Below are 245,991 nucleotides of genomic sequence, written 5' to 3' on the forward strand. Positions count from 1 at the left end.
GTTTTCTAACGATTCGTAATATCCGTTGACGAGTGTGCCGTCGAGTACGCGATATTCGCGGGTACGCCCTGCGTGAATAATGGGATGACCGAGCTCTCGCTCCATCCACACCAGCCAACGCAGTGCTTTGCGCGATTGCGTATTCGCGTGTCTGTACCCACCCGATGGAATTATACCAATCTCGCTTTCACGCAGAAAGTTTTTTCTAAAAACCCTCATACACGTGGAAGCGATTGTTGTACATTTCTCGAATGGGCACACTTTTCCGCGCCTCAGGAAAATTTTCCTAAAAGCCATGCACGCTCGTCTAAGAATATCAACGTCGTTGCGACAATAGCGCGATATCTCGAGTTGAAAATCAAAAATATAATTCGCCCGGGTTAACTCGTCGTGCCATGCTAAAAACTGTTCACGTTCTTTCGTATTCATAGTTTCCGGAGAGTAATACTCGACGCCCGGCAACGGTCCTACATAGAATTGATTATCGAGTGTGTTAAATAAATGCGGAAAGACGCCTTTATCCAAAGTATTCGCCAGCCCGAAAGCCTTTGGTAATTCGGATAACCGCATCGGCATATAATTAACACTGTCGATAAATTTTGTATTTCCTACCGTTAGTACTATGATTTTAGTACCGCTCAAAATTACACGAGGTTCTGTCAAAATACCGCTTTCTACTAAATATCGAAGGATAAATTGCGCGTCGAACGATTTTGCGTTATGAGCAATACAAATTATTTTTTTTAAATATGTCGTCGGACGCGTCGCAAAATTTACAAATTCTTTAACGGGATCGTGACGAAATGTAAATTCGCGGATACCGCACCAACGACACCGCACCGACATATCTTCTATTTCCGCGCACGATTCGCAAATTTGCTGCGCGACGCAGAGAGTAGGCACGTGAATTTTTACATTAGCGGTACCTCGAAGCGTTTCATCCTGTCGTGTTTCGAAATCGTAAAACACGAATGCGGAGCGGTTTTCTGTTTTCGACACGTGTTCATCCTCATTTTGATCTTCGAAATGCTCTTCCGAAGAGCGACCCGCGATGCTACTCGAAGCTCGATTGATCGGCATCATGCAGCAATAATGATTTAGCGGTTGGTGAGAACGACACGTGAAACAGAAAGCCGCGCCGCATTCGTGCTGTTTCTTTCGTTCGATTACACGACCGCACTCGCTGCAAAATCGTATAACGCTGCAAACGCTTTGAAGCGAATGTCCGTCGTACGATTTTTGCGCGCGATGACGCTCGAGGCATGCGCGATTAAAAAATTCGCGATTACATTCCGTGCAGCGTATTCGCTCATGTTCGAATCTCTCGCAAGTTGGAACCATGTTACAACGCGGGCATTTATTAGAGCATCGATGCCCTTTCGCATCACTGCGATAAGCTACGTTGCACGGAATGCAATACCCTCTACTTCCAGCAGCGGCTCTTAAATTTAAAATCACGCTATAATGACGCGATTCGGCGACAAATAAAATATTTAATCGAGATATAGGTTCTCGATGTAGAGAGGCTAGTACCGCTGTTCCGTCGAATAACGGTTTACCCCCGCGACCAAAAGTGTCGGAATTGTAAACTATTATCGCGACATTTTCCGCGGCTAAATATTGTTGGAAATGTTCGATTTCCCTAATTCCGCAGCCGACTTCCGGAATCGCGCTACCGACTTTTTTCGTCAACTCGCCGGCAAGTTCGCGTTGCAACGATGAATTTTGTGTTCTCACCGCGTTCCATCTCGCATGCAACTCGCCCGTACGCACATTTCCACGCTCGTTATAAATCTGTGCCGTCACGAGCGCGCGAGGAAAACACAGATTATCGCTGTTGTTTATTGTTAAAATCGAACGTTTACCAACAATATCTAGAGCGTTATATCCACATCCCGCGGGAGGAGTGATACAAAAAACGCGGATATTAAACTCTTGCGCTACGTTTAACCCCCCTGAACTTTGAGCTAATAAACTCATGAGATTCCAAATGTTCTCGGGAGTCAAATCGTTCGCCGGACGGAACGATATTCCAGCGGGGCCGTGAGAAAGAGCCGGAGAGTCGAAAGACAATCCAACATAATCTCCCGGTACGCATGAAAATATCGCGTAAGAGTGAATTTCGCGAAACGCGTTTTCCAATCGTGTGTAAACCTCCCCTCCTCCCTCGGGAAACGGAAGTATACGGAATCTAGCCTCTCTACCCTCTATCCCGAAATTTCTAAACCTACGCGTGTTTTCCGATACTAATTCTATATATTCTATATAATTAAAATTATCGCCGACCTGATTATTATTTCTTTCCGCCGCCGATGCTGCATCGATATCCTCCGCTCGCCTCGTTCCCTCCTCCGTTCTTTCCTCTTCCTGCGGCGCTCTTTCGAAGTCGTCGGTTTCGGCAGTCGATTCCACGCCCGACCGAGTTTCCTTCGGCTCTTCTTCTCTACCACCACCTGTTTGAACTGCAAAAGTCAAAATTAAAAAATTAGCAAATTAATTAAAAAATTTGATAAAATATTATATTTTATATCTTCATGCTCGAATTTTATTTGCAATAAAAATCGAAAAATTTGTAGTGTTAAATCAGCTCACCTCTAGATTTTCTTTTTTTTTATTTTACACCCTCGTTTGATAATTATAATCGGGAGAGTAAGAAATCACAGGGGGTCTGTATCCTGTGAAAATTTTAATGTTTAAAAAATAAAATTTGAGCATAAAAGCAACTGTAAAAATTTGCAATTTTTTTTACCTCTGTCACCCATTCCCCATCCGTCGTAGCTTTGTTCATCCCCTCCTTCATAATTCCTCTCCTGTAGTTCCTCTTCCTGCTCTTCCTCCTCCTGCTCTTCTTCGTCTTTCTGCTCTTCCTCCTTCTCTTCCTCCTCCTCTTCCTCCTGCTCTTCCTCCTGCTCTTCCTCTTTGTCGTCAGCCACGGGTAATATTACTCTCTGTTGACGGTCGTTATCTAAAAATTTACGTTATTAATTTTTCAAATTTTTTAGTTATTTTATGCTTCTGCTAAGATAACTTTTCTTATCACTTACTGTACAAAGGACTGAATATTTCCTCCTCATCAAACGAGCTCACTTTGCGAGGAGCCGGCTGACTCGTCGATTCGTTGCTCACAAGATCGACAAGCTCTGGCGTAAGAATAATTCGCGCGCGAGCTGAAACATTAAATTTTTTGAAAAATTTTCTAATATTAAATCAATACTGTTATTTTATTTCATATAAATAACGTATACAAAGACTTACACGAAAGTCCAGCCTCAGGCGAGGTATCGGCTCGCCGTCTTACCCCGCGGCGTTGAGTAGCTCGCTCTTCGACATAATTTTGACGCACGCTACGCGCCGCACCCTCCACCGCCATGACTTTTTTTGGCTCGTGACATTGTAGCGTTCCTAAAAAATAATGATTTTAATTTTTTTAAATTTTGTTTTAAATATTCATAATAAAAAATAGAAACTTACCATTTGTTAAAGCGTTCAATTAATCAATGCGCCCCGTTATCTACTTTAGTACACAGCGCGTTTCTTTTTTTGTTTTTGTATTCTGGCGCGTAATGTGTGCGGTAGCGTCATGCGCATGCATCCGGTTTCCTGTTCCGTTCTGACCCTCCTCTTGTGGGTTGGTCTGTCTGTGTGTCATGTGTAGCTCGCCGTGTCATCACGCTGTACAACCAGTGTGCGCTAAATAAACTTTATATCCTTTATACTGTGCATTCTCTGAATCCCGTACAACCTTAACACCATTTTTTACCGCACCACGATAGTAATTCAGCAGGCCGGCGATATAGCCTCCCGCATCCTCTTCTTCGTTGTCGTTAAACACACGCCTCATCTCGATTATTTCGCCGGCAATAATCAAAAGCTGGAGGTAAATCGAGAAATGCCCCAAACGGAATAAAACCGCGAGCACCGCGCTAAGGCACGCACCCGCAAACTTTGCGAATACAACATAATTATTATCGTCGGATAACGACGATAAATAATTATCGATGCAGAGCCCGTTTAAACTAACTTGCGTCAATCGCAAACACGATTCGATAATTTCCCGCAAACTAGACATTTTTAATTCAACGTGGTTTCGATACGCAGTGAAATCACAAGAAGACGGAAATACAGATCGCTATGATCCCGAATGCGCGAGAAAATGTGAAACTGTGCGATTTTTCAGTGTCTTCCCGTTTTATACTAGTTTTCCCCCCACCTTGAGAAAATTTAGGAAAAAAGCATCGTTTTCAAATATTTTTATTACACTTCCTTTGAAACTGGACAACGGTCCAGGTCCTTTCATCGTACAACGTTTCGGTCATTTCGTCGTACTTTTCACGATAATCCTATTATTCAACGAACGATACTTCAAGATAGGAGAGCAAGGTGCTTCGGAAAAAATAAAATATCAAGTTGATTGATTCAGGGTAAGAATAATCCTATAATATTGAACACGTAGTAAAAATTCCGACGATAAACTGTTAAGAAATTGTTAAGAAATACTACGCGACGGGTAGAAATTCTATTGATTGAATAAGAATAATCCTATATATCAATTGCGTAGTAAAAACCACAATAGGGTAGCAAAAATTTTTCCGTTATAAGATCATGAAAATTTATTCCGTAACATGTTGCGACACGAAAATTTATTCCGTAACATGTTGCGACACGAAAATCGAAACTTTCTTTATCTAGTAGAATTTTCGTGGGAATTCGGAAAAGTAATATTTGTTAATGCGTCGCCTTTGCGACCAATCATAGTGCTTAAAAGTTTATATGTGTTCAAATTTCCCCCATCATTTTCCGATTTTCTGTTACGTGGAAGATTGTAACATTTTTTTCTCATTCGTCTCCTAGCATTCGAACCTACAAGTTCAACAGCGAACAAGTTTCAGTTTTCGTATTTTTGTTTCGTGTCTGCGTATAAAAATCAGTGTCATGGATAAACGCCGGAAAATTGTGAAATACGAAAAGCCGACAAAGTGCAGCGACACTTCCGAAGCAAGATGCGACATCTTTGAAAAAATTGTGCAGAATTGCATGCTGTTATCTACAACATATGGATTGAATTTTTCTTATACAAAGAAAATTCATGTTGAGCTGCAAACTTCAATCAACGGCGACAAGTTTGATTTTCAACCTTTCGTTAAATTTTCATCCAAGGGAGCCGATGGTATTTCAACATGGCGAAATGGTAAAAATTTCAAGAAAATATGAAGCAAATGTCGGATTACTTAAATGGAAATAGTATTACGGCAAACTCGATTATTATCAACAAGATAATTATAAATTTCACCACTGTTTATGGAGCAAGAGCTTTGTTATTGACATATCGAGAAAACGGACAAGAAGTTCCACCTTTGGAAAATACCGCGACTAAAGAAGAAATTCATGCTCCGAAGAAACTCCGAAGAAACGACTTATTTGCTCGCTATAGCAATGCAGAGAGCTAGTTTTCTGGGGCTAGAAAATATACTCGAATGTGTAAACGCTAATTTGAATCGACTGAATATAATCACCACTAGTGCCAATGATTGCGCTAAATATCTTATTAATGAAATACAAATAAGACTACCTATCGTGGGCTATATCAAAAACAATATTATAAAACTCGCGTTCAAATCTAATTGTCACGAAATACAAACTAATGTACGTACGCAACTAAAAGATTTAACATTTCTCGACGATCAATTTGAAATTGTATTTTTAGAATTAATCGCTCTTTACTTTGATCAAATTGTACATATAATTAGATTTCAACAAAAATTGTAATTCATACATTAATGTATACTTTTATCATTTATAATTAAATTTGATTCTATTAAAAATCATAAAATGTATAAACTTTATTTTGTCAGTACAATTATGTATTCTTAAGAAAAATTTCAAATAAACGATTTTGTATTCCATTTTTCGTGTTTGTTTCCTTCCTCTTTTCGCATGTTCCTGCACTCCTCAATCCATACAGCGCGCTCAATCCGCCAAAACGGGTGGCTCACCCCGTTCACGCGATATCGCCACCTTAACCATCATGCCGAATATCAGACTAAAAGGCGTCCGATCATTCGTCGCTGCGTTCTTTTGTTCGCTATACCGGCGCACGCTCTATACCGTTTGCACAGGAACCTCCTTAGTCGTCATCTCGTCGAATATCGGTCTAGCAGAATCCACTGTTTGATTCCGTCGTTCTTTTGTTCTCCCATACTTGCCCGCTCACAGGTCTCTTGACCGTAGTTCTATCATCCCCCGCCCGACACCTTGGCGATGTTTGTTTACATTTCCCATACCTGCCAGAGAGTCCGGGGTACCTCATATAGACGCGGCCCCACCATAAAAACGCCCCTTCACGAGGCGACTGTGTGACGTCGTTTGTTTTGATGCCCCATACTTGCCAGGCCCCATACCTGCCAGGCCCCATAGCTATAAATACGATCCTACGACTTACTTCATTAGATCTATAGGTAGCCATGCGGACTAGGACCAGGACTAGAAACCCACTGATCCAGGTTCGAACCCGGTTTGGATTTTCTCAATTCGGAAAAAAATAAAAATTTGCGTCATCCCGCGTCTGCCATAAATACGACCCTACGACTTACTTTATTAGATCTATAGGTAGCCCAGCAGACTAGGACCAGGACTAGAAATCCAGCGATCCAGGTTCGAACCTCGTTTGGATTTTCCCAATTCGGAAAAATAAAAATTTCCGCCATCTTTTTACCCATCCCGTCAGAGAGGGGTGGGGGAATGTTTTGACGCCAGACCATAAGTAGGTTACTGGGTCAAATATGGGGTAGGTGATGGGGGTTTGTTGTGATGCCCCATACCTGCCAACATACTACTAATATAGTTTTTCAAATTTTTCGGAACATATAACAATTATAAGGATTAAATTCAAATTTTAATTCCAAGAAATACGGACTTATTTTTGCGCGTATCATATAAAGACAAAATCAGATAAGATTAAATAATTTTTAAAAAATTATACAAATTTTGTAATTAATTTACTGGCATCAGCAGCGTAACTGATACTTCGAGTAATCAAAAAATTATTAAAATCGAGTTGTATAATTCCAACATTTGTTGTTAACCCGAATGATATTTCATATGCATATTTATGAGAATCTAAGCCAATATTTTTGCAATAATTATAAATAACATAAAATTGTTTAGAGTTATCAATAGCAATGTACTTAATTATTCCAAACTGTGGTTCGCTATACTCATTTTCATTCAGGCAGAATACAAATTTTGGTTTGTATGTAAAACCATTAATTTATTTAATTTATTTAATTTTAACCCAAGAAATTATATAGCAACCATCATTTTTAATGAAATGCTTTAGAAAACGATATTCAGGCAACTTTGAAATGTTACAAATATATTTACCAAAGTTTATTTTTGAATAAAAACCTTTTTGACTTAAAATGCGATGTGCAAACTTCAGTTGTAAGTTAAGACTTAATGTAAATACAATTTCAAAAAAACCTGTCATATATATTATCAAGAGATATATTAAAACCTTTCAAAAAAAACTTGTATGTATTAAAATTTTCAAAAAAGCTATTATATATACTTTCTACAAAAAAATATGATATTAGGAAATGGCACCAAGTGGGACTAAAGAACTATGAAAAAAATTGTACACTATTTCTATAAAACTCTTGTATAAAATTCTATAAAATTAAAAAGTTTTTTAATATATTTAAAAAATAAAAATATTTAATTAAAAAATGAAAAAATATAAAAAATTTAATCAAAATAAAAAGATATTTATTAAAAAACGCAAAAAAACTTGGCGCTGCTACAGTAAACTACATGTTAATTTCATTGCTTTATAATACTTTGTGGTGTAGCAGCGCCAAGTTTTTTTGCGTTTTTTAATAAATATCTTTTTATTTTGATTAAGTTTTTTATATTTTTTTCATTTTTTAATTAAATATTTTTATTTTTTAAATATATTAAAAAATTTTTTAACTTTATAGAATTTTATACAAGAGTTTTATAGAAATAGTGTAAGGTTCTCAAATAAAGCCACACCGGTATCAGGATGAATAAAATTTAATGTTTAATAAAAGTTCAAAAATTAACAATAGTGAAAGAACAGGACATAATAACAATAAAATAATGAGCCAATAGCCGAAATGAAATTATCGATTAATTCCGCGATCTTCGCACAATGGCAACGTTCTCACCATAAGTCGAACAATGTTCTAAGTCCTTTTTCTTATCGAATATTTTTTCGCCAAGTCGTCTTATACACTGTCTTCTTTCCTTCTTTTTTACTTTCGGAGCTACTTGAGTACTTCTCCTCGCTTTAGCGTTTGCACCGACTTTTATATTCGCCGAGTAGCGACCTCCTTTATTATTGACATAATCATATACCCGAAATTTCTCTAAATACATGATAATGTTTTCCCTGCATTATCGACGGCAATTTTCTGATAATTCTTAGGAATCTTACAGCTTCGGCCTTCCTGACTATTAAGTTCGTCTCGAACTTGTCGCAAGGGCACATGTTGCCAAAGATTTTATTTAGACGCATGAATGTACAATAGTTTTTTTTTTTTTTTTTTTTTTCCATAACGCAGACTTATTCGCAATATATAACGCAACTTAACAACTAGACTAAAGAAACTAATTAAAATCTAATAAGCAAATTTTACGCATTTCAAACGAACGTACGCATACTTAAACTAATAGCTTGGTTAAGCATCTGATTCAGATTCTGACCCTGACATGGACACTGACTCGGTATTGGTATTGGTTGCCTGTGAGACACGTATCCACGGTTTAATTTTATCGGAGGATAGAATCGTATTTAAAGGCTTTTGTGCAATATTATAACCAGGTACGTCTGTTACAACATAACGATTTTTATTTAACACTTTCTTTATTTGATACGGTCCTTTAAACTTTGGTAACAACTTTTGGTTGATTCCCGGTTTATGCTGAGTAATTTTTATCATAATTAAATCTCCCTCTTTGTATTTACTCGAACGTTTATGACGCTTGTCGTATTGACCCTTATTATACTCTTTTAACGCTTTGTTGGCTATTACAGCAGCGTCTCGAGATTTCTCACGCTCCTCTTCTAAATTTGTATCAATTTCTTTTAATTTATCGAGCATATGACGAAATTGTTTATCAGATTTATTCGTTTGATCGTATCCTAACAACAATTTACTGGGCGTTGACTTAATTGACTTGTGCAAGGTATTGTTAAGTATATATTGAATCTTGCCCAAATTATCTTTCCAATCTCTGGGATTATTTATTGACTTAGTCAATGTGGATTTCAAGAATCTATTGACCCTTTCTACCTGCCCGTTTGCCCAGGGTGAAGCTACAGCGGTTTTAATATGTTTAATTGAATTTTGATCCATAAAATCCGCAAAATTTTTCGAAGTGAACGCGGTACCTCTGTCGCTAATTATTTGTTGTGGAGAACCAAATAAATTGATTAAAAAATCTAAATGCTTAATTACTTCCTCTGTGATGGTTGACTTACATGCAAACAACCATACGAATTTCGTAAAAGCATCTACAACCACAAATATATATTTACAACGGTCTTTGGTAATTTCCAACGGCCCAAAATGATCTATATTGATCGTATGCATAGGAGATACAATTTCTTCCGTAATGCTCATTTCGCCTTCCGACTTTCCGGATGCTATGGCGCATGTTAAACAAGTTATACAATTTTCTAAATACTGCCGAATTTTAAGCTTCATACATGGAAACCAATAATTTTGTATAATAGCATGCAGCGTTTTCTCGTAACCTATATGTCCTAACTCGTCATGATTTACTCTAATTACACTGTTTATCATACTTTCTGGTACCACAAATAGTGATTTGTCGTTAATTTTTCTGAAAAGTAAACTATTTATTAATTCGAAATATTTGTTTTCTTTTAATTCGAGTTCTTTCGCAATCGCTAATAGTTTTGGATCCGCAAGTTGTCTATACATTATTTCATCTTCTAATGACATATTATTAACGAACAATATATTTCTGCTCAAGCAGTCTACATGAATCATTTTGTCGGAAGAACGGTGTTTCAAAGTAAACTGATAGTTTTGCAACATTAAACTCCAACGTGCTATCTTCGGATTAATATTTATTTTCCGCATGGCTAAAACTAAGGAGTTACAATCAGTAATCACAGTAAACGAAATTCCTTGCAAATAAACATGAAATCGTTCTATCGCTTTAACAATAGCTAATGTTTCCAACTCGAAACTATGATATTTTTTTTGGTTTCGGAGGTTGACTTGCTGAAATAGGCTATTGGCCCGAACAAGCCTGATGCCTGTTTTTGCAAAAGGATAGCGCCGAATCCGTGACAGCTAGCATCGGTGTGCAATTCCGTCTCAGCTGTCGGATTATAAACACACAACACTGGTGGCGACATTAATTCTTGCTTAAGAGGGTTATCGCAATTTTGCAACAATTTAAGAATATTTTGAAAAAATTACCATGTGTAAATAACATTATTATGTACAACATGTCAAAATTTTAGAGGACTCAGCTTCACCGAAATCGAGATATAAATTCTCAAAGTTGTGAGTTTTAATATTGAATCTTATGGAGGGATCATTGTGAAAGGCATATTTTAAACAATAGCGTCGAAACAAAATTTAGGAAAATTTTTAAAAACTAATATGTTATTAAGGATTGTAGTCACTATACTATAGTTGAATTTCAGGAAGCTTAGCTTCACGGTTTCCAAAATATTGCGTTTCAAAGTTCAAAACACAGAAAATTAGACGTTACATGCTACCAAGACGTGGCAACGTTGCAACTGCTGGCCGACGACACGTGAGATTTCCGCGGCAGAAAACATGTAGGAATTTTAAATAATCACGCATGAAGACATTTATTTATTTAATATAGGCATAAGTGTAGAGTAGATCAGAAAAAAAATAAAAAAATATATTATAAAATAATATAAAAATCTTAAAAATGATTAAAATATTTTAAAATACATACATATACAGATATATATATATTGTGACGTGACTTTTTTTTTGACGTCCGTCACAAGGGCGAGAAAGCCCGATCGAGGAGGGAAATTTGAGGTCGGAGACCCCACCGCGGGGGGGCGACGACCTCTCCCTCTTAATTCCTTTTTTTGGAGATTTTAGATTTTGCGTTGTAGCGAATTAAGCGAGTCGTGGTGAGTGGCCAAACTCCCATATTGTGAATTACCGTGGAGCAGCCTTCGTGGGACCTGCGAGGGACTCAGCAGGCAGGACGACGGAGGCCCGGACGGCGTGCGGACGGATCCAGGATAAGGGCAAGTAAAAACACCTTGTCAATATCATCCGATTCCAGACACAGTCGCTACCGCAGTTACGATTTCAGATACGGAGCATATCGAGGCCGGTGAACGCACCGAGAGAGATGACGCCCGAGAGGGAAGCGCGCTCTCACACGCCGAAGACCCGGGGTGGAGTACCCGAACAAGGAGCTGTTGTAACGAGCCAGGAAAGAGGAATCCGGTCGGAACCTGGCCAGTTCACGACCGATTCAAAGAAGGCTCGGATCTGGAAACGGAGAAGGCCACGAAGGGCGTTAACGGCAGCTGCCAAAAGAGAGAGACCGGGGTCACCTCGGAAAAGCGTCACCGAGGGCCGAAAAATCGAGGAGCGACGCGAGGATCGAGATCGCTAGAGATATCGAAGGATCAAGTAGCGCTAATCGATAGCGCGGATCTACATGCGCAGGACGATGCGCGGAAGGTCACCGCTGTCCGGCGAGCCTCGCTGTCGTCACTGTTCGGCGAGTCGGCAACCTGGGCGAAACCTCGAGGACTACCACGGGCGTACCAGCGATTTGTAAGGCCACCACTTCGACTTCGCGGTAAGAGCGGTATCAGTAGGCGGCCCGAGCCTCGCGGAAATAAGAACCCGCCTGGTTTTCGTGAAAGTGTATTAAGAGTACCGAAATGTCTCGCGATATGTTGCGAGGTTAGATTTAGGCCGGGCCCCGCTGACTACCGCTTCTATAGAATAAGATTTCACCATGCTATCCCCCTCGGGGCTGCCGAGCCGACAGTCGTTTTGCGTTAATTAATGTCTCTCGTTCATGAATGATAATTTCGCGTCTATTGGTGTATTGTTGTACCGAGTGTTAGAATTTTTGGAGTTAGCCTATCGCGTATCTCTCGCCTCGGCCTTCGGTCGAGCGTTTACATTCAGAACCGTAAGAATAATACTGAGATAGAGTTCGTATTGTAGGCTAACCGTTATGAAGAAAGATTGAAGTAGAGCTAATTGTAACAACCGCACCGAATGAAAGTTACTGAATTTGTACGCCGAATATTATACCGCGTGAGACGGAAGTACGCGGATTTCCGCGAGTTGAACAGTGAAATCATAACGCCTCTCACTGAGATAAAACATGTCTCCACTCCGCGGGATTGTTAAGACGCCCGTCACCCGGCGTCAATCTCACTTAATCTAATTTATAATTAAATGTTATTTGTTACTGATTAGTGTGTTCTTAATAACCGTTTATTTTAGACTCCTCTCTCCAAACCGGGTTAGCATCTCTAAAGAACCTCGCCCCTCTGCCATTTGTAGAGTGGGCTAGTCGCGCTTATTGCCGTTGCTCTTTAAAAGCAAAAATTTGACTCTAACGTAATTTGTTCGTGTGGCGCGTTAATCCGCGCCTGGCGCCCAACTATAAGTTTCGCGATAATTACTAAGATCTATAAAATAGAGCAACGAGGTTTGACACGCTTACCGGCGGGTGTACTTCTGCCCGACGGAAAAGTCGTCGCAATATATATATATATATATATACATATTTTTTTTTTTTTTATTTTAATTATTTTTTTAAGATCTTTATATTATTTTATATTTTTTTTATTTATATATATATATATATATATATATATATATATATATATAATATATACGTACGTAAACAATTTAATTAAAAATAAATCATCTTAATACATAAATCTTTCTTTGAAACATTTTATTATAAATAACATATTTTATTATAAATATTTTAACTTATTTTATAAATTTTGCAAAAATAAAATAATTTTATTTAAAACTTTTTTATTTTTTGTAACTATTGGCTTATTAGTAACATCACATTTTTTTGATAATAATTTTATAATTTCTTGTTCTCCACCTCCATTTTTAAAAGTTTCGTTTAAATTTTTTAATGTGATATTTGCAATAGCAATCTTTCGCAATATATCTCTTGACACTATTTTTTTTAAATCGCCACATTCTGCGATTGCGCTATTAATTTTTTTATTATTTAAAGTATGCAATATTGCGTCTTTAAAAGTCGTTTTTATAGTAAATAATTTTTCTTTTTTACCTATAAAATTTACTATTTCCTGTAAAACAGTCACATCAAATAATGCTTCATGAAATTGAGCGTTTCTCTCTGTACCCAAAAGATCATGTGCTAAAGTTGATAATCTAAATGAACCTGGGCCTTTTCGATCTGGCAGTTCTTTTTTAAAAAACTGCAGAGTGTCAAAAAAACCAATAACTCCAGAAAATTTATCATTTAATTTGTTACTGGTAATCGCTTGGATAATTCGTGGGACGTCAAAGCGAGCATTATGCGCGACAAGTAAACATGATGTAGATACTACGTTTAAAAACTGCGAGAATGATAATAACGCATCGAATAAAGTTAATGCATCGACTTTTTTATTCTGAAAATATAATTCATCTGCAACATAATATAAACCATTAATTTTTGAAGCATTACACGAAATTGATTGAGTAGGAAGAATATAAACACTAAATTTATAGTTTTCTGAAACCGCAGCAATTTGCAGAATCTCGCTAGTCATTTCTAGGCCTGAAGTTTCAATATCAAAATAAATTATTTTATAATCATTCTGTGAAGTTATTTGACATTTGACATTATGATCAAAGTTTTGTTCTTTATTTATTGAATTTATTCCGCAATTGCTCTCATAGGTAATACCCTCTAATCTTTCTTTTTTTTTTTGCGCAAATTTTGTCTCATAGCAGTTAGCTGAAGCCTTTTTAATTTTTCTTTCCTAGTATTTTTTTTTATTGATTTGTTTTTTCTTAATTTATCAGCGTTATTACAATACGTAGTTGTATATTTTCCAGAAGTTAAACCAAGTTTTTCTTTAACAATTAATAATCCCCTATCACCTTCATTTTTTGATAGAACAGCGCTAGCGACTCTAAAATCAGCTGACTCGGTTCTGCTGTAGCATTTCGCTTTCGGAGCTCTACTGGCTATAACGCTATTCAAGCTCTCATTTGCTTGACTCGATGCTGCAATACTGAATTTTGAAGCATTATTAGAGTATTTAATAAAAATTTGTCGAAGGCTATCATACAACAATTCATCTTTTAATATTATTGCTTGTGATATGCTTTTATCATCACCTCGTGTGCACCAATTACCACAATTTTCGTGTCGGTTGTAAACGTGATCGGGGATGCTCTTTATTGCACTGGCGAGATCAAAGGTTTTCCCTTTGTTTTGAGAAATCACATAACAAAAACATTTTTTTAAATGGCTTATTACACCTGTTTTTTTCAATTCTTTAAATCTATTCGCTAAATCATATAATTCGCTACTAAAATGTTTAACAAGGTGATTTTTATCAGCTAACTTATAAATAACATTGTCATGTCCCTTTCTTACTGCAGAAATTGTGCTGCTGTCTTCATCACCGATTAAAACTCCAACATTCAACATGGCGTCTTGGAGAATTTTGCTCTTGTTCACTAATTGCGCTCCTGCATCAGCTTCCATTGCCTTCGCACTACCTTTAAAATTTTCTCGGCAGTCATGGTCATCCTTCGAATGTCCTCTATCACATTTTGCGCACTTACGATTTCGAGTAGTATAGTCCAAGACTTTATTACTCATAAATCCAATAATCGCTGCATATCCATTCAAACTATCATAACTGCGACCATTCCCACGCTTACTCCAACCCATATCATAAGAAACAATTATATTTATGACTGTTCCACAAGCTGCGTTAAATGCATTAATCGATTGTTCATTTGACAATACATTATTGAAGAGATCGGAAGTTTCAAGGATTTGAAGTTGAGGATAAAGGTTATTAACAATATCATAAGGCCTATTAGAGAGAAAGAGAAAAAAAAATTTCAAAATTTATCTTATTATAAATTATTTATGTTTATTTAAAAAAAAGTAAGATAAAATTATATTTTTTTAAAATAATAGCTTTCTAATACTTATAAATATATAAAAATTTTTAAGTATTATTACATTTTTATTTATACTAAATAAAGTCTCAGTTACAAATAATAATAATAATAATAATAATAATAATAATAATAATAGTAATAATAATAATTATAATAATAATAATAGTGTTTATAATTCTTTGATTGGAATCTTAATTTGTAAATATGTACAATTAATTATGAATATACAATTGAAAATTATGATATTCGAAGAAAAAATGATGTTAAAAAATTATGTATAATTTTTTAATTATTAATAATTTAAAAAAAAGCAATCTAAAAATATATAAAAAAATATTAAAAATATAATAAAACTTTTGTATCTTGAGTAAAATTACATTTATGTAAGGTATCACCACTTCTTTCTTATTCACTCTTAATTTTTTAAATTTACATATATGACTTACAATAAATTTTCATTATTAATACACAATAAGAATATTAATTATTTTAAAAGTTAATTAAACTGCATTTGTTATTTATTATCTTTATTACAAAAGATAAAAAATTGATGTTACCTTACTAAAAGTAAATTATCTGACTTTGCAACGTTAATCAGTCCATAACATATCATGTGCAACTGTAACTCTATTTGAATAAATAAAAAAGTAAGCTGTTAAAGATAAAATCAAATATAATCTTACAAATTTTTGCAAAGCTTTTTTAAATTTTGTATTACTAGCTGCCTTTCTTCTGTCACCGCTTTCTTGCAGCTTTCAATTGCAGCTTTCTCAATTGCTGGTCCCACCTCTCGTTCATACCGCTTGTACAAATCCATTGTAATTACTGGCATGTCCAAACAGGCAAAAATTTTGTTCAAACTAGTACAACCAATACCAGAATATACAGAACCTATAATCAATTAAAGTAAACATTATTGTAGAAAATTGATAAATTTTGCTTTAGCATATTTAGTAACCTTTTTAAAATAATAATAAATATATTTCATGTACTAGAGGTTTCAATATTATCCATCAGAAAGTAGATTTCACATTTTTAGTCATGAAATTACTTTCTACACATTATATATTTTCATGTCTTAATCTCGTAAAGTATTTTATTCATTTTATAAAAAATTATTTCTTATAAAAATCAAATCAGATACGACTATTGCTGTAACTTTAATGTATAATTTATTGATTCTTTAAATTTTTTTTTTAATTTAAGTTATTTTAAAAATAAGTAATAATTGAATTACTTTATTTTATAAAAAAAGAAAAGAAACTTACCAAGAACTGCTGTAAGATTAACGTCTGAAAAAGTGTGACCATTGGATTGAATTTTTTTTCCTGTAAAAACTGCATTTTTTGTTTCACATTTTGAGCAGTCTATTTTTAATATGGAGTGAAGCCCTTCTCGTGTTTCATCAGTTATTTTCTCCAAACTTAGAACTTCTTGGCATTTGCAACATTTTAAATTTTTTCCTAATTCTTGGAGGTTAACTATGCGATTTCCCTCACAAACATAACTTTTACTTTCACTCTCCTCTTTTTTCTTTCTTCTTGCTGCTAACATAGCAGCTGCAGCTTTTTTTCCTTTTTTCGATTACTTTCAACTTGGCTAATCTGCCATTCTTCATCCGAACTCTTCCTGTCATTTTGACATTGAACAACTAAAAGTGCGTTGTTGCCGGATCACTATTTTCTTACGCAATTGATAGTGTGTGTATACACAGACGAAACACTAGCGCTCTTGCACAGACAGTCAGTTACAAAGGGTGTGTTCCAAAATTGATTGTCAGCGCTGGCAGCACTGCAAATGCCGTTCCGTTTTTATACGCCTTATTAGAAAAAGCAAAAAGAAAGAAGCAAAAAGAAAATCGTATGGAAGTAAATCTAAAAAAAAGAGTTATATCAGAATCAGGTAAAATTATATTTATGTTTATTATTGATTTATTTATTTGTAACATTTATCCTAAATATTATTCTAAATATTACATTTATCCTAAATATTTTCCTAAATATTATAAAAAGTTTAATAAGAAATATTCCTCTGAATCTAAAAAAATATCAAATTAATATTTTATAGAAAATACAGACACGGACGTAGTTGCTAATGTAAACGACCCAAGCTGTAGTGAAAACGATTCAACTTTCGAGTTAAAAGGTAAATTAAAATATAGATTAAGATTTAATTAATTTTTAAGAAAGAACATTAAAATTGTTTTCTATTTGTCTAGATCAACATATATGGACCCGTCCAGAAACAATGCTGCTTATAAATATATATAAAGAACATATGGCAGATTTCAATAATCCTAAAATTTCAACAAAACGATGCTGGAGCATGTTATCCAAAAAAATGGAACATGCAGGATATCAAATATCTCCTACAAAATGCGCAACAAAATTTCAAAGTCTAAAAAGGTCATATAAGTCCGTTACAGATCACAATAAGAAATCTGGAAATAGTAGAAAGCAGTGGGAATATTATGAGGTATATTATTTATTAAAAATTTGGAAGTAAAAATTATTTATTATTAAGGATAATGTATTGTTTTGTAATAATAAATCATTACAAAATAGCAATTGTAATAATCAATTATATATATTACAAAATTATATACGAAGTTAAGTAATGTTATTACTTTTAGTAACTTTGAGTAAAGTGTATTATTATTTTGTAATAATTTATTATTATATCTTTTATAATTATTAATGAAATACATATTATAGAACGAAGAAAATCTTTTTTATGTTAGATCATGCACGAGATATTTGGTACAAAACCATGGATTGAACCACAAGCAATAGCTGGGTCTAATGTTGCTATTACAAAAACTGATATAGAAAATAATTCAGAAAGTCCAGAAGGTATCATAATTTATTATAAAATATAATAATAAAATTATTAAATACAATGATTAGATTATCAATGGTCATATTTTATAATACAGAATTATATTGAACAAGTGTAGGACTCATTTTAAATTACTTTTTAAAAGTGATTAGAATCGTAAAAAAAATTATATGAAATATATAAATAATATTAAAATTTTTTAAAAAAATATTTTGTTATTATTTTTATCTCAAATTATTACTTTTTTTGTTGCAGCGCCAAAGAAACGAAAAATTAATCACGTAGTAGAAAATTATTTTGAAAAATCTATACAATTTAAAGAAGAAAAAGAGAAAAATGCTCAGAAAAGACATGAAGAAAAAATGGCTTATCTAAGAAATATAGAAAACTTAATGACAAAGATGCTTGAAAAATAACATATGTGTTACCGTTATAAGTTATAATCTAAACTTATTTTCATTTTACTGTTATATTTTAAATATGTTAAATAATCCTATTATTGCTGCGTATTTTAGTTTATTATACATATTATACATTATTATATATATATTCTGCAGTATTACCAAATTTTTTTTATTTAATATATATATTTGTTTCATAAAATTTTATTTTATGTAATAAGATGTATGTAATTGTGATATTCTTTTTTAAGTTTTATTATTTCATATGTAATTTTATGTCATGAAATTGTGATAGTTTTTCTTTACGTTTATTATAAATAATAATAGGATTATCAATAAGTAATAATAAAGACTGATAAAAATACAAATATTATAAAAGAATTGATTTGCGTGTCAAAAAATTGTTCAAACATTGATTAATAAAAAATATATATCAAGAAATACAATCTACTTGGGCTTGAGATCCTCTCATCAATATATATATTATAAAAGAAGTTTGTAAAGAAAATGATAAGAAAAATAAATATGTTTAATGTATAAATATTGTTCTTATTATATTAATGTTTTACAATGTCTGTGTATTTATATAATAATAACATTATATCTATTGAATTCTATTAAACACTGAAAGTTTTGTATATTTCAAAGTAAAGAATAATAATGAAAAATATAGTATTTTTTCTATAACTTTATTTTCAAGATAACTTTATTACAAATTATAATTTTCATTTTGCAAATAATACATTATTGTATTGCGTTTTTCGACACCTTCCTCTCGCAGACCTTGTATTACATTTTGAGCAACATTTTGTAGACATTCATTTTGCACAATAACAGGCACATCTATGTAATCATCGTGATTTATACAAATATTGTGTAGAATGCAACATGCAACTATATATTTCGGTATTAAATCGGTTCTTCTCATAGGCAATGTATCCAAAAGACTCCTAAATCTTCCTTTCAATAAGCCTATAGCTCTTTCTATCATCATTCTTGCTTGAGATAACCTTGTGTTATATGTAATTTGTGCATTTGTTAAATGTCCGTTGTCTTTAAAAGGAACCATTATACATTTCTGAATGCTGTATGCTGCGTCGCCTAATAGATGACTATTTTCAGGAAAGTGTTGCTCTGTGCATAAGTTTTCAAATCCTGATAATCTGAAAACTCTCATGTCATGCACTGACCCTACCTGTCCTGCATAAACATGAGTAAATTTTAATTCATGATCACATATTACCTAAAAAAAAAATTATATTTTTTTAGAATAAAGAACTATCCAGATATGTCTCTAAAAATGTATAATCAATCAACTTGCAATATCTCGGACCGATTTCTAGTAGCATGGACATTAGTTTTAAAAAGACGTCTAAAAAATGACTAACAGATGTTTTTTAATCATTTTAAAAACGTTCTTTTAGTGATTTTTGTGCTGTTAGTATAATGTTAAAAAATATCTTTAACAATTTTAAATATACCTGTAATTGTATGGAGTGATAGCCCTTTCTATTTATGTAAACCTCTGGATGCAGTTTTGGTGTAGCAATTTTAATATGAGTGCCATCTATTGCTCCTATTACTTTGGGAAATTTGTATCTGTTTTTAATGCATGTCCAAATTTCTTCAGCTTTTTCTCTATTCGGCCATGTGATAAATTTGTCAAGATGTAAATACAAAGCATTTACAACTTTTCCTACACATCTCCAAGCAGTTCCTTTGCCAACATCAAATCGATCAGCAACACATCTATAATTAAAAGATTTAATGTCATTTATTTTAATATTGCATATTTTTTATAAGAAATCCTAACTATAATCAATTTAACTTACCTATAAGAATTAGGAGTTCCCATCATCCATATCGCTAATAACAAAGTTTTTTCTGGTGATATGGTATGTCTGCCACATCCTTCAAATTTGTTCGATAATTGTTCACTTAATAATTCCAATAAAATCCGAAATGTTGGTCGACTGAGGCTATGCAAATTACATTAACATATTATCATATTTATTGGATTTAAACTGTATATTGTATGTAAGTGTCTTTTAATTTTCCAAAATTATTTTTGCATATATATATATATATATATATAATATATATAAAATATAAAAATTTAATTAAATATAAATTTTATTTTCAATTTAAACCAATAATTTAATAAATAACTTACCGAAAATGACTTTTAAAATCAACATCGGTATATTGCCAAACAACATCTTCGATATAATTTTTACAACGAATTTTGGGTATTTTTGATTTTCGCTCGTAATAATCATATATTATTTCTGCTAAATCTGATTCTGAATCACTAGACTCTTCATCAGTAGACTCAAGTGTCACTTTTAACATTGTTTCGAAGAACAAAATTTTTTGCACGTTTCTTTGCATATTCACAGGTTAACTTTCACCGACAGCACTGAAAATATCGTTCCAATTCGAAATCCGTATTTACACTATTAGCATGCTTACCAAAATTGGAACGCTGTTGGTAGCATGCTTTTATGACGACATACTTGCAGCGCTGACAATCAATTTTGGAACACACCCAAAAACTAAGCTTCGAAAGAAGAGTGAGAAGTACGCAATGGGAACCAGGCGCGCGCAGCTCGCGGCACTGTATTTTTGAGACGTATTGTAGCACGATAACCCCCTTAATACGATTGAATGCGTCTTTACAATTATTATCAAAATTATATGTCACCTCTTTTTTCAGTAAGTTTTGCAAAAGCTCAGTTTTTATCGCATAGTGTTTTATAAAACGCCTAAAATAACTATTTAATCCTAAAAAACCACGTAATTCTCGCACATTATTAGGATAAGGATAATTAAGGATTGCTTGAATATGACGATCACTTAACGTCCCTTTTTCATTAATTAAATATCCTAAATATTCAATACTTTTTTTTATGAATAAACATTTAGCTAGATTCAGTTCTAAATTATACTGTTTCAACAAAATCATAACTTCTTTTAAAATTTTAAGATTTTCTTCCTCGGTTTCAGTAGCAATTAAAATATCATCTATATAAATCAAGATCTTATCTTGTTTGACCATTTCCTTAAAAATATCGAATATTCTTTTTTGAAACTCAGCCGGTGATTCCGAATAACCAAATGGAAGTTTAAGGAATTTGTATTGGCCACTGGGCGTTGCAAAAGAGAAGTATTTAGTTGACTCTGGATGAATCGCGATCTGATGAAAACCATCTTTCAAATCTAACTTTGTAAAAACTTTTCTTCCATGTAATTTATCAAGCAAATCTTGAATAACTGGGAAGGGATATTTTTGAGGATGAATTCTTTGATTTAATGGACGTAAATCAACACACATTCGTTTTTGTCCATTTCGTTTTTCCACGAGTATCACCCGAGAACAATAAAGAGAAACACTCGATTTTATTATTTTCCTTTCCAACAAATCGTCTATTATCGCATCCAACTCTTTTCTCTCCGCAAACGACATTCTACGGGGGGCGTATCGAAATAAAGATTCATCTTTTAGATAGACTCTTGCATAAAAGTCATTTTTTACCGGCTCGATTTCCATTGCGTCGACCGTTTCTACTAAATCCAAAAGTCTTCTGCGTTGTGCAAATGTTATATCCGACTCTAGATTATTTATAATTATATCGCTTTTGTTCGGATGTTCTATTACATTAATGTTAAAAATTGATTGTATTGCCTCCTCTGCTTGATTTACTTCTTCGTACGTATATTCGCCTCCAACTATTGATATTTTTAAACGCGGATTATTTATAAAAGATCTACCTGACAAAATATCTATCTCCATTGTTTCTTCCTTTACAACAAATAATTCTACTCGGAAAAAAGCCTTCGGTAATTTATTAATACTTAAATCCACAAAAATTTTCCCGTAAACCATTATCGCCGAATTATTTACACCATTAAATTCTCGCGTTGTATCCATTTCAAGCAGTTTATTATGTGAAAAATAATTTTTATAAATTGAATATCTTATGAAACTCACGGGGCTTCCAGTGTCTATGAGAACATGAAGCTTCAGGCCCGGTTGTTCTCTCGTACACACCTGAGTCCAAACTCCTTCTTCCCCTCTCTCTCTTCGACTGCCTACTTGTACCGTCGATACGGATACGGTTGAGTGTGATGTCTCGTTGTCCTTCTCTGACTCTCCTTGTTTCTTCACATGATGACTAGCCGTATCAGCTGTTTTGCTGTTTCCCTTTTTACAATAACGGCTAATATGTCCTTCCTCTCCGCAACTGAAACATTTTGGCTTTCCGTATCTACACTCTTGCGTAGTATTAGTCTTTTTACACGTCATGCACTTTTTTTCTCTGTTATTTAGCCTCGCACTCGCACTCTTACTCTCATTTAAATCAGCATTTCTTGGTCGAAATCTGTCTTTATAGTTTACTTTATGCTCCACTGCATCTTCTGTCACTTTTCTCACAAAATTTATGAAATCAGCAACGTTATTATGACTAGATCCAAATACAATTCTCCGTACCACGGGATCTCTCACTCCATCTGCCAATAATTCTATCTGTTCTCGCTCGGTCAACGATAGCATCTGCATTAAATTTAACTTGCTTTCTGCATATTCTGAGAAACGTATATAATTTTCCTTCCACACCCTTCTCTTAATTCTTGCTAGTCTCGAACTACAAGATTCTCTGCATTCAAAATGCCTTCTTATTTGAAATTTAAAATCTTCCCAGGCACTCACCGATTCCACGGGCTGCCGATTGTACCAATCTAACGCTCGTCCCTTGAGCTGAGAGATTGCTGCCAAAACTAAAATTTCTTCACCAAACTGATGTAGCCTTCCAATGCTGGCTATTCTCTCGATCCATCGTACCACATTTTCCTCGTCTTTCCCGGAGAAAAATGGAATTAATCTTGTAGCAAATTTAATTTGCTGCCATTTTTTATCACCATTCACACTTCCTTCTGAATTTACCGTACACGCTTCTCTCTGCGGCACATGAGACGCTTCGGACCTTCCGTTTCCCGCGCTCTGTCTCTCTTCTAATTCTTGCAGTGAGCGCATTAACCCCTGCATTACTTTCGACATTTCTTGAAGACTGTGCATTATCTGTGCGTTCGACGACGACGAGCTCCCTTCTTGCGCAATTTCAATTTCGTTAGTACCCATATTTGTTTCACTTGCAATTGATTCGACATCAAATTGCCTTGGCCATTCGTTACGATCGTAAAAATCAGCAATGCGATCTAACATATCTGAACGTGAACCCGTAGGAGTCACTCCTAATTTTGCTACCAACGTTCTCATTTGATTAATTTTCTCGTTTCTCATTTGATTAATTTTTAATGCTTCTAAATCTTCTCGATCCATTTTTTTTTTTCTGAATTTTTACTATTTCTCGACTCTCGTATATCGTCTTTTCTGATTATTTTTTTTCTTTTGAACTTGACGGACAAATCGTGTTTCGCGCTGATTGGCTGACACAAATCCCGCTCACTTCCTGCGACCGTCTCGTAACACAAGCTAACCACGTTATTATTTTATCGTTTTTAAATAATCAATTTTTTTTTTTTTTTTTAATTCTAGTCTTTAGCGTTCTTGTTCTTTATCCATATTCTCTATATCTTTGTTCAAAATGTCTTTGTTCACGAATCCCACTTCTGAGTTTATTAAACCTTAGCTGTAAGGTTCTCAAATAAAGCCACACCGGTATCAGAATGAATAAAATTTAATGTTTAATAAAAGTTCAAAAATTAACAATAGTGAAAGAACAGGACATAATAACAATAAAATAATGAGCCGATAGCCGAAATGAAATTATCGATTAATTCCGCGATCTTCGCACAATGGCAACGTTCTCACCATAAGTCAAACAATGTTCTGAGTCCTTTTTCTTATCGAGTATTTTTTCGCCAAGTCGTCTTATACACTGTCTTCTTTCCTTCTTTTTTACTTTTGGAGCTACTTGAGTACTTCTCCTCGCTTTAGCGTTTGCACCGACTTTTATATTCGCCGAGTAGCGACCTCCTTTATTATTGACATAATCATATACCCGAAACTTCTCTAAATACATGATAATGTTTTCCCTGCATTATCGACGGCAATTTTCTGATAATTCTTAGGAATCTTACAATAGTGTACAACTTCTTTCATAGTTTTTTAGTCCCACTTGGTGCCATTTCCTGATATCATATTTTTTTGTAAAAAGTATATATAATAGCTTTTTTGAAAATTTTAATACATACAAGTTTTTTTTGAAAGGTTTTAATATATCTCTTGATAATATATATGACAGGTTTTTTTGAAAGGTTTAATGTATACGACAATTTTTTTGAAAGATAAAACAATACGGTTTTGTTTTAGTTGTGACAAGAGCGTGTACTTGGCGCCTTTTTTTTACCTTTTTTTAAAAAAGATAATTTTTTGATAGATATCATTTCATTTTTTTGTAATATATACCATGTGCACAAAGTACACTTTCTGTTCTGTCTGTCCACTAATTACAGAATACTGAGAGTGTTGTCAGCATGTATTGCTACACTTCTGCACTTTAAGATTGAAAAAAATTTTTTTCATAAAGAATACTATTATTTTAATATACACTATCTTTTTTCGTCCTCACAACACATTGTATATATATATATATATATATATATATATATATATATATATATATACATTTTACGACCGATATTATATAAATGTTAATTAATATCATCAAAGCTGCGAGCTGACAGGTCTGTGCGCCGCCATATTAGAAATTAGAAAAGGAAAGACGTCTTTTAGAAAAAGAAATCTGAACGCATTAGTTGAGTGCGTTTTGATTGGTTGCGTGCTGACGACGCTGACCAATAAGACATGCGTGACATTCTAGTGTGACATTCTAGCGTGACATCCGAGAAAAATGATGATTTTTTAGATTTCTCGACTTTGGATGCATATATCTTAATTTATAAAGCACACAGAGCAAAAACAAGCATACTTTCCTTATATATCTTAGGTATGCGCTTTCGATTGAGCCTATTACCAACTCAATCGGCCCAGCCGTTATTGAGATCCGATAATCTTGGCTCATCTGAACCTTCCGTCTCGCGTAAAGATACACGGTCGGTCTTGCGCTACGCGTGAACTTGGCGCGAGACACTACCGTGTCTCTTGATATTTATACGAGAGCTTACTAAACGTGCATTAATTTTGGATAATTTATGGAAAGCTTCATCAAATCTAATAGATGATAAATAGCGCAATGGACCAAAATCTTTTATTTTTCTCGTATAGTGTAGCAAATTATGAAATTTAGGTTTTAGTCGCTCATGGAATAATTCCATATATAGTTTATGATGATCAGCAATTAATCTTTGCAAGAGATGTAGTTCCTCAATATTAATTTCAAAAGCTGTTACAATATGAATAATTTGTATTAGAAGTAGATACAAATGCCAGTATGGATCATCCTCCGGAACTTTATCACCAACTAAAATACCGAAATATGTTACAAGAGCTGACATTTCAGAAGAAGACATCATTAAAAATTTCAAAAGCTGTTACAATATGAATAATTTGTATTCGAAGTAGATACAAATGCCAGTATGGATCATCCTCCGGAACTTTATCACCAACTAAAATACCGAAATATGTTACAAGAGCTGACATTTCAGAAGAAGACATCACTAAAAAACCTTGCTTAAGATGATGTTCATTAATTGGTGGAATTGAGTTTCCAACATCTGTATTACATTTATGATTAAAATATTTGATTCTGCTATTTAATAATTTAAGAGAAAAATAGTTTTCTTTTATTATAGAATTTATAATTTTGCACATGTCATATCTACAAATTCTTCATACAAATTATGCATCACATCAAATGCAGCGTTTGTTATACAGTGAAAATTGGGTAATTCATTAAAAATACATTTTTCTTTGATACCATAACTAAAATTTTTATAATTATCTTCATAATTCAATATTGTTCTTAATAATTCCACATTTTCTTCAGACTGAGATGTCATTTCTAATTTAGAAGCTCGACATACACGGCAACAGAAATTAGCCGAAAATGATTTATTAAAATCAAGTAAATCGTTTAACCCTAAATTATCTCCTAATAGTGCAAGCAAAGAAAACAAAATTTGATACTTTTTATTATTTACGCATATAGTGATACCATAATTTTCTAAATAAATCAGTTCATTAATAATTGGTTTGAAAGACATTTTATTACCAAAGGTTTCACGATTCCCGCTATATACTAGTGCACCAAAAAAAATATTTTCTAAAGATGAAGCATAAACTTTTGATATACCTGCAATTGTATAATATAGACCTCCTAATTTATGTATAAATGCTGTTGAGCCCAAGGGATTTCCCGTTTCGAATATATCATAATATAATAACAAAGGCAGTATTATTTTATTATCAAATTTCGTAATTAAATTTTTCCATATATTTCCACAAAAAACACTAGATAAAGTTTTTTCTTCCGAAGATTCTGTTTCGATGTAACTTTTGATTGACATAAATATCTCAGGTAATTCTAAATATTGCTTTAGTGAATCCCGTAATGGAATAAATTGTCCTTCACACCTTTTTGATGTTACTGTTGTAAAATTGTTTTTATCTTGTAACGGTGCAGCCTGCAAGCTGCATCGTTACGGCTACGGACCGTCCATCGTCCGTAGCCCACCAAGGGCGCAAAGAGCGCCGATAAAACTTGTGTCAAAAACAACGGCGGTCAATTGCCGAAAAGACCCCCACACCCGACCGTTCCAAATTTCCGTTAGTGGGAGCCCGCCGCCGAAACCGCCGATGCTTGCCGATCCGAGTTCAGTCGGCTGCCAGCCGGGTATAAAAGAGGCCCGGCTGTACGTCTTCTGACCAGATCCCGTTCGCTGTTAGACAGCGAACATCACTCTACGAGCGTTCTCGTAGTCCGACCGAGCGTACTCGGATTCTATGCCTTTTCCAGCACATGAGTGTCCTCGTGTACCGCCGAGCGTCCTCGGTATTCTTGCTCCCGCATACAAGTATACTCGTACCCAGATAGCAAGTTGCCCGCAAGTTGCTATTAATTTGCTTGAAATTGCTTTATTAAAGTTGCCTTCAATATTGAGGAAAGCGGCTTCCGATTTTGTCTATTGGATTGTCGATTTTTATTGCTAGGAACAGTTACAAGCAACTTGATGGCAACAGTTGCCTTCTTACGAATCAGTCATATAATAGATTGTTGGAAATCATATGGCAACATGACGGAAATAGTTTCCACCTAAAATCTTAATTCCATTAGTTGCTAATAATCTGACGACAATTTGAAGGAAACCGTTGCCGTTAAAAAAAGACTCATCTGAGACATTGATTGTGTATCATGCAATATATATAGTGAAAATTACTAAAATGAGCAAATTTATTAATGTATCTGTGATTTGAGAGTCAATTCTGTATCATGAAATGTAGTGAAAATTACAGAAATAAAAAAAATTACTAAAAAGAAAATTTACTAAAAAGTATATAATCTTATTGTTTAATAAGTAATAAAATTGCTTACTTTTTGTAATTTTTACTACATTGCATGAATACAGAATACAAAATCGACTCCTAAATTACAGATGCATTCATTGCATACAGATGCATAAATTTGCTCATTTTTGTAATTTTTATTATGTTGCATGACACAATCAATATCCTGGTAAGATTTTGGTAGGCTATCAAGGTTATGCTTCACAATAATTAACCATAATTATATAATTGGATTCAAAAGTTTATTTAAAAAGTATCTTTTCAACATTCTTTTAGAATTTTCTTTATTAATGATTGCCCATATTCTGGGAAAATAAAATTTTTATAGCTATTATATATTTTATTGCTACCCAATTAAATAATAAGTGTCCTTACAAAATTGAATTAGACTTTCCAAACACTTTACAAAAAAAACAACACACTTATTGGCCAATCCAACACTATATAAATGAATATTTGTATCTACGCATTTTTTATATAAAATATATTTATGAAAATAAGAATGCACGTTAACAACATAAAAGAAACCGAAAATAAGAATGCACGTTAACAACATAAAAGAAACCGAAAAGATAACTTTAAGATAAAGATAACTTTATGAATCATTTGATGAGTGCTCATTTTCATCGCTGTCATTTTCTACGTCTGTAACGTTATGTTCATTTTCTGAATTTCTATTATCCCCGTCGTTATCATCATTTTCTGAATTTCTATTATCCCCGTTGTTATCATCATTATATAATGCATCTGCAGTTGCCTGCAAATTTGTCCGATTTCCTTGTACACCTGGATGTCTACCTCTGGCATTCCGGAATCGTTGTTTGGCAATTTTCAAGGATGCGACGATATTTTTTTGGAATTCTTCTCTGGTTGGTTTAGGATAATACCTATTTGACGCTACGGCTTCTGAAAAATAATCAATATTATAATCAATATTGTACACACAGTGGACTAACAAATATACACAAATATACATACGGTAAATCGCTTGACATAAAATTGTATTATAGAATGGGAATTTAATATCATTAATTCCCCACCATGTCATTTGTCCGGCTACTTGCATCGTTAAAGCTTCTTTTATACATTGATGCACGCTATCTTTTAATGTTATGCAGTTTAAAAATTTAAAGTACTGTACCTATAAACATACAAATTATTGCAATAAAAGTAAAAAAGGTTAATCAATAAAGAGATAAGTTAGTTACATGCTATTTAATATTCTGAATTATGTATATGTGTAAAAGAATAATTCCGCAAACGTTTCGATCTGTAATAAAGTTATTTTCGAATACGATGATAGAGTCATTTAGAAAATAAACATTAAAAATAAATAAATACAATATTAATTAAAACTGATTCTAACACGATTAACGATTCAAAACTGTCGAGGTATAAAACAAATTCTGAAGATATACAAATTATTACATAATATAAATTGAAATATACATCTATAAAGCAATTTCTTATGTGTATATTAAATATGAATTAATTTAATATTTACAACTTCTTCATAAACGGCGTTATCCTTTGTAAACATTTGTATTGCTTCTATTGTCGAAAATGGAAGAATTCGCGGCTTTGTAGGAATTATATTAATAACGTTGCAATCGATTTTTCGCTCTATTGTATTCAATCGTTCATTTGTTCTTCTGAAATTAATTGATTATAATTAGTAATATTAATAAACAATGTGTGTGAAGATACTAAGATAAATATTTAACGGTAATAGTCCATCTAATTGTTTTAATGATTAATATTTCATATTCATCAAAACTTTTAAATAGATTGAATGAAACAAGTATATGTTTTTCTGAGAACAAAAATCAAAAATATTATAGATTATGAGAAGTTTCAAATTAAAAAATGTTTAAAAAAAAATTATATATATAACGTAGTAAACATATTAATAAAGTATAATTAGAAGCATATATTCTGAAACCAATCAATGATATCAAAACGATAATAATGTTCAAAATATGTTAGTTATTCTTGCATTCCTTTATTTAGAATCATTCAGAATAAAAAAAGAATATTTCATTACTTATTTAGTCATATTTTTTCAAATATATTTTACAAATTTTTGCTCAGAAGCAAACTTGTAACGTTTAAAAATTTTTATGAACTATTTATTAAAAACTTTTAGAGAGAAAGTAAATATATATTATTCAAAACAGAGTTATTATCTATTTTCAATTTTAGTTTAAATAAGAAATTATATACGTACTGCATTTTATGCTGTAAGTCGTGAAGTATTTCAATTACTTGCGATATTTCATTTTTTTCTCTTGCTATTGGTGCATTATTTTCCAATTGTATTTGATGTGATGGTATAACTTTTTGAAGTGGTTCAATTGATACGGTATTTCCCAATTCTTGTATGTGATATGATTCTTGCACTAATGAATTTGCATTTTCAACATTTGATACAGGTTGACAACATGGTTGTAAATTGTGTAGCAACTGCATCTCATTCTCCAAAGGAATACTATGTGGATAAATGGGTGATGATGTAATATTTTCCGAAACTTCTTTATGTTGTATGTTATTCTTCATTAAATTTCTGTTTAATTCTTGAGTTATATGATGAAAACTGTTTCCATTAATGCCAGATTGTTGTGGTGATATACTTGTTGCATTATTCGCTTTAAATGATTGAAAGTTGTTAATAGTCTGTTGCTGTGCATTTTCTGTAAAATTGTCTGCTGCATTTTGTCCAGTATTATTAGAAACATTTTGTCCAGTAAGAGGTATTGGGTGATATGGTAATCGATGTTTTTGATTATACGTTAGTGTGTATGGAGTATTTTGATAGATCTTATCAGACATAATGCGTACCCTTGTACAGTTTGAATCCTTATTGAAATTAGAATTACACGGCACATTTTCATTATTCATAACATTATGGATATCTTGTAAAGTAGATGAAACTTTTTTCTTTGCTTTTTTTTCATTAATATACTTAGATTTTTTTTTAACCTTCACTCCTTTTTCGCTCGAAGTAGTTTCGAATCGATGTGGTTTTTTACATAATCTTTTTGGACGATGTATGGATCTAAAAACAAGACAAAAATTATCTAAACATTAATATTGTCAAGATAAACATAAAATAGTAATAATACTTTTTCTGTAACAGTAACTGTAATTGTAAAAAATTCCCACAATATTTTAATAAGCACAATATTTTGAGCGCAATATTCATCACGCTATATAAAGATTTGAACAAGCAACATGTATCAAATTCTTGCGAAATAAGTTTGTTAACGACGTGAAAATACATACATGAAAAGTATAAAATGTACATACATATACAATTACCTTTAAATATTTTAAAATGATCGATGTGATATGTGATGTGACAATTTTTTTATGCAAAAAATGTTTATAATCACTTTTGATAACAAAGTTTATTGTTATTTACATAAATACCATACTTTATAATTATATATATATAATTAATATATTATTATATATTATTATATATATTACTGATAATATATATTATTATTATATATATTATTATTATATATTATTGATAATCAATAAAAAAAGAAAATTTTTCTTTATTTTATAGCATTACTGCAACGATAAATTCGTCTTTTATTATATTATCTTGTATTACTTCATTATTAGAAAGACAACTAAAATAAGGCATTTTAAAACATTTAGCTTTGATATTTTTTAATGGAATAATATCATAATCATGAGCTAATCTAGAACACTTGTAAATACCGACGGAGGATGAGTTGATGCCAATATTGTTAAAATCTGTTACTCGTAGAAATTTTTTAATAACAATAAAAAAATTATTTTCACATTGTAAAATATTTTTTACGCAACATATATTTAAGTCTGATAAAATACAACAATCGTCTTGTTGACTAATACCAATTGTCATATCCAAAGTTTTTAAAAATTTGTACTGGTCATACATCCTAGAATTATTGTCAGCATAAGGTAATGGACCCTGCTCGTGTTTTTTCCACACTTTTATATAATCATTTTGTACAATAGACTTCCTTTTGCATTGTTCTTGCTCCGCACGCCTTGCAGCAATTTGTTGTAAGGAAAGATGTGGTTTTCTACACATTCTTTTGAAATTAATCATGCTGTTTTTATAAGGAAATGCTGAATAACTATCTAAAGGGCCAAATCGAAGTACATCTTCGATTAAATGTAGAATTCCATGTATATTGTATGATAAAAAAGTTGGGCCATAAATGTCTTCAGAAAGCAACACAAATTTCTTTATAGTTATTTCAGAAAAAACTAGATTTCTATTTGTATTATATACCGACGAAACAAGAATGCGCATGGAAATATGGAAAAGTAAAAAATGATTATATATACGTAATCTTTAATAACTCCTTTAAAACATACTATTCCAACATATAACATAATTTGACGCCACTGGGTAGCTTTAAATTGGTCACAGTCAACAAACGATTCAACGCGGCGTGCAAATTCTCGTGGACAATATTTCGATAGAACCTTCAACCGATTTGAAATAATTTCGATTTGAATTCCTGATAATTTAGTCCCGAGTAGAAATCTGTCATGGAATACCAGATGTCTGAATAGTATCTATTCAGAAAGTGTCGTGGCATTCCCTAATAAGTAATGTTAGCCGGGCTCTAAGGAGGACTCTAAGCAGTTTTCCTTTGTTCGAGATAGGGTTTTCCCTAAATGTATCAAGACTGGAAGTCTAGTCAGTGGTTGGTCGGAAAATGATCCAAAATGCCTTGACTAAAAATACTGATGGGAAACTGACAGGGCACTAGGCCCCTTTCAGTGTTTTCAGTCAAGGCATTTCGGGCCATTTTCCGACCAACCACTGACTAGATTTCCAGTCTTGATACACTTAGGGAAAACCCTATCTCGAACTAAATGACGCTAAGTGAATAAGATTATGCATATTGCGTAGCTATTCATACATTCATTACATTTTACACAATTACATATATTTTGTACGTATTATATTTTATACAATTATATTTTATGCATATTTTATAACATTAATTATATTTTATAGAACATTGATTATATATATATTTTTTTAATTTTCACAATTATTTTATATAATTTTTTATAAATGAAGAAGTGGCATAACGTATGATTTTTTTTCCCCCGTTACGCTGCTAACAAGGACATCCAAACGTACCATTTTTGATTTAATTTTATGTAATCCACACATTATTTTTTTGGATCTTTCTTCATTATCTACAATTTCCCATTGTTTTAATTTTTTAGAAGAAAAAGGATAAGCATACATGGAACTTTTGATCTTCATCAATCTTCCCACAATTATAATATCATTTATTTCTTTCATTGATGGAATGTACATATCTGTAATTTTAACTACTTTATCATTATGAAGCAATATTGTATTGTTAGGTTCTTTAGTAGAGAGGACAACATTTTTCCATTTTAACTTTTTTACTAAAACATCCCCAGATGACAAGATTCGTCCAAATTTTTCGATAGTAATAGTTGGTGGTGGATTTTTTTTAACCGAATCAATCGACCACAATTCACTGTACCTATGACACAGTTGTGCTAATGGATGTTTACCACTGCGAATTTTTTGTTTGATTTTTTTAATAGCATTTTCAAACGGAAATGCAGTGATCTCACTTAATGAGCAACTTAAATTTTTTGCATCGTCAGCCAAGTGAATGAGATTGTGCATATTCAAAATTTGTGAAGCTGATCCATAAAAATTACGAGCAGTTAATACAAAAATTCGCAAGTATGTTTTAGCTTTCGCATTATATTTTAAAGCCAATTCTTTACTGCAAAGAATTCTGCACGCAGCATGAAATAAAAGAAAATGCCGGTATAATAATTTAGGCAGAATACCTTTTAAAATAACAGGGCCACTATATAATAGAAAAAATCGAAATTCTGTTGCCTTCCATTTCAAAATATCCACTAGCGATCTTGTAGTTCGTTGAAATTCCACTGGTATTTGAGATTGAAGGGCAAGCAATCGCCGAGAAATTTCGAGTCTACCTTGCACGCCTAATTTTACGTTGGAATTACTTTGAATCCAATAATCTAATAATAATTTTTTCATTACACCCAAGCAACAAAGATGCATGAAATCTAGCACAAAATGAAAAATCATATCAATTGTTGGTATAGTAATTAAAGGTGTTTTACAAATGTGATGTTCCGGATTTTCTTCGAGTCGAAATGATAAATCTGTTCTTTCTGCACAGTCAATTTCCGGATAAATCATTGTCTTATTTGAACATTTCGTTTCATGAAGAGCAACTCGTTTTCCACGAACAACGCATCGTTCGCAAGCATAATATCCTCCATGTCCTTTTATGCCCTTAATAAACGAACGAGCTGGCCTGTCACAGACAAAACACATGACGTTGATTTTAAAAATTTGATTTTCTAAAACTATGTTATTCGTTTGTAATTCATTAATCTCTTCGATAAATTTTTGTAAATATAACTTCAAATCATTTGGTTTCTTATCACCTGCATAGATTGCTACAGGGAATGGCTCATATAAATCTGGCTCAAATTGAACTTTGCACATGATTGGCCATAACTGAAGAGCGCTTGATTTATATGGCGATGTTCCATCGATACCAAATATAAGATTTAACGTATTATTTGCATGAAGTTTTACATTAATACATTTACGAAGTCCTTCGGCTATACTAAAATAAACAAATTCTGCTGTAGTTTGGCCACGACTTAATGGGAATTGTTCTATGTTAAATCGGACAGAGTTTGTTCTCAGAAAAGTTTTAGCTGATATAGGCAGAGTAGGAAGCAAACGATTTCTTAATATTTTTAATAAAGCATCCAAAACGATATGCGGGATGTTATTTTGAATGGCCCATGCTCGTAATTCCATTATTTCCTTTACTTCTACGTCATCTTCGATTTCATCGTCACTTGTAGTTTCGTCGTTTATTTCGTCTTCTTTTTCCGATTCTAAATAAAATTCTTGTTCATTATGAACTTCTATTTCGACATTATTTTTTTCAATCATTTCGTCTTCTTCACGTTGTTGCTCTATTTCCATTTCGTCTTCATTACTTATGTCTGCGTCATCTTGTTGTTCTATTTCCATTTCTATTCTGTTTTCTTCTTCATCTTCTACTTCTTCTTGACAATCCGTATTTTGAATATTATCCTCTGTGAAAGATTAAAATAATAAAAAAAAGTATTAAAATGCTCTTTATTGACATTTATGGAGAGATTTAACATTTTTTCCACAATAAAAGATCGTATTTTTTTAATAATTTTTAATCACAGTTTTATCGAGATCCCTTTATATATATAACACTATAAATAATAAATATATTAACATCATTACTTACTTTCTTGAATTTTATATAAAGCACGTTTGCGTCTCATTCGCATTTTTGCCGTATACTTTATTCTATCCATTTTTATGATAGACTATGAAACAAAAAAGTAAAAAGTAATAAGTAGTAGATAGTACGTAGAAGTAAAAAAAAATAAATAACACGAACACAATTATAATATAATTAAACCTTGATGTTAATTTACTATTTTCTAGATTTGCAATGCAAAAGTTTCAGTCCTTTATAAACGACAAAAAATAATAATTTCAGATTACGTTCACGGATGTTAAATACAGTTTCACACTGCACTTGAAGTTAATCGTATCTCTTAATACACTCTGAATATGTATAAATATTTAGCGCCTTCAACATCCGTGAATGTAACCAAAAATTATTATTTTTTTTTATAAAGTGAATCAGTGAAAATGTTACTATAATGGAAACAATAAAATAGGATTTCACTAAGATTCACTGAGTATTTCACCAATATTCAGTAGAAACACTTATTTTTTGTTTTTTATCATAAAACTTACTGTGATTATGGTCAATGAAAATAAAATTTCGCTATAAAATCAGTACTTTATCTATTGGTAATGCTGATTTTGTATTTACTGCGATACCATATTGTATAAACGCCTCTATGTAGAGGGACAAATTAGGCAGAATGGTTATTGACTTTGATAGATGTTTTTAGAAAAGTTTAAATAAAGAGGATTGAAGATCACAGATTGAAGACGGCGCAATCGTTCGTTAGCTTTCGAAGTAAGTAGTGTACTGAGAACTAAATATTCCGGGTGCTGATCGAAGCGAGCGTGTTTTACCGAAGTGTGTCTAATACAAGGCGTGTGTCTAATACGAGGTAAGTAGTTTTAATATCAAACGATTATTTTTTTTCCTCTTGTACTACATAACATCCAGCAATTATTATAGTCATAATCGATTACCAATTTTACAACAGAAGACGATTAATAATCGATTGCAATTATTTTCTATTTTTTTTTGTATGCTGGTAATTGACTATGATAACGAAAGCATGTTAACCTTAAAATCAATTGACATATAAAATACATGTTTTATCTCATGTGTAAAAGTTTTCGTGAAGGTAAAAGAAATTTTGACTGAAAATAATGGCAACTCGAAAACATCACAGCCAACATCATCCATACGCTACACCCTCTAAACGTTCTAAAGTAAGTTGTGAAATTCTAATATAAATAATATTTAATATTCATTTCATTAAGTTTTGACTTAAATGTGTTATTAAAGCTGATGGATACTGAACGCCATTATCAAATTATCGAGTTCCACGAAGAAAATTGTCTCCAAAAAATTGTGGATGTTGTACCAACTAGTTGGATTACATACGACATAAAATCATGTAGGCTCGTTTCACCATTTCCGGAGAACTTGAAAATGAAAAAAGATCGTGATTTCTTACACCATCTTGTGCGAACAAAATCCAATCCTCTGCAGAGTTGGAGAAAATGGCCAATTATTATACGAGGCGATTCAAGTAAAAAACATTACACATTAACTAACAAAAAATTTTATAATTTATTTTTTTCAACATTTTAACAATAAAAAATTATTGATAATTATAATAATTAAAAAAAATAATACGTACAACAATTTAGGTAATAAGTGTTGCAAAATTATATTTTCAACATATGTTGCATAATAGGAAACATAATTAAAAAAAAATTAATAAAAAGTAAAAATAACTAAAATAATAAGTAAAATAATTTGCTATTATATTTTCAGATAACTACACTGATGCATTAGACAAAATTAAAAAATTAAAAACTAAAAAATACGCTTATACAACAGATTGCGAGAAACATGCTGAAGAAAAAGCATTAAAAACATTTAATGCAATAAAGAAAAAAAATTTTAAAGACAACGAAAAATTGGGAAAAAAACTATTGTCCCAAGTTCCCCAGCTGGACGATGAAGAGGACGATTTAGAGTTGAATGAAACTAACAGTTAGTTATAAGAAAAAAAATATTCGTCCACAAATTTTATGTTCTATAAATGTCCATTATTTTTGCAGGTTTAAAAGATTCAAGTAAAGATAGCAGCGAAAGCGATTCCGAAAATTTCCAAAGAACTACTACTTTTCCTGAGGCAGTAATAGAAAACAAAAAATCATCTACAAAATCAAAAGAAGATAATCTGTCATCATTATCAAAAAATGATGATATTTCTGACAATGAATTGTATATTGCTGAATCACCGAGTTGTAATTATAATGCAATTATTCTATTATTTTGTTACAATATTAATTTTTTTTATATTAATTTTAGTTATACTATTTTTATTTATAGTCCATCAATCAAAAACCCAAAAACCCACTGATAACTTATCTGCTCCAGATACTTCAAAAAAAATTTTGAATGGTACGTATAAAATGAAATATACTTGTAATTACTCTCTTGTAATCACTTTATTTAAATAATATTTATTTTTAAGGCATTAACGATATAATATCAATGCAAAGAAAATTAACTCTGCAAATCACATCGATGGCAAATGAAATAAGAGACGTAAAAGAGATATTACGCGTTAGAAATATCAATCAAGATGATGATTGTATAATAACCTTTACTGATTTCATGGAGAAATACGAGTTAAACATGCCTTTTAGTGCTTTAGAAGACTTTCAAGAATTTGATAATCGTCTCAAAATTGAAAAAAATTTTCAGTTGGAATTCGTGAGCATTAATATCATAAAAATTAAAGAAACTATTAGATAACTATTTTTTATTAACACAAATTTAGTCTTTGAGTGAAAATGTATTTTATTCATATTTCAGAAGCGATCCATCTATGTAACAATAGATAGGGATAATAGTGTGTCAAAAATGTTGACAAGTATTTTGAGAAAACTTGTCAAAAGAGTAGTTATGTGCCAGTATACGTGCCTTAAGCAACAGGGCACTAAACTAATATTTAAAGATACAGTGACTTGCCGTTGTATCATCGGTAATATAATTAATTTGTTCCGATTCTGACAAAAAATCTTTCTAAATTATTAATTGTAGACGACTGTGCTTAATAATTATTGTTATTAAATGCAATGTATTATTTCAGATATTGTATTTAAAACATATAACAAGGATCAAGAAAATCCAGTAGTGACAGAAAAATCTTTCTTTACTTGTCTAGGTAACGTAATCTCTAATGCGAAGGATTGGGAAGGCCAACGTACTGCAAGAAAGCAGAGTAAAGAATAAAAGAAAATGTTATTTTTATTTATTGTGTTAAAAATTAATTTTGAATTTATAAGTTTAATTTTAAGAATAAAAGATTTTATAAGTGTTACATTTAAGAAAACTTAAAAAATGAAATAAAACTCTAAATAAAATAAATATTTTAATATTTAAAAAAGTTGAAGTTGTTTTGTGTTTACTGTACCAAAATTTAAAGAAATGTTTCTATATATCCAAAAACCGATTTAAAAAAAACTGCCCAGAGCCAGTCCAGAACTGACCAGAACTGATTAGTAAAACTGCCCAGTTTTCGAAGAGGCCAGTCGTAACTTTTATGGCTGGAACCACGCCTGCTTTCCTTATCAGTGCCTGTCCAGACATCAGGAAAAACTATCAAAAATCCTACCAGTTCCTAATCATGATTTCTACTCGGGGTATTTTTCGTATAAGTCCCGCGTAACCATGTCAAAGTTAATTTTTTCATTACTCCTAGACAACACAGATGCATATATTCAAAGACAACATCTTTAACCATATTGAAAGATAAATAAGATAATGGACTTGAGCCTTTATGATGCTCCTGATCTATTTGTTGTTTGTATTCTTCATTTGTGCGTTGTGTATGCTCAACACCTCTAAGTACCATATATCTTCCAATACTAAACCCGTTAACTGTGCATTTTGAGCATGGACTGGAAGAACAGTGACCTTTATGTCCTAAAATAAATGCTCTAGCTGGCGCATCTGCGATAAAGCATCGTAATTTTATTAAGAATTTTTTATTTTTAAAGATAATTCCACCTTCATTAAAAATTTCATGTAAATCGGAGTTACAATACTGGAAAAACTCTTCTGCACTGTTAGGTTTTTTTGGACCTTTATATATGCCTACAGTTTCTGGAATAGATTTTGGAATATTACCAATTCTGCATTGAATTGGCCAAATATCATGTTTCCCACTTTTATATAATTTTGCACCATCCGTACTAATATCAATTTCGAGAATTTCGGGAATCAATGACAAATTTACATATTCAAGGGTTTGAGCCAGACATTTCTTTACCCCAATATGTAAATATTCTCCTGGCTCAATTTCATATAAAATTGAACGAATGTGTGGTGTGAAGAGCAATGTTCGGATATCTTTGGGTAAAAATGTTAAGCAACTATGACTTCTTAAAACTGTTAAAATACGGTTACCCAAAATGTGATTTGCATCAACTAGAACAACTGCTAAGTTTTTCTGAAAAATTACTTTATTATTTGTATTCATAACTTCAATCCTATCTACATTGTTTATACATGAATGAAGAGAATATTTATTTGCAGCAAGTTGTGCAATTGGAGCAAAAATTTCTTGTACAAAATAATTTTCGTTGCAGTCTTCAAAATTTTGAGGTTTTATAATATATTCTTTAACATTTTGAGATTCTATATTTTCAGCAAAGTTTTCAAGCGAAATATTTACAGGACTACTATCTATCAAAAGTGATTTTTTAACACTAATTGCTTTTTTTATCATTTGTTTCTGATGGGCTAATCTTAACCTTTGTTGCTTTTCTGATACGGCATGAAGAGACTTGTAGTAGCGCGAATTGTTAGTTTCCAATTGAATTTGCTTCATTTTTAAATTTGAATTAGATCCAGATTATTTACACTGCGAAAAAATTAAAATAAATAGGTACATGTAATTAACATACAACTTCTTGTTCAGTGAATGCATATAAATTGTTGTAAAACTTTAGGAACGAAATTTAAGCGCATAATCTTTTATATTGTAATATTTTCTATTATATAATGAAAGTTTTAAAATAGAAAAGTGCAAAAAAATTTCCAAGCATAGGACTAAACCACATAAAATAAAGTTTTTATTCAATAAAGTCATTGTATTACAATGTGACTTTATTACCAATGCTTTAATAAAAATGTTTGAATCTTTTATTCATACTACTGGACATTTAGATGTATCACTAAAAATCAAAATACAGTGAATCATATTGGAAACTCACTTCGCTGGTATTCTAGTAATCAAACAGCTACGATATATAAAGTTTATATAAAAAAAAATATCGAAGAACATGTATGTACATACATGCGTGCAGGAAGAAACAGAAGAATAATGGAAACAATTAAATAGTGCAAGATTAATTTGATAAATTATAAATAATTAAAATTTCTTTAAATGTATTTTTCTCATTAATTAAGTTTATGCAAATATGCACTACTTTAAAATGTTCCACATATGCATCAGTTTAAAATTAAAAAGTTTTTAAGATTATTGATTGAAAAATTGACATTGAGTATACTAACAGAACAGAATTTGTAATGTGTTATTTCCATTTTGTAATATAAATACATATACAAATAATTAAAAAATATTTAATTTTTTAAATAAAATAATTATCAAATAATTACCACTAAATTTACTTATATAAAGATTCTGTTCTATTAGATCTTTGTTAATCTTTAATCCAAATTTCATAAAAATCCATTGAAATTTGTCATATAAAATACATTCTCTTCCTAGAGTATATTTTTCATGCATTTAATCAATATAAAAATGTTTGTTTAGATACTTAAGTCTAAGTTTTTAAATTAAAATTACTTTTTATATGCAATATGATAAAAAATATTATAAATAAAATAAAATAGTATGATAAATATGATAAACATAAAATAGAAAATTTAAACATTTTTTAATTCCATGCAACTAAATTTTCACTTTAATGATACAGTCTTTTTAGAAACAAAGATTGATTATTTTAAAATATGACTCTTTCATTTGGCTCCATTTATAAAATATGTTGCTATAATAAAGTTTGAATAAATATTTCTTATTGTTATTTGTTTTACATTGTTCAAGTAACACATGTAACAAAAAATTTAATGAAACTGTTCGCGAGCAGCAGTGCGAACCTTCTAGAAGCATCAAGGCCTTGTCGAAGGACATAGTCAGCCGGTAATTGTTGATGCTGATGATCAAAACATTGGCCTACGTGACAAACAGCATTGTTTGCACAGCAACGACGTTCGCACTGCTGGTCGCTCCTGATAGGCCTAATTAGATCGCGAGATCTATTGACAATTGTCATTCGTGGATCCGTCTCCTTTTCGTTAGAAAAGGACCAACGTTCCGGAGCGCGCTCCGAACGAGAGACCATCCAGTCGAATGCGGGAAACGTGCGAGCGAGTATTAAGTCGGTCCTCTAAAAGTTAATAAGGAGGTGTGGGAGTCAGAACGGAGTCCGCGCGATTACGGGTCTTCGCGATCCGCGTAAAATGTACGTGGTAATTAAGTGACTTTGCTCATTAAAGGTCTTCACGTCAATTGTCGTTCAGTCTGATTTTACCGGCACCTATCAGTCACAAGCTGATTAGTGTTCCGAGCCGTCGGTGTGATAACGAACCAAGATTCGCTCCCCGAGCTATCGGAGGCGTACTCGTGAACAGAAACAGTCTAAATTTTTTAATAATCTGTATTTAATTTTAACACTATTATTACTTTAAGATTCAATGTTTCTTTTGAAATATTTATGAATATAATTTAGAAGATACAAAATCTTTAACAATAACATATTTTAACTAATAATGGGCTCTTTTTATAAAATAATTTTAATTACAGAGCAGTATATTAAGAGTTAAAAGCTAGAACTCAAATACATTAATGTTTTATTTTAATTTTTATTAATTAATTTATATTAATTAATTTGTATTTGCAAGTAATTTTTATTTTTATTAATTAATTTGTATTAATTTGTTAAATTGAGCACCAAGATCTAGCTTAGACTCTTAATACACTACTTCATAATTTAAATTACTAAACTTTTAATCAATATATATGTTACGTCCTGTACGGACCTTTCCCTTGCACAAGTTTCTCACGACCAGTCGGGAAAATTCAAAGAAACGTTCCGAAAATATTATTTTAATGATTTAAGATCCCGAATGTACCATAATAATCTTTTAGGCCTTCAATCAAAAATTTGTCGAGATAAGACACGCGACTGCGATAGTAGACTTTGAATTTTCGCCGACAGAAAAGCCGACGGAACGATATACATGTCATTCGAGCAATCCATTTATTAATCTTCAAACAACCTTTTTTATCTTATTTTTATTAACAACCCCTCGGAAGGAATGTCTCCCTTCCAGAACTCAAAATTTCGAGTATAAAAGGAAGACACCCACCCGTGAAAGCAGCAGTTTTTAGTTAGAGAGTCAGCCAGTTAGTAGAAAGAGGCTTTTAGTATTACCCGAACAGTTTAAATATTGGGACTTAGAAACAATTCGCAACATTTTTAAGTGACTGTAAGAGTTTGTAATAAAATAGATTCAGTAAAGTGTCTGTTAAAACTATTCGATCTCTTTTCTTGTGTACAACCTACACCCTACCTAACACCCAACCACCCAGTTATCTCTCTGAATCAGCACTCAGAACTATTTGCTCCGGTGCGGACCACCGCACGTTGTACTTGGTTTCTGTATCCCCGCTAATCGTGGTGCGGACCACCGCACGCTTTTAGCCTGGAATTTTCAGATTGACGACATTATCCTTCATGCCCAAATCTAAGACGCGACGTGGGGGAGTAAAATACCGTGCGCGCCAATTACTTCTCCAGTACACGAGACCGGTTACGGAAGACAATTCAGAATACATCGGTGTTCAAAGAAATTATTTTGACTACGAATGCGAGGATCTGTGCAACGCCTCCGATCAGTTTTCCCGGCGCGAAGGATATAACGCTCATCGGCCGTGACCCTTCACTCTCATCCCCCTCAGCTGCAATCAGACTCCGATCGACCCAGTGCGGATACCACTAACTGACCCCAGGAGGATCAAGTACACCTCAAGGCCGACTACACCTGGACTTTAGGATTGGAGATCTAAATACATTTCGAAGACATCCAAGTAGTAAGTCTAATTTTCACAATCATCTCTCTTTCTTTCACCTCTCTCTCTCTCTCAAACACCTCTCCTTTTGAAAATTGCACGAGGTTCCGCCCTTGGTAAAAGGAGTTAATTCTCTTGACCAGAAAAGGGAACCACGAACGATTGGTTGAGGCCTCTAACAAGGTAATATCGATCTTTACGATCGTTGACCTGTTCTCAGCCAAGGAAAATCGTTCGGCTCGCACGGTCGCCTCTCCTCATACCGACCAGCGAGCAAGCACCACAAATTTATACTTTTATTGTTGCGTCCGTCCGTATACCTGACCCGCCCCTTTCCCTCCGGGTTAGGACGTAACATATACACAAGTAAAAAGAGTAAGAGAATCAATCTTTCAAATATCTTTTCTAAAAATTACTCACTATTTTCGACTGAAGCAAAATTGAAATACAAATTTTTTTTGTTACTTTATTCATTTATTCTCCTCATTGTAATTTCAATTTTTTCATCGACAATAATTGAATGTTGTCTAATATTTTAAATATTTTCGTAGATTCTACCAATTACTTTTAATTTGTAATCAATTAATCCAAAAACATAATATAGAGCAAAATAAATAAAATATTTCAACTAAATATTATTTCATAACATTTAATGCAATTTAATATAATTTAATAAAAAGAATTAATAGTGCAAAAATACTGTCGTAGTGAGAGTTTATAGAAAATTTTTTTGAATGTGAATTATAATGTACAATATATTTATACTTACCGCATCGCAGTAAAACTTTTTTCGAGAAATGATATCAAAAAACGACAATGCTAAATTTATGGTTGCGTTCCGTTTTGCGCATAGCACGCATCGTTCGTATCGCTAATGCTTAGCGCATTGGCTGCGTTTTGTTTCATTATGCGCATGATACATGCTTTGAAACGGAACGATATTGAACGCATTAGAAGCGGAAAATCAAAATGGATTCCACAATAAATTGCGCTATCAATGTGACAATGTTTTTAATTGATGAAATGAGTGACAGTAATAGTAGTGAATCATCAATGACTCTTCCATTATGACTCTTCCTATTTTGACACTTTTTACAATATCGCTATCAATCGCCATATGCAATTACGCAATCGCATGGAACGCATAAGCTGCTGCAACTCAAACTTGAGGTAGCTGATGCGTGTATTATGCGCTACAGGTGGTGGGGATCTAGGGAATTCTAAGCGCTGTTCATGCGCGCATTGAGTGAAACGGAACGTTTTCTATGTAATTCGTGCGCATAATGTGCGAAACGGAACGCAACCTATATCTATTATATAGTATATTATACATATATAGTAGTAAATAAACCGTGATACACTGCCAATTTTAAATCTGAAATTATTTAAAATAAATGCACAATTAACATATAAAATATTATTTAATAATCAATCCTACGGAAAATATGTGACTTACTTACATTATTCGCACTGATTATTCTTATGGCCGGAGCACAGACTTTTGCATAAAGCATAACGCATAAGCATAAGGAAATTGATTGGTCCATTTCCTTATGCATTTGCTTATGCTTATATATAGACCAATCAATTTCCTTATGCTTATGCGTTATGCTTTATGTAAAAGCTTGTGCTCTCGGCTTTAGAGTTAGAGGTTATTGTGCGTCTTGCGACGTAGTAGTGTACTGCCGAGTCAGACTTTGTTATTCTTCTTTCTTCTAATGATATCTGCTCTCAAAATGAGAGTCCTCAACATTTCACGTATTAGATACGCATAGAAGACACAATTGTGCCGAAATTGTTAAAATGTTGTATAATAAAGAACAGCGAGAAACGGATTACGCACGTGCACGCACGCGAGACCGGAAGAAACAATGCTGCCAACGATCTGGGCTGCGGGCGGCAACGCGCACATCATGCCGCCCGCAGCCAATAACGCGCTCTTTTTAGTCCAAATGTAAAAATTAATATCTCGCTTATTATTGCTCAAATCGCAAAACTGTAAAGGATTTTTCTACTCGGTTTAACCTACTCTACCTGTATAAGAAAGGTGTTTTATCATGTCGGGGACACTCTGTATACAGGGTGATTCAAAATAACCTGATGTCCTCGCAATGCCATATTCTTGAGCGAATTCTGAGACGATTTTTCCTTTTACAAAATTTTGTCCGAAGTTTAGTTTTCGACTTATAATTGAAAATAGTTTACTACTTACGAGTCCGATACAACGGACAGACAGGGACGGGCAATGCGTCATGAGACGATAGTAAACACTTGACAGTCTCATTATACGTTGCGCGTCCCTGCCTGCCCGTTGTACCGAACTCGTAAATTGCTACCTATTTTCAATTATAACTCGAAAACTAAGCTTCGGACAAAATTTTGTAAAAGGAAAAATCGTCACAGAATTCGCTCAAGAATATGGCATTGCAAGGACATCTGGTTATTTTGAATCACCCTGTATATGTATAGATATTTTTTTTTATTATGTGTATATATATATATATATATATATATATATATATATATATATATATATATATATATATATTTAAATAAATATCCATTAAGGTCCGCGCGCTTATAATGCATTTACTACGGTACATGAAGGGCAGCTCGGCCCATTTAACAGCATTGAGAGAAGATGTAAATTACGTCTTGCGTTTCCGTGAGACACTAAGTTTCATCCATATATTCCCAGTATTACAATCACTGAGCGGCTAAGGCTGTGTCCGAAATTGACTGCCGGTATTGAAAATCTGTAATATACGTAACGTGAAATATAGATTTTTAGTACTGGCAGTAATTTTGGAATGCAGCCTAAATAGTATCGAATGTGATTAGTTTTTCAAATTATTATTAAATTTGAATTATTATTAAATTATTATTAAATTTAAAGATAAAAATATTAATTATTATTTATGGCAATACTCCTTAGTGAGAAATACAAATCGAAAAAATGTCTATTAAATATCTATTATGTCTATTAAACGTTTTTCCATTCACTCAACGGAAATGTGAAATAAATATTTTACAAAAACGATTTCCAACAGATTGTAATAATTTTTATGACAATAAATGTGCTACAGCATTTCCGCTTGTTTGCGCAGGCAATCGTTGTCTGCATAATGCCTTTAGTTTGACCTAAACAAAATTATTATTGTCTCGATAATAGCAATATGATGACAACTGAAGAGAAACTTGTGTCAAGCAATCATTTTCCTTTTTGTACCAAAGACGCTTTTGCTATCTGGGGTATACCCGCCGAGCGTACTTGGCTCCTCTAGGCACCGATCTTCGTATAGCGGGCATTCCCGTGCACCAAGCCAGATTGCCATTCTACTCTCGCCTTCGTACGAGCGTTCTCGTACTCCCGCCGAGCGTAATCGGCATCCTAATCCTTATATCGCGTTTATTCGCCGGGATTTCAAATCATAATCCGTCCGGCAGACAAAACCGCGTCGACCAATCCGCGCCGCCGAATAGTCCGCATCGATCTATTATCGAACAGACTCGCGATACTCGACGAACGCACTCACCGACCAGCGCTCCGTCGTGTGCCAACCGTTGCGACACGATCGCCCGCGCTTGCGCTCTCGCCGATCGCACTAGGACGCCTCACGTCAAACTATTATACTATTGCATAAATAATTATTCCGCCATTACATAAATAATTATTTCACCGTCGCCTTATAGTTGTTTCACCGTCGCCTTTACATTTATTTCACGCTGCTTGAATAATTATTTCGCCGTCGCTCTCAAATTATTTCACCGTCGCCTTTACATTTATTTCACGCTACTTGTATACTTATTTCACGCCGCTTCAATAATTATTTCGCCGTTGCTTAATAATTATTTCACCGTGATTATTCTACCGATCGCACCGATCCTTTGTTACTTATTTCACCGTTGCTTTATACTGATTTCACCGATACTTTTATATTTATTTCACGCTGCTTAAATAATTATTCAGCCGTTGCTTAATAATTATTTCACCGTTGCTTGTATATTCTTTTGCATCACAATCGTACAGCTCATTTATACAAATCTCGCTACCTACATCGCAATCATACATCGCATGTACACACACAGTCATCGAACATACTTAATTGAATAAATACGTCTTCTAATTTATTATTAACCAAACGCGTACATTCTTTGACACACCCCCAATCGACCAAATCTGGATTCCGGCGAGCTATACCGCGCCCGAAAAGCTCACACGGTTTCAATCTGTAGAATTATCAAACATTTCTCCTAGAAGAAATTTTTGCGGATGTACAAGCCATTTAGATTTTTTGAAAAATTGTAAACGTTTGTATTCTGTCGAATATTTCTCGAAAGGCCTTATATCAAAGACATTATCAAGCACTTTACAAATATTACTATCATTAGAAAAAGATGTTTCAGATTATAATTTACATTTAATGTACGATAGTAAATCTTGCACAAGTTGTGAACAATCATCAACTAAAGTTTGCACAATATTCCTTGTTCGCTATTCGACTCGGTCTCGACGGTTTCTGGGACTTGGAGTGCCTTCGCGATAGTTAGAACAGTTTGCCGCTGCTATCTCTCGGCCGTACAGAAAACGAATAAAAAATAACTCCCGTATGGTCGTTAACACAATTTTATTGATTCGGGCGTTGTGTAATAAATACAAGCCTTATAATTCGTACTCGTTAGACCGCAATAATTGTTAATTTAGGTGACTAACTACACGCGGGATAGTTCCCGTGTAACGTCCGTACCGCGCGTGCTAAACGGGTTAACGTTCGCAAATGGAAAATGAGCTCTCTTCTCGCCTCTCGCGAACAGGAGGTCTCCCTCCCGGCCCCGACCCTTGTCGCCCAGCTCCTCAATCCGCCGGAGCGCGAGTGTCGGTCCGGAAGAAGACGTCTCTCAAGCGCCTCGCGCAGATCCCGCAAAGCACTGGAAGGCCCACGGAAAGTTCCGGAAGCCCGGTGATGCGCAATACAGGCGCGAAGTGCAAACATTCCTAGTAATCGAGCTGTTACTATATAACCTTGCAATAAATTTCAATATTATATCATCGACTGTCTGTATATTTGTAACATTTCTATCATCGGCATTAGATTTGTTATTAATAATATTATTTGAATTAGTATTACTTGAAGACGCATCAGTAATATGAACAGTATTACTTGAAGATGATGAATCAGTATAAATAGTTGTAAATTGTTTAGTAAATGTAGGTAATGCATCACTATGACACAGTTCCTTATGTGAAGTATTAAAATGTTTCTTTAAAGATTCAATATTAATGTATTTCCTGAAACACGTAGGAAAACCACATTGAAAACTTTCTTTATAAGGACGAGTTGCCTTCATATGTTTTATTACATTTTTGATACTTTGAAATTGTCTATGACAAATAGTATAAAGCATTTTTAAAAGAAAAAAATTAATGCTCTTCATAAAATTATCAATAAACAAATAAAAAAATTTAATGTTTATAACTTACAATTAGTGTACACTTTAGAATACACTTGAGAATATGAAAACAAAAATTTAACATACTATACTAACATACTATATTAGAAATTGCAAAGTAAAATAACTATTTAGAAATTTTTTTAATCACATCACAAATCACAGGAATTTTGTTATCTCCATGTAATTCTATATCAAAAACACTTCTCTCAAATAAATACCAGATGTGTTCTGTCGCTGATGGATACTTCAAGTCCAAAATGATGAAAACCATAAAACAAATTTCTACGGCTTTCCACAGTGTTTTAACCTTATAAGAGACGTCGATTCTGACAAAAATTGTTTCAATCTCTGTTAGAGAAGGTCCAACGATAAGAATAAAAAGCTGCAAAATCAAATTAAATTTTTTAAGCCATTTCCTTTTTTTTTCTATTTCTTCTTCTATGTCACTAGGAATCTGAAATAATATTGTTGCGCCCAAATTTTTTCGTCGCTGATGCTGCATGCAGTCAGCTGAGAGACCGATCAATATTATCGATCATTCAACGGTTTGAGAAGCTGTTTCTTAGCAACTTTTTAATGTCGCGTTATAAATAATGTCTCCATAATATTGTTTATATTATATTGGTTTTATATATTAGGACCTTGAATAAGTTCTCGCTGTTTTTTTTGTTAAAAAAAACATTAATTTAAAATATAAGGCTTACAATAACTTTACTCAAAGTATTGTCCATCATTAGAGACCACTTTCTCCCATCTTTCTGGCAGTAATTGAATCCCCCGTCGAAAAAACGATTCATCTTTTGACGCAATCCATGAATCGACCCATTTTTCGGTTTCTTCGAAAGAATGGAAGCGCTGCTCGCTCAAACCATGCGCCATCGACCGAAACAAGTGGTAATCCGAGGGGGCTATGTCCGGTGAATACAGCGGGTGAGGTAGAACTTCCCATTGAAGCGTTTCCAGGTAAGTTTTGACTGGTTTTGCCACATGTGGCCGAGCATTGTCATGTAACAAAATGACTTTGTCGTGTCTCTGCCCGTATAGTGGCCGCTTTTCTTTTAGAGCTCGACTCAAACGCATCATCTGAAGTCGATAGCGAGCTCCCGTGATAGTTTCATTAGGTTTAAGCAGCTCATAATAAATTACGCCCTGCTGATCCCACCAAATGCAGAGCAGAAGTTTCGAACCATGGATATTCGGCTTTGCCGACGATGTTGATGCATGGCCGGGCTTACCCCACGATTTTCTACGCTTAGGATTATCGTAGTGTATCCACTTTTCATCTCCAGTGATGATACGGTGCAGAAAACCTTTTCTTTTATGCCGTTGAAGCAGCAATTCACACATGAGAAAACGTCGTTCAACGTCTCTCGGCTTCAACTCATACGGCACCCAATGTCCTTGCTTTTGGATCATTCCTAACGCTTTTAAACGTTTTGAAACTGTTGACGCATCTACTTGCAATGTTTTCCCGAGCTCTACTAGCGTCTGACATGGATCTAGATCAAGCAATGCCTCCAATTCTTCGTCTTCAAACTTTGTCGGTGCTCCAGAACGTTCTTTATCTTCAAGGTCAAAGTCATTATTTTTAAAGCGCCTAAACCAGTCTCTGCATGTCGTATTCGACAGAGCATTGTCACCATATGTTTCAACAAGAATTCTGTGTGCTTCAGCTGCAGATTTCTTTTGAATAAAGCAGTGCAATAAAATTCCCCGCAAAAACACTTTATTTGGCACAAAAGTAGACATTTTCGCAATAGGTAATTAAACACGTGGTTGACACTGTGGTAAACTGTATCTACTAGAATTTGAGGTTACATATAGTACTACTTAGCTGATGCGTTTCCGTACGAAATTCCATGCACAGAGTGCCGCTACGCCATCTTTTAAGAAACAGCGAGAACTTATTCAAGGACCTATATTATTACACAATATGCGATTTTCAGCTTCTTTATTATTTTGTAGGCATTGCCTAGACTATACTGCATGCGTACACCAAATTTCAAACAATTTTAACAAAAGTTGGTCAAATTACGACGATTTATATCTTAAAATCTTATTTAATTTGAGGATAAAAATCTTTCAGTTTTTTATTTTTATTAATAAAAATAAGCATCGAACAAAAAAAACTGCAAATAGAAAAAATTCCGTCTCGTCATTCTCTACAAGTCTATATTTAAAAAAAATGGGTGAAGTTCCGATTAGCGAAACCCTCCGATTTTTTTGAAACTCCACTATTTTATGTAGTTTGGTGCGCTGATTACAAATGTGATAATGAAAATCGCCGACTAGGTCATTTTCAAGGTCAAAACAAGGTCAGAAAAAGTGAAAAAATATAACTTTTTTGAGATTATTTCGAGAAATATTGATGTAACAAAAAAATGTTTCAAATAAAAGTTGTAGTTTTTGTAAAAATACATCTTATATGTCCTATGCATTTTTTGTGTAAACTGATAATTTTTGAGAAAATTGACGTTAAAGATTAAAAACTTTGGCAAACAGGTAGGACAAAAAACGGTGGGGTTCGGGGGGACAAAAAAAGGGGAATTCGGGGGGGCGAAGCCCCCCCGAAGTCCGGGGGAACAAAGGGCACAGGCGGGGAGGGGGGTGCAGGGGGGAGGGACAGAGCCCCTCCCATTACACTTCCATTTTGTATCTCTCATCGCGCATTTCTTTCAGCATAGATTCTATTTTATGTGCCATTTCTCGTTCTTCAGATGTTATCGGACTTGTTGATAGATTAAGGGCCGAAAAAGTTACGTATACTAACATTATTACGTTAAATGGATTTAATTGAACCATTCTGAAAAATATAACAATTAAATATTTCTCCTTATTTGTGTACAAAAAAATAATACTTTATAGTGAATTTGCTGTTCTTTTTTTGATGCTGTTTTATATATTGTTTTTTCGTAATCACTAACAAGCGCACAACTTTAAAGCGTAATATGCACTGACGGGATATGACAACGCGCTGCGCTATAAATGCACTCAAAATGCGACTATAAAAGTGTAAAATAGAGGGGATGTTTTGGCAACAACTTTAGTGAACTTTGTTCTTTGATCAGAACATTTTTCCGAATGTTTCATAACATACTAATCTTTATTTCTAATTTTATTTGTCTTATCAATTACACATGCACGACAAACATCGATTACACAAGCGGCACAAACGATGCGTTATGCATATATATGCATATATCGCAGCGCGACGCATATAGTGCGACATTGACAGTTCATTTCTGAAAGATGCAATTTTGAAATATAATAAAATCATATATGGTTGTATTCAGCGTAAAAAATGCTACAACTTTTGTCATAACAAAAATTTTGAAATTTGTAAAAATAATAAGAAGGGGTGAGGGTAAATTAAAAAATATAAAATTTTTTAAAAATCGAGCTACGCGGTTATAAAGCTCATAAAAGACCATGCAACTTTTATTCGAAACATTTTTTGATATCTCTTACAGTTTTGATGATATTCAGTCAAAACCAAAAAAACCGTTTTAGCTTGTAGGGGTTGTTTCAACCCTAAACGTGTGAGAAAGCACATAAAAAAAATACGTGTCTCTTATTTTGAGCTACTTTACAACATATTTAAAGCTCGTCAAAATTGGAAGGGGACACTTGGGTCCCTTTCCTTGTTAGAAAAAAATATTTTCCATTTTTATCCATGTTGCCAAATTCTTTTTAATGAACACAGTATAAATTGTAATTTTAAAAACCATATTTATATTCTTGATACGATCATAGATCAGTTTAACACGCGTTTCAACGATCTTTTTACGCTTTGAAACGATTTAATTTTATTTGAAAATTCTCTTACCGTACAGATTGAAGAACAAAGTTTGCAATATCAGGAGAAACTTTGTACTTTGCAAAATAATTTTTCTTTGAAATCGCGGCCAGAAAAAGGTATAGAATTTTTCAAAATTTTAGATAAATTAGTATATCCCAATTTACGAAACTTTGGTCTTCGTATTTTTTCTATGTTTGGATCCACATACCTATGCGAATGCTCATTTTCTAAAATGAAATATAGAAAAACAGATAAACGTTCTAGTTTAAATGATGCGACATTATCTTCATTGATGCGAACCAGTTCATCAAGTATCGATGTAGATATTGCATCAATTGTTCATTCTCATAAAAAGCCAAGAAAATTTAATTAAGAAAATCTTATATCTTTTTTTTTAATTAAAAATTTATTATTTTTATCTTTAGTGGAGTAGGCCTACTGGGGAAACTACTTGAAAAAAAAAAACGCGTCAGCAATAGTACCTCATGAGTGACGTGGAAATCTATTGAAATATTTTCACTTAATAAATTTAAAAATAAAAAATTTATTTTTAATTAATTTTTAAAAATTTTAATAAATAGGAAGAAGAACCCACTCATAATCGGATAGTGCCGCTCCTAACGCTCGGCGGCCCTAGCGGCTGCGTCGCGCGCGGTAAAGAGAGGAAAGGAGGCGTATACCACGGAAATCGGCTGAAATGTTCAGACTAATTCCGAGCACTGACCTAGGAGATGCAGTCGTTACTAATCACAAAGGAAGGGCCTACGTTGGAATAATCAACGCAACAGAAGAGGATTACAATATAGAAATCCCGACCGTAGAACTTAAAGAGATAGAACTATATACTACCACGTGCTCACTACAGATTGTAAGCAAACTCGACAAAGATCTTCCTAGTCTTGAGAATGACGAAATCAAGACTCGACACGTAATGTCAATTACTCACCAGAACTCCAACGTCGAAACTTGCGGTGAAACAATAAAAGGTTTACTGCGGTTAGACCACCTAAATCGAAAAGAGAACATTCATGTGAATAAATTAATCTACGATAACAGTAATCTTTTCTGGCTTCCCACGGATAAACTACACAGTACAAATGTCCTTACTCACAAAATCCCGACCATAAATGACCAACCGATAAACACCAAACAATACTGATTTTCTCCCATACACAAAAGAGATTAATAAACAAATTAAAACTCTACTAGAAAACGAAGTAATTGAACCATCCACTTCCCTTTATAACTCCCCTTTTTAGATTGTCCCAAAAAAGCCAGACTCAAAAGGAAATAAACAATGGAGGATGGTGATCGACTACCGTGTCCTAAATGAAAAGACCATAGGTGACACCTACCCGTTACCAAACATTACTGATATATTAGATCAGCTCGGCAGTGCGAAATATTTCAGCGTGTTTGATCTTGCCTCGGGTTTCTATCAGATCAAAATGGACAAAAATCATGCCCATAAGACGACTTTTTCCACGCCACATGGGCATTATGAATTTACACAAATGCCATTTGGCTTAAAAAACGCTCCTGCGACATTCCAGCGATTAATGGACCAAGTCCTGAGTGGGCTGCAAGGAACAGAACTATTCGTTTATCTTGACGATATAGTGCTCTATTCCAGTTCACTCAGAGAACACGAGATAAAATTTAAAACTCTCGCTGACCGCCTCAAACAAGCCGGACTCCGTCTCCAACCCGATAAATGCGAATTTCTCCGGAAAGAAGTGAATTACCTAGGCCACGTGATCAGCGAAACGGGAGTTAAACCAGACCTCCAAAAGATTAAAGCGGTTTAACAATTTCCTACCCCCAAAAATGCCAAAAATATCAAACAATTTTTGGGTTTAGCGGGATACTACCGGCGGTTCATACTCGATTTTTCAAAGATTTCTAAACCACTAACTAGCCTACTAAAAAAAGAAGTAACCTTTAATTGGACCGAATTGCAGAATTCTGCATTTAACCAACTGTGTTCAATGCTTTGCAAGAGCCCATACTACTGTAACGGTGCGTATTTTTACGCCTCACGGGCGGTGCGTAACGATACGGAATGCGGATTTTTACGATGCGAAATTACGACGATGCGTAGTTAGCAAAGCGGATTCTTACGACGCGGAATAACTCGTCGGTTTGCCAGAATTCGTTCGTGTGGTTTATCGAGAGACTCCAAATTAACAAAAATAACAAAAATAATTTAAAGAAAAATAAATATTTATTCAAGAGAGCACTTGGACTAATAATGTAATTATAAAAGAAAATATTAACAACGAGTACATGAGTATTTCTTTAACGGTTAAACTATCTAATATCTTAACGGTATAAATGAGTACAAATATCGGAAATAAACGGATAATGAATAGACTGCGTAATTTTTTAATCGTGTCGCGCGTTTGGCCGCAATTTAAATAACTATGAACATGATTAATCCTATTTAATTCTACATCGGTTGGTTCGTACGGTACGGAGTCAAAATATTAAAAAATAAGTGATACCGCGTATATCCGAGCCCTGCTGAGTTGTCGACGGTTGCCGGTGCGCTGTGTCCGAAGACAGAGAGAGACTTCTCTCGTGCGAGGGATATAGGAAGTCGAATACCGGGAACACCCGACCGAGGCAGAGAACGCCCTGCCCCTAGAACGACGGGAAGTCGGAAGTCAAACGCCGGGAATACCCGACCGAGGCAGAGAACGCCCTGCCCCTAGAACGACGGAAAGTCGGAAGTCGAACGCCGGAAACACCCGACCGAGGCAGAGAACGCCCTGCCCCTAGAACGACGAGGTATAGGAAGTCGAACGCCGGGAACACCCGACCGAAGCAGAGAACGCCTTGCTCCTAGAACGACTGTCGGGATGGGAGCGAGTACGACCGGAGCTTCAGAGTGCGCTCTGAGGCTTGTCCGAGTCGTACTCGGGGGAATGGTATCGGTCTGCTCCGCGAGCCGGCTTTTATACCGGTCGCGCTACCCCCACTTGGGGTGCTACCCTACCCGGCAGCTACCCCTTCTCGAGCTACTACCCTCGAGTTGGGGGATCGGAATGCGGCCCGCAATGGGGGGTGCACACGTGAAGCCCGTGTGGCGCTTAGTAACAGCGCGTGCTGTTACACTACAATACCCGGATTTTACCAAAATCTTTGTTGTCACTACCGACGCCTCGGGTTTTGCCATTGGAGGAGTCCTTAGCCAAGGACCCGTCGGCAAAAACTTGCCAATAAGCTACACCTCACGGCTACTTAATAATGCAGAACAAAATTATTCGACAATAGAAAAGGAACTGCTAGCAATAGTATATTGCGTAAACCATTTCCGCCCATACTTGTACGGTTGCAAGTTTACCTTAATCACAGACCACAAGCCACTCGTATGGCTCCATTCCGTAAAAGATCCAACTTCGCGACTTGTACGATGGCGTTTGAAATTGCAGGAATATGAATATGAAGTTACGTACAAAACTGGAAAAATCAACGCAAACGCTGACGCTCTATCCAGGAACCCTGTCCCACTCCTACCACTTTCAATAACTCCAAATCCCTCGAGCTCTGACAAAGAAACCTTTACAGCCAGACCTCCTAATAAAGCCTCGAATCCTAGCGTCGAACACCCAAATGTAGGAAGAACCAACTCGAATAACTCTGAGGAAGAGAAAGACCTCTCATCAGATTAAGAAAACGATAAAAACCAGACCGACTCACCGACAGACGATCCCGACAATAACAGCGATCCCGAAATCTTTGACGATCCCAACCCTCCTTACGTCTTCTCAAAACCGAAAATGACTTTCATTAAAGATAACTTCTCTACACGAAAAGACAATCTTGTCATCTTTGTAACTCAAAAGGGGGAACCCTGCGACGAAGAAGCACGGATCTTGCTAAAACAAAACGAAAACTTAGATTTAACAGGAGGCACGAGCGAAAACCGACAATCAGAGCAATCGCCGCGTGATCGCGCTTACAGTAAAAGAAAAGGAAAGATATTCAACTAAATTAAAAACAGTAAAAGAAGCTTTGCACTCTCTCTTAGATGTAGTAATCGAACTACAACTAAGCATAGTCTCAATTTGTCGAAGTAACATCGCGGAAATCGCCTGGATGGAGGTTTATAGTTATATGCGTAAACTATTTGTTAATAAGGACCTCACGATATTAATTTGCACCAACCAGATTGAAATCCCCGATATAAACAAACGAAAAGATATTATTAAAGAGAACCATGCCTCGGCAATTGGCGGTCACAAAGGGATTACCAAAACCTATTACAGAATCAAACAGCGATATTTCTGGCCGCATATGAAGCGAAAAATAGAATCTTACATTCAGGCCTGTCGAGACTGCCAGCTAAAGAAACTTGTCAGGGTTAAAACCAAACAACTCATGGTTTTCACAGACACCCCTGATTCCAGCTTCGATAAAATATCTATAGACATCATGGGGCCTTTATCTATTTCACCTAACGGTTATAGATATATATTAACGATCCAAGACTTACTCACTAAATATTCGCTAGCAATCCCTTTGCGGTCAGCCTCGGCTCTCGAAGTTGCCGTCGCCTTCGTTAAAGAATTTATCTGTGTATATAGCGCACCTAAAGCCCTCCTTACCGATCAAGGATCTCACTTCCTGAATAGCTTAATGAAAGCAATCGCGCATAAATTTCGAATTAGACATTTTAAGGCAACCGCTTACCGGCCACAAACGAGCGGCTCCATCGAAAGATCCCACCATGTGCTGGGAGTACCTGAAACAATTCACAAACAAAAACGATTGGGACACCCATTTAAAATTCGCATCTTTTTCTTACAACACTAGTTTTCATGAGAGTACAAAATTTACACCATATGAGCTCGTCTTTGGCCGGATAGCCCGAGTACCTTCCGGAGACGACACACTTGGAGACACTCAGAACGAAAGCTACGCTTCCTATTTAACCGACCTATTTAATAAAATCAGGAACGCCCAGGAAAACGCCAAACAAAATCTGATTGCCTCTAAAGAAAGAACAAAAACCTACTATAATAGGAAAATAAATCCACACAATTTTAAAGTAGGCGACCAAGTATTTCTACTAAAAGAACCTATTAAAGGCTGTCGTGTGTCGAAAGACCACAACGTAATAATTATAGGTTAATTAGGCAATAACAATAATAAACATTTAGAAGGCCATTAATCGAGGCCACTTCTCGAGAATCCTGTAACAAAAGTTATTTAATTATTAAACAATTAGGCGCTGACGCGAGCACTCGTTCTTAGAAGCCCGAGTGTCACTTGCGTCTAAAGTAGGTTAAACAGATCTGCATTTTGGTAACACAATGGATCGATATAGTTCAAGTCTCATTGTGTTCCGAATAATGATCCGTATAAATTAAGGCGGCACACAAGGCGCTGCGGGTTTTTTATCAGCAAAGTTCCGGACGAAGCACGACACGTCGCGTACACGCGTAACCACGGTAGTACGGTCGCCGAATAAGTGAGGTGACAAGTGTAATAAGAAAATACCAAATAAAAGTTATTCTATCTATTCAGAAGTGCTTAATTGTTCTAAACTCTCCGAGCCAAAGCCCCCTTGACCAGCACGGCGAATCCCGAATCTTTACGCAGCGCTTACCGCTACCAAAGTAGGCCAACAAGGCAAACTATCTGCCCAATACACGGGCCCTCATGAGATTCTCCAGGTACTTTCTAGAAATAACGTCAAACTAAATATAAGTCGTAATAGAACAAAAATAGTGCATGTAAATAAAATCAAATTAGCTAGAACATAAGCATTAGTGATAAGCCTAGTCCATAAGCCCACGATAGAAGGAGAAAAGCAGCCCCCACCACTCATCAACGGAAGGGATAAAAGGCGATCGCACACTGAGTACCGAGCCAGAAACCATCCTCCCACGATGACACACACTTTGCTGGGACCAATCGGGACATCATTCCTAGTCATTTTCTCGACTACCGTCAACCGAGCTATGGTTGGATATGACTGTGGAGGCGAGGGGTTAAATATCACCACACTCTCACTAGTAGACATTGGGAATTGTCAACTAGATAATTTAGAGCCACAGTCCGAAGAAACATATGTACAACTACTCCAGATAAGTGAGTTTGACCACAACGAAGCCATACAATGCAGGATCGAGATAGATCGCACTATTTATTATTGTGGAATGCACTCACACGCATCTGTAGTACATAACGGGAAACACGAATATATCCAAGAAGTCTCTGGCAATAAGTGCAAAATTCTGCACTCTAACGGCGCCATATTTCTGGGACACAATGCTCTTATAACCGGGATCAAACCAAACACCACGACGTCCCGCAGCATTACCCTTGCTGGAATAATTGAAGTAAACGGACGGTGTTCAGGCACAAAATTCAGTGACTCTTATGGGACCTGGGACAACGTCGTTATGCAGGCATCAATCAAAATAACAACGCGGAAATTGGAGCTAGCTATCAAATACTCCAACAACGAGGTCATCCTTCCAGCAGGAGTTCGCTGCCTCACAACAGACGGGGAGTGCACCGACGCTGACGGCATGGCCACCTTTTGGACCACCGTACCCAAAGACAATTGTCAGACTCAAAAATACGACGTCTTATATGAAGGGCTCGCGTACAAACTCACGCAAACTAATTCACCTACCATTTATACGGTGACCACCAAGGATACCACCTTCGCCTTGGCTGGGACTTCAGACATCAACATCTGTGGGTACAAAGTTATGCAAACGGAACATCCTAAACTACTCATCCTGGAGACCAAAAAGGGAAGAACCTTCAAAGCCGCGACCAAAATCTCTGTAGACAATATCGACATATTTTCATACGTAAATTCCAAATTCATATACGTCGAGAAGCACCAAAATACTCAGCTCACCCAGCTATACAGAGATATAATGAATCAGAAATGTGTTTTAGAAAGGCAAATTTTAGAAAATGCACTCTCCCTTTCGAGCATCTCGCCAGATGAGATGGCTTACTGATTAATACGGAAACCGGGGTATACAGCTTTAACCGCAGGAGAAGTCATCTATATTATTAAATGTGTCCCAATCAACTGTAAGATACGCCAAACTAAAAAATGCTACACTGAATTACCCGTGGCTCACGGCAACACATCATATTTCCTCTTACCACGATCCAGGGTGTTGACCAACAGCGGAACCACTAGAGAGTGCAACGAGATGCTCCCGAGTATGTATCAAATCGACGGGACTTGGTTCAAATTCTTACCCAAGGCCGCCGAAGCGATGCCTCCATCCATCATCCAACCACTGACCAAGCCAAGATGGAAGTACGTCAGTCCTGCAAACCTGGCCACCAATGGAATATACTCAACAAAGGATCTCGAGCGGTTACGAAATCACATCATGTTTCCTATCGAGAAACCCTCGATGTTGGACATTTTAGCTCAAGGTGCAATGGGAAGACCCATTCCCCGAGAAAGTGTCTCGTTATATAATCTGATGGACGAAGACTCTTTAAATAAAATCGCAGAAGACACCGGATTGAAGCTCTGGCAAGGATTCATAACCTTCGGCTCAGCGAGTGCAGGAGTCCTTGCCATTATTCTGTTGGTGAGATTGGCTAAGCTAGTAGTAGACTCAATAATACGAGACTACGCTCTACACTCTGTCTATGGATGGAGCCTCCATCTCTTAGGAGCAATTTGGAGCTCTATCACCCATCTGCTACTACAGATAGGAAAGAGGAAAATCCGAGGGCCAAACTGCAGCGCCAATGGAGACCAAATAACCGGGGAAATACCTTTAACATCACCCAAAGATATCGTCTCAGACTCAATCTAGTGAGTGAACCTTGCCGCTCTAATAAAACAGCGACGAGTGTCCTTCTACTATGTGAACTAAAAAGACATTCAAAAAACTTTCAGCGTTAGAATTAAGTTGGCGTTAGAATAAGTCCCATGTCAAAACAATTTCATAAAATAATTTTTAATGTTAAAATTAAGTTGGCGTTAAAATAAGTCTTATGTAAAAACAATTTCAGCGTTAAAATTAAGTTGGCGTTAGAATAAGTCCCATGTCAAAACAATTTTATAAAATAATTTTTAGCGTTAGAATTAAATTGGCGTTAAAATAAGTCCTATGTCAAACAATTTCATATAATAATTTTCAGCGTTAGAATAAAGTTTTATGTAAAAAACAATTTTATAAAATAATTTTCAGCGTCAGAATTAAGTCGGCGTTAGAATAATTAGAATAAGTTATAAGAAAATAGGGTCCGACATCTCGACTGTCCAAAACTGCGTCAGAAAATAAGTAAACGCTAGAAAATAAACAATAGAATAAGATAAAACAAATAAATAATTTGATCTCCTAACATTGCGACAGATAACTCAACTCCTTAAATCAAGCGTTAGAAATAAGAAACCGAACAACCAACACTAAAAATAACCAGCGTTAGAATTAGACCCATAATCCTCATAGAAAATGCTGGAACTAACGTTCATCATTTTCTTCCTGGGGAGGGAGGTGTAACGTCCTCCGACCGTTATAGTTAAATTTTTTCAAACGTTCTTTTTACAAGAATGTTCTCGAACCTTCCCGAACCTTCCAAAAAATTCCATTTCCAGAACGTTCTCGAACATTCTGGAAAATTCTCGAACGTACACTGTCTCGGAAGCACGTACGTGATCCACCATAAAACTCTCAAACGTGCTCGGTCCCCGAGGCACGTACGGACCCGCCATAAAACCATCCAACTTTTTCCAACCCTTTTTTTTTTAAACCTATCCGTAAGACCCTTCAAACCCAAAATTCCAAAACCCTGTTTTTGCGATAAAAGTAATAAAATCTTTGGGTATAAAAGAACCCACGCTAGCCAAGTAAGTTCAGTTCTACTCCGGTCTCGACACGACCAACATCTCTGAATCCGACTCTATCTCTATATCGAACTTAGAATCATTTAACATTTGTAAACGTAACTTAGTAAAAGTATTCGCAAGCGTAAGTTAATAAAAGTGTAACGTGTAGATTATTAACAGAATTTGTACTTTAGAATTTATAGTAAAGTGTTTGTTAAATTAACATCTCAGCTCAATTATCTTTGCGTCTTTAACCTACCTCTATATCCATCCTAGTGTCACTACGAATCAGCACTCAGATTTAATAACTCCGGTGCGGACCACCGCACGTTGTATTAATTTCTGTATCCTCGCGAATCATGGTGCGGCCCACCGCACGCTTTACGCCTGGAATTTTTGAATTGACACAATCTTCTTCTCATGCCAAAATCTAAGACGCGTCGCGGAGGAGTAAAATATCGCGCGCGCCAGTTGCTCCTTCAATACACCAGACCGGCTACTGCGGAACATTCTCAATATATCGGCGTGGAAAAATATTACGACTCCGAGTACGAAAGTGTGTGCAACGACTCTGACCAGTTCTCTCGACGTGAAGGATTCAACCCCCACCGGTCGTGGCCCTTTACGCTGATCCCGTTAGACAGCATTCCTTTCTCAATCAACCCGGCACGGATACCGTTAGGGGACCCGAGGAGGACCAATTACATCTCAAAAAACCAGAACGCCTGAATATTGGTAAGTACAAAATTAAATAATTAACAAAATCACGACGTCCGCGACCCCGCATCGACCCGCGAATTAGTGTTAGCATATATTAAATTACATCGAATATTCCCCTAATCGATACAGGCTTTTACTTTTCCGGTTTTTCCTAGACAACTGATTAGATTGTGCGTACCCAGGGTAGGGTCCCACAAGCCCGATTACCCGAAAGTAATCGTGTTCCCTAAGTTTAGTTTTTATAACAAAGACTTGCCGGGACGTAACAATATATGATTTGCATTTCTATGCTGATACATGGCGAGCGGTCGCGTCGCGCCGCGCCGTGAAGCGCTACGCGCGGCTTTAAACGCGATTTTCTCCACAAAATATGAATTTGAGCAAAAATGTGCAGATATTTCTTGAAGTACACAGTATAAATTATTTAATGACACAAAAAAAGTTTTGATTGGCCGCGGAACATTTTGAGACATTGAATCAGTGGAAGTCGACATCATAAAAAATATCAAAATACTCGACTTAAGCACCTTATTTTATAAAAATTTGAGCATATTTTTTAACTTTTTAAGTCTTCTGTTGTCTTAATGTTTCTATACAGACATAAAATAAAATTAAAAATGCTTATAAAAATATTTTAAACTGTTAACTAACACAAACAAAGTAAACGCTACTACTGGTATAGCATTCATATTTTTAAATTCGAACTTGCACCAACAAAACAATAATTGATCAATACGCATAAAATGGGCTCACATGTACATTAACATGACTCAATGATGATGGCATACACTTTTTCTTTCAATACTGTAAGTGACTTTTGGCCAGTTTTTCTGATCTCCTAGCCCACTGTGCATCGCCCGGTGCTTTCGATGCAAAACAAAGTCTATAATTACACAGTTTATTCGGTAAACTTCTTTTGTTAATAATTTTTAAGATATGATTAAAGACGAAAAAGTAGACAATTTTTCTTTATCAATCGATCTCATTGAAATAGCTTACGATAAACTTATATAGGCAATTTTATCAAACATATCAGGATAAATATTTATGAATCAAAAACATGATTTGATTATATCAATTATTTTTATTTACTTTTAACAGAGTCTTAAAACAGAGAAGATTTTGTGCACTTTTGTACACAGAATTATTATAGAAAAAAGCAAAAAAGCAACAAATCATTAGTAACGTTTTTAAGGTTAGGAAAACTCACGAAGCATATGTCCGATTGCAACCACGGTGTGTCCGTTTTCTATTGTGTCCAATTTTCAACGTATCCGATTGCAACTGTGTCCAATTGTCACTGTGTCCGCTTCCAAACACCGTATGTCCGTTTCTTATCATGTCCGATTGGACCTGTGTCCGATGCATTCAATCTACTGTGTCAAAATTATTCTGTGCGCAACTGGGACTTACTCGTGGTGTGTGATGATGATTATCGCTCAGACAACATGCAAGTCTTAAAAACATCTGAAAGACGTCCAAAAAACGTCAGAAAAAAATGACGTCTTTTGAAGATCTTCTTTCAGATGTCTTTAAAACTTGCGTATTGTTTAGGTATCTATGTTACTATAAAGGCCACTTCTCCCAATATCTGTTAACTCTAACCGACCAGTAACTTTTTAGAACAGCCAACTTCGAAACTTGTATATGTCGTCGATTCTAACCTAATCTTTTAGTATATTGATAAAAAGTGTATAAAAGTTAACAGTAAAAAAAGATATTTACAATACTAACATTATATTATATATATATGATATTTACGTTATGAAAGAAATTTTCTCTTTCCGTTGCAATGTTTCATTCTTCATATTGGCAATCTTCTAACCATTGGTTAGAGTTAACAGACATTGGAAAAAATAGCCCTAAGTCGTCTATATGTGAAAGAAGAGAATAATAGATAATACACTATTCAAGATGGCAACTATATTTTATTGTGCAATCTGGCACGTTAGCTGAATTTCGCGAAATAGGAAAAAAAAGAAGATGGCTTGTAAAAGCCATTATATTGCTAAGCAAGGGTGTGCATTTACAAAGAGTAAAAACATAACTATTTTTTAAAGATGATAAGTTTTATAATTGTAGACATCTACGGGTAAGGTTTCTGTCAAGCCGAGCAGTTCAGTGGCGGCGGCGGTGGTGTGCAAAGAAGCCGGATGATGAGACGCAGCCGTAGTCGCAGCCGCAGTGTTGGCCGCATGCGCAGCCGCGGTTGCAGCATTGTTTTGCGCAGTTTGAGCGGCGTTGGCAGCTTTTTGTGCCGCTGCTTGCGTTGTTTCGAAGTCCAAGCGTGCCGCTGCAAGTTGTTCTGCGATAGCCTCGGCACGTGCTTTTGCCTGACCAACCATCGTTGTCTGCGCTGCTAGTTCGGCCGCTGTCTCGGCTGCCGCTTGCGCAGCATGCTCGGCAGTTGCCTGCGCCGCGTTTAACGCCGTGGTGATCACTTGTACTTGGTGCATTGCCTGTTGAGCTGCATTTTTCGCGGCTACAGCTGCACGCTGAGCTTGTTGTAACTGCTGTTTTTCACCATCCACAGCAACATACGCGTCCCTCGACTGTTGTTCAAGACCCATCACGATAATTTGTTTGCCAGCCAAAGCTGCAGCGGCTGTCGCCGCAGATTGCGCCGCCGCTTGAGCCAATATATTCTTAGCTACATACGCCGCTTGTCCAGCGGCCGACGGTTGCTGATTCAATTGAGTGTGAGCCTGTTCAGCGGCTCCTAAAACAAATGCATAAATACATTCAGAGTGTAAAGTTCGTTTTTGTTTTATATATTCGCTAAGCTATAATGGTTACTGTTAGAGTCATATTATACACTTTGAGTTACGCTATTCATCTTTTTAACAGTAGTAAAAACTTCAAGTTTAGTATTTTAATTATAATATTTAAATTATCATATATTTGCAACTTGAGTAATTATAGTGCATTTAGGATGATTGCACCAAAGTATCGGAGTTTTTTTTGTGCATGCGCGTTAAGCGATTTTTAATCACGTTTATATCTCACTTTATTTTGATGTGTTTATTTGTTCTAAATTGATTTTATAAACTTTTATTTGGTAAACACTAATCACAATAAATATAAAAATTAAAATTATTATAAATAATCAATCAAATTTTGTTATAAAAGTATTTGTAATAATAAATTTGATGAATACAATTAAGTGATTAAAAAAGACAAACTTATAGGGTGTACCATTTTAAAAAATATGTTTAAATATATAAAAAAAACGACGCGTTTTAGAAAAAAAATGTTTTGAACAACAATTGTTTGGTTTTGAGGACGACATAAAATGATAAAATTAGTACGGCGGTGAATACGGCGTTCGAAATGCCGAACAGTACTTCTAAGTACTGTATTGGTAAAATGTCAGATTACATACCAAATGGAATTGTCGATATTATTCTTGTGCTTGGGGAATGTTGTGGTAATTACCGTCTGGCATTTTACCAATATCTCAAAAAAGAAAGTGCAAAATTGTTATAAAGTACAATCTATTCAATGTGCTTACTGATATCAACAAGAAAATGTACCAATAATCAATGTTGACAAATGTTAAATGTCAATTTTGATGTGTTTTGATGTGTACAATATTAATCTCATGTAAGTTGCGTAAAAAAAAGATATAATAAATACATAAGTAAACTTTGATATAAAATTGTAACGATTGACTCGCGTTATGATTCTACTAATAATTAAGAACCAAAATCTAATTAATCTTTTAAAAACACAAAACTATTTGAATTGAAGACGTAAAATCTGGATCAGCAATAAGAAATTGATGGGCTTCATTTTAAAAATCCACCTGTACTTTATTGGGCCTAACTAGGGACTTACAAGAGGATCATCAAACATAGAAATCACTGATTTTGCTGAATTTTTTATATAATGTAGTACTACCCTCCCACTAAATCGTGGTAAAGCGCTAAACGACGAAACTCTCAAAAATAAGCGAGAAAAATGCATTTAAAACAAACATATAAACATGTAGTCGTACAGGAAACTATACAAATATATGTATATGAAAAGGAAGGGAAGTAAAAGAAAACCAATAAAAAACTGTGAATCTTTTTTACGTTTATAACTTATAACATTTTTAGTCGAAACTCGTTACTCATACAAGAATAAAAATCGTGGCAAAAGTAAAAAATAATTTAAAATTTATTACTAATAAATTTTTACTAAATTGTTTATTGTTTAGACAATTAAACATTGCATAACTTAAAATTAAATTAATTATATTAACAACTTGTAATGCATATAAATGAAATAATTGTGAAAGATAATAAATAATATAATGAAAACATATATAAAACATATATAATCAAAATAAATTATTTGAGGAGATATATTAATTAAGAAATCTAAGACTTTATTATTATACAATATAATAGAAGAGCATTAAGAGCCGTCGCAGGATGTTAGTGCGAAATTTTTAATTTTTTTAAAAGAAATTAATTAATTAGTCTACATGAGACAGTTAAATTGTACACCGATCTCAGATCAAGATACATAAAGTGTACGAAAAGTTAAGTACATTGTTCTCACATATGGAGGATCATAATGTATTGATAGGAATTATTGGAAAAAAAGGAAGAGAGAGAAAAAATATTATGGCGCGAGTGGCTAATCAAAAAGCACAGTGCAGCGCATATTAAATGAAAATCGATTCCATGAATAAGGTAAATGTCCCAATTAGTGACAATATCCCAATTTGTAACAATCGTGTCTCTTTTTCTCAATAAATTAATTAATATTGATCAATGTTTTTTCTAAAAAATGTGTTGGTATTCAAAATTGTACATATTATCAATAAATTTTGAGTAAAATTAAACGCTTTTGTAGACGCTAAAATATTATGATTATAAGCATGCTGCCAATAGTAGCAAATCGAACAGTTGCTTACTGATATCTTATGAGGCAACGACTATATCGATGGTCCCTTCGTCGATTGATTCCAGCTATTATTAAGCTAAAAATAAATAAAAAATAAGCATCCAAAGTTAAGTAGATATTAAGAAACATTGTGAGTAAACTGAAAACGTCACAAAATACATATTTTTTTAGTTAATGCATGTGTCACTAATCGGTACTAAAAATATTTGTTTGTCTTTATTACTGACAATCGAAACAAATATGATATAAAACGATAAAAACGTTCTTATTTTTAAAGAAGTCATGTAATTTATAAAAATCAATCATTATTGAATTAAGGAATGGCATCAATATCGTAACTTATCCTTCCAGAATTTAGAAAATTAATACAAATACGAGTTCCTAATCTATAAATTGTCATGTTTAAGTCAATAATAGGGATACTCATGATTCTGTACCAATTTGTGATACTCAGTAAAGTTCCCAATCTATTAATTATCACGTGTGAGTATTAAAACACTCGTGATTCTTTATCTTAAATGATAAAAAGATAAACTGAAAGTAAAACTGCAAGTGATTAAAATAACAATAGATAGATATCAATGTAAATATTGTATAAATGTATGTATAAATGTATATAATAACGTTGTATTACTTTTTTCTTTTTATATTCAATAAAAATACTTAATGTCAAAATCGGTAATAAGTCAAAATTTTATGTCCATTTATGTTCATTATATATCAGTAAAGAGATGTACCTATTTCTACAACGTGTCAATAATAGGGACGTTCCTATTTCTACGACGTGTCAGTAATAAAGACGTTTGTATGCCTATCACCTATCGGTGATATAAACCAGCGCTCGGAATTAGTTGCACATTTCGGGCCGATTCTGGAGACGACGCCTTCTGTCCCCCCACTACCGCCCGGCCGCTGGCGGCCGAGCCGCCGATAGCTCTGGTTCAAGAGCGTTTTATATTAGAAATAGGCTGGATTGTTTAGGCATCTCTCAGGAAATCGTAACATTTTCTTCACTACATAAATAATGTTTATTTTCATTAATACATAATATATATATTTAATTATTAATGAAAATAAACATTATTTATGTAGCAAAAAAAATATTACTATTTTTTGAGAGGTGCCTCAACAACCGAGCCTATTTCTTATATAAAACGCTCCTGCGCCAGAGCTATCGGCGGCTCGACCGCCAGCGGCCGGGCGGTAGTGGGGGAACAGGAGGCGTCGTCTCTTGAATTGGCCCGAAATGTGCAACTAATTCCGAGCGCTGATATAAACTAAGCATGTGTCACAAATTGGGACAATTTCAAATTCATGTGTCACTAAATGGTACAGAAACAATATTTACAAAGATATAATAAATAAATTAAGAATTTTTAAAAAAGTAAGAAAATTTAATTTTATCAGAATCTTAAATGTCCAAATTTTCTAATAAAATTAATTTTATATACTTATTGTGACATATATATCGATAATTTATTAGTTTATTTTCACGACGAGGTAACTTTGTCACTAATTGGGACATTTACCTTACCATTATACTAAGGTGCAAAATTTATTGCCCCAAGATTATGAAGCAAGAGTGAGATTTTATACATGGCTACTAAATAAAGAAGAGAATCAACCCGGTTTTGTAAATAACATCTTATTTATTCATGAATCGTGCTTTACGCATTTTTTCAATACGGTATTTTCAATACGCACAATACACATATCTGGGTTAATGAGAATCCAAACGGATATCACATAAAAAATTACCAGCATCGGTTCAATATCAATTTATGAGCTGGCATATTAAATACCTCGATAGTAAATTTTACGATTTTGTACAAAAATGTGTAAGATTCTACGAATTTCATTTCTTATATGAGCCCCAATTTCAGATTGGTCCGTTTGAAATGCCCGCGAGACTCACTGGACATGTTTACAGCAATTTTTTGGAAACAGACTTGGTAGAATTAATGGAAAATGTGCCATTAAATTAAAAACAAGAAATGTTTTTCCAACACGACAAAGCGCTGCCTCATACATCTTTACGCGTGCGTCGCGTGTTGAATGCGAGCTATCAGGAAAGATGGATAGGCCGCGAAGGTATTGTTAATTGGCCAGCGAGATCTCCAGATTTGACGTCGTTGGATTTTTTTCTTTGGGACACAATAAAACAATACATTTACCGAGACCGCATTAATAATCGTGAGAAACTCAAAAAAAAAAATAATCGAAACATTTGCGATTATAACACCAGAAATGCTGCGTAACACGCAGCAAAATTTAATATACATCCAATGCGACGGTGAACGTTTCGAACATCTTTTATAAGTACGCAACATTAAATTTTTATTTCAACTTTTAATACAAATTAGCGCATTTTTTGCAGTTGGTATGTGTTGAATTATTTTGTACAATACAAGCGTAACGTTCAACGACAACATTAATTCGTCTGTTGGGCACTACAAATCCTGTTTCCCGCATCGACGCGCATCGCTTTAATATGACAAGTTAGAAACTATTCTCATTCCAAAATTCGCTAGTGTTGCAACGGTGTACAAAGAAATAAAATGAATAAAGTGAGCTAATAAGTAAAGTGTTATGCAAGGGCTCTTTCGAGCTGCTATGTCCATGAACGCGTGAAATTTTGACAAGCTGATTGGTGAACTTTAAACCTTTCTCATTCAAAAACTATAGCAGCCTCGACATTTTGGTATTAAGATTTTCGTCTCCAATGATCTCAAAAATCTGTCATTAACAGGTGTTACGGTAAGTCTGGGACACCCTGTATAATTATTTGCTATATCCCTCATAATTTTTCATTTTTGGAGTAGATTTTTGAATTTCTTTTAAAATTTTATATACTTTGTTCTGAGCTGTCAGAAGATAATTATGATAATAATATCAGAAGATAATGATGAAGATAATGAAAAATTCCAAATCAAAATAAAGTCTCTGTCCGCGTTTTGCTATAGTTAATTTACCATAGCTAGTTGATTAGTTGGTTACTACGCATGCACAAGTTGGCACCGATGCAATAATGCAGTCATCGCGAACGCACTATTACTTGCTCGGCATAGTCGTTTAATATTTATTCAAAAAAGTTTGCTTTTGAATCTACACTACGCGTCAAAATTAGGGGATAGAAAATTTCGGGTCGATTTTTGGGTGTTTTTTGAGCGGCTGTATCTCCGCAAAAAATGGACGAAAAAAATTTTTAAGAAAAGCGTTTTGAAGTTTGAATCTTCTAGTTTCCGAATCTTCGCAGAAAACTCTCGTATCATCATTTTTAACTGAGTTATCCTCCATTGAACGAACCAATCCGGAAATAAAAAAATTTCCCCAAATTGAGCAACGTGCATGGACCAGAAAATTTTTTTTTGTCAAAAACCGATTCCACGACGTTAAGGGGGGAGCCTCGTGTAACCGGTTAAAAAAATTGAAAAATTTTTTTTTGCTTTAATCAATAGTAATCCATGTAGAAAATATATTCCCAAAGTTACAGAACAAAATTCGAAGTTTTAAGGAGTCCACAGCCCATTTCCTGCGCGCAGATATACAAGCGCGCGGCGAGGCGCTTGGTCAACGGTAACATAAGATATAAGATTATAAAATTTGTAACTGTTTTTGGCGCGTTTTCGGAAGTACTTATTTGAGAGTGCAATTTGGAGAGTGCAAGCAAAGTGTGAAATTCGAAGAAGCAGGAAATCGGAGCCTCAGTTTTAAACTTGTTGTTACACTTTTCTTTTTTACTTTTCAATACCGAAAACTTTAAACGCGTTTTTCTCGAAACCAGTTTTTGGCAATTGGCGGGAAAGATTACTCGAAAACTATTCGATCAATCGAGTTGTCCCTGTGTATACATGTAGTTTAATAATATAAATTGTAGATGAACCTATAAAATTAGTAAAATAATTAATTTAAACAATTTTTATTGCATAAATAAGGTGACATTTTGTGGGTCAAAATTGCAATTTTTTTTTAAAGTGCTGCCATTTTTTTAATTTTCAACTTTTTACTTATTTTTTAGGTTTATCGACTAGATAATTTCATAGAAAAGAAAAACTTTTTTTTTGTTTCAAACGAGTGCAAAAGACGTTACAACTCCCGCCAATTCACAACTCCAGTGACGAGGCTGTGTCAACATTTGTTTATAGTGGCTCTATAATCAATTATTTTTAAACAAAAAAAATTTTTTTTTTACTTTTTAATATATGTTATAAAACACCAAAAAGTTTTAAAAAGATCCGTTGCATTGTTTTAAAAAAAAAAAATTCCTAAAAATTACTTTTGTTTTAGCGATTCATACGAGGCTCCCCCCTTAAAGCTCATACAATTCTCAACAATTTGCTTTTTTAGTGAATGCTGTGCGATTTTTTTTGACTGATTTTGAGTTATTGGCGGTTGAAGCAAAATTCGTACTTTCAATTTTCAACATCCGTAGCTCCGGAACAAATTGTTGTACGACATCCACCATGGGCTTTTTGGAAAGTTCAAAGTCTCCCCTACAAAACGCTTTTTTTAGAATTTTGATCCGACATTTTTTTTATTTCGACATATCGATTGTAAAAACGTGTTAAAAATCGCGTTTTTCTCTTTTTTCATTCACCTGGACTTTGCGAAAAATGATTGAAACCCCTGAGTGTCCACGTTTTTTTTTAGTTAAAGGTATGCCCAGTAACCACGCAAAATCCCGAGAGCGCTGGATTTTTCTTTCCTAGTGTTCTGAAGCTCGTAAGTTACGTTAACCCAGTAAGACCCAAACGGACGTTTTTTCGTGGCTTTTTTCAGCGGCTGTTTTTTCTACTAAACCGGTCCGGAAAAAATTCTAAAATAATTATTTTTGATGTAAAATTTATTGAACTTTCAGAATCTGTCTTCAGAATTTTTTCAAAATGCGATCCGAAAAAGTTATGGTTGTTTAAAAAAAAACCCGATTTTTTCAATCGATATTTTCGCATCGAAATTGGATGACGATATCTTTGGGAAGTAAAAATCTTGCGTCCATGAACTCTAAGCTTCAAAATGTATGGGTGAGTATTTTAAAATTAAAGATGGCGACGTCCAATATAGCAGTCCAAAGCCATTAAGAGGATGCTGGAGGATACCGGCCGGACATCATATTTTTTTGAACAGAAATATCTTTTTATTGGTTGCATAGAATTGTAAATCCTTTTGCAGGATTAAAGTGTACACAAAAACAAACTACTCGACTTCATTTGGAAAAAAAGAATTAATAACAAAATTTGTTTCTATTCATTAATTTCTATTCTGCTCTTAGGATAACATATTGTATAGGGCTATCTATTTTCATTTTTTATAAAAGTTTAACAGTTTTAAGACGCTGAATAAGAGCAGCCCGAATTATGGACTGCAGAATAGAATGTTATGGAACCATTAAAATTGGGCTGAAAAGTCTAATGTAAAAGATATTTCTGTCCGACTATTTTTACATACGTGTGTGACGATGCAGCATGCATCGTCATGGCTACGGACCGAACATCGTCCGTAGCCAAAAAGGGCGCATCGCGCGCCGATAAATTATTCATGTAAACACCGACGGTCAATCGCCGGACGGTCCCCCACACCCGACCGTTTCGAAATTTACCAGGTGGGGATCCGCCGGCTAAACCGCCGATGCTTGCCGATCCTTCGCCAGTCGGGCGACAGCCGGGTATAAAAGAGGCTCGGCTGTACGCTTTCTTACCAGATCCTGTTCACTGCTCGCCAGTGAACATCCTATTGCGAGAGCACTCGTAATCCTTCGAGAATACTCGAAGTCTATGACCAGTAGCCCCACGAGCACAAGTATACTCGTGCACCGACCGAGCATACACGGCTCCAGGAACCGCTTCCACACGTTACGGGAACACCCGTATCCCCGCCGAGCATACTCGGCTCTAGATCTCGATACCAGAATACTCGTATTCCTGCCAAGCATACTCGGCCACCAGGAACCGTCCTCCGTTCCTCCGTGCGAGCATACTCGCACGTCACCGAGAGTACTCGGCCTCGATCCTCGTATACGAGCGTACTCGTATATTACCGAGCATACTCGGTTTTGTTTCCTCACATACGAGCGCACTCGTATAATAACAGAGTATACTCGGTTTCGTTTCCTAAATACGAGCATACTCGTATATTACCGAGCGCACTCGGCTTCGTTCTTATATATGGGCATACCCGTATACCGCCGGGAATACTCGGCTCCACGTCAGATCACCGGTCATTGCAGGGCGCGGGCAATACGCGCGTCCTCGCTCCCGTCTTCATCCCTTCAAATCGGGTCCTTATATCCGGCAGGCAATCGCGAACAATCGAATCGACAGCGATCATCAAATCACCGCGCACGCGCCCGAGCTATCGATCAGTCGATCGATCATCGACGCCGCTCGAACGTATCGATCCACGCGCTCGCAGTCGCCTAGAGACAACTGCGGCGCCCGCGCTTGCGCTGACGCTTTCTCGTCTCTGTACGACCGCCGTTACACATCATTCGCACCACCGCTATAACTTTTAATACGCATTCAAACAAACACACTAAACGTTCCGTATCCACACGGCTGTATATATTTGATTTACAAAATAAACATTATTTTATTTTATTATTTCATTTTATCATTTTATTACACCGAGCATTCTTTTACGTGCCCCCAACCGACCGAACTCCTGAGGGTGCCGTCACATGAAGCGTAACTTGCGTAAGCGTATCTTGTGTTAGCCAATCAAATCGTTCAGATACTATACGTAAAATTTTGCATATGATAGCTGAATGATTTGATTGACTGACATAAATTACGCTTACGCAAGTTACGCCTCATGTGAAAGCAGTCTGACTCCGGCGAATTATTCCGCGTACACAAACGTACCGTTTCACGTGTGCGTGAAATATCGGTATAACAGACGAAAAAACAAATTAATATTAATATATAGTTCCCATAAATTAGTTCCCGGATAATATCAGAGAGGCGCTATATAGTTCTCAATGCTATCTGTCATATACATCAGAATCTTTTAGGGCTAAGTACGTGTGTAGTTATGTGTGTGTATTATGTGCTAAGAAACCTGCCTGAAGATAGATTGAAGGCACTCCAAAGAATAAAAAAAAGTGTATGTATTAAATATTAATTTTGCAACGTTTTTGCAACATTTTCATTGTTTAATTACATACATTTATATTCTAATTTTTGTAAAATACTTTTATTCATGTGCTTTATGTGTATATATTATCTATATTATGTGCTCCATATTATATATTTATATCAAAATATCTATGTAAAAAGTTAATAACATTTTGTATATTGTATATATTTTTATAATAAATGAATATACGTCATATAACTTATTTATAAAACATGAAATAAAGGTATTTTTAGTTTTTTGTATGTATCATTTGTAAAAAAATCTTGATAAAAGAAACAACATTAATTTGGTGATTTGCAATAATCTGTTTCAATATACACTTCTTTTAAATACTTACAATTAAATACTTATAATTAGCCTTATTTTATGCGTTTACTTTGGTATCTAAAATACACATCAAAATATAAAATTTATTTCTATTACAGTAGAAAAAAAATATGTTATAATATATGTTATTAATAGGATGCTTAAGTCCTACTTTATCGACCGGTATTTTCAATTTTCTAAAAAGGGTGGCGTTTTTTATTGCTTTAATAGAATTACAAATTCTTTGGTGTAAATAAAGTACATATGCTAATCTTTCGGCAGTTGATCAAATTTAAACCAAAAAATAAAAAAAATTTTTGAAAATTTACCGACAATGTCACCTCCAAGAATTATATCTTTTATATTAAAATTATACTGCTTCAATCTGCAAAACAAGACCATATGCCGAAGAAGAGCGTATGAAACAATAATGGAAAACTAAAAAAATAGAGCTTAGAGACTTATTTTCAAAACGCCACCCTTTTCCAGATTTATGTAAAACATGTGTGCAATATAGAAAGAATAAGGTAATAAAGAGCTATAGATTAGTTCCGGGATTTTGGGATAGAGGCGCTATACAGTTCTCAGTGCTATCTGTCATATACAGAATCTTTTAGGTTAGTTATGTGTGTGTAGTTGTGCGTGTGAGTGTGTGTTTGTGTTATGTGCTACGAAACCCGGCTGAAAACAATGGGTTGAAGGCACTCTGAAGGATAAAAAAGTGTATGTATTATACATAAATTTTGCAACATTCTTGCAAACATTTATATTATTTAGTTACATACATTCATATTCTAATTTCTGTAAAATACTTTTATTCATGTGCTTTATGTGTATATATTATGTATATTATGTGCTCCATATTATGTATATTCACATCAAAGTATCTATGTAAAAAGTTAATATCATTTTGTATATTGTATAATAAATGTATATGTCATATAACTTATTTATAAAGCATGAAATATAAAGGTATTTTTAGTTTCTTGTATGTACCAATCATTTGTAAAAAAATCTTGATAAAAAAAAACATTAATTTTGTGACTTGCAATAATTTGTTTCAATATATACTTCTTTTAAATACTTACAATTAGCCTTATTTTATGCGTTTACCTTGGTATCTAAAATACACATCAAAATATAAAATTAATTTCTAGTTCAGTAAAAAAAAAACATTGTAGTCTTACACCAGAGAAAAATGGTAAAATATCATGTATATGTAATAACAAATAAATCACTTTTCCACTGACATTATACACAACTTTGCAGAAATAAATTTATTCTGTGAAGTTTGAATGTGTAGTGCAGTTTAAAACACACAGTCGAAATATGTCTATATTTTTGAAATAATAGTTCTGATTTTTCATGAATCACAGTGGTTTTATAAAATGTTCAATTTTAACAGTTTTTATTGGACTGTACTTTAGACAATATTATATTTTGCCATTTCTTTCTGTTGTAAGACAAGAATGTTTCTTTTCTACTGTAATAGAAATACATTTTCGATTTTGATACGTATTTTAAATACCAAGTTAATCACATAAAATAAGGCTAATTGTAAGTATTTAAAAGAAGCATATAATGAAACAGATTATTGCAAGTCGTAAAATTAATGTTGTTTCTTTTATCAAAATTTTTTTACAAATGATAGACACAAAAAAATAAAAATATCTTTATATTTCATGCTTTAGAAATAAAAAATATGGCATATATCATATATCATATATTGTAAAAAGAGTATACAAAATGATGTCAATTTCTTAGAAAGATATTTTGATATGAGTATAGATAATATGGAGCATATAATATACATTATATATATACATAGAGCATATGGCGTAATAAAAGTATCTTACAATAAAGAATAAGACAAGCCAGAGGCGGTTTCCTCGTGGACTGGCAATATAGAATAAGACAAGCCAGAGGCGGTTTCCTCGTGGACTGGCAATATAGAATAAAACAAGCCAGAGGCGGTTTCCTCGTGGACTGGCATTAGAAAATTCTTATTCTTGTCTTCAAGCCAGAGGCGGTTTCCTCGTGGACTGGCAATATAGAATAAGACAAGCCAGAGGCGGTTTTCTCGTGGACTGGCATTAGAAAATTCTTATTTTTGTCTTCAAGCAAGAGGCGGCTTTCTCGTGGACTGGCAATATAGAATAAGACAAGCCAGAGGCGATCTAACGTCAGCTAATAATTTTTAATAAATATAGTCAGAGGCGATCTAACGTCAGCTGACCGTTTAGAAAAAAGAGAGCTAAAGGCGATTAATTCGTGAACTGGCAAATTGTAAAAAATATTGTCAGAGGCAATCTATCGTGAGCTGACAATTTTTAATAAATATAGCCAGAGGCGATCTAACGTCAGCTGACAGTTTAGAAAAAAGAGAGCTAAAGGCGATTTATTCGTGAACTGGCAAATTGTAAGAAATATTGTCAGAGGCGATCTAACGTCAGCTGACCGTTTAGAAAAAAGACAGCTAAAGGCCATTTATTCGTGAACTGGCAAATTGTAAGAAATATTGTCAGAGGCGATCTAACGTCAGCTGACCGTTTAGAAAAAAAACAGCTAAAGGCGATTAATTCGTGAACTGGCAAATTGTAAAAAATATTGTCAGAGGCGATCTATCGTGAGCTGACAATTTTTAATAAATATAGCCAGAGGCGATCTAACGTCAGCTGACAGTTTAGAAAAAAGAGAGCTAAAGGCGATTTATTCGTGAACTGGCAAATTGTAAGAAATATTGTCAGAGGCGATCTAACGTCAGCTGACCGTTTAGAAAAAAGACAGCTAAAGGCCATTTATTCGTGAACTGGCAAATTGTAAGAAATATTGTCAGAGGCGATCTAACGTCAGCTGACCGTTTAGAAAAAAAACAGCTAAAGGCGATTAATTCGTGAACTGGCAAATTGTAAAAAATATTGTCAGAGGCGATCTATCGTCAGCTGACAATTTTTAATAAATATAGCCAGAGGCGATCTAACGTCAGCTGACAGTTTAGAAAAAAGAGAGCTAAAGGCGATTTATTCGTGAACTGGCAAATTGTAAGAAATATTGTCAGAGGCGATCTAACGTCAGCTGACCGTTTAGAAAAAAGACAGCTAAAGGCCATTTATTCGTGAACTGGCAAATTGTAAGAAATATTGTCAGAGGCGATCTAACGTCAGCTGACCGTTTAGAAAAAAAACAGCTAAAGGCGATTAATTCGTGAACTGGCAAATTGTAAAAAATATTGTCAGAGGCGATCTATCGTCAGCTGACAATTTTTAATAAATATAGCCAGAGGCGATCTAACGTCAGCTGACAGTTTAGAAAAAAGAGAGCTAAAGGCGATTTATTCGTGAACTGGCAAATTGTAAGAAATATTGTCAGAGGCGATCTAACGTCAGCTAACAATTTTTAATAAATATTGTCAGAGGCGATCTAACGTCAGCTGACCGTTTAGAAAAAAGACAGCCAAAGACGATTTATTCGTGAAGTGGCAGATTTTAAGAAATATTGTCATAGGCGATCTAACGTCAGCTGACAGATTTGAAAAAATACGTATTTATGTTAGTTAGCAATTTACTGCATGTGTGGTCTGTTTATATTTATCAGATAATTTATAAGGTTATTGAACCTTTTTTCTCGCAATTGAAATTCTATCGTATGGCTGAATGATGTACATACGAGACAAAATAAACTTATACAAGGTGTCTAATAGATATAAGTTAGATATGATAAAATATTTTATTTGAAAAATGTATGTATAATACTATATATCTAATTGGAAAAATATGTTATATGCTTTTCCTATTTTTATTCTTATGTAATTAATACAAAATAAATAAATAAGTTAATTAATTATTGAATACATATATATACATATTGAATAGGTGTACAAATTAGTTCGGTCCGTTTTCCAAAAGATAACTCTAACTGTTGTGAATGGTTCATAGTGACAGCTGATTTTGGCGGTTTCAGAGAGGTTAGACATCTGCTAATAATATTCAGTTTATATCGCTTTGAGTTTCATACAAAAACCTTGATTTTTACTGTGTTCGAAATGTCGAATTTTGTGCTAACCAAGCAGCATTTGCGGGAGGTTTTAATTTTCTGCTTTAATTGGAAGAAAAGTGCAGCTGAAGCCCATCGAATGCTTGTCGAAGTTTATGGTAACACTGCTGCAACTGATAAATCATGTAGGGAATGGTTTCGACGTTTCAAGGATGGAGATTTCAGCGTTGAAGACAAGCCTCGCTTTGGACAGCCAAAAAAATTCGAAGACAGAATTAGAGGCATTACTCGAAAAAGATCAGAGTCAAACGCAAGAGGAGCTTGCAGGATCATTGGGAGTAACTCAACAAGCCGTTTCTGTACGATTGAGAGCCATGGGAATGATACAAAAACAAGGAAATTGGGTGCCTTATAAACTCAAACCGAGAGACGTTGAAAGGCGATTTTTCACTTGCGAGCTGCTGATTTAAAGGCAACAAAAAAAAGGTTTTTTGCATCGGATTGTGACTGGAGATGAAAAGTGGATATTCTACGACAACCCCAAGAGGAAAAAATACTACGCTAAGCCCGGTCAATCGTTGCCATCGACCTCAACATCAACACCAAAGAACATTCATGGTTCAAAGATCATGCTCTGTATCTGGTGGGACCAAAAGGGTGTTGTTTACTATGAGCTGCTGAAACCTGGCGATTCCATTACGGGCGATCGGTATCGGCTTCAATTGATTCGTTTGAGCCGTAAATTGCGAGAAAAACGGCCGGAATACGAGCAAAGACATGATAAAGTTATTCTTTTTCATGACAACGCTCGGCCTCATGTCACAAAAGTCGTAAAAAAATATTTGGAAACGCTCAAATGGAATGTTTTACCGCACCCGCTAAATTCTCTGGACATTGCTCCTTCTGATTACTGGCTGTTCCGAAAGATGCAGCACGATTTGGCAGGTCACCGGTTCACTTCTTTCGCAGAAATCGAAAATTGGCTCCAAACTTGGATCGCCTCCAAAGACGAGTCATTTTTTCGAGATGGAATTCAAAAATTGGTTGAGAGATGGGAAAAAGTAGTAGCCAGCAATGGACAATACTTTAATTAATCTGTTCATTCATTTTGTTTTGAAATAAATGCATTTTTGAACACAAAAAAACGGACCGAACTAATTTGTACACCTAATAGTTATCTTTATTTTGTATTTTATATAACTGAAATGATATATACTTTCATTATTTCAGTCATTATCATATAAAATACAAAATAAAGATAATTATTTATTGAATATATGTGTATATGTATATATTAATTAATTAATTAATTAGTTATTTAGTATTTACTACATAAGGATAAAAATAAGAAAAGTATATGACATTTTTCTTTAGTGATATATATAGTATTATATGTATATTTTTCATTTATTATTTTGTCATATTTAGTTTGTATTTATTTGACACCTTGTATACGCCTATGTTTTCTCGGACATTATATTGCAGCCTTGCGACGAAATTTCAGTCGAGGAAACAAGCGCAAGCATTGTTTGTTTACAAACTTCCGATGACACACGTACATAGACCACACGTCAGTGTAGTGAGTCACCACTACAAACAAATGCGTACACACGGACCTACGCGGCATAGGTCCGTAGGCTGCGCCGATAATGTCATTTTATTTTTAGTACCATCGAAATGATGGCGCTTTCGCGTCGGAGTTCGCCCGTCACTTTAGCATCCTCTTAACGGGCCACTAAACTTTAGCACATTTTTTTAACATCTTTGAATAGCGATAACTCAGCGAGAAATCATCGTATTGGGATGAAAAAAATCGCAAATTAAAGCTTGAACAATCCTCTTAACAGCAAAAAAACCAAAATTGAGTTATGCAAAATGTTTTACAAAATGGCGAATCTTGAAGATAGACTTTGAGAAGTGGAAAAAAAATTTTTTTTTAAAACTATTGCATTGCTCAAAGAAGTCGACTGCCGGGTACAAAAATGTATGTGTTTTTAAGCTCATTTATTTCCTAACAAATCCATATTTTAAAATTTTTTCTTTGATCTTTTTTGATAAAGTTATACCGTTTAAAAAAAATGGACAATTTTGTTTGTAAAATCTGTAATTCAGAAACAAATTATCGTGGAAAACATTTCAAAAAGGAAATTAAAGTGTAAACTTTAAATCTTAAATCTTTTTTATTTCTCCCTGATAAGATAATGTGCAAAGAATGTATGCTTTTTTTAAAATGGAAAAAATTTACCGATAATAAACATTTGTTTAGACAAATGCAAAGTTCAAACAAATAATCCTAAAAAAGTATACCATACATATTCTTGAAGAACATGATTTATAAATTACTCAATCCAGGAGGTAGACAGTCGGATATAAAAAAATGGTTATAAACGGTTTCTTTCAAAACTGCATAACTTTATTAAAAAAGGTCGTAGAACGAATCTGTTATCAGATTTTCCGAATTCAAGATAGCGGACAAAAATTCTCAAAATGGTTCAATTTTTATACAAATTTGTATATAGGGGTTTTTTGGGTCGCTGATTACAAATTTTTTATTAGATTTCTCGAATTCAAGATGGCTGATCCAACATGACGGACGGAATAAGAATTTTGAGAATTTCCGTCCGCCATGTTGGATCCGCCATCTTAAATTCGAGAAATCTGATAACAGATTTGTAATCAGCAATCCAAAAAACCTCTATATACAAATTTTTATAAAAAATTGAACAATTTTGAGACTTCGTCCGCCATGTTAGATCCGCCATTTTGAATTCGGGAAATCTGATAAGAGATTTGTAATCAGCGACCCAGAAAACTTTAATAGACCCATTTTCATTCGGAATTTATTAAAAGAAATTGTTGTGCTCGAAATAATCGGAAAAAGTGTAACACTAATGGTTTTGGACCGCTATATTGGACGTCGCCATCTTTAATTTTAAAATACTCACCCATACATTTTGAAGCTTAGGGTCCATGAACAAGATTTTTACTTCCCAAAGATATCGTCATCCAATTTCGATGCAAAAATATCGATTGAAAAAAATGTTGGAGTGAAAAAATCGAGTTTTTTTAAAAATAAACAAACATAACTTTTTCCGATCGCATTTTGGAAGAATTCTGAAGACAGATTCTGAAAGTTCAATAAATTTTACGTCAAAAATGATTGTTTTAGAATTTTTTCCAGACCAGTTTAGTAGAAAAAACAGCCGCTGAAAAAAGCCACGAAAAAACGTTCGTTCGAGCCTTAATGGGTTAACGTAACTTACGAGCTTCAGAACACTAGGAAAGAAAAATCCAGCGCTCTCGGGATTTTGCGTGGTTACTGGGCATACCTTTAACTAAAAAAAAACGTGGACACTCAAAGGTTTCAATCATTTTTCACGAAGTGGCGCCCAGGTGAATAAAAAAAGAGAAAAACGCGATTTTTAACACGTTTTTACAGTCAATGTCGAAATTAAAAAAATGTTGGATCGAAATTCTAAAAAGAGCGTCTTATAGGGGAGACTTTAAACTTTCCAAAAAGCCCACGGTGGATGTCGTATGACAATTTGTTCCGGAGCTACGGATGTTTAAAGTTGAAAGGACAAATTTTGCTTCAACCGCCAATAACTCGGACAAAAGAAATTGCACAGCATTCACTAAAAAAGCAAATTGTTGAGAATTGTATGAGCTTTAACGTCGTGGAATCGGTTTTTGACAAAAAAAATTTTTTGGTCCATGCACGTTGCTCAATTTGGGGAAATTTTTTTATTTCCGGATTGGTCCGTTCAATAGAGGATAACTCAGTTAAAAATGATGATACGGGAGTTTTCTGCAAAAATTCGAAAACTAGAAGATTCAAGCTTTAAAACGCTTTTTTAAAAAATTTTTTTTGTCCATTTTTCGCGGAGATACAGCCGCTCAAAAAACACCCAAAAATTGACCCGAAATTTTCTATCCCTTAATTTTGACGCGTAGTGTATTTTATCTACTTGTCGCATAAATATATATTTTACTGATGCTAAAATCAAACTGATCAGTATATATTTTTCCAAAATTTGAGAACATAAAATATGAAAAAATTGTTCTACATATACAAAAAATGTTTAATACTAACAAGGAAAGGGACCCAAGTGTCCCCCTCCGATTTTGACGAGCTTTAAATATGTTGTAAAATAGCTCAAAATAAAAGACACGTATTTTTTTTTATGTGCTTTCTCGCACGTTTAGGGTTGAAACAACCCCTACAAGCTAAAACGGTTTTTTTGGTTTTGACTGAATATCGTCAAAACTGTAAGAAATATCAAAAAATGTTTCGAATAAAAGTTGCATGGTCTTTTATGAGCTTTATAACCGCGTAGCTCGATTTTTAAAAAATTTTATATTTTTTAATTTACCCTTACCTCTTTTTATTATTTTTACAAATTTCAAAATTTTTGTTATGACAAAAGTTGTAGCATTTTTTACGCTGAATACAACCATATATGATTTTATTATATTTCGAAATCGCATCTTTCAGAAATGAGCTGTCAATGTCGCACTATATGCGTCGCGCTGCGATATATGCATATATATGCATAACGCATCGTTTGTGCCGCTTGTGTAATCGATGTTTGTCGTGCATGTGTAATTGATAAGATGAATAAAATTAGAAATAAAGATTAGCATGTTATGAAGTATTCGGAAAAATGTTCTGATCAAAGAACAAAGTTCACTAAAGTTGTTGCCAAGGCATCTCCTCTATATTACACTTTTATAGTTATACTAGAACAATACAAGCGCGCGCTGCGCCCGTGCACTTATTATAATAATTTAATAATTATAAAATCTAAATATTTTAATAAAATTTTTAAAATTTTAAATAACCATCAAAATAATCTTTGCTCTTAAACTATCAAACTGTCAGAATAATCGAGATAACCAATCAGCGTCGCGGATAAGCGTCAACAATACTTTTGATACATTCGAGTATCGATTTTTCATGCCTTTTTTAAGAGTGGATTATATCGAAAGAGAAATAAATAAATAAAAATCTTACAATTAAAATGCAATTTATTGTTTTTCAATGGTAATGCAAAAAAATCCAATTAATTTCAAGTTTTTCTATTAATCAATACTAGAAACATTTGTTTGTTTATTATTTTATTTTTTTTATAATAATATATGTCGAAACAATTACAACTTTACCTTCAACAATAACATACTACATATATTGAATATAATACATATATTAACATATATTAAAATCAGATGAATTTATGGAACAAACGTATCACAAAGGTGATGTTCGTGAAAAAAGTGATTTATACAAAGTGACTTTTTGCACCATGCGCAAGTAATTATTGCAGGTGCGCCACAAATATCGCATGTTGGTTTTGACTGTTTATGGAAACAAAATTCCACTGGTGTTTCGAATTCTTCGGGCTTATTTATTACGTACCCGCTTTTATACCATGCGTATTTCAATAAATTTCTGAATCTTGGCGATGAAAATTGAGTCAATGACTGTAATTTTAAAATGGTGTTTCTTGCATGCAGATTGACTTCCAAACCTAAAAGCATTACAGTATCAGAAAAGTGTCTAATAAAATTCTTCCACAAACGAAAACCATATACATCCAATGGTTGTATTTTTCCTGTTGTTCCAGCTGGTATAGTCAACAAAATAATATCTTCTGTAGATTCCCCACACAGCACAGAAAGTTGAAATAACGTCGCTGAGACATTGCAATGTTGAATGTTGAAGTATAAAGGTTTTTTCAACATTGAATCTATGTTGATTTTGCTATATTGATTGTTAAATGTTGCTATAACGTAGAAACAACATTTAACAATTATTATCTTTTGAAATAATATAATAATTATTACAATAATTATTAATAAGAAATAATAATATAATTATATATATATATATATATATATATATATATATATATATATATTTAAATAAAAATTAATTTTAAACATTTATTTCGTTCAATTTTTCAAAACATTATTATAATGCATAATATATATAAATTCTGCATTGAATAAATGTTGAATCAATATTGAATTAATGTTTCTTGTCTTGCAGACATTGCAATTCAGCGGACATTAGACATTTCTTCAATATTTTTTCAACATTGAATCTATATTTCGCAACGTTGCTGAAACATTCATAATGTTACAATTCTACGTTTTTTAGATATTGATTCAACGTTTGTGTGCTGTATGGGTTCTGGTTTAGATTTTTAAATAATATTTGGACAATGACCAAAGTTTAGTCCATGAATCTAGTAGTAAAACAGATTTTGGACCTACATTTGGAAAAAGTACGTCTTGCAACCAAATTTTAAAATAATGCGCTGTATTGCGCTTAATTTTCCGTATTTCGAAGCCGTAACAAAAATATTAGGTGCCTTAAACATTGTTTCTTGCACTCTGGGACCAAATGTTCCACTAACTTATTTCAGTACAATAAAAAGAGGCAATAATAATCTACCATCGGCTGAAACAGTAGGTTGTATAGTATAGCTATGCGTAGTTGCCGATACGGATTGTACTGCAGATTCAATTTTTTTTGTTCCTTTATATGCCAATGTACGACCGGCATGAAGTTCTAATTGGAATCCGCTTTGATCACTGTTGTAAATATTTTCAACTCTATATTCTATTATTTGATATTTAACGTTTTCAATAAATGTGTTACATTTTTCTTCAAAATCGATGTTAGACAATATAGATGTTTTTCTTATAAATTTTGTTATTTTACGAGATACAATATTATGTATTATTTTAAATTTTTGTATCCATCGCGATAAAGCTGTAAATTCTGGTACATTTAAATTTTCCTGTGCCCGAATAGCCTATCGAGCTAAATCAGCGTCGTGAACAATAATTCTATTTTCAAGAGCTGTATGAAAATTATTTAATGTATATTCCGAAATTTGTTTTAATTTTTCGAATCTACTGCCACCTTGATTCACTTGAATTTCCCATCGTCGTAATTGACGTAATGAATATACTTTCCGAAATCTTTGTTTTACTCCTTCTAATGTTCTTGGCCTTGTTGTACTGCTTTTTCAAAATTCAACTGCATTTTTTTTATATTCATACGGAATACGTCCATCTGTAGTACATATAACTTTAGGATTTGCGTCCATAGCTCACCTTCTTCCTCTTTATCTCCTAGTTCGAATTGCTCTGTTGTTGGAATATCGTTATCGTTTTCATAATCTAAAGATTCTTCTACTTCCATTTTGTATCTCTCATCGCGCATTTCTTTCAGCATAGATTCTATTTTATGTGCCATTTCTCGTTCTTCAGATGTTATCGGACTTGTTGATAGATTAAGGGCCGAAAAAGTTACGTATACTAACATTATTACGTTAAATGGATTTAATTGAACCATTCTGAAAAATATAACAATTAAATATTTCTCCTTATTTGTGTACAAAAAAATAATACTTTATAGTGAATTTGCTGTTCTTTTTTTGATGCTGTTTTATATATTGTTTTTTCGTAATCACTAACAAGCGCACAACTTTAAAGCGTAATATGCACTGACGGGATATGACAACGCGCTGCGCTATAAATGCACTCAAAATGCGACTATAAAAGTGTAAAATAGAGGGGATGTTTTGGCAACAACTTTAGTGAACTTTGTTCTTTGATCAGAACATTTTTCCGAATGTTTCATAACATGCTAATCTTTATTTCTAATTTTATTTGTCTTATCAATTACACATGCACGACAAACATCGATTACACAAGCGGCACAAACGATGCGTTATGCATATATATGCATATATCGCAGCGCGACGCATATAGTGCGACATTGACAGCTCATTTCTGAAAGATGCGATTTCGAAATATAATAAAATCATATATGGTTGTATTCAGCGTAAAAAATGCTACAACTTTTGTCATAACAAAACTTTTGAAATTTGTAAAAATAATAAGAAGGGGTGAGGGTAAATTAAAAAATATAAAATTTTTTAAAAATCGAGCTACGCGGTTATAAAGCTCATAAAAGACCATGCAACTTTTATTCGAAACATTTTTTGATATCTCTTACAGTTTTGACGATATTCAGTCAAAACCAAAAAAACCGTTTTAGCTTGTAGGGGTTGTTTCAACCCTAAACGTGCGAAAAAGCACATAAAAAAAAATACGTGTCTTTTATTTTGAGCTACTTTACAACATATTTAAAGCTCGTCAAAATCGGAGGGGGACACTTGGGTCCCTTTCCTTGTAAGAGGGACATTATATGATGAAAACGACTTTTTCATAAGTGGAAGTGTTAAAGAGATTTCAAAGTCAATTTGATTTTTTTAAATAAAATGCTATATTTTTTATCCCTTAAAGTAATAACCATTTTTAATGTGATTTTAATATATTTAAAATAAAATATTTTATAATATTCAAGATGTATTCAAGATCAGTCATTAAGACATAAAAAAACAAAGTGATTATAATTATAATTCACAAGGAAATTCTACTACATAACACCATTTAATGTTAATAAAAATCTGTTCCACGAAGTTGTTGAGAAAGATTTATGTGGTTTATACAAAATTTCCTAAGTATAAGGTATTTGGGTATTGTGTTTTCAATATTGAAAACATTTTCACAATGCATCTATATTTACGTGCAGGTTATTCCATGTCAAATAATTTTATTGTGAAATAATATTTGATCGAAGGTTGTCGAATATTCATTTCTCTCACAATTCTGAACAGACCACCAAAGCTGACTACAAATCTCAATTTTGGAATTTTTATCTGTTATAGTTTCCTATTTTTGAGAAATTAATGTTTTCAAAAATATGAATAATTTGGTTAACAAGAGTCTAAAGAAAATATTTTAATGAGACAAAAAAGGTTTTCTTTATAATTTCATAGACTATTATTTGATATGTAACAAGACTAAATTTGCAAAGTTATTTATGTAGGAATCGGAAATCCGTTTACCGTGCGCAGTAGGTGCTGTGCGACCGCGCCTAGCGACGATTTATATAGCGACAAGTTAGTTGTTTTTAATAGTAATTTCTCGTAAGATCCCGCGGTAAAAAAAAACGTGTAACCGCCTTATGTGATTTTGTGTTTATTTTACTTTTTAAATTTAAAATAACTTGAACAACTAATAAAGTTGTTCTTTAAGTGTACGATAGCGTTTCCGTCAATGATCCTACAGAACTTTTTGGGGGCTCAGCCGGGATCGGCGGAACAGTTATCTGCAAATTATACAAAGTAAGCCGGATCGACACGTGTACATAACCTTGCTGATTTCGAATCCGCGAAGTAAAGTAGTCAAGTTGAACAATTGTGGGAATCGCGAGATTGTGAGTGTTGCCGTCCAATTGTCGATAGCAAATCAAAAAGTTGAACAGTTGCAAAGGCAAAGATGTCCGAACACGGGTTGCAGCATAACGATGAAGATGACGCAAGACAGGAAGATAGCCCGACCGAAATAGCAGCGCGACGGAAATCGAGACATATGCGAAGAAATGAAGGGATCGCTCTATGAGGGCAGTCTGAAAAGTTCGCGGAGCGGAAATGAAAAAAACAGTTATAGTTCAAGTTATAGTTCTAGAAATGGCTTTATTTTTCAACATAATCTTTTTTAACTTTAATACACTTAGTCCAGCGCTTCTCTAATAAATGTATCCCATCTTTGAAATGACTTTGCGGAAGGTCTGCAAAATACTCGTCTATGGTTGCAATCACTTCTTTATTAGATGAAAAACGTTTACCAGCGAGGAAGTTTTTTAGTTTTGGAAACAGATGGAAGTCGGAAGGAGCTAAATCTGGTGAATAGGGTGGATGTTCCAACAATTTATATTTTTAATTCGTTGATTTTTCCCATTGTATTCGATTCCGTTTCTCATCAATTCTTAGCAGATGCGGCACGCATCTTGCGCTAAGCTTTTTCATACGCAATTCTTCGTGTAAAATATAACCTACACGTTCTTTTGAGGTGCCCATGGCCTCAACAATCTCACGCACTTTTATTCGCCGGTCATCCAATACCATGTCATAAATTTGTTGAATGATTTCCGGTGTTGTAACACTTTTTGGGCTCCACTGCGGGGGGATCCACTGCGGGGATCGTCTTCGATACTTGAGACCACGTTGAAACTCAAGTGCCCACTTGCAAATCATTGTTTTTAAAGGAGCAGATTCTTCTAACACATTTACCATTTCAGTACGAATTTCCATTGCCTTTAAACTTTTCTTAGCAAAAAATTCTATTACAGCACGATGTTTAAGATTTTCCATTTAAAAAAATACATTGACACGTCAATTTTGAATGGCTTGTAAGTAAAGAATTAATTGACAGATGGATTTCGCACTTCACATGGGTTCATATAAAGAGTAAAGTTGTACTACCAATTAAAATTTAAAACTTTACTATTGACTTACAGATGTCACTCCGCGAACTTTTCAGACTGCCCTCGTAAATATAAAATGAAGATAATTCACTTCAAATATGAATTACTGAAACTGGGTCAGTCAACTACCGGCAATAAGACTTAATTAAAGATGAAATTGCAAAACGTTCGTGCCCATGGTAGTCAAGCGAGTAAAGCAACGAGACAGATGAACGACGAAGATACGGCGAGCTACAGAGACATAGTGAATGACGAGAATATAAGTGATAATGACACGACAAGTGATGAAAACGCGACAAGCGACGAAAGTTACGAAAGCAAATCAGACGAGCAAACGAAACGAAATGTATGCAAAAGGGCGTCAGCCAATAAGACGCGACGAGACCACCGCATCCAATTAGATGCCACAAAGGAACGACATCCGCGAATGAAACGCGAAAGGATGACGCGACAGCCGCGCCGATACGACGATGACGCATTCTCAGATAACGATATTCCCATTCGACGAAGACATGATAAAAATTAAGGCAAATTAACAGGCATGATACTGGTGACTAGAGTCCCTATATATAGAGTCTGGCCACGCTTGTGTTTATTTTTATTGGTCGAAACAAAATTTGGAAAAACATGGCGGAACCAATAGGAATTCTTATAGAAAGTATAATAATTTGAAAAGAAATAGAACAAGAAAATTAATAACAATTAATATTATTCTTTTCTAGAAATTTTTAATTAAAAAATAAAGAAAAATTAACTAATAATACTTAAAATCATATCATTACAGTATATATTATTATTACTTATATATTTAGTATCACAATAATGTTTGTATCACAATAATAAATAAAACTTATTTAAATAAAACTTAATTTAAATAAAACATTGTAAATAAAACTATTAAAAACAATGTGAGGTTAGAATTACAATTTTTATGATAAATTCTACTTCTTTATAATATCATTATTCTTAAATATTTTATTTTAGAAACCATATACCAAATAATTGTACTTACTTTTATAGGCTTCACTCTGCTTTTATTAATACTATCAATTTGTAGTCGAATAAGGTGTAGTCAATGAAAGTTTTATTCTATAAATATGGTAAACACAAGATGCGTCTATGCATATACCGCCGCCATGTTTTTCCAAAACTAATCGAGTGGCCAGACTCTATATATAGGGACTCTACTGGTGACGAGTGAGAGTCACTAGGGAATAACTTCACAATCAAAGATGTAGAGGGCAGTTTGTCATATTTTACAGGCGATAATAAATTATCGATTGAAAGTTGGATCTCAGAGTTCAAAGACATGAGCGCTTTACTTAAGTGGAATAACCTGCAAAAATTAGTGTATGGCAAGCGTATGCTAAAAGGATCGGCAAGACGATTCATATCATTCGAAAAGGAGATCACATCCTGGAATATTCTCAAACAAGAGAACGCCTAAAAAGAGAATTTAAAATCGAATTAAGCAGTGCGATAATACACAGTCAGTTATACAACAAAGACGAGAACCGACCGAAAGCAGTAGACAGTATATTTACGCTATGCAAGAGATCACCGATCAAAGTTATGTTAAAGAAAACGTTCTCATTTAATATATAATCGATGGCATACAAGATGATGATTGTAATAAGACAGTACTGTATAGTGCTAGAACGATATGCAAAATGAAGAAGATGAAGAAGATGCTTCGAGATTTACGATCGTATAAAAGAAAAGGGACAACGACAAAAAGCAGCTATTAAGAAAGACAGCACGAAAGATGTAGCAAAGAAAATGTTACGATTTCCTGAGAGATGCCTAAACAACCCAGCCTATTTCTAATATAAAACGTTCCTGAGCCAGAGCTATCGGCGGCTCGATCGCCAGCGGCCGGACGGTAGTGGAGAAACAGGAGGTGTCGTCTCGGGAATCGGCCCGAGATGTGCAACTAATTCTGAGCGCTGCTCTAGAGCATTACTTGTTTATTTTCTGGAATGCACAGCAAATTACTCTTCCTCTTCCAGGTTGACGTACAGAACTGATGCCGGAAGAGTGAAAAGGGGCCGCTAAGCAAAAACAGATTGTGCGAGGTCGGATTTATTTATCATACATGTAGCAATTAAAAAAAACAGAAGGCAGTAGGCACAAAAGTATTGGACATATTTATGTCGGAGAAAGCATTCTCTAAAAGTTATAAATTAAAGTTGAATTGAAACTTCCAAATGGGGTTACTCAAAGATTAGTAATGAAATCGCGTATTATAAAATATTATTGGAGGAAAAGCAAAATTAACAAATAAATTAATAACTGATTTAACAAAATATTATGGTTTGGCAATTCAAAAGCATTCTCGGAGGAAGAAATAAAAAAAAAATTTTGGCAATTTTTTATCATAAAATTTCGACGGACGACACAGCATTCGTGTTGTTCTCCGACATAGTGTAAGTGACAGCAAGCTAAAGAACAAAAAAACTTGTTAGATTTTATTCATGATGCTCCTCTTTATCCAGAAGTACAAAATATTTAAAAATCTATATATACAGATTTATCACGAGATGATTTCCTCGAGAGATGTGAAGATGCTCACACTCAAAACAATAATAAAAGCTTTAATTCTTTAATATGGACATTTACACCAAAACACATATTTTTTGTGCTGCAAAAACCATTGAAATTGCAACATATTTGGCAACTTGTATTTTCAATGAAGGCTTCCACCCACTTTTGGAGATGTTAACATTGATGGAAGTAAAAATTGGACCTAAAGCGAGAATGTTTGCTGATATACGGGACGAAGAACGCATTGAACGATCTGAGCGACGAGCATCTGAAGCATCAAAGAAGGCTCGTAGTGCTCGTAGATTGCAATTATCGGAACAAAATAAACATTTTGAGATAGAAGAAGGTTTGCTGTATGGTCCTGGTATCGCCGATTAAAGGTAAACTTACATTTTTAATATTATATCTGTACTAAGGGTGAGCTGAAAAACCCGATTTTTCGAGTTCGCAATTCTAATAGTGCGGAAAAGTTGCCTTTTGGCATCCATATGACGTGTGTAAAAGTGCAATCCGATCGGATAATATCTTTAGCTCTCCCCGACGCATCAAAGTTTCGAAATTACGACTTAAAACAAAATTTCAAAAAATTGAAAATTAATTTTTTTTTAACCAGATATCGGCTCTTTTGCATCAGATTGGACTGAGATGTACCAAAAAATGCAATAATCCTATGTAGAACCTTATAGGGATTATAGGGAATAATATCAGATAGGCTAAAATGACATAAATTGCCTTGTTTATTCAACCTCCCGTGTCGATCGCACCCTAAGCCGTCGAAATCCGACCTATAGAACGGCAGTCATTCGGGTTCCAAAAAATTTTCAAAATTTTTAAAATTTTCAAAAATGTTACCAACAGTTCCGAGAGGCCATTTTAAAAACTCCTTAGAAACTCCAAACTTTCGTCAAAATAGGCGTAAAGTCATTATTTCGGCCAAAAATAGCCTTTTTCTGAATTTTTTAAATTTTGTCCGACTCCATCATAGTACCGAAGTCGCCACTACATGGCAACGTTGTCCGATAGTTAAGTGGATTTTGAATTATACATATGCGAGCAAGGAAAACGCGATTTTTATTGGTTTGATGTACATGTACTTAGACATCGAGCGTTTAACCCGGTTTTCTTGGCTTTTCATCCTCTCTATTTCTTCAAAGTGCAGCACTCCAACATTTTAAGAGATCTTTTAGCATGCCAAAATCCCCCCGAGTTGTGAGTTGAAACTTATATTTATTAAATAATGGGACCCAAGATGGTTAACCTAAGAACTTTTCTGCCATCGTGTTTGCCATGTCTTCAAGTTTTCTTTTTAAATACCTTGAACTATAAATACGGTTTTTTTAATTAGAGATTTCTCCACACATGAAAGAGATTGATTTAAACATTCAATAGTTATATTTAGTTAAAAATATTTGTTACCCAACGCATCTTGCTTCTCTATCAAAGTTTTTTTTCTTCGTAATGATTCTTCTTTTTCTTCTTTTGCCAACTGTTTTTTTGTAACTGTCACATATTTGCATTCCAGGTTTAATCCAGTTCTGTACTGGCTTTAGGTCAGGCTTTATGTCTTTTTTAGGATTTTATGTCTGTCTTTCAGAAATGGATTACAACAATATTGAATATTAAATATTGAATGGATTACAACAATACTGAATTTAGACATAGCTTTAGCATTGAAACTGATACTTTTTAAACTGTAAAAAACTGATTATTTCAGACAAGAAAATAAATATAACATTTCACTGGCTTTCACAAGAATTGCATACAGTGATGCGATATTGTACGGGTCACAGCTGCCTTCCCACAAATCAGTAGGAATCCCGTCAAGAGATTAGTGTCTCCAGGAATATTTGGAGAGTGGGATTGACGGGAAGACCAGTGGATGGTCAGGGATACTCGGGATGAATACTGATGGCTGCTCTCCGAGTACCCCTAAAAAGACCAGGGTAGGTCCCGAAAGAATTTTAATGAGTAAAAACCCCACATAACCCGTGGTCTCCCCCCCCCCCCCCCGGGGGACCGTGGGCACCTTTTCGAAGGTTTCTCTTCCTTAAAAAAAAAAGATAGCTTGTCGTGTATTGGTGTTTCGGCTACATGCCTCTACGTATGAGCACATTATTGAGAATACAGACAGGCCAAAAAGTTTATACGTTCGATTCGTAAGTATTGTACCAATTGTACCATAGACGTAGTAAGTATAGACTACTCGTTCCTTATCTCTACGTCTAAACGGAGCGCGTATAAAGAACGTACAATTTCAATAGAATCGTTATCTCTTTTCAACTCGGCTAGGAGGAGTATGTGTGACAGAGAAAAAAATTATATTTAAAGTCTTTTTACTTTTTCTAAACTCTCGATACTCTGCGAATGTCACAAGCAGTCTATACTTACTACGTCTATGGAATGTACCTACTACTCCGCTAAACAACAGTCAAAAATTTCGAACTTGACTGTACATAAAAGGACAGCAATACACGACATGTGATTCTCTCTCGGCTCGCAACAAGCAATTGAGTGCCCATTCAAGTATATACAGGATGTCCAGTAATTGCTGAATCACTTCTTGGGTGCAGATAGAGCAGGTTAAACCGAATAGAAAAGTTCTGTATTGTTTTGCAATTTTCGTAATAATTAATGAGAAATTAATTAAAGAATATCGGTCAATTTGCGCGAGTCTAAACGCGCGGCGAGAAAAAACAGCCCACTGTTACGTGATCATTAGAACGAAAGGGTCTAGCATTATGCACGAATGTTGCCGTGTCATTTGTAGAGCGCGCCTCCCAACGCTTCGTCGCGCACCTAGTAACCAAATAACAGAGCTGTATCAAGATCTATAGAGAGAAGGTTACCTCAGTAAAACCGGTTGTAGGCGAGGGACGATGAAGGAAGGAGGGAGCATGATGATCTCATCTGCGAACAATAGCTGTCTGAGATAAGAGGTCTCCTTCCAATGTGAAGGGAAAAAGATAAACTCTGAACTAGTGCAACCAGTTTAGCTATAAAGAACAGACTTATAGCTTCTGTTCGCAGATGACATTATCATTGTCCCACTTGCCGCTCGTCCCTCTTTGCGTATGAGGTAACCTTCTCTCTATAGATCTTGGAGTATCGCCACGGGTCCAAAGCTGCCAGTTTTTTCCAAAGAGCTCCATACGCACACAACCGAAATCCACTGACGTCACGTGTCCGTGTGTGCTCGGCTGTTGGTCTGGTAGAAGTGAGCGAACCTATGTTTTGTATCTTTTTTCCATCAAGCCTAGCATCAAACCGGTTTTGAGGCTCGCACGATTTCTTCTGCCAAGCGTTGGCAGCGAAAATGCTTTCCCAAATTTCGCTCCACGACTAAGGCGACTAGCGGTGTATTGCTTTCGCTCGACGCGATATTTTCTCTGAGATTTACAGTTTTTTATAAAACATATATTATATTTATATTAATAAAATATTTTAACATTATGTATCTGCAGAATATGATTTTTCACGTAATGTATTAATGTATTAATGTATAAAATAAGAATAAAGTAATAAATATTATATATCGTTAATAAATTTTTTATTATAATAAAAAATTATGTGTATCACAATATATAAACAAAACAAGTAATATTTCTACAATTTTAGTAGAAAAACACTTTTCCTATTAAAACATATTAACATGAGTTAATTGCGACGAAAATAAGCTTTAAGCATATTTAATATACAGGGTGCATAAAAAGTACCGGAACCCCAGAATATCTCGAAAAATATAAGTTTTATAAAAAAATGTTTTAGATAAAAATTGTAGGATTTAAAAAAATCTATATATTGATCTTATCAGTTTGACTTTAGGTGAAGACGCTTCGGAGATTTAAAGATCATCTTTATTTTTTTAAATGGAACCATTTAAATTTTTTTATATAAACCGATTTCTCGCAATATTCGGCGTAACAGGTTATAAAGGTAGAATGGCCAAAAATTAAATAGTTTACGAAATATTTTATACTTTAATTGGACATAATTTTACACAAACTATGAAATATCTCGTTAAATATTCATTTTTCAATTATCATACCTCAACACTTTTATTCACAAAATAATGAGAGAAATTGATTGGTGTAAAAAAAACACATAGTTGTCTTTAAGAAAAAGTATATGATACCATTTTAGCTACATATTGAGGTAAGATAATTGAAAAATGAATATTTAACGAGATATTATGTGTATATTAAATATGCTTAAAGCTTATTTTCGTCGCAATTAACTTATGTTAATATGTTTTAATAGGACAATTGTTTTTCTACTAAAATTGTAGAAATATTACTTGTTTTTTTGTTATATATTGTGATACACATAATTTTTTATTATGATAGAAAATTTATTAACGATATATAATATTTATTACTTTATTCTTATTTTATACATTAATACATTAATACATTACGTGAAAAATCAGATTCTGCAGATACATAATGTTAAAATATTTTATTAATATAAATATGATATATGTTTTATAAAAGACTGTAAATCTCAGAAAAAATATTGCGTCGAACGAAAGCAACACGCCGCTAGTCGACTTACTCGCGTGGAACGAAATTCGGGAAAGCATTTTCGCTGCCAACGCTTGGCAGAAAAAATCGTGCGAGCCTCAAAACCGGTTTGATGCTAGGCTTGGTGGAAAGGAGATACAAAACATAGGTCCGCTCATTTCTACCAGATCGACAGCCGAGCGCACACGGACACGTGACGTCAGCGGATCTCGGTTGTGTGCGTACGGAGCTTTCCGGGGAAAACTGGCAGCTCTGCACGGGTCTCTTCTCGCCGCGCCCTTAATCCCTTCATTCCTAATGCTGATTATAGTCGGCATCCATATAATGAGCCGTGGATACTAGCGCCGACTATAGTTGGCGCTCATATAATGATTAATTGGTACTAATTTCGCGGTGTCTGTCGTGATTATGTGTTTAATTACGTATAAAAAATACAATTCTTTTATGCTTTTTTCCTTTCTGTTGTGTAATATTTATACAAGTATATAATAAAAGTATATAATATTTATATAAATACTACAATGAAAGATCTGTTTAACGATAAAAGACATGAATCCAGATATTAGTGTAAAGATTGCGATGTCGGCTTGTGTATCTCCTCTTGCTTTAAAATCTATCATACAGAATTACATTACTATAATAGCAATGTATTAGTTATTATAGATTTTTATTAATTTTTATAAATGTATAATTTAAAACAATAAAATATAATTAAAAGAATAATTGTTTCATGTAAGTTCGGTTTTTATTTAATCCTTAGAAAATTATTTTATAAGGCTACACATGTTACACTCTATCTAAAGTGTATACTCAAAGTGTATACTCGCGGCAGACTCCCCCGTACAAAGGAACCATACTCGCGGCAACATACGCCGTAAAGAAAGGGTTAAACTCGCGCAAATTGGCCGATATTTTTTAATTAATTCCTTCTTAATTATTGCAAAAATTGCAAAATGGTAGAGGAATTTTCTACTCAGTTTAACCCGCTCTACCTGCACCCCAGAGGTGATTCAGCAATCACCGGACACCCTGTATATGGTTCAGTAGTTGGAAATGCAGGGAAGCTCGTTCCCTGCCTATGCATTTTATTTACTACGTTTAAATAAACAAATCTGCTAAAAGTGCATTCTGTAAACGTACATGATGTCAAAAAATGACCATTCCATTTAGCAAACTTCTTTTTTTACTAACTTTTTAATAAACAATGACTGACAACTAAAACTTTTTTTTGTTACTCTAGGACTAGGACCTTGATAACAGATGTCAAGTTCAAAGTCATTGGAAGGTGGTTCTCTATTCTTCATTATTACCAGCTTTATTTTTTAAGATCTTTAATTAAATAGTACTTTTAAATTTTGTGTGAATTTATTGTACTTAAAAACTTATACTTAGAGACATTTTTTATATAAACATCTATAGTTTCTATAGATACATATTTTATTTTCATTATTTTCATTATTTAATGTCTAACAAAATTCTAATTAAAAAAAACAAAAACTATGTATCTTTTAATAGATTAATTATTTAATCTATAGTTTGTGTTTTAAATTTGTATTTTATTTCCCCTAGTACAACAGCGCTCTCTACCGTCTCTAAATATAACTATTTTTTATACTTACAATTAGGGACAGTTTCTGAAGTGAAAAAAAACGTTATGTTACAAAATGCAATAAATTATAGTTTAAATTCTATAAATATTCTTTATTTATAAACTTTTTTAGTATTTAATCAGTTGAGTGGTAAACTTTTCCGAAAGATTTGTGCCAAAAGTGATAAGAGCCAAAAGTTAAAATATCGAAAAACGGTGAAACATGGGTTCAAAGTTTTCGAAAAAGCAACTTTTCGGAACGGGTGTGGATTTCCCCCCACGCCCTGAGGGGTGGGGGGGGCAGAATAGGGGTGGAAAATGTTAAATGGCACTATGGGTCGAGTGGGGATTATTTGAAAGGGCGTTTCAAGACGAGAACAATGATTTTTGAAAATGTTCACTTCGACCTTCCAGTCAAAAGTGGAGGTGGATCAAAAAAGGGAGGTGGACTTCCAAAAAGCTATCACCTCCGATTTGGCTTATATTTAGCCTAAATAGTTATTTTATCTAGTAAATAATATTCCCAAATGGATTTTTGCCGCAAATGTTCCCTCCATCCCCCAGCCCCCCTCAAAGATTCAAAGGTAAAACTGTTTTTGTTAATTATTTCAGAAAGTGTTCATTGTACGGAAAAAGTTGTCAAACAAAAAATAAAGCTCATAAAAAGCTCTACAAATAAGGTCTTATACATATTTTACCTAATTCCAATATTTTAGTCGTTTTAACAATTAACAGTCGCAATATTGGATCCGCCATTTTAAATTTTGCAATGTTGACAACAGATTCGAATTCAGCAGTCCAAAAAATCTTAGGATATCAAGTTTTATGCAAATCTGTTGAAAATTAGTGGAGTTATTTAGAAATGTACATATATGATACATTATCACGTTTGGCACTTTTTTTTGTACATATATGATACATTACCACTCAACTGGTTAAAAATATTAAAAACTTTTTTAATATGTAAAATATTAAAAAAGAATAAAAGTATTCTAAAATTCTAAAAGTATGTACTATATATACAGGGTGAGTCACCTAACATTAGGACCTGAAATTTCTCCGTTATTTTTGATGATACGAAAAAATGTCTAAGGAAAAACTTATTTGCTTCGAAGGGGCAAATATTATTACAAGTAAAAAATTTTTTTAAAGTTATTATTTTTGAGTTTTCAAGGTCTTCGGCAATTTTTTAAATGGAATAACATATTTCTATTATCACTATGTTGTAGCTAACAAAAAGACAAATTCAACCATGTAAAACATGTTGACCTTCAGACGACCCTTCGAGGTGCTATTATCCTTGCGGAGCCCAGCGACTCCGTCAGGGCTTTGTCCCAATCGCTGGTAAGAGATGGGGACTCTGATTCCAAACCCCCGGGTGCCTGAACTCGATAGGTGTGTTTTTGAAAAACACACCCCCAGGATAGAGGAGTAAACCTCGAGAAAAAATCCGGAACCTAGCCAGTCTCGTTAGCACGCCGGTGCTCCGGCATAACAGCTGACCCCCCATGGCACGAGGGAAGGGCGTGGTGTCTCATACCGTAACCCCATGTTTGGGGTCGGGGGCCGGTGCTTGCATTGAGCTTGCACGGGCCGCGAGGATGATAAAACCTCTATAAAAAGATCTGGGACGGGCTCGTTAGTCTTGGTCGACAACCGTCCTAGTAAAAAGAAAACCACGATAAATACACCCGGAGAAAACAACTCTGTTAACAAATTATTATGATGAAAGTATGACCGACACAGGGAAGGACTTACAGCAGCAGGGGGTCGGTAACCCAGCTGCTGGCGCGGATGTGGGTATAGTCCCTGCCTCCGCCGCGTCGTTATCCGGCGAAGGGCCTACTGCGGGGTTGACTCCGAGCCCCGCAGTAGATATTAATATCGGTGGTTTCTCCTCAGGAGAGGAGATGGAAGTAGGAGGGGGGACTGCCCCTCCTGCCGTGAAGGGCCTCCCGCTGGAGGATTTACTGGACGATACAGGCGGGGGACCCCCTTCTAGGGGAACCTGCGGCCCCCTCCCCCAAGGTTTGGTCAAGGCCCGTCACGCCCTTTGCAAAGGGATGCGGGCAACAGGCGGCGGCCCCTGCTCCGCAAGGGGTGGGGTAGGCCGCGTAAAGATCGGGGGGGTCTAAAGAGTCGGGCCCCTTTAGACCCCCCCCCTCCCCCCCGGTGCTCCTGTCGAAATTGGATTCCGATGGGAAAGACGGAGCCACCGCGGGGACGTCCACCGTGGGCAGTGCAGCGGAGAGAACTGCACTGTCCGGAGCCGGCAACTCAGGGGGAGGGGAGTCCCCCTCCCTGTGAAATCATCCCGCCGGCGTTCACCGGCCCCCAAAAAAGGAGGGCTGAGGAGGCCATTGGCCTGATGGAGAGGGGCATCTCGGAGGAGATGCTCGTGAGCATAGACTGGGTGCTCCTCTCCATAGAGGAAGTACGACAGCGGGCCACTGGGCCAGTGTTGCGATATGGGACCGGTTGTATGCGCATGTGCGGCTCTGCGCATGTGCGGTGATGGAGATCCAGTGCCGTTATATATTATGTGTTGACCGTATGGCGGGACGTTTTGACATGAGAAGGTCTGGTGACTACAAATAAGGTAAGATTTATTTATTTACAAGCATGGAATCTACGGAGCCAGCAGCTAAAAAACCAAGAAGTAAAAAATTTTAATCAATTTCAAAAAATTTAGAAATATTTTTAATGTAGCGGGGTAACGGTGCCTTGTTTAATTTGTATGAGACACTGTACTGACGCCGTATTGCCGCACATGCGCATACAACCGGTCCCATATCGCAACATTGCACTGGGCTCAAAGGTGAGCTTAGTGGAAAGCTTAAGTTTAGGGTGTACGTCCTCAGGGAGGCCGTCCGGACTTTTGCCGGGCGGGCTTCCGAGGGCGGGGACCCCGGCTTTTGGCGCGAGCGGATCCAGGCGCTGAAGAGGGATATGGAGTCCCAGCGGTCGGAGAATGGCCGTCTCCAGCGCCGGATCCGCAAACTACAGGCGGAGAATGCCAATATGCGCGCCGGTGAGAGGCCGATCTCACCTGTGGTGGAGGGTTTTCCCTCAAGCCCTAGGCTGGCTGGGGGTACTACCATGGAGGTAGAGGTGGGCGGGGACTGGTACCCCCGTCCTTCCCCGTCGGGTGATCCGCAGATTGCGGTGAGCTTGGCGGGGATAGCCGATACCTTGCGAGGATTCGGCGACCGCCTCCGGGGGCTGGAAGAAAGGGTGGCGATGCTCCCTCCCCCCTCCCGCCCTCGAGAACCTCCCGCTGGGGAGGCAATCCAGAGCAAGGGGAAGGGAGGGGGGGAGAAAAGAGGGAGCCACTGGAGTTGTGGTGCCTCGGGAGGGGGGGGATGTTCCCCCGTCGCCGCTGGGGGTCCCCGCTGGCTCTGTTGCACCCCCTCCTCCCGAGGCGATGAGCACGCCGGAAGCGGTGGAACCCACCACCTAGGCCACCGTAGTCCGGCGGAAAAGGAGGGCCGGTAAGGCTGGTGGAGGGCCTCGGCGCCCCCAGCCCGGCCGATCCCCATGTGAAGACGGCCACCAAGAAGGCGGCGCCCGGGGGGAAGGCGGCAGTGGCGCGTAAAGGCCGGAAGTGCCTCCCGCGCACGGCGGCGCACAGTGGGCCGGATGGTGAAATTTAGTGACATTTTTGTATAACTTTAGAACCAAAAAAGATATCGGGATAAAATTTGAACTAAAATTTTTTTTTAAATTATTCTTTTCTAATAGTATACAATTTAACACGCTTATGTTTATTAAATTAGTTTTTTTTATTAATGTTTTAAATTAAATTGTTTAAAAAAAATTAAATGTTTATTTTATACCGTAATCTATACCTTTTTTGATGATATCGTAAGTTAAAAAGATGATTAATTTTTATATTATACAAAAATATAAAAAAATTTTTTTAAAAATTGTTATAAAATATACTATTCTATTATATACCGGGTGTTTCAGACCACCCGTCCCACCCTTTTAAAACGTAGGGATGTGCTTGTACAAAAAAATGGCTCAGACGAAATTTACATGATTTCGAGGGATCTATCTGAGGGTGACCTTGACTTTGACCTTGCAGTTTATTTTCAAGGTTATTTAAAGGTCAGAGTAATTTTTTTAAATAGAAACCCCTATTTTTTATTCCAAAATCTAATAGTTGGTGTCAAGAGCTTTTCAAAACACTATAATGAAGTTATTTTTTATTAAGTACTTTTTGAGTTATGAAGCTTGTAAATTACAGTATTTTGACATAAAATACAAAATATCTTGTAAAACATTCAATTTTTGGGAATTTTATTTTAATACTTTTATGCATAAAATAATGAGACGAATCAATTGGTATAAAGAATATACATTGGTTTTAAAAAAAAGTATGCAATTGCATGTTGCAAACTACATATTTTTTCTTGAAAGCAACTATGTGTTTTCTTTATACCAATTGATTCGTCTCATTATTTTATGCATAAAAGTATTAAGGTAAGATTCCCACAAATTGAATGTTTTACAAGATATTTTGTATTTTATGTCAAAATACTGTAATTTACAAGCTTTATAACTCAAAAAGTACTTAATGAAAAATAACTTCATTATAGTGTTTTGAAAAGCTCTTGACACCAGCTATTAGATTTTGGAATCAAAAATAGGGGTTTCCATTTAAAAAAATTACTCTGACCTTCAAATGACCTTGAAAATCAACTGCGAGGTCAAAGTCAAGGTCACCCTTAGATAGATCCCTCGAAATCATGCAAATTTTGTCTGAGCCATTTTTTTGTACAAGCACATCCCTACGTTTTAAAAAGGTGGGACAGGTGGTCTGAAACACCCGGTATATATATATCTGCAAAAAAAATAAAAAATTTGCTCAATGAATGCTATTAAACATTGCTATTAAAAAGTAGGTTTATTAATCTTACCTTTTCGTTTTTAAGTAATTAACTGCTAGAGCTAATTCTTCTCTTTTATTGAAGTAGCATATCTGCAGCTTCAGGATCCAGTGGTTTAGCTTTCTTGTTAGTTGATTTTACTCTCATACTTGATATATATGGATCGTTAGTAAAAGTTTATAGAATACATCGTTTGTTGTAATTTGCGAATTTTTTCGGCTATTGTAGGTTCTGAAGTGTTTAAAATCTTTGTGCTTAGTTTCCTGTGCCTCCTCGGATAACTGTCCAATTGAAAGAAGAGCATGGTTTATTATTTCTTTTCCGTGTATTAATAATTTATGGATGGAGGCTGGCATGTAATACCATCCGTAATTTTCAACAAAATATTTGGCTGTGTCCTGGGTGTACTTTTGAAATTTGTCGACATCTATTGGATATGGAGAGGAGATGACTTGTAGTATGTTATGAAATTTTTTGATTAATGTTAACTTAATTCCGGTTATTTCTGCAAAAAGTTCGGCATTGGAAAAACACTTCCTTGCAGTGTTTCCATCGTTAGATGTACCAAGTCCTTGTTTTACGACATCAACTAGCAGACTCATTTTCTCTTTAAATTCTTTTTGAATTTGTTTTTTTCTATCATTACGAATTTTTTTCAATTCTGGTGTATTCGCAGCCCACTTTTTAAATGGCATATTATAAGCTATATGTAGCAAGCATTCAAAACTTCGAATCCAGGTATGTTATGATGAAATCCCAAAAGAATAATTACTGGTGCTGCAAGATTTAGAATTTATAAGGGACAAGTTGTTCATTTCTGTTGGCTTTGCATTGCAAATGTAGCAACGCATTGCGGATGAGGTATTTGTAATAGCATTGCAGATTTTGTTGTCTACCATTGTCAGGGCCATAGCATATTCTATTTTCACATTATTTATTTCAAGTATCTTCAAATTTTGGATGTCATTATTAATTCGATTTATTTTTTGATTTATTACTTCTTGTGTTTCCTTGACAAAATTAAACCTGATTGGTCGACAAAACCATGGCGAAGATGGCCGAGGATTTATCCATAAAGATTCGGAAGTTAATTTGTTTTCTAATTTTAAAGGAACCAAACTTGAAACAAAGACACTATCGTAATTTACAGTAGGATCTGTTTGTATTGTTGTTGCCCAGCAGCCCCATCACAGCCCCATTTGCATGTAAGTTTTAAATCTGTATTTTCTGGCAAATTTTGTAAATTTTTAAATATTCTGGATGCAGTGTGATCCAACAAACTCTGTAATTCAACTGTGGCATAATTTTCGGTTATTTGAATTAAATTCTTTGGTGGATAACATTTCTTTTTTTCTTTGCATAAAGTATAGTAGGAAGGCCACTGGTTAATGCCACATTTAATCGATTCATTTCGAATAGTTATATATTGGAATTTCGAAAGTTGTGCACTAATAAATATGTTCAAAGCTTTTTCTACAGTAAAACAATTTTGTTTTATCGTACATGTTTTTTCAAATAAATTTTCAATGTTTCGATTATGCATGTTATCTTGTACAGATTGAATAAGGTGTACTTTTGTAGGCATTTTACGTTTTCGGAAGCTCATTTTTACAGCTTCCAGCAATTCTTCTAAAGAGAATTTGTTTACTAATCATTTAGTTCTACGTATTTTTTCTCTACTGCTGCATTCAAAATATGATTTTTTTCCTTTATTAATTTTAACAACAGATGATTTAGGTCTCACTGCAATATTTCTTGAATTTGAAGATGGGATTTTGGTTAATATGGCACTTGGATATGTGAAATTTTTTTCTAACCATTTTTCATTTTGTTGAAGGAATTTACTCTCTATATAGTGAGATTGAATCCATTTCGATTTCAATTTACTAGTAAATTTTTTTAAAGTTACTTTTAATGTGCCTGAATTTTCTGGAGAAATTTCGATTTTCTCACATATCTTATCGTATAAAAATAAGTACTTGTTCATGTCTTTGCATGAATTTCTTAACACTAAGAAGAAATCCTTTTTTGTACGTAAATTCTCCATTATTACAGTTCAATAATACACTTAACTAAACATAAAATATATAACACAAACTGAATAATTAATTATACACAAAACTAAATACTTTTTCCGCTCGATGAGTCGCGAATATCGGTAGCAACGCGTGTCAACAAAATGTCATGAATGTTTCGTTTTCGCTATTTATACTTTTTTAATGCTTGTTTTATGTTTTTTATTCATTAGCTTCACTGAGAAAATTTTTTTCGTAATGTTAAGAAATTCATGCAAAGACATAAACAATAGCCGAAAAAAGTCAAAAATTACAACAAACAAAGATGTATTTTATATACTTTTACTAACGTCCGATCCATACATATCAAATATGAGAGTAAAATGAACTAATAAGAAAGCTAAATCACTGGATCCTGAAGTTGCAGACATGCTACTTCAATAAAAGCGAGGAACTAGCTGTAGCGGTTAATTATTTAAAAACGAAAAGGTAAGACCCACTCTGCGACGCGACAATAAATGCAAACGTAAACGCATAAAATAATATGACGCTGACTGCTTTAAGCGACAATAAGTTGCAAAGTAGGACGAAGTAGGAAATGATTTTTGTATGATTATGTAGGGAAAAGTATACTGAAAATGTATCAATTTGTTAAAAAGTAGGACTCTTTGGGACTCAAACGATATTCCTCTGCAATTATAAAAAATTTTTACAATTCTTTTTATTACATTGAACGTTATATTATTAATACATTATGAACAACAATTTTTAATGAAAGATATATTTTCTTAAAGCAAAAATTTGCTCTTTAAATTAAAAAAAAAAAAAGAATACAAAATACTAAATAGAATCATCGGTACAATTTGAAGAAACAAGGGAGTATTCTCCGATGAAAAATGCTATCTTTACAATGTTTAACTTCAAATATTTATTACGACTAGAATTTTTAATAAATTTTATTTATTTTTTTGTTTTCGAGCTTGATAAACATTTAAGAAACAAGATGTGTTCAAAAAATATCAATATAAAGAAGTTGATTTTTTGATAAAATGTCACTAAATTTCACCATCCGGCCCACTGTGCGGCGCACAGTGGTGCAAACGCACAATTTTCTATTCAAAATCGGCTACAGGTGGTATTTCTTAACCGATTTAGATGTTTCTTTCACAGAAATACTCAGAAATAAATTCTAAAGAAAACTGTGAAAGCCGATTTTTTATTTTTTTTGTTTGTGCAAAAATATTTAAACAAATAAAGTGATAAATTGATACTTTTCAACTAAATTATTTTTTGTATGACAAACAACAACTTGAATAACTCCAGTATCGATGAAAACCAATGCTATCTTATCAAAACAATAGAAATAAATCATTAAATTTTCAACTTAATTTTTATAAACAAATGTTTTAAACAAGTTATCGATCGAAACGCATTCTCTCTGAAATAAATAATTTTTTAACTTAATTAATTGAAAAATTACCACTAAAATGACGTTTATGACAAAACTTTATCGTAAACTAACAATTCCTATTGTTATAAACAATTAAATAAACAAATAATCATTTTGCGACATCTTACTACAGATAACTTTTCATATTTAAAGTATTTGTTCCGATAGTACTGATCATTAAAGCGAAACGCGAAAACGTAACATGTTACACGAAACATGTTACATGAAATATGCTTTTAAACTTTTGAGTCGGCTTCTAACTGATAATTTTTAACAAGCATTATAATTTCGGCATCGATATCATTTTCTGGCTTTTTCCAGTGTTTCCTTAAAGACGCAATATAAAGATCAGACGATACGAGCAATTTGTGTATGAGATCTTCATTTGTGGCCAATCGAGAGTATTTCCGAGTGTGAAATTCTCTGAAGCGTTTAAAGTCTTTGTTTCGCGCTTCAGCAGCTTCTTCGGAATATTGTCCAATTGGTAGCAAAAAATTTTCCATTACTTTTGTACCATGCATAAGTATTTTATGGACAGTTGAAGGCATGAAGTACCATAAATAAAGCTGGACATACAATTCTGCAGTGTCAAGAGTAAATTTATCAAAAAATGACGATGGTACTTTGGTGTTACTTGCAAGTATTCTCAAAATTTGACCAAATCTTCTGATGAGCTCTACATTTACTCCTGTTATTCTGGCAGATAAATCAGGATCCGAAAAGAATCTTCGTGCAACGTTTCCGTTATTGGTGTTCCCAGTTCCGTGATTTGGTTTATCAATGAGTAAACCAAGCTCTTCTCTAAATTTCGTGCAAATCCTTTCTTTTGCTTCATTTTTTAATCGCTTTTCCTCGTCAGTGACTGCATATCGTTTACAGAATGATAAGCGATAGCCAATGTGTAAAATGCATTCCATAAATCTTATCCATGCATGTAACGTGGAGAGACCAAATTCAAAATGGAAAGTATTTTCTCTTTTTTCTTTAACACGTTCAAGATGGTTTATTTCGCTCGGCTTAGCACCACAAATGTAGCAACTTGCAGATGACGAACAATCGGAGAGTGCTTGGCAGACTTTCCCATCCACCATTGTTAATTTCATGTCTACATGAACCATGAAAGTGGCATGGAAGACATTCACTTTCGTTGGATGCAACATCTCTATTTGGTCTTTTATAAGTTGCATTTCACTCTTTGTTCGATCCTTTGTTTCTTTAGCGAATATGTAAGAAATTGGAATACAACGTTTTGGAGATGCAGGTTGAGGATTGCTCCAGATAATTGTGGATTTTTCACGTTCTTTCAAGCAAAGTGGCACCATGGAAATGGTGAAAACTGTTTCATCTATGGAATCTGCATCTGAAAACTTTTGGTTATATCTCTTTTGGTCTGATGCTCCATCGCAACCATATTTCAAGGTGAAATCTAAATTATAAATTTTTGCACGATCATCAAGATCAGGGAGACGTAATGTGGGATCTTTAAAAAGTCTCAAAATAGTATGATCAATCAGCGATTGGAGATTGATGCGCACTTCTGTTTCAGACGTGACTATCTGCGAAGGATAGCATTCTTTCTTTGCTTCCAGTACCTTGTGATATGAAGGATAAATGTCAGCATTTCTACATTTCGCTTGCTTCTGAATAATTTCATATTGGTACTTCGATAACTTCACGTCTTCTATCAGCGCTACAGCTTCTTCTGCAGTATATGGAGAATACGATCCATTATCATGATTATCTTTAGACTCGTCCTCATCTTCTTTTAAAAGATTTTTTATAGCATTTGCCAATTTCCTCCTTCCATTAATTCGTAGCATATAAAGAAATGCTTCCTGAACTTCAATATTTGAATAATTTTCTTGTATTGAAATCAGTTTTCGCCTCTTTGTCGTAAGAGAAAGTTCTTGGAAATCGCTCGAACAAGATTTCCTTCCAGCAGTTGGCTTTTTCTCAGAACGATCGGCAACAAAGTCTGAATCTAGCCATGTTTTGAAGCGTTTTTCAAACTTGAAAAGGTGAGGGCTCGAGGGGGTTCTTCACTCCCGTCGAAGAAACTCGACCTCCGCCTCATGGGGGTCGGGGAGTCGGTCTCCGGGGTGGAGATCCGCCGAGCTATTGCTCGTATTGACGGATGTTCCGAACCGAAGATCCGAATAGGTCCGCTACGCCCGACCAACCGGCGTGTGCGGACAGTTTGGGCGCAATGCCCAGCACGAGCGGCGGTCAAGGCATCGGAGGCCGAGGCCATCCAGATCGGATGGACCTCCGTACGAGTGGAGCTGCTCAAAAGCAGGTCCACCTGATGCTTCCGGTGTCTGGCGCGTGGCCACGTACAGCAGAGGTGCCCGTCCAAGGAGAATAGGGCCCTCTACTGTTTTAATTGCGGTGAAACGGGGCACAAGAAGTGGGGCGTGTCATCGTCTTCCCCGATGCCCCATCTGCACGAAGGCGGGGAGGGAGGCGAAACACAGGGCGGGGTCGGAGAAGTGCCCTCCGATCCCCTCTGCGCCTCCGGGCTCCCCTAAAAAACGGGTGACCACTCCCCCCCACCCCCCGCCCATGCCTGGTGGGGCCACTACGCGAGTTCCCTTGGTGGTCCTCACGGACATCGAGGGTGTGGAGCCTACACCGCGGGTGAGGTCTCCGAAGCCAGGCCCTAGCAGGGCCGGCTCGTGTGAAGGCGCGAGGGTCACAAGGGCGACCTTGAGGACCCTCGCGGAAAAGCGCCCTCGGGGCAATGGGGGGAGGGGGGAGAAATCTAGCCCTCCCCTCCAGCCCCAGAAAGTGCGGGCCCTTTTGGCTCCTCAATTACCCCCGGGTAAGCCGGGCCCGAGATGTCGGAAGGGCGAGGGTAGGTCCCCTGCGGGGCGGGCAGTGTCAGACCACCCCCCCTCGGATTGAGGGGGGACTTTGGTCTCTGTCCGTCCCCGTAGGCGGGACCGTTGGGCCATGGCCCAAGAGATTTTTCACGTCGAGGGTGGGAGGGGGGGAAGCGTACAAACCTCCCCCCACATAGGTTTAGATGATGCCGGGTGACCGGCAGTCGGGGGGGTGGCCGGATGTAGGTAATGCATTGCGGTTCCCGGCCATCTTCCCACAAACGGCGGCTGACGGCCAAGCAACAGGGGTGGAGTTTAGTTGGTAGGCGCCTGGGAGACAGTCGGTCTCTTCGTACTCCGAATCCCAGGCGAATCCAACACTACCTTATGGCAGTGGATATTTTTTCACATTGCACGCCATAAGGTGTCTTTGGAAGATTCTCCACCCCCGCTACGCCCCCCCTCGCACAAAAAAAGGTGCTATTATCCTGAAATTGTAATGTAATGTACAGAAGTGATATACGTGTTTTGTTTACAAACAACTTACATTTGTACCTATTCATCCATGTAATATCAATATCATTTCAATCGCGTTGTGACGATGTCGTTTTCGATTGCTGAAAAACGTGATATGGTAATTGTCTATTGCGAATGTAGACAAAATTCAGTACAAGCTCAATTGCTATATGCAAGAAAGTATCCTGATCGGAGATGTCCTAGTGCTTAAACTATTGTCAATATCTTCAAACTTTTTAAAGATACTGGAAGTGTAGAGAAAAAAAAACGTGTACGGAATAAACCGGTAACAAATGTAAATAACGAAATCAATGTTCTAGCTGCAATAACTGTTGATCCACATAGTACACGCAATATTTCCCGCGAAGCAAGCATAAGTCAAAGCAGCGTGATACGAATTCTTCAACGACATTGATTTCATCCATTTCATTTGTCCCTACATCAAGAATTACACGGAAATGACTTTCAGAATCGAATCAATTTTTGTGAATGGGGACTACGTCAAAATCCTGAATTTTTTAATAATGTTTTATTTACGGATGAGACATTTACAAGTTATGGTGCAGTAAACTTAAAAAATGCACATTATTGGTCTGTTGACAACCCACATTGGCTTCGTGAAGTAGAGCACCAAAGACAATAGAGTATCAATGTTTGGTGCGGAATTGTGAACAATAAAATAATCGGACCATACTTTATAAATAGAATGTTGACAGGAGGAATATATGCACAATTCTTGAGAGAAATTCTGCCAGGTTTACTGAAAGATATACCTCTTCAAAATCGCTTAAATATGTGGTACCAACATGACGACTGCCCTGCTCACTACGCGAAAGTACAATATCAAGAGATGTGTTGAATAGAAATTTTCCCGGTCACTGGATTGGACGAGGTGGAACTGTTGAATGGTCAGCACGTTCACCTGACCTGAATCCACTCGACTTCTTTTTATGGGGGACAATAAAAAATATTGTTTATGCCAATAGACCAACAACTGCTGAAGATATGCGTCACCGTATTGTCGTAGCATGTGAAAACATTACCGGTGACACTTTAAATAACGTAACATTTTCTGTTACAACCCAATTACAAAAATGTTTTGATGTCAACGGTCACCATTTCGAACACATTCTTCAATAAACTCAAGTTGTTTGTAAACAAAACATATCACTTTTGTACATTACATTACGATTTCAGGATAATAGCACCTCGAAGGGTCGTCTAAAGGTCAACATGTTTTACATGGTTGAATTTGTCTTTTTGTTAGCTGCAACATAGTGATAATAAAAATATGTTATTCCATTTAAAAAATTGCCGGAGACCTTAAAAACTCAAAAATAATAACTTTAACAAAATTTTTTACTCGTAATAATATTTGCCCCTTCAAAGCAAATAAGTTTTTCCTTAGACATTTTTTCGTATCATCGAAAATAACGGAGAAATTTCAGGTTCTAATGTTAGGTGATTCACCCTGTATTTTATATAGTTTCTCTCGTTATTTTGCGTACAATGGCATTATTATGAGATCACAAAAAGTGATTATTTGATAGTTTAAATGCAAAGAATAATCAAACCTTTAGCAATACTGGCCAATGGACCACCTACGCTGTAACCAGGTCGAACTAAATGATTTGAATGATGATCATTGGCAGCGACTGTCACGACGGGCGCAGCTTCTAGAAGATGAGAATTTGACTCAATCAAGCCTAACGCAGGTGAGCCCGTGTATTCAAGTTCATAGTTGTTGACTGGCTGATCATGAATCTGCTTCTTAGCTTTGCTACAATATGCGAAAGTTATGTAGACCAGCAATAGCAACAAGATCTTCATGTTGAAACGTTGGGTTTTGATTGCGGCTAACAAATATCTGTAAAAAACGAAAATGTTTTCTTAAAGCTAAGATTAATTCTTTTTTTTTAACTGTAACGTACTATAGATTATTTAATTATTTAATATTGCAAACAAATTTAATATTAGTATTTTATTGCATTAATATAAAAGGCGATTTTGTATTATGATTAGTTCTTATGATTATATATGTAAATAGAGGGTGTTCCAGACCGAACACACTATACTGAAATGGCACATTTCTAAAATCATTTTAAGATGAAAATTCTAATACCAAAATGTCGAGGCTATTATAGTTTTATTTCTATTAATTGTATCACAAAAGTATCGCATGTATCTTACATGCGATACTTCTTTTTTTTTATTTGAGTGATTGCTGGTCGCTATGCAATTTTTTTTACCGAGTTATTGAGCATTAAAAAAAAATTGTTATTTTTACTTTGATCGCTTATTATTCGTACAGCACTTTGACAAAAACTGTTCAAAGCTGAAAGTTAATTTTCAAATACTGTTCTTATTTTTTAGCCCCATTTTGTACAATAAATAATCAAGCTGAAAAAAGACGTAACTCAGGTTGCTCAGAACTATAATCTTGATAACGTATATTAAGGTCAAGGTAATTGAAGGAGAGTCTCCTATTCGGCACTTTTCCTAACTATTTTGTTAATTTGATTAAATTCTATGTTTTGAACTATTGTTTTAATTCTTTTCCATATTATAATACACATACGAGATATTCAATACGTTTACGAGAATCACCTTGCATAATAGTAAAACATACAATCATATTGTACTTTATTGTATATAGTACTTGGCGTCCTCTTTTTATTTTTTTTTATTATAATACATAATTCCTCATATGGAAATTCTTTTATATTGATTTAAAATCACGCGGGCTTCAAGTGGCGTTTCTCTTCTACAGATTTGTTTATTTCCTAAAAACCGATGAAAGTGAATGTTAGAAGCGTGGGGTCTGAGTTGTTTAGTGGAAAGAACAGTCGCCCGAAAAGTGAAAAGCCCGAGTTCAAGTCCCGGCTTAGCCATTCGCGCCCTGATATTTTTTCTCTCGTCTTCCTTTCTTTCAAATAACTTCTTTACTTTAATTCATACATTCTGATTCTTGAATAATGAGATCGATGTATGCTTTTCTCGTATATTTTAGTATCTCGAATCTGAGATCAGTGTACATTTTAATGTCTCAGTGCAGACCAATCAAGTTTCTATACGAAACATTAAAAATTTTGCACTAACAACCAGCGATGGCTCCATTAGCTTTTTTCATATATTATATTGATATGATATTATTACACGAGCCTATTTCTCATATGGAAATTCTCTTATATTGATTTTATAATACATAATATTATTAACATGAGTTTATTATTACATAATATTAACATATATAATATGTTATATACACAATAATATTAACATGAGTTTTAATATTTTTATTGGAAAAAATATTTGTAATTAATATTTGTTTCTTAATTGATGAAAAAGAGAGAACTTTTAAAAGTAAATACTCATTAAAATTAACTGCCAAGAAACAAAAAATAGAATAATAAACAATTGCTAAATCGTAAAATGAATTATACAGTGCAATAATCATATTCTGCTACAGTTTTAAATATATAATACAGTTTAAATATATATAATCAAATCAGTGAATCACTCGAAATGAATGTGATATCTTATAGTTACACTCGATTCCTTCCTGAGATTCAGTTATTTGTCAGTTATCTATCAATATTTATCAAAAATTGTTGAAAATGATTCATCTGCTAGCAAAAATAGTAATTCTAAAGATAATTAATTGTTATTTTTTGGTTTACATTCTTTATTTTTTTATTAATTAAAAAAGTTATTTTATATTAATTTTTACAAATTGATATTAAATAATTTTATACTAATTTAACGATTTTTTTGATTGAATAAAAATGTTGTAATATCAAAATCAAATTTAAAAGGATGCTGGAGTCGTCTGTTTTATCGTCAAAATGCTATATTTTTTTAAAAGATGCCGCTTTTTATTGGTTGCATCGAATTAAAAATCCTTTTGCATGATTAAAGTGTACACAAGGGAATTTGCTCTGCTCGACTTTATTCCGAAAAAGAAAATTAATTATAAAAATAATCTTTTTTTACATGCTCTAAGGATAACATGTCGTTTAGAGCTTAATTAATTCATCAATTTTCGCTTTTTTATAAAAGTAGCTTTTTATAAAAGGTATTCTATAGTTTTAACACACTGAATAAGTGCAACATGATTTGCGGACTGCATAATATAATGTTATTGAATCACTAAAATTAAACTAGGCAGTCTAATGTAAAAGTTGTATCCTTTTTGCTATTTTTATATGTGTGTGTGTGTGTCCGGTATCGGTATAATAGCGAAAAAACAGCAGTAGATTAATTCCCAGATAATATCAGAGAGGCGCCATACACACACATACGCGAATTAAAGTACCTCAAGTAAGAGTACGGACAACAGATGCCTCGTCTACACGTTATCTTTAAGATAGTGTGTTGAAGAGATCTGATGTTAAATTGCGCATGTAGCTGTGTCAAACTATCTTTAAATAAAACAATCTTTAAGATATTAGGAATCCCAGTTCAACATCATAATTAGAAAATATCGATTTATATCGATTTCTGATTTATATCGATTTCTTTTTATTTTTTAACCACTTATTATATAATTATAGCGCCATATTATATATTTGTATCCATTGGTAGTTCATTAGGAATTAGAAAACAATTAATTTTTGACAGGCTCAAATTCTAAAAAAAAATACTTTTAGAGGTTATGTATTGTGCGAAACAAAACAAACTATCGATTGCTATCGATAGTTATCGATCTTTAAATATAGCGTGTAGCTGAATAGTCATTTCAAGTGCAGTTTACTTCAACGTACTATCTTAAAGATAGTTTCTTAAAGACAGCGTGTAGACGGGGCAAGAGTGCGAATGAAGCAAAACCGGAAACGCGTCGAAAAGCGCGCGCATTTTTAAATATGTTCTGAAATGTAAAACTGAAATTGTAAATATAACAACAATTTTATACTGTATAAATTAAAGCAGAGAGACAGGGAGGCAGGGAGAGCTTGACAGAGTATAAATATAATAGAATGAAAGTAAATCGTTTAATTAAAAATAGCATTGTAACTTGACAGTTCTAATGTGTCAACAAACAACTAAGTTATGTTATAACATTAATGACACAAGAAATTAATTTTTTATTTCATTAAAAGGATATATAATTCCAATGCAATCCTTTGCCATTTACCTCTTCTCATTTATAGTTTATCCTTAAATTCAAATTTAATAATAAAGTTTTCGTGCAAGGTAATCAATCATACATAGATAAAACTTGCTCGAAGCAGTGTAAACACAAATGGTACACACGGGCATGCAACTTCCGCTTTTGCCTCAATTTGGTGGACTAATCACCGATCGTTACCTTGTTGTCCGTACTCTTACTTGAGATACTGTGGGTGTTTACGATAATTCAAGTTCGAGTTAGTTTCACTAGGACCGACAATGAGATATACATAACCATCTAGAACCTTTATGATTCATGACAACTCAACGCTGTCTTGTATTGCTTGAGTTAAATTCATTGAATTTGTTGAGTTTAATAAATATAATTATATACATATATATATAATTATATCTATTAAAGAGGTATACCAACATACATACCAACATTATTTGTTTCTTAGACTGATTTGCAGTTAACCTTTTTTTATTACAATAAAATTTGCTCTATAAACTCAACAAATTCAATTAATTTAACTCAAGCAATACAAGACAGCGTTGAGTTGTCATAAATCATAAAGATTCTAGATGGTTATGTCTATCTCATTTTTCGGTCCTAGTGAAACTAACTCGAACTTGAATTATCGTAAACACCCTGTAACGTGAATACTCGATTATTGTGCGTATGAGCCGCGTTTGCTGTCTGACATAACCTATTGTAACATTAACACTTTCCGTATGTGCCAAAAAAAAAAAAAAAAAAAAAAAAAAAAAAAAATATATACGGTTAAACCGAAAAATATACGGCTGACGGTACGTTAAATATCCTCATAAAAAAAAGACACTTTTCGTAGTGCTCTAACCTTTTATCAATACAGTATATGTTACTTTTATGTGTGTTTCTATATATAAATATATAGTATCTAGTGTTTATTGTGCTGTGCAGTATATATGCCATTTTATCCCATTGGTAATGGAATAAAAAATTAGTCCTCTAAAGACAGACACCAAAAAAGCTGGGTAAAAAGGTTAATTATTGTTTTTTGTAATTTGGAATTGTTTCAATGTCAAGTGAAACTTTTACTGAAATAATTATTTTTTACTTGTCAGTGAGAGTCTTTATTATCAATATGATTTTGAAACAATTGCCAAATAAGTAAAGCCAAAGGCGGTCTACTCGTGAGCTGGTAAAATTTAATGAATATAGCCAGAGACGATATATTTGTGAGCTAGCATTTTCAATGAATATAGGGTGTTTACGATAATTCAAGTTCGAGTTAGTTTCACTAGGACCGAAAAATGAGATAGACATAACCATCTAGAACCTTTATGATTCATGACAACTCGACGCTGTCTTGTATTGCTTGAGTTAAATTCATTGAATTTATTGAGTTTATTGAGCAAATTTTATTGTAATAGAAAAATGTCAACTGCAAATCAGTCTATGAAAGAAACAAATAATGTTGGTATGTATGTTGGTATACCTCTTTAATAAATTAATAATAATATAATTAATATAATATAATATAATAACATATAATATAATATAATAATATAATATAATAATAATATAAATATAATATAATTTTATAATAATAATATAATTAATAATAATAATAAATGACATTTTTCTATTACAATAAAATTTGCTCAATAAACTCAACAAATTCAATGTATTTAACTCAAGCAATACAAGACCAAGATCTATAGAGAGAAGGTTACCTCATCCGCAAAGAGGGACGAGGGGCAAGAGGGGCTAATGCTGTGCGGGGCGAGCGGCAAGAGGGGCAAATGCTGAGCGGGGCGAGCGGCAAGAGGGGCAATGATGATCTCATCGTCAAACAGTAGCTGTCTCTTTCGCACGCTTTAGTGTTTTCTCTCTCGCTCCTTTAATATAGAAATGCTTTGAGTTTTTATCGAAAAAATACTTTTATTTTGTAAAATATTGATAGACCTGGAAATTGCGTAATAAAAATTGAAAAGTAAATTAGAAAGGCGCTATAAATTACATATATTGCAAATTATAGCGCTAGATATTTAACGTTTATAATGTTAAATATTGCTGCAACAGATGCATTTGTAATACAAATTGCTTTGTACTCGTATTTAGACTGTAATATTAATGAAAATAAAATATAATTTGGGGATATACACAAAAAACATCATTTGTAAAGTAGTAAAATAAAAGAAAAAATAGTACATATTGTTGCGTCCGCGAACCGGTATTTCACGCACGACAACGAAACTCACGAAATCAAGCAACACAACACAACACTTCGAATAAACAGAGAACACTTTAATAAGAACTCAACTCAAGAACAGTAACTCAACAGTAACTCATACAATAAATAACCGAAAATATAAGATTTAAAGACCGGAGCTGTCGTATACGTCCGCCCGAGCAGACAGCTATCTCAGATCTGACATATGACAGTTTGTTTATAACTGTCATAGAGACCCTTTAAACTGTTAATCAATATTCGTTGTCTTGACAACGAATATAAGAAAGATTATTAATAAATGCCATATGGCTTCAACTCTCTAATGACCGATCGATATTATCGATCGGTCCGTCAGCTGTAACACACACACAGCATCAGCGGTGAAATAGTACGGGCACAACACTGCCCCTCTTCTTCAAGATTGTCGTCCCGACAATCATTCTTGAATATTTCCTTTAGGACTGAGATGTTTCTTTGTTCTTCTCTGAGCTGCTGCAACAGATTTTCCGAACGAATATCTCCAATCCTCAAGTCGATTCCAGGGAATGTTTCCTTGCTCTACCTTGCACTTCATGCAAGTTACCGGGCTTGACTTCCCATCGACTTCTTAATTTTCAGACAAAGGGGGGGAATAACTTCCGTGGACCCAACGTCCCTGAGGACTCCCTAAGTCTTTGCCTCGGCATTTGCCCTCCGTCCCACGGGAAAACCACGGTCAAAAACCGTGGGCGAGGCAATCTTCATTGAGAACAAAGTTCACCGCCATGCTTTTCTGTGTTATTAATCCCTTCCTTCAAGGATCTTCTATGTTCACTGTAACTAAACACAAAATAAAACGAGTATCTCAAAAATAGAAAGAAAATTGTTAACTTTAAACTCAAAATTATAAAAATTTATTTATTCTAAAATTTGTCTTTCATATAATAGGGAGCTAATCTATCTAAATGTACCACTTTATTTTTATGTTTATTAGACTTTCTTATACAATAAACTACATCGTTTAATCTTCTTACGACTTCAAAAGGTCCTTCCCATTTACTTTGCAATTTAGGAGACCTTCCTAGAAATTTACGAGGATTGTATAACCAAACCTTTTGTCCTGAATTAAACAAAATCTGACGAGCATTGCGATCATAAAGAGCTTTAATCTTAATAGACCTTAAATTCAAATGTTGCCTAACTTCTTCATGAATAAAATTTAATTTTTCTTTTACTCGAGAAACGTAATTATCTCTGGAATAAACAGATTCTTGAGGAGGGCTACCGCGAAGAAGATCTAATGGAAGCTTTAAATCCCTGCCGAAACACATCTCTGCTGGAGAAATTTTAACAGACTCATGTCTCGCCGATCTAAGGGCTAACAAACACATTTCTAACCATTGATCCCAATCACGCTGATTTGTGGAAACAAATTTGGCTAAATAATTTGTTATCGTCTGATGTTGGCGTTCTACCAAACCATTTGACTGTGGATGGAACGGAGTAGTTCTTGTCTTCTTAATTCCTAATAATTGGGATAATTCAAAGAAAAGTCGCGAATCAAAATTCCTTCCCTGATCAGTATGAAGTTCCGAAGGCACACCAAACCTAGAAATAAATTGATTTACAAAAACTTCAGCGATGGTTTTAGTTCTAAAATTCTTTAAAGGAAAAGCTTCTACCCATCTAGTAAAACATTCAATAATAACCAACAAATATTTATTGCCTAGAGAAGAAGAAGGAAATGGACCCAGAATGTCCATTTGAAGCCTTTCAAATGGAGAACCGGTGTTATAAATCTGTAACTCAGATTTCCCCTTTTTAAAAGGACCTTTCTTAGCTACACAAGTTTCACAAGTTCTGCACCAATTTTCGACATTATTTTTACATGTCGCCCAATAGAATCGTTTTCGAATTCGATCAAGAGTTTTATTTATTCCAAAATGTCCTCCTGAAAAAGAATCATGAGCTTCTTCCAAAATTTGTTTAATTCTTACTCGTGGAACAATCATTTGTAATATAGAATTTCTTAAATTAGGTGTCTCCCATTTTCTATAAAGAATTCCATTTTTAATAACAAGAGAATCCCATTGAGTCCAGTAAATTCTAGCTGACGAATCTTGTGAAATGATTTCTTGTAAAAGAGGTCGATGGTTTTCCTCTTTTCCACGAAGAATCTTTTCTATAGCAAAATCTTTTAATTGCTCTTCTCTCCAGTTTATTGTAGAATCAAAAACAATTCGTCCAACTTCCTTTTCCTCTTTAATTTCTGTTTTAAAACAATAATTACAATTATTTTTTTCACAAGGTCGTCTGGACAAACCATCAGCATTTCCATGTAAATTTCCTTTTCGATGAATAATCTCAAAATTATATTGTTGAATTTGTTCCAACCATCGTGCCAATTGTCCTTCTAAATTCCGAAATGACATAAGCCAACGTAAGGAAATATGATCAGTCCTGACAATAAACTTTCTCCCATATAAATAATGGTGGAAAGATTTAAGCGAATCTACTACAGCAAGTAATTCCCTACGCGTAACACAATAATTCCTTTCAGATTTACTCAGAACTTTACTAAAATAGGCTAAAATAACCTTTTCTTTATCATTTTGAATTTGAGACAATACTGCACCAATTCCGTGATTAGAAGCGTCTGTATCAAGAATAAACTGTCCATCTTCTCTTGGAAAAGAAAGAATAGGAGAAGTAACTAAACGTTCTTTTAATTTTTCAAAAGCTAAATTACATTGTTCCGTCCAAATAAATTTTGAAGAATTTTCCGTTAATGAGAACAATGGTTTAGCAATCGAAGAAAAATCTTTAACAAATTTCCTATAATAGGAACAAAATCCAAGAAAGCTTCTAACTTGCTTCTTGGTTTGGGGAATAGGCCAATTCTTAACAGAAGAAATTTTTTCTTCATCAGTAGAAATTCCTTTTTTAGAAACATGTCCTAAATATTTAATTTCTTTTTTTAAGAAAGAACATTTTCTGGGATTCAATTTCAAATTAGAAGAACGTAGCTGAAGAAAAACTTTTCTTAATCGTTCAAGTAATCCATCAAAATCCTTACTAAAAATTATTACATCGTCTAAATAAACTAAACAATCCTTATTTAACAACTGACAAAACACCTTTTCCATTAAACGTTCAAAGGTTGCCGGAGCATTGCAAAGTCCAAAAGGCATCACTGTGAATTGCCATAACCCATTTCCTATCGAGAAAACTGTCTTCTCTTTATCTTCAGATCGTATTTTTATTTGCCAATATCCACTTTTAAGGTCTAAAGTGGAAAACCAAGAATTTCCAGATAATTGATCTAACATGTCGTCTATGCGAGGCAAAGGAAAAGAGTCTTTTACAGTGACTGCATTTAATTTCCTATAATCAACGCAAAACCTAATAGACCCATCTTTTTTTTTAACTAAAACCGCGGGAGAAACCCACGGACTCTGCGATTCTTCTATAACACCTTGTTGTTTCATTTCTTTTATAATTTTATCAACTTCCTTACGAAAATGAAAAGGAATACGTCGAGGAGCCTGTTTAATAGGATTAGAATCTTTAATTTCAATTTTATGTTCAATATCATTACAATTCCCTGCGACAATGTCTTCAGAGAAAACATCTTGAAACTCCACTAAAAATTGAGCAAACTAATCTTTTTGTTTTTCCTCTAACCCTTTTGTTTCATTTTCAAAGAGTTCCTTTAAGAAAGAAGGAATTCCTTCAACAGAATTAATGATATTGGAACAAATAAGAGCCTCCTTTTTACAAGGAGAATTTTCGAAGAATGAATTAAAAATTGTGTCAAATTTGACTTCCGAAAGAAAATCAATTCCTAACAAACAATCCTCAACCATATCAACAACATAAGCGGACAATCTCACTACAAATTTCCCTATTTCAACTAAAATTTCTACTTTATCCTTAACAGGAACTTTTTCTCCTGTAGGATACTTTAGATTCAACGTAGTTTTAACTGAAACCCGCCGTTTAGAAAATTTAACAAAATCACTTTTAATTAGAGTAACATCCGAACCCGTGTCAATCTTAAAATTACAATTTTTCTTATTAACTAAGCCTTTTACATAAAACATTTTTTTTTTAAATTATTTTTTTTATAATTTAAACAGTTTAATCTTATTGGGGCTCCATGTTCTTCCGCCGAACTTGCCCCAACTAGTTCGACTAATCCTAGTTTTCCTCAGACTTTTGCTTTAATGCGGGACAGTCCGCACGAAAATGTCCTGAACTTCCACATTGCCAGCATTCTTTCTTAGTTCTATCTTTTTGAAATTTATAACTTTTATTTTTATTTTGTATTTCACTGAAATTATTTTTCTCTTTATTTTTATTATGTTTTTTTTCATCCTTATTATTAGAATTAAATTGTTTGTCTTTGTAAAACTTATTTTCATTTAAATTTCGTTTTTGTTTATCAAAACTATTCTCCTGAATTACCCGAACTGTCATAGCTCTTTGAACAGCGATCTTAAGTGATGTGATTCCTTCTAACTGTAATGTTCTTTTTACAAAGCGATCTGATAGAGCTGAAATAAATTGCGCGCATGCAATTTTATCACGTATTTAATGAGAACACTCCGGGTACGCTAATTGTGATAATCGTTCAATATTGGAACCTAATGTTGCTTCGTCTTCACCGAATTTCTGCTTACAATTTGTAAATTGTGAATAATATGACTGTGAAAGATAGCTTTTACCAAAACGAAGTTCTAATTTTGATTTTAATTCGCAAAATTCTAAATTTTCAAAATCAGTCACACATTTCAATACCGCACGAGCTTTTCCGCGTAAACACGAAACGAGTGCAACCGTTTTTGTCGATTCTGACCACTGATTAGCGCGCGCGATTAAATCAAATTGGGAAAAGAATTCGCGAAGCGGAACTGTCCCATCGAAATTATCCGGTTTCAATTTAAACCCTAATTCTTTTACTATTGAATTTTCTAAATTATTTTCATTACTAATCGTTGTCCTATCTAAATTTCTATCACTAGTATCTCTTATATTTGTACGACTTAGCTGAGTTGTCTGGATATTCCTCAGCTGTTCCTCCATTCTGTGCAACATTTCTTCACGCCGTAGTAGCTGTTCCTGGAATTCTTCCTGCTGTTGCAAGCGTTCAGTGCGGTATCCTTCCTCTTGTCGCAAGCGCTCAGCGTGTAGATGTTTAATCTCTCGTAAAGCAATCTGTAACGCCGTTGCTTCTGAGGAAGTCGTCTCTTCCACAGGACAAAGCGGAGTCATTGGCCGTAATCTTTTCCGCGTCACTCTTCCCGTTTCCACTCCACTATCCGATCTCGAAGTCATTTTAGAGATGAGCAATCCCGGACGAGCCCCCAAAATGTTGCGTCCGCGAACCGGTATTTCACGCACGACAACGAAACTCACGAAATCAAGCAACACAACACAACACTTCGAATAAACAGAGAACACTTTAATAAGAACAGTAACTCAACAGTAACTCATACAATAAATAACCGAAAATATAAGATTTAAAGACCGGAACTGTCGTATACGTCCGCCCGAGCAGACAGCTATCTCAGATCTGACATATGACAGTTTGTTTATAACTGTCATAGAGACCCTTTAAACTGTTAATCAATATTCGTTGTCTTGACAACGAATATAAGAAAGATTATTAATAAATGTCATATGGCTTCAACTCTCTAATGACCGATCGATATTATCGATCAGTCCGTCAGCTGTAACACACACACAGCATCAGCGGCGAAATAGTACGGGCACAACAATATTTAAAAATTATTTTAAAAATAATATTTACTGTTTATATGCATTATTTACAAAAGAAATACTATAAAGAAATTTATTTTTTATATTTAATTGTGAAAACCTCAAAAATTGTCAAGAAATTGTAACTGAAATTCATGAATGTAAGTACAATTCTAGGATAATATAAAAAGCATCATACACAAATTTATTATGATACAAACTTAAATAATAAAATTGTAATATATGTTTCAACATTGCAAATGTGAATATTTATATGATAAAATTTACAAAGTGTTAACAATTTTTAAATATTTGCTAATAAAATATTATTGAAATGTTTCTGTTGAAATCTTAAAATAATTCTTTAAAACAAATATGATGGGGTATATATTAGGGATTATTAAATATGCGGTAACATTGTGATTATAAAATTTTATAAGTATCTATAATAAAAATTAAGTATAATAAGTATATAAGTATAATAATAAAATTTTTATAAGTATCTATAATAATAAAAATACATATATGTTGTATTAATCTGTTAATATAATATAAATATAATTAATTTAACGCAAATAAATTTCTTTATATTAACAGATTAATACAACATATATGTATTTTTATTATTATAGATACTTATAAAAATTTTATTATTATACTTATATACTTATTATATTTATTATACTTAATTTTTATTATAGATACTTATAAAATTTTATAATCACAATGTTGTTGCATATTTAATGATCCCTAATATATACCCCATCATATTTGTTTTAAAGAATTATTTTAAGATTTCAACAGAAACATTTCAATAATATTTTATTAGCAAATATTTGAAAATTGTTAACACTTTGTAAATTTTATCATATAAATATTCACATTTGCAATGTTGAAACATATATTACAATTTCATTATTTAAGTTTGTATCATAATAAATTTGTGTATGATGCTTTTTATATTATCCTAGAATTGTACTTACATTCATGAATTTCAGTTACAATTTCTTGACAATTTTTGAGGTTTTCACAATTAAATATAAAAAATAAATTTTTTTATAGTATTTCTTTTGTAAATAATGCATATAAACAGTAAATATTATTTTTAAAATAATTTTTAAATATGTACTATTTTTTCTTTTATTTTACTACTTTACAAATGATGTTTTTTGTGTATATCCCCAAATTATATTTTATTTTCATTAATATTACAGTCTAAATACGAGTACAAAGCAATTTGTATTACAAATGCATCTGTTGCAGCGATATTTAACATTATAAACGTTAAATATCTAGCGCTATAATTTGCAATATATGTAATTTATAGCGCCTTTCTAATTTACTTTTCAATTTTTATTACGCAATTTCCAGTGCTATCAATATTTTACAAAATAAAAGTATTTTTTTGATAAAAACTTAAAGCATTTCTATATTAAAGGAGCGAGAGAGAAAACACTAAAGCGTGCGAGAGAGACAGCTACTGTTTGACGATGAGACAGTGATGCGATATTTCCCACAGCGGTCCCGGCTCCGCTGCCTCACACAATCTTACAGAAGCGCTACGTCACGTATCCGTGTGAGCTCGGCCGTTCAACCAATGGAAGAGAGCGAACGCTCCCTTCCACCGAGCCGACACAACAGACGATAAATGCATGCTACTTGCATGTTAAAAGCAAGCGTTTCTGATTCAGAAAAGAAATTCTGAGGCGAGTGGCTGGAATATTAGAGATCACCTGTTCGAAACCTGCTTCGTGCAACTTTTTTTTCTTTTATGAATAATGTTAATTTAAGCATTAAATTACGCATTCGAATCAGGTTTCTTAAAAATTGTCTACAAAAAGATCTAACTCCTTCACATTTGAAATTTGTTTTTAAAAATTGCCTACAACTATACCACCATAGATCAGTAGCAATCTTTGATAATATCAGGAAAGAGCATATTCGAAAAATAATAAGATTAGAATTAGATGATGCCTACGCGACTTTACAATGCGTCAGAAAAGAATGCTATAAAATATATGAGATTGTAACTAGAATATTACCACTTAATTTATACAATACGTTTTTTAATGGGCAAGAGAGACGCTCCCAAAAATTGTGGTGTAGGAACTTAGTTAAGATAAACAAAAAAATTGAATGGTTAGTTTCTAAACAGAACATTGATAGAAGAGCAAGTATCAAACCAATTGCTTTCAATACTAACAATGTGAAAACACATAATAATTTTGGGTCTGATATTAATTCAAATATAATAATAATGCCTGACAATTTCAACTCTCAGTCGACCTTAGACGACAAACATAAAAAATGGTTCGTTAATTTATCAGATGTTGTAATTCCCAAAGAGGTCGAGCTTTTGTTACAATTGGGAGAACGTTTTAACATGCCTATCACGGAAAAAATGTCGATGTCAATTGAAGTCATAAAAAACATTGAAAGAAACATTGAAAGAAAGAGTGAAGATTACAAATGTTCTGTTAGAAATGATACTATATCAATTATAAATGGGTTCTGTAAGGGAAACTCCCGCAATAGTGTTGATGACAGAAAGTTACTCAATTGGTTGTACAAAACAAAAAAATTTATAAATGAAAACCCTGATCTATTATTCACCAGGGCTGATAAAGGCAATAGTACAGTAGTCATGAAAAAATCAGAATATATGGAAAAAATGGTCGACATACTTTCTGACACCAACACCTACCAAATTGTTAAAAAAGACCCAACTAAAATATTAACTGATAAACTGAGGTCTCTACTTGCCAGATGGAGAGAGAGAGGTTACATAGATGACATAAAATACAGGTGTCTTTTGGAAACGGACGGAAACACACCTAGAGCCTATGGTTTGCCAAAAATCCATAAAGAAGGATATCCTCTCAGAGTAATAGTATCTTCGATTAATAGCCCGTTATATAAGATAGCTAACTTTTTACATGGAATCCTTGCAAACAATGTACCTAATTCGAAAAGAAACATAAAAAATAGTTTTGATCTAGTTGAAAAGTTGAACGGTGTTTTTTTAGAATCGGATCATTGCCTTGCTTCTTTAGATGTTGTTTCTCTTTTTACGAACATTCCTGTTGAAAAGGCAATAGAAAGCATAAAAAACAGATGGGAATGGATTAGAAGGTACAATTCCATACCAATAGAAGAATTTTTAATTGGTATCAATTTAGTTTTAAATTCAACGTATTTTAGTTTTAATAAAGTAATTTACAAGCAAATTTTTGGCACTCCAATGGGTTCTCCTCTCTCTCCAATAATAGCAGAATTTGTGTTACAAGATTTGGAAAATTCAGCAATCGAACGTCTACCTTACAAATTACCGTTTTATTTTAGGTATGTTGACGACATACTATTTACGGCTCCAGAAAATCATTTAGAAGAAGTGTTGGAGACATTCAACTCAATGCATAGCAGATTACAATTCACATTGGAAAAAGGAATAAATAATCATATCAATTTCCTAAACGTTAAACTAATATCGGAAAACAATTTTATTAAATTTGATTTGTTCCACAAACCTACTTTTTCGGGCAGATATTTAAGTTTTTATTCGCATCATCCCATGGCACACAAAAAAGGTGTTATCATTGGCTTATTTGACAGAGTTGTAAAGTTAACACACCCACAATATTGGCACAAGAACATCGAGGAAATGATTTCCCTACTTTTAATTAACGGCTATCCATTGGAATTAATTTTTAATAGTATTAACGAAAGACTTAAAAAATTTAGCAATAATTGTTGTAATAAAAACAAAAATAGCAATGATAGAACGGGTTATTTTACGATACCATATATAAAAGAAACTTTTGATAAATTCACACGGAACATGAAAAAATACAATCATCAATTAGCCTTTTCGTGTAACAATAAACTTAATAGGTTTATAAAAACAGGGAAAGACATTATTGAATCCATGAGCCAATGTGATGTAGTATATAAGGTAACGTGTCATGATTGCGAGGCTAGTTATGTGGGACAAACAAAGAGAAAATTGAAAACTAGAATTAAAGAACACAAGTCGGATATAAATAAAAGAACGGGATCCCCTTCTGTCATTTCTTGTCATAGATTAGAAAAAAACCATGAAATGGATTGGGAGAATGTAGAAATATTAGACAAGGAAATGTCTTATAGCAAAAGGCTTATTTCCGAGATGTTGCACATAAAACGGCAAAAAACGAGTCTCAATAAGCAGAACGATACTGAGTTACTGCCAAACTTGTATTTGCCAGTTCTCAATTTGTTTACTGCTTAAAGATCACTCACTCTCCCACCACGAATCTCCTTCACATACGAGGTCTCTAATATATCCTCTATTATATTCAACTAGTTTGCCATGTCCACTCAAACGACACGGACCTCCAATATCATTTTTAGCAAACTGACTCGTTACACCGAATAGTTCTTAGTTTTTTTAAAATAAGAAAGTTTACACGAAAACACAACATGACGGTACTGCTATGCATTGAGGTAAGAATATTTTTAGTAATTTTAATAAATAACAAGTAATATAAAGATAAAAGTAGACATTGGTTCATGCTGGTTTTAGAATTGCAATCAACCACAATTCAAATCTTAAAAAGGACATCGTGTATGTTAATGTAAAACATGATTTCCTTCCTGAAGATCTTAAGATTGGTGTTATTAGAAGAGGCATGACTTTCAAGATGTGTTGTCCTTCTAAACAATTTTTAAATGTAACGAATATAAGAAGATTGTAATATCCGAATTAGTTTTATAAGTAACGATTGTTTATTAAATGTTCCGAATTTTATAATAACTAACTACTGAAGATGACCACAACCAGATGGTCGAAACGTCTAGATTGAACTAAACATTGTTATAATATATTAATAAATTAAGCACGAAAATCCAGCTTGGGCTCTGTAGCTTGTTGTTAATAATTTATTTGAATAATTTGAGCCAATATTATATTTTTAATTTTTTTTATTTTATTATATTTTTAATTTTTTTTCTTTTTTCCACATTTGTTTCTAACATAGTAAATTATTAGATAATATTTTTTTGCCCAAAAAAATAATATTTTCTATTTATTATTAATATTCGCATATATTAAACTAACAATTTTAGAAATAATACAGATCTGCTATTGTTAATAGAAAAATGAAGTTATTTTACAATGTTGCAACAAAGTGCTAATTTAACATATGCGAATATTTTTAATAAAGATAAAATAATTTTTTTTAGCCAAAAACATTATCTAATAATTTACTTAAAATAAATATCGAAAAAGGAAAAAAAGTTACAAAATCACAGTTTTCAAACACGAGATTTTTAATATTCTTGCCATTCGCCTTACTCGTTTAGCCATGCTTGTTATTTTACATTTATCAACATAAAAGATTACACGCCTGCAAAGCTTTTAATTATTTATTTTAAACTACTGCATATTAGCAAGAGTTACTGCAGTAACTACATATACATGTACTGTGGAGATTAGTGGAGGAACACAGTAGCATATTAAAACTGCAGTCAAATAGATGTAGATTGGTAATTTTATTAATACTATTAATAAGTAGTGGTCTTCCGCACCACCTTTGAGGTTCCACTTATGGCGCGTTCGATTTTTTTTTAAGTGGATCGTCGCCTGGAGCCCTATTGTACCACTTTTTTTTACACCTGTTATTTACAGGTTAAAATAATTTACAGTAGTTGACACTGTATTTTTGTATCTATATACTTACTGTACTTTGTATACTCACTGTACTTGTACTTTTGCGCGTTGCGCGTATATTGGCGAGTTGGGAAAATTACTTACTTTATAATTTTTTATAAATACAAACTATATTTTGTATTTATTATGCCTGCAATGCTATCAAGAGTAATGAGAAATACAAGGTGTCCCATTTTAAACAATCCACTCAAATATCTCAGAAACACCGAGTTAAATAATAAAATTTTTTAAATAAAAGTTGTAGGATTTGGAGAGGGAAAAAATATAGGGATATTTGTTTGACCTTGGATGGAAGCGCTTCTGAGATTTGAAGGTCATTTTTATTTTTTTAAATGGGACCACTTTAATTTTTTTATATAAATCAATTTCTCATAATATTTGTCGTAAAAAGTTATAAAACTAGGATGGCCAAAAATTGAATAGTTTACAAGATATTTTATACTTTAATTTGACATAATTTTACATAAACTATAAAATATCTCGTTAAATATTCATTTTTCAATTATCTTACTTCAACACTTTTATGCACAAAATAATGAGAGGAATCAATTGGTATAAAAAAAACACATAGTTGTCTTTAAGAAAAAATCTAGCAGAGCTATATTTAAGCTATATTTAGCAGATATGATATAATATACTTTCTTCTTAAATATATATACTTTTTTCTTAAAGTCAACTATGTATTTTTTTACACCAATTGATTCCTCTCATTATTTTGTGCATAAAAGTGTTGAAGTAAGATAATTGAAAAATGAATATTTAACGAGATATTTTATAGTTTATGTAAAATTATGTCAAATTAAAGTATAAAATATCTTGTAAACCATTCAATTTTTGGCCATCCTAGTTTTATAACTTTTTACGACAAATATTATGAGAAATTGATTTATATAAAAAAATTAAAGTAGTTCCATTTAAAAAAATAAAAATGACCTTCAAATCTCAGAAGCGCTTCCATCCAAGGTCAAACAAATATCCCTATATTTTTTCCCTCTCCAAATCCTACAACTTTTATTTAAAAAATTTTATTATTTAACTCGGTGTTTCTGAGATATTTGAGTGGATTGTTTAAAATGGGACACCTTGTATTTCTCATTACTCTTGATAGCATTGCAGGCATAATAAATACAAAATATAGTTTGTATTTATAAAAAATTATAAAGTAAGTAATTTTCCCAACTCGCCAATATACGCGCAACGCGCAAAAGTACAAGTACAGTGAGTATACAAAGTACAGTAAGTATATAGATACAAAAATACAGTGTCAACTACTGTAAATTATTTTAACCTGTAAATAACAGGTGTAAAAAAAAGTGGTACAATAGGGCTCCAGGCGACGATCCACTTAAAAAAAATCGAACGCGCCATAAGTGGAACCTCAAAGGTGGTGCGGAAGACCACTACTTATTAATAGTATTAATAAAATTACCAATCTACATCTATTTGACTGCAGTTTTAATATGCTACTGTGTTCCTCCACTAATCTCCACAGTACATGTATATGTAGTTACTGCAGTAACTCTTGCTAATATGCAGTAGTTTAAAATAAATAATTAAAAGCTTTGCAGGCGTGTAATCTTTTATGTTGATAAATGTAAAATAACAAGCATGGCTAAACGAGTAAGGCGAATGGCAAGAATATTAAAAATCTCGTGTTTGAAAACTGTGATTTTGTAACTTTTTTTCCTTTTTCGATATTTATTTTAAGTAAATTATTAGATAATGTTTTTGGCTAAAAAAAATTATTTTATCTTTATTAAAAATATTCGCATATGTTAAATTAGCACTTTGTTGCAACATTGTAAAATAACTTCATTTTTCTATTAACAATAGCAGATCTGTATTATTTCTAAAATTGTTAATTTAATATATGCGAATATTAATAATAAATAGAAAATATTATTTTTTTGGGCAAAAAAATATTATCTAATAATTTACTATGTTAGAAACAAATGTGGAAAAAAGAAAAAAAAGTTGCACGAAGCAGGTTTCGAACAGGTGATCTCTAATATTCCAGCCACTCGCCTCAGAATTTCTTTTCTGAATCAGAAACGCTTGCTTTTAACATGCAAGTAGCATGCATTTATCGTCTGTTGTGTCGGCTCGGTGGAAGGGAGCGTTCGCTCTCTTCCATTGGTTGAACGGCCGAGCTCACACGGATACGTGACGTAGCGCTTCTGTAAGGTTGTGTGAGGCAGCGGAGCCGGGACCGCTGTGGGAAATATCGCATCACTGCGATGAGATCATCATGCTCTCCCCTTTCTTCGTCGCCCCTCGCCATCAAGCTGTTTCTAGCTACCCCCTTACTTCGTCGCCCCTCGCCTACAAGCTGTTCTAGCTCCCCCCTTACTTCATTGTCCCTCGCCCACAACCGGTTTGCCTGAGGTAACCTTCTCTCTATAGATCTTGATACAAGACAGCGTCGAGTTGTCATAAATCATAAAGGTTCTAGATGGTTATGTCTATCTCATTTTTCGGTCCTAGTGAAACTACCTCGAACTTGAATTATCGTAAACACCCATAGTCAGAAGCGATCTATCGTGGACTGGCAATTTTTTATAAATAAAGTCAGAGGCGATCTAATGTGAGCTGGCAAAATTTAATAAATTATGCCAAAGGCGACGTAACGTGGGCTGACAATTTAAAAAAAATACGTATTTTTTTTTATTTGTAATTCACTACATGTGAGGTTTGTTTATGTTTTATCGGATAATTTGTAAAGTTCGTACTTTTTTTCTCGCGATTGAAATTCTATTGTATGATTTATACAAGATGAAATAGGTTTATACAAGGTGTCGTAATAGATATAAACTAAATGTGGTAAAATATTGTACGAGGGTTAGGTTAGGTTAGGTTCGAAAAGTTCTCGGCCTGACACAGAAATAACGTTAGAAGTATCAAACTGCTGTAAATTTTTGCAAGTTTTATCCTGCAGAGGGCTACTTTCAAAATTTCAGACAGATGTGTTCATTAGTTTCTTTATTTTGGTCGTGTAAAGCAATCAACTTTTGGTTTTCTTTAAAAATGAATAAAGTCGAATATCGCGCAGTGATGAAATATTTACTTTGTTTTTAAAGATTTAACGCCAACAGAAATAAAAAACAAGCTTGATTCAACTTTGGGAGAATCTTCACCATCGTTTTCAACTGTTAAGAAATGGACTGCTGAATTTAAACGTGGTCGGACGTTCATAAATGATGATGAACGTTCAGATCGCCCAAAAACCGCTATAACTGATGAAATCATAGAAAAAATCCATAATGCCATGTTGAATGATCGACGAGTAAAAGTGCGTGCTTGCTAACATTGCAAACATCTCAAATGATCGCGTTCACAACATCTTACATAAGCATTTCCATATGAAAAAGCTTTCAGCGCGATGGGTGCTGCGTTTGCTAACAGTCGATCAAAAACGCATTCGAATGAACGTTTCTAAGGAGTGTTTGGACATGTTTAAACGCAATCCAACCGATTTTTTGCGACGCTTTATCACTGTTGATAAAACATGGATTCACCATTACACGCCAGAAATTAAACAACAGTCGAAACAATGGGTAGAAGCGGGTGGAAGTGCTCCAAAGAAGGCGAAAACAGTTCCATCAGCCAGAAAGGTGATGGCAACTGTTTTCTGGGATTTTCATGGTATTGTGCTCATCGACTACCTAGAAAAAGGAAAAACCATCAACGGAGAATATTATGCAGCATTATTGGATCAACTGAATGATGCTATTAAGGCCAAACGTCCTCATTTGGCAAAAAAGTGCTTTTCCATCATGACAATGCACCCCGCTCATACTTCTTCGATTGCAGTCGCAAAATTGTATGAATTGCGCTTTGAATTGGTTCCGCACGCGCCGTATTCACCAGATTTAGCCCCAAGTGACTTTTTTCTTTTTCCAAACATGAAGAAATGGCTTGCTGGAAAAAGATTTGGCTCAAATATTGAAGTAATCGATGAAACTAACTTATTTTGAAGCTTATTTTGAAGGTTTAGAGAAATATTATACAGACGGTATAAAAAAGTTAGAATATCGTTGGAATAAGTGTATTGAGTTCAAAGGGGACTATGTTAAAAAATAAAAAAAATTTGCCGAAAATCATGTGTTTTCTGTGTCAGGTCGAGAACTTTTCGAACTACCCTCGTACAACTTACATTATTTTAAGAAATATAATAGAATGTTATCGAGAGCCGTCGCAGGATGTTAGTGTTAAATTTTTAATTTATTTTCATAAAGAATTTTTTAATAAATTAGTCTACAAGAGACCGTTAGATTGTACACCGATCTCAGATCGAGATACCTAATGTGTACGAAATTATAAGTATATTGTTCTCATCGAGAAACATTAACTTACATATAGGAATTATTGGAAAGAAAGGAAGAGAGAAAAAATATCAGGGCGCGAGTGGCTAAGCCGGAAATTGAACCCGGGTCTTCCGCTTGCCGGGCAAATGTTCTGACCACTAAACTACTCAGACCTCACGCTTCTAACATTTATCTCTCATAGATTAGGAAATCAACAATTCTGTAGGACATAAACGCGTCATATTGCCCGCGTGATTTAAACACATATAATGTAAAGGCCCTATAAATTTAAGAAATATAATAGAATGGCATCGAGAGCCGTCGCAGGATGTTAGTGCTAAATTTTTAATTTATTTAAATTAGTTTTAATAATATTATTGCGCCCGCGAACGGTCTTTCCGTCACGTCACAAATCGGACGCACGAAAGAAAGAACACTTCTTAAACAACAACAGAAACTTTATTACACAACACTGAACAGAATAACACAGAACAATCCTGTTTAAACCGTACACCGCTGAGCTAGCAGAAACGCGTCCGCACTTTTCTGCAGCTCCCGAAAATCTGACATCTGTCACCTTGTTTACAATCTCCTAGCAACAACTCTGTTTATTTACAACATCCTAGTAGCTGTTAAATATTTACAATTTCTCAGCAACTATCTTCTTTTATTTACTCCGCAAATCAATATATCGATCGCGGTTTTATCAGGTGTTAAATGCGATATCGGGTGACAAAAGTCAAAACGGCGAGGACGCAACACTTCCCCCTTTTTTCAAAATTGTTGTCCCGACAATTATTCTAGAGATTCTGGAACACAATTATTCTTTGCTCTACCCTATGCTGCTGCAGTAGGTTACCAAGCGTAAATCTTCGGTCCTTATTTCGTTGATTCCAGGGCACCTAAACGATCTTCTTGCTCTACCTTGCGCTTCTGCTGCAAGTTACCGAGCTTTGTTCCTAGGTCCCAATCAACCTCGCACCTAAGCGTCTTGTAACTGAGTTTTCGGACAAGAGGGGGGGGGGGGTAGCTTCCGTGAACCTTTCGCCCTTAAAAGGACTCTTCAAGCCCCTGTCTCAGCATTTGCCCTACATCCCACGGGAAAACCACGGTCAAAAACCGTGGGCAAGACAGTCTTCAATCAAACATTCTATTCCTTCACTTCTTTCCATTTACAAACAGTTCCATGTTGCTTTATGAAGATGAAATCTTCATAACACTAAAAAAAAACTCAAACAAGTAAATTGGTAACCAAAGAAAATATCAGTTAGGGGTTCGGATGTAATAAAACTTTTTCTAATTCCTAAATTTGTCTCTCATGATAAGAAGCTAATCTATCTAAATGAACTATTTTATTCTTTTGTTTCCTCGATTTCCGAAGACAATAAACTACATCATTTAAACACAATAGTATAAATATATAGCTCTTTTTCTTATTAAAATAATATTTTTGAAAACAACAAGCTGATAGAGCAGGAGCTAGTTATAATTGCTCAAATTTTCCTTTTATTATAAAATAATTACAAAAACAGACGTTTCGGCCTAAAGGACGTGGCCATCTTCAGTGTAACAAATTAATATGTCATTGTTAGTCGGAAAACGTTGACAAGATAGTCAGAATAGTTTAGGTAACGCATTCTTTTTTTTGACATGGATAGTACATTTTTTCATATTAAACTTATGTGAAGCCAAGGATCATCTAATTTAGGAGATCCGTTAGACATATGTATTAAATAAATAAAATAAGACATGCGTCGAGTGAGCCAGGCTTGACATGTCACGTCCTTTAGGCCGAAACGTCTGTTTTTGTAATTATTTTATAATAAAAAGAAAATTTGAGCAATTATAACTAGCTCCTGCTCTATCGACTACATCAGCGCTCGGAATTAGTTGCACATTTCGGGCCGATTCAAGAGACGACGCCTCCTATTCCTCTACTACCGCCCGGCCGCCGGTGGCCGAGCCGCCGACAGCTCTGGCGCAGGAGCGTTTTATATAAAAAATAGGCTCGGTTGTTGAGACAGCTCTCAGAAAATAGTAATATTTTCTTTGCTACATAAATAATGTTTATTTTCATTAATAATTCAATATATATATATTATGTATTAATGAAAATAAACATTATTTATGTAGTGAAGAAAATGTTACGATTTCCTGAGAGATGCCTAAACAATCCAGCCTATTTCTAATATAAAACGCTCCTGAACCAGAGCTATCGGCGGCTCGGTCGCCAGCGGCCGGACGGTAGTGGGGGAACAGGAGGCGTCGTCTCCAGAATCAGCCTGAAATGTGCAACTAATTCCGAGCGCTGGACTACATCATTTAATTTTTAAACAACCTCATATGGTTCTTCCCACAGACTTCTATAATATAGGCTAGACCGCTAACTCCTATTATTTACCTATGTAAAACTGTTGCCTGCGCAGAAGACATGCGCAGTATAACATTCGGTCTAACGTGGTCTAACGTATGCACGGTATGGAAGAATTCATTCTAACCTCGAAACCTCGGATACATAATCGTGCTACTGATATGTGCTATTGATCTTGTTATTGCATATATAAAATAATTTTGCAATTTTTTATATTTTGTAAAAAATGCTGAAGTGCGTTGTACTGAATTGCTCAAATGCAACAGACAGAAAGAAGGGCGAGACACATTTTTTTAAGTAAGCAATGAAAAATAAATAAATATATATATATATATATATACAGGGTGTTTCATTTTAATCTAGCCAGGCGAATATTTCAAACGCTGTTGAGTTTAGAGAAAAATGTTTCAGACAAAAGTTGTAGGGTTCGAAGGGGGACACAAAATGGTGTGCTTGAGTTTTTGATGGAGGTAAAATTGAAGGTCATATAAAGGTCAACTTTGTTTTTTTAAATAAAATGTAGTATTTTTCATTGCATATTCTAAAAGAACATAAAATTCTGCATTAAAATTGTCTGACACGTTTTTTATGAAAATCCATAATTTTTGAGGAAATTTAGCAATTAAAGAAAAAATGTTTGTTTTTCGTAAAGAGAATCATGCATCAATTTGTACATGTTCATGAACATTTCTCGTTCTTAGAGTTACCCGGAATCAACGGCGTGGACGTGACAAGAATCTGATTCCATCGGGGTGCTTGATTTACGTGAGTCCCCTTGCCTCTCACTTTTGGGGTTGCTAAATTTGCTAAATTTCCTCAAAAATTATGGATTTTTATGAAAAACGTGTCAGACAATTTTGTATACATTCTACAACAGATATGCGTAAGTATAGGGGGGAGAGAGAGAGAGAGAGAGAGAGAGAGAGAGAGAGAGAGAGAGAGAGAGAGAGAGAGAGAGAGAGAGAGAGAGAGAGAGAGAGAGAGAGAGAGAGAGAGAGAGAGAGAGAGAGAGAGAGAGAGAGAGAGAGAGAGAGAGAGAGAGAGAGAGAGAGAGAGAGAGAGAGAGAGAGAGAGAGAGAGAGAGAGAGAGAGAGAGAGAGAGAGAGAGAGAGAGAGAGAGAGAGAGAGAGAGAGAGAGAGAGAGAGAGAGAGAGAGAGAGAGAGAGAGAGAGAGAGAGAGAGAGAGAGAGAGAGAGAGAGAGAGAGAGAGAGAGAGAGAGAGAGAGAGAGAGAGAGAGAGAGAGAGAGAGAGAGAGAGAGAGAGAGAGAGAGAGAGAGAGAGAGAGAGAGAGAGAGAGAGAGAGAGAGAGAGAGAGAGAGAGAGAGAGAGAGAGAGAGAGAGAGAGAGAGAGAGAGAGAGAGAGAGAGAGAGAGAGAGAGAGAGAGAGAGAGAGAGAGAGAGAGAGAGAGAGAGAGAGAGAGAGAGAGAGAGAGAGAAAGGGAGAGGCAGAGATACTAGTATATATATAATAAATAAAATAGATTTCTATTTTAAATTTTTTGATAATAATATAAGGTAAAAATTTAAATTTGGCGCTTTTGATGTGCGTATCAAGTGTGATTGCAGCGCTGCGCTATGCAGTACTTCCGCCTTGTTCTCTTACGATCGCAAAAGAGAGTCGTCCAAGTTTTTCTTTAAGTTTGCGCTTTATCATAGAAGTCTATAATTATAACACTCCACAACAATATATAAGTTTCTGTTCATAACAAAAGGTGTTGTACAATATAGAACGAGCAAAGGATAATAAAGGACCATTTTTATTCTAATAGATAATTTTATAATACAAAATATTTCTATTTAAATTTTGTAACAAGTTTGCTAACCACATATATCCAAAATTTTATTTTTTGAATTAATGGTGCAATATATTTGTTGAACATCTATGAATATCTACTTTTATAATTCTTGTTATATATTTTCTTATTTTATTTTTAGTTTGTTTTATTTTTATGTAAATATGTATTTTTACAAAAAAAAAGGTAGATATCTCTTACAAAGTATGTAACATTCAAAAAAACACAAACACAATTGAGGACAGCTATAGATGTTAGTATGTACATATCATTTATCTGTTTTAATCCGACTTTTGATTGTGTACATTTATTGAAATATTATTTATTTATAGCAAACATAGAAGAGGCTGTTATTAGTTACGAACAACATTTGTATAGACAAGAAAATGATAGTCAAACAGAATTAAATAGTATGACAGACTGGTGTATACACACTGGTATGTATAAAATTTATACTATAAATAATTTTTTTTCTTTCTTATTATTTTTGTATTTAGTAATAACTATTTTATTTCATAGACATTTTGACAAACACTAATCAGTCAAAATCAAGAAAGAGAAAAGCTTCAGATCCACTACGAGAAACACAATTAAAAATTGAGGAATTAGAAAAGGAAAATAATCGATTGAGAGATAAAGTACGATATTGAGAAAATAAATATAAAGAAAAATTTGAAATTTAAGGGAATGCATTAAAAAATCTTTTTGAACAACAGCAAAAGGAATCCCAAGAGAAATTAGCCATTAAAAATAAACAATTAAAATTATTACGAGTTCAAGTTAAAAAAAAAGAGAGCAAAATCAAAGAATTGCTAAGCAAATTATTAAATATAAATTTATTAAGTAGTACATCATATGATACTCTATTGAATGAGTTCGAAAATTTTAAGGATTTATTTATAAATGAAAACAAAAACAAACAAAAATCACTTCATGGAAAGCGATACAGCAAAGAAGTAAAAAAATTTGTTGTCACTTTACACTATCATTCTCCCAAGGCTTATGAGTTTTGTAGGTTAGCAGGTTTCTTTTCCTTTTCTATTTTAACATTTAATTATTTTTATAATATATAATATAATGATATATTTCTAGCTAAAACCCATATCTAAAATTGTGGCTAAATTAAAGCGCTGAAATGGTTGGTTTATTTCGATTTGTAATATGTGCATGAACAATCAGTGTGTAGATTCTTTACACCTTTTTTTTCTCTTTAATTTATCTTTTATTTTTTTGCATACATTTTCAAATAATGGAATTTTTATGATGATTTAATGATTTGCATTTTATTGCATGTTTCTATATTGTTTATATGACATTTTCCTATACATTATTTTGCATTTTGTTAATTTCATCTCGGAATATCTTTCTTACTGAATTTTTTATACAAGTTTTCACCTTCTATATTTCGGAAACGGAATAAAATTCGGAAAAATCGCGAAACATATTGCATTATTTGAAAAAACTCCAATCTTTTTGAAAGAGTAGCTTCTTGAAATAATTGACGCGTTTCGCGATGTTACGGAATGATTTTTGAAGGATTATCAAAATATAGAACAGTGGAAATTTTTTATTGGCAAACCTCCTGTATTTAACATCTTACAAAAAAATGTGGTATCAGGAAATGGCACCAAGTGGGACTAAAGAACTATAAAAAAACTTGCACACTATTTCTATAAAACTCTTCTATAAAACTTTTGTACATAAAGCTTTCGTATATATAATTAATTATATTATATACTATATTTAAAATTTTTAATTTTTTTTTAAATTTTCAAAAAAAGCTATCCTATATACTTCTTACAAAAAAATGTGGTATCAGGAAATGGCACCAAGTGGGACTAAAGAACTATGAAAAAACTTGCACACTATTTCTATAAAACTCTTGTACATAAAGCTCTCGTATATATAATTAATTATATTATTTTTATTATTAATATATTAATTATATTTATTTAAAATTATATTATATACTATATTATATACTATATATACTATATTTTATCATATTTTACATGTACTATACTATATATATTATAAAAAAATTTTTTTAATATTTAAAAAATAAAAATATTTATTAAAAAACGCAAAAAAACTTGGCGCTGCTACACCTCAAAGTAATGAAATTAACATGTAGTTTACTGTAGCAGCGCCAAATTTTTTTGCGTTGTTTAATAAATATTTTTATTTTTTAAATATTTAAAAAATTTTTTTATAATATATATAGTATATCTAATAATATATATAGTATATATAGTATAGTACATGTAAAATATGATAAAATATAGTATATAATATAATTAATTATATATACGAGAGCTTTATGTACAAGAGTTTTATAGAAATAGTGTGCAAGTTTTTTCATAGTTCTTTAGTCCCACTTGGTGCCATTTCCTGATACCACATTTTTTTGTAAGAAGTATATAGGATAGCTTTTTTTGAAAATTTTAATATACCTATACAACAGGTTTTTTTGAAAGGTTTAATATATACGACAATTTTTTTGAAAAGTAAAACAATACTGTTTTGTTTTAGTTGTGATAAGAGCGTGTACTTGGCGCCTTTTTTTTACCTTTTTTTAAAAAAGGTAATTTTTTGATAGATATTATTATTTTTTTTTTAATAATATATATACGACAGTTTTTTTTATTTAATATATACAACAATTTTTTTGAAAGGTAAAACACTGTTTTGTTTTGATTGTAATAAAATTGACTGGAAATAATAAATATTGTTGGAACTAATTTTGTATACATAGAACAGAAATATTAAACTTTGAGCTATTTAATTTTATTTATTTTAGACAAATCATATACTAAAGTCTCTAAACAATTGTCACATAAGACAGTGATAAATGGTGTGATTGTATAAATTTTAATTTTACCATATATTCTATTAAAAAAGCACATGTTTCAAGACTTTAGTGTATGATTTGTTTAAAATAAATAAAATTAATTATCAAGGTTTAATATTTCTGTTCTATGTATATACTAAATTAGTTCTAACAATATTTATCATTTCCAGTCAATTTCATTTTGTGTTTTACAAGATTTTTTGTTTAGTTTATGTTTATAATCTTTTTTCTATGGATAAATAAAATTCAATAATATACCTAAAATATGATATAAACATTTTTTTACACTTAATTCTCTGCCCACACTGTGATGTGGATAATTTTGTTGTCAATCATAGCGTTAACTACAGAAGGCGACTTATGCTATATTTTTTAAAATATAAAATTGACTGAAAATTACAAATATTGTTGAAACTAATCTAGGATACTCAGAACAGAAATATTAAACTTTGAGCTATTCAATTTTATTTATTTTAGACAAATCATCCTCTAAAGTCTCGAATCATGTATGAATAACCTGCAAAATAAAAAATTTTCAAAAGTGTAGTAGATACTTACTAAGGCATTCACATTCACCAACATATCACTTATTTCATTTAATACGAATTTCTAACAAATTTGGTCACTCGCACTACACTGCTCTGGATTGATAAGCAGTCTTGAGTGTGCACCAAAGTAACAGAACAATGTAGTGCGAGTGACTAAATTTGTTAGACCGAATTCACTATTATTACTTTTTTATAACACTTTCTGATCTGAAAGGTTATGTAAAAATGTCAAATCGTAAGCGCACGCAGCGCGGCTTCTCAGCGCCATCAGCGCACCTAACGTCAGAAATCGGAAACTGGACATTTTAGCAGGACATTTTAGCTGGACATTTTTATCGTATTATTTTAGACATTTTGACTTTGGACTATTATAACTTTTTTTCTACAGCACCTACAGTAAAAACAAGCATACTTTTCTTATATAATTTGAGTATGCGCTATCGATTGAGTCTATTATCAACTCAATCGGTCCAGCCGTTATTGAGATCCGATAATCTCGGCTCGTCTCAACTTTCGGGCTCGCGTAAAGATACACGGTCGGTCTTGCGCTGCGCGTGAACTTGGCGCGAGACACTACCGTGTCTCTTGATAACATAATATGTAATACACACATGTTTTTGTTTTGTTTCTTATAGGATAGTATTAACATTACCGCATCCAACAGCGATCAGAAATTGGAACTCAACTGTGGACGCCTCACCTGGTTTTCAGAAACAAGTTCTCGAAGGATTAAAGAATTTTCCTGCAGAAGATAAAGACTGTAATTTAATTTTTGATGGTATGGCTATTCGTCAACAAGTTTTATGGGATCAACAAAATCATAGATTTGTTGGGTTTTGCGATTATGGGAGTAATATTAGTCTAGAATGTAACGAAACAACAGCTAAAGAAGCTTTAGTTTTTTTACTAGTAAGTTTAAATGGAAAGTGGAAATAACCTATTGCCTATTTTTTTAAACATTCAATGACTGCCATTATATTAAAAGAATTAATAACAACAGCCTTAATCTTAACTGCAAAAGTGCAATTAAATGTACTTGCAATTATATGTGATGGAGAAACTGTCAATTGTTCTACACTAAAAGAATTTGGATGTAATATTTTTGCCGATAGGTTTCAAGATATTCAAAATTCTTTTCCACATCCGGTATTAAATTATAACGTAAGAGTATTATTAGATGCATGTCACATGTTGAAATTAGGCAGAAATACATTAGCAGATTATAAAGTTTTATGTACCAAGGAAGGAAATATTAAGTGGGAACACGTTGTACAATTACACAAGATTCAACAACAGTTAACATTAAAATTAAAAAATAAATTAAGTTTACAATGTATTAATTGGCAACAAAATAAGATGAAAGTAAAATTTGCTGCGCATACTTTAAGTGCTTCAGTAGCAAGTGCAATGAAGTACTTGAAAGATGCAAATGTGGAAGAATTTCAAGACTGTGAAAATACTATTAAGTTTATTGAAACAATTGATTGGTTATTTGACTTTTTAAATAATTTGATTTTAAAAATCCGTTTGGAAAGGGTTTCAAACAACCTCTTACAAAAAATAGATTGCAATATATAAAACCAATAATTGTTAAAAAAATAAATTATTTATATGAGTTAAAAATTATGGATGGCAGATTTTTGAAACACACACGAGGAAAAACATTTATTTGTGGTTTAGCATTAGCAGTAAAATCCATTATAGAAATTGCAGAACAAATATTTAATGAAAAAGAAGTGTACAAATATTTATTAACATATCGGTTTTCTCAGGATCATTTAGAAATACTATTCGCTAAAATTAGAAGCCGGCATGGGTATAATAATAATCCAAATGTTCTACAATTTAAATATGCTATGAGACAGATTCTAATGCGTAATAGTATAAAATGTAGTAAGTCTATGAATTGTATGGAAATGGATAATGATTCTGTTGGTGCTGTTTTTGATATAGTGTGGAAAGAAAAAAGTAAAGAAAAAATCTTATCATGTGTAAATATTGATGAAAATAAATCCGAAGAAAATTTATCTACAGCATTATTGTTGCCAACAAATTTACAAATAATAAATGAAAATACACTATATTATATTGCCGGATATATTGTAAGAACGCTAAAAATTATTGATTGTTTAACTTGTTACAATAGTTTATTGCGAGAACAAAATAATCATTGTTATAATAGTTATGGTCCTTTTTCAAAATTTGTTGATCATGTGACAAGAGGTGAATTACTTTATGTATCACAAAATGTCCAAAAAATAGTGACCGCTACAGAGAAAGAAATACAAATTCAAACTTGTGGATTAACAAAATGGTCACAAAATAATTTAGATTTAAAAATATTACATGCGATTAGACGTAAGTTAGTCTTTGATAATACCATTTTTCCTAATTTATCTTGTGATAATGTCGAATTTTTAGAGACACCGCATAAAATAAAATTAATTAATGCCGTATCCCATAGATACATTAAAATAAGATTGTATTCTTATACAAAATTTTATGTACAAGAAGTTCTACAACCACAAAGAAAACGTCATCGTTTAACAAAACAAATACTTTTTTATAATGAATAAGCTTTATTATATATAAATATTATATAAATATATAATAATACTCTTATATAATATTTATATATATTTATGTAATAAGTTACTTATTAGAAAACAAAAATAATTTTATTTTTTTTTAATATATGTTTTTTCTATTTTCTTGTAACATTATTGAAAAAAATATATCTATTTTTGTATATAATTGTATCTATTTTGTTGTACGTATTGTACATGTCTCGAAAAATCAAATAGCTTTTGATGTACCATACGATGCGAAAAAAATGAATACAAAATAAATAAAATCTAAAAAAAAATGTAAATGATATTAAAAATCGTTTTAAAATAAAGCCAAACAGAGCAAGAGCTGGATCGATTTGCTCAAAAATTCTTTTTTATTCCTTTCCATCCTACATCCTTACCAGTCGAGTCCCACTCACAGCCGTGGACACAAGTCACATTTCTTTTACATAATCGTTGACGAACCGTTCAAGGTATAGATATTCAAAATTAATTTTTCATGTTTTAACTTATTTTTATAATTTCTTTCAATTTGTTTTGTTTTTCTAATTTTGCAAATTAGGTCTGTGGCTTCACACGTATATAATTTTACTTTGTACTACACGTTTTATCAGAGGTATTTATACACAGAATTTTTTAATAATTTGTTTGAACCGTGAGAATACCCCTAATTGGATTGTTGTTTTTTCACTTTAACAGGATGCGTTTCCTTAGTCAAAATTTTACCAACGCTTCTCTAATTATGTTCTAAGTTTTATAATTGTATTACACTGAAGATGGCCACGTACCTTGGCCGAAACGTCTGTATATAATAATAAAAAAGAATTTTTGAGCAAATCGATCCAGCTCTTGCTCTGTTTGGCTTTATTTTAAAACAATTTTTAATTTAATTAAGGAAGAGCAATAACTTGATATTATTTGTATTTTTAAATGTTATTAATATGTATTATTTATTTATGTATTAATCACCTATTACATATATTTATTTTTAAATATCTAATTTTAATTTTACACATTAATACATTACACATTAAAATATAGATAATTTTTTTTTTTCAATTTTTTTGGAAAAAATATATATATTTCTCCTTTGTGATGTAACAAGGATAATAAAAAAATACAGAAAAAAAAACTTTTTATATACAATATTATTAGTCATTTTATATAAATTATTATTAATGAAGCATGTTAAATTAATATGTAATATATAATTGATAATTTTACACACTCGATATATATCTCTTTCTCAAGTATATAAAACATCAAACTGCGCATGCCTGAAGCTTGTACTGCGCATACGCGAGAAATGTAAATATTTACTGGCAACAGTTAAAGAGACGAGTTAGCAGTCTAGCCTACATTATAGAAGTCTGTGGTTCTTCCCAATTGCTTTGCAATGTGGGAGTTCTACCAATAATTCTCCGAGGATTGAACAACCAAACTTTTTGTCCAAGCTCAAACCGAATTCGACGAGCTTTCTGATCATAAAAAGTAACCTTCTGAGAGCTCATTCTCAACTGTTGTCTAACTTCTTTATGGATTTTATTTAATTTTTTTTTTAATTTTGTCACATAATTTCCTTCTGAATATTCTATTTCTTCAGGGCTACCACGAAGAAGATCCAAAGGTAGTTTCAAGTCCCGACCAAAACACAATTCAGCAAGGAAAATCTTAGTGGTTTCATGTCTAGCAGACCTATACGCTAATAAACTTATTCCTATCCAACGATCCCAATCTCGTTGATTTTCTGAAACAAATTTAGCCAAATAATTTGTAATTGTTTGATGTTGACGCTCCACTAATCCATTAGATTGGGGATGAAACGGAATTGTTCTAGTTTTCTTTATCCCTAACAAATGTGACAATTCAAATAAAAGTTGTGAATCAAAATTCCTCCCTTGATCCGTATGTAATTCGGAAGGTACTTCAAATCTAGAAACTACCTGATTAACAAAAACTTCTGCAATAGTGTTAGCTTTAAAATTCTTTAATGGAAAAGCCTCTACCCATTTGGTAAAACAATCTGACACAACCAACCAGATATTTATTCCCTGCAGTAGAAGTCGGAAATGGACCAAGAATGTCCATCTGTATCCTTTCAAAAGGAACTCCAGAATTATAAATTTGCATTTCAGATTTTCTTTTATCAGAGGGACCTTTTTTGCAATACAGATATCACAAGATCTACACCAATTTTCAACATCCTGTTTACAGATTGCCCAATAAAATCGCTTTTGAACTCTATCCAAAGTTTTGTTAACTTCAAAATGTCCTCCAGAAGAAGAATCGTGAGCCTTTTCCAAAATCTGTCGTACTTTATTTTGTAGAACTATTATTTGAAAAACATAAGTTTGTAAATCAGGGGATTCCCATTTCCTACGCAAATCATTTCTTATCTCCAATGATTCCCATTGCGTCCAGTAAACTTTAGCTGAAGAATCTTCCGAAACAATTTCCTGCCAATAAGGACGTTGATTTTTCTCTTTTCCTTGAAGAATTTTGATCATCGTCAAATCCTTAATTTGTTCCTCTTTCCAGTCCATTGAATTTTCTGATTTTAAAATTATTCTACCTATTAAACTTTCTTTCTCTTCCTTAGAATCTAATTTATTACAATAATTGCAATTCACCTCTTCACGATTCGTCGACAAAATTTGAGTATATGTGCCTGAATTGAGTACCTCGAATTGAGTATAATATGTGCCTGAGAGACATCTCTTCCCAAAACGTAATTCCAATTTTGATTTTAACTCATCAAAATTTAAATTTTCTATTTCAGACACATTTCGTCAATTTCGTCAATCTATTGAAGCCGCTCCTCCATCCCGCGTAGCATCTTGTCCCGCTGACGAAGCTGTGCTTGAAATTCTTCTTGCTGTTGTAGTCGTTCTGCGTGAAGCTTCTGTATCTCCCGCATAGCAATTTGGAGTGCCGAAGTCTCGGACGATGATGTCTCTTCAGCAGAACTCAATGGCGTCGTTCCTCGCAGCCGTGGTCTTTTCCGCGACACTATTCCAGCTTCAATTGCTTCCCGTTCTGTCGTCATGCTTTCTTATCCCGGACGAGCCCCCAAAATGTTGCGCCCGCAAACGGTCTTTCCGTCACGTCACAAATCGGCAGGCACGAAAGAAAGAACACTTCTTAATCAACAACAGAAACTTTATTACACAACACTGAACAGAATAACACAGAACAATCTTGTTTAAACCGTACACCGCTGAACTAGCAGAAACGTGTCCGCACTTTCAGGTTTTGCAGATGGGCACAAGAACAATGCGCACGCCATCCCACATTTTTTGACGCGTCATGTTTAGTGATGAGGCTACCTTTCAGAACACCGGAGAATTAAATCGGCACAACTGCCATTATTATTCACTAACGAATCCGAACTGGGTTCGACATGTCAATAATCAACATCGGTGGAAAGTAAACGTATGGTGTGGCCTTCTCGACAAATGCATTGTGGGATCCGTACTTTATTGAAGGTAATCTTACTGGCGAAGCTTATTTAAATTTATTACAAAATGAATTACCGGAAATGTTGGAAGATATTAATCTGCACACGGTTCAAAATATGTAGATACAGCAGGATAGCGCGGGTGCACATTGCGCACGAATCGTAACAAATTTTTTAACCCATAGGTATTCACAACGTTGGATTGGACAAAACGGTTTCATCGCATGACCGCCCAGATCACCAGATTTAACATCTCCTGATTTTTATCTATGGGGTTATCTAAAAAATACTATTTGTTAGGAATTTAATGTATAATTCACTCTGCTTTTTTGTATTACGCGGTGTAAGCGCGATCTCCGTCAGCGCGCGTTTGTCTATCGACCGCCTTCGGCTACGATCGTAGCACAGCGAGTCACTTCGTCTCAGCTAGTCGTTTCGAGAACATATATTGAGCATTGTATTAAGTTTTTGTGTCTCAAGCAATAAACACTGTATTAAGAAACGCAGAGGAAATCATTTTCTTCGGCCACGAAACCCCGAAGCATTCTTACCGTGGTATATTCGTGGAAGGCACGAGGCCCATAGTCACACGACGGCAACACTATTTATGAAAAAGTACCTACGACACCAGAAGATCTGAAACATCGCATAACAGAAACATGCAGAAACATACCAACTGAAATATTGAGAAAAACAATTGTGGAATTTCGACGAAGAATTCAGTTGTGTATCGACAAAAATGGAGGTACATTTGAGCAATTGTTATAATTAACATTAACATAAATGAGTATGCATGTGGAAGACGGTTTGGAGTCCCTAAATACTGCGGAATTGACGAGCCGTAAAGTCCGTGTTCTCACAAATGCTGTCTTTCGCACGCGCGCGCGCGGGTACGCGCACACACACACACAGAGACACACACACTCACACACACACACGTGACAGGCAAGGGGGCTCACTTTAATCAAGCACCCCAAAGAGGTGTAAATTCGACCGTGTGACCTCCACACGGTACCTACATCTTGGGTAATGCTAACGCCGGCGGTACTTAAATTTTGAGGACTCATTATTCAGGAAGATCTCAACTAAAGAGGGTTTACAACCAGTGTTCTGAAAATGCTTTGATGTCAGCTACATAAATATGTAATAAAAATGGGGATTTCCATCTAAAAAATTTAAGGTAACCTTGACGTGACCTTCGAAACGGCATCTACACAAAACTCATTAATGCTATCTTCTTTTCCCCTGCAAACCCTACAACTTTTATTTGAAATATTTTTGCTGTTTCTTTTAGTTTCCGAGATATCTGCCTGGGGCGATTAAAATGAATCACCCGTTATATCTAATTGGACAAAAATGTTATATGCTTTCCTTATTTTTATTCTTATGTAATTAATACAAAATAAATAAATAAGTTAATTAATTATTCAATACATACATATACATATTGAATATAGTTACCTTTATTTTGTATTTTATATAATGACTAAAACAATATATACTCTCATTATGTTCGCGTTTTTGAATATTAAGATTCGATGGAACAAAAGAGAACTCACTGATATCGCTCTGAATGAGCGAGGTACATCGAGAGAGCGAAAGGTTGTGTGTGAAAGAGTGAAGAAAGTAACAAAGAAAAGAAAGACAGCGCAACATATCGTCTACCGAGCGAGACGGTGATGTAAGCTATGAGTGAGAAGAAGAGGCGTATGACGAGCGTGACGGAAAGACGAGCGATAAATTGAAGTAAGGATTAAGCAGAGGTCTTTGGAACAACTCACAATCAGGGCTGGGCAAACACATTTGAAATACAAAATACAAAATACTAACTATTTTAGTATTTATTGCAAAATATCTTTAATTTTTTTATTTAAAATACAAAATTTTTGTATTTTAAATCGAAAATTAAAAATTAAAAGTATTTTGTATTTTATAATTTAAATACCAAGATTGTGTTAGCATTGTACATTTTGTATTTCAAATATTTTATTGTATTTGAAATACAATTTGAAATACATTTTGCCCAGCCCTGCTCACAATAACTTACTTAATAGATACGAATAGAATAGTCTTTAATTTACTGAATATTTAACACGAATTTCGTAATTACCAATAATTGACACAGAGTCAATGAATCGGAATCGTCTTTGACATTGATAAACAACTGATACAAATTTGAATTATCACGCAAATTGATGGAAACGCAAAGTTAATGACAAACAGGAGTCTTGGTTCCCGAACGAACACGATTCGCGTTCGACTCAATTGCCATCTTGGAGTAACACTCGCACGAGATCAAATTTGAAAGTTTTCACTTGAAGGTTCGCACAAAAAGAAGTCCGCCGATTAGAGATCTCTCGTCGATCGACGGTTTTCGATGATAAGTAACAGGAGGGAGGTTCGAGTTGCGCGTTGCGGTAGTGTTTTGACCTCTCGATATGTACACTGCCGGCCAAAAGTTTGGATACACCATTGAAAAACCAGATATTATTGAAACAAAAACTTTTATTAATATAATTTTTGCTTAAATAATCAAATAATAATACAAAAACTATAGATAATTAAAAAAAAAACAAATAAGTTGAATTTAAAGAATTTCTGAGACAAAACTTTTAAACTGCCTTTTCATCAAAAAAACCACCTTTCTTTTTGATGACTGCTTCCACAAGTCGAGGCATCCTTTTTACTAATTTATTTATTGTATCTCGTTCTATGAAAGACCAAGCATTTTGTAATTGTCGCCATAGCTCCCCAGCAGATGATGGACAGAAGATTCCAATTTTTCTGTCAAGCTCTTCCCATAGAAGTTCTATTGAGTTCAGATCGGGCGATTAAGGTGGCCAGACCATATTAACGATAACGCCATCAGCTTCTTTATTCTCTAAATACTTTCGGCAGAGGCGGGAACTGTGCTTAAGATCATTGTCTTGTTGTAAAATGAAGCCACGGCCAATTAGTCTGACACCGGAAGGTATTGCATTTCGAATGAGAATATTTTTATAGTTCTCTTTCCTCATAATACCATCGATTTTTATAAAATCTCCAATGCCATAGCCACAAAAGCAATCCCATACCATTATAGAACCACCCCCATGTTTTACCGTGGGCACAATGCACTGCGGCGTCATTTTTTCAAAGGTGTTTCTTCTTACAAAAATTCGTCTACGAGATCCAAAGATTTCAAACTTGGATTCGTCAGTCCAAAGTACCTGTTTCCACTGCTCTATCGTCCAGTTTCGATGTTGGAGATGGAGATTGGAGAATGGACTCTCCAAGTCGTCTCCATTCAAGTCGTTTCTTCTTATTTATTGGACGGAGCAAAGGTTTTTTCACTGCAACACATCCTTTTAGACCGGCAACTTTTAAAAATTTCTCTTTACAGTTGTAAGCGATACTGGATTTTTTCAAGTTCTATTGATGTCTGCGCGGATTTCCGGTGCTGTTAAGCGTCTATTTCTCTTGCTAATAACTACTATATGTTGATCTTCCTGTCGGGTGGTTACTTTTGGACGTCCTGTGCGAGAATGGCTACGAAAGGTGCCGGTGTCTTTGAATCTGGCAATAGTTGATTGAATACCTTTTAATGAGACTTTCATTTTTTTGGCGATGATTCGATAAGACATGCCTTCATTATATAAGGCAATAATAGCACCTCGTTTTTCCATAGGTATTTCTTTGTTTTTTCCCATTTTTTTAGATCAGTGCATAAACACTTTAAAAAACTTTGAACTCTTAGTTGCTAGTGATGTAGACACATTTGAACCGTACAGAATACTGACAAAACCAATTTTAAATGCTCATTGTGACTTACGTAAAACGTAAATAAAACATTAAAACATTAACTGACCTTAAAGTAAGCATGTATATCTCTTATCGAGCACCGAACTTGCCTACCACTAGTTATACTTTAGCGATATTTTCGATAATTTTTTTCATAAAATTCAGACAAATTGATTTTTTTCATATAAATTAAGATTTAACTAACTAATAAAAAACAAAAAAGTTTATTAGAATGCGGTGGAATCTTGTTAAATAAAAATGAACGGTATACAGGCAAGTGTATCCAAACTTTTGGCCGGCAGTGTATGTGCTCATGAAAACACATATGGGACACGCTGTATTTCACATCGATTATTTACATTTGCGAAAGTATGACTTTTATATTATAAGTAATCGACGATACGAAATTTTCGTAATATGTATAAGAATTGTGATTTTTATTAATTCGGAACACATTATTTCAGTCGTTATGATATAAAATACAAAATAAAAATAACTATTTATTCAATATATGTATATATTAATTAATTGATTAATTAGTTATTTTGTATTTACTACATAAGGATAAAAATAAGAAAAGTAAATGATATTTTTCTTTAGTGATATACAGCGTGTGTCAAAAGTTTCGGGACGGATAATTTGAAAAATACGCATCACAGAGGAAAATGACCTCGACAAAAGTTGTAGGATTTTTCTCGGGCAATCCGATAATGACCTTAGATTTGGCCTTGCCCGTGACCTTCAAGGTCATTTTAAGGTCAAATTGAATTTTTTAAATAGAAACCCCTATTTTTGATTCCAAAATCAAATAGCTGGTGTCAAGAGCTTTTCAAAACACTATAATAAAGTTATTTTTTATTAAGTACTTTTCGAGTTATGAGGCTTGAAAGTTACAGCATTTTGACATAAAATACAAAATATCTTGTAAAACATTCAATTTTCGGAAATCTTACCTTAATACTTTTATGCACAAAATAATGAGACGAATCAATTGGTATAAAGAAAACACATAGTTGCTTTCAAGAAAAAATATGTAATTTGCAACATGCAACTGCATACTTTTTTTTAAAACTAATGTGTGGAAAAATCGCACATAATATAACCTCAAAATCTCGATGAATGGTTATCGTGTGTATCTCGTGTGTCTATATTCTCTCGTGAATTTCATATATTTCTCACGTGAAAATTGTTATTGCCTAAACGCAAATTTATTGACTTATAAATTAACAATGCCTAGTAATAAAAAATTCATCAAAAATAGGTTTTTCGTAAGCAAGCGGCATATGCGTCGGTTGATACAAAAAGAACTCGTGAAAATTGGGTTAAATCGACAATCAAACAGTTACAGTAAACGATAATATGAACAAATTGTCACTATCAACTAATAACGCATCAATGTTCGAAACGAATAAGCTAATTAATGAGAAAGATAATATTCGTGACGATAATAGTCAAGCGGTAACCAATTTTGATTATCAGGAACCTGTACGATACATTAAAACACTCGACACCGATGATGATCTTCAGGATGTCTGTAAACCGAAGGACAATTTTGCTTTCTTGCATTCGAAAATGCCTTCAAGTGCAATGCAGATAGTGCGATTGATACTATCAATGAGTTAAAGGAATGGTTCATCAAATATAGACACTTATTGAGTCAACGTGCTATGAATGATTTGCTGCGTATATTACGAATTACATTTCCAGAACTGTGAACTCGACTCGCGTTCTCTCTTAAAGACTTCTAGTTTCTGCCTGTATGACATTATAAGCGTTCCTCCAGGTTTGTACTGCCACATCGGTATCGAGACTGATTGAGAACGGATTGAGAAATAAAATCAACGAGACAAAGCAAAATACGTTTCTGGAAAGTGATAATGAAGTAGTATTACTTGTCAATATAAACATAGATGGGATACCGATTTCCAACAGGTCAAGGAGTCAACTGTAGCTAATTTTAGTTGCAATTGATGTAGCAACATTTGACACAAACGCAAGAAAGCCATTTGCGGCAGGCATTTACCATGGGAATACGAAACCAGCTAGTGCTGATGAATTTTTAAAGAACTTCATAGAGGAATTCCTTTATCTTCAAGAAAATGGCTTCAAAATAGTTAAAATAAAAGTTAACAAGATTCTTTGTGACGCGCCGGCAAAATCATTTGTATTAAGCATAAAAGGACATAATGGACACTTCAGTTGCACAAAGTGCGTTCAGGAGGGTACATTCATAAACCGAAGAATAGCTTTTTTGGAACAAGATTGTGAATTGCGAACCGATGAAAGCTTTAAACTCTAAGTAGACGAAGAATTTCATAAAGGGATAAGTCCTTTCACAAAGCTTGGGTTTACGAGTTTCTACACAAGGTTTAATACAAATCCAATGTTCAAATTTAGCGCAGAGTAATGTTTTTAGAGTTAGGAAAACTGTCACGGAGCATGTGTCCGATTGCAACTACCGTGTGTCTGTTTCCTGTTGTGTTCGATTGCAACCATCGTGTGTCCGTTTAGCATTGTGTCCGATTTTCAATGTGTCCGATCGCCACTGTGCCCGATTACCATTGTGTCCGATTCCAACTACAGTGTGTCCGTTTCTTATTGTGTCCTATTGTTATGTGTCCGATTACCATTATTGTGTGTCCATTTGTTACTGTGTCTGATTGACACTGTGTCCGATAGCAACCATCGTGTGTTCATTTGTTACTATGTCCGATTGGCACTGTGTCCGATTTTCAATTTGTCCGATTGTTACTGTGTCCGTTTTCTATTGTGTCCGATTTATTCTGTGCGCAACTGGGACTTTCCCTTTAGTATTACAAGTGCCATTTGATGCTCTACATCTTGTATATTTGGGAACAATGAAAAGAGATATTACATTTTGGATGAGAGGACCAAAAAATCTTCGGTTCTCTGACACTGAAAAAAAAGACATCGATAAAGAAATATTGATTATAAGAAATTCAGTACCAAAAGATTTTGCTCGTTGGCCACGAAGCCTGAATGACATTGAATTTTTTAAAGGCACTGAACTACGTCAATTCACACTTTATATCGGACCTATTGTATTAGCAAAGATTAAAAATCGAAACATCTACATGCACTTCATGAGTTTCTTTTGCGCTATTCGCATTTTATGTACTCCAGAATTGTACATTATGTACAATGCTTATGCATCGCAACTTCTGCGTTACTTTGTGACAAAATATTCTACAATTTACGGTGAAGAATATATCACTCATAATGTGCATGACCTTATTCATTTGCCTGCAGAATGTTTAAAACATGATCCCTTGGATACTTTTACGTGTTTCCCATTTAAAAATTATTTGTTTCAATTAAAACAAAAAATTCAACCCTCTAGGAAACCGTTGCAACAAATATGTAACAGATTCGAGGAGTAAAAGTATGCACGGAAAAGCAATGAAGAAATAACATACCCAATTTTACGAAATCGACGTTCAGTATATCAAGCACACGAACAAAGAGATTTCGTCTACTATCGAGCAATTGAAACAGAAAAGTTTGAATTGATTAGCTCATCAAGTACAGACAACTGCGTTATGTTGAATGACAAGTCTGTACTGTGCATAACAAGTATTTTTAAAAAGTATAATACATCGAAAATATTTGTCACAGGAAGAAAATTCTCACAAACCAAACCATTTTTTACTTCTCCGTGCTTCTCAGAATTATTTAATATTCAACATGTGCACAACTTGTCAAATGATTTAGTGACAGTTAATATTAATGACGTTAAAAACAAATGTGTAAAATTCCCTAAAGATAATGGTTTTATAATAATGCCATTAATTTATACACAGTGTTAAATTTAATTCTTGATGTACCTAATAAAACCTGTACCTAGTAAACCTGTATCTAGTGTACCTAGTAAATTAATATAATAAACATAAATTAATTAATAATAAATATTAATATAATAAAAGTACATAGATTAATATAAAAATTAATATAATATTAATAGTTCCCGTATCTACGAACAGTCACTCATTCCGTAAGTACGAATAGTATCATTTACTTTATTTTTTAACTTTATTATATTGTACACAATGTCTTTCATACTTGAACTCTTGAAAGAAATTACAGTTAATATATGATATTAGTTTTCTAGCAAAGTGTGTGTGATGTGTGTGATGGAATATCCACCGATAATTGTACAAGTAGATGAGATACTGTATAGGTCTAGGTCATGTGTATTCCAAAAACTTTTAAAAATGTTTTTTATTATTTTTGTTTATTTATTGTTTTTATTTATTTCTGTCTCTGTGAATTAGTTAATTACTTTTACTTTATGCAATACTTTGACTTCGTTCTTTTACTCCTTTCAGAATTATTGGTCCGTGGTGGAATTCCCCGGTAACAATATTGACGAATCACCGAGCATTGAAGCAATTCCAACTTCATGGATAACAATGAGCGAAAAAGGGATTATCACTTGTAAATGGCCTGAAAAAAATCATAGAAAGTACATTTCGAAAGTTGTAGTTCCGAAGAGTACTTGGAGTACTTATGACATTTCGATTCTATTTTAAAGTGGTAAATATAATTATTATTCTTATATATTAATTAATCATTACAATTATTTGTAACAATCAAGTTAAAATCGGTTAATAACTTCGCATATATATAATATTAATTTATGATATTGCATATAATATATGTATATAATTTAATTGAGAATAAAGTTATAATTTTAAATATAAGTTAACTCCTTGACAGATATTTAATGACTTTTTTAAATAAAATACATGATTAATTATTTTATTGAACCGGCAAAGCCATTAAATATTCGTCAAGAATTTAACTTATATTTGGACACGGTCGAGGAAATTAGAAGAAGTCGTTATAATTTTACATTTTTAAATAATCAAATAAATGCATAAACAATTTTGTAACAGCACGCGCTGTTACTAAAGCGTCACGCGGGCTCCACGTGAGCACCCCCATTTAAGGCCGCATTCCGATCCCCCAACTCGAGGGTAAAAGCTCGAGAAGGGGTAGCTGCCGGGTAGGGTAGCACCCCAAGTGGGGGTAGCGCGACCGGTATAAAAGCCGGCTCGCGGAACAGATCGAGACCCATTCCCCGAGTACGACTCGGACAAGCCTCAGGGCGCACTTTGAAGCTCCGGTCGTACTCGCTCCCATCCCGATAGTCGTTCTAGGAGCAGGGCGTTCTCTGCTTCGGTCGGGTGTTCCCGGCGTTCGACTTCCTATACCCCGTCGTTCTAGGGGCAGGGCGTTCTCTGCCTCGGCCGGGTGTCTCGGCGTTCGACTTCCGACTTCCCGTCGTTCTAGGGGCAGGGTGTTCTCTCCCTCGGCCGGGTGTCTCGGCGTTCGACTTCCGACTCTTCGTCGTTCTAAGGGCAGGGCGTTCTCTGCCTCGGCCGGGTGTCTCGGCGTTCGACTTCCGACTCTCCGTCGTTCTAGGGGCAGGGCGTTCTCTGCCTCGGCCGGGTGTCTCGGCGTTCGACTTCCGACTCTCCGTCGTTCTAGGGGCAGGGCGTTCTCTGCCTCGGCCGGGTGTCTCGGCGTTCGACTTCCGATACCCCTTGCACGAGAAAAGTCTCTCACTGTCTTAGGACACAGCGTACCGGCAACCGTCGACTCCGCAAGGCTCGGATATACGCGGTATCGCTTATTTTTTATTACTTTGCTCCGTACCGTAAAAACCGACCGATCAAATAATTTAGTTTGTTTATAATAAAGCCAAAAAGGCGCACCAACGATTTACGCGCGTTTATTTTCCGTTGATTATTCATTCGTTCGCAATTAGAATTATACACATGTACCGTCGCAACATTAACTCGTCTAACCGATAAGGAATTATTTATTTATTTCCGATAGTTGTATCCGATTATACCGTTCTAGAAATACACATGTACTCGTTGTTACTATTTTCTTTTATAATTATAATGCTCTATTGAATAAATATTTATTTTTTCTTTAAAATATATTTAATTTGGAGTCTCCCGATAAACCACACGAACGAATTCTGGCAAACCGACGAGTTATTCCGCGTCGTAAGAATCCGCTTCGCTAACTACGCACCGTCGTAATTCCGCATCGAAAAATCCGCATACCGTCGAAATTCCGCATCATTACGCACCGCCCGTGAGGCGTAAAAATACGCACCGTTACAATTTTAATATTTATCATTGAAAATTAGGAGTAGGGGTTCCAATACCGGTATTATCGAAACCGGAATACCGATAATATCGATTAAAATCCAAAACCGAAAATACCGATATTATCGATGTTAAATACTGATATTTTGGTATTAAACTTTTTTCAAATTCAAAACAGTGAGTTTGTCGCGCCTGCAGTAAACAAATAGATGAGCGCTATTCGTAAATAACGCTTGCGCCTTGCCCTTTGATCTTTATTTGTTTATAACAAGAGGGATTCCCCCATTTGCGTCTTGTGTTTTGTGTAACCATGGAATCAAGCAACTATATAAGTGCAGGATTTCCAGATAATTCTAATAATCGTTGATCACATCAAAATAATCAGTATCACAGATATATTGAATATATATAATAATCTTGTTTATTTAATTTATAAAGTAGGAGTATCTTCCGATTAAAGACTCAATAGTTTCTCTGTAAAAATAAGAGTTCGTTTAATTATCCTGTTTACAAAAGTATTTACATTATTTTATCATACCTGTAAAAATAAGAGAAACACCATTTAAAGCCTCTAATCCAGGTATGATATTCTATTTATAGGAGCTGATTAACAAATTATTGCACTTCACTTTCTATACTTTAACTGTTCGATCATCTGCTCCAATTCTCGCTTATCATTCTCTGTCGTCTGCTCCGTAGCGATCCCCGTCAATAAGCTTTGTCAATAACGCGGCCGATTCAAATTAAAGACAAGTAACGACGCGAGTATATGAGGTGTCGTGCTTTTCTTTACATATATAATAAAGATTAGTTTTTTAAAACGGAGGTATGTACTTACTTAATTATTAGATTATTTATTATAAATAACATATGCATTAATATTCCAGACATGATGCAAGAACAAGAATTTGAGAAATTTAATAGAAATTCTAATAACAAAGATTCCGTTTGGTTTTACTTTTTACGTGCAAAACGAACAAAAATGAATGCAAGTGTACGACATGTGGCAAAATTGCGCGGGAGGGAGCACTAGTGGTATGCACACGCATCTGAAGGCAATTCATAATAAAAGTTTGCTAAAAAGAAGTACAACATTATTAAATGAGAGTTCGGCTTCGACATCGTCCATGCAGTTCTTATACATTATCCAAAAAATCAAATATTTCTAGCAAAAGTGGATTAATTACTCAATATTTTCCTAACGAAACAGACAATTCTTTACCTGCAGTGTTGGCACGTTTAACTAGTCGAGATGGATTGTCCTTTCGAACAATATGTACATCTTTAGATATAAGACTAGGATTAACATCTAGAGGATTCTCTGATATTTCTAAATCGGTAAGCGGTGTTTCGAATACTATTAAAAATTATGGCAATAAAGTTAGAGAACAGCTTAAAATAGAAATTAAGAAATTAAAACTAGATGGTCAAAAATTTAGTTTGACTTTCGATGAATGGACATCGATTAAAAATAGAAGATATTTAAACTTAAATGTGCATGCAACAGATAAAATGTTTTGGAATCTTGGTTTATGTCGTGTGAATGGGACGATGCCAGCTGAAAAGTGCGTTGATATTATTGATGCTAAATTGAAAATATATAATATATCTTTGGATTATGATATCGTTGTCATTACAACGGATGGCGCATCCGTAATGAAGAAAGTGGGAAAAATAATTAATGCTGATCAACAAATTTGCTTGGCACATGGTATTCAACTAGCTATATTAGAAGTATTATATAATAGGCAAATAGAACAGAGATATTTTGACGAAATAGATAAAGAGAGTAAAGTGTCAGACTCAAAAGTCATTGATGAAAATGAAGTTGATTCTGAAAACGATGAAGTTGATTCTGATGAAGATTTAGGTTTACAAATTCATAATGAAGAACAAAAAATTAATGATGAGATAGATTTAAATAAGATTATAGGGCCGTTAATTGCGAAAATTAGGAAAGTAGTAAGAATATTCCGACGATTTCCGACTAGAAATGACGATTTTCTACAAAAGCATGTCAAAGCTGAACTAGGCAAAGAATTAAAGCTAATTTTAGATTGTAAAACCAGATGGAATAGTCTTCTACTCATGTTAGAGCGGTTTTATCAATTAAAAAGTTGCGTACAAAAAGCTTTAATTGATGCTAAAATTGAAATCTCTTTTACAAAAGAAGAATTAGACATAGTTTCTTCTATTATAGCGGCTTTGGCCCCTGTCAAACTTGCTGTCGAAACATTGTGTTCTCGAGAAACTGATTTGTATCAAACAGATATCATGTTGGAGTTTATGCTTGATGAGTTATCTAAGCAAGAAAGTTTTCTTAGCAAAAAACTTAAAACAGCTTTATTAAATCGGATATTAGAACGACGTTATAAGTATGCAGATTTGTTTAACTTTCTGCAAGAACCTAACATACAAGAAAGGTAACACGAAAATTACGGCATCTTTAATCAGACATCTAAATCAAGTTTTATAACTCAAATTATTAGTCTAATTGAAAGATTATATTTTAATGATGCTACAGAAGCTATTGAAAGTGAAAACAGATAGCGAGGAAGCAGATGACGTCAACATTGAAATATCTGATGACAGTACAAATTCACAATTGACTCTAAAAGAAAAACTTAAACAAAGGGTACTAGAAAGAACAAAACAAGTTACAAAAATTAAGAATAAATCAAAAAACGAAATTAGGAAAATAATCAGAGCCGAAATGAATTATTATAACGAAAAAAGAATAAAAGGCAAATATTTAAGTTGTGTTTGTAATTATTTAAAAACTGTAAGACCAACTAGTGTGGAGGCAGAAAGAGCTTTCTCTGCCTCTGCATTGTTATTAACAAAAGTTCGTTTAAGCTTTTCTGATGAAAGCATTGATAATTTAACCTTTTTAAGGTCTTATTTTATAAAAAAAAATGAGTAATAATTTTTGTTTTCTGCTATCCTCCTATATTATAAATACCGTTAATAACGTTAAGAATTTTTTTTTGTATAATTTTATATGGCTATTTTTTATTTTATTATTATATTATGAATATAAGTACTATATTATTTGTTATCAAAACAATCCTAATTAATAAATTAAAATGACAAAATTAGAACAATATATCTATCTTCCAATTAAGAACCATTTCGAATTTTACCTAATATATTAGACTATTTAGAAAAAAAATCTCAATACCGAAAGATACCGGTATTATCGGTTTTGAGGAAATTTCAGTACCGAAATACCGGTATTAAAATTTCGTCCGGTATTGGAACCACTAATCAGGAGACGCGGTAGTGTCTCCGGCCAAGTTCAAAAAACGACACTACTAAGTCAGGAAAAGAGTCTCTGGCAAAGTTCAGAAAATGACACTACTAAGTCTCTTATCCTGCGCGCACAAAGTCGACTTTTCGGGAGTTTGTAGCAACTAAAATATAAAAAATTTTATAAAAACACATAGTATATCCTTAAAGGCGGCATCACCACGACTAATTTGAGCCAAAAAAAAATTAATTACATTAGGGGCGGATGAAGAATTACGGGGCCCAGGGTATTATCATTATCATTAAAATTTACGGAAATTTCTCGCACCAGGTGCCAAGAGTCGACGATTTCGACTTCCCCGAGTTGCGCTACGGGAATTCCTCGCACCAGGTGTCAAGGGTCGACGAATTCGACTTTTGCGAGTTGCGCTACGGAAATTCCTCGCACCAGGTGTCAAGGGTCGACAAACTCAACTTTCGCGTATTGCGCTACGGGAATTTTTCGCACCAGGTGCCAAGGGTCGACAAATTCGATTTTCGGGAGTTGCGCTACGGGAATTTCTCGCACCAGGTCCTAAGAGTTGACGAATTCGAGTACGCCAAGTTGCGCTACGTGCATTTCTTGCACCAGGTGCCAAGGGTCAATGAATTCGACTTTTCCAAGTTGCACTAAGAAAATTTCGCAAACATGAAAGAGAGAGATAGATATGACATATTTTGATATAAAATCTAAAATTTCTTAAAATATTTAGTTATCGATAATCTTACTATAATATTTTTATGCGCAGAATAATAAAACGAATCAATACGTGTAAAAAAAACCCATTGTTATTTTGAAGAAAAAATATGTAATTTACAATGTACTTTTTTTTAACAATTATGCGTTTTCTATATACCACTTGATTCTCATTATTCTAATCATAAAAGTATTACGGTAAAATTATCCATAACTTAATATTTTCAGAGATATTTTAATTAAAATTTTATATCGAAATATGTCAGATTAAGATATAAAATAACTCGAAAAGTATTAAAAAGAACGTCTGAAAAGTATGAAAAATAAAATTATATCCTTTAATCTTGTTAATATTTTATTAACAAATAAACTGCCATGTAATAGAATTTTATTAGTATTAATGAACGAAGAACATCTCATCGACGTCGACATCGATCCAGTCGCAAAATTTATAATGTAAAATAATTTAGTTAATATGTTATTAAGTTAATATAAATGTTACATTTGAAATGTAGAAAAATAATTAAAAAATAATTTAAATTTTGTCACATAATTAATTTTGTACATTTCTGTACATTTTTATATTAACTAAATTACATATTAACTAAACTATTTTACATTATAACACGTTTTGTGTTTTATATAGCATTTAAGTCATGTGAAACAGATATTTATTAGTAATATTAGAAAATAACTAATTACATAAGTCTTGCGTTTGATATCACAGTTACGTTATGTGAAACACAATAAGTGTTTTTTTGAATGTTCTAACTTAATTATTTTGTTTCATATGTCGCTGATTTGATATCATAGTTTATATCGGCGCTCGGAATTAGTTGCACATTTCGGGCCGATTTTCGAGACGACGCCTCCTGTTTCCCCACTATCGCCCGGTCGCTGACGGCCGAGCCGCCGATAGCTCTGGCTCAGGAGCGTTTTATATTAGAAATAGGCTGGATTGTTTAGGCATCTTTCAGGAAATCGTAACATTTTCTTCACTACATAAATAATGTTTATTTTTATTAATACATAATATATATATATATTTAATTATTAATGAAAATAAACATTATTTATGTAACAAAGAAAATATTACTATTTTCTGAGAGATGCCTCAACAACCCAGCCTATTTCTTATATAAAACGCTCCTGCGCCAGAGCTATCGGCGCCTCGGCCGCCAGCGGCCAGGCGGTAGTGGGGGAACAGGAGGCGTCGTCTCGGAAATCGGCCCGAAATGTGCAACTAATTCCGAGCGCTGGTTTATATAAGTGTTACATCCGAAATGTACAACAATAATTAAAAAATAATTTCAATTCTGTTACATAATTAATTTTGTACATTTATATCAACTTAATTACATATTAACTAAAATATTTCACATTATAACACAAGTATTTTGTTTTATATCACACTTATATTCTGTGAAACAGATGTTTTATTGGTAATATTAGAAAATAACTGACATAAGTAATGCGTTTGATATCACAATTACGTTATGTGAAACATAATAAGTGTCATTTCGAATATTTTAACTAAATTATTTTATGTTTAACATGTCTTTGATTTGATATCAGTTTTTTTTTTCGCATATTTTGTAAAAATTTTAACAAAACCGTGATATGAAACCAAAGATATTTCATATCAGCTATCCATAACTTCATATCAATAGGGCAGTTAAATCGAAGACATGTTACAACTAAAAATAGTTTAGTTTGAATATTTGAAATAAAACATCTGTTTTATGGAATGTAAGTGTGATATGAAACAAAATACTTGTGTTAGAATGTAAAATAATTTAGTTAATATATAATTGACTTAATATAAATGTTACATTCAAAATGTGCAAAAATAATTGAAAAATAATTTTAATTCTGTCACATAATTAATTTTGTACATTAATATTAACTTAATTACATATTAACTAAAATATTTCACATTCTAACACAAGTATTTTGTTTATATCACACTTATGTTCTGTGAAACAGATGTTTTATTTGTATTTGTAGATGTTTTATTTTGTAATATTACAAAATAACTAATAATAACATAAGTATTGCGTTTGATATCACAATTACGCTAGATGAAACATAATAAGTGTCATTTCGAATGTTTTAACTAAATTATTTTATGTTTAACATGTCTTTGATTTGATATTATAGTTTTATTTCGTATATTTTGTAAAAATTTTAACAAAACTGTGATATCAAACCAAAGATATTTTATATTAGCTATCCATGGCTTTATATCAATGGGGCAGTCAAACCGAAGACACGTTACAACAAAAAATAGTTTAGTTTGAATATTCAAAATAAAACATTTATTTCACAGAATGTAAGTATGATAGAAAATACTTGTGTTAGAATGTAAGATAATTTAAAAGAGAAGGGAACCATTTAAAAGAGAAGGAAACCAGATTTTTCATAATTTCATATGTTAATAATATATCAGAAAAACTTACGTCAGTTACTAAAAAATACAATTTCAATACTGCTTACTATTGCAACAATAGATTAGACAAATTTATAAAAACTGGCAAAGATATTCTCGATCCGATGCAACAAAGCGAAGTTGTCTATAAAATTTCGTGCCATGATTGTGATGCCTCTTATGTGGGCCAAACAAAGAGACAACTTCGAACTAGAATCAAAGAGCATCGCAGTGACATCAATAAAAGATCTGGTTCTCCTTCTACCATTTCGAGTCACAGATTAGAGCACAATCATGATTTTAAATGGGATTAAATCGAAATTTTGGATAGAGAACCGTCTTATAGCAAGAGATTGATTTCGGAAATGTTATACATAAAAAAGAATAAAATAGCCTTAATAAACAAAGTGACACTGAATTCCTGCCTAACTCTTACCTACCCATTCTTCGTAAATTTCCCTCTTTTTAGACTCTCTCCAGACCCCTCTCCTTTTCTCCCCTTTTCCATATTTCTTCGTCCCCTCCCTTTTCCTTTAATAGATCGACTCCTTTTTCTTCTACTGAAAATCTTTCCTCACTCCAATTTCATCTTTCATTCACCTACATATATCTGAATTGACACATCAAAAAGTTTTTAATTTATCTGTAAGGATTTCAATCCTCTAATCGGACACCAGAACATTTTTTATCAGACATTCTGACAATTCGACTCTCTTATATTCGACTGTTTTTGTGCGTGGAGGTAAATATTGCTTTTTTTGTCTTTCATTTTATATGACTAACGTTTCTCTCTATTCATGTATTGGGTTAGCGTTGTTTTAACAAGTTTTAAATTTTTATAATGGTTTTTAATACTGAGGTTTATCTTAAAATACTTTTATTTTCTTTATTCATCTTTCTCGTAGGTTGACCAATCAGTTGTCTACTCTTTCATTGTTTGCAATTTGTAAAGCATAAAGAAAAAAGAAAAAAAGAAGAATGATTTTTGAGCGTTGCTGTGCGTGTCGCATACTAGGACAGTTTGACTTATATACGTTCGAAGTTGGAGATACATTGTGTGGACCATCTATCCGTTTACCGTAACATTATATTATTTATAACGTGAACATTTCAAGTAAGATCTCTTTTCCTTTTTTAATTTTGAAACCTGTTGACATACTTAAATATGTGCGAAACCTGCAATTGTTATATGACGACTTCGCGTCGCAGTATTTAATTGATTATTTTATGTTATAATGAGCGTTCAAATTCTTTAACCGATATGCGTTGGCCTTGCGGAGCATATTTGTTTTTATTGTCTTTCATGTTTCCTCTGTAACGATTGTTTGCTTTCTATTATGTTATCACTGAAGATGGCCGAAATAAATGTGCCGAAACGTATGCATTAATAATTTGGTTAATTATTTTTTGAGCATCTAATACCTGGCTCTGGGTCAATATAGCTATTTTACAATTTTGATAATTTTTTATTATTAAGGCCCAAGTTTGACATTTCTTTCATAATTAAAATAATTTAATTAATATACAACTGACTTAATATAAATGTTACATCCGAAATGTGCAAAAATAATTGAAAAATAATCTCAATTCTGTCACATAATGAATTTTGTACATTTATAAAAAAGTAGGTGATATAACACAAAAATTCATAAATGATAAGGTCTGGCCAAGTTCCAAAAAAAAACACTCCAATATGTTTATATTTTAATAATTATCTAAATTTTTAATATATCACCAACATGAAAAGTAACTGATATATTATTGAAGGTGCAAATTTAAAATAAACATACATAAAATATACATAAAATGTATAAATAAAACTGATCAAAATTTGATTGAAAACAATTTAATTAAAATAACAAAATATTTATTAAAAAATACAAAAAAACTTGGCGCTGCTAACGGGCTTTGCCCCTCCCCTTTAATCGCCTCCCCTCCCCAGCGCAGCTTTTCGCGCCATCCTCCCTTTACCCCCGTCGAAGGGCCCCTCCGCCCCTCTTTACACCTCAAAGTATTATGAAACAATGAAAATGAGTAATAATGTAATAATTAGAATGATTAATTGACATCATGTAATTAATTAACATAATTAATTTACATAACAACGTAATTGATTCTGATTCGATTTGAATATACATATATTCGTCATTTAATTAATATGTCTATAATGTGATATATTTTTGTGATATACATAGTATATCTATTTTTTGTTATTTATATGGGTTGTATATTTATCTTTCAATTATCTCACATTTTAAATTATTAAATTTTTTTGAGAATTATAAAAAATTGAATTCCTATTATATTCCTGTATATAATAAATAGTAAATATTTTATTCCATACTGAAAACTATATGTATTCTGTTTTTCTTGTGTAGGAGACATTTCTGTATTTATTGAGAGGTACCTCTCCACAAGAGCAGATACGGACTGCTTTGGGAAAATTGTTTTCCAACAAGTTGGGAAAAAAATGTTCATGGATGGGAAGAAGCGGAAATTTCCAATTGAGTAATCTCATTATTATGGATATTTTGAAACGTATGTCTTATATATTATATTATATTTATATACTTTACGTAATATAATTATTTTTCCATTACTAATCATAATCATTTATATTTATATTTAAATTTCTGTAGTCGCAGTTTGTCGACACTTTCCTGCTGTGACTTGAAACCGTGTGAGCTTCGGCGGACGCGGAGTAGCTCGCCGGAATCCAGGTTCGGTCGGTTGGGGGTATGTCAAATGAACCAAATGCTCGTTTATAATAAATGTAACAAAATAGTGTTTATTCAGAAAGATGTAGATATGGTTTGTCTCGAATGATCTGCTTCAATGCTCGTGCATACATGCGAAGCGTGTGCAAGATGAATTTGAAATAGCATACAAAATAGCCAAATATCGGTGAAATAATTAACAAGTGATAGCGAAATAGTTCTTTAAAGCGGCGTGGAATGAATACAGAGTAGCGTGAAGATAAATGCGAAGTATCGTTACTGGTAAAATAATTATTTGAGCGGCGGTTGAAATAATTATGTAAGGCGGCGTAAAATAAATGCGAAAGTAACGTGAGAATAAACGCGAAGTATTGGCAATAATGAAATAATTATTTGAACGGCGGCGAAATAATTATTTAGTGTGACGTGAGGCGTCTTGGTGCGGTCGGTGAGAGCGCAAGCGCGGGCGATCGTGTCGCAACGGTTGGTACAAGACGGAGCGCTTGTCGGTGAGTGCGTTCGTAGTATCGCGAGTCTGTTCGATCGTAGATCGATGCGGACTATTCGGTGGCGCGGATTGGTCGACGCGGTTTTGCCTGCCGGACGGATTACAATTATGAAATCCCAGCGAATAAACGCGGTATGAGGATTTAGGCTGCCGATTACGTTCGGCGGGAGTACGAGGACGCTCGTACGAAGACGGAATTTAGAACAGCGACCTGGCTAGGTATGCGGAAATGCCCGCAATACAAAGTTCGGTGGCCTAGAGGAACCAAGTACGTTTGGCGGGTATACGAATATATTCGTATCCTGGAATCAAAGAATACCGAGGACGCTCGGCGGTACACGAGGATACTCGTGTGCTGGCACAGGTGTAGAGTCCGAGTATGCTCGGTCGGGACTACGAGGACGCTCGTAGCAGGGTTGTTCGTTGTCGATCAGCGAACGGAGTCTGGTGAGAAGACGTTCAGCCGGGCCTCTTTTATACCTGGCTGGCGGCCGAATGGTTTCGAATCGGCAAGCATCGGCGGTTTCGGCGGCGAGTCCCCCACAAAACGGAATTTCGGAACGGTCGGGTGTGGGGGATTTTCGGCGGTTGACCGCCGCTGTTTTGATAGGAAATTTATCGGCGCGCGATGCGCCCTTGGTGGGCTACGGACGATGGACGGTCCGTAGCCGTAACGATGCAGTGGGCTGCATCGTTACAGACTGATAAAGAATATAAAAGCTATGTGTCAGATTGGTTTCGCCATGCGAATACGCGTTACAAAAGAGATGAAAATAAGGTATATATTTATTTTTTATTTGATACTCTATTATTAACATTTTCGATATAATAAATTTTTATTATTTACAGGAAAACCGACAGATGTGAAAATTTCAAGTATATATAGTATATATATATCTTACATAAGGAAAAGATTGCCCCGGTAATCCTCTGCTGGTGGAATTTTATGTGCAATGTGATTTATTATTTATTTATTTATTATATGATGTTTTTGTCATGTTTTTTTTAATTTCAGAGGTTTTTTAATTTTAGTCATATATATATATAATGTATATTTTATAAAAAGTTATTTTGTCATGTTTTCTTAATTTTGTAACAATAAATAAAAATTTGTTACAAATAATAACGAAATTGTTTCAATTAGTGTTTAGCTGATATATTTATTGTAATGCATTATTTTGGTGTATAATTAATATGATAATTAATATTTTTTCAATTACAGATAAACAAATATTATGCCTGGTCTAGACTGAAGGATGATCCTCTACTTGTGACTAAACAGTTTGACGGGTGAAAATTATACTAAAGTTAGAGCTTTTAATCCTATCAATCTAAATAATTTTTTTAATAAGATAAAGATATTATTTGATACAGTTGATACAATTAAAAGCCAACTTTAGTATAATTTTCACCTATTAAACTCTTAAGCCACAAGTAGGATCATCTTTCAGTCTAGACCAAGTATTACAGCAATGTTTCGTTGAGAAACGGTATTGGAATGTTTCCTGGGCATCCGATGAACGTTTCAGAAACGTTACACACAATACCGCAAAAGATGTTACGCAAGAAATGTTTTTCTAACGGTGTACCTATGTTACTGGGATGTTGCAAATGAAATGTTTCATATGAAAAGATAATAAAGCAGAAGTTTTCTAGTTGTTAGAATGTTACCTAGATATTGTTGAATTGTCATAAGTGTAATGTTTCCGTAACGTTGCATGAATGTTTCCTGCATGTTACAAGCAACGTTATAAATGAAACGTTTCATAGGAGACATTGCGGAGGTAGGACATTTCGGGTTACTGAGTAGTTACAGAAATGTTTCTGCGACTTTACATGAAACGTTACACTGCCAACATGAGATGTTACAGAAACGTTGTTGTAACACAATTTTGTTTAGTGGGTGGATTAATCGGACCACAAACATCTGAATGTATTATTTCTAGAATATGTTTACTTTTCTTTCTCGTCCCAAATTGTAGCTTTGTCATTTTTCTATTTACGCATGATTCACAAAATTCTACTTTACTTAACTTTAATTTTTCAATACCATCAACCATATCATTATTTATTAACTTCTTTAAATATGAATGACTTATGACCATATCTCTTGTACCATAACTTGAGTTTTTTATCTTCTTTGTCAATATTCAAACATTTACTTTTCAGTACTTTAAAACATATTTCATACAAATTATTTCTGAGACCCAAGCCAATTAATCTATTTCCATTCAATAATTTTACTTTACCTTTTCCAACCACTACTTTTATATTGAACATTTCTAATTTTCTAACAGACAATAGATTTTTCCTCAGATTTGGAACATAAAAAATATTCTTAATCGTGCATTTAATTTTGTTGCCATTTACGTAACTGTAAACATAAATATTTCCAACACCTACCGCTTCTAGATAATTTTTATCTTTAGCAACTGCTATTCTTATTGGCTCATTTAATGTCATAAAGTCACTAAAATATTCCTTATCATTTACTAAATGATCTGTACATCCCGAATCAACAAAAAACAATATTTTCATTTCTTACACAGTTGGAAAATTTGTGTTTTCTTGTTAAAAAATATGCCGGTTAAAATTTTTGTGTTAAATATGTAACACATTCATATGTTAATTTAACATATTGCTGTTGTGTTAATTGATCTCAAGTGTTAAATTATGAAAACAACTAAGAAAAAGTGTAAAAATAACATAATGTGCACATATTTTTTTAATTTTACACAATAGATATGTTACGTACTATTAGTGACAGGATTTATTTGTTAAAATTCACAGAAAAAGTATGTTGATTTATTCTTATAACACAGAAATGAGCGCTACTACGCAGATCGTCATTGCTGTTACTTCGACGTGTCTCGACGTGTTTCAGTCGTGTCTCAGTGTCTCAACGTGTTCGACGTGTTCAACGTATCTCGATTTATTTTGAGTGTCAAAAATCTACTTTGTCAAGTACGTATATTATTGATTATTATTATATTTTTTTACTAAAATTCTACGTTATTTACTAAGTGCTAATGGTATAGTATTATTCTATATGATGCATATACAGCGTGTGTCAAAAGTTCCGGGACGGCTGGATAATTTGAAAAATACGCATCACAGAGGAAAATAACCTCGACAAAAGTTGTAGGATTTTTCTCGGGCAATCCGATGGTGACCTTAGATTTGGCCTTGCCCGTGACCTTCAAGGTTATTTCAAGGTCAAATTGAATTTTTTAAATAGAAACCCCTATTTTTGATTCCAAAATCAAATAGCTGGTATCAAGAGTTTTCAAAACACTATAATAAAGTTATTTTTCATTAAGTACTTTTCGAGTTATGAGGCTTGAAAGTTACAGCATTTTGACATAAAATACAAAATATCTTGTAAAACATTCAATTTTCGGAAATCTTACCTTAATACTTTTATGCACAAAATAATGAGACGAATCAATTGGTATAAAGAAAACACATTGGTTTTTAAAAAAAGTATGCAGTTGCATGTTGCAAATTACAGATTTTTTCTTGAAAGCAACTATGTGTTTTTTTTATACCAATTGATTCGTCTCATTATTTTGTGCATAAAAGTATTAAGGTAAGATTTCCGAAAATTGAATGTTTTACAAGATATTTTGTATTTTATGTCAAAATGCTGTAACTTTCAAGCCTCATAACTCGAAAAGTACTTAATAAAAAATAACTTCATTATAGTGTTTTGAAAAACTTTTGACACCAGCTATTAGATTTTGGAAATAAAAATAAGGGTTTCTATTTAAAAAATTTGATTTGACCTTGAAATGACCTTGAAGGTCACGGGCAAGGCCAAATCTAAGGTCATTATCGGATTGCCCGAGAAAAATCCTACAACTTTTGTCGAGGTCATTTTCCTCTGTGATGCGTATTTTTTAAATTATCCAGCCGTCCCGCAACTTTTGACACACGCTGTATAATAACCAATGTCCAAATTCATAGACGGATTTTTCTTTTTAATAGCTTTTATGTGTGATCATAAAATATTAGTAAAAGAAAGACTTTTGAATTTGAGTTTTAATATGTATTTTAACCTTCAAATAATACTCATTACACTACATTCTTGCAATTCAGCAGAATTTACTAGATATTTAGTATTAAACTTTTCATTGTGATTTTGAATGCAAACATTGAAATAAATGCAATATTGAAATTTGTTTATAATTTATAGGTTTTTGTCTGCATAATTAATAATATGGAATTTATTACACATAACCAAGATAAACAAATTAAAACGTATCTATATTGCGTATTACAATATGTTGATGATAAAGTATGGATTAAATTGGAAGAGCCTTGTTTGTATGAAGATTTTGTTCGAGAAGGTTTCTTTTCTCAATTTTTTTTCTTAATCCTTTTAATTTCTTAAATAATTTAAATAATAGTACAATTATACTAAACTATTATAAATTTATGTTATATTGTAGCTAAAACAATATTTCCATTGTTAAATAATGTGGATTTTATTTTTACTGATGTATCTGATGCCAGACTTGATCCTTAATTTTTAACGGAATTCGTTCAAATAAGTGCACGAGGAGTTAATTTAAAGATCAAACCTATAACAACAAATTTTCTCGATATTTGTAAGAAGTTTTTACATATTGTATTTTCAAATTTTTGAAATATTGGTATTTATACTGATTTATTTATTAAAACTATTTTTATACCAAATAATAATTTTTATAGCTGATTCTCATTTATCAACACCTACGGTATCAAATTCATTATATTCTCGCACATTAACACCTACTTCATTAAACATTTTGGATACATCAAACAAAGATGAAGAATTTAACGAACAATGTTCAAATGTTACCGATATATCGAATATTAAAGAACATACTATATCGGATTCTGAAGAATATGCATCTTGTTCAAAAAAACCTAAAGTAATACCTATTGAGAACGACGTAATATCAAAAGAGGTTCGTTTGAAGATATTATTTTTATTAGCCCATTTATTATTGTTTATACTGTTACTTACTGTCAAAATGTTAAAACTTCTTTAAATATTATATACATGAAATCAGTCACAAAGTTTTTTCATTGTTTTAATAGATGATTTTAATGTTGCATTAGATCAGCGCTCGGAATTAGTTGCACATTTCGGGCCGATTTTCGAGACGACGCCTCCTGTTTCCCCACTACCGCCCGGTCGCTGACGGCCGAGCCGCCGATAGCTCTGGCTCAGGAGCGTTTTATATTAGAAATAGGCTGGATTGTTTAGGCATCTTTCAGGAAATCGTAACATTTTCTTCACTACATAAATAATGTTTAATTTTATTAATACATAATATATATATATATATTTAATTATTAATGAAAATAAACATTATTTATGTAACAAAGAAAATATTACTATTTTCTGAGAAGTGCCTCAACAACCCAGCCTATTTCTTATATAAAACGCTCCTGCGCCAGAGCTATCGGCGCCTCGGCCGCCAGCGGCCAGGCGGTAGTGGGGGAACAGGAGGCGTCGTCTCGGAAATCGGCCCGAAATGTGCAACTAATTCCGAGCGCTGCATTAGATCAATATATTTATATTAGTTGTAATTTCACGTATGCATGTTTATATTCGGAAATTGACGTTTTTACACATATTTAAAAAAAAGTGTAAAGATTATTTGTGTTCATCGCGGTTGACACAAGTTTAAAAGTAAGAAAAATAATGTACATTTTAAGCGTATCATGTTTTATTATGCGTTATTATTACAGTAAGAATAAAAACATAGTGCAAGTCAGAAAAAGGATATCGTACATATTTTTTTCTGATTTGCACTGCAGTTTTATTCTCACTTAATAATTTATTTTTTTATTAATATTTACATTCTTAATATGTTTTTCTTGTTTTCTTTGTTCTTTTTAGAGCTTATACAAATTGATTAAAAATTTATCATGTGAAGAAGAAATTCTCCAAAGTTATAAGAGTAATAAAAACTTGCCTGATAAATGTAGGAAATTATTAGTAAAATTAGTCGTTCATAACTTATTACAATATAAAGAGAAAGTTGGTAGACAAATCTTGTGTTCTGAAATATGCTAAAGCAATTATTGAAGTTTTTCCAAATTTAAAAAATCCAGAAGGGAATTTGGGTTATGTGAGTGTATTCCGTTAATTATTTCTATATTACAAGCAAGATTGAAGCAACATATTATTATAAATATTATAAAAATTAATAAAAATATTATATTATTATAAATATTAATTTTTAGTATTGATATACTCACAAAATATCAATATTCTAATATTCTATTAATTCTAATAAACTTTTTATTAATATATTTGTTTATATGTTTATTTGTTTATATATTTTTATTAATATATTGTTAATTTATTTGTTTATAGGAGCACTTTTATGATCCAAAAACTGGAAAGGGATATATCGCTTTACGATTATCTAATGTACAAAGGAAAGGAAATAAAAAAGTTACTCAATCAGACGAACTGAAACAACATACTGATACTTGCGTAGCTAATGAACCTGTGGATGAAACAGATGCTATTAAAGATGCAATTAATTTTATAAAGTATGCGACTATTGATCAAAAAGATAATATAATTAAAAAAGTGAAAGAGACTTTTAAAGTAAGGAGATACTTATATCTAAATAAACATTTTTTTGAAACATTTCCAAGATTTTTGGATATTCCTGAATTGGTAAGTTTTATTAATTAACTTTTTTTCAATAATTAAATTTTTAATAATAATAACAATTTATATTGCTTTAATAATTAAAAATAATTTAAAACATTGTTTTTTTAGATTGATATTAAATTTGAATTATTATTTCCACAAATAAATATAGATATTTTAAATATATCATATCCGGACTATGTTAATCATATCTTAAATGTTTATAACACCGAAAAACAAAACAGAAATTTGGTAAAAATATTAATAAAAATTATTAATTAGAATTATTAAATTTATTATTATTAATATTTATATTTTTTATTTCATCCGTTATAGATTGGGATCGTGTTACAAATTCATATATTCCTCTAACGCAATTAGTACCCCCGACTGCTAGAGGAAAGAAGTCTGCAGCAAGAGAAAAAGCAAAAAATATAATTAAAAAATTAATCATCTATATACAGGTACATATCTTGACTATGAATTTTATATTTTAAATCAATTTTAAAAAATGTATTCCGTTATTTGATTTACTCTTCTCAGAGTGCAACACCACTGAATATTGATGAAAATAAAAGTCAACCAAAGTTAATCGCAGTTGGGCCAAACAAACTCGCAATTAACCAATATTTTTAAAAAATTGATAAAAATTTTATTTTATTACCAACAAAAGACATTATTAAAGCTGTTGATTATCTTTTTAAAGCACACTATGTGTTTCACATTGAATATGACGTAGATTTACAAAATTTTTGGATGTTAATACAACATTACTTTTACAAAATATCTAGTAAATGTACTAATAAAGTTGTTGAAACTTTTACAAAAATTGAAAGTACAAGAAAAGAATCTACGCAACATGTTTAGTTCAATCATATGTTTCTTTTTTTTAAAACAGAATTAACACAATAAATGTTCAGTCGTATTATTTTTATGAGAAAAAATTTTATTTTTTTTAAATTTATTAAGAGAAAATTCTTTTATTTTCTTTAAATGTTATAATAGATTAAAATATAATTGTTTAAAGTACTCGAGCTCGAATACTCAATTAAATAATTTTAAGATGTTGAAAATATTTTAAAATTTCTATAAAATTCAACAATTTAATAAAATATTTAAAAAAACTATAAAATTTTAAATTTAATAATAAATTACACAGTTAAGTTAGTACCTCGATTATTACACTTTTCTATTTTATAATGTCTTTAAAATGTTATTTGTGTACTTATAAAACAAATATGTAACCATTTACATAATCAACATATGTTATTTGATGGCTCTAATCTTTTTTTAAAGTGTTGTGCAGGTTGTCCTTCTGTATTAAAAACTTATAACGGATTCAGAAAGCATTTAAAAAAATGTCAGCAATTACAAAATCTATCTTCGAGTTATGAACAATCGTATGGTATTAATAATGATCCTACTTTTTTATCTATAGCTAACGATAATGATGCCGAATTAAGTGAGCAAGATGATAATAACTTTATTTACAATGATAATGAAGATATAGAAAAATATTTAAATAACTATGTTGTGGAAATGTATTCATTAGGATTACCAAAGCTTACGATAACTAAGATTCTTGAAACAACATCAGAGTTAATTTTTCCTGTACTTGAAAATATTGTGTCATTTCCAAATTTAGACAAACGTCAAAATCTTGCAGATAAATTTAAATACTCATTCCAAAATCGGTTAACTAAATATAGTCGGAATAAATTGTTTGACGGAAATATAGTTCAGCCTATACGAGTGCCACATGGTATTAGATTCAATAACAGATATGACAATAAAGCTCAATGTTACAAGCAAATTCCTATTACTAGTACTTTTACGTATATTCCTTTATTAGAAACACTCAAAGTTTTATTAAATAATGAAGCTATCAAAAAATATTTTACTAGTGATATAAAAATAAATAATAATGTTTAAAATGATAATACACGCTTATTTATTGAGCCTTAGCTTGTTCTAGGTGCTATTTATTAATATATCTTACATATGATTGTCGTATATCTTACATATAATTGTCGAACGTTTCGGCACCTTTTTTTGGGCCTTCTTCAGCGAATCTAATTTTTGTTGCGTCTCTTAGTTAAAATTTAAACTGGTTGTTTTTGGTGTAGTTCTCTTTTGTCCATTTTTATGAACTTTTTGTCCACCCCTTGCTTTTTTCAGTGTGTCAGACATGGCAACTGTTGATTTTTATTTATTGGTTTAATGTTCTTAATTGACTTAATTCTTCTGACTGGCTGGATTGCTTTTTATTGGGACTTGTTACTTTGTGTGTTGTTCATTTCATACTGAGTATGAAATACTCATACTGCGTAAAAAATTTTGAGACTATTGTTAAACTTCTGTACTATATAGTCTCGACATTTTTATATTATAATGTTTCTTTTAAAATATTCCACAGAAGCTGTCATTAAAATTTTTATCAGTGATCCTGGAACAACCTATATGTAATTGTAACAAAATTTTTTAACATTTTAAAGATGTTTATTTTAACATTTTTTAAATGTTAAAATAACATTTTTTTATGTTACTATTTAACAAAAATAACATGTTATATTAACATTATTTTCTTGTTGAATCATAAAATTTTAACACGAAAATTATGTAAATTTTACATATTACTTTAATCAAAAGTTTGAATTATTACATTTATAAAATGTAAAAATAACATTTTTTTTCAGTTAATTTTATCATTTCAAATATGTTGATTTTACATAAAATTTATTTCAAATTACTATGAAGTTTGCATTCATTTTGTGTTGAAATATTAACATAATAGTAGTGTCACCGTTTAACATATCTGTATTATGTTAAATTAACACAAAAATTTGTGTGGATCGTTTGGTACATGCAATATATGTTAAATTTAACACAAATTTTCCAACTGTGTACGGTGTCCATGCTATCATTCCTATTACTTATAAAATATATATTATCTTCGCGAGTCTTATCCGTTTCGACATAGTCTCCTCTTCTCATCTGTTGGTTGTAGTTGGTGCGTCTAAGATGGGATTGATTTCAACCTCGATGACCTCTTCTGTTAGTAGCATTCCCACGGTTTGTACTGCTTTGATTCACACCTCTCCTACCTCTAGGTCCCCGGAATGTATTTTGTTGAGTATTGTTATAACTTGGTTGAATTTGGGATGTCTTTTTACAGTATTTTTTAATATGTCCACTCTCACCACAATTGTGACATTTTATATTAGACATAAATGCAGTTTCCTTTATTGATTCATTTCGATCTCCATCATTTTCCTTTCTCTTCTCAGACTCTATTCTTAATTTTGCCTTTACGTAATTTAAGTTCAACGTCTCGACTGCCATGTTCTCAAGGACGGTTACCACTGTCTCATATGATTTTGGTAAAGCGAGAAGCAGTGTACAAATAGCATTTTCTTCTTTTATATCGGCACCTGACGATTTCAGCTGACATAAAATACGGTCAAATTTTAATAAAAAGTCTTATAACTTTTCTTCTTCACTCATTTTCATCGATATTAATTTCCTTCTAAGAAATATTTTTCCAGACAAACTCTTTTTTTCATATACCTCTTGTAAACTTATCCACATATCATATGCTGTTTCTTTATCTCTAATAATATCTATTTGCGTATCATCAATATATTGTACAAGTATAGATTTGCACTTATTTTCCTTCTTTTTGGTTTCTTCTTTCTGCTTTGATGTATCATAATTTTCATCACTGTATTTAACGAGTATCATATCTTCTACATTGTGTTCTGTCAATATTGTTTTAACTCGAAATTTCCAGGCTTCATAATTATTGCCACTTAATGGATTAATGTTATAACCAGAGAGAAGCCTGAGAGGGGCCATGCCGTCGTTTTTCGTACGACGCTTTCTCTAGGCAGAGAGAAGCCTGAGAGAAGCCTGAGATATTATACATGTATATTATACATCAATGTGCACATTACTCTGTATTATCGATCCTTCGTGGACATAGCACGGAACGAAACCAAAAATTGTGCACATGGCTACGTAGTTCCAATGTCCACATTTTAGGTCCACAGGTGGCGTATCGCTTTGGCGGATCACGTAAAACCAGAGAGAAGACTGAGAGTGGACATGCCCGCATTTTTCGTGTTTCTGTGGGCTAGCGCTTCTATGTGCACAAAACGTGCACATTGAACTACGTAGCCAATGTCCACGAATCCCGTAGGTAATGTCCACGATCTTTTGGGTCTCTTCCGTGCTATGTCCACGACTTTTTGGTTCCGATATGTGCTATATCTACAAAGTGTCGGTAATGCATACTTGTAAAACATGATTATGTATATCAATCAGATTTGAAATATAAATACACACGTATTGTAAATACATGTATTGTAGCATTTATTTTTGCATTTACAGTTTATTTAGCAAAAGATGAGTTATTTTCAATAACCTGTGCAATTTGAAAATGTACATTTAAATTATTTTAATAAATTACTTCTATAATTTTGTGTGTGTGTGTGTGTGTGTGTGCGTGCGCGTGTGTAAATAAAGTATTGCATTTTTGTCAATATTTAAAAAGATGATAAACTCTTATAGATATTTCATACAGTAATGACCAATAACTTATTTTGAATATTAAAAGCCAGGGTTGGGCGTTTACACGTAAACTATAATAGATGTAAAAATACATATTAAACACGAATGCAAGCTAGACAGTAAAAATAATCTTTTTATTTATAATTTGAGAGGACTATATAGTCATGAACCGCCGCAAGCAAGTGTGCACCGCACAAAGTTTCATTTAACAATTAAGTTTTAAAATCTAATTCTATATTCTTAACACTACACATACACAAAATTTTGTGTGCTTGTTCTGGAAGACTTTAATTTTTTCTAAAACAAATATTGTATATCAATTGAAAAAAACCGTGTCATAAAACTTGAAACTATATTGGTCGGATCGAATACTTGTTTATTTTTTAAAATATAACTACCCTAAAAATTGCTCTTTTTAAAAATTGTGTATTTACCAATCCTTTATAAATCAGATATTGTCAAAAATTATTTTAAAAATGTTATTTATAAAAGATTGATAAATAAAAATATGCAACAAAAATGAATGAAATAATGAGACAACAAAGGACTTTTTGAAATTTTTTAATTTGGAAATTCATAATTTACAGTTCAATATAACAGAATTGTAAAAAAAATTTGAAACATTGTGGTTTATAATTACAGAAAAGCAGGTCATAACAATTCTTTACACGATTTCACGTCACAAAATTATTCGCTCACGCTATGAATTGACTAAAACAAATGCAGTCTACTAACTTCGATGGGTATTTATTTCTGATTGTTGCTTAAGATAGTCAGTATAACATAGAAAAGCATTCAGTAAGCATCGATTTCAATTTTTAACTTCTCGTTTCAATAATTCATTATCATGGGCAGAAAAAGCAAAGAAACAAATCTTGAAGTTAGGAAATTAATTATTTTTTATTGAAAAAATAGTAAATCTTTAAGAGAAATTGGAAGTATTGTTTGTAAAAGTTATTTGACGGCGCAATTATTAAGCGCGTTATTAAACGATACGAAAAAGAAGGACGAATAGAAAATAAAACAGGCCGTGGTAGAAAGAAATTATTAAATTCCTCAGAAGAGCGTTTGTAGTTAGGAAAGTTAAAGAAAATCCGAAGATAAGTGCTCCCCGAATAAACTCACTTCTTCAAAATTTCTCTGAAAAAGAAGTTTTCCACGAAACAGTTCGAAGAGTACTACGGAAAAAAATCGCAAACATTCTATTACAAGCAAAATTGAGTTGCAAAATAGATTACAAAAGGAATAACAAAAAATAGACAGCGATTATTTGAAAAAAATAGTAGGATCGATGCCAAAAAGACTTGCCGAAGCTATAAAACAAAAAGGATATCCCACTAAGTATAAATTTTATTAAAATAATAATTTCTACAATATAAGCGAACAATTTTGTGACGTGGAAACGTGTAAAGAATTGTTATAACCTGTTTTCCTGTAATTATAAACCACAATGTTCCAAATTTTTTTACAATTCTGTTATATTGAACTGTAAATTATGTATTTCCAAATTAAAAAATTTCAAAAAGTCCTTTGTTGTCTTATTATTTCATTCATCTTTGTTGCATTCTCGACTGAGCGAATAATTTTGTGACTCACAGTATATATATATCATCGACAGTCCTGAGAGAGATTATAGTTTTATAAAACAATCTCCTAGCACAGTTCTCGGAATTTGTTGAACATTTCTGCCGATTTCCGCGGTATACGCCTTCTTTCTTCTCCACACTGCGCTCGCTGCAGCCGCTAGAATCAACGCCGCCGAGCGTTAGGAGCGGCACTATTTAATTATGAGTGGATTCTTCTCCCTATTTATTAAAATTTTAAAAAATTTATTAAAATTTATTAAAAATAAATTTATTATTAAATTTATTAAGTGAAAATATTTCAATAGATTTCCACATCATCCATGAGGTACTAATGCTGACGCATTTTTATCTTCAGAGCGGACCTACTGGAAAAACCACTTTTAAAAAAACGCGTCAGCATTAGTACCTCATGGATGACATGGAAATCTATTAAAATATTTTCACTTAATAAATTTAATAATAAATTTATTTTTAATAAATTTTAATAAATTTTTAAAAATTTTAATAAATAGGGAGAAGAATCCACTCATAATTAAATAGTGCCGCTCCTAACGCTCGGCGGCGTTGACCCTAGCGGCTGCAAGCGCGGTATGGAGACAAAAAAAGGGATATACTGCGGAAATCGGCTGAAATGTTCAACAAATTCCGAGCACTGTCCTAGCAAAACAAGTAAACAGCGAGCATCTCGGTAAAAATTGAGATAAATACGCTACGCTCATAGTCATGTGCAACGGAAAGTCTGTGTGTTACCGTGCAGCTTCGTTTCACATTTCTCATTTTGCAATATTATCGTTTTATAAAATATTGTTTTTATATTTTCTTTTATTTCTGTTTAATTGTTATTTAATTTGGGTGGAGTTCCGATTAGCGGAACCCTCCAATTTTTTTGAAACTTCGCTCTTTTATGTAGTTTGGCGCGCTGATTACGAATATGATAATGAAAATTGCTGACTAGGTCATTTTCAAGGTCAAAACAAGGTCAGAGAAAGTGAAAAAATATCACTTTTTTGAGATTATTTCGAGAAATATTGATGTAACAAAAAAATGTTTCAAATAAAAGTTGTAGTTTTTGTAAAAATACATCCTTTATGTCCTATGCATTTTTTGTGTAAAACTGATAAATTTCGAGAAAATTGACGTTAAAGATTAAAAACTTTGGTAAACAGGTAGGGGGGGGGGGGTTCGGGGGGACGAAAAAAGAAGGGTTAGGGGGTCGAAGCCCCCCCTGAGCGCTGAGCACCATCAGACAGCGGTACTCGCCGTTTGGCTTTCCAGGACTCGATTTTATAATCATTTTTTAAAACTTTAACTATTGTTATTTGTTAAATTACTATCGTCCTCTAGGTCTCTAGACCGCGTCTCTGGAGTGTATGTGAAATATTTCAAAATAATAATAAAAATATTAAATTAAGGAACCGTATAAATAATAGTTCGTCATTTCGAAATTTCGTGGGGAGTGTGCGATTGTTCAAATGTATAACCATTAAAAAATCATTTGGACGTTTGGACAATACTTTTACAGGATTTCGAGCGTTGAGCGAGTTCTTCGATCCGAGCCCTCAATTTTTAATAAATATAGTCAGAAGCGATTTAATGGCAGCTGACAGTTTAGAAAAAAGAGAGCCAAAAACGATTTATTCGTGAGCTGGCAAATTGTAAGAAATATTGTCAGAGGCGATCTAACGTCAGCTAAGAATTTTTAATAAATATGGTCAGAGGCGATCTAATGTCAGCTGACAGTTTAGAAAAAAGAGAGCTAAAAACGATTTATTCGTGAACTGACAGATTTTAAGAAATACGTATTTCTTTTAGTTAGTAATTTACTACATGTGTGGTCTGTTTATGTTTTATCGGATAATTTATAAGGTCATTTAACCTTTTTCTCGCAATTGAAATTTTATCGTATGGCTATATGATGTACATACGAGACGAAATAGACTTATACAAGGTGTCTAATAGATATAAATTACATATGATAAAATCTTTTATTTGAAAAATGTATGTATAATACTACATATCTAATTGGAAAAAAATGTTATATGTTTTCCCTATTTTTATTCTTATGTAATTAATACAAAATAAATAAATAAGTTAATTATTCGATACATACATATACATATTGAATATAGTTATCTTTATTTTGTATTTTATATAACTGAAATGATATATACTCTTATTATTTCAGTCATTATCATATAAAATACAAAATAAAGATAACTATTTATTCAATATATGTATATATATATATATATATATATATATATATATATATATATTAATTAATTAATTAATTAATTATTTTGTATTTACTACATAAAAATAAAAATAAGAAAAGTATATGACATTTTTCTTCAGTGATATATATAATATTATATATATATTTTTTATTTATTACTTTGTCATATTTAATTCATATTTATTTGACACCTTATACGCCGTATACGCCTATGTCGTCTCGTACATTATATTGCAGCCTTGCGACGAAATTTCAGTCGAGGAACAATCGCAAGCGTCGTTTGTTTACAAACTATCCGATAACGCGTACACAGACCACACGTCAGTGTAGTGAGTTACCACTACAAACAAATGCGTACACACGGACCTACGCGGCGTAAGTCTGTAGGCTATATATTCGCCAATAATGTTATTCTCAATTTTAGTTCTATCGAAATGATGAGAAAATTTATTTTATTGCACATGCGCATACATAAAATCATTTCAATAAAATAACTCATATTGTTGTCCGTAATATATACTAAAATAAAAAAAGATCATGCTCAGCTATAATAAAACATATTAATAGATCCATAATATTTCCGTTTTTTTTATTAAAACTGCTATGGTAAAATGGCTGATTGGTGCATGTCCGTGCTAGATCCATAATTGTGGATCTAGCACAGACATGCACCAATCGGCCGTTTTACCATAGCGAAAAGTGAATCTAGCCATGTAGTTCCGCCGGCTAAAAAAATGGATCCAGTTAGCGCTACTGTACGGCCTAGAGAAAGCGTCGTTCGAAAAACGACGGCATGGCCCCTCTCAGGCTTCTCTCTGTTATAATTGGTATTTTTATTTTGGGCCATTTTCAAAACGAGCCAGAAGTAATACAATGGAAAAATATAACCTTACTTTAAAGCTAATTGTCTCTCTTAATTATTGCAATCCTGGGCGCATAACCTCTTGAATATATATGAGGATTATTCCTTTAGGATGCAGTTAAACAAACTGTACGTGTAGTGCTTGAGCAAACTAAGTATATTTGAATCAAACTTATAAAATACTTTTACATACTTGCACGCGGTTTACTTTATCTATATCCAACAACATAACCAGAAAGAAAAACAAAAGTGGATCTAGAGTCATAGAAAACAAAACATAGTAATGGAATGACATTATTCTTAACATAGTAGAGTACAACAAAGTTGTATTATAAGTATTAAATATATAATTTTATTATATTATATATTTTATTATATCAAGTATTATTATAGTAGAGTGCAACGAAAATGTAACTACTACACATTGGCAAAATCTCTTTGATAAGAGCATCAACAATATGTGATAAAGCGCTAATGAGCCAAAGAATAATAAATATTATTAATATCATTTATAAGTCATTAATGATAATAAAGATTACTATATGTTGTTAAACAAATAGCCATTGTATCTTTGGAATTATATTAATTACACTTTGTTACATTTTAATTTAAATAAAATCTGCTGTGAACGTGTGCTTTTAAACAAATTTTTTAATTAATAATTCCCTTCTATGTGTTTATACATTGTTTATATTCCGCGTAGTGTTCCGTCTGATTCAAAAATTTTTTCACATGTAAAGCGCGCGTACATGGTTGCCACATCTTCATAACCTTAAGCTATTTACGCGTTGAGTAGTGTGTATTTACATACTTTGTTTAATTACATTTTTTAAACTAAACGGTCAACAATTTTGAAACTTTTTTTATAACATTTATATATATACTCTTGTTCTATGTCATACTCGTTTTTTATAACAATCCTAAGAATGGTATGGATGCTATAATTAAAAATCTGATGTTAATTTGAGTTGCGTATATGCATTACATGTTAAAACTGCACATTTTAATTGCAATTATCTAAAAAATTAGACGGTTTATATGTTTCTAATTGCATAAAAACATAGGGAGCACTTTAATTTACTTGTATTTAAAATTTCAGCACATTCGTAAGAAAATTATTTTATGCAAGTACTACCTTAAAAAGTTACAAATTGCAAGAAAATATAGATTTTTTAGATGTCGTTCTACAATACATCGGGAATAACAATCGACACGTTAACACGTGTTAACACCTTTCTTTGTCAATAAGTTGCAGAATATAATTTATCACAAAAAACCAATATAAATATAAATATTAAATAACTTTTAAATTAATCAAAGAATTGTATTTTTAAATTTTGTACAAATACATAATGAATACATAATACAGAATGAATAATAAAACAATAAAATTTATATGATTTTTGATAATATTTCAACATGTAACTCATATATTTTTAAGTTAATTATTTGTTTTTTTTTTCATGGCATATATATAATTAACGTGTCTAAATGCAAAATATATATTTTATAATAGAAAAAAGTTTATTAATAATGAGTAGCAAAAATTTCTTAAAAAATCGTCGATGCAGATTTAAATATTGTATGAGCATATACTTGTATGTACACTTTCGTTTAATGAGAATTAATTTTCAAAAATTTTATTAAACACGAAGTCTATTCTTTTTTTTTCGAGAAAGTAAAATTACTTTATCGCATCAGAAAAACTATAAATCTCAAAAATGCAACGGTGTGTTTCAGATATTATTTATGCTAGTTTCGTAATTGTTTTTTTTTCTTTTTGCTTGACTTGTTTCTGTTAATAAGATTTTCTTTCCAATCGTCGTTTTCAACGACGTGCACGACTGCGCGATGAGCCTGATTAGTCACTTCGAACCGACTCAGACGTGAAAAAAGAGGATCATTGTCGCGACAATGATACGGTATCGAATATTATATAATATTCAATCGTTGTTGAATCAACCAAGCGGTTAGAGAAAGTGACTGATAAAAACCATGATGCAACCGCAAAAGTGATTGATTACCAATACAAGATGAATTATAAATGCAACATAAAGTGACTATTTACGGAACCATATTTTAAATTTGTGTGTATTTTGAATTTGTTATATGTATATACGATGACAAACTTTTTTCTAAAATATTATATATCAGTAAGTAGTTTCTTCTAAAAGTTTTTCACAATTCCGACTATTTCTTTTTGTATAAAATTTTGTTTATAATCTATATGTATCTATATATATCTATGATTAATTATTGTAAATAAGCTTTTTTAAAATTTGACAAAAAAATTAAGTTAATTTGTTTATACGTTTACTTACAAAATTGTTAAGAATAATCTAAAATTAATTATTAACATAATTAATCATCAATTAGACGAAACAAAAAAAAGTCAACTTTTTTTTTCTTTTTTCTTTCTTTTGTTCTTTCTTCTTTCTTTTTTTCTCATCTTAATTCCTTTTTATATAAAGAAATATTGATAAAAGTTGATAGATTAGTATATATCAAGTGCATTTGAGCTTGGTAAAAATTTCAGATTGGACTTGTACGCTAACGTTCATATACATGCTCCGCCTTTCGAACTGTTGTAATTATGCGTTATGATCGCTTAAAATTAAAAATCCGGTTTCGCCTCGCTCTGAAAAGCGTTTGCACACGTCAATACTGTACTATACCATGGGATTTATTTTATACCTAGCCAGATCTTAGCCAGCGCAAACATTATATAGAATTGTAACTAGAACTGCTTGCAATTATAATGAGAATTTAAATTTGCATTAATTATACAGATTATTTTAAAAAATTTTCAAGATATTATGTTTGTAATATATTAAATATATATGTATTTATTTATTGTTTTTACTAAAAAATTGTAAGCAATAACGTAACAAAATATAATTATTAAACTTACAATTAAACGATATTTTTTAAATGAAAATTTCATAAATCTTCAAATTCTTTAAAGAATTCAAAATTAATATATATTTTTTAATATTGTCAAATTTCTTTACTTTTGTACGTTTTTTTAATGCGCTTATGGTTAGTTAGGTTTTTATGGTGGTGTTTTGATTACAATATATTTTTATGTAAATTATAAAACAACTTAATAGCATGGTTTAATGTGCAAAAATCGAAATAGGACAGAACGACATTAACTCTTTCCTGTGAGCAAATTGAATTGAGTTGATTGATATTTTACATTTATTGTTCTTTTAATACAATTATTGATAAAAATATAAAATTAATTTATGTCCAATTAATATAATGATTCATGTAATTAATACGGATTTATATTATGTGTGTATATGTTAAGAAAACTTAAACAAAAAAGGATATGAATTGCATTATGCAATACATATATGTACACACGGGGACAGGAATGCCTTTTTATATGAAGTTATACGCGCCTCGTCGGGCATGTCAGGCATACCGGACATGCGTGCTTCACCTCTTAATATTCGTGTATTATAACTATAGATATTCGAAAAACGGCAACTCTGTCTCAGAGCAGCGGGAGAATGTGACTAACAGTTCATAGTTTGACGTATCCGTGTTTGACACATGTCAAAGTGTACACAATAACTGTAGTATCACGTAGTATAAGTTAAAACATTCTTAATATACAGGGTGCTTCAGACCGAACGCACTGTACTGGAATGACACATTTCTGAGATTATTTTAAGATGAAAATCCTATAATATCAAAATTTCGAGGCTATGATAGTTTTTAAATAAGAAGCATTTTAAGTTGATCAATTAAGTTGCTCCAAATTCGCGCGTGCGGCATGGTATATTGCATAGTAATAAGAATATCTTCAGGTATCGATTTATTTTCAAATACATATATATTTTTACGTACAATAAAAAATAAAAACAAATCGATATCTATTTTAATATAATATTATATATAATTGCGTATTATAATTATTAAATAAGTATATGTCAAGATTAATGTTTCAAATAAAAATTTTCAACTTTTTGTAACTTATGTGAAATTATATAAAATTTGCCACACATCGCACACCCGCAAGAAAAGTACACAAATCAAATATATCAAATTATTCAAGAGAGAGAAAAAAAAAATTGCGTTAATAATAACATTTTCTATTAATAATATTATGAATTGGTTTTTACCTCAAATTCTATCGCAATTTATAAATCGTCTGAAGCAAGTTTGATTTTATAGAAAATAATTTTACATGTCTATGCTTGATTAAACAATAATTTTAAAATTAATTATTTACGGCAGTATTAAACATAGCGGACTCAGGCTGAAAATATTTGAATTCAACTTTTATCGCTTTTTCTGATTGAAGGATATATTTAAAACCCAATCCGCACATAAAACGAAATTCGAAAAATTTCGACTTGTGTTACTTTTTTTGTGTGCAACATGTATAATCATATTTAAATACGATTAAATTTTTTAATGATTTTTATGATTCTATGTCGAATAGTACTCAATATCGTATTTTGTTCCAGCTAGACAGTTTATTCGGCATTGAATTTTGTGACAATTTTTACATGAACTAATGCTTTCGGGTATACTTTTTACAATATTGTGACTGTACATATTTCTGCAAAATTATAAATGTCTGCAAAATTCTTTTATAAATATTATATAATATAATATGTATAATACAAATAGATAGTCATAAATGTAAATATATCACTCAGAAGAATGCATCAATATTACTACAACGAAACACCTAGTACTTATATTTCTGATCGTTAATGTATTAAGGTAATGTATTAAGATAAATATCCGAAAAATCTCTCTTTTTACCTCTTCAAAAATTGTACATCTTCTTTTTCAACTATAATTTATTACTCTACCCGAGAAAAAATTGGTATAATTGGTCACATGTAAATATATATAATTAGTTATGAAAAGATCTGATAACATGTAATATTTTATATGATCATGTAAAATTACAACATATTTTATTAGATCTTTTCATAACTAGTTATATATATTTACATCTAACCAATTATACCAATTTCTTCTCGGATAAAGTAACAAATTATAGTTGAAAAAGGAGATGTACAATTTTAGAAGAAGTAAAAAAGAGAAAGAGAGAAAGAGAGAGAGAGAGAGAAGCGCATAAGTTTTTATAAATTAAATTTCTTTTCTATTTTTTCACTATAGAAAGCTTTTTAATTCACAAAGAATTAATTCATCAATTAATAAATGATTACTCTCATTATTGATTGTTTTTCGTAATTATCTACATCAATTTTGAGTTACTTTTATTATTTTCCACTTACCTTATTCGAATTTTAATTTTAAATCCGTTAATACACTAAATATTTTTATATTTCATATAATAGAATTCTTTCACAAATCTATTCACTTTTGTGCACTAGTATATATTCAAAATTTTATGTTCTTTCTAAATGAGTTATGAACACATGAGTTTTCGCGGACTAGCAGTGAAAAATTGTTATACTTACTAGATAAAGAGATTATATAGTTGTATACTTAGAGAATAAGAGCTGTCCTTGCTCTAAGAAAGAACTAAGAACTAATACTAGTTACATGTTCATTTCAGCTTTTATAGTCCAGTCTTGATTCAGTTGATCGGCAGTCATGGAAGGAGACATTTAATAATGTCTTGCTGTTAACCTTGCCAATATTCTATTTTATTATGTTTTGCACACATCCGCCCTTGTCGCGCGCGCGCGTGTGTGTGTGTGTGTGTGTGTTTCACCGATTTCTACAGAAAAAAATCATCAAATTTATTGATTATTTTTCTCCACCTAACAAACACTATATTATTTAACCTTCTCAGTGCTCTAGATCAAAGCGTTTAATATGGACAATTGCAAGAGACGGATAATTTTTATAATTTTATTTTTTTTAATGTTTATTTTTTATACTGATAATTTTTACTTGTGTCGAGAATAGAAATCGAGAAAATTTGATGCCACATCCGTGACCGGATAAAAGAAAGTAAGCTGAACAGAAGAATTCTTTACCGTTTTGCAATTTTTGTAATAATTATTGAGGTATTAATTAATAAGGATTGGCTAATGAATGTACATTTTATGCGGCTAGATCGTAGGTTGTACGCTCTAGGTGTGACAGCGGTGAATGTCACATGGCAATGAAAAGTTTGGTCGCTCGGCGAGGACAGAATAATGTTCTAATGGGAATACGAACGGCAGCAAGCAGCGAGCGGGCAGAAGCGTTACTTTCACTCGCTGTTGGCACGCCTAAAACATAGATTTTACAGTCTTGCCGCGCAAAACGCATACTCATTCAATTCTTTTTAATTAATTTTTTCATAATTATTGCAAAAATTACAAAGCGGTAAAAGATTTTTCTATTTAGCTTACTCTCCTTTGCTCGTTCACGAGCGTTGGCACGATAATTCTAAGACACTCTGTATATGTCAATAAATAATATCCCTCAGATAGCACAATGATATTTTGAGGATGTTCTCAGAATATCGAACCATATTTTTCAGATATACTGAGAACATTCGTAGGATATCTATGATATTCTGAATATATTCTCAGTATATCCAAATGTCCGCTTTTCTAATATTTTCAGTATATTCTCTGTATATCCTCAGTATATCTTCTGAATATTCTAAGTATATTTTCTATACATTCTTAGTATATTTTTTCAATATTCTCAGTATATTTTCTGTACATTCTCAGTATATATTCTGAATATTCTCAATACCCAGTATATCGACGATTTAATTCAAATACACCCTAACAAAAAATTAAAATTTTATAGATGTTTTATTTATTTATTTTTTTTAAATAATTGATAAGTATTAAATTTAGAAAACATTTTCTAAATTTAATATTTATCAATTGATTAAAAAAAATAAATAAATAAAACATCTGTAAAATTTGGATTTTTCAGTTACGGGGTATTGGAATTAAACCATTGATATCATACCATACCAAAAGAATATAATTTTAAACTATAATATTTTAAGTTATTTTTTTAGGTTAAGTACTTTTTTAAATAATTGAATAAAATTTAAAGGAGATAATACATATATTTTATTTTGTTTTGCAATATATTATTTTATAGCAATATATATATATATATTTTTTTTTTTATTAGTCACAGCTCATTTTATATTTTTTTTATATTATATTTTTTTATTTTATTTTAAAGAAGTAAGTATATATATCTTATTTTGATTATTTTTGGATTTTCTCTTTAGCGTAAGCCAACCAAGTTTTAATAGGCGTCGAGAATTCTTCTTCAGTACATTTTTAATATTTACATCTCACCACATCTGTAATTACAGATTAATATACTGTAATACTAGATTAATATTCTTTCAATGGTATGCTTAATATCAAAAATGTACGTAAATAAATAATCGCATGTGGTCATTAACTGAATGTTTTGCAATCCAATACCCTAACAGCACACGATATCCTGCGTATCATCCCATTTTCATACTCATTCTACTGTGATTATCCGTTAAATATTGAGATCAATCCTATAATATCTTTTGCAGTATTATTCGGTTTTCTTTCGCACACGTATAATCTCAGGTTTGACTCAAATGTACGGAAGTGATACGTACGCACTTCTATCGCGCGCGTATAATCTCAGATTTGACGAGACCAGCACTAACCTGCGCCATTTACATACGTAATTCCTATTTCCGGTCTTTTCCCGCTTGCCCGGCATCAAGTGACACCACGCAACACCACGTATCCGAGGTTTTACTGATATCGAAGGTAATTCTTTTTTCCTTTAAGTTTTATTTTACAAAATAGTGAATAAAGTGTAAGAGCTAGATAGTGTTTGTATATGATTTTTGTAATATTTTTATTATTTTTTATGTACTTGTTAAATTATTTTGCTTAAAATATTTTAAGGTTATGTTCGTAAACTTGCATTATAATTGCCTCTCACCTCTTTGGTTCTTGGTTAAATATACAATACATTTTCTTAATTACTTTTTAAACAATGTCTTAAAAAGATGATTTAACATAAAACTGTTTTCAGTTTGCAGTATTGTTCCTTTGAAGTTCTCTAGCTTAGACTTCTAGAACTTTATTTTATATTGTAAGTTTTATGTAAATATTTTTACGCTTACAGTCGTAATTTTGAAATAAAAATATCAATTAATAAGAAATTGACTGATTAATTAATCTAATCTAAATTATCTTATACAATATATAAACGCGCGCGCGTTTCAGCGCTTGGCTGTGTAAATGTGTGCATGTATATGTGATCTACTGCAACATTCCCATTTTTATCCTATCTTGATACTGTCTTTAAACTATAGACCTTCCTGCGAAATTCTATGGAAGATGGTACCGCGGACATACGATGATTCCTAGAACGTACTACGTACATCGCAGTACATTTGAGAATGTTCTGAGAATATTACAATTATACTTTTGCGATATTCTCAGATTGTTCTCAGTATCTACATGTGCTGTTAGGATAATGCTGAAATATATTTATAAAGATTTGAATTATAATTGCAATTTTTAGGCTAATTAGCATAACTTAAGTTATGCTTTCAGGTTTCATTATGAAATTGAAATATATATAATTAAGACGTTTCTTGATATTACTTACCGTTTATATAAATACCGTCAATTAAACACAATTGTGTGATACATAACACTCGTATTAATATTGTATTTATTAATACAATTTTAAGCTTCTCACACGCTTTTCACGCGATCTTTTCACGTGGATACACTTATTGTTAGAATAGGTTGTAATCTAACAATTTATTGAACGCTAGATTATAGCACTCATACCGCCATCTGTAGGAATACTACAAAAATTGAATATTATATTTTAGATATGCTGAGCATTCTCACAAAATCTGAAAACGAAAATTATACTTCGGATATTCTGAGCATATTCTCAGTATATCTAAAGGCGGAAATCATATTTTGGATATTCTAAGCATATTTTCAGTATATCTAAAAATGAAAATTATATTTTAGATATTCTGAGCATATTCTTAGTGTATCTCAAAAAGGATATCATATTTCAGATATTCTAAGAATATTGTTGAAAATATTCTCGTATATTCTCCGTACATTCGTACATTTATAGAATATACTGAGAATATCATTTGCTATCTGGGATGAGCATCAGAGATATAGTATGTTCATGAACATAATTTTTCAAGAGAAGGGTCTAAAGAGATTTTTCGCTTTTGATATGCTCTCACAATCAATAAAATAATGTTTTGGACATTTTTTTTATTCTGTTTGCAGATATATCAAATTTCGATGTTTCAGAAAGTAAAGTTGTGTGATTATGGAATATGATTTTAATGTAATTTAATACTATTTACCTGGTGAATGTGTCATCACATTGTGATTTAATTTTATACAGTCAACAACTCTATTTTCATTGAAAACTAATATGTACTATTAACTGGAAACTGAAGTATAAAGTCTTATGATAATAATAATTCAATTTTTGAAAAAATGTGATTTAACATAGTATACTTTTGAACAGGGATCGGCAAAAAATTAATAATAAATTAATATTATTTAATTATTTAATTAATTATTTATCAGAGAAGAATATTTTCCGATTAGTTGATTAATTGTAATCAAAATAAAAATATATTTGATTACTCGATTAACCAATAATTAAAGCAAAAATTATTTAATTACTTTATTAATCAGTAACCAAAGTATAAAATTTTTCGTTACTCAATTAACCAATAATCAAAGTAAAAAATTATTGAACTACTTTATCAATCAGTAATTAGAGTATAAAATTTTTTGTTACTTGATTAATCGGTAATCAGAATAAAATTATGAGTGTCTTTTTTGGAACTTAGTCACACCTTATCATTTATGAATTTTTATGCTTTATCACCTACCCAGATAACCATAGACATTTGTAATATACCTAGACTGTTGACTTGTTTGAAATACATGGCCGCAGAAAGTATGTACAAAACATGACGCATGCGTACGAAGCAAGCGGTACGCATACACATAAAATATCCATCCATATATGATTGATATACAGAATTTATGACAAGTATAATTAGAAATACAAAATAAAAGATAAATAAAAAATAAACACACACACACACACACACACACACACGCGCGCGCGCGCGCGCACGCACACACACAAATATTTTTAGTTTGTATTTCCAAATGCATCTTGCAATAAATTCTGTGTATTAATACACATAAAAAGCACACAGACATATATATGTGTGTGTATCATCGTAAGACTTATTATAAATGCATAAATTTATTTAATAAGAAATGAAAAAATTATAAAGCAGAATTTAAATTAATATAAAAATAGTTTTAAAAATAATTACACATTTTTATTTTAAAAAATATTTATTATTTATAAGGTGTTTTCAAACGAAATACATATAGATTATGTATTATGTATTAATATGTATTGTGAGTGTTTATGGTATACAATATCATTTACAAAGAATAAATTATAAAATTATAAAATTATAAAATTTATTCTCTGTAAAACAATATTTGTTTGTTTTGTTGAAATCGTTTTCTATAAGGTTTCAAGATTTCTTGAAAATAAAATTTAGAAAATGAATGTAGGCTTATTTTAATGTATCGATTACTAATGATAACAATAAGCCGAATTTTATGTGGTATTTCCAAAACACTCACATTATCACATTTTAAGTCTGCAAATATTGACGGATCTAAAGCCAAAATATTTTTAACTCTACTTATAACTTTAATATCTAAATTTTTTATAGATAATTTTGAATAACCATGTTAGAGCGGCAATGGGGAGTGACTAAACGTGACAAGATGAGAAATAAATAAAATGCACAGTTTTGGCACAAACAGTTTATAATTGCCACAAGTAAAAAGAACGTGTTACAGCGTGACGAGACAACATCGAGAGAGAGAGAAAAATAACATAAAAGTAGTAACACGCGGATCGCGGAGCCCACACAACACATGGACGTCTTCGGGACGTACCACATATGTCCTCAGATGTCCATTTTATGACGTCAGTTTTTGGACGTCGAAAGGACGTCCAGAGAACGTTTTATGGACGTTCCAAAATATTGTCTACATCTTTATGAGAGATAAGATGTTTTGAAGATGTCCTGGGAACATCCATAAAATGTCCCCAGGATGTCTGTGGTACGGCCCGAGGACATCTGTGGTATGACCCAAAGACGTCCATAATAATGTCTCAAAAGACATCCGTTCCCAGAGAATAATGTAATTCGTACGAACTTACACATATTTATATTATATATACTATATTATATTATTAGTGTATTATACATATATATAATCATATATAATAAAAATATTTAATATATATATATACTTAATAAAAAGTAGAAAATAAAAAAATTTAATAATACAAAAAATTTTTAATATAATATTTTTAACATTTAAAAATAATCAATTAAAAATACAAAAATTGGATTACTTAAAAATTGCAAATTTATTTTAATAAAAATTAAATACATAACAATAATAATCAATTATAAATGTCATAAATTTTATTTAAATAAATTGAAATTAATTATATAAAAATAAACTGAATTTAATTAATTATATAAGAACTTTTATTTATGTTTTATTGAGGTTTAAAAATCAGCTATTTAAATATTATATATTTTATTTAAAAAAATTGAAGAAATAGAAATTATTTTTATAAAAATTAAATCGATTTTTAATTGGATTTATTAAAAATATGTCAATAAAAAATAAATTGTACGTTTTAAATCATGTAATAAAAATATAATATAATTTATTCAAATAAATTAAAGTTTTGTAAATAGTAAATAATTAAATAAATTAAAATAATAACAAATTACATTGATTACATTATAATTTAAAAATAAACTGTACATTTTTAATTAAGTAATAAATATATCATATATTTTATTTAAATACATTAAAATTTATTGTATAAAAACATTTTTAGTAATAATTTATTAATATTTTACAATACTTTACAATTCATTCCGTAAAAATTAAATGCATTATACAAAAATGTTGAATTTATTAACAATTTGTTTTTTTTAAATAAACAATCAAAAATTAATACATTTTAACAAATAGATGTAAGTGAAATTTATAAAAATTAAATTAAATAAAATAAATAAAAATTCAGATTTTTTAAAATTTTTTATTTTTTATAATCAGAATTAATTTTTGACTAATCATAATTTAATTTACATGCAATTACAAAATATATGTATATATGATTATTAAATATATTCATAAAATAAAAATATATATATATGTGTATATATATATATATATATATATATATATATATATATATATATATATATAATGTATAATATAACGTGCAATATTATTATGCCCGGGTACATAATTGTACGTAATTGTAATATAGTCACTATTCCTTTTACAGAGGCTGTGAAACACCGATACAAAAAGATCGACGATCGTGCGATCGAAACAACAATAATTGATTGGTTCCGGCGAGCGACAGATCGCCTAAAAAAACAGGAGAAGAATGTGTAATGCGTTTCATAATAAAAAATTTAAATTCTATTTAAATATTGTGTTTCAATTAAAATAAAAAAAGTATTTTATAGTTTAATTGCATTGGTGTCCGTTATTTATACTTGTATGCATTTAAGTACAAGTATATACCCATACTTAAACAACATATTTTCGTAGTACGGCATTAGTGCATCGTTGTAACGTAACATAATGGATTTCTTACGGACGTTTTTTTTTGAAAAATGATTTATGTCAGTAAAAATAGTATAAAATGTAAACAAATATGCGCGTTTTAATTTTGTTTTTGTCATTATTATAAAATATTTGTTTACTTTTAATTACACTATTTTTACTGACATGAAAATATATTTTACTAAATAAAATACAACAATAACGTACTAAGGACGTATAGAAGACGTAGTAACGTCACGATAATGACGTACTAACGACGTACCAACGACATACGACGGCGTTCTAAAGATGTACAAAGGATGTACTAAGGACGTACAGAGGACGTCTAAGGGCGGTACATTGTACGTATAAATGACATCTACTGAACGTTCTCGGAACATGTCTGGTACGTCATCTGGACGTCCGTACATGTCGAGTGGGACGTCCTATAGACATCCATCGAACGTCGAATTGTTGTATGGGAGGAAACACAAAAAGGCGCGATCTATAAATCAATAAGAAACTAATAGTATCAGTCGATCGCGTAACGTAATTATCGAGGAGGGGGGACCTCTCTCTAATACTTCCCCTCGGTATGAGATCGATTGTCTGTCTGATCAGATGATCCGAGTCCCAGTAACACTCGGCATCTCTTATGTTTAGGTCCTGGTACAGCCTTCGTAAGAATATCGGCGATCATATCGTTTGTTGAAATATGTTGAATCTTCAGTTGTAGATTCTCCACAGCTTCGCGAACGAAGTGATATTTTATATCAATGTGCTTGCTCCTTGCGTGGAAAACAGGGTTTTCTGCAAGCATCTTTGCTCCTGAGTTGTCGTTGTATATGATCAATCTAGCGACGTCTTCGAATCCGAGCTCTGTCAGAAAGTTTTGTAAATATATTGCTTCTTTTGCGCCTTCAGCTAAGCTCATATACTCTGACTCTGTGGACGATAGCGCTACGGATCTTTGCTTTTTGGCATCCCACGAAATAGCAGCCTGGCTTAAAACAAAAGAATATCCAGTGTATGAATGCCTATCGTAGGGACAGTTTCCCCAATCCGCATCGACAAAACCTTTTAATGCTTCTTGATCCTTTCTAAATACGAGTCCAAGGTCTATAGATCCTTTTAAGTAGCGCAATACGCGTTTCGCCGCTGTCCAATGAACCTTTCCGTATTTGTTGTTGTATTGGCTCAGACAGCTAACGGCAAAAGCAATGTTCGGCCTTGTAGCTATGGCCAGATACATGAGGGCGCCGATTATCTCACGGAACGGTAGCTTTTCTTCTTCAGCATCTGGAATTTCAGGTGAAGCCATTAATTTAACGTTTAGATCCATCGGAGTACTTACAGGTTTCGAGTCGCTCATCCCGAAACGATTTAGAATCTCGCGTATATATCCTCTCTGGTGCATGGTTATCACACCGTGATCCTGTGTGAATTCGATTCCTAGACAGTGTCCTATTGTTCCAAGATCCTTAATCTCGAATGCCCGAGAGAATCCTTTCTTGAATTTTTCGATGGCGTACAAACTCTTTGAAATGATGATGATGTCGTCCACGTAAACGGCGATCAATACTAGATCCTTTCCATTTCCCGCATGATACACGCATGGATCTGCGTGTGATGGCTTCGCTCCTAGCTTCGTCAATGTCTGGCTTAACTTGGCATACCAGCTTCTCCCCGCCTGTCGAAGACCATACAATGATTTCTTTAATAGACAAATTTTGTTACCTGTCTTTAGTTCTTCGAGCATTTTCCTCGCCTTGACCTCAATCGTGCTGTTAGCTTTCTCGGTTTGTACGATAGACTGTAGAATTTTGGGTAACAATTCCGGTGGTTCCATGAGTATTTCTTCCTCAAGTTCTCCGTTCAGATAAGCGGTTGTGACGTCCAACTGATGAACTTCCATATCAAGTCGACTTGCGAGAGCCATTAATAGCCGAATAGAGCTCAAACGTGCTACGGGTGCAAAAGTTTGATTAAAGTGTACACCTGGGCGTTGCGCGTATCCACGCGCCACAAGACGTGCCTTCCTTTTATCAACTGTACCATCAGGTTTGTACTTGTTTCTCAACACGATGCGACTTCCAATTACTTCGCTTTGTTCCGGACGTTCAATTAATTTCCATGTGTTCTTTGAGATTACCGATTTGATTTCCGATTTTATGGCATGAAACCATTCCTCCGAGTTAGGACCATTTATAGCATGCTCCAGTGATATCTCTGACAAAAACGCTACTTCGTGTCCTATCATACCATCATCATCACGTGGTTCGTGAAAAAGCTTCCGAGGTCTTCCCCTCAATCCGGTCCTTAATAGACGAGGTCTACCGGGTCCTCTTCGAACTTCCGGTGTCGCTGCATCGTAATCCTCCTCTTCATCGTCTTCCTCTTGCGACAGATCATGTTCTCCCATCATCGGAATTTCTTCCAATGGCCTCCATTCTATTTCTGCTTCGTGAGGTGCGTTATCCAACGCCTTTTCTTCAACGTCCACTTCTTCGAATTGATTCTTTATGATAACTTTCTCGGAATTCTTGAGTTCGTCGACATCGTCTTTCAAAAACTTTATGTCTCGTGTGATTTCGACTCTTTTTTCATCGGGAATCCAAACTCTATAGCCCTTTGATGCCTCAGCATGATCAAGAAAAATTCCGTGCTTTCCACGTGAATCGAGTTTACCTCTGTTTACTTTCGAGTTGCGGCAAATGACTTTGCAACCGAAGGCTTTAAAATCGTCTGCGTTCGGTTTACTTCCGGTCCAAGCTTCGAATGGTGTCATTCCATTCAATGATTTAGTTGGGCAGCGATTCCTGATATATGTTGCGGCTGCGACAGCCTCGGCCCAAAAGTCTGCAGGGAGACCTGACTGAAGGAGCAAACATCTCGCGGTATCCATCAATGTGCGGTTCTTCCTCTCTGCGACTCCGTTTTGTTCCGGATTATATGCAACTGTAAGACGCCTTGCGATTTCGTGTTCCTTTAAAAAATTCTCAAAATCATTATTCACGTACTCCTTTCCATTGTCGGTTTGGATATACTTTATTCTTTTCCCGGTCTGATTCTCAACCAGGGCCTTGAAATCTTTGAAAGCCTGAAAAGTCTCAGCTTTTGACTTGAGAAAACGTGTTTCGCACCATCTCGTCCGATCGTCGATAAATGTTACATAATACTTCGACTTTCCCTTTGATTCGACGCGCATTGGGCCGCATACGTCCGAGTGAATTACGTCTAATAATTCCGACTTTCTATCCGATTTCTTGGGGAAGGATGTTCGCGTCATTTTTCCGCGATAGCAAATGTCACAAGTAAACTCACCTTTGTGTTTGTCTATTTTCAAATCTTTTATGATTCCTTTTCGTTCGGCTTCCACGAGATCTCTCGCGTTCAAATGTCCAAGACGTCGATGCCATTCTCTTAGTGATGTTGATGACTCTGCCGACGCGCATGCCGATTCCGGATTAATTAGGCGTAACTTGTGTCGTATGTAGTATAATCCGTCGATCTTGTCCGCTGTTAGCTTAGTTTTTCCGTCGGGACCTATAATGTGAGCTGTGTCCTTTCTGAAAACAACTGAATAATTATTTTCGGTGATTTTGTTTATAGACAATAAATTAGTACGTAGATCCGGGACGAAGAGTGTATCTTTTAACTCGATATTCTTCCTTTCGCCTTCGACGTCTGCGCTGAATGCGACAGTACCCGTCGCTGTGATTTCGGCGAATAAATTACTGGCCAAGTTCAATCTTCCTTGCTTCGAATAATCCATTTTTACAAAGTGATCTTTTTCCTTACAAAGATGTGATGACGCGCCGCTGTCCAAGCACCATCTTTTGCTTTGAGTGGGAATCCCCGCTTGGTATGCTTCTTGTTCGTTCCGCGCGTTCTCGAACACGTATAGACTTACGTCTTCGACTTTCTTCGCCGATGCTTGTTTTTTGTCGTCTTTCATCCTGCAATCGTTTGCTTTATGGCCGATCTTGCCGCATCGATGACAACGGAATTTAAATTTTTCCTTATTACTAGATTCTTTTTCTTCGGCGTTCTTCTCCCTTCTAGGTTTCCGGAATTTTTGAAAAGTTTTCTTAGCCACCATGGCGTTTCTGTGTGGAACTTTCTAAGTTGCTTTTTCGCGCTTCGCTTTCTTCAATTATTTTTATCCTAAGTACTTCCGGTGAAGGCAGCTCGTCTCGAGACTTGATTGCGCATCTAAAATTCTCGAAGGTTGTCGGAAGGCTGTATAATAGCATGACTGCTATGAGGTCGGGATGGATATTTACATCCATTTCACCTAATTTGTCCGCAGCATCGAAGAATTTTCTAATATGTTCCCTGATGTCTGCGCCGTCTTCCATGCGTTGCAATATGAGACGTTTCAAGAGCGTCGCCTTCCTGGCAGGTCCCTTTGACTGGTAGATTTCCTGTAGTTTTTGCCATACGTCGCGTGAAGTTTCACATTCCTTTATTTGTTTTAATTCACTGGGACTGATTGACAGTATAATGTCCGACTTGGCTTTCTTGTCGTTTCTCGTCCATGCTTTTGCTGCATTTTCCGATTCAACATTTCCTGGCACTACTTCCGGCTTTGTATATTCGCCGCTTGCGTATCCCCATGCGTCGTTTTTCTCCAGCAAAGCTTCCATTTGCATCTTCCAAGTATCGTAATTCTCTTTGCTAAGAGTTTCTATTCTCATGGAATTCATCGCGCTCATCTTGATTTTATGTACGCGCTCGTTAACCTCAAAAAGGGCGGTACAATGTGATAACTCACTTTATTTCCGAATATGTCACTCTTACGAGACCTGGGCCCATAACCTGTTAGAGCGGCAATGGGAAGTGACTAAACGTGACAAGATGAGAAATAAATAAAATGCACAGTTTTGGCACAAACAGTTTATAATTGCCACAAGTAAAAAGAACGTGTTACAGCGTGACGAGACAACGTCGAGAGAGAGAGAAAAATAACATAAAAGTAGTAACACGCGGATCGCGGAGGAAACACAAAAAGGCGCGATCTATAAATCAATAAGAAACTAATAGTATCAGTCGATCGCGTAACGTAATTATCGAGGAGGGGGGACCTCTCTCTAATAAACCATAAGTTACAAAATCTATCTGTTTTTCTGTTTCTATACAAATTTTATAAACGCTAATAAAAGGACCAATTAAACCACCGTTATTACAAAAATGAAAAAATTTTGTAAATGTTGCAGTATAACAATAATCATGTTCATAATTATTTTTTCTTAAACTAAATGCACAAGATGAGCAATCAATATTTGATAATTTTTTAACTATGTATCCACCCAAATAATACATTATGTATTCATTTAATTCATTATGTATTTATTTAATTTTCTCATCGATGGAGATAAAACTGTCGGTTCAATATTACTTTCATCCTCAATATCAACATCATCAGTTAAATCATGAAATATTGATTGCTTATTTTTTTTCTACATAAATTTATAAATAAAATCAACATCTGTATTTGTATCCAGTTTAATGCAATAGGCATGTAGGGAAGTTTTAATATCATTGCGCAACAATAAATGTTGCATCGCATACTTGAATTGTAATGCATTAGGATTATTATTATGTCCGTAACGACTTCTTATTTTTGAAAAAAAAACAATTCTACATGATCTTGAGAAAACTTATATGTTAACACATACTTATAAGATACATTTTCGGCTAACAAGTCTTCAGCTACATCCAAAACCGATTTTGCACCTATAATAATACCATAAATAAAAGTTCTTCGACCGGTGCAATGTAATAGTTTTCCTTCTTTATTTTGTAATGAAAATAAGTATTTTGTATAATCCTCGACCATATTTCTCAAATATGGTATATCACTTTAAATTATCGGTTTTTTAAATCCTTTACTAAAAGGACTTCTTGAATTTAATAAGTCGAATAATCTGTCAATTATTCGAATAAACTTGATTGTGGCTTCACTATCTTTGAACTGTTCAAATCTTTCTTCTTTTAGAAACTGAATAGCATTTGCTACAGATGAACTTAAGGTTTGAACTGCATATTTTACTTTCATTTTATTTTGCTTCCAATAAATGCATTGACTACTTAAGCGATTTTTTAGTTTCAAAGTTAATTTTTTTTGAAGACTATGCAAATCAATGATATGTTGCCATTTTATTGAACCTTCACTACTTTTAAATTCCTTATAGTCAGTAATTGCATTTCGCGCCAATTTTACCATATGGCATGGATCTAGAAGCACTCGCACCTTATAGTCCATAGTAGTATGTGGAAAGAAATTTTTTATATTAGCATAATCGTCAACGAAAATATTTGCACCTAAGATTTGTAAGGCACTACAATTAACACTGTCACCATCACATGTTACTGCCCGTACTTTTAAGCCTGATTCTGAAGTTAATATAAGGGCAGTTCTGATTAACTCTGCCAATGTTATTGCAGTCATAGACTGTTTTAAAAAGTATGCAATAGGCCATTTCCAAAGACCTTTCAAAGAAACAACCATAAATACGAGTGCTTCTGTACATTCCATTTCCGTACTTTCAATATTTATATTATTACCGTAATCACAGAAATATATCACAGCATATTTGTGCTGTTGCTCATCCCACATTAATTGTTGATGTATGGCCATGCTGTCAAAAATTAGACAGCAGTCCTTATCTTCTTCCTTCGCCTTTTTTAAAGTATTTAAAATATGTGTCTGGAAACCAGGTTTTGCACCAACTGCAGAAGTCCAAGTTCTTATAGCTGATGAATGAGGCAATTTAAATATTGTTCTGTAAAATTAAAAACTGTAATGAAATATTGTAAACATTACATATAAAAGTAAGTCTTAGTAAATGCTGTTATTTCTTTATAATAAACTTATAAAGCATTTAATCATATAGTTGTATAAAGAACATTTTTATAATTATATTATTAAAATATACATTTTTAACATTATATAAGTTAGCATAAAAATAATATAAGATAATTTTAAATATATACATACTCGTATTAAAAATATTCCGTCATGACTGCACTTACTGGTTTAAATAATATTATAAAAAATTATTAATGTAATGCACATTGTAAACATTTCTATCACACATTAAATAACACACACAAGCACAGCACATCATTCCAGCATACCATCAATAGCATATGCTATATAGTTTTCCTATATAACATAGATTAGAATACATTTGAAAATTCACAACAATGATATTTTTATATATAGTAAAATAGAATAAAGAATAAAGAAAAATTTCAAATAATAAATTCATGCTTTTATAAGTATAAGTTTAATTATAAAGAAGCAATGTCCCCAAAATTAATATAAGCAGTGATAATTTTAAAATTATTCTGCACATAAGAATAAAATATGTTTTAGTATTTAAAACATTTTGGGAATGAGCTCTTGATAGCGTTAGCGTTAATATAAAGCCAACGACACACTATATGATTTTTGATAGTACTGAATGCAATAATATTACAAATGCTGTATGCTATTTAGTGCATTTCCAACAGTTTACCACATGCAAGCTAACAAGAAAAGTTTTAATATTATGTGCCATTGATTTAATTGTTAAGTTAATAAGTGAAAGTATGATATTTTAATTTACTAGGACATTTAGGCCCGGTTTAACAAACATAATTTAACTTTAAATTTGATTTAATTTACACGCGTGTCATCTTTTTCTAATTTTAGGAAAATTATAAAAAGCTATAGAAAAGGCATAGAAAAAGATAGCGAATAAGTTAAACCAAGTTTAATGTTAAACAACGTTTTTGAAATCAAGTCTTAATGAGATAAGAAAAAAAAGTTAAAGAATTCACAAACATGCTAACCGACAGTACTCATAAGCTTTAGGAGAGTCATAGTGCAGAGTAACAGCAAATCTTTTTACCTCCTCAGAATAGCGTTGTCCATGTGAAGATATATTTGCATTTTTTGTTTCATTTTTTAATAATGAAAGCATTACATTACCGAATTCTTTACTTAATTTAAACGTTGCATCATTTTCCAACATATTTTTGCCTTGTAACTCTTTAAAAAACGCTTTTAAATTTGTGATATTTTTTCTTTTCCGTTTTATATTTTTCTTCAAGTTCACATTTGTATTTGCAAGAACTTTCAATTTTTTTTTAAATACTGTTTCCTTATTATCTATTAGTGTACGAAACATTTTGGCCTGCTGATTTAAACGTATGTCCAGTTGTTCTTTTAAATTTTTTATTTCTTTTTGTAATTGTTTATTTTCAGCTAATTGTAAGTTATTATAATTTAAACAGTTGAAACCTGCAATATATAAAATAAATAAGTAAATTAATTCATATTTTTTCTTTCTTAAGAAAATTTGTACATACACTTCATTATTGCAGTTTCTTCAGTTTTGTCATTAGTTTCTTCATTTTTGTCATTACTTTCTTCATTTTTGTCATTATTAGTTTCTTCAAACAACTCTTCTATAATATCATTGTTAGGAAAATCTATAATAAATATCTTTTATATTTTATCTAGTATAATGTATATTTATTAACTCTTAATATTATATATTTAACTTTTTTAGAATTATCTGAAATAAATGTTACTTTTATTTTATCTAGTATTATAGTGCTGAATATTGTATTATTTAATATTCATTTAATTGTTATCATGATGTTTGCATTTATATATTATATAATTTAATATTAAATATACTTACATTCTTTGATTTTATTTAATGGCTCTTGTTGTAATAATTTTAATAAATTTGAGTGTACATGTTGAGTTGGAATGACATTCCGCTTTAAATATCGTTTGTAGTTGCTGTTAACATCATTGTAATAAATTTACATTATTTACAAAATGCAAATTACATATTTGGGCACCAGAATAAGGAATCCAATTCATATTTTGTCCTGTAGCCGCAATCCAATATTTTATAATTTTTTTATTTGTAATTGGAAATCTAAAAAATTGGTTTAAAATATGTATATAATAAATATAAAAGATTTTTAACTTGAGGTACAGGTTAAGTTACCTCTAAATAATATCTTTATTATAATAATTAAATTGATTATACTTACCTATGAAACGTTATATTTGAAGTCTTACACCTTACACTTATGCAACTTTTAATGCAACAAGATTGCGGCATTGTGAAAATGTTACACGTTGTTGCGCCTACTTCGGTAGCGGTAGGCGCTGCGTAAAGATTCGGGATTCGCCGTGCTGGTCAAGGGGGCTTTGGCTCGGAGAGTTTAGAATAATTAAGCACTTCTGAATAGATAGAATAACTTTTATTTGGTATCTTCTTATTACACTTGTCACCTCACTTATTCGGCGACCGTACTACCGTGGTTACGCGTGTACGCGACGTGTCGTGCTTCGTCCGGAACTTTGCTGATAAAAACCCGCGGCGCCTTGTGTGTCGCCTTAATTTATACGGATCAGTATTCGGAACACAATGAGACTTGAACTATATCGATCCATTGTGTTACCAAAATGCTGATCTGTTTAACCTACTTTAGACGCAAGTGACACTCGGGCTTCTAAGAACGAGTGTTCGCGTCAGCGCCTAATTGTTTAATAATTAAATAACTTTTGTCACAGGATTTTTGAGAAGTGGCCTCGATTAATGGCCTTCTAAATGTTTATTATTGTTATTGCCTAATTAACTTATAATTATTACGTTGTGGTCTTTCGACACACAACATCCCTCCCCCGTTAAAAGAAGAAAACGGAGGTACGAAGTTTTCGTTTGTTTAGCGCAGTTGTCTCAGTAGTAACCTGAGTAGTGCATGTTATAATGATTTACAATTTTATGCATTCCGGGGTTGCGAGAGTTCTCGAATTTTCCTTTTTCTTTTCGCTAGAACAATTACCATTCCTATTAATATGGTTAACACAATAACTACGATGGCTACAGAACTAGTGACCATAGGATAAATAAATATTGGCTTTTTGAATTGCACAACATTACTTTCTTCTAATTCCTTATTAATTTCTTTTATTTCTCTTCCTAAGTCTATGAGTTCCTTAGGGCTCTGGATGATTTTCTTTAATTTTATTGGTCTGATTGTCTCCTCTGGCTTATTTATGACCGTCTCTTTTATTAGAGTTAAATTAAATTTCGGCAAAAAGGCTTGAATGCTAGTGTCACTTGTTGACATTAAAGTCCTGATGGTCATGTCCGTCGTAATTATTTTACAATTATTTACTAATGTAATTCTACCTGTGCGTTCGATTTTGATTCGCATATCCCTTTTATTTTTGCACTGTATAATTATTTCCTGTTCTTTATTAGTCGAATACAGCCACGAATTTTCTTTGCTTAGAGCTATCCAAATCGTTTGGTTAGATTTAATATATTGTTGCGTCCTCGCCGTTTTGATTTTCGTCGCCCGATATTGCGTTTGACAGCTGATAGAACCGCGATCGATATATTGATTTGCGGAGTTAATAAAAGAGGATAGTTGCTAAGAAATAGTAAATGTTTAACAGTTACTAGGATATTGTAAATAAACAAGTTGTTGCTAAGAGAATGTAAACAAGGAGACAGATGTCAGATTTTCGGGAGCTGCAGAAAAGTGCGGACGTGTTTCTGCTAGCTCAGCGGTGTACCATTAAAACGAGCTTGTTCTGTGTTTTACCCTTCAGTGGTTGAGTGAAATAAAGTTCTGTTGTGTTCACAAAAGTGTTCTTTCTTTCGTGCGTGCCGTTTGTGACGGAAAGACCGTTCGCGGACGCAACAATATCTAACGTCGCACGCATTTTCTTTCGCTAGTCCCGCGTACAACTGTACTTCACAGAGTGCTCTCGGATTTATAGAGTATACTGGACTGTCTGGTTTACAAATATACTGATTTACGATTTTTACACACTTACTTAAATTTTCTACCGTCATGGTTACATAAGAGGGTAATTCCAGATTAACGGCAATTACATGTTGGTTTATTTCCGTAAAGGTAAATAGTTCGCCATGGTTATGGACAGGTAGAGGAATTATCTTTATTAACTTATACTTAGGATAAGATACAAGTGGAAATCTTAATATAGTGTACACAGTGTCGTTCGCATAATACGCGTTAACAGTGGTCAATTTTTCTAGTAACGGCCATCCACTATTTTCGAGGGCAAAGGGGAAGTGCGTCCCTTGAGGCAAGTGTGGCGTTATCGCTCGCAATTCGCTAAAAATTTGCTCTACCGAAACTAACCTAGGGTGTATAATTCCGTGTGTAGCGTAAGACAAGTAGTCATATACGTTCTGTACGTCACGCTGTAAATCGGTTAACATTTTGTTAATAATAGTGCAATATTCATTTATTTCTTCGCTTTTGATAATTAATAATGTGCCGTTGTAGTTACGCTTATCCAGATCGTATAATCTTTCGTTATTCTGTTCGATAGTTTCTTCTAAATCACTGATATGCGCTATTGTAGTATTTAATACTTTTAATTGGTTATGCGTTACGTGCATAAGCGTCTTCTGGTTACTTTGTATTAGCATCAGTTGTTTGTTTATTTGTTTTTCATCGTCGGCGTCCATAGTGCCGAATAACGATTTAGCTAGCGAACCTATTCCGTTAATCAGTCCGCGCTTTCTATTTGATGAATCCTTATAGATACTGTTTAATCTGTCTATTAGTGCAGCTAATCTAACTTCATCTTTTTTTATTAATTCTAACAGATTCGCGAATTTGCTTTTCTCTGGACGAGTAAGATGTATCGTGTCCCGCGCGCTTTCGGCTCGCTCGACCCATTCTCTGATATGCTCATGACGCTGACCTAACGACGATATTTCGAGTTTGATCACTAGTTTCCAGGTAGAGTCTATAATGTTCAGGTCTCCAATCTCCTCGAAATATAACCCAGGTTTTTGCTGGAATCGGTCCAAGGTGACGGGTAGGTCTATCTCAGGTTGCATCGCAAGCGCTTCCCGGAGAATTAGATACCTGTTATCAGGTGGTTATAAAGTTACATTAGATATGAATGAGCATTTTTACCGGTGGGTCGTTAGAGAGCGAGTGGCGCGTAGTTTAATACTGTTTCGACTCGCGAAGATGAACGAGACCTTCCTCGTCGAGTCTGATTCGATCGCGGGAACGCGGCGCGTGTTTCGCCTCCGTCTACCGCGGAAACCTTTTCCGCTCCGCAAGGATTTAATAGACGTGACGGCAAAGTTTGAGGGGGAGTTGCCCCCAAGTTTTCTCCAGGGGTTTTTCCGGTTTGGGGTGCCAGAACCCCATCTGATAAGGTGTATGAAGAAGCAATGGAAGGCGGGGAGGTAAGTGTTTATTGTTCCACAAATAATTTTAAATGATTCGCATGAACGACCATGCTTTTCCTCCCCGCTTTTATAGTGTAATTCACGTCGGAATTTTGTTTAATTATTGTATGCGGTCCTCTCCATAAAGATTCTAATTTCTTAGAGCGTCCGCGGCGCAGTGTTTCATCGTATAGCAATACCTTGTCGCCTGCTCTAAACGTGCTTACATTAGCCTTTTTGTCGTAGCATTTTTTTGACTTTGCTTTCTCCTCTTGCATGTTCGCTTTCGCTACCTGGTGTGCTGCACGCAATCTTTCTTTGAACTCGGATACGTAGTCATCATACGTATACGTTAATTTCGGAGGACATGTCAGGGCCGTAGGGAGCGTAACCTGGTGTCCGTACAACAGTTCAAATGGCGTATAACCTGTCGCTGTATGTGATGTAGTATTGTATGTGAACATCGCGTAGGGCAGCCATTCGTCCCAATCGGTTTGATCTCCGTTTATGTAGTGTCGCAAGTACTCTGCTAGTGTCCTGTGCGATCTTTCAAGCGCGCCGTTACTTTCCGGGTGGTACGCGCTTGTACGAATCTTCTCAATTTTTAACAGTTTGCAAGTGCTCTTAAACACTTCGCTCATAAAATTCGTTCCCTGGTCGGTGAGAATTTTATCAGGTACTCCGTATTCCAAAATTATTTTTGTAACGAATGCCTTCGCTACTGTACCAGCTTCCTGATTTTCGATGGGCATTGCCTTGCTCAGTTTCGTGAAATGATCTTGGAATGTTAGTACGTATTTGTTTCCAGTTAGAGTTACGGTTAACGGTCCTACTATATCTAGTGCGCATTTTTCGAATGGCCTATCCGGAGTATCGGTAATAATCATTGGCGCTTTACTTTGCCGTTTTAATTTATTCTTTTGGCAATGCTCGCATTTAGCGATGTATCGTTTTACGTCTTTTGTTAACCCTCTCCAATTGTGAGTTAAACGGATTCGATTTATGGTGCGTTGCACGCCTTGATGCCCGCCTATCGGTGCATCATGATACTCATATAATATTTGCTGTTTCTCTTCCTCCATGTACCTTTTTATCTTTTTTTCGCTATCTCTTTCTTCTTCCTCTTCGTCACTCTTTTTCTCCTTGTCGATTATATGTATATCGTGAGCGACGTTGCGACTTAGTGCGTTAGCATTTGTATTGTATTTTCCGGCTTTGTGTACGATTTCATAGTCGTACTCTTCCAGTTTCAGTCTCCATCTTATTAGACGAGATCCTGGATCGGTCACGTTAAACAACCAAATTAGCGGTTTATGGTCGGTGACAATTTTAAATTTGGTCCCGTATAGGTACGGTCGAAAATATTTGACCGCCCACACAATCGCGAGTAATTCTTTTTCCGTCGTGTTATAATTTTGTTCTGCACGAGAAAGAATTCTGCTAGCATAAGCTATTGGTCGGTCTTGTCCTATCACTCCTTGTGACAAGATACCTCCTATCGCGAAATCCGATGCGTCGGTAGTCAGTATAAATTCATCGTTGAAATTTGGATACTGCAAGACGGGAGCGGTAATTAGTTTCTCTTTTAGATTGTCAAAAGCTCCTTGCTGCTCTTGTGTCCACTCGAATTTTACTCCCTTTTTAATCAATTTCGTGAGTGGTTTGACTATTTTCGAAAAATTTTCGATAAACCGTCTATAATAGCCCGCCAGTCCTATGAATGATTGCACATCCTTGACTCGTTTTGGCGTAGGGAAATTCTTTACTGCCTGGATTTTTCCAGGGTCAGGCATAATTCCGTGTTCGGTAATTATGTGTCCTAAATATGCCACTTCTTTTCTAAGAAATTCACACTTGTTTGGCTATAATTTCAGATTATTGTCGCGTATTTTTTGTAATACTTCTAATAGTCGCCGGTTGTGGTCCTCTAAACTAGCGCCGTATATCACGATGTCGTCTAAATAGACCAGACACCGTATTCCTTGTATGCCCGCCAGAATAGTATTCATTAATCTTTGAAACGTTGCCGGGGCATTCTTTAGCCCGAACGGCATCCGATTAAATTCATAATGCCCGTAGGGCGTTGAAAAAGCCGTTTTTTGCTTATCTCTGTCTGCCATGGGTATTTGATGATAGCCCGATGCCAGATCTAACGTTGTAAAATATTTCGAATTCCCTAGTTGGTCCAAAATATCTGTTATATTTGGCAGTGGAAAAGAGTCTCCGACTGTTAGGTCGTTTAATTTTCGGAAATCGACCACGACTCGCATTTTAGGTTTTCCCGAAGCGTCTGTTTTCTTCGGTACCACCAAAAGTGGTGCGTTCCATTGATTCGAGCTTGGACGTACGATATCGTTTCTTAACATTTCCTGTACCTGTCTACTTACTTCGGCCTTATGCTTCTCCGGTAATCTATACGGTCGCGTATTCGCGGGTGCCGTACCGGCTCGAGTTACGATCTCGTGTTGCAGTGCCTCGGTGCAGGTCAGGGGTTCTCCGTCCAAATGGAATATGTCACTGTATTCTTCGCAGATTGCCAATATAGCTTTTTCTTCTTCGCAATTCATATGCTTGGTCCTTATTGACTTCTTTATTTTTCCAATAAGCGATAAAGGTACTGCATCCTCCTCCTCGCATTTTCCGGTGGTTAAGATTTGCGCTTCCACCTTATTTTCTATGGACTCAATATCGACGTGTGGGGCTTGTATTTCGATCTCTTCGTCGGTGGTGTTTATTACGCTTACGGGACAGCTATAGTCACTGGCGTTTACTAAACAACCGCCGATGATCACCCCTGGTCGTGTCTCCAATACGTGCACGACTCCTAGAGCGTTTTCGCTTGTCGTGGCTTGCACGACTGTTTCACTTTGTGGTGCCAATGTTATTTTCTTATAAGGAAACAGCTTGAATGTAGTTTCTCCTATGGTTAATCGCTTAGTGGGGTACTCCCAATGCGTCACATGCCGTTTCAAAAAATCTGCGCCCAGAATTCCTTCATGTGTTATGGTGAAATCATCTCCCACCACATGTATCTTGTGTCTTATGCACTTGTTGCACATGGGTATATTGCCTTCAATTATCCCCAAAGTTTCCGTTTTTTTTTCCGATAGCGCCGATTAATGTATATTTTTCGTCATAGATTAGCGTTTCTCCCTTCAGATGCTTTAACTTTATTAATGTTAATGTAGCGCCGGTATCCATTAGCATGGTAGATATTTCTTTTTTTGCTTCTTTAACAGAGATTTTAATCAAATCCAAATCCGTGTTTGTTTGCGCTATTTTATCAGTATGTGCGACTTGTAGAGTTTTCGCTGGTCGAGCTGTTCTCTTGGCAGTGACCTCGCTCTCGTTGTCGCTATCGTCACCCTTGCCCTTATCACTTTTAGTGTATTTAATGGTTTTTGGGCGTACATTATCGTTTGAGTTGGCCCCCTTTTCGGGTCGGCCGTTTAGCAGCCAACACTCGTCGCGCAAGTGTCCTGTCCTTTTGCAATGCTTGCAATATTTTTCAAAAGCGTTTACTCTTTGTCCGTCTGCCTTGGGTAAGTTAAATCGGTTAGCGAAGCGACTTGTGCGGCATTCGCGTCCGTGGTGGCCCTATTTGCCACATTTTGCACATTGCGGTGGTTTTTCTCGCGTGGTACCTACCGCTTTGTAATTAGGCTTATTCATTACGTTTGAGCCTCTCATTTTTTCTTCTGAGGCAGCCACTGCTATCGCCTCTTGCAGATTGCTGTAGTTCCGCGATCGGACTATTATTTTTATGTCCTCCTGCAATCCTAATTGAAAATTTTGCAGGGCCTGGCCTTGTATTGTTCCCTTAATCGTGTTCTTTTCGGCCACGGTGTGTCCCTTGCCTTCAATTGTTGACTCATAGAGTTTCATTGCGAGCTGATCCACTCGCAGGCCATATGCTTGAGCGCTCTTCCCCTGCTTTTGCTTGAGTGTGTTAAACTCTAACTGCAGGTGAGCAATGCTTTTACGGGTCGTATAGCATGCCTCGAGTTCTTGCTTCAGTTCTGCGAACGTTTGTATGTTTCGCGTCTGGAAATCGAGCATGACCTTTCTCTTTAGTTTAGTGCACAATATGGCCTTGAGTAACTGTGACTCTTCTGTAGGATTTATGCTTTCCATTGCATATGTGCTTGCGCTTAAAAATTCTTGAATTTTGTGCTGCGAAGTACCGTCAATTTCCGGTATTATACTCCGCGCCTCTTTTAATTGCATGTAGCTGGTCGCGGATAGGGACCTACTCCGTATATCGGATGGGCCACGTCCGTATGTTACGTTCGTCTCTGTTACACGTCGTGGTGAAACCTGTGCCTTATTATCAGGCCCGAACGCGACTGGTCGGATCGTGTTTCTTATATCGCGTTGCTGTTCTTGTAGATCGACGAACTGCTCTTGTAAGCGTAGTATTTGCGTGTAGAAGTGTTCCTGTATCCCTTGTAGTTGAACTCGCATGTCGCTCATAAATTCGATCATTATTTCCATCTGCTCAGTTTCGCGATTTCTATGCGTTCCGGCCTCTATTACGGTCTCTTCGCCTTCGTTACTTAGTTGTTCGCGTAACGATTCTATATCTTCGTCTATCGCGCTGGCAGTTATGTTGCGCGGTGCTTGGGCCATCGTGCTCTCGTATCTTATCTCGCGTGGATTGAATATACTGTTATCGTATGAGGTTAGTTCGGACTCGTTATTTGTTGACGCGCGACTCGGTGTTCTACTGCCTATTTGTCTGTTTCGACGCGTTTCTCTATCCTTACTTTCGGGTATTAGACTAGTATCTATTTCCCCGAAAGAGTAGTGTCGATTTATTTCTATATTTTTGTGGACTTCCGGATTCTCGCTCGCGTTTTCGATACTAGAACTCTGTGTTTCGAGTTCGCGATTTCCGCGTGTCGCACGCTGTGTCCCCTGATTCGGGTTTATAAGTGCGCTTATCGTTGGCCCCGGCTGCTGAATAGCCAGGATCGATTAAGTTGCACGTTGGGGTTATCGCGTTCTTCGGACATTAACGCCGCTTAACTTTTAGTGTACAATTTTTGTCAGTAACTTACAGAATTATTATCGCTCGCATGTTGAATCGCTGCTCGTGCCGTTGTGTCGGGCTGTCTTCTGCGTCCGGCTGTCGGCTGTTGAGGCAGGTCGCGGTTCGTCTCTGCGATAAGGCCGCTCTGCTCAGGTTGCGCTGATTCAGCTCCTGCGGCGTTCTGCTAGGCTCACGCTGTCCCTCTGCTGCTTGCTGCTGTGGGTTGCTTCGGCCTTGTCACTTTCTTGGTCACCAGTTTCAACACTTTAACTTTCGTTTTGCGTTGTTTTTAGCTCTGGCGCCTGTGCTTCTAACTCTTTGAGTTAGGCTTCTTGGTCCAGCTGCAGCCGTGCCCAGGTCATCAGGGTATTCAGAACATCCAGATAAACGGTAAAGATGGCGAATCCCACCGCTGCCACCAATTTGTTGCGTCTACTTTGGTAGCGGTAGGCGCTGCGTAAAGATTCGGGATTCGCCGTGCTGGTCAAGGGGGCTTTGACTCGGAGAGTTTAGAATAATTAAGCACTTCTGAATAGATAGAATAACTTTTATTTGGTATCTTCTTATTACACTTGTCACCTCACTTATTCGGCGACCGTACTACCGTGGTTACGCGTGTACGCGACGTGTCGTGCTTCGTCCGGAACTTTGCTGATAAAAACCCGCGGCGCCTTGTGTGTCGCCTTAATTTATACGGATCAGTATTCGGAACACAATGAGACTTGAACTATATCGATCCATTGTGTTACCAAAATGCTGATCTGTTTAACCTACTTTAGACGCAAGTGACACTCGGGCTTCTAAGAACGAGTGCTCGCGTCAGCGCCTAATTATTTAATAATTAAATAACTTTTGTCACAGGATTTTTGAGAAGTGGCCTCGATTAATGGCTTTCTAAATGTTTATTATTGTTATTGCCTAATTAACCTATAATTATTACGTTGTGGTCTTTCAACACACAACGACGTAATCGTAATATATTTATCTATGCTAGAAAGGCTAGAAATGCACCATATACCGGCCATAGTATCACGTGATATGTAACTTACCGCTTACGTCACGCTATGTAATACATAGATTTTGCTGCCAGGCTCGGTAAATAAGGAAGTCAACAGTCTAGTGTATACTATAAATGTCTATGCAGATAACCAAGCGTGCGAATTCCGCACAAAATACCGCTATCGTACTGTTACTGTACTGCCGCGAGATGGCGGCGTACGGCGTAACTGTACGGTAGCGGTACAAAAAGTATACATGATATTATAGTACAGCGTATCATCATTGTACCTATACTGCATATTGTTCGGTACATACATATCACACAATAGGAACTGTACCGTACCATTATGGCGTACATCTACATAAAACTAGCCGACAGAATTATTAAATTTTATTATTTTTAACTTTTCTGAGTGTATTTGTTTGTAAATTTGTTTGTGATTGATTGTGAGTTTGTTCATAATGTTTGTGACAAATTAGTTTTTTTTATAGTAATTAATAATTATATTTTAGTCATGCGATGTCAGCCGACCACTTTTTTAGTATAACAGATATTTTGTAATAACTGATAACTATAATTAATAGGAAATCGTTTGTGATTTATAAATATACTAATGTTACGTTTGCAAATTAATAAATTTCTTAATTACTTGCAAAATAAGTTTATTTTATAATTGTATTGCGCATGCGCATCCGCCACGAGTAACGCTTCGACGCGCTTTTTCTATAAGAGTTCCGAGTATACTTTGCGTATGCATAATACAATTATAAAATAAAATTATTTTGCAAATAATTAAAAAATGTATTGATTCATAAACGTAAAAATTGATATATTTGTAAAACACAAACAGTTTCCTATCAATTACAATTTATCAGTTATCACAAAATCTGTTTATTACTAAAAAGTGTCGGCTGGCATCATGATTAAAATAAAATTGGTAATTACAAAAAAACTAATTTGTCACAAACGTTAAAAACAGACTCACAATCAATCACAAACAATTTACAAATAAAATACACTCACACAAGTTAACACTAGTCAATTGGCGTGTGACACTTGGTTAGTGTTACTTGTCAGAAAAGTTAAAAGTAATTTAATTTAATAATTTCTGTCGGCTACTTTCATATCAAGAGACACGGTAGTGTCTCGCGCCAAGTTCACGCGCAGCGCAAGACTGAACGTGTATCTTTACGCGAGCCCGAAGAGCCCAGAGAGCCGAGATTATCGGAACTCAATAATGCCTGGGCTGATCAAGTTGATAATGGTCTCAATCAATAGCACATACCCAAAATATATAATAAAAGTATGCTTGTTTTTGCTCTACATGCTTTATAAATAAATATATAAAAGTCCAAAGTCGAAATGTCAAAAATATTATCTCAATTTCTAGGATGTACAGTCAACATTTTTTACACTAGATGGCTATAATGATGTTAGTAGTTGGGTTTGTGTTGGTGGCGCTATAGGAAATAGCCGCGCATACCAAATAACCTTACAGATGATGTGTCAAAAGAATAATATTGAATTCGGCCACTCGCACTACATTGCACTGGTGCACACTCAAGGCTGCTTAATGTTCACCAGTTTTTTATTCGTGTTCATCATAGTAGTGTAGTGCAGTGCAGTGCGAGTGATCAAATTCAATATAAATGTATTAAGTAAAATAAGTGTATATGTATATTGGTTATAAGTATTGTGTTTTAATTTTACTATACATTCTGTCAAAAAGCTTTAGTGTATGATCTGTCTAAAATAAATAAAATTAAATATCTCAAAGTTTAATATTTCAATTCTACGTATCCTAAATTAGTTCCAACAATATTTATAATTTCTAGTCAATTTTATACATAAAAAAATATAGCATAAGTCACTTTTTGTGATTATCCTAAATTAGTTCCAATATTTATAATTTCCAGTCAGTTTTATATCCATAGAAAATAGGAAACAAAAATTATAAACATAAACTCGACAAGAAATCTTGTAATACACAAAATTAAAATTGACCAGAAATTATAAATATTGTTGGAAATAATTTAGGATACATAGAACAGAAATATTAAGCTTTGATATTTAATTTTATTTATTTTAGACAAATCATACACTAAAGTTTCTAAACAATGGTCTTATAAAACATAGTGATGATTGGTATGATTGTACAAATTAATTTTACAATACATTCTGTCAAAAAAGCACATCATTCGAGACTTTAGTGTATGATTTGTCCAAAATAAATAAAATTAAATATCTCAAAGTTTAATATTTCTGTTCTATGTATTTTAAATTAGTTTCAACAAAATTTATAATTTCCAGTCAATTTTATATTTTATATATAAAATTTATTTTATATATAAAAATGTCAGGAATTAGTAATTGTCCGAACACTTTTAAGCTACAACAAGTATATTCTTGTATAAATAAACGTATACAGAAAAACGGTAACTCTAATAGGAACGTAACGGTAGGCGTCTGTGCTGCTTAGAGTGCCAGCAGAGAAGAACATAGATCACAGAAATAGCAGAGGCGAACATTAATGCACTCACTAGTCGCCCAGTAGCGCCACGGTGTATCGACTAGGGATATCGATTAAGAATAGAGATCTTTTCGATCAGACTCGCTTTCTTACAAAAAAAAATATAGCATAAGATACTTTTTGTAGTTATCCTAAATTAGTTCTAATATTTATGATTTCCAGTCAATTTTATGTCCATAGAAAATAAAAAACAAAAATTATAAACAAACTCGATTATAAACAAACTTGACAAGAAATCTTGTAATACACAAAATAAAATTGACTGAAAATTATAAATATTGTTAGAACTAATTTAGGATACATAGAACAGAAATATTAAACTTTGACATTTAATTTTATTTATTTTAGATAAATCATACTAAAATCTTGAAACGTGTGCTTTCTTGAATGATTAAAATTGACTAGAAATTATAAATATTGTTGGAATTAATTTAGGATACGTAGAAGAAAAATATTAAACTTTGGTATTTAATTTTATTTATTTTAGACAAATCATACAAAATTTCTGAAACGTGTGCTTTTTTGACAGATCTTAAATTAGTTTCAACATTTATAATTTTCAGTCAATTTTATCAAAATCAAAACAAAACAGTATTGTTTTACCTTTCAAAAAATTGTCGTACCTATATATTAAATCAAAAAAAGCTGTCGTATATATATTACAAAAAAAGAAATAATATCTATCAAAAAATTACCTTTTTTAAAAAAAGGTAAAAAAAAGGCGTCAAGTACACGCTTTTGTCACAACTAAAACAAAACCATGAAACCGTGTGAGCTTCGGCGGACGCGGAGTAGCTCGCCGGAATCCAGGTTCGGTCGGTTGGGGGTATGTCAAATAAACCAAATGCTCGTTTATAATAAATGTAACAAAACAGTGTTTATTCAGAAAGATGTAGATATGGTTTGTCTCGAATGATCTGCTTTAATGCTCGTGTATACATGCGAAGCGTGTGCAAGATGAATTCGAAAGAGCATACAAAATAGCCAAATATCGGTGAAATAATTAATAAGTGATAGCGAAATAGTTCTTTAAAGCGGCGTGGAATAAATACAGAGTAGCGTGAAGATAAATGCGAAGTATCGTTAATGGTGAAATAATTATTTGAGCGGCGGTGAAATAATTATTTAAGGCGGCGTGAAATAAATGCGAAGTATACGTGAAAATAAATGCGAAGTATCGGCAATAAAGAAATAATTATTTGAGCGGCGGTAAAATAATTATTTAAGGCGGCGTAAAATAAATGCGAAGTATACGTGAAAATAAATGCAGAGTATCGGCAATAATGAAATAATTATTTGAGGCGACGGTGGAATAATTATTTAGTATGACGTGAGGCGTCCTGGTGCGGTCGGCGAGAGCGCAAGCGCGGGCGATCGTGTCGCAACGGTTGGTACAAGACGGAGCGCTTGTCGGTGAGTGCGTTCATAGTATCGCGAGTCTGTTCGATCGTAGATCGATGCGGACTATTCGGCGGCGCGGATTGGTCGACGCGGTTTTGCTTGCCGGACGGATTACGGTTTTGAAACCCCGGCGAATAAACGCGGTATAAGGGCTTAGGCTGCCGATTACGCTCGGCGGGAGTACGAGGATGCTCGTACGAAAGCGGAATTTTAGAACGGCGACTTAGCTAGGTACGCGGAAATGCCCGCAATACGAAGTTCGGTGGCCTAGAGGAGCCAAGTACGCTTGGCGGGTATACGAATAGATTCGTATGCGGGAGTCAAGAATACCGAGGACGCTCGGCGGTACACGAGGATACTCGTGTGCTGGAACAGGTATACAAAACCGAGTATGCTCGGTTTGGGACTACGAGGACACTCGTAGAGGGATGTTCGCTGTCTATCAGCGAACAGAGTCTGGTGAGAAGACGTACAGCCGGGCGTCTTTTATACCCGGCTGGCAGCCGAACGGCTTTGAATCGGCAAGCATCGGCGGTTTCGGCGGCGAGTCCCCCACAAAACGGAATTTCGGAACGGTCGGGTGTGGGGGATTTTCAGCAGTTGACCGCCGCTGTTTTGACAAAAAGCTTATCGGCGCTCGATGCGCCCTTGGTGGGCTACGGACGATGGACGGTCCGTAGCCGTAACGATGCAGCTTGCAGGCTGCACCGTTACAACCATATTGTTTTATCTTTTAAAAAAGTTGTCGTATATATTAAACCTTTCAAAAAAACCTGTCATAGATATTAAAACCTTTCAAAAAAAACTTGTATATAGTAAAATTTTTAAAAAAGCTATTATATATACTTTCTATAAAAAAATATGATATCAGGAAATGGCACCAAGTGGGACTAAAGAACTATGAAAAAAGTTGTACACTATTTTTATAAAACTCTTCTATAAAACTCTTGTACATAAAGCTGTCGTATATATAATTAACTATATTATATACTATATATATATTATATATATAGTATACTATATATATATTATATATATAGTATACTATATATATATTATATATATTATAAAAAAATAAATACATAAATAAGAAAACAAAAAATTAAAATTAAAAAATTTTTTAAAAATATTTAAAAAATAAAAATATTTAATTAAAAATAAAAAAAAAAAAATATTAATCAAAATAAAAAGATATTTATTAATAAACGCAAAAAAACTTGGCGCTGCTACAGTAAACTACATGTTAATTTCATTGCTTTATAATACTTTGTGGTGTAACAGCGCCAAGTTTTTTTGCGTTTTTTAATAAATATTTTTTTATTTTGATTAAATTTTTTATATTTTTTTATTTTTAATTAAATATTTTTATTTTTTAAATATTTTTAAAAAATTTTTTAATTTTAATTTTTTGTTTTCTTATTTATGTATTTATTTTTTTATAATATATATAGTATATAATATAGTTAATTATATATACGACAGCTTTATGTACAAGAGTTTTATAGAAGAGTTTTATAGAAATAGTGTACAACTTTTTTCATAGTTCTTTAGTCCTACTTGGTGCCATTTCCTAATATCATATTTTTTTGTAGAAAGTATATATAATAGCTTTTTTAAAAATTTTACTATATACAAGTTTTTTTTGAAAGATTTTAATATCTATGACAGGTTTTTTTGAAAGTATAAATTACGGCGTACTGTGAACTAAAACTTAAAATAAATCTATAAAATTTAAATACACACATAATTAATTAATTGAATAATAACTTTTTATTAAAATTATGATTCTAATTTAATATTAATTTAGCAATGATAATATTTATTTCTTAAATAATATAATGGGAGTCTGAGTTGCTGTTTACATCAAAGTTCTATCTTCATTTTTTGACGCGTGCAACCGACGCAAGCGCGGCTGGACGAGATCCGATATCCCACATTGCCAATTGGCCAGTTGGACACTAGGATCTTCCGATTGGTCAACTGTGCTGGTTACCTTAGGTTATAGTATCGCATGATGTGTGCATCAGGCTTAATGAGACCCTCCCAGCACGGCGATTTTGTTTTTTTATTCTTCCCTGATAACGTTAATCTGTACGGACGTGTTTTTCTTACTTCCGTAATTTTTCAAGTTATTACGAGGAATATTTCAGAGATTCAAAGAATCATTTTCGTTCATCCAGTATCTGAGGTAAATAATTTTTCAATAATTTTATATAACAATTAATTTGATAATTTTTCTTTGGGTTTAATGATTGATTGAAATCATTCGATACCGCGGCTTTTCGTTATCAATTTTCTCTCAATTTTATTTATCGTATATGTGTTATTTCGTTTCAATATATTTGTCGCGATTATTTTTGGCATTAAACAATAACATTGAGTGATTTGTTAAACTAAAAATGTGAATTAGTTGCAACTTTCGGCTTGATTTTCGTAACTTAGCAACGAGTCGCCGGCGCGCGTAACTAACAATAAGAGCACAAAGATCGTCGTAATCGTTCCCGACAAAGATGTAAACGTAAATCGGAGATGAAGCTCTAAAGCTCTTGATCTGTCGTTGCAATCATACCAAATTATAGTATGTTATATTATATGTGATTTATTTATTTATTGCATTTGTGATATAGACGTCCCGAAACTGAATATTGCGCGCCTTAGTTATGCGTCTGCGACGACTCGTTGTTAAGTTACGAAAATCGAGCCGAAAGTTGCAATTAATTCCCATCTCTGTGTTAAATAATTAAACACATTATAAGATGTGTACCAGGTTATATCTTTGAAATTCTCTACTAATCTCAAATTTTAAAATACTTTTAGCCAATCGTAAAATTATTTAATTTGGAAAAATATTTATCTCTTTTGTTTTAAAATTGAGGGCTTGGATCAAAGAACTCGCTCAGCGCTTGAAATCATGTAAAAGTATTGTCCAAACGTCTCAGAGCATGAAAATTTTGAAAGTCGCAAAATTAATTCTTTTTAAATATAGGCTTGTAGAGAATGACGAGACGGAACTTTTTTCTATTTGCAGTTTTTTTGTTCGATGCTTATTTTTAAAAATAAAAATGAAAAACTGAATAATTTTTATTATTAAAAATAAGCATCAAACAAAAAAACTGCAAATAGAAAAAAGTTCCGTCTTGTCATTCTCTATAAGCCTATATTTAAAAAAAAAATAAATTTTGCGACTTTCAAAATTTTTATGTTCTGAGACGTTTGGACAATATTTTTATGGATTTCCGAGCGCTGGATGAGTTCTTTGATCCGGATTCTCAATTAAAATCTAAATATTTATTTATCCTAAATATTTTTGTCTTTTTCTTGTGTATTAATAATTTTTGGCATATTTATTCGTATACTTCAGTCTCCTTACCTTTTTTTAAAAGAACTTTTTTTACTCTAATTCACTGTTTAGGAGAGAGTGGGGCAGAATGGACAGGGACGGGAGATTAAGTAGACACCCTTAGAAAATGAACAAAAATTTTTCCTTTTCTTTACATTTTTATTATTCATATCAGCGCTCGGAATTAGTTGCACATTTCGGGCCGATTTCCGAGACGACGCCTTTTGTTCCCCCACTATCGCCCGGCCGCTGACGGTCGAGCCGCCGATAGCTCTGGCTCAGGAGCGTTTTATATTAGAAATAGGCTGGATTGTTTAGGCATCTTTCAGGAAATCGTAACATTTTCTTCACTACATAAATAATGTTTATTTTTATTAATACATAATATATATATATATTTAATTATTAATGAAAATAAACATTATTTATGTAACAAAGAAAATATTACTATTTTCTGAGAGATGCCTCAACAATCCAGCCTATTTCTTATATAAAACGCTCCTGCGCCAGAGCTATCGGCGGCTCGGCCGCCAGCGGCCAGGCGGTAGTGGGGGAACAGGAGGCGTCGTCTCGGAAATCGGCCCGAAATGTGCAACTAATTCCGAGCGCTAATTCATATATAACTAAAAAAAAAAATATTCAATTTTTTATCTTAATCCTTATGTGCACATCCGGGTACCCGGGTACCCACCGGCACACATTTCTTGAAAATTGTTTATGTTCCAGTGAAAATTTTTCTAAATCCGCCTGGATCGTCGCGTTTTGACCATTTTTCTATCAAAATTTACTTCCAAATTTTTTTTTTATTAGGATTAAAGAAAATTATAGCGTCAATTTAATTAACTCGACAGGGACACCCGGGATACCCCGGTACCCATGCATAAAATTGTATGACTTCTGTATAATTTCTTACTCAATCGTACAATTTTCATTTAGTATCATGACAGAGGTTGTTAAATAAATAAGAACAAATGATTTTAAAATAAAAAATATAAATTTGTATTTATTTAATCACTCATTCAGCGCATTCCTTACATTGAGTCATCGTTACCGCATGCTTATCACATACGGGTTTGCTAGAAACTACACAAGATTTTCTGGTTTTCCTGTGTTTTTTTATTGTTTGTTTATAGCAAATATGACAGGAACCACTTTTCCGCCGGTGTGGTCTAACCGCGGCTGAGATCTAAAAGGAAGCTCGGCAGAAGAAGTTTGCCTGTTGAGAATGCTCTCAACTGCCAACTTTGTAGAATAATTTCTCATTATTTGCAGATTTTGGTACGCAGCAATGCAGGCAATATCGGTATGGACCAGATGTTATGCAGATATACCACTCATCGGCGTACTAATAGATGGCCACTAGCTTTTTTCTACAACATTGTCGATATTGCCTGCATTGCTGCGTACCTCATTTATTATGAAAATAATAAAATGGTAAAGAAAAAGACCAATCAACGTAGAATATTTTTGAGACAACTAAGTGAAGAGCTCGCCATGCCGATAATTGAAGATCGCTCTCAAAATCTGCAAATAATGAGAAATTATTTTACAAAGTTGGCAGTTGAGAGCATTCTCAACAGGCAAATTTCTTCTGCCAAGCTTCTTTCTGGATCTCAGCCGCGGTTAGACCACACCGGCAAAAAAGTGGTAACTGGTTCCTGTCATATTTGCTTTAAACAAACAATCAAGAGACACGGTTGTGTCTCGCGCCAAGTTCACGCGCAGCGCTGAGTGACGCGAAGCCGACTGTGTCTATTAACGCGAGCACATGAGCTGACAGGAGTCGAGATTTTCATACTTTCAAAAAAAGTTGCATGTATATCTAGTTATTTATTTAAAAATGATATTTATGTTTATATCTAGTTAATTCTTCTTAAGTATACTTTTTAAAATAATTGCATCTGTATCTAGTTATTTTTTTTATATCTGTATCTAGTTAAATAAAAAAATTTTTCAAATTTAATCAAAATAAAAAAATATTACAAAATTTCGCAAAAAACTTGGCGCTGCTATAAAATAGCCTTAAAATATTATTATACATCTTAAAATATTATAGAGCAATGAAAATGAGCAATTATTTTACAATTTACATGATTAAGTGTTATAATGACTCAAATTGACCAGAGCGGCAAACAGCGACGCGATAGCCAATTAAACTCTTGTTCTTACGGAAAAATTGTAAGTTGATTGGCTATAGCGTCGCCGCTCGCCGCTCCGTCGCTCTAGTCTGTTTGAGCCGAAATTTTAAGGCTATTTTATAGCAGCGCCAAGTTTTTTACAAAATTTTGTAATATTTTTTTATTTTAATTAAATTTGAAAAATTTTTTTATTTAACTAAATACAGATATAAAAAAAATAACTAGATACAGATACAATTATTTTAAAAAGTATACTTAAGAAGAATTAACTAGATATAAACATAAATATCATTTTTAAATAAATAACTAGATATACATGCAACTTTTTCTGAAAGGTTTTTTATTTAAACTTGGCGTCATTTTCTGATATCACCTCTTTTATAGGCAGAATATGTAGCGAATTTTTATTTGGTATATACAACTTTTTTTAAAAGTACAATTTTTTGGAAAGGTTTTTTATAATAAATATATATAATTTTTTTAAAAAGATTTTTTTATAATATATTTTTGGAAATACAATCTTTTTGGAAAGTTTTTTATAATATATACAACTTTTTTTGGAAAGGTTTTTTGTGAGGAAAACTTTTTTTTAATATAATATATTTTTAAAAGTACAGTTTTTTGAAAAGGTTTTTTATGAGGAAAACTTTTTTTAGAAAAACAATAAAAAAACACAGGAAAACCAGAAAATCTTGTGTAGTTTGTAGTAAACCCGTATGTGATGAGCATGTGGTAACGATGACTCAATGTAAAGAATGCGCTGAATGAGTGAATAAATAAAAACAACAAATTTATATTTTTCATTTCAAAATTATTTGTTCTTATGTATTTAATAACCTTGTCATGATACTAAATGAAAATTGTACGATTGTGTAAGAAATTATACAGAAATCATACAATCCTATGCATGGATACCGGGATACTCCGGATGTGCTACAACAGGCCTGGCCAAAAGCTTGCTCGCGAGCAGCCTTCAGAGTCCGCTAGATGGGGACTCGGCCCCCACTATCTCGCCGTCTCCACTTATGTTTGCTCGCTATCTTTTGTTCTAAGCCTTAGAACAGCGCTCGGAATTAGTTGCACATTTCGGGCCGATTTCCGAGACGACGCCTCTTGTTCCCCCACTACCGCCTGGCCGCTGGCGGCCGAGCCGCCGATAGCTCTGGCGCAGGAGCGTTTTATATAAGAAATAGACTGGGTTGTTGAGGCACTTCTCAGAAAATAGTAATATTTTCTTTGTTACATAAATAATGTTTATTTTTATTAATAATTAAATATATTGTTGCGTTTCCGAAACGTGTGTCGCGCGGTTTACACAAATAAACCAACACTTTTAAAAAGAACTATTAACAGTTTATTAACTCAGAACAACAGTAATACAATAAACACACGTTAATTAACAAGAGCGCTTTTAAAAGAAGACCGTGCTGCTAAGTACATCCGTACAACAAGACAGCCAGCCGAAATCTGAAAGGCGTGAGATGTCAACAACCTGTCTCCAAGGAAACTCATTGACATATCGATATATCGATACGATGAGATATCAGGGACATAACACTGCCCCCTTTCTTCAAGATTGTCGTCCCGACAATCAACTTGAACTGATTGCTTGTCATCTCCAGGATCTTAGGCGAATTACCTGTTCTACCTGTGCTACTGCAGCAGTTTATCGAACTTCGCCTTCTTGGATCCAAATGACTTGAGTCGTTTCTTCAAAATTGTCATCCCGACAATCAACTTGAACTAATTGCTAGCCATCTCCAGGATCCTTGGTGAATTGCCTGTTCTTCCTGTGCTACTGCAGCAGGTTACCGAACTCCACCTTCTTGGATCCAAATGACTTAAATCGTTTCTTCATTTTTGCAAAAACAATTCTTCGGACAAGAGAGGGATGTCTACCGTGGACCCAATATCCAAAATGGACTTCTCGAGTCCCTGCCTCGGCATTTGCCCTACGGCCCACGGAAAAACCACGGTTCAAAAACCGTGGGCAAAGCAGACTTTATAAACAGATTCCTGTCGCCCTGTTTTCTGAAAACTTCCTTCCTTCCTTTTCTTTTTATTCCTTGCTCCACGAATTTCCTTCTTGTTTGTACTATAATACATAGAAAAATAATAAGAGTAAACTAAATATTTTAATAATAATAATAATAATAAGACAGACTCCTATTGACTCTATATTTGTCTCTCATTGTAAGGAGCTAACCTATCCAAATGAATTATTTTATTCTTATGTTTTTGGGACTGCCTAATACAATAAACTACGTCATTTAACCTTTTGACAACCTCAAAAGGTCCTTCCCAATTACTCTGTAATTTTGGGGACCTTCCTATAAATTTTCGAGGATTATACAACCAGACTTTTTGTCCCGGATTGAATAAAATACGGCGAGCATTTTGATCATAAAGAGTTTTTATTTTTAAAGATCTCATATTCAGAAGTTGTCTAACTTGTCTAACTTGTCTAACTTCTTCATGAATGGAGTTTAATTTTTCTTTTAATTGAAAAACATAATTCCCTCTGGTGAACACAAATTCTTGTGGAGAGTTTCCGCGGAGAAGATCTAATGGAAGTGTTAAGTCCCTTCCAAAACACATTTCAGCAGGAGTAGTTCTGATGGCTTCATGCCTAGCCGACCTCAAAGCTAGCAAGCATATTCCTATCCAGCGGTCCCAATCTAACTGATTTTCTGATACGAACTTCGCTAAGTAATTTATTATTGTCAGTAGTTATACTATGATGATTCTAACCCAGGGGCAATGAGGGGGGTGCGGGTGAAGAGGGGAAGAGGGGTATCAGATAACAGTGGAGGGGGTAATAACGTCATCGTTTTTGGAGGAGAGGGGGTAAATGTGGAGTGGTAGGGGTATCAGATTACAATAATTTCCGGAAGAGATAAGGATTGTTAATACAAATCGCGAGATAAGGATTCCCGAAAAAGATAAGGATTGTTTATTGGAAAGAGAACTGTTTACATCCTATGGTTTTTTTTCTACACATCAAAGTAGAGCGCCATTGTTGGAATCGCAATGTTTATAGTATGTAGGTTCGTGCAGGTTTACGGATTGCGTCATCGCTGTATTTTAGAACAAAAGCCCATAGCAACAGGCAGCCACGTCAACATTTTTCGGCGCCATGTTGTTAGATTTTAATTTTGTATGCAACAAAATAATTCCCGGAAGAGATAAGATGAGGATTGTTAATACAAATCGATAGTTTTAATCAGTGTCGTGTGCAACAAGCGGGTATATAAAGCATGTGAAAAAGAATAGGGAACCATCAGTCGTTCGAAATCATTGTGAAAATCACTAGTTCGCTGTGACGTTTACTAGCAACGATGTTTTGCACCATGTCAACCGTGAATAATCAGATCAACAAACAGCAGAGTGCGAAGAAGCTGCAATTACCCAACGTGTAAGTTGACTCTCTTACTATTTGCACTTTTAAACTCACCGCCATTGTTACACTTTGAACTCACGCAAGCTTTTATCCACAGAAATAAAAGTAATTCACCAAGTAATTCACCAAGAAGCATGATCACGCCTCCCAGAATTTTAGCTAGAAGATACCCGTTGACAAAAACCGGCTATAAATATCTGGATATCGGAATCAATATTTCTACGCCGAGCCACATAGAAATCGCTCTCGGTGACAACCATGGCAGAGAGATACATTTTACATACAACATGTGGAAGATCCTCCTGGATCAACGACATGCCATCCACCATTTCTTTAACAATGATGAAGACAAAGCACATGCATCATCTCAAACCATCGAACATGTCACGCTACGGTTTGGAAAGATAAATAATCTAAAAGTGCTGCGTCTGGAAACATCAATGGTGTGTTTAGCAATGTCACACAACACCATATATAACATGATCGCTCTCGAGTATTGTGTGGATCGTATCGTTCAATCGTTGAACAACGTCACTAGTATGGTCGACATCAAGTTCACACACTTTCGAAAAATCGCGAGCGGTGCGAAGGATCCCATCGCGGTGATACGTGAGAGCGAATCGTTCGATAAGAATGATATAATCGATTGTGAGCTGTTAGCTCAGGTCTTTGGATCGCAATAATTCTAGCATATCACATACTTTATTGTTAAAATATTTTCACCATCATAATGTATTTATTAGATGCATCTGTTTAATAAATATTATTTCAATTAAATTATTTTTTATTATCTCGACTATATACCTTTCTCACCCTATCCGCTATACCGACTTATCCTACAACGCGCGCATCAAAGTAGAGTGTCTGTTTAAATCGCGTCATCGCTGTATTTTAGAACAAAGAGGTAGCATTTGAGCGCCGTTTCTTAGAGGGTGTGATAAGGATTGTTAATACAAATTGTAGGCATCGCCATGTTGCTAGATGCGTCATCATGTTTGGAGGAGAGGGGGTAATTTTGGAATGGTAGGGGGTATCAGATCACAATAATTCCCGGAAGAGATAAGATAAGGATTGTTAATACAAACATGAACCATCGTTATGCTTATAGTTAGTGTCGTGTGTAACAAACGGGTATATAAAGCGAGTGAGAAAAATATGAATCTTCAAAATCATTCGCAATGGAGAAGGAGCGCGATCTTACCGTACGAGCAGCGAATATCAAAACGACGGGAGAGTTCCTTCCATGGGACTACGAGTGCAACGAGTACCTCGATTCACTCAAGGAACAATGTCGCAAGAGGCAACGCACCGGAGTAGTCAACTCTCTGGTGGCGCAAATTGCGCGTCTGGAGGGTGTGAGGGACGCCCTGCACGAGCGTTTCGTACCCATCGGTGCTGGATACGGTGGATACGAGAAGAAGGGCTACACGTGGAAGGAGATCGAGACGGCGTTTAGGAACCGTGTGCTGACCGGTGCGATTATCAATCAAAACTACATCGATCCTCATGAATTTTTGAAAAACGTGAGAAATACGGTTATCGAGCGGATCCAGGGCGTCATGGTGGAACACAACAGCGTCAAGATTAACACCGCGTTCAACGGGGAATTTGTCGCGGGCGACAAGACTGCCGTGAAGACCATCGCCACGAAGAACTGCGAGCTCTTTCCAACATCTGATCTACAAGAATGGTACACGAGGCATGTGGTTGACATCATCTTGACATCCCTGGAGGAGTTTCAGGAACGCGATAGTGGATGGACGTTGTCGCGTATCCTGAATCTCACCGTCAATGTGAACAAGTTCAATCCTCTGCGCGCGGGATGCAACATCGAGTTACCGCGGAAAATTATGCTGAAAAGGGCGGTAGTCAATGTTAAATCAAACGATAATGCATGCTTTGCGTGGGCAGCCGTAGCCGCTTTATATCCAGCGGAAAAACATCCGGAAAGAACGATAAAATACCCACATTACTCGACGGTGCTCAACCTGTGCGGCATCGAGTTCCCCATGATGCTTCCGCAAATAACAAAATTTGAGAAACTAAACGCCATCTCCGTCAACGTCTTCACCACCGAAGACTCAAAAATCGTCCCTCTGCGGCTCGCCGACGACAAAAAGGAGAAGCACGTCAACCTGCTCTACGTGTGTAAAAACAATAATGCACACTTTGTATGCATCAAAAACTTGTCGCGGTTGGTGAGCTCACAACTGAGCAAGCACGCAAATAAAAAGTACATTTGCGATCGGTAAGTAAAAACACATTTATAGAATAATTCAAAATTTTATTCACAGTATTAATCATACAAATTATTACAGGTGTCTACACTACTTTTATACACGGGAGAAATTATCGGCGCACAGCGTCGACTGCGGGAAAATGAACGACTGCGCCGTCGTTCTCCCCAGCGAGGACGACGAGTGGCTGACGTTCCGGAATTACAATCGAAAGGAGCGGCTCCCGTTCGTAGTGTACGCCGATCTCGAATGTACGCTCGAGAAAAAGGTGGATCAGGACGGTACTACTTACGCCTACCAACATCACAGAGCCTATAGCGTAGGATTTTATGTAAGTTGCACGTACGATAATTCTTTATCTAGTTTTAAGTCGTATCGCGGTGAGGATTGCGTGGCGTGGTTCGTCAACGAACTTCACGATTTGGCACGCCGTGTGAAAGCGATCCTCACCACCGTCGTCCCCATGGCGGATCTTACGCGGGAAGAATCGGAAAAATTCCGTAGCACCGCGACGTGCCACGTGTGCGAGAAACCGTTTACACCGGACGATACGCGGGTGCGCGATCATTGTCATCTCACCGGGCGTTACCGCGGTGCCGCGCACTCGTCGTGCAATCTAAATTACAAAGACTCCCACGTTATCCCGGTGATATTTCACAATTTATCCGGTTACGACGCGCATTTCATTATTAAAGACGTTGCCAATGCCTTTGAAGGCAACGTCGAATTGTTACCGCTGACGAAAGAGCGATACATTTCTTTTACAAAAAATGTTAAAGATACCATGGATCAAAAATCAAAATTGTGTATAAAATTACGGTTTATTGATTCGTTTAAATTTCTCAGTACAAGTCTCGACAAATTGGCATCATATTTAACTATAGATAAATTAAAGATTACACGATCGGAATTCAATCATTTATCCGCGGAACATTTCAATTTGCTTACTCGGAAAGGTGTGTTTCCCTACGAGTACGTCGACAGCGTCGACAAGCTCTGGGACACAAGCCTGCCATCGCGCGAATCGTTTTACAGCTCGCTCACCGGAGAAACGGTATCCGAGAGCGATTACGCGCACGCGACAAACGTCTGGCAAACATTTTCAATCGAAGATCTAGGCCAATACAGCGATTTGTATTTGAAAACAGACGTTCTTTTGTTGGCGGATATTTTTCAAAATTTTCGAAACATGTCTATAAAGAGTTACGGTTTAGATCCCGCTCATTACTACACTCTACCGGGATACACGTGGGACGCTATGATGAAGTACACGCGCGTAAAATTCGAGTTGCTCACGGACATCGATATGGTGCTGTTTGTCGAGCGCGGTATACGCGGCGGTCTCAGCCAATGCTCCAACCGATACGCCGCCGCCAACAACAAATACATGCCATCCTACGACCCATCGGAACCGTCGTCGTACCTAATGTACTATGATGTAAACAACTTGTACGGCTGGGCGATGTGTCAACCGTTGCCCTACGCCAAATTTCGATGGGTCGATGATGTCGAAAACTTTAACGTAATGTCCGTTGCATCCGATTCGGCTACCGGTTATGTGCTGGAAGTCGATCTCGAGTACCCGGTGAATCTTCACGACGCGCACTCCGATCTGCCGTTCTGCCCGACGCGCGATAAGCCGCCCGGCAAGCGGGAGATCAAATTACTCGCCACGCTGTGCGATAAGCAGCGTTATGTCATCCACTACCGTAATCTGCAGCAATGCGTGCGACACGGTCTGCGAATTGCAAAGATTCACCGCGTACTGCAATTCGCGCAATCTCCATGGCTTCGCGGATACATAGAACTAAATACACAGTTTCGGACACGGGCGACAAACGATTTCGAGAAAAATTTATACAAATTGATGAACAACGCGGTTTTCGGCAAAACTATGGAGAATGTGCGAAATCACACGGATGTACGACTCGTTACACAGTGGGAGGGACGGTACGGAGCGGAGGCTATGATCGCGAAACCGAATTTCCACAGCCGAAGCGTGTTCTCGGAGAATCTGATTGCCGTAGAGCGAAAACTCGAAGTGAAATTCGACAAGCCGATCTACGTGGGTATGTGCATCCTCGACATATCCAAGACCTGCTTGTACGAGTTCCACTACGAGTACATGGCGCCTCTCTACCGCGACAATTGCAAAATTATGTATACCGATACCGACAGTCTGATATACCTTCTGCACTGCGAGGACGCGTATCGGGATATGAAACGCGATATATCCAAATTCGACACGAGCGACTACTCCGAGGACAACGTTTACGGTATGCCGCGCGCCAACAAGAAAGTACCCGGTCTGATGAAAGACGAGAACAACGGCGCGATCATGACGGAATTTGTTGGACTGAGAGCGAAGATGTACGCGTTGAGAGTCACCGGTCAAAAAGACACCAAAAAGGTTAAAGGTGTAAAAAAGAGTGTAGTCGCTAGAACGATAACGTTCGACGATTACACTCGGTGTCTCAACGCCGAAATCGAGCTGACGCGGCGTCAATCGTGCATCCGCTCAAAGTTGCACGAGGTGTACACCGTGTCGGAGTCGAAGCTCGCGCTCAGTCCGTACGACGATAAGCGGCACGTCGTATCCGGTTCCACCGACACTCTACCATGGGGACATCGCGAGATACATTTGTAAATAATGCGTAGTAATTATATAGTTTAATATTTTATGTATTATTGTTATTAGTTTTTTAAATGTATATATTGTAACATATTGTAGTAATAAAGAACACCATTGTATATATATGTATAATAGTTTATTATAATACAATGTAAAATATACACAGTTTATTACAATACATCGTCTTTATTTATCCAAGAGTTGTGCGAATTGTCGAATCCCAACCACTTTACAAACACCTTATCGTCCTTTCGGCGCAACACCTTCTCCACGAGATAAACGTCGGGTTGAGCGGTCTTGAGCAATTCGTGCTCGTAAAAGCCTCCCGCGACCTGATCTCCGCGATAATCTTTAATCAGATACGTCACAGGATTGGTACGTTGCACCGTGGCGATCTTAAACACCTCCGTCGACCAATTCGGCGTGTATCCTTTCTCGAATACAGTTTTGAATTTGCTCACGCGCACCGAATCACCCACCCTGAATTTCGCCGGTGCGGCAATTTTTATGTTACTGTACACGGTGTTCAAGAGTCCCTTTGCGATCGCGGAAGTGACATCGATCGGACGCATACCGATCGTACGATGTTTACGACCGTTGTATTCCGAGACCAATCGCGGTAAATCGTCGATCCACTTGTACGATCCCGCGAGCGTAAAAAACTTCCACATTTCGTTCTTCAACGTGCGATTGAATCGTTCCACCACCGAAGCCTTCATGACCGAGTATGTCGAATAATGATTGATGCCGTGTTTCTTGACAAGATTTTGGAAATCTCTGTTGTAAAATTCTTTTCCATGGTCGGTCTGCAAGTTTTTCGGAATTCTCTCCCTAAATATCGCGGAAAATGCTTTGGACGTTTCGATTCCACCTTTGGTCTTTAAGGGCACGGCCCACGCGTACTTGCTCAGCACATCGATAACGGTTAGAATGTAGTTGCAGCCGCCGTTGGATCGCGAGTACGGTCTCATCTCGACAATGTCAGCCTGCCACAAATCGTCGTATCCTTTCACGACGACTGGCCGACGCGTAAAGTTTCTTCTCGCCGGTGCGTGGAGCTCGTCCACGAGCGATCTCCTCTCCAGGCTCACCGCTTCCTTCATGCTCATTGTGATTCGTTTTGCTTCTTCTTCTTCATCGCATCATCGTAGTATTCGATGAAATTTTTGCAGCTTGTTACGACAGTGTACTAGAAGACTCCGAGGAGGAATTTTCGGTGTTTTTGAAAGAATCTATCCTACCGATATTGATGCAAAAGTTGTGCTCTTCCATCGAGTAGCGCCACACTCTCGTCGAGGAGACCTCTCAGATCGTGAATCTGTCGTTCCAACGCCACGTATCTGGTCTCGATGTAATCGTCGTGGTTCCTCTTCCAGGTCCGCTCGGTATTCTCCGAATCTTCGAGTCGCGAAAGTACTTCTCGCTTAAAATTTTCATGGAGCATACGATCTCGATTCGCACGATCGCTCATAAGCTTGAGGTGATGATCCAGATGCAGCTTGTTGACAGCGTCGGTGTCCGCTTCAGGGTCGGCGAGATGTCTGATTACGCGTGACTTGGCGTTGAAAACCTCACCATCCTTGCAGAGACAATTCTCGCGCACGTAATTCTTCGAGACTCCGCCGCTCTGTCTCGTCACCCTGACGCTTCCTCCTCCTAACTGTAGTCCGAATTTGTTGATAGACATTCCTGTAGCATCACACGAGCAATACTGGCGATAGTTGAAAAGCTGTGATTAATTTATAATCAGACCGGCTTCGCGCAGTTCCTCGATAATCGAGAGAAACTCGTTATCGTGCGCGTTGTTTCCCGCCTGACGGGAGGCGTCCAGCAATCGAAGGCGATCCACCAATTCGTTCGGATCATCCCAGTGCACGTAATCGACCGCGTTGTCGGTCACAGTCATGGTCTGTGGTACGTTACACTTGGGTAACGTGCGACCCACACCTCTCTTGTCGAGATGTGCAACACCTCCACCTTTCTTAGATATCAGAGGTGTGATGATATGTTTGTATTTGTATCCTGTACCTTTGTTTCCCAAAACAGGTAAATGCGCGTTATGACCGCGTCTGTGAGCGTTAGTAGCGAGTAGTATGCTCTTGTACTTTTGTTTGTCATTCTCCGTACACAGCGTATCGTCGGGAAGTCTTTTGAATATTAATTCAAACAGGCCGGGTGTGCCAGCGTATTTCACACCGTCCACGATCACATTGTCGTCTTTATCAATGTCGAAGACCTTGTCTCCGAGAAACGTTCCCGCATCGTTAAAGTATACACCGTACACGTTGTCGATCCCTCTCTTCTTGTCACCGCTCAAGAGCTCCTCGATGTACTCTTGACCCAGCGGACCCATTTGGCCGTACAGAGCTTCCCGACCATCGGACGTTTGCATCGTCTGTCTCACGGATGTTACGAAAGACGGGTCCGTGGTTTCGAACACGTTTTCGGTCGGTAAATATGTCGGCGCTTCAAACACCAATTTTTGCGGCTGGAACGGAGTCGAGGCTTGTATCGGTGGCGTCAATGGGGTCTGTATCGGTGTCGTCAACGAGGTACGCTTGATTTTCTTCTTCTTCTCAGAGCTTGTCCGCTTTCGTTTGATGTCCGGTTCGTTTTTAATCTCGAAATCGTCAACCGAATCATCGTCACCCTTGATGTTCTCGACGATTCGTTTCAACGGCTCTACGATCGGTTTCAACCGTTTCTCCAATTGCACCTCTTGCTCCACTCTACCCGTCTTCAACGTCCGATGCTTCTTGCGAATCGACTCGCTCGTACGAGCGATTTCCTTTGCGATCTTCTTCCTCTCGTCGATATCTTTCGTGTCAAGCGTCATCGTCAACGTCTCGAGAACAACTAACCATTCCGCGGTACCGCAAACTCGTTAAAACCACGTCTGTAACGTCCATCGTTAATCGCACTATCCTTGTCTATCACTAAAAATCCGTACTTGTGCTGCCAACATGCGTGACACAATGTACCGAAATCTTCGTACGTCATGTCCGTATTCACATGATCGTTGTAGACGTGCTTAAGGTTTGTTCCATCCTGCTTGAATATTACGAGTAAATTCGCGTTGTCGCGCACGAGATGTTTCGGTATTTTTGCATACGTTTGGCATAGATAAAAACAATCGACCTTCGAATGTCGACCCATAGCAAAGTACTCACGTATCGCATTCTGCTTGTCGCACGCTATATCGTCGAAGACGAATACGGAATTCGGTAACGCCTCGCTGTGCGGTACAATTGTGTTGTTGTCCGAGAATGTAAAGTAGCCGATTTCATCGATCGATCCGAGCAATCTTTCGAGATATCGATACTTTGGTTGATTCAACGATTTCGAGTACACGTACACGTTTTCGAAACGTACACCGTTCGGACTTTCCAGCAGACTAATCATTACATTGGTTTTACCGCAATTCGAGGGACCGCAAATGATACCGCGTATCGTGTTTGGCAGTATTTTACCGTGTCTGCACGCCTTCTCACAAACCCCTTGCGTCTTATCATCCATGTTTTTCACACGGATCGTGTACGGTTGTTGTACAAATTTCATTTTTTTTTACCAGACTCTTTCTCATCCTTGTTATTACGCGACGAGTGCGCAGCATCGGTTGTTGGAAAGAGCGGTGCTCGGATATTTGTCGCTAGATCTAAAATATCTCTATTTCCATACATGATTCGGACATTATCCTGAAAAAAAAAAAAAAAAAAAAAAATATTGTTTCAAACACACGATTAGCGATACACGTTTGCGACATTCACCTCCTTCCGTTCCTTCTTATTATCCCGGTTATTCATTGTACTTTGTCGTCCGACAAACTTTGATATTCTACTGGTTAATGATCGATACGCGCCTCCTATTTATAGGTGAGCGCTGTCGAAACACACCTTAGTTGGAAATATGATTTACACGCGATACGTTAGAATTCGCGCTCTATGAAACGATACAAGGGTGCCGGTTTACTGAACAGTGTGATAAATCGACTACCGTTGGAGCTGCATATACCCGGCTAACAATTTTGCGGGCCGGGGACTCGTCTGCGGAAACGACTCGCGCGAGGGGATCGAGGTATCAATCCGTTGGACGCGGCGTGTCGCGATCACGACATCGCGTACTCGCAAAACCGCGAATCAGCGGACCGCCACGCAGCCGATCGCGTTCTCGCCGATAAAGCGCGGGTGCGGATCACCGCTGCGGACGCGACTCTCGGTGAGAGGGCTGCTGCTACCGCCGTATGGGCTGCTATGAAAGCAAAGACGAAATTGGGGATGGGTATGACAAAGAGAAAGAAGAAGAAGACCAAGAGGAGAACGCTTCCGGTGGTATGTTACCGTTGTTACCGCTCTTGGGAGTCATCGGTTCGCTTGCCGGTGGAGCGGCGGGTGTTGCAAAGGCGGTGAACGACTCTAAGGCCGCGCGACGACAACTCGAAGAGACGAAACGTCACAATAAAGCAATGGAAGGACGGGGGATTTATCTCGCTCCGTACAAGCGGGGCAAAGGATTGAAGAGAAAAAAAAAAACGTCGAAAAAACGATAGAGATGCCCACGGGTGCCACCACCAATCTACAGTTGTCACGAATAGCGAAGCGTATGCGAATACCGTATTTCCGAGGTGTCTACATGCGTAACGCTTTACCCGACAAGATACATAAAAATGAGAGCGGTATCGTGAATTTGGACGATGTCGACGGGCCGGGCACGCATTGGGTGGCGTACGCCAAGAGAGGCGATCGCGCCGTATACTTTGACAGCTTTGGCAATTTGCCAAAGAAGCCGAAGGAGCCTACACGCTACCTCGGAGACACCGATACAACGATAACGTACAATCGCACGGTCTACCAGACGTACGATCAAACGATCTGCGGACAATTGTGCCTCCTGTTCCTCCAGAAAATAGATATAAAAATCGATCCGCCATCGATCGACATCAGTCGTCGATGGAATCTCGGCAATGTCGCTGACGCTCACTCTAAGCGGTAAAAGCAGCGTTCTCACGGTGGATTATTTTCCACCGATAGACTTGAGCGATGGGGACTACGAGCTCGGCCTAACCACGATGGAGACCTACAACACGATTCCGAACGTGACGGTAGCGAACAATAAATTTTATTTCGACGACAATGACGAAGAAATTACAATTCCCGAAGGATCGTACGAATTGGACGTCATTGCTTCTTATCTGAAACGCGCGATACTGCAAAAACGAGGAAAAAGTGAAGAGCAAGATTATCCATTGTCACTTCGTCCCAACGTTAATACCATGAAGAGTGAAATCATGTGCGCTTTTCGAATAAATTTCGCCAAACCGAATACCATCGGACCGCTGTTTGGATTTTCGACGGGTCGTATACTGAAACCGAGAAAGTTGCACGAATCAGATTCCTCGGTAAACATCGTCAACGTAAACATTATTCGAGTGGAATGCAGCATAACCACGGGTGCGTACGCCAACGACAGGTCGGTGCACACGATACACGAATTTTCACCGAACGTGCCTCCGGGATATAAAGTCTCGGAAACACCGGCGCAAATCATTTACCTTCCGGTCATCGCGAGGAGCGTTACCGATATCACCTTGCGTGTGGTGGATCAAGACGGACGATTGATCGATTTTCGCGGAGAGGAGATTACCATCAGACTGCACTTGCGGCGACGTGGTGCGAGGAAATGCTCGTGTTGAACGAACAGCGAGTGATTGAGAGAACAACGAAAATTGGGAAAACATCGCCATTCAAGAGGCTCAGTACGACGAACGTAAACTTTTTAAAATCGTTGGGATTCGTTGTGAGAAACGTTTAAAGAGATGGATATATTCGACATCGCTGACGAGCCCGTCTTCGACGAGCGTATCGTGAAATATGAGATGCACACGTACAATCCGTACGCTAACACGACGTTGGGACACAGCGACGAGATACGAATACCGATACAGCAACAGGATTTGTACACGTTACCGTGTGAGAGTTTTCTCTACGTTGAAGGAAAACTCGTTACTTCTGCCGTTGAGAATAGAGATAACGTGTGTATAATGGGAAATAATTGTGTCGCGTTCATGTTTGATGAAATGCGATACGAGCTCGACGGAGTTGAAATCGATCGTAACAGAAACGTTGGAATAACGAGCACGATCAAAAACTATGTATTGCTGACGACGGAGAAGAGCAAGACGCTGAAATACGCATCGTGGAATCCGGATGGAAATCCGTTGCTCGATGGAAACTTTAATTTTTGCGTTCCGCTCAATACTCTTTTAGGATTCTGCGAGGACTACAAACGGATTGTAATCAACGCTCGTCACGAACTTGTATTGATACGATCGCGCAACGATAATAATTCTCTCGTTGGACGAGTCGGTACGAATCCAACGATCAAACTACTCAAGATACAGTGGCGAATGCCGCATGTATCTCTGAGCGAAGTCAACAAGCTGTCTCTTCTTCGAACTTTGGAAAGCGGAAGATATCTGAGCGTGTGCTTCCGTTCGTGGGATCTGTACGAGTTTCCTCTGCTGCAGAATACAACGAAGCATTCCTGGGCGGTCAAAGCTGCGACGCAATTGGAAAAACCGCGATACGTAATCTTTGCTCTCCAAACCGGTCGAAAAAACGTACTGTCTGAAAACGCTAAGCAATTTGACGCTTGTAAACTCAACAATGTGAGACTGCATCTGAATTCAGATTTTTATCCGTACGACGACATGAATTTGGATTTCGACAAGAGTCGATACGCTATACTGTACAATATGTATGCACGTTTCCGCAAAGCCTATTATGGACAGGACGATACGTATTTGGACATCGATGAATTCTCGAAAGCCGGTCCGTTCGTAGTCATAGATTGTTCGCGACAAAACGACTCTTTCAAGAGCGCCACCGTTGACGTGCGAATAGAATTTGATTGTAAGGAAAATATACCGGCCAACACCACCGCCTATTGTCTCATTATACACGATCGAATGGTCGAATATAATCCACTGAACAACATTGTGCGCAGACTCGTGTGAAAAGTTATAAATTAGACGTGTGCGAATGGGAACGTCAGTTTTCCGACGGTCGACGACGATGTCGAACGTACCAATTTTCGTCGACTTGCAAGGTTACGCGTTCAACAACATTTTTATCGTGAAAGAGGTAGCGGTACTTCGAGATGGCGAAACGCTATTTCATTACGTATTTTGTGAACACGTACCGTGGTATCTGTTGACGAAATCGGAAAAATCGCTGGCGTGTTGGTTACGGATACACCACCACGGCTTCCGATGGGAAGATGGACACGTCTCGTACAGTCAGATGAAAAGTCTTATCAACAATGCCATTGGTACGGAACCGTCTCTGATATACGTGAAAGGACTCGAGAAGAAAAAGTGGTTGTGCGAGATTTTGGAAGATGATGTAGAGATTGAAACAATAGATGCGGATTACGAAGATATCGCACGCCTGACGAACTTGGATGTAATCGGAACCTTGCGCTGCGCGTATCACACGAGACATTGCGCTATGCGGAATGTTTGCAAATTGTACAAGTGGTGGTTTGAGCGTAACAAACGTGTAAAACAACTATGATTTATGCTAATAAAATGATGTGTATCACACTCGTATGACTTTTATTCCACCTTTTTGATCTGAATTTCATACAGTATTACATTATTAATAATAGTATCGATATCCACTATAGTTTACAATAATATGTCGAAGACGAGATAACTCGCTCGACAGTAGCATTTCCTTTTCGAGGAATAGTAATCGTGGATCTAAGGTTTCGCTAGGACGATAGGCGATAGGCCAGCGTATCATATTTCCATTTATTCAACGTCTATCGTACGTCTTTGAACCTCTATCGAACGTCTATTGTACATCTTTTAACGTATTGTTGAACGTCTTACGTACAACTTTTAACATCTTTTGTACATCTTTTCAACATTACTTAAACCACTTTTAACATCTATCAAACGTCTTTTAACGTTTATTACTACAGCAAAATTGACGTTTTTGCGTCGAGCTGTATATAAGGTGTGCGGAAGAGAGAAATTTATCAGTCCAAAGTGTGCACGCGGTGGAGAAAAAAGTATAGAAAAATGGAGCGTGATCAGAATAGAAAAAATTCCGAATACGAGAAGTGTAAGGATTGCGGAGTGTACCACAAGCCGATAGCTGTGGTCGAGCCTCGTCCGAGAACGACTCAAGCGCTCCCGTCCCTCCTCGTAATCGTGAAAGGCGTTAAAGGCTCGGTTGAAACAATTTTTTTTTTGTAAAAGATGTATAGATGAAAAAAAAAATATGAATAAAATTTGTTAATACTAATTTTATTGCGATTTTTTCTCCTTTCACCTACCATCCTTAAATTACATATTAAGTTTAGATTAGAGTTCCTATTAAATTTATATTTTTACCGCGGATAATTTGTATTAAGAAGAAAACATAAGTATATTATTGGTGTTTAGAATAAATGCATAACTTAAATAATTCACTCTATATTATTCGCCACAATTAAAAGAAAAAAAAAAAATGATAGTCACTGGTTCGCTCGTTTCTTTCTATCATGTAGTGTAACATGACGCGCGCGCTTATCTCGCAGTAGGCTAGGTCGGTGAATAAGATGAGGCACAGGAATAATAATTCAAATTATTTTATTGATAAATAATATTTATTAAAAATAATTAGTTCCGCATACATGGTTCAGTGTTGTATACCCCGTTATCCCGGTTCTACAAAAACATTGTTCATTCTTTTCTTGCACCGAGGTGTTGCATACTCCGTTCTCCCGGTTCTGCAAAATGTGTACGATCGATGTTTGATGTTGAGGAGTTGTGTGTACTTTGTGCGAATGTATCGCTGTCGGCACCTTCTCCGGATGCATTTTTCTAATTTTTTCAAGTATCGCGGATCTATACCGCTTCGGTATCGTATAATGTATATAGTTATAGTAGCTTGAAGACATCGTTGATTTTAGACTATCCTGAGCACATAACGAGCACAACTTTTGCATCAATATCGGTAGGATAGATTCTCTCAAAAACACCGAAAATTCCTCCTCGGAGTCTTCTAGTACACTGTCGTCAATTTCACTCGTCCATTCGATAAATTGATGGCGAAATATAGTATCCGGAATATATGGTTTAATGAATGCAGGAAATGTTGTATACTTTTCAATTATTTCCTCACTGCTTTTATACTTCCTTCTACATCCCCGACATGTTGTTAACCAATCTGTGAGAGTACTCAGATTTTCCTCTCGTAAGGCGAGACTGTCTTCCATCTCTGTAATAAATAAAAATTATTAAAATAAAAATATCCAATTAGTTATTACACATTCGAAAAATGTGTATTAAAGATATTTTAAAAATGTGTACTTTACCTATTTCAGTTTGCACAAAGTGCAATCTTTCCTGTACGGTGGGGGCCCGTCGATGTGGTCACGCTGCCACGACTGGTTGTAGTGCAACGAGCACCGACGATAACCTTGCACTTCCGGATCCGCTCTTAAATGATCCGGTAGCCTATCCCACACGTGATCCACAAACCGAGCAAAGTTTTTTATAAGAATCACTTTCGGCACGATTTCTAATTGCTCCGCGGACAAGCTCAGAATGTCACGTTCGTCCAATAGCGCGATGAACATTTCAACTGTTACCTCGACTTGGTCATGATGGACCTTATATACCCGCTTGTTGCACACGACATTGATTAAAACTATCGATGGCTCATATTTGCATTAACAATCCTTATCTTATCTCTTCCGGGAATTATTGTGATCTGATACCCCCCACCATTCCAAAATTACCTCCTCTCCTCCAAACACGATGACGCTTCTAGCAACATGGCGATGCCTACAATTTGTATTAACAATCATTATCACACCCTCTAAGAAACGGCGCTCAAATGCTGCCTCTTTGTTCTAAAATACAGCGATGACGCAATCCGTAAATCTGCACGAACCTGCATACTATAAACATAATGATTCCGACAACATGGCGCTCTACTTTGATGTGTAGAAAAAAAACCTGCACCAATAAACAGTTCTCTTTCCAATAAATAATCCTTATCTTTTCCGGGAATCCTTATCTTGTGATTTGTATTAACAATCCTTATCTTCCGGGAATTATTGTAATCTGATACCCCTACCACTCCACATTTACCCCCTCTCCTCCAAAAACGATGACGTTATTACCCCCTCCACTGTTATCTGATACCCCTCTTCACCCGCACCCCCCTCGTTGCCCCTGGGTTAGAATCATCATAGTATAACTACTATTGTCTGATGTTGACGTTCGACTATTCCATTTGATTGCGGATGCAATGGAGTTGTTCTAGTCTTCTTAATTCCTAATAAAATAGATAACTCTGCAAAAAGCTTTGAATCAAAGTTCTTTCCTTGATCAGTATGAAGCTCCGAAGGTACTCCATATCGAGAAATAAATTGATTAACAAAAACTTCCGCTACCGATTTAGCTCTAAAATTCTTAAGAGGAAAAGCTTCTACCCACCTAGTGAAACAATCCATTATAACTAACAAATATTTATTCCTAGAAATGGAAGTGGGAAATGGACCAAAAATGTCCATTTGAAGTCTTTCAAAAGGAGAACCGGTGTCAAAAATTTGCATTTCAGATTTCCCTTTCCCAGAAGGTCCTTTTTTTGCTATACAAATATCACAAGTCCTACACCAATTTTCAACATCTTGCTTACATAACGCCCAATAGAATCGCCTTCGAATTTTATCCAATGTTTTATTTATTCCAAAATGACCTCCTGATGAAGAATCGTGTGCTACTTCCAAGATTTGTTTGATTCTTTGCTTTGGAACAATAATTTGGAGAACGGATTTTTTGAAATTAGTTGCTTCCCAATTTTTATAGAGAACACCTTCTTTAACCAGAAGGGAATCCCATAGAGTCCAATAAATTCTAGCTGAAGAATCCTCAGAAACAACCTCTTGTAAATTAGGACGACAATTTACTTCTTTCCCTCGTAGAAATTTATTAAGCATTAAATCTTTTAATTGTTCCTCCCTCCAATTAATCTGAAAGGAATCAAAAACAATACGGCCAATTTCCTTTTCTTCTTTCGTCTCAGCTTTAAAGCAATATTGACAATTAACCTTTTCACATGGACGTCTGGATAGACCATCAGCATTTCCATGCAAGATTCCCTTGCGATGCATGATTTCAAAATCATATTGTTGAATTTGCTCCAGCCAGCGTGCCAGTTGTTCTTCTAGATTTTTAAATGACATTAACCAACGTAAAGAGATATGGTCAGTTCTAATCAAGAACTTTCTTCCGTAAAGATAATGATGGAAAGATTTTAACGAAACAATAATAGCTAACAACTCTCTACGCGTGACACAATAATTCCTTTCGGATTTATCAAAAACCTTGCTTAAATAAGCTATAACCTTTTCTTTACCATCTTGTACTTGAAAAAGTACTACTCCCATTCCATGATTTGAAGCATCCGTATCCAAAATAAATTGCCCAATTTCCGTGGGGAAAGAAAGTATAGGAGAAGACGTCAAACGAAGTTTTAATTCTTCAAAAGCAGTATTACATTGTTCCGTCCAAATGAATTTCGAAGAACTTTCCGTTAAAGAAAATAACGGTTTGGCTATTAAAGAAAATCCCTTAACAAATCTTCTATAATAAGAACAGAATCCTAGAAAACTTCTAATTTGCTTTTTAGTTACAGGAGTAGGCCAATTTTTAACAGCAGAAATTTTTTCTTCATCAGTGGCAATACCCCTTTCAGAAACCACATGACCTAAATATTTAATTTCCCTCTTTAGAAATGAACATTTTTTTGGATTTAACTTTAAATTTGAAGAACGAAGTTTTAGAAAAACTTTTCTTAAACGTTCGAGTAACTCGTCAAAATTCGTAGCAAAGATAATGACATCATCTAAATACACCAAGCAGTCTTTATTCAATAATGAAAGAAGTACTTTCTCCATTAATCGCTCGAAAGTAGCAGGAGCATTACAAAGACCGAAAGGCATGACAGTGAATTGCCATAAACCTTTGCCTATCGAAAACGCTGTCTTTTCTTTATCCTCCGGACGAATTTTAATCTGCCAGTAACCGTTTTTGAGGTCAAGAGTAGAGAACCAACTATTGCCAGACAGTTTATCAAATATATCGTCTATACGAGGTAAAGGAAAAGAATCTTTAATTGTTACTGAATTTAATTTCCTATAATCAACACAAAATCGAATGGAACCATCTTTTTTCTTTACCATAACCGCAGGGGATACCCATGGACTATAAGATTCCTCAATAACTCCCTGCTGCTTCATATCCTCTATTATCTTATCGACTTCTTCCCGAAAATGGAAAGGGACACGACGAGGGGCTTGTTTAATTGAGTTAGAATCCATTAGCGTAATTTTGTGTTCAACTTCCTTACAATTTCCCGCAATAACCTCCTCCGAAAATACATCCTGGAATTCAATCAAAAATTGAGCAAAACGTTTCTTCTGTTCGTCCTCCAAACCACTTGTTTCTTGTTCGAATAGTTCCTTCAAAGTAGAAGGAATTTCCATTACACGAGAACAAATCGGAATTTTTCCTTTACAAGAAGAACCTTCGAAAAATGAATTAAAGAAAGTATCAAACTTCACTTCTGAAAGAAAATCAACCCCTAATAAACATTCCTCAATCATATCAACCACATACGTAAATAATTTTACTTTAAATTTTCCTATTTTCACCAAAATCTCTACCCTTCCCTTAATAGGAACTCTTTCTCCCGTTGGATACTTAAGAACAAATGATTCCTTAAAAGAAATCTTTTTCGAAAAACTAAGAAAATCGCTCCGAATTAGAGTCACATCTGAGCCTGTATCAATTTTAAAATTACATCTACAGCCGTTTACAAAACCGTTCAAACAAAACATTTGTTTTCTAGAAATTATAGTATTTACATTCTCCTCCGAGGCTCTACACTTTCCTGTCGAATTCGCCCCGACTAATTCGACAAAACCTAGTTTTCCCCGGCCTTTTGTTTTACCGCAGGACAGTCCGCACGAAAATGACCGGTAGCACCACATTGCCAACACTCTTTCGTAGAGCGTGCCTTCTGATCTAAGAAAACTTTATTTTTATTCAGATCAACATTTTTCTTTTTATAATTTTCATTTTCCATTTTCTTTCCTTCATTATCATAATTTTTGTTTTTAAAATAATGTTGTTTTTCATGATTTCCCTCCTGGATCACTCTCACAGCCATTGCTCTTTGAATTGCAATTTTAAGGGATGAAACTCCCTCTAATTGTAACGTTCTCTTCACAAATCCGTTATATAGTGCAGAAATAAACTGCGCACATGCGATCTTTTCCCGAACCTGATGTGTAGGATACGCCAATTGAGACAATCGCTCGATATCAGAGCCAAGTGTCGCCTCATCCTCACCGAATTTCTGTCGGCGATTCGTAAATTGTGAATAATACGTTTGAGCAAGATGACTTTCTCCAAAACGCAATTCCAATTTTGTTTTGAGCTCCGAAAACTCTAGATTTTCAAGATCCCTTATACATTCTAATACCGTACGAGCTTTGCCACGCAGACATGAGACGAGCGCGACCGTTTTTGCCGAGTCTGACCATTGGTTCGCTCGCGCAATCAAGTCAAATTGTGTGAAGAATTCCCGAAGCGGAACTGTCCCGTCAAAATTATCGGGTTTTAATTTAAACCCTAATTCCTTCGCGATCGTTTCTCGTGAATCTAATTCCGCGCTATCTCTTTGTGCAATTCGCTCATCTACTCTATTATTTCTACGACTTAGCTGAATTTCGTAGTTCTGCATTCGTTCCTCCATCTCTCGGAGCATATCGTCCCGCATCCGTATCTCCTCAGCGAATTCTTCCTGCTGCTGCCGGCGTTCTGACCAGTGCTGCCAGTCGGGCCGGGTAGCCCCTCCAATGGCTAGGCCGCGCGCACGGTAACCATGGTAACCACAGTAACGTGTTGTGGGTGCAGTTTTGGCACAATCCCAGTGAACAGACAGATAAGGTTTTTGGCAGTTTTCCTTACCCTTGCAACAAATGTTGTTATTCTTAATAATTTCTGCCAAATAAAGTATTTCTTTATAATTATACAAGAATGTTTTTTTACAATTATTCTCATCCTATTCCTTTTTTTAAATAATTATTTTTATCCTATCTTATTCTTCATAAATTTAGTCTTCAATCTGTGTTATCAAAAAAATCAAAATTTAGATTTATATTTACTGGGATCCGCACGCTTACAATACGTTACTGGGCATAGCCTGGTTTTTGGAAGGGACTGGAGGGGCAACCCGGCCCGACTGGCAGCACTGGTTCTGACTGCAGTTGCCGAATTTCCCTCATCACTGCTTGAAGCGTCGAAGCTTCTGTTGTTGAAGATTCTTCCATCGAATCGGACGCAGGAACACTCTGTAGTCGAAGCCTTTTTCGCGTTGCTACGCCGGCTCCTGCCCGTTGTTCCGTTCTTGTGGCCATTTCTCAATTTTATGCACTGAGCACTTTCGATCCCGGACGAGCCCCCAAAATGTTGCGTTTCCGAAACGTGTCGCGCGGTTTACACAAATAAACCAACACTTTTAAAAAGAACTATTAACAGTTTATTAACTCAGAACAACAGTAACACAATAAACACACGTTAATTAACAAGAGCGCTTTTAAAAGAAGACCGTGCTGCTAAGTACATCCGTACAACGAGACAGCCAGCCGAAATCTGAAAGGCGTGAGATGTCAACAACCTGTCTCCAAGGAAACTCATTGACATATCGATATATCGATACGATGAGATATCAGGGACATAACAATATATATATTATGTATTAATAAAAATAAACATTATTTATGTAGTGAAGAAAATGTTACGATTTCCTAAAAGATGCCTAAACAATCCAGCCTATTTCTAATATAAAACGCTTCTGAGCCAGAGCTATCGGCGGCTCGGCCGTCAGCGGCCGGGCGGTAGTGGGGGAACAGGAGGCGTCGTCTCGAAAATCGGCCCGAAATGTGCAACTAATTCCGAGCGCTGCCTTAGAATAAAAGATAGCGAACAAACATAAGTGGGGACGGCGAGATAGTGGGGGCCGAGTCCCCATCCAGCGGACTCTGAAGGCTGCTCGTGAGCAAGCTTTTGGCCAGGCCTGTGCTACAACGTAGGTAATTTCGGGTGTGCACATAAGGGTTAAGGTGTCCATTTTGCCCCACTCTCCCCTATAGTATGTAGCTATGCGTCAATATGGTTTTTTATATTATGCAAATGTTACTCTTTGCTATATTTAATATTTTACCATACAGCCTACAGTAGCGGTCAATGAAATGTACTTACCAAAATTATTGTTTTCTTTAAACTTTGAAGCAAAGTACTAAATCGTACTAAATCGTAAAATTTATATTAAAGGACATTACGACCCATTATTTTGATTAGAACATTTTAGTTGAATTGTTTTAATATATTTTTAAATATTTATAAAAATAGTCATCAACAATATATAATAGAAACAATACTTGCTTAATAAATTTGTATTTCACACGTATAACAATAATAATTATAGGAACAAATAATTAATTATAACAATTATTAATATTTTTTAATAATAACTAATATTTTATGATATTTGTAATTTTTCACTTTCGGTCATTTTTCGGTGATTTACCACTATTATAAATACTGCACGACACTTTTTAAAAATAAGTGTGAACTTGAACTAATGCCTAGCTCGTGTTAATTATCTATATACTTATACCCAAATAAACCCAATTTAATTCTTTCTATTCTTGCAGTATTTATCAAAAACAGGTTATTTCGAAGAATCCTGCTGAGCACATTTCATTGACCGCTACTGTATATTTTTTTCTCCATATTATTGTATAATGACAATTTTTCAACATTTTTTATGCTGATTATTTTCCATCTTCTTTCGAACAGTTTTAACAAATTATTTTTTCGTGAATTGTGTGTGGGTCTTCTGTGTATTTTTCTCATTGACTTATCTTTTTCTTCAAGATTTGATTTTGTTGATCAACCTAACGTTACTGAGTTTTTTAACTTTCTTCTCGTTCTTTTCTT

At 34.3% G+C, this 245,991-nt stretch overlaps 8 protein-coding genes and 2 long non-coding RNA genes across 15 annotated transcripts; 4 read left to right on the forward strand and 6 right to left on the reverse strand.

Annotated features, from left to right (window-relative positions):
- Nucleotides 1–13,262: 13,262 nt before the first annotated feature.
- LOC136999674 (uncharacterized) lies at nt 13,263–16,895 on the reverse strand. The gene is made up of 3 exons (XM_067354153.1): nt 16,472–16,895; nt 14,856–16,094; nt 13,263–14,789 (listed from the first exon to the last, which is right to left on the reverse strand). The coding sequence occupies exons 2-3, from the start codon at nt 14,962–14,964 to the stop codon at nt 13,969–13,971; spliced, it is 930 nt and encodes a 309-aa protein (XP_067210254.1). The 5' UTR covers nt 14,965–16,094; nt 16,472–16,895; the 3' UTR covers nt 13,263–13,968.
- A 52-nt stretch (nt 16,896–16,947) lies between these two features.
- Nucleotides 16,948–18,888, forward strand: LOC105668911 (uncharacterized). Its single transcript, XM_067354156.1, has 5 exons — nt 16,948–17,105; nt 17,271–17,348; nt 17,422–17,678; nt 17,944–18,055; nt 18,297–18,888. The coding sequence occupies exons 1-5, from the start codon at nt 17,066–17,068 to the stop codon at nt 18,455–18,457; spliced, it is 648 nt and encodes a 215-aa protein (XP_067210257.1). The 5' UTR covers nt 16,948–17,065; the 3' UTR covers nt 18,458–18,888.
- Nucleotides 18,889–19,115: 227 nt separating this feature from the next.
- LOC105668909 (putative nuclease HARBI1) lies at nt 19,116–20,972 on the reverse strand. The gene is made up of 4 exons (XM_067354149.1): nt 20,616–20,972; nt 20,275–20,421; nt 19,924–20,191; nt 19,116–19,685 (listed from the first exon to the last, which is right to left on the reverse strand). Exons 1-4 carry the CDS (start codon nt 20,831–20,833, stop codon nt 19,152–19,154), a joined length of 1,167 nt encoding a protein of 388 aa, XP_067210250.1. The 5' UTR covers nt 20,834–20,972; the 3' UTR covers nt 19,116–19,151.
- A 7,177-nt stretch (nt 20,973–28,149) lies between these two features.
- Nucleotides 28,150–30,938, reverse strand: LOC136999222 (uncharacterized). Of its 2 annotated transcripts, none has more exons than XM_067352710.1 (5): nt 30,768–30,938; nt 30,157–30,574; nt 29,434–29,581; nt 28,908–29,070; nt 28,150–28,835 (listed from the first exon to the last, which is right to left on the reverse strand). In XM_067352710.1, the coding sequence occupies exons 2-5, from the start codon at nt 30,483–30,485 to the stop codon at nt 28,525–28,527; spliced, it is 951 nt and encodes a 316-aa protein (XP_067208811.1). In that variant the 5' UTR covers nt 30,486–30,574; nt 30,768–30,938; the 3' UTR covers nt 28,150–28,524. The 2 variants fall into 2 exon arrangements, with proteins under 2 accessions (XP_067208811.1, XP_067208812.1); XM_067352711.1 differs by having other exon boundaries at nt 30,157–30,417; nt 30,768–30,937.
- Nucleotides 30,939–32,885: 1,947 nt separating this feature from the next.
- On the reverse strand, nt 32,886–36,535 carry LOC105670122 (probable inactive protein kinase DDB_G0270444). 2 transcript variants are annotated; one of them, XM_067352709.1, is made up of 3 exons: nt 35,276–35,393; nt 34,422–35,090; nt 34,197–34,288 (listed from the first exon to the last, which is right to left on the reverse strand). In XM_067352709.1, exons 1-3 carry the CDS (start codon nt 35,343–35,345, stop codon nt 34,260–34,262), a joined length of 768 nt encoding a protein of 255 aa, XP_067208810.1. In that variant the 5' UTR covers nt 35,346–35,393; the 3' UTR covers nt 34,197–34,259. The 2 variants fall into 2 exon arrangements, with proteins under 2 accessions (XP_067208809.1, XP_067208810.1); XM_067352708.1 differs by having other exon boundaries at nt 32,886–35,090; nt 35,276–36,535.
- LOC105669116 (uncharacterized) lies at nt 36,332–38,632 on the forward strand. Its single transcript, XM_012361891.2, has 8 exons — nt 36,332–36,453; nt 36,530–36,776; nt 37,025–37,246; nt 37,315–37,503; nt 37,589–37,660; nt 37,734–37,975; nt 38,078–38,246; nt 38,355–38,632. Exons 1-8 carry the CDS (start codon nt 36,391–36,393, stop codon nt 38,495–38,497), a joined length of 1,347 nt encoding a protein of 448 aa, XP_012217314.2. The 5' UTR covers nt 36,332–36,390; the 3' UTR covers nt 38,498–38,632.
- A 1,252-nt stretch (nt 38,633–39,884) lies between these two features.
- LOC136999223 (uncharacterized) lies at nt 39,885–45,312 on the reverse strand. The gene is made up of 2 exons (XR_010889599.1): nt 44,134–45,312; nt 39,885–40,130 (listed from the first exon to the last, which is right to left on the reverse strand). It is a non-coding gene; the product is annotated as an uncharacterized lncRNA (long non-coding RNA).
- A 17,549-nt stretch (nt 45,313–62,861) lies between these two features.
- Nucleotides 62,862–189,061, reverse strand: LOC105679222 (antifreeze protein Maxi). 4 transcript variants are annotated; one of them, XM_067354468.1, is made up of 4 exons: nt 116,885–117,422; nt 116,017–116,181; nt 110,763–111,055; nt 62,862–64,886 (listed from the first exon to the last, which is right to left on the reverse strand). In XM_067354468.1, exons 2-4 carry the CDS (start codon nt 116,127–116,129, stop codon nt 64,222–64,224), a joined length of 1,071 nt encoding a protein of 356 aa, XP_067210569.1. In that variant the 5' UTR covers nt 116,130–116,181; nt 116,885–117,422; the 3' UTR covers nt 62,862–64,221. The 4 variants fall into 4 exon arrangements, 2 of the variants coding, with proteins under 2 accessions (XP_067210569.1, XP_067210570.1); XM_067354469.1 differs by lacking the exons at nt 116,017–116,181; nt 116,885–117,422 and adding an exon at nt 186,786–189,061; XR_010890086.1 differs by lacking the exon at nt 62,862–64,886 and having other exon boundaries at nt 110,916–111,055; nt 116,885–122,426.
- On the forward strand, nt 136,505–138,879 carry LOC136999357 (uncharacterized). The gene is made up of 2 exons (XR_010889720.1): nt 136,505–136,868; nt 136,951–138,879. It is a non-coding gene; the product is annotated as an uncharacterized lncRNA (long non-coding RNA).
- Nucleotides 189,062–223,694: 34,633 nt separating the features above from the next.
- LOC136999293 (uncharacterized) lies at nt 223,695–227,328 on the forward strand. Its single transcript, XM_067352930.1, has one exon. It carries the CDS (start codon nt 226,235–226,237, stop codon nt 227,306–227,308), a length of 1,074 nt encoding a protein of 357 aa, XP_067209031.1. The 5' UTR covers nt 223,695–226,234; the 3' UTR covers nt 227,309–227,328.
- Nucleotides 227,329–245,991: the final 18,663 nt, after the last annotated feature.

Source organism: Linepithema humile, chromosome 4 (assembly GCF_040581485.1).
Source record: "Linepithema humile isolate Giens D197 chromosome 4, Lhum_UNIL_v1.0, whole genome shotgun sequence".
NCBI classification, from domain to species: domain Eukaryota; kingdom Metazoa; phylum Arthropoda; class Insecta; order Hymenoptera; family Formicidae; genus Linepithema; species Linepithema humile.

Bases quoted from the DNA above. Each gene is read 5' to 3' on its own strand.
- LOC136999674 (XM_067354153.1), bottom strand. From the start codon at position 14,964: ATGGGTTGGAGTAAGCGTGGGAATGGTCGCAGTTATGATAGTTTGAAT. The intron at 14,790-14,855 runs GTAAGTGCGCAA...AAAATTTTAAAG, and splicing joins GGACTATACTACTCGAAATC to GTAGTGCGAAGGCAATGGAA.
- LOC105668911 (XM_067354156.1), top strand. From the start codon at position 17,066: ATGGAAGTAAATCTAAAAAAAAGAGTTATATCAGAATCAG. The intron at 17,106-17,270 runs GTAAAATTATAT...AATATTTTATAG, and splicing joins AAGAGTTATATCAGAATCAG to AAAATACAGACACGGACGTA. The intron at 18,056-18,296 runs GTATCATAATTT...TTTTTGTTGCAG, and splicing joins TAATTCAGAAAGTCCAGAAG to CGCCAAAGAAACGAAAAATT.
- LOC105668909 (XM_067354149.1), bottom strand. From the start codon at position 20,833: ATGCAAAGAAACGTGCAAAAAATTTTGTTCTTCGAAACAATGTTAAAA. The intron at 20,422-20,615 runs GTAAGTTATTTA...TAATTTGCATAG, and splicing joins GATTTTAAAAGTCATTTTCG to CCTCAGTCGACCAACATTTC. The intron at 19,686-19,923 runs GTATATTTAAAA...TTTTTTTTTTAG, and splicing joins ATCACTCCATACAATTACAG to GTAATATGTGATCATGAATT.
- LOC136999222 (XM_067352710.1), bottom strand. From the start codon at position 30,485: ATGAAGAATAACATACAACATAAAGAAGTTTCGGAAAATATTACATCA. The intron at 29,071-29,433 runs GTAAATATTAAA...GTATGTTTATAG, and splicing joins ACGCCGTTTATGAAGAAGTT to GTACAGTACTTTAAATTTTT. The intron at 28,836-28,907 runs GTATGTATATTT...ATTATTTTTCAG, and splicing joins TTTATGTCAAGCGATTTACC to AAGCCGTAGCGTCAAATAGG.
- LOC105670122 (XM_067352708.1), bottom strand. From the start codon at position 35,345: ATGGATAGAATAAAGTATACGGCAAAAATGCGAATGAGACGCAAACGT. The intron at 35,091-35,275 runs GTAAGTAATGAT...AATCTTTCACAG, and splicing joins TTTATATAAAATTCAAGAAA to AGGATAATATTCAAAATACG.
- LOC105669116 (XM_012361891.2), top strand. From the start codon at position 36,391: ATGGCAACTCGAAAACATCACAGCCAACATCATCCATACGCTACACCC. The intron at 36,454-36,529 runs GTAAGTTGTGAA...GTGTTATTAAAG, and splicing joins CACCCTCTAAACGTTCTAAA to CTGATGGATACTGAACGCCA. The intron at 38,247-38,354 runs GTAATATAATTA...GTATTATTTCAG, and splicing joins GACTTGCCGTTGTATCATCG to ATATTGTATTTAAAACATAT.
- LOC105679222 (XM_067354468.1), bottom strand. From the start codon at position 116,129: ATGAGATCATCATTGCCCCTCTTGCCGCTCGCCCCGCTCAGCATTTGC. The intron at 111,056-116,016 runs GTAACCTTCTCT...CGTTTTTTACAG, and splicing joins CGTCCCTCTTTGCGGATGAG to ATATTTGTTAGCCGCAATCA. The intron at 64,887-110,762 runs GTTTGATTATTC...CATTTGTTTTAG, and splicing joins ATTGGCCAGTATTGCTAAAG to GAGCCGCTGAACAGGCTCAC.
- LOC136999293 (XM_067352930.1), top strand. From the start codon at position 226,235: ATGGAGAAGGAGCGCGATCTTACCGTACGAGCAGCGAATATCAAAACG.